The following is a 215,200-nucleotide window of genomic DNA, read 5'->3' on the forward strand; positions in this document are numbered from 1 at the left end:
TAAAGTTGGAGGTGCATGCCCCGGACCGACCCACACCCTCCGGAATCGGAGGGAGAAGTCATATCCACTGAGCTATCACGGTTGTTTCATTTATAATATTTAATAGTATTATTATAAGCTAATGAATACGCGGCTTAAGAAATCTAATGTGCAACTTAGTTGCAGCTCGCTGCTCGTTACATCAAAGGTCATTTGAAAGGCGCACAAAGCTATACCTAGGCAACATGTAACACGAAATAATCGATATCCTTTGTGGCTTAACCATTGCAGACTGTTCTAACTTTAGAAAAGAAATTGATGAATAATATTGGATAGACTAGCGTTACTTTGTGGAAGTTCATCATGATTATAATAATTTATTTATTTTTATCCGCGGAAATACGACGAACCCATGCGACAACGTCACCCAGGTTTGACAAAATACTCTCTACGTACGTACTCAACGTGCAAATGGCAATTGCACGTTGTCCTAAGTCCTCCTAAGTATGCTCCGGTTTCGGGATGAAACGTACGTAGAGAGTATTTTGTCGGTCCTGGGTGACGTTGTCGCATGTGTTCTTCTGTTTCCGCGGATAATAGCAAAACAAACAAATTATTATACAGATAAATAATAAAAAAAAATATATAAAACCCGACTGCAAATATAAAAACTGACACGAAAAACACAAGTTTTACAAGAAGTGCAATTTGAAAACAGCCAATTGGGTTACTATTTGATGGAGAACATTCAAAATGGTATATCATATACGATTTTGAAATCCTCATGATGAGCCTTGGAATTTTATACCCATATTGTAATATTCGAAAAAAACTTCAGTTTGAGTCTATAGTGTCTCACAGTCGTAGTGTTATTTTTTTAAATAACACCTATCTAAGAACACTTGGATTATCAAGACGAATCTAACAATATCCTAATGGGGATGATGACTAGGTTTGAATATATTGATTTTTATGATACATTCGGGTAAATAGGGTCAATGTTAACTAATTTATACATAAAAAGCAAAGATTGTCTGGATATTTGCAAAATAAATGAGATTATAAAATTTCAAAAACTATTAAAAATATTTTATCGTAATTATATGAAAAATCACACAGTTTTAGCTTCCTTACGTTAAATGTGACATTTTTTAATATATGAACTATAAGCATAAACGCACAAATAACAAAGATATTAGTAATTTTGTTTGAACGCGCATACAAATCTAACGATCATTACATTGCCTATGACGTCATTATTTCGAGTCATTTTGTATGGGGCGTTTTTCAGGGATCCGCGGCATCGCCGCAAATCTGACTCTTTAAATCCCTGTAGCTCCGAAAGTAATGATCGCAGATACCCTGTTCCTTTTACAAAATTGCTTTACTATTAGTATACTATTAATTTATATACAATTTAAAAAACTGTCATCATCCCTATCCGTTTATCGCTTTGGAGGATATTAGGTAATAAGAATATTACAGAGTTACATATTTCCACCTTAGACTACATCGTCAGATATGGACTAACTCGTCACTGAATGATGAAAAAGTCGCGCAATCAGGGACATGTGTTTATGGCAAAAAGGTTTCAAATAAATATCGGATTCTTTCGATAATATTATTACGAAAATGATGGCTCAAAAATGTAAGTACAATAGCGAGCAAATTGGACGACCAAATACAAAAAAACATACAGAAATAATCCGTCTCGAATTAGATCTGTGGCATGCGTAACGTGTATCAATGTAGTTCACAATAATTACTTGTCATTATAATATGTAGGTAGGTAAATCAGCGATTACCCGTTGATTCGTCCGCGTCTTTGATATAAATGTTTCACGTGTATTGGAAAATAGGACAAATTGAGTTAATCCTCGGGGGTCCTAACCGTTAATTCAGAGGGTATGACGTGCGTCACGAGATAAGATTGTCACTCTCTCTTTCGTCCGATTGTGACAAAAGAGACCAACATTCGTCCCATCGCGACAATAAAGACCCATTTTTGTCCCATCGCAACGAAAGCATGCTCTCTCTTTTGTTGCGTTGGGACGAAAAACCTTCCAACGCGACACCGCACTCCAGCATCCTACAAACCCAATATCCATCAGCTCTTCAGACTATCTGCTCTGTCGATTCGTCTGCAGATCTCCTTCTGATTCGATCACGGAGAGATAATCCGAGCATAGCTCGCCCCATCAACCACTGTGTCTGAGGCCCTTAGTTGGCACCAGGGATGTTACAGAGCTTCGACTCCGGCTCCGATATTATTATACGGAACTTACAATTATTATTATACGAGTACTTTTGGTTCCGACATCGGCTCTGACACTCTTAAATCGGAGGTCGAAGCATAATTTGCTATACTTTGGGATTCAATTAATTTGATTTCTTGTTTATTTGGAAAAATGTCAATTTTTTTTTATTGTTTTTGTTTTAATATACAAAATAAAATGAAAAAAAAACTAAATAATCTCTCTACTGCCAGTTGTTATCATGTTCGCAGGCTAAAGAGCTCCGTAAAATACCTTTTAGTGTCGTTGAATGGTGTAAAAAACGGTCAACAACTTCTAGTTTGGTATAAGATACATACCAAATCAAAGCTCGTTTTCGTCTGAAAACGACAGACAAGTTTGTTCGCGAACTTGGGTGCAATACTAGTCCTTATGTAATTAGTCTGAGACTTCAATAGATGCGCCATGCACACTCCATCTCTCTTCAGCTCTATCACTCGACCTCAATCTAATCACCACTTCATATTCATCGGACCATGAGTACAAGAGGTACAAATCTCAGATAGACACTATGTTCTCTGTTTTTAACCCCCGAAGCAAAAAGAGGGGTGTTATAAGTTTGACATGTCTGTCTGTTGCACCATAGCTCCCGAACGGATGAAGCGATTTTAATTTAGTTTTTTTTATATTGAAGGTAACTTACGGGCGAGTGTTCTTAAACATGTTTGATGAAAATCGGTTGAGCCGTTTAAAAGTTGTGTGGGGGTGAAAGTGGGGAAGAAAGATCGAGTGTCTGTCTTACTATACTTATATACTTCGTATGTATGTATGTTTGTCTTACTATACTTGAGTGCAGTGTCAAATGAAAGAGTTCTGAAAGAGAATATCGATGACTTGATCGAGAGTGTAATTAATAATTTTATGACATTCGGAGGTTTTAAAATTTTCAATTTTAAGTTATTACATTTGTAGCTGTACTATGTTATGTTATTATATGCATTGCTCTGCGTTAACATGACAGATAGACAACCGGACTTGTGGACTACGTAAGCCTTATAGTATATATTAATATATATATATATATTAAACAATACATATGTAAATTTTAATATTATATTTACGTATATATTATATTTATATATTTTTTTAAAATTATTTATATATATAATTACATATATAATTTATTGCACCTTCCCGCTCTTTCTTCGCAAGTTCTCTCGTCAGGGGTTGCCTGGTAGAGATTACTTATAGTAATAAGGCCGCCTTTGCATGCTAAGTTTAATTTATGTTTTTAATGTTTCAATTTATAATTGTATTTTTATGTGCAATAAAGTATTTCTTCTTCTTCTTCTTCTTCTTCTTCTTCTTCTTCTTAAAAACAGCATTTGCATAAAATAATTCAATGGAATCTTCAAACGTTGGAACAACAACACAGAAGTAGTTAAGCAAGTCTGTGTAAGTATCAAACATACAACCAAGTTGTTATTTTCCATACGAGAAAACCTGCAAACTTGTTTATCTATCAAACAACATCAGAAACGACTTATATCTATATTTTAATGTAATAAAGCTAAAGAGTTTGTTTGATTGAACGCGCTAATCTCAGAAACTACTGGTCCGATTTGAAAAATTCTTTCAGTGTTTAGTTCAGTGTTGTGATTTAGCAAGTTAAAAAATATATTGAGAGTCGCCTAAAAATCCTGTCGAAACTATTATTAACCATTATTAATTTATTAACTATCATTAATGATAGTTGCACACTTATAGATAGTAATACACTTAGTATTATATAAAACTAGCGGACGCTTGCGACTTCGTCCGCGTGGAATTTAGTTTTTCACAAATCCCTCTGAAACCATGGATTTTTCCATGATAAAAAGTTGTCTATGTGTTAATACAGGCTATAATATATCTTAATACCAAATTTCTGCTAATTCGGTTCAGTAGTTGAGGCGTGAAAGAGTAACAAACATTCACAGCATCAAAATCATTAGTTTTCGCAAATCTCGGGAAACTATGGATTTTTTCGGGATAAAAAGTAGCCTATGTGTTAATCCAGAGTAAAATCTTCCAAATTTCAGCTAAATCGCTTCAGTAGTAGCGGCGTTATAGAGTAACAAACATCCAAACATCCATACAAACTTTTGCGTTTATAATATTAGTAGAATTTAGTATCATCGTCATCATCCAATAAAATGATGGGTGAAGGTCGTTTCTAAGACGTATGTACACATATTATAAACACGTCCGCTAGCACGACGAGGAAGCCATGTATTAGCGGTTAAACTCGACTAACGTGCAGATTCTGTTGCGGAAGGTCAGTGAGTTTGTAGTTTTTCCGGCCAAAACAGCTGTCGCTGCGAGTCTGATTGCCGTAGGAGTGAAATGTAGGTTGCCAGATTTAAAAATAGAATCTATATCGATTTAGATTTTAGACCAATCAACGTGCTAGGTGCTGAAAGCTGTAATTTCTTATTCAGCTTCGTAGATTCATTATACTTTCATTTGATGTTTTAATGCAATTAAGTCCAAAATAGAAACTTCGTTATAAAGGTACCTTCTTAATATTTCTTGTCTGCTTTTATATCTGTTAATCTTTTCAGTCCAAAAAAATGTTAAAACTTGTCGAATAAATTACTCACCGCAAACGTAACTGCATCTTTACAATATAATATGTCGCTGCAGTTACTCAACAGCTATCTGCCATTGTAGTCCCGTCAAATATTGACGGGACTACAATGGCCTGCAGATAGACAAATTTAAAAAAAAAAATATTGTTTAAGTACTTTATAGAGCTGTTAATTTGAAATTACAAACAGATTAATTTGTATTTATTTGTTATTGATATTTTCATACTCTTTATTAATACATTCACCACCAATCAAGAATACAAACATAGTGCAGAACAAGTAGAATGAATACAATAGGTAACATTATCACGTCGTAGCCATCTTTTCCAAGTATTTAATGAATAGTAATTAGAACCGCGATAGTTTAGTAGTTAACATCACGGCTCACCAGCTACGGTTCATATGATCATAATAAGGTTCAAGGTAACAAAGAAAATGTTATTTATTCATCATATCAGCCGATGGACGTCCACTGCACGACATAGGCCTTTTGTAGGGACTTCCAAACAACACGATACTGAGCCGCCTGCATCCAGCGAATCCCTGCGACTCGCTTGATGTCGTCAGTCCACCTGGTGGGGGGTCTACCAACACTGCGCTTTGTAGTGCGGGGTCGCCAATCCAGCACCTTGAGACCCCAACGTCCATCGGCGGCGTAATTGTCCACATAGTTCGAAGAACTATGTGCCCCGCCCATTGCCGCATCGTCGCGACTCGTTGAGCTATATCGGTGACTTTGGTTCTTCTGCGGATCTCCTCATTTCTGATTTGATCACGCAGAGATACTGTAGTAATGTTATTTATTACCTTTTTCTAATAAAAAAATCTTAGTAGCAGCCTGGATCCTTGGTGTTGGTCGAGTCGACAGTTGACATCGGTAGTGCCTCGGGGAGTCGGCGACGATTTTGCTGATCGAGAAATCTGCAGGGCTATTATGTATCTCAGTGTACCATTTAAATAATGAAAAACTACTCGTATGTCGTTTTTCACCGTACTTTAGTTTTTGAAAACATTGTTTTTTTTAATTATAAAACTTCTGTCGTTGTAAAGTTAATTATTAGTATTAGTAGCAAGTAATAATGTTATTTTAACGAAAAACCGTTATTTACGTAATTTCGTTGAAATAATCATGTTAGATGGTCTTAAAAACAAAACATCGCTGCTACTTGATTTGAAAGTCAAGTCAAGGTTATTTGGTTATTATTTATTTAAATATAAATATAGATCTTTTTACACATTTCTTAGTGTACGTAACGTAACGGTGTGGCATAAATTTTGAATTTTTCCCCACAATTCGTCGTAAGTTCGGAGCTCGCAATCAATAAACAACATGTAAACCAATAACTGGTTGAAATAACAATGTTAGATGTTCCCAAAAACAAAAATACGATGTAAAACGATGAAGTGACTCATTATTTGAATGGTACACCGAGATACATAATAACCGTGCAGGCCTCTCGATGGAACTTAAAGTGAGTGATTGTCAAATGTATTCCATAATAAAGGTATCAAATGAAAATCTAAACACTGAAATAAAGATGCACCAAGGTTGTTAATAACAATTTTAAAAGGCAAAACCCCTTACAATGTTGATGCTATAATTATGAGAAATTAAAAAATAATTGATTGTCGATGGGAGTCAATATAATAATATATTATTATCATAACCTGACTCAACGGTAGGTATTGTACGCTAGGAATATTCTACAATTCTCAATATTCTACAATGACAAGCAGGTTTGCAATAATCTTCGCATCACATTGAGCATTGAGTCTTTAATTACATTTACAATCTCGTCAAACGGAAAAAACCGCACGACAACTGATGGAGTTATAATTTAATGCTATTATGGCCTTTAATCTCATTATATAAATACTAACCTACCTATACGTAATCAGAGTAAGTCATTTTATATATAACATTGGCTTCTGTTTCACCGATGTGCTTGAAAGAAATAGTATAGTAATATGGAAAACTCGTACATTTGATTTCAAGTTTGATTTTCAAATAGCGTGGGTACGGTGACAGTCGCCTGTATAAAATCTTTACTATCTATACTAATATTATAAAGCTGAAGAGTTTGTTTGTTTGATTGATTGAACGCACTAATCTCATGAACTACTGATCCCATTTGAAAAATTCTTTCAGTGTAAGATAGCCCATTTATCGAGGAAGGCTATAGGCTATATATTATCCCCGTATTCCTACAAGAACGGAAACCACGCGGGTAAAACCGTGCGGCGTCAGCTAGTTCATAATACGTGAGCCGTGATAGCCAGTTGCGTAGCGTGCTCTGGAGGGACCCTGTATCAAAGTTAATTAGGGGCGCAATAGATAATAGATGAATGGCAAATCCTGAAAAATCTCTCGAGTTTTTGATTTAACGCTAACTCTTTTACCAAAAAGTAAAATTGGTACCAAAATGTTTGTTGTAGCACACTATATGTAATATGTAATACTAGCAAACGTTCATATCATCAAAATCATCAGTTTTCGGGAAACCATGGATTTTTTCGGGATAAAAAGTAGCCTATGGTTTAATCCAGAGTAAAATCTATTTCCATTCCAAATTTCTGCTAAATAGCTTCAGTACTACCGACAAAGACGTACCGCTAAGCGATTTAGCGTTCCAGTACGATGTCGTGTAGAAACCGAAAGGGGTGTGGATTTTCATCCTCCTCCTAACAAGTTAGCCCGCTTCCATCTTAGACTGCATCATCACTTACCATCAGGTGAGATTGTAGTCAAGGGCTAACTTCAAAAGAATAAAAAAAAAACTTCGATTACGAGAAAATAAAATAATCATACAATATTAAATTGTGTATTCTACAGTAAAGTCTGAGATAAGAAAGAACCTATAAAAACGACAAAGTTTTAACCTACAAATTAGAATTATGAATAAAAACTGGATTTATTACTGTTTCATAAAAAAAGAATAACATTTCATTTATGAAAATGGAAGCAAAAGCTCAATCGTTTTTGTAGAAAAATACTTTTTCTTTTAGTGAATATTATGCTATTTCGTTTCTGATTTGGTTCGCTACAAGACTTTTCAAGAGAGAGAAGTTTGTAATAATGTATAGGGGGTAATATCTGAATCTACTGAACCGATTTTGAGAATTCTATTACCACTAGAAAGCTACGCTACTTGTAAGTAGTCATAGGCCCATATTTTATCCCAATATTCTCATTGTAACAAGAACTACGCGGATGAAACTGATTTATGTGCGAATGTTTTTAGACATCATGTTTGATATAAATAAGAATAACAGAATCTCGACAAATATACTCCAGTGGGGTATCAAATGAAAGCGCACTGAAAGAGAATATTGATGACTTGATCGAGAGTGTAATTAATAATTTCATGACTTTCGGATTCCCGCGGGATTTGTATAAAACCAAGTCTACTACTAATCTAAGTAAGGATAACGAAGTCGCGGGCTACTCTACAACGTGCAATTGCAAAAGTCTTAGTCTTAGACTTTTGCAATTGCACGTTGTAGAGTCAACATCTCCTGAGGATGCTCCGGTTTCGGGGTGAAACGTACGTAGAGAGTATTTTGTCGGACCTGGGTGACGTTGTCGCATGGGTTCGCCGAATTTTCGCGGATGATAGCAAAATAAATAAATCATTATATAATCATGATGAACTTCCGCAAAGTAACGCCTGCTTCTATCCAATATTTAGAAGTCGCGGGCGTCCGCTAAGTACTTCATTCGCGTGATAATAGAAATGATTGTCTTTATACCTGCAGACCTGACCTTTAATATCAGTTTATTATATACATATAGACAAGCCCTTGAACAAAAATTACCTGTGAAATGACCCAACGCGAATAACGCTTAGAAGGTTTTATGAGCGAATGACATGTCTATTTTGTTGCATGTATTGTCGTATGCAAAGAATACGAATACCTATTATGCACTCCAAAAGCTCGTATGTCAAACTGAATGGCTTTTTATAATACTCGGCCCGTGAATAAAATATTTAATCATCTATACTAATATTATATAAATTTAATATTATATTAATATAGCTAAAAAGTTTGTTTGTTTGGTTGAACGCACTAAATTAGATGCCCATTTATCGAGGAAGGTTATGTATTCCCCTACGGGGACGGGAACGACTAGTGATTACATATTATAAACAAACTTTGTGTTTATAATATTCATAACGAGTCGGCATTGAGGAATTGGCTAGGGCCTAGGGGACCCCGTACTAGAAAGCGGAGTGTTGGTCGACCCTCCACCAGGTGGACTGACGACATCAAGCGAGTCGCAGAGATTCGCTGGATGCAGGCGGCTCAGGATAGTGATGTTTGGAAGTCCCTAAAAAGGCCTATGTCCTGCAGTGGACGTCCATCGGCTGATATGATGATGATGATGATGATATGGGATGAGGATAATATTTAACACCAATAAATTTTGTGTCCTTACACTACACAGAACTACTTTGGTTCGCAATACACACAAGTGTAATTTTTACATAGACAAACACATCGCTTAGATTCGTAATGTCAGTCACTGACGATCAAGTAATCTCACATATCTGCAGCGCTAACGACTTGACGTCCTATAAAACTAATGGTGCGTTGGTCGCGATCGGCATGAGGTTATCGCGACTAACACACGATCAGAGCTGTGACGATCGCGTTAACGTAAACGCGAATTTCTAAGGAATTGAAATCTAGTGGCACTACTGCACAACTGTTTTAATTCCTGTTATCATTATGTTGTTGTGGAAAAGTTGTTCCAGATGATGAAATTAGAACTCGAAAAACAAACCTTATTAATTACTAAGAGTGTTATGGACAGCATAGATGTGAAATTGCAACCGATTAAGGATGAAAATAAATTCTTAAAAAATGAGATACAAAAACTGAACGAAAAAGTGAAATATTTGGAAGACAAAAATAAGAAAAATAATTTGATACTACACGGTATAAAAGAAACAGAAAAAAATCACCAAGATTTATTGAATATAATAAAAGTAACCCTGGAAAAGTTAGATATCAATATCAATACCTACGAAATAAACAACTACTATAGGCTGGGAAGGAAACAAGATGAGAAAAAAATAAGACCAATACTCATAACTTTCTCGTCATTCCAAACAAAGATTATGATTCTGAAAAATAAGTCAAAAATGCCTAAACAAACATATATTACAGAAGATTTTTCGAAAGAAACGATGGAAATACGGAAGAACCTACAGGAAAAACTTAGAGCAGAAAAACAGAATGGAAAAAATGCATTTATCCGAAACAATAAGATAGTTATAAGAGAAAATACCGATGTAGAAAAAAGAAAGCGAGAGGCTTCGGCGTCACCTAACAACATACATACATCGGCACACTTCAGTGACTCGAAAAACATTATCGCAGCTTCTAAGCTGCATAAAACTAATGCATTTGAGTACATGAGGGCACGATCATCATCTTTGACTGAAAAACCATCACAACATTATAAGGCATAGGGATTAACAGACACCGGTAACGAAATAAAAACAAAAAATGTAAACAAAATAATAAGCAAATATAACAAAAGCCCCAATACGGTTGGTCACCGCGGGGTTATTGACCATACCCCCCAAGATCTCATACTTACTATGGATAACAAAGTAACCACGATCCGGAAAAAGAGACTGTATATAGCGACACTCAATACAAGATCACTTAAATCTCAGGAATATTTAACAGAATTAGAACAAGCATTAAATATTATAAATTGGGATATCCTCGGCATTAGTGATGTTCGTAGATCAACAGAAAAAATTGAAGAGCATGAAGAGTATGTTTTATATTATAAAAACGTGATACCAGGGATATACGGCGTGGGTTTCTTAGTTAAAAACTATCTGAAAAATAATATAATAGAATTTATAGGAGTGTCAGATAGAATAGCTATCTTGAACATCATACTTCCTGGTCACAAACATCCAACTTCAGTCGTTCAGATATATGCTCCTACCGAGGAAGCCAAAAAAGAAATAAAAAATGAGTTTTACGAAAATCTAAATAAACAGATGGAGACTTTATATAACACTGTAATTGTGATGGGAGATTTCAACAGTAAAATTGGCCAGAGAGGAAAAAACGAAGATAAAATACTTGGACCCTATACAACGGGCAAAAGGAATGACAATGGACACAGATTGATAAACTACGCGTTGGAACATAATTTACATATTATGAATAGTTTTTATAAAAGAAAATTCGAACGAAAATGGACGTGGATATCTCCTAACGGCCTTGTAAAAAATGAAATAGATTTCATAATTACAAATAAACCAAACCTTTTCTTAAATGTGGAAGTTCTTAACAAGTTCAACTTCAATACTGATCACAGACTACTTCGAAGTGACTTGCATATATCTGAGCCAAAGAGATCAAGAAAAAGCATACAAAATTCAAAACAACACATTACGCTACCCATGCCGAGTGACGTCTTAGAGTCTCTGAAAACTAAATTAATTTTAATAAAAGAACTAAGAACAGTACAAGAAAAGTACGATACTCTAGAAGAACAAATTAAATTAACCAAGAAAAAACTAGAAAGAGACAAAACACTCAAAGATAAATTAGGACCAGTAGCAAGAGACTTAATTAAAAAAAGAGCACATTTATTTGACAACAGAAAAATCAATAAACAAGAGATAACTGAACTAAGTAAAAAAATTAATTTAGAAATGAGGAAATACAGACATAAATTAAGAACGGAAACAATTCAATGGCACATTGCAAAATCAGGTGGAATTAAAAATGCATGGAAAGAACTTCAAGAAAACAGAGATTGGATTAGTAAAGTAACACACCAGAAAACTAAAAAACAGATATCTAAAAGAAACGAAATACTAGAAATAGCGACTGATTATTACCGACAACTTTACAGTGACGAGCCCACAACGTCAACTTTAAGCAACGAGGAAGTAGCTGAAGAACCAATTCCAACCATACTAAGAGGCGAAGTTATCAAAGCCATAAAAACACAAAAGAGAGGTAAAGCACCAGGCGAAGATAATATTTGCAACGAAGTTCTAATTGGGGCATCAGAAACCATTTTGCATACGCTTACGGATCTATTCAATAATATTTTAAAAACTGAATATATACCCCATCAATGGACTACGTCGACTATAATTTTACTTCATAAAAAAGGAAAAACGGACGATATTTCGAATTACAGACCTATTTCGTTAATGTCTAATGTGTATAAAATATTCTCCAAAATAATATTAGAGCGATTAACAAAGACCTTAGACGAAAATCAACCAAAAGAGCAGGCTGGGTTTAGAAGTGGCTTCTCAACTATCGACCACATTCATACCATAAAACAAATCATTCAGAAATGCAATGAATATGGAATAAAATATTACCTAGCCTTTATAGACTACAATAAAGCATTTGACTCAATCAAACATGAGAAACTTTGGGAAGCCCTTAATTCACAAGGCATACATAGCAAATACATTCGCATAATAAAAAACATATACGGAAATATGAAAGCCAAAATACGCACAGAAAAAGTTGGAGAATATTTTCCCATTAGACGTGGAGTTAGACAGGGAGATCCTTTATCACCTAAACTCTTTTCGGCAATTCTAGAACATATTTTTCGGCAACTCGAATGGAATAAATTTGGCATTAATGTGAATGGAGTACTATTAAACCACCTTAGATTCGCCGATGACCTAATATTATTATGCGAAGATCCTAGGACCCTACAGGACATGATTGAACAACTATTACATGAAAGCGAAAAGGTCGGATTGTCAGTGAATACAGCAAAAACCAAGCTTATGACAAATTGCATTAAGATTCCTGTTATTCCTAACAATATCACTGAATTGGAATATGTAAACGAGTATACATATCTAGGTCAAATCATATCTCCCACAGACCTTACAACTAAAGAAATCAAAAATAGAATAAGCATAGGATGGAAGAGATACTGGACCTTAAAAGATGTTATGAAAAACTCGGATATGAAAATTAAAGATAAAAAGAAAATATTTAATACCTGTGTTCTACCAAGCATGACCTACGGATGTCAGACATGGAGTTGCACTAATGAAAACATTAAATCATTAGAAGTTTGTCAACACAGAATGGAAAGAAGTATGCTTAACATAAAATTAAAAGACAAAGTTCGACTAACAAAAATTAGAAAACAAACCAAGATTATAGATATTAAATACCAAATTAAAAAACTAAAATGGAAATGGACTGGACATCTAATAAGAAGCAAGACTGAAAAATGGGCCAAAGAAGTAACAGAATGGTGTCCTAGATACAAAAAAAGAAGTAAAGGAAGACCGCATCGTCGTTGGGAAGACGACATCAAAAAGGTAGCAGGAATAACTTGGACGCGGAAAGCACGGGATAGATCTTTGTGGAGAATACTTGGGGAGGCCTATGCTGAAAAGCAAGACAATCCAAAAACCGGTGTCTAAAAGAAAAAAAAAATAGCATTAATTTACATAAACCTGTTTGTATTGTAATTCATGTGTAGATTAAGATTAAATGTAAATTATAAGATTGTTAATAAAGGCTTTATTATTATTATTATTATTATCATTATGTTACAATTCGCGTTTACGATAACGCGATAGTAACAGTATGAAAATATTGAAAACTCCCACAAGGCACACAGTTCTCTTTACACGAAGAAATTATTACAACAATGAATTTTTTTTTTTTTAAACAATATTTGCCATATTTTTTATAATATGACCAATATTCCCATTCCCCTCCAACTAGTCTGGAAATACTGTGCTAGGAGTGGGTACGACAATAGACCAACGGGGCGGGGATCGAACCACCACCCCTTGGTGATGAGTCCGACCGCTCTTACCGTTGACCTATTGAGGCTTTGTTTGTAAATGTTTATAAACGCGTTAGACCGTTATTCTTATACTTTGACCGAGGGGTAACGTTTAGTGAGGCAGGTCCCTATACAATGCGTCTGAGCGAGTCTGACATTATTTGTGTTACAAAACAATGCTTTTTTTTGTATATTCGCTATTAGGTATCTAACTAAATCCAAACTAAATACCGACTGGTTTTTCGAGATTTTCTTCTAAATATATTTATAACCTACCGTTATAAAAACGTTAGACATGATTTATAGTTGTTTATCCTGTACGTAATATAAAATGTCTATTTAGAAATTCCCATCACAGTGTCTCTATGAGGATAGGAAACCGGGCCGGACAAATTCCTACCTACAACAAACGTAGCGTAGTTTCATTTCATGAATACGTACAATTTTCATGAAATACGTAAGTCGGTAAGTACTAGGTATATTTTATTATTATTGTTTATACCTACCTAGAATAATAATTGAATGAATTATAACACTATTTATAAAGTATTAATCGTGTATTTTCTGGCACACATTTGATTTATACAGGGTGTCCCGTAAATAGCACGATATACCAACTCTTCATAGTGTGATACTGTGCTACTCTGCATAGATAATATATCTGATATCAAGGCCTACTAAAATAGAAATATATGTTAGCCGTTTTCAAGTCAACAAAATACAAAAATCCTTACCTCCAGAGTAATGTAGTTTAAATAATAGTAATGCAGGCTACAGACCTTCAATTTTTATTCTGTTCATTTCGAAATTTCAATCTCAAAATCATTAAAAAAACTGTACAGTTAAAACTGTGCAGTATTCAGTGTTGCATACACACGGTCGATTTAACTGATATGTAGGTACAACTTTACAGTTAAAACTAAACTTCTGTAGCCCGCATTAGATATTTTTTCATGTGTGAACTTGGTGTTAACTCATAATTTATCGATTCAAATAGCAAAGCGCAAACTGCAAATGAAAACATTGCCAAGTCATCTAATACATACAACTATAAATATTTGTCATAAAGTACCTAACCTTGACAAATAGTATTATTCGTGTTCCTATATCAATCTTACAATAATGTCAACAGGTAGTAGGGGTTATCTAGTTATCTACTTGGCTTACTAACTGTCTACTACTTGCTTTAGTTTAGGTATAACGGCCTCTGTGGTGCAGTGGTATGCGTGACAGTGGCAGTAACAAGACAGACAAGACGGAGGCCTTGGGTTCGATCTCCAGCTCGGCAAATTGAGGTTTTCTTAATTATTCCAGGTCTGGCTGGTGGAAGGCTTCAGTCGTGGCTTGTTACCACCTTACCGGCAAAGACGTACCACCAAGCGATTTAGCGCTCCGGTACGATGAAAAGCATCACTGTGTTGACACCGCCTTCAAAGTGATTAGAAGGTAGCCCATACGATGTAATTTTTTGCTTTTTAGCTTATTTTTGTGATTTTGAAGTCGGTTCAATTTTTTTGTTAAATAGATTTTATTTTTCTGTTTTTTAGTGTGTCCTAGAATTTAGTTTTCATAGAAATTGGTTTAGTCATTTTGATGATTAAATGGGACCAATCTGGAAGTATACTCTTTCAAACAAAAAAGAATTTTTAAAATTGGTTAAGAAATGACGAAGTTATGCGGTAACAAATATGAAAAATAAAAAATCATACGCGCGAATTAAGAACCTCCTCCTTTTTTTGAAGTTGATTAAAAATAACAAAAAATTAAAAAAAATTTAAATTTTTTGAAAATTTTCTAAAAAGGTCATAAAACCTTCGATCAATTAATTCATCAATATCGTCTTTCAGTGCGCTTTGATTTGAGACTTGATTTGATTGCCCACTCGAGTATATTTGCAGACATTCAGTTACCTATTTTTTCACACTTTCACCCCCACAACTTTTAAACGGCTCAATTGATTTTCACCAAACATGTCTAAGTAGCTAAGTAGCTAAGTAAGTAGTACACTTACCCATAAGTCACCTAACACGAAAAAAAACTAGATTGAAATCGCTTCATCAGTTCGGGAGCTGTGATACCACAGACAGACAGACAGACAGACAAACAAACACGTCAAACTTATTGCGTCACCTACTTTTTGCGTCAGGGGTTAAAGATGATAGTTACATATGTAACAACGCCATTCTTGAAATGATTATATTATTTATACCTGTAACATTTTTTGTACTCATGCGTACATTAACGGCCATTTTCAATAACCTACCCAAGATTATGGATAGACAGCTATCCTCGGTTATCAGTAACAGTCAAACTATCTTTACATAGTCAAACTATCTGTCAGTAAGTTATTGAAAAGCAGATAAGAACAAAAAGATAGGTTTTCTTAACTTTAGTAAGCGAAATGGCGGATAGATAGGTTGAAAACAGCCGTAAGTAGGTAAGTATAATAAAAGTTCTACGCATGTACGAATTATAAACGTCAATTCTTATCATAAATGTGAAACTGTAGGTAGGTAATTATTATTGTTACGCAATTATTCAGTCTCTATGCTTATATCAGTAACAGCATACGAAGTCGTAAAATTACGCTACTAAATTGACGTATTTTTATCCGATTGTGGTATTTCGATCGTACGTTGCATATAGGTATATTTATTTTTTATGAATATGTTTGGTATCTATATCAGATAATATACGAGTAATTATATAATAATTACTGATTGTTCGTAAATAAGCACTTGTCGGAAAAGTGTTGACATCAGAAGCGGATTTAAAGGGCAAAAAACTATTATTGAATGAAAGTCTGTCAGGTCTTACAATTCCCACCAAGAATGTTACCAATAAACCCTCGAATGACAGAGATTAACCTTGAGTAAAGTGTTTTTTTTTGTTTACAAGTTAGCCCTTGACTACAATCTCACCTAATGGTAAGTGATGATGCAATCTAACATGGAAGCGGGCTAACTTGTTAGGAGGAGGATGAAAATCCACACCCCTTGAAACCACGGATCGCGAACTCAAAAATGATTGCGTGACGTACCTACTAGTCCCCACCTAACTCACGGAACATTTCGTACTATCTCGGCTCATGACGACACGAGCCGACACACTCGTATGTACGACATCTTACATCAAGTAGCATTAGGATAGTAGTGGTGGCAAGTGATAACTTACATCAATGACACCACGGAGATCGCAAACTCAAAAATGATCGAGTGACTTAGTTTTTGCGATATTTTTTTGCGGTTATTGCTTTTTTAGAATTTAAACTATCGTAAGTGTTATTCATATTAATTCAATTTAATTCTCTGCGTTTGTGAAGTCTGCCAATCCGCATTGGACCTGGTGGCGATTAGGCCAATGTCTAACCGCTCTCATTTCATTCATTCTGAGAGGAGACTCGAGCTCAGCAGTGAGCCGAATATGGGTTGATAATGATGAACTTGTTTGATGTGATATCAAATGCTCACCCACCGTAGAATACTATGGAAATAAGTGCAAATTTGTGGAAATGTGAAAACAACCGAACCGAATTAGCATTGTATAAGTACCAACATAAAATATTATTAATACGCAAAAGTACGTATTAAACGTACTGTTAGTCGTACCTACTATACTATACTATTTCGCAGATCATTTTATATCGGTGTTTCCAACTGCGAATGCACTGCTATTTGGAAGTAATCCAAAACAACAAAATATACTATGATACTTACATAATATACAAAATACTAATAATAATACTACAAAATATACGACTTGATAGTGATAAAAATCTTTTTCGTAAATAAAAAGATAAATTAGATTAGGTAATTAAATTTTTTTTGTACATTATTCACGACAATTTTACGTGACTATTATAAATCTCTAAAATAATTGACTACTAAAGTTGAAATTATTGAATTTCAAACATTAAATAAAGTGTGTGTCGAGCCACGCGTAGTGTAGGGTTCCGTAGATTAGATTAGCACTTTAAATCCTTATTTAATACACAAAAATGCTGATAACGATACCCCGAACCAGGTGATAGACGATAAAAAAAATCATCCTCACTTTGCATGTATGGAAGGAACCCCTAAAACATTTTTTTTTAATTTTCTTTTTACATTTTATAGACGTAATTATTATACATCATCATTATCACTTTAACCCATATTCGGCTCACTGCTGGCGTTCGGGGTAAGGCCAATAGTCCACCACGCTGGCCCAATGTGGATTGGCAGACTTCACACACGCAGAAAATTAAGAAAATTCTCTAGTATGCAGGTTTCCTCATGATTTTTTCCTTCGCCGTTTGAGACCCGTGATATTTAATTTCTTAAAATGAACACAACTGAAAAGTTGGAGGTGCATGGCCCGGACTGGCAGCTAAAATTAGCTCATAAAACCTTAATATTTATAATTATCAATTAAGATCGTTTGCATATTTTATTAATTTTCCATATCGATAAATTATTTTAATATTTAATTTATAAATTATTATTATTATTGCTTAAGTACATTTACATTTACAAGTAACACGTGCACTGCCTACACAAGTAAGATATAGAGAAATACGAGTACATGTCAATTTATTTCGATTTTATAAACATCATACATAAAAATCTTGTTGCCGGAAGAAAAATAATTGCTCATTAACTTATTTCGGTATCGAAAAAAAATCTTCTACAAAAATGAAAATTTATAAGGAAAGTTTTCTTTGGCAGAACTTTATTATTTCTCTAAGGGTAGATACATGAAAAACATTTTTTTTTGATAAGCTCTGTTCTAACCATAGACAACTATTGAAATAAAAATTAATTGCTGTTCGTTAGTCTCGCTAAAACTCGAGTACGGCTGAACGGATTTATCTTATCTTGATCTTGAAATGTTCGTAGAGGTTAAGAAGGTGAAAAAAATTAGGACACTTGCCGGGAAAACCATAAAACCAACCCTTTTATTTCCTATACAAACGTTAAAGAGTCAAGGGTAGGGTAGAGGTAGGGTATGGGATAGGGTAGGAGTAGGGTAGTGGTAGAGTAGGGGTAAGGTTACAGGTAGTTTTCTTTTAATGTTTCACTAGTCAACGACCGCGGTTTTACCCGCGAAGTGCCAGTGGGAATACGGGAATAAAATATAGTCTTAAACACTCACAGATAAGGTGGCTTTCTAGTGGCAAAAGAATTTAATACCTGTTTTGTAAATCCAAAGATTACCTCTAACGAATGAATATTAATCACCGACAAAAGAGCACTCATTACAATTCACCGACGAATCCATGCCAATATTTCCATAAAAGCAAAACTTACACGAGGCGTAACTGAATAAATTGCTTCCAGTGACTGCATAGCGGGCGGTAGAGGTAAACAACCCGTTTGTACCACGTGCAATAGCCGAGGGCCTCCACACGCCAAAGCTCCCTGTTAGCTGTGTCCCGAATAGCCGACACGTAAAGCCAGCCACACACGATCTGTTGCGTGCACACGGCATTTAACGAGGGTATGCACTATGCCTGATAGACGTGATAGCTTAATGGATATGAACTCTGCCTTCGATTCGGAGGGCGTAGGTTCGAATCCGGTCCGGGGCATGCACATACAATTTTTCAATGATAAAAAGGTGCTTGGAGGCCATTGGATCAGCTTCCACCTTTACACAGGAAGTAAAACTATAAGAAATTGTAATGTTGTTATCAATAATTGTAAATTATAATACTATATGAGTTGTTTTTTTTATAAAAGAACAACTGTTGAGTTTCTTGCCGGTTTCTTCTCAGCAGAAGCATTTCGAACCGGTGGTAGAATCTTTACAAATAGTCAACTGACGTGTCAAAAGTGCTTGTAAACTGAGCCTACTTGAAATAAATGAATTTTGAATTTTGAATTTCTTTAATTCAGTTAAGTGCATTTTAAGAAATTAAATATCACGTATCTGAAACGGTGAAGGAAAAACATCGTGAGGAAACTTGCATACCTGAGAATTTTCTTAATTCTTTACGTGTGTGTAGTCATGCCAATCCGCATTTGGCCAGCGTGGTGGACTAAGACTTACCTCTCATTTTGAATGGAGATTCGTGCTTAACAGAGAACCGAATATGGGCTGTTAATGATTAATAGAAATTGTACAAAATGGAAAATTTCATTCTCCAAAGCGAACTTATATTGAATCTTCAGGATGGACATTTTTCATCTATGAAGTTCACGCCATTACACACGATCAAATTTAAAAGTTTTTGAAGGGATAACTTCTTGTGGGTAGGTACACCGCTTTGTAACGTAACGCGTTACGGCGCCACTCTGATTGGCTTCCCTCTTTCTCACGCATACGGCAATAGGCTTAAGTTATCTTTTCTGTCGAGCGTCCCTAGACGCACACGTTTCTTTTTTTAGCCCCCGACGCAAAAAGGGGGGTGTTCTAAGTTTGACATGTCTGTCTGTCTGTCTCTCAGTCTGTCTGTGGCACCATAGCTCCCGATTGATGAATCGATTACAATTTAGTATTATTTATAATTACTTATGCACGACTGTTCTTAGACATGTTTGCTTAAAATCTGTTGAGCCGTTTAAAAATTGTGGGGGATGAAAGTGGGGAAGAATAACCGAATGTCTGCAAATATACACGAGTGGGATCTCAAATGAAAGCGCACTGAAATAGAATATTGATGACTTGATCGAGAGTGTAATTCTCTCATTTTTTCATCTGGGTTTTTCAAAATTTTCTATTTTCAAAATTTTCACTCTGGGTTTTTCAAAATTTTCAATTTTAATGTTATCTTGAGACTAAGTTCACATTGTTGCGGTTTAACCACAAAATACATAGCCTCCATAGTGAGAGCCTCCATACGCTACAGGTAACAGGACTATTGTGTAGGAGAATATCGGCTTAGGCTACGTTCACACTAAGTTTACCACGTGGAGTTATCTAAGGCGCCTCCACACGACAAAGGTCACTGGACTGTCCCGACTAGCCGAGGAAGCAAACAGGACCGCGTGTTCAGGATATCGACTTTATGATAAATTAATAATTAAGGCTACATACACACATTTACTCAACGACATTTTATACTATAGACATGTTACGAATTTAGCTATTCTATTGAGCGCAAACATGCACAATTTTGTGTTTAATTCCATTATTATTTATGTATATACAGTTATTTTTCCTGAACATACAACTCGACAGTGTATACAATATTTAGGCATTATTTTTAGGGTTCCGAACGTACGTAGTACAAAAACGGAACCCTTATAACTCACTCGCGCACATTTTAATGTCTGTCTGTTTTCTTCGAATGTACCGGACCAATCCAGTTGATCCAGATATGTACCGTGAATAGGTAAAATTCGGATATGGAGGGCATTCGGATAGGGTAAGATGGAAAGGTGAAAAATGAAAGAACCTTAAATGAAAGAACTTGTAAAGAGGATCTCAAATATATATATCTTTTTTTGTAATTTTAAAATAAATAGATTCCAAGTTATTTAAAAAAAACGCAAACGCAATCGCACTTGTCCGGTTTTTTTAAATAACTTTCGCTGTTTATTGAGCGACTTAAGACAATTAGTCGCTTTTGTTCGCCTCAGTTTTGACGCGCTAGTAACATATCTCTATTATAAAATCTTTGCTGTTACCACAAGAAGTAGCTGACAGACCTCCTCACGTTTTGACTAGCCGAAGAAACTTAATAACTAAGGCTCCATTCACACTAATACAGTTTATATGTTTCAAGTAGCTGAGTTCAATATCACGGATATGTCCGCTCCACGTTATTAGAAATTCTATAATCAGATATGGAATTTTTAATAACGTAGCAACATAGTGACTTTTGAAATAATGACCTAATAACGAGTTTATAAAAAATATCATTCAAGATGTTAAAAACTTGCTACATCCTACTAATATTATAAACGCGAAAGTTTGTATGGATGTTTGGATGTATGTTTGGATGTTTGTTACTCTTTAACGCCGCTAAAATTTGAAATGGAAATGGATTTTACTCTGGATTAACACATAGGCTACTTTTTATGCCGAAAAAATCCATGGTTTTAATGATATGAATGTTTGTTACTCTTTCACGCCTCGACTACTTAACCGAATTAACAGAAAATTGGTATTGATATTTTATAGCATGGATTAAGACATAGGCTATTTTATCCCGGACAAATCCATGGTTCCCAAGGGATTTGAGAAAAACTAAATTCCACGCGGACGAAGTCGCGGGCGTTCGCTAGTAGGTAGATATGTAGCAATTTATTTTATAGATATAATGCTATTGTAGGAAATAGTTGTTTGGGACCGATATGACGTTGCTCGATCTCGCGTTGGCTCGTGCCGACGCTAGGTGGCGCGGCTTATTTCGTTTCCTCACGATGTTTTTCCTTCACCGTTTTTGAGACACGTGATATTTAATTTCTTAAAATGCATACAACTGAAAAGTTGGAGGTGCGTGCCCCGAACCCACACCCTCCGGAATCGGAGGCAGATGTCATATCCGCTGGGCTATCATGGCTCAAAATATAATATTAGTATGGATGTAGATAAATATGTATACTTAGCGAATTTATTTTTCTACGAAAAAAGCATCTTTATATTTGTAAAACATACTATTTTACGCACCACTAAACATTACACCAACGTCCCTTGAAAAAGCGGTTTGGGATTGCTTTTCATTCCGACTTAGGACGCTTACGAAATACATCCGATCCCAATCCATGAAAATACGTTCCGAACACAGAAACTTAATGTTGTTTGTTAAATTGGCTTGTTATTAAAATTCCTATGGTTCCGAAGTAGTCATAGAATAAAATTATATAAAATGCTCAAATAATCGTTATCAATCCATATACGGCTCACTGCTGAGCTCGAGTCTCCTCTCAGAATGAGAGGGGTTAGGCCAAAAGTCCACCTTGCTGGCCCAATGCGGATTGGCAGACTTCACACACGCAGAGAATTAAGAAAATTTTCTGATATTGTAATGTGTTTAAACAATATGATATTGTAATTGAAAATTTCTTACGCAACTGTAATGACGTCAACGTGTTCCTATAAACATGTAGTTCGTAGCACCTCTTACTATAATAGAAAACAAATATTCGGCTTACTGTTGAGCTCGAGTATCCTCTTAGAATGAGAGGGTTAGGCTAATAGTCCACCACGATGGCCCAATGCGGATTGGCAGACTTCACACAATCATCATCAATGCATCCACTGCTGGATAAATGCCTCTTTTAAGCAGCGCCATCTCTATTTTTATCTTTTTGCATCCAGTCGATGCCAGCCACCTTCCGGAGGTCATCGCCCCAGTCCACTCAATAGCCTTACGACTCCAGCGACCATCGGTCATCCGAAAGTCATGACCAGACCACTGCCACTTCAATGTCCAGTACATCCGTGAGAGATAAGTCGGTAACTTTCGTTCTTTGGTAGAAAATTCTCAGGTTTTTCTTCACGATGTTTTTCCTTTACTGTACGAGACAAGTAATATTTAATTACTTAAAATGCACACAACTGAAAAGTTGGAGGTGCATGCCCTGAACCGAATTCGGACCCACACCCTCCGGAATCGGAGAGGTCATATCCACTGGGCATTCATTGTATACGTCGCTAAAACCTTTTACTGCACATATTTACTTACAGGTCGCGTAATATAATTCTTGTAATAGTATCGACTATCGCGTTGACAACTTCCACCTTTTTCCATTGCCTAGGTATAGAATGGCCTAGAATAAATTTGCAAACAATAATAACTAGTTGTGCAATCGCAGCAAAGACACGCAACTTTAGTTAGCGAATTTATCTCTAGAGAATATCTATTGTGGTATGTGTAGAAAATACCCTAGTATTTTAAGACGATCCAGCAATTTTACCGCTCCGGACAAAGATAATTTTTGCCGCCCTTTTACATACAACAAAAATACTTTATTTTCATTTATAAATTAGCTTATTGTTGGAATAGTATAGTTTTATGAGCCTCGGTTGGTATGTAAAAATACTAAATACGAAACTAGTTGAAAGAAATAAAATAAATCTGCTGGGGAATAAGTCAATTTAGTCACACTTCATTTTTGCCGCCCCCCATTTTTGCCGCTCTGGCAAATGCTACGCTGGCTTATCTATGACCCTGGTTTAAAACTTTTTTGTTGAATAATAATTGTAAGTGATCTTTAAGAGTTCTCTATTTTCCTTTTGCGGTACGGATCTCTAAAAACGGAAATCTTACGAGTAGCTAGGTTAGGAGTATATTGTTCGATAACAGGTTTAAGAACAGTAAAATCCAAATGTATACCTACCATATCAGCCGATAGACGTCCACTGCTGGACATAGGCCTCTTGGATGGACCTCCAAGCACAACGGTCTCGAGCGTCCAGAATCCAGCGGATCCCTGCAACCCGTGATATCCTCGGTCCAACCAGTGGGGAATCGACCAACACTGCGTTTTCCGGTGCGGGGTCGCCATTCCAGCACCTTGGGACCCCATCGGCTCTTCAAATATATAATATGATATAAATTCCCACGATGAAATGTTACGAAACGAGACACAAACATTATTATTTGCGGAAAATTCCACAAATACCGTCGACCGCATATAAATCAGTTTCCCAGATAAGAGTAGGTGAGCATGTTGAATCAATTTGCTGATTATTATTTGATGGAAACTGGACGGAACCTTCTATACGCAAGATGACTCGTAATTGACGATTTTTTTATTTTCATATCGGATGCTTTGGTAACGTTGTTGGTATAGGTGGAATGGTTATCGCTCTCACACTAACAAATCTGTTTTAATACGAGTTACCAGCTACTACATTTCGAAATCTTCTTGTCGTGAAATTCTTGCGATGGACCAAATCAAATGCCCAAACATAAACAAACGTTCATTTCTCTTTGTTGGTTATTTGCTACGCTGCTAAAGGTGCTAAAGGTGCTTTTATTTGTTTGTATAATTGCCGGCATGCGCACCGCGGGGCTTGGACAAGTGCAGTGCTTTGCTTAATGGGACCTAAAACGCTAAAAGCTAGGCTAGCAGAGGGCGAAACGACTCTCTGTCTCCTGTCAAACTCTGTTATAGGGGCTGTCAGTGCTGTGACCCGTAAACTTGTTTGTACCTACCCCCGTCCGGATGACGTCAAATCGACGGAAATCTCAGCATTGCCTTCGTTATTGGTACATTGACTATCGTTAAAATATATTTCCCATTACATTTATAATGCGGTTAATAATTCAAAAAATTCAAAATCAATGAATGCTTTTTTACTGATTTCGCTTTCAATTTCGATTGGTGAAGTCGCGGGTGCCTAAATACATGCGCTAGTTAACTTCATTAACAACCCATATTCAGCTCACTGTTGAGCACGAGTGTCCTCTCAGAATCAGAAAAATGAGGCTGACGTTTTGGCCCTATTTGTAGACTTCACACACGTGGAGAATTTAGAAAATTCTTGTGCAGATTTCCTCACCATGTTTTTTCATCGTGATATTTATTTTTTTTAAATGCAGAAAACTGAAAATTTGGAAATGGTTGCCCCGGATTGGATTCTATCATATGCCCTCCGAATCGAAGAAAGAAATAGGTATACTAACAGTATCCTGTCAATATATATATAACAGCATAAATTAAAAACCTTAATTAAAATTAAAAACCAAAACCTGCCTTCCGAACCGGTGGTAGAATCTTTACAAATAGTCAAATGACGTATCAAAAGTACTAGTAAAGTGAGCCTACTTGAAATAAATGAGTTTTGAATTTTGAAGGCAGTCATATTCACTGTAAAAAAAATAGTAATAGTATTTTTTTTATAATTCGATTCGTTCGTTCGTTTCGTTTTATGAGAAACTCACACTCAACAAACACTCGTACGCATTGGTCATAGCTTGACGAGTTCTTTCGCTATCGCATTGTACGCGTAACGTGGTTTTCGTCAGCGATAACGTATACGTCGCGATCGCATTACGAGTGCCCACAAGGTCGCTACTCGCGTTTGTAGCGAACCTGTAGGCTTAAATAAATAATACCGACTACCGGCAGTGACGTGCATAAGGTTTTTAACTAGGGTATAAGTATATACTCTAAGTAAAAATTGGAAAACTTCTTGTCGAACTATGTTTTTTTTTATTCTTAAGAAGTTAGCCCTTGACTATAATCTCACTTGATGGTAAGTGATGATGCACTTGATGGGCTAACTGGTATCGTACCGGAAGCCGTATCGTACCGGAAGCGTTCCGGTATGATACGGCTTCCGGTAGCTGGTAGGCAAAATTAGCAGAATAGGCTTCTGCTAATTTTGCGTGACTGAAGAAAGGGTGTATCTCGCGTGTATCTTGTATGTAATATTCTTTATTACCTCATATTTTTCATACCGCTGAACGGATATAATAATACACCATTATACGGGCCGGTGGGCGTGGAGTGATGAATGAAAAACCCACGACTGATGCATCTCACTTCCCCACGATTTCACAGTTTTTCCCCCCGTCGCCCGCATATCATGGGAGTGTCATCAACGAATTTGCCATTTTTTTTATTTGTTTGTGACATAGGCAAGTTCGGATAAGCTAGAGGCATCTGTCAAAAACTTATGTTCATAAAGGTTGAAGCTGAAAAATTTGTTCGTTATATTTCAGTGTTGAAAATATAGTATTTTTGCGTACTAAATATTTCTTCAACATATAACACGCAGACCTAAAATATAGTACAATACTATATACTAAAGTGACGTGGGCAACCCTAGTACCATCCTACCTACCAAACTTACCTATGATAGGAGCGTGGACGGGTCACCGTTCACAAATAAAATGGCTTTCTAAAGGTAAAAGAATTTTTAAAATCGGTTCAGTAGATCCATAGATTACCCCCTACAACACTACAAACGTATAGTTATAGGCTACTTATCGTATTTTTGACGACCTCCGTGGCGCAGTGGTGTGCGCGGTGGATTTACAAGACGGAGGTCCGATGTTCGATTCCCAGCTGGGCTCGATTGAGGTTTTCTTAATTGGTCCAGGTCTGGCTGGTGGGAGGCTTTGGCCGTGGCTAGTTACCACCCTACCGATAAAGATGTATCGCCAAGCGATTTAGCGTTCCGGTACGAAGTCGTGTAGAAACCGAAAGGATTACTCCTCTTAACAAGTTAGCCCGCTTCCATTTAGATTGCATCATCACTTACCATCCGGTGAGATTGTAATCAAGGACTAACTTGTAAAGAATAAAAAATAAAATACGTATTGTAGCAATTTTACCGACGCTTTTAAATTACAATGTTAGAAATAAATTGTAGCCCAAAAAGATTACCTACCAAACCAAATGACCATACATTACATACCTACCTACCTGACTTGTTATAAAGAAGTAAAAAATTTGCATAATTATGTACGTAATTAGGTGTTAACTCTACTGCCGGCATTTTGCCACTTATTATTTAAAATACCACGGCATTGGGAAATGGTAGGTATTAAAAAAGTCAAGTAGTTAGATTGATAGCTCCATTTTTATAAAAAAAAGTCACTAAATCTATACAAATAAATAAAACTGAAGTGGGCACTTATCTGTTTGTACTTTTATATTATTTATTTTAAGAAAAAGGTGAAACCGGTAAGTGGCTCAAGTATGCCTCTGTGACAGAGAGTTACATATTTGTACCTTTTGCCGTGGAGACCCTTGGGTCATGGAGTCGCAGTGCCAAAAAATTTTACCGAATCATTTCACCGCGGCTAGTTGCCTCGACTGGTGACAGAAGGGCTGGCTCATTTTTCAAAGGATCAGCCTGGCTGTCCAGCGTGGAAATGCAGGAAGTATTCTTGCCACCATTCCACGTGGGCATGATTTGTATAGTTGTTAGGATAAGTTAGCTTAAGTTCCTTATTGTATTCTTTCTCAATAAAAAAAATTCTCAATAAAAAAAAATTAATAAAAAGTTAAATATTTGACTGGGTCTGATTTGCTCCAGCTTACCTGATCAGGGGCGTACCTACCGCCGTATCCATGATACGGGGCCCCCGGTCTACAGGGGCCCCTTACGTGTGAAAGCAAAAATTAATAAAATGTACTCCACAATCTCAAAATACTAAAAAGAAAAAAGAAAAAGCTGCAGAGTTTTCACCCAAAAAAACCCGTTTTTTCCCCGTGCACCCAAAAGTTTGACATATTCTACATAATAGGTTAAGTCATATTTATTGTAAGCGAGCATTTTTGTTTCTTTTGTGAGAAATCTTTACCCGTCATTTGGGCCACAAACTAATTTTGATACAGGGCCCCACCAAGACATGCTACGCCACTGCCTCTGATAGAACTTTCATTGATGCGAGTAGATAGCTGATGTTATATGAAATATGTATTTTATCTCCGTTTCGGTACGGGAACAGGAACTTAGCGGGTGAAAACGCGGTGCGTCTGCTAAAAAGTGAAATAGATAGTTAATTATTATAATACGATTCTTAAAACGTGTTTTTTCTATCAACTAGATATACATATAAGTAAGTGTTTTATTTCAATGATCATTTTTAGCGACGAACATTCACGAACGCTGAATAATGAAGATTGTTAACAACGCTCATATTAAAAACAAATAAGCTGCACCTCTTACATAAGATCTTAGATAAGTAGATCTACCAGAAGAGTTTGGCGGGAAAATAGTAGGAATCACATGAAGCTCACATTTTATTTTTGTTTATTTGCTGCATTTTAGAGTTTTATTGCTAGTGAATTGTATTTTTAACCGACTTCAAAAAGGAGGAGGTTCTCAATTCGGTCGGTATTTTTTTTTTTTTTTTTATGTATGTACACCGATTATATTCAATAGTTTTGCAAAGGCGCACTTGAAGTGAAGGTTGAGCAAGAGTTTTAAGTGATCAATTCGATTTCTCAATCTATCAGAAGTGTTGGTAGGTTGCCTTCGCCTTACATGACTTTAATCAAAGGACATGACTTTACTAGGACAGATAGACGGCCAATGGACTATACTCGTATTTGACCATTTTCGCTCTAATATTTGATAAAAAATAAAAAAGCCATAATGAAAAAAAGATCTACCAAGCACCAAGTAATCTACCAGGCGATGTTTTTTACGGGGCAGGCATCTCATTCTAATTCGCAAAACTAGAATCTGATTTCAGATTTTACAAAACGAAATCAGCATGTGAGGCCCCTGGGTGGTGATTTAACTTGATAAAGGTCAAGTGCGTGTTAGCATGTAAGAAGTAAAGGTTCCGTAGCTCTGCCAAACGCTTATAGAATAATAGCGGAGCGGACGCCCGCGACTTCGTCCGCCCTGAGACCTTTTTAGTCCGGCCCTCTTGCAATATCCGTTTTTAGCGGACGTCCACAAACTTTATCCTACCTCCCTGCCAAATTTTATCTTTGTGCATGAAGCGGTTTCGTGATGAGTAAAATATAACATTTATATATTTAGATAACTTGGTTTTCTTGTAGGTATTTTATAAAATTGAATTTGGAGGTTTGTTGTTTTATAATTTAAATAATTCTTTTCGTTTCAAAGGGCGGTACAAGAAAAAGATAATTTAAGAGATCCAAAGAAAAACTAAAAAAATACCTTCCCTTTCCTCTAGTGTTCTTTTAACGCGAAATATATCTTACTAGCTGATGCCGCGCGGTTTCACCCGCGTGGTTCCCGTTCCCGTAAGAATACGGGGATAATATATATATGCCTATAGCCTTCCTCGATAAATGGGCTATCTAACACTTTATGATTTTTTCACCAGTAGCTCCTGCGATTAGCGCGTTCAATCAAACAAACAAATTCTTCAGCTTTATAATATTAGTATAGATGTACCTAAACGGTAAATTTTAATAATTATCTACTTAAATGTACCTAACTATATGAAACGAAATACTTACTAAATCACACAAGTTGGGTTATTCCATAACTTGTCAACTACCTCTGTATCAGCCGTATCAATGATACAGGGCCTGACTACAGAGGCCTCTTACGTGTGAAAGCAAAAATTGGTAAAACGTAACAAACAATGTCACTAATGTCACTTCAGAAATGACAAAATTAAAAAAAAATATTTCTTCCCGGGTTAAGCGTGCAGTCACTGTCATAATTATTTAAACTTTTGTGTGAAATCTTTATCCTGATTCCTGCTAACCAACTAATTTTGTTACAGGGCCCCTCCAAAACACGCTACGCCACTGGTGTAATACCACCAACTTCCCATCTCCGCGCTGACAATTTAAATTGAAAAGTAACTTGTAATCCGAACCAGGATTTGAACCCAGGACCTCGAAATCCAAACCCACGTGGACTAACGAGGCAGTTTATGACAGCAACAACATCATCATCTCCTTTCCCTTATCCCACTTAAGTGGGGTCGGAAAAATATGTCAATCTTTTGTTTTGACATACTTTTAATGGTTTTGGCTAGTGATTTTATGACCGGCCTCCTGATGTCAACCCTCCTTGGGAATTCTCAGTTAGGTGGTTTTTTTAACCGCCACCTTTCGGTTCAATGGGCACCTCATTGGTAGTCGGCCCTTTCGTCGAAATGTGGGTAACACTATTCCCGTTTAATGTGTTATATTGTTACCCACTTGCGACGTCGCCTTTTACGACATCCACGGGAAGATAGAAGCGGCCCTATTCTTACACCGGGAACCGCACAGTAATAAACCGAGAACAGTAGCGTAGCGTGCATTGGAGGGGCCCCGTATTAAAATTAGTTGGGAGGCCCAATAAATGAAGGGTAAAGAATACTCACAAAATTAACAAAAACCCTCGCTTAAAATAAATATGACAATGATTTAACCTTTTAATTTAACCTTTTGGGCGCATGCTTAAGCATGGAATTAAATAAGATTGTGGATTACTAATTATTGCTTTTACACGTACAGGGCCTCTGTAGCTTGGGGGCCCTTTATCATTGATACGGCTGATACGGCTATAGCTACGCCCCTGACCGGGAACCGCACCAGACCGCTCAGTAATATCTTCACAGCATATATCGCACAGCAATAACGTCGCAGTAAATTCTACTTTAAAGTCCTAAATCATAATTTACCAACGGAATTCTGAAATGGCTATCACTGTAAACAATATATGGCAGCATAGGTGTTCTATTTCCAATTCCGCGTTATTTCTGCATGCTAATGCGGCCGGTGGCGACGCACACAGCCGGGTTCGCATGCATTAGCTACATTGTTGCAATCCCGTTTGGCTGAAATTCATAAATGATGATATATAGATACCTACAGCCTACATGCAAGTTCAATTGCGGTGCGAAGCAATGTGCGAAGAGAGATCTCATTTGACGCAGAATGTTTTGGATCGCTTCGATGAATGATAAACTAATTATTTTTATTTATTAGGTACTACACAAATAACAATCGATTGATCGAATAAGAAAGTTTGATATAATACTGCCAAAGAAATGTTAAAGTACCTATGGTATGGTTTTATTATTTGGAAGTGACTGCAGTAAAGAGATAGGCACATGAATGCGTTACCTAACTATACCTAAAGCAGCCTACAGCCTACATGTAAGTTCAAATTGCGGTGCATAGAGAGATCTGATTTGACGCGGAATGTTATATGTAGCTTGGATGAATGATTAATTAGTTATTTTTATTTATTAGGTTCGTTATCAACCCATATTCGGCTCGCTGCTGAGCTTGAGTCTCCTCTCAGAATGAGAGGGTTTAGGCCAGTAGTCCAGCACGCTGGCCCAATGCGGATTGGCAGACTTCACACATGCCGAGAATTAAGAGTATTCTCTGGTGTGCAGGTTTTCTCATTATGTTTTCCTTCAACGTTTGAAGCAGATGATATTTAATTTCTTATAATGCACCCAACTGAAAAGTTGGAGGCGCATGCCCCAGACCGGATTCAAACCCACACCTTCCGGAATCGGGGGCAGAGGTCATATCCACTGGGCTATCACGGCTCGTCATTTATTAGGCACTACACCTAAATAACAATTGATTCATCGGATAAAATTTGATATATACTGCCAAAGAAATGTTAAAGTAAGTGTAGGTTGGGTATACATATATACAATTATATTCTGAAAGTGACTGCAGTAAAGGGATGGCCACATTAATACGTTACCTAACTACATAAATATCAAGTACAGTTATAGGGTAATTATTATTGTAGAGCGAGAGCCGTTTTCTTATACAATGACAAGTTGACTGCGATCTCGTCTGATGTTAAGTGAGTCTCAGATAGAAGCAGGCTTACTTGGAAGAGGTACAAGTATTTTCTACCCATAACTCTGACGGGTTCTAGACGTCATCATACCGAAAAGTCGAAAATCAATCTCTTTTTTTCCCTACATAAGCGTGCGCCCTAAAATTATATACATCCTACACAGGTTAAGCCACTGTCATATTTATTTTAAGCAAACATTTTTGTTTCTTTTGTAGGAAAGCTTTACCCTTATTGCACCTAATAAGTATTATTTCGATCTGAAATAATCCCGAAATAATATGTTAAAACCTTGGAGGGGCCCTGTATCAACAGGCTACACCACTGTCCAGAGATTACCCCCTACAATACCAAAAACTTTACCTCTTTATATTATTAGCATATATTAGACTAGGCTTATAGATTAGGCTTGCACTTGACTACAATCTTTCCTGATGGCATTCACTTTTGCCTTGAAGGTAAAATTTAATAGGTATGTGACAAGATAGGAAAGAAACCCTTCCCTTATCTTTACTAACTGAAAACGCAATCATATAGGTGTGGCTTTTCCTTTAACCCTTTAATGCACTGGGGCCAGGGGGAGCTAAACTGAGGGGCGACTACAAAAGAATCGGGGGCCCGAAGTGCATCCGTCTGCATGGCGCCGCCGTGGCATGCGGGCATTTCGAGCAGAATAAAAAAAATACAAAAACAGGCCTCCGTGGCACAGTGGTATGCGCGGTGGATTACAGAACGAAGGTCCTAAGTTCAATCCCCGACTGGGCCGATTGAGATTTTCTTAATTGGTCCAGGTCTGGCTGGTGGGAGGCTTCTGCCGTGGCTAGTTACCACCTTACCGACAAAGATGTACCGCCAAGCGATTTAGCGTTCCAGTACGATGTCGTGTAGAAACCCAAAAGGGGTGTGGATTTTCATCCTCCTAACAAGTTAGCCCGCTTTCATCTTAGATTACATCATCACTTTGCTTTACTTTTAATCACAGGTGAGATTGTGGTCAAGGGTACAAAACGAACAAACTTACTTCTTTACTACTATAATTATATGGTATACTTTATAGGGACCTACTATAATAAGTATGTAATACATACACTAAACGGAAAATATGTTTTTTATTATAGGTACGTCATATTCTTTAATGTAAAATATACGAGTAAATTGTGGACGTTAACACCAGAGCATGTTTTTCAGTTAAGGGCAATTTAAGAAATTAAATATCACATGTCTCAAACAGTAAAGGAAAACATCCTGAGGAAACCTGCATACCAGAGAATTTTCTTAATTATCTACGTGTGTGAAGTCTGCCAATCCGCATTTGGCCAGCATGGTGGACTACGGCCTAACCTCTCTCATTCTGAAAAGAGACTCGTACTCAACAGTGAGCCGAATATGGGTCGATAATGATGATGATGACCTATAAACTTACCAACGGAGTAATTTACTAGTATAAAATGATATAAATAAGTACATACCTACTTACTAATACTACATACCTACTATAGTAAATTTGAGTCCATAGCTTGTGCATGGAACGCAACGTGACCATAATAATCGTTCTTGATAAACATCTACTCGTACCTAACTAACTACTTAGTATCAAGGTATAAGTGTCAACAATCTATGTACTCATACACAATACTGCCTATTGACGACAATTAACTGAAGATGAGATAAAATCTTTTCAACAAAAATAAAATAAACTGACTTGAAAATCACAAAAATAAACTTAAAAGTGAAACATAACACTTTGAAGGCGGTATCAATAATTTTGTTTTTAATGATATTTTAAACAATCTTACCGATTTTCAGCTTGGTGGGAATTTAGGTAACTTTTTTTGGTTTAATTTGACCGGACTACAAGCCAGTGACGTATTAATTAAAGGCGTTTCTGAAAGAACCACGACAAAGATCTGTCTGAAAACCCTAAAACTGCATGTTTTAAACGGCTTGAGTTAATGCATCACTGTGTTCGCACCGCCTTCTAAGTGATCAGGAGGTAGTACATACGATATCATTTTTCCGTTTTGAAGTCGGTTAAAAAAAATTCAAAAAACCTCCTTCTTTTTTTGAAGTCGGTTAAAAAACAACGCTTACCCACTTACTCCGCTTATTTCCCGTTCCTTGTGGGAATATGGGGATAAACTACAGTGTGTTACTCGATGATAATGGAACTTCCTATTGGTGTAGTAGCAGTGAAGGTGTTGGTGCTTCTTACCCAGGCAGTCCCGGGCTCTTATAACGTGACAGTGATTGTACCATCATTTTGTGGTAGAGGACACCTCCAGCAGGTCCCAGGAATTGTGACCTTAGGTGTATGTTTTAGGGATCCCTTTAGAATGCATTAATACTCTATGTTCTTCTCCAATGCCCTATTTATCTGTATATACCAAGCATCATCGAAATGCCTTCAGTGGCTTAGCTGTGGTCATAAACAGACTAACCTAGTTTCAAATGTATTATTAAGTAGTTTAGTATAGCTGTGTCCCAATTCCAGAGATTTTCTTGAAAGTTCAGTAAGTCTGATTTCGACTCGAAGCCTTAGGGTGCTTTTCCACTAGAGATGTGCTATTCAGCTATGCTGCGATGTGAAATGTACGCTATGTAGCTGCGCGAGAAAGATGCGCAGCTCAAGCTATGAGTATGCAATATATATGCATATAAAAAACATATCTTAGTTGAATCCGTTTCCACCAGTGCTAAGCTATGTGCACCAATGAATATGATTGATGGGTATCAAACGCATCCATAGCAACGTAGCGTAACACATCTCTGGTGGAAAAGCACCATTAAGCTCTTATATCTGATTATATCTGTACTAGCCACGTGACTGAATGAGGTAGATAAACACAAATAAATAACACGCAAACATACAATCTTTCTCATTTTGTTATGACAACCCAATAGCCACTCAAAGTATCTTATTACAAGAAAATAGCTACAGTTTCCTAATAAAGGCAAAGGGGTGTACCCCCTTCTCCCCACATTCCGTAATCAATACTTCACCTGCTCCTCTGATGACCAATAAATGGCGGTATGATCGTTTCAAATTGGCTACTCTGCACAGGGCCGGGTAACTGGGATAACTGACAGCTTGAATAGTTGGATCCATCATCATTATCAACCCATATTCGGCTCACTGCTGAGCTCGATTAGGCCAATAGTCCACCACGCTGGCCCAATACGGATTTGCAGACTTCACACATGCAGAGAAATAAGAAAATTCTCTGATATTCAGGTTTCCTTACGATGCTCTTCCTTCACAGTTTGAGACACGTGATATTTAATTTCTTAAAATGCACACTGCTGAAAAGTTGGAGGTGCATGCCCCGGACCGGATTCGGAGGCAGAGGTCATATCCACTGGGCTATCACGGCTCAGTTTGATTGAAATAAATAAAAAAATATCCGTAGTTCCTATTCCCGTAAACATACGGGGGTAAAATATACGGATAGCCTATGTTACTCCCTGATAGCTTGCTATTTATGAAAGAATTTTTATACTTGGTCCAGTAGTTTTTGTGTTTACATACAAAAATACAAATCTTTCCTCTTTATAAAATTAGTTTATAGTTTAGTTTAGTTGTTAATAAAATTGCCATAATAAAATTATTATCAGCCTATTTTAGCGACCCACCACTGGGCCAGGCCTTCCTCCTTAGTCCCTTATGGGAGTGGGATAATTATTTATTGGATGTTTTACAAAATCAAACATTATACCTATCACATCGGAGTTGGAGAGTTGGTTTTACACCCCGTGCCTCAGGGAGCATGTTAAGCCGTCGGTACGATCATTATGATTAACATATTCTGACAGTGATCGTTACAAAATCAAACATTATACCTATCAGATCGGAGTTGGAGAGTTGGTTTTACACCCCGTGCCTCACGGAGCATGTTAAGCCGTCGGTACGATCATTATCATTAACATATTCTGACAGTGATGATTACAAAATCAAACATTATCATCGTCTTGACCCTTAATGGGCTGTCAAAATAGGCTAATAAAAAGGCATGAGCAATTTCTCTATTTAACTTTAGATATCGGAAAGGGCAATCAGTCAATCTAGAACGTAGTTATCCCATTATCCCTCTATACCTGGTCGCAAAATTACCCATCTAACTACCTGCAATTTGTGCTCTGTCGGGTAATCATTATGATAACTATAATCATCATTAAGATGTATTTTTTAGTAAAAAGACATTCTAATTTCTTCAATTACGATACTTCACTTCACCGATAAAAACGCCGTAATAATTTTAGTTTAATGAAAAATAATATGAACTTAAGCTACGAGTAATCCTAAGTAAGACAAATAAACACACAATTGGACACCTAAAACTTATACCAGCTCTCTTATTACGTAGGACATTAATTCTGAAAAACGCGGGACATTGATGACATTGATTTATTGCTAGATAGGTAAATAAATCGACTGCAATCTGCATCATCGATTCATAAACCAATAATATGCCAATGATGTTAATTTGATGGCGCAGCGAGCAATTATATCTACTTCGTCCATAGGCGTATATTGAGGGAGGGGTGGGGTGCCCTCCCGAGAATGGACCTGTGCCCACCCTAGGATTCTGGGCTACTGATATGGAAATATATTATGATACTTATAATGATGATAATCTGTACTTATAATGAATCTGTAGAGAGGTAAATTCTGTACATGAAATATATTTCCAAAATAACTATCAAGGGGTGATAAGTGATTGATATAGACGCCAAAAATGCAAATTAGTAAAATTTTTGTCTGTCTGTCTGTATGTTCTTTATAGAAACAAAAACTACTTAACGGATTTTAACGAAATTTGGTAGAATTTATTCATACTCCTGGGCAGGTTACAGTATACTTTTCATCACGCTACGATCAATAGGAGCAGAGCAGTGAAGGGAAATGTTGGGAAAACGGGAGAGGTTACTCCATTTTTTAAGCTTCCGTCGCGTGTGCAACCCTAATGGTTAAAGCTACACAGAAATCATGTATGACGGAAATGTTTAACTTAAAATTTTACATTTAAAAAGATAACAACATATGTCTATCTTTTATGGTTGACTTACAATAACAGGTGTAACTTCCGATAGCTTAACAGTTCGGAGCTTTCTGATTATATTTGTCTAATCTTACGTTTATAACATTTTATCTAATTAAAAAAAAGTTAACATTATTACCTATTCAATAAAAAAGAATCATATAAATCGGAAATCGGATTAGAAACACCAAAGTTATACATGAAATACGCTAATAGGCAATCATAATTTTATACTATAGATACCTCCCTACGAAAAATCCTTTCTTACGGCAGAAAAAAATTTAAAAATTGCGCGGAAAATTAGAAAAAGGGGTAGTGTGGGGTAGGGTAGAGGTAGGGTAGGGGTAGTTAAAAGTTTACATCGAGTTTCACGCGGACGTAGTTGCGGGCGTCCGCTAGTGACTTATAATGGACTTTATTTTGGGGGCCAGCTGACCCCCTCTAGAAAATAAACCTAGATCCGCTAATGAGTGTGTCCAAAACTGCCTTCCGAACCGATGGTAGAGTCTACAAATCAGCCATGACATTTCAAAAGTCCTTGTAAACTAACCCTACTTGAAATAAATGAATTTTGATTTTGACTTCTAAATAGGTAATAAGTACCTAATGAAACCGTTTCTCGAATAAACTAATGCAAATTACATTCTGTAACAATATACTCTTAGGTACATTACAGGACTTCGGAACTACTCTGCGTGCGTGTATGTTGTCCCCACGTGTTGCCGGCAAACTGGCAACTACTCTCTACAGTAATTCAGAAGAAAATACTAACTACGTAACACTACGTTCTTTCAAATTTGAATCTTAACATCAATATTTTAAAGCACTAATTCGAATTTTAATTACAGTGACATCTGACTTTTGGTTCGTAAGCTAAAATACTCACTTGCACACAGACATGACGTCGATATTATGAGTGCCACCCACTCATTGCACTCGCACTGCGCCGTTGTTACAATGTTGTGTAAAGAGCGGGATATTTTTAACGATTATGTAAATGACAAAGCGTTTATTCAATTTACTAGAAATGCTTTAACTAATGAAATAGGTTTAATACGAAAGATTATTTTTACATGTTCTTGAAAAAATAAAATAAATCCTACGTAAATATATACATGACACACACATATTATTCACATATAACTAGCTTTTCTTTTATTGAGAAAGAATACAATATGGAACTTAAGCTAACTTATCCTAATAACTATACAAATCTTGCCCACGTGGAATGGTGGCAAGAATACTGGCTGCATTTCCGCGCTGGACAGCCAGACTGATCCTTTGCGCAAAAAATGAGCCAGCCCTTCTGTCACCAGTCGAGGCAACTATAGTATGCGCATTATCATCTGAGTCGTCCGGTCATAAAAGTCAAAAAAGATAGGAATGTGCAGCGCGCCTACCTGCGCACCCTAATTATCGATAAACGGCTACCTGCGCACGTGCTAATGATGAGTCAATAATGATTTGGACGATTCTGATTGGTCGGTTTCTAATGTAATTGCATTGCGTATTTTTTTTGCTATAAATGTGTTTACTGCAATTAAATAAATACATTCATGTGTTACTCGTTGCGCACTATGGATACTAATATATAATAAATTTGGCAGAAGACGAAGATTCTGATGATGAAGACTCAGATGAAGATTAATTTTATTTAGTTAATAATTATATAATATGAAATATGTATTATATTAAATCAAATATTGTTAATTTTTTTAATTTTGTGAACAAGATACGATAATAAACTTTACTTATCGATAATATGTCTTTCATTGTTACACCCTTCACTAGACGGCTCCATAAGACCCATAAGTGCAAGCGAGATAGATATAGAGAAATGATTTATGGCCCTAAGACTCAGTTGTTAATGCTATTAGTATAATATATAATAAATTTGGCAGAAGACGAAGATTCTGATGATGAAGACTCAGATGAAGATTAATTTTATTTAGTTAATAATTATATAATATGAAATATGTATTATATTAAATCAAATATTGTTAATTTTTTTAATTTTGTGAACAAGATACGATAATAAACTTTACTTATCGATAATATGTCTTTCATTGTTACACCCTTCACTAGACGGCTCCATAAGACCCATAAGTGCAAGCGAGATAGATATAGAGAAATGATTTATGGCCCTAAGACTCAGTTGTTAATGCTATTAGTATAGCCGCGGTGAAATAATTCGGTAACTAGCTTGCTTGAAAATGCAATACTGCTCGATAAAAAAACGTTGGGTTTTAAAAACGCTGTCGTGTGAACGAACGAACTTGCGAATGCATTTGTTGTATTTGAACGCTTTTTTAAAGTCCGTTAAAAAAACTCTCATGCGAATGAGGGCTAAGTACATCCTCTTGCTTTGAATTTTCGCCACCATGCGAAAGATGAAAGACCAAAGTAAATCGCCCTTACATCGCATTAATTAATACAGATTAGTTGTTAGTTTTCACCATACTGATGTTGCTAATTTGATTCTATATTGAAATATCTTTTTACTCTAAGATTCGATACGATTGAAGTAGCTATCTATACCTTTAGAGTCCTAGGGCTACTTTCAATCATTTCACCAATTCTCCTAAACCATCCTATACCAAAAACAATAGTTTATGTTATTAGTAAAACTCTTATACAAAAATTTCAATTTTACTTTTAATTTTTACAATTATTTTTCTGGATTTTCATTTATATTTTTAATTTATGAAATGTAAAAATGTAAAGTTAGAAAGAGAATTAATTAATTAATTTAGCAGAGACGGCCGGTTTTGACGGCCTCCGTGGAGCAGTGGTATGCGCGGTGAATTTAATGACGGAGGTCCTGGGTTCGATCCCCGGCTGGGCCGATTGAGGTTTTCTTAATTGATCTAGGTCTAGCTGGTGGGAGGCTTCGGCCTTGGCTAGTTACCACCCTACCGACAAAGACGTACCACCAAGCGATTTAGCGTTCCGGTACGATGTCGTGAAGGAACCGAAAGGAGTGTGGATTTTCATCCTCCTCCTAACAAGTTAGCCCGCTTGCATCTTAGATTACATCATCACTTACCATCAGGTGAGATTGTAGTCAAGGGCTAACTTATAAAAAATAAACAAAAAGAGAGTAGCTGTAAGTATTCACATAATATTATGTTAGCCATTATATTTTCTAAGCCTCGAAACTGTATTTACAAAGACTACATTGTATGTTATAAATATACTCTCTCAAATAATATCAGCTCATGTTTTACACGCAAACGGATATTTTTATTGCAATATTTCATATATATTATCATGACTCAGATTTCAGGAATCTGAAATTAATAATTATATAGGTACATAATATTATTTAGTTAGATAGCTGTTTCGGTCAATGCTTTAATAGCGAAAAGCTTACACCAACATTATAAGAAGCTTTCGCTTAACTGTTGGATCAAGAGTCGGATACAGAAGGCAGCGATTCTTGAGACGGCGCTATTGTGAGGAGGTTCCTCATTCTGGAGCCCTGACCACCGGTTGCCTGGGCACTAGTGTCCCGCAGTGGGATTTGGGTTGATTTTTTAACCGACTAGAAAAAGGAGGAGGTTCTCAATTTGATCGGTATTTTTTTTCTTATGTAAGTACACCGATTAATCGAAGACTTAAAACATTTTTTTTTTTAATAATTTTTAATAGTATTTTGTACTATATTTTGAATCGCACAAATAAATAAATGAGATATTATGTATAAGTATGTAACATTGTACTTGTATGAATTTTTTTTATTGGTTTTTCTACATTAATAATAGGCGTTTTTAGGGCTACCAATCAACCCTTATAAGTACTTCATCATCATCATTATCAACCCATATTCGGCTCACTGCTGAGCTCGAGTCTCCTCGCAGAATGAGACGGATTAGGCCAATAGTCCACCACGCTGGCCCAATGCGGATTGGCAGACTTCACACACACAGAGACACAGAGAATTCAGAAAATTCTCTGGTATGCAGGTTTCCTTACAATGTTTTCCTTCACCGTTTGAGACACGTGATGTTTAATTTCTTAAAATGCACACAACTGAAAAGTTGTAGGTGCATGCCCCGATCGGATTCGAATCCACACCCTCCGGAATCGGAGGCCGAGGTCATATCCTCTGGGCTATCACGTATCTCTTTATAAGCACTAGAAAGTTGTAATTTTGCATGATTATTAATTATTTATATACAAGCAAACAAATTTTTGGGATGATCCTGAAGTCGTACAGTGTGCAGTTCATGGCCTGAGCTTGCTGAGGGCTGACGATTGAGATGTAAGTAAGTACCTGAGCTGTGGCGTGCATAAGGTGTTTAACTAGGGTATGCACTTAAAGTAAAAATTGGAAAATTCCTTGTCCAACTATGTATTCTGTGGGTCTAACACAGGTTTGTATTGAGTCCTTAAGGTGCTTAGGGTTAATTCATCTATGAAGTGCACGCCACTGTACCTAACCCTTATGAGTCTATATACAATACTTGGTTACATACAAAATATACTTGGTTTGACTACAATCACATTTGATGTTAAGTGGTTATGCCTAATATGAAAGCAGGCTTACTTGAAAGAGACCCAAGTTTATTGTACCCGTACGACTGACGGTTTCTACGCGACATCGTACCGGAACGCTAAATCGCTTGGCGGTACGTGTTTTGCGCCAGAGTGGTTAACTATCCACGGCATAATGCCTGAGGCGATTTAGAAATTATAGGGAATCGAACCCCAAGCCTCTCTGTTGAGAACCAAAGCACTACCAACTGTGCCAGAGCGGTTGTCAAAAGATTATCCTTGCTCAAAGGGCTTTCTCTGAGTAAACTGAATCCTCGAAATGTGATGTTGCTGCGACTATACAAAACTCCTCAGGAAATGGAATTTTTAATATTTGTTATTTCTAGGTAGACTATCAAAGCACTCGATCCATACCTCCCGTTCCCTAGGCGACCGATTACGCGTGCCAGGGAAGAGCCCCTACCACGTAAACTCATTCACTTCGACTTATTCGCTCTGGTTATGGACTTATGGCTTCTGAGCCAGTATAACGGCGACCTCCGTGGCGCATTGGTGTGCGCGGTGGATTTATAAGACGGAGGTCCTGGAATCGATCCCTGGCTGGACCGATTGAAGTTTTCTTAATTGGTCCAGGTCCCTACCGGCAAAGTACGCGATTTAGCATTCCGGTACGATGGCGTGTAGAAACCGAAAGGGGTGTGGATTTTCCTAACAACTTAACCCGCATGCATCATAGATTGCATCATCACTTACCATCAAATGAGATTGTAGTCAAGGGCTAACTTGTAGAGAATAAAAAAAGAGAAATAAAAATAACGCATTACATTGTCAAGTAACACTTCACATTGACTTTAGCAAACTCAAAAAATTTTTGAGCGATAACGGGGCATCTCTTTTTCGACATTCAAAGCTCTAAGAACCGATAGGTGAACTTTGGATAAAAAATGCAACTACCTACAAAAATTTTGTTCTTCTTTCTGATAGAACTTGATGCTAGATATTAGAAATGATAGAAATAGATGCATTAGCACCTCATGCGGGATTCTCTGTTAGTAGTATTGACATGCTCTCTTTAATGAGATTCATTAAAGAGAGTTTATTTTCTTCTTGTTAGGGAAAATAGAGCTTTTTAGAGTGGTTAGTTATGGCTATTTTACTATTTATCTTACTTCTTAAAAGTGCAACTTACGCTTAATTTATTTTATTATTAGTTTCTTCATTATTTGATTAAATTCTGATTGTTTGTTAGCGTAAAGGTCGCCTATTGTGCATTTTTAATCATCATTATCAACGCATATTCACTCACTCTGAGATCGAGTCTCACTCAGAATGAGAAGGGTTAGCCCAATAGTCCACCACGCTGGCCCAATGCGGATTGGCAGACTTCACTCACGCAAAGAATTAAGAAAATTCTCTGGTGCGCAGGTTTCCTCACGATGTTTTCCTTCACCGTTTGAGACATGAGATATTTAATTTCTTAAAAGAATTGAAAGAAAATTTTTCTCACATCACTGAAAAGTTAGAAGTGCATGCCCCGGACCGGATTCGAACCTACGCCCTCCGGAATCGGAGGTAGAGGTCATATCCTCTGGGCTATTACGCATTTTTAGTATTTTTTTTATATGTATTGTGTAGTATGTCTTTTGCGGTATACAATACAGTGTATTTTCTTTCTTTCTTCTTAAGAGAGCAGGCGCATAAATACCCTAGTGCTTAACACTACAAAAGATCCAACCCCCCTAGCCAAGTGACACGACGATTCTCTTTCTGCGATTTTCTAGTTTTCGAAGCGTACCGACCGTAGAAAGAGAATCGACATGCTACTTGGCTAGGGGGGCAGGAGTGAATGTCCGTCGACTGATGAGATGATATCTATCTTAATTTTTTCAACCTTTCTATTTTAAAAGTTCGCCTTGAACTTCAGAGCAGTTTATGGTAGCGGTAATCAGGAGGCGATCCCCCCGCGTCGGTTGCCTAGCAACGGTCGGAGCGCGCCACCCCCTGCACGGATTAAGTAATGCCCTTGCTGCATTTCCCACCCCTCCCCACCACCCGCCCGGGTCTGGCTCAACGATGAATAATGTTTACCATATACAGCAAATATTTCCATTTATATTTTAAATACAATTTTTTTTTTACTATTATAATACTTTTACAGCGAGTGGAGAAATTAAATTATTACTTTTTACTGGCAGCGTCGGTACAGATTTTCGTGATTTTTGGTTTACAACAATAGATTGAGTGACTCATACGGAAGATTACCTAATTATATTAATAGGATTTAAAAATTAAAAATATTTGTAAAAAATGTAAATAATTGTATCGGTTGAAATGTGAAGGAAAAGGTCAAAATGTTCGAGAAAATGCTGCAAAAATGGTCACGTTTAATGAAAGTACACCATAGAAGTACACCAATTGTCGCACGACCGAAGTACGATGCGTTCATACTAATTTATAATAAACGCCTGTCAGAGGTAGGTAGTTCAATATGAGACACACACGAGAAGCTCTATACAGGATGCTCGGGAGTATCTTCCATGCATTCAAGGTGTTGTGAAGTCCACTTATAGGAGCAGAACTTCATAACTAATTGTATTTCTACTAAAAAAAGACTTTTTATGTTTTCATACAAAGTAATTCATATAATTCAGACTATCCATGTAACACACGTCTTTATCTTTCCTTGCATTTTAAAATACGTAATCGTAATGGTGACTGTCGATATCGACGAGATATTGCAAATGGCACTCTGACCTTCACTAGTAAGCTACTTCATGATATTTATCAATGAATAAATTTGGCTAGGTCATAATATAAGGATGCGATTAATGGGACACAATTTAAAATCTATTTACAAAAGGAATATTTTTTACTCCGAAAATATTCATTTTAGAACATATGTTCCTGAGACATTTTTTATTAATTATCCTTATATAATAATACCCTAGAGTTATGGGAAATACTTCCGAGCACCCTGTATAGTGCAAGAAATAAGTTTGTATGAGTATGAGAACCCTTTGAAATACGACGCCATAGTTCTTTTTCACGGAACAAAGGCGCTCACGGCTAGATATTCTTTCATCCGATCTTTGTGTTAGATATTAATTAAAATATTTTGCACTTGGTCCTTTGTAGGTCCAATGATTTTTTTTCCATTAGATGTAGAAATTTCATAGTTGTAGGTCAACAGAAAGTATCCTATGAGTTTTGATTCCCTTAAGATTGTCGAAATATGCGTTTTTTTTTTTGCTGTATAGGCCGTATTTTTTTTTTACTTAGACTTAGGCTTAGATTTAGATTAGTTTCATTTTTTCACAATTTCATCACTTAGATGTAAACTCGAGACCCAAGTGCAGTACAAATAACATAAAATGCCTATTATTTTATAATTAGGCACAATTTAATTATTATTGTATCTACTTAAATTGCTGTTTAATACATTTATTACGTAATTTCACTAATTTATCCATGTTCGTTATCAACCTATATTCGGCTCACTGCTGAGCTCGAGTATAAGAGAATAAGAGGGGTTAGGCCAATAGTCCACCATGCTGGTCCAATGCGGATTGGCAGACTGCACACACGCAGAGAATTAAGAAAATTGTCTGGTATGCACGTTTCCTCACGATGTTTTCCTTCACCGTTAGAGACACGTGATATTTAATTTCTTAAAATGCACAAAATTGAAAAGTAAGAGGCGCACGCCCCGGACCGGATTCGAACCCACACTTGTAGACTTGTGCTTGACTACAATCATGCCTGTGATGAGGTCTAGGTTGGAGCGCGCTTGTCTATAAAATGCCTCTTCACTCTTGCTTTGAAGGTGCATAAATTAGGAAACACAGAAGCCGGATGGGCATTCAAAATCTTCGATATATTGTTAGCTGTCATACCGTAATTACCGTAAGCACAATCCTAGCAAAAAACGTTCAATATGACCTTAACAGAATCTTAGTCTTCGCATCAAGGTCTGATATAATGATGCCAGACATATGTTTGGATCCTAATATTATTAATGAAATACATTCAACCAATGTGGTATGAAAATATGCGACATGTAAGTAAGTAAAGTCCACCAGTTTGGAAAGTAAGTTTACCCCGTACCCTTTAAGTTTATATTCCCTTGCGAGTATCGAACTAATACGTTTTTAAGACAATGAAACAATTTACTTACAATAAAAACCGGTCAAGTGCGTGTCGGGCCACGCGCTGTGTAGGGTTCCGTAGATTATGTTAACACTTTAATTCCCTATGTAATGTACAAAAATACCAATAACGATATCCTACAGTGTAGGATATCGTTATTGGTTGATTGAAAAAAAATTGAAAATAATAAATTTTGGAGTTCCTTCTCTACATGCAAACTGAGGATGAATTTTTTATCGTCTGTCCCATGGTGTAGGACCTACACATTATAAAATAAATTATGCATGCATAAATTTATTATTTTCAAATTTTTTTTTATTACCACCACATTTTTTATTTATTATAGACGTAGGTAATTAATATACATGTCCATACTTTCTAGTTTTAACAGACTTTAAGTTATCTTACTAACAACTTTATCTTTTTAATTACCAACGGAAGTAGTATGCAATTTTCAAATATCCAATTATGTTTGGCCGACTATAACTCTTTAAATAGCAATTGTTACGTAACTGTTATAGTTTTCCATGTAATCGCATTATATGTCCTACTCTCGTGATTCTTTTCACGTAGGTATACTTAAACAAATGTTTATCCGGTAGAGGGTGGGGACACTTGACTCTATCAAAAATTTGCTCTTAAAAGCTTAGTAGCTTACAAACGGATCACTAAATCGAAAAACATTTGTAAAAGACCCCTCATATCTTTCAAAGACCTATCCAACCTGTGGCGTGCACACCATAGGTGGAAGAATGCCCTGCCTACCCTGAAACCTGCGAAAGAAAGAAAGTTTTTACCATTTTGTACATTTTGTTCTCATAGTGCATACCCTACTTAAAAACCCTATGTACGCCACTGTATCCAACGACATCCCACTCTATGAAATAAACGAGTAATGTAGTAAATGTAGGAGATGTACCCTCAAAAATTATTTTTCAAGATTTTGTTGTTTGTTGTACGACTTTGTTTACATTTTTTAAGTCCATGCTAATGCTAATTTACAGCTTTTTAGTAGTATTAGTCTCTGCACTAAACCGCGGACATGACGAAACTATAGGGGTTCCTTGTGGACTACGGAACCCTAATGATTAAGTAGTAGCTACCAGCTTGCGACATTTTGACTATAGAACAGTAAATGATTTAGTTTTTCAAGACAATGAAACAAATTACAATAAAATGATTAACTACATACCTACATACCTACTCGCTACGATAGCTAATAGTTTACTATTCTCGAAGGTCACCACTATTGTCTTCAAGTAGGTAAATAAACCAATTTAACATAACATATTACATCCTCGCATAGTCACAAACTCAATCACACCTGTGATCATGAATTTTATAAACTGGTAAAGACACACAATACTACATTTAGGTATTCATTCATACATTTAGGAAGGTCGCTACTAATCCCAATGAAATAGCAACAATTTCCATACATTTTGACCCCAGACATATTATGTTGACAGACATCGTTTTAGTTCTCTACTATTAGTGTTACTATTTTTAAGGTTCCGTAGTCCATAAGGAATAATACAGTGAGCTGTTTTGTATAACAATTTACATTAACTTTTTTAATTTTTGATTCATATGCCTACAATAAGGTGTTTTTATTAGATCATCTAGGGTATTTATTATAGGGGTTTACCAGATCAGGTAGGGGAAAGGGTAGAGTAGGTAGGGAAGAAGTAAGCACATATAAAAGTCAAAGCGAAGCTTGACTAGGTTCGCTAGTATTTCATTGGTATGTAGCGTGCAATTATTCTAGCCTTCCTGCAAAAAACCTATAGAGAAAAAATAAAGTAAACATACACCCTACTCATACCACTTATAGGTATAATATAATGTTATTGTTAACTTCTACTCAATAACCATTGTTGCGCTAAGCCGCTGCATAGAATTGATAATGTACAAAGTACTTAACACCTAACTAGGTAGGAAACCTAGGTACTCCTAGGTAAACTAGTCAAAAATTAAAAAAAATAAAAAACCCGACTGCCTAACCTGCTTGCACCAATCACATTTTTTTTTTATTTTTTTTTTTATTTTTTTTTTTTTATTCTTTACAAGTTAGCCCTTGACTACAATCGCACCTGATGGTAAGTGATGATGCAGTCTAAGATGGAAGCGGGCTAACTTGTTAGGAGGAGGATGAAAGTCCACACCCCTATCGGTTTCTACACGGCATCGTACCGGAACGCTAAATCGCTCATAAACATTGGCTCGCACCTACTCATCCGCCTCGCGTATTTAGTATAGCGATTAATAAATAACGTTTTCACTACTGTTGTTCAAAAACACTGTCATATTACCACTCCACAGCGGGGCTAAACAAGCATTTCAGCCTCTAGGGGCTAAAATAATTTTGTTTTTTTAATTCTTGTCTGTTACGAGTACTAGCCAAACACTAGCCTACTATAAAACGGAGGAGATTTAATTCGAAAATAGAATCATTATAGGTAAGGCCCTGATTGTTTTGTAAAATAAATAAAAATCTTTAAATTGGAATGAAATGCAGCGTTCTTGTCTGTGGAATGCGTTCATTTTTTTATTTGTTTTGAAATTTTGAGGGCCCAGACTCTCAACCGACCAACTAGGTACTAGGTGTAAAGTGAGCATGATTTTTTTCGTTTATCCTTTACATCGTATCCTATCGTTGGATAGATCCCCAAAGTATTGTGAGAAAATCATTTTTCAATACATATTATCAAATCCATTTTCTTTACTATTTAACTATTTATTTGCTTCATTAAGGTCTAAAGTGCTAATTTAATCTATGGTTTTATCAACGATATTTATTAATAGTATTAAGTAACAAATCTAAGTCGGCATTTTATGAGACTACGGAACCCTACACTGCTCGTAATCCAACACGCACCTGACCATTTTTAGGGTTCCGTAGTCCACAAGGAACCCTTACAGTTTCGCCATGTCCGTCTGTCTGTCCATTCGTCCGTCCGCAAAAATGTCGTACAATAAAATCTTGAAAAATTTTTTTACCTCCCCTACACGTAGGGGAGGTAAAAAAATTTTTCAAGATGATGGTGATGAAGTGAGGATGAGTTTTTTGTACTCGTTTATCCCAAAGTGAGGGATATCTTTAGACAGGTCTTTGAAACTCACTTGGCCTAATTTTTTATTTCAATCGATATAGTGAAATTCCTAGTTTCATCGTATTTTTAACCGACTTCCAAAAAGGAGGAGGTTCTACGTTCGGCTGTATGTATTTTTTTTTTTAATTCTCTTCTACGCGGTTTAGGTATTAGTTTGACGTCAAGCTATCACGTCTATCAATAGGATACAATTTTCGCAACAAAGCGACCTATCAACTACGTCACGGTGCGCTTCTTCATTTAGTTTGGTCGGCAGGTGTATAAAGGTCCCCCGTAACTGCAAAATCAACCAAACATATTGTTGCAAAATTGTTGTAGACCCACACATATTATTGTCAATCTAATCTATACTTATAATTAATCTGTAGAGAGGTCAATTCTATACACGAAATATATTTCCATAATAACTATCAGGGGGTGACTAGTGATCGATACTGTTGCCAAAAATGCAATCAGTAAAATTTTTGTCTGTCTGTCTGTCTGTATGTTCGTACGTTCGTTCTACTCGACGGATTTTAACGAAACTTGGTAAAAATATTTATACTTCTGGGCAGGTTATAGTATACTTTTCATCACGCTACGATCAATAGGAGCACAGCAGGGAAGGGAAATGTAAGGAAAACGGGAGAAGTTACTCCATTTTTAAAGCTTGCGTTGCGTGGTAAAGTAGGGGTATAGTAGAGTAGGGGTAGGGATAGGGTAGGGTAGGGAAAGGGTGCGGTAGTGGTAGAATTGAGTACAGTGGGGTAGCTGTAGAGTGGGAGTAAGGTAGGTAGTAGTTGGGTTTCACGCGGACGAAGTCGCGGGCGTCCGCTAGTTCAATAATAAAAAATTATAACTGCAGTAAATCCAACAGCTAAATTACGGAAAAAGAGCCGTGATACCCGTGGATATAACTTCTGCCTCCGATTCCGGAGGGTGTGGGTTGGAATCCGGTCCGGGGCATGCATCTCCAACTTTTCAGTTGTTTGCATTTTAAGAAATCAAATATCACTTGTATCAAACGGTGAAGGAAAAACATCGTGAGGAAACCTGCATACCAGAAAATTTTCTTCATTCTCCGCGTGTGTGAAGTCTGTCAATCCGCATTGGGCCAGCGTGGTGGACTATTGGCAGTCCTATCTCATTCTGAGAGGAGAGTCGAGCTCAGCAGTGAGCCGAATATAGGTTGATAATGAAATTAAAAATGAAGGTAGAAAACGCATTTCATAACTTATTTGTTTTAAATTATAGGTAGGTATATTGATTGTTTATAAAATGTTATTCAAAATACGTAAGTATCTAATTGTTTATTGTTCTAAGCTTGTCAATCTATTTTATTTTCAGTAATTTAAGAACAGTTATTTATATGATTAGGTGTGAAATTACTATCCTACCCTTATTTTGTACACATCGAGAGGTTAGTTTAGTTAGTTAATTATAGTTAGGTATACCTACCTACAAAACAAAAATCCTACCTACAAATCTCTCGGTTCGACATAATTATGTATGTACAAGTATCAGGTTCGTACTCCTTAGGTAGGCAATGCATTTTCATCTATCGCACGCCAATGCTATACATACATACGCTACTTCTTTTATAATTTAGTAACGTAAGTAAGGTTTTAAATTGGTTGGATGCAATAAAACAGACCGGCGCTGCAGTCATAATAACGCTAGAGCTAACTGCCAAGGCCGACGAGTTCGATGACCGCGCAATGTCACCTCTATGCATTCAATGACAACGTCCCCCCTCGACCCCCGCGGCGTCCCACCGCCCGCCACCGCCCGCCGCTTGCTTATCTCTATACCTACGTATATGTAATGCAATGCGTTTTAAAATCTAGAATGCAGTGCGTCGTTATAAAAACTGAACAACCTTTGTGCTTTGTAACGTAATATTATTGGTATGTCTAATGGCATACCAACTGTACATGTGTTAATGAACATGAGATTAGTATTTATTTGTCATTATTGCACTTTTATTTTTATCTCAATTAAAATACCTACATAATGAATTAAAATAAATAACTTGCACTTTCGTACGGTCGCGATATGACTATAGATAACTCAAATGCAACGTTTGTGCCTCTCAACCGGCCAGTTTTTCACCCAATTAAGTACTAGTTTGTATTTGTAAATACCTACCGACTTAGTTGTCTTGGAAAGTAGATACCAACATAGAATGCTCATCCAGCTTCCGTTTTTCCTACTAGGTAGTACGTATTACAGTGTAGTAGGAAAATCGGATCAAACGGATCTTCAAGAGTGAATCTAACTTCTAAGGCACTTTTTAGTCAAGGGCTTTGCACCATAGGCTGCATCATCGCTTATCAGCAGTCAATCGTTGGTCTTTACACTGTAACAAAAATAGAAGTTTTAGTAACCCCTACTGAGATTATTACTGTATTCTGAGCCTACTTAGTAGGGTACCAATGGTAGGTACCCTAAACTCTACCTAATAGGTAGAGTTTAAGGTTTTGAACCTACGCCTCCGAATAATAGGGAGAGATTCACTGACCCACTACGGCTATTAGCCGTTTCCAGTTTCTGTTTACAGAATTACAGATGTACCTACCTAAACGAAAAGTATAAGTACTAGGTAGAGTAGGCAATTTTCATAATAAAGAAAATCTCCAAAGATCAGCAAATTGACCGGATAAAGATGACGTTGATGACGATGCTCTTGCCGGTACTGCCTACTTATTAGAAAAAAATATACCATCGAAAATTCTAGATTGAAAAAAGTTTCTATAGATTACAGAACGTACAAGTAGGCACTATTAGTAGCGTAGCTAGGTGCATACGACGCAGCCGCTGTGCACAGCGATCGATGTAATTGCGAACTATAGGGAATTCTGTAACGTTTGTTATGTTTGTGTAACCTACTTGTACATACATGTATTCTGTGCCTAAAGTCCATTCACGAGGCCTATGTCCAATAGGGATGATGACAGTTTTTTAAATTGTATATAAATTAAAAGTATACTAATAGTAAAGCAATTTTGTAAAAGGAACAGGGTATCTGCGATCATTACTTTCGGAGCTACAGGGATTTAAAGAGTCAGATTTGCGGCGCTGCCGCGGATCCCTGAAAAACGCCCCATACAAAATGGCTCGGAATAATGACGTCATAGGCAATGTAATGATCGTTAGATTTGTATGCGTGTTCAAACAAAATTATTAATATCTTTGTTATTTGTGCGTTTATGCTTATAGTTCATATATTAAAAAATGTCACATTTAATGTAAGGAAGCTAAAACTGTATAAATTTTCATCTAATTCCGATAAAATATTTTTAATAGTTTTTGAAATTTTATAATCTCATTTATTTTGCAAATATCCAGACAATCTTTGCTTTTTATGTATAAATTAGTTAACATTGACCCTATTTACCCGAATGTATCATAAAAATCAATATATTCAAACCTAGTCATCATCCCCATTGTGGACGTCGTTACGATAAATACCTACCTACGTACCTATTTCAGTAGGAACGTTCCTTATAAGTGCAAAGTTTTAAATTAAACACAAAATTGTGCATGTGTGCGCTCAGTGGAGTGGCTAAAACATACCAATCGACTTGAGAACCTCCTCCTTTCTTGTAATCGGTTAATAAAATTATCGCTCTTAATAATACATACGATGCGGGTTAATGGACGTCTGCCATTAGCCGGGTCCCGTGTCCTTTTACCCTTTAGGTACGGAACCCTACAAAACAGGGTCTTAAGCAAGGAACGGCGGTCCAAATTTTCAAAACTTTTTGGGGTTCCTTCCCTACTGCATGAAGGAAGGAACCCTAAAATTGAAGGATGAGGGTGAGGATGATTTTTTTATTATTTGTCCTATAGTGTGGGGTATTTTTATCGGTATTTTTGTTCATAAGGATTAAATGTGTTACCTTAATATACGGAACCCTACACTGCGCGTTGCCCGACACGCATTTAGCCGTTTTTTTTCTATCGCAATAGAAATATTTATTTATTTTAAAAATACCTACCTACCTCTAAATTTTTTTGGATGTCAAGTTCAGTGGGCGTAAATTCATAATTCGGGTAGATACACTGCACTCGCAGGGTGGGTCCTATATTAGAAAATTTATGGCTTAAAGTCAATTATAGGTTTATAGAGACTTCCTCAATCTGGGCGGTCTATTTAGCTTCTAAAAATAGAGACGCAAGCAGGAATGCCGGTCATACTGCAGTGGAATGGAAAATACCTCACGCATAAAGACTCATTTGTATTTTGATAGTGGCCTGTTCATTACAACGAAATAACGAGACAACGAAACTGTTATATAAAAGCGAAAATGTAGTTTATCAATTAATATAAACAACTCTATTAATCTAAGTGCAAATGGCATTCTTATCGGCATAAGAGTGAACTCTTCGTCATCATAAGTAAGTATTTACCTACCTATGACAAGCTTATTGTAAGCGTTTTAATTATTAGGGGCGCGACTCAACTAACGGGTCATAGGTTCGATGCCCGCCCTTTGAAATCTATATTTATAGTTATAATTAAACTGTAACAGGTCCAATTCTGAACATTGAAGATATTTAGAAAAAATTAGCAGGACATTATATTTACAAATTACATTTAATCGCTACTGTCAAAAATATTTTTTTTTTATTTTTGTCCTTGTTTTTTGTTGACCGGGCATCACGCTGAAACTCTTAAATGAATTCAAGTAAAACGTAGCATGGTACGAAGAAAGTTATAAGGATACTTTTTGTAAAATAAAAACAGAAGGGTTGAAAATTGCATAGAAAGTTCTTAATTTTTTCGAGGTTACATTTGAGAAAATTGATATGTATAGGTACTACCAGAAAAATACTAAAAATAATGTCTTTCAAAATTTTTAGAAAATTTTCGGTTTCGGAAATTAGTCGCTTTCAATGGTCCTGACTTATTTTACTTACAAGTTTAAAACATATTTTTTTAAATGTTATCGTCGGCATGGTAAATCGTGTCCCCAATCGCCAGTCGCCAGCTTCGCGGCAACCCTTCAGAAAACACCGTTACCGATTTTTAATGTTTATGATTATGATATTCCGTAGAAAAAAATATTATACTAAATTAAAAAAATACGTTATTCTAGTCATTTAAGCCCAACGGCCGGCGCGCTGTAAGATATGATCCGGCCCGCGAGACATTTCTAAAAACCCAATAAAAAATTATTAGGTACACTACTTACGGAATCAAGTGATCGAGTAAGTCACAAATGTCTCATTGATTTCGATGTATTTAACTTTCGTAGTTCGTAACAATTCCAAACGATTTTATTATAATGTTTAGTAAATACTATTAATTTATTTCATTTTATTATTTTAATAATGTAGACTTATACATTCTGGTATTATTTCATGTCTGATATATATATATCGCAAAAAAATACTAACACTACTTTAAAATGCAATACTTTTAAACGCGGGCCGCGAACGTATTTGTATAGTAAAGTTTGGTCCACAAAATGGCAAAGGTTGCCCATACCCAGCGCTGGATTAGTCATAGGGCGGTAGGTAGCATTTGCTACAGACCCCGCGTTCAGAAGGGGGCCCCGCGCCTGGGAAAAAAATATGATGGTCAATTTTGGTGGGCAATATGGACAAATATATTTCTTTATTTGCAAACTGCATAGTATGATTCATCAAATGATAAGATCTTCGTACTAGGATCATTTTTTAAAATGAATAGATTTTGAGTTATTCAAGGATATATAGGTACTCGTACTGTTCAAGCTTGATTCAAACTTGAATCTCCAAAATAATAAATCTAAAATTTTGAAAAAAAAACATACAGATATAGCTTCCTATTTGTAGATTTCAGGCAAATCTTGAACCTTCAAATATTTAAATATGAAGGTCACTTTTGGGAGGAAAAAACAAATTTGGAATTTGGTTTTTTTTAACATAAAAGGGCCCCCTGTATAAAGGAGATGGTCCAAAATTGTATGGGGCCCAGGATCAGTCATTGTACCCTAGCTGAAATAAAAGAAGATATTTTTCCTAACTATCTCCCAAGAAATGTAAAATTATTATGCGTAATAATGGCGGATAGATGACGTTTTCAATGCAGTAATCGATTTGACGTTTGCTGTCAATTGTCATGTCATAGTTGCTTTATGGGCGCCATCTTGATATAACTCAAAAACTTGGGTTTTTACTTTATTTATTTCTTTTTATTTAGTTGGATTTATTCATTTTAATAAATTCCTTGTATTTTTTAAATGTTAACGATACGGGGTACAAGAGTGGACCTGAAATGGACCATCTTCTTTGCCACAGACCCCGCTCTAGCTTAATCCGGCACTGCCCATTCCGGTTCTAGGTAGGTAGGTACATCTACAGTTGAGGATCTAGACCTGCTACCTTCCAAAGCCATACCGTAATTTACCTATTGTAGGAGCATGGGCTTTCAGCCTTCAAAAATAACCTACTGAGGTATTATACGATAGAGAAGAAAATAGGTCGGGAAGACTAACCTTCAAATGTATCCGACAGCATTTTGTCTTTCTACACAAAATATATTTTGTTGTAGGTAGGTAGATATATCGTATATGATAAAAAATAAGATCAAACGCACTCAATTAAGATACTTAAAGTTAAACAATTTATTGAAATACATAAATTGAACACATTTGAAAAATATAACAAACTCTAATTGTATAATTTTATTGTTAATTTCATACCGAAACCACCCAAAAGCAAAACAGGTTGTAAAGGTGACCCATCCGAATTCAAGTTCCTAAGTAGCGAACAACCGGCAATGGAATGATGTAAAAAATATTAGCCAGCCTTCAAACTGCGGAGCCGAGGTTAATGGCATAATTACCTACAACGAAATACCTACCTAGGAATCCAAGTATCTTCGCGATTTCAGATCGAATTCAAAATGTATGAATATAATAGTTATAAGTTTTGGTAGAAAATATAAGTATCTAAATAACAAATTAACTGCCTTGTTCTATAAAACTATAGATAGTGGTTACCTACTTACTAGGTACTAGATCGATTTGACGGCCTTCGTGGCGAAGTGGTACGCACAGTGAATTTACAAGATGGAGGTCCTGGGTTCGATCCCCGGTTTTCTCAATTGGTCCTGGCTGGCGACAGGCTTCGGCCGTGGCTAGTTACCACCCTACCGTCAAAGACGTACCGCCAAGCGATCTATCGTATTTAGAGTGGATTTGCATTCGCCTCCTAACAAGTTAGCCCGCTTCTATCTAAGATTGCATCATCACTTACCATCACGTAAGAGGTAAGACTGTAGTCAAGGGCTAACTTGTAAAGAATAAAAAAAAAGTCTATCTAGTTCTATCATTCCCATCCCTATCAATTTTTGGTTCAGCCAAGAACGTAAAATTCCAACTACTCTCTTCCTGAAAAAAAAAATTCCTGAAATGTTTCTAAACGAATAAATCCAATATAAAAGTTGTTGGGAAAATCGTAGACATAGAAACCGACATTACACGTAGGTACCTACTACAAAACTGAAGCTCCTCTAATAAGATCAAGAACTTTTGTCAATCACAGTCAATGATAATTTTATTCTATAGATTGGTTACGTCCCTACAAAATCACCGCAAAAACAGCTGACCCGAATAATAAGAAAATTTTATTATATAAATTTTTTTAACACTTCCTGACACAACTCGACATTGTAGACGATATTTGGGTATTATTTGTTTAAATAACGTTCGTTGTTGATCACAACTAGCATTGAGTTCACAATAAATTTCCTCTTTTGAGCGCCTCATTTTTCACGCGTTAGTAACACATCGAACAGTATTTAATATCATTGATCGCAGTACATCACTAAAACTGTTATCGGTCCTCACTCCTCTCGTATTTGGACGAGTAGGTAGGTGCCGGCGGTGCGGTTACGGAATGCGGTGAATGTTTTGGCGCGATTTGGAGGGCACCTTGAAACTCAGCCATTGACCGTGGTCAGGGACACGGCCCTGGCGCGGCGTCAGACTCAGAGTGATGTAACACTACAATAGCGGTAGTCTATTGAACCAATTGAGGTAGGTACGTTTGCTTATAACAGTTCTAGCTCGAGCATTCGTTAGTGCCAATCGATTTTTTAATATAATGTGGGTGATCGTGTAAATAGTAATATTAATAGCAAAACAAAATTAATTAGAGACTAATTAAGGAGCAAGATTCAAAAATTTTAAGCACTTTTGAAGTGTGATGTAACACTACAATAGCGGTAGTCTATTGAACCAATTGAGGTAGGTACGTTTGCTTATAACAGTTCTAGCTCGAGCATTCGTTAGAGCCAATCGATTTTTCAATATAATGTGGGTAATCGTGTAAATAGTAATATTAATAGCAAAACAAAATTAATTACACTAATAAAAGAGCAAGATTCAAAAATTTTAAGCACTTTTGAAGAGTGAACACTACAATAGCGGTAGTATATTGAACCAATTGAGGTAGATACGTTTGCTTATAACAGTTCTAGCTCGAGCATTCGTTAGTGCCAATCGATTTTTCGATATAATGTGGGTAATCGTGTAAATAGTAATATTTAATATGAAAACTAAATTAATTCGAGACTAATAAAAGAGCAAGATTCAAAAATTTTAAGCACTTTGAAGAGTGATGTAACACTACAATAGCGGTAGTCTATTGAACCAATTGAGATAGGTACGTTTGCATAAAATAGTTCTAGCTCGAGCATTCGTTAGTGCCAATAGATTATTATGTAGGGAGTCGTGTGGGTAAACAGTAATATTAATAGCAAAACTAATTAGAAACTATTAAAAGAGCAAGATTCCCAATTTTGTAGATTAGTTAGGTTTACAGGCACTTTTGAAATGTCAGGTTACAAGAACGTAACATAAACTGACGTTTCAAAAGTGCTTGAACTTTCAACCTAACTTATATTAATTTAACATTTTCGACTGTACCATCAGCATAATGATGATTTATCGTCACCTACTTGTATAGTGACGGTACAGTCAGGTACAGTCGAAAACGTAAAATTAAAATAACGAGGGTTAGTGACGTATCTATTTATCTATACATAAAATGAAGCTGTCGCAGGTCTAATTCTGTACATTACAGATATTTAGAAAATTTTCGTTGGAATGTGATTCAAAATCTTTCAAATTACTACCCTTAGAGGGTTAAAAAGTGTTGAAGTTGTTTTCCAATATAAATCGTTAAATTTTCGAGTTATATTTTTGTGAATTTATTATTGGACTGATTTAATACATCACTGGCTTGGCACCGCCTTCAAATTGAGCACAAGGTACGATGATATTTTTTGCTTTTTAGTTTAGTGGATAGGCTAATCTTTGTGTTGGAAGTCGGTTGAATTTTTTTTATAATTGTTGAATACGATTTTATAGTAATGACTATAACTATAAACACTACACTTAAATTGCCTCCTCCATCTACCTATAGTACAAATAAAATCAATCAATAATAAGTAGACCTGTCAATCAAGGTAGAAGAATCATGAACCTGATGTCATTGGAAGTTATTAAAAATTACGTGAGGGTTTAATTAATTAAAGTAACCACTACATTAGAAATGAAAGTCGAATCCACATTTTATTATTTTTATTACATGTACACAAAAGTAATATCAATTTAAACTAACATTTGGTTACAAACAATAGTTTTTTTAAACAAAACATATTTCCGATAAAAAGAAATTAATTACGAGTTCTTTGTCTTAGAAAATACATGGATCATTTCATTTCAGCGAAGCATATATAAACTATAATATATAGTCACAGTTAAAACACCTAGGAGCCAAGATTTAAATCGTTACATATGCCGGACGTACAAAACAGAACGTTAAGGGCCCTCTAATGTATATGTATCTCTTGTCAAATAAGTGAGGTGACCCATTTTGAAAGTAGTACCTACACAATAATGAAACTACCCTCCCAATACAAAAACACATTCAGGCATATCTAATCATAAAGATTTAAACCTCGGCGACTTACTATTTTTGGGCATAAACAGTCATATTTTGGATATTTATATTATTCTCTCTGACCTTTACAATATCAATAATGTCATAATGTCGCCATAAGGAATGCAAACTACCAAGCCCAACGAGTCAGAATATTTTTCACAACCATTATTACCTATATCTTACACCAATACGACAACTTTATATGAATTACACATATTTAACACATTATATTTAATGACGTTTCGAATACGATACGATAAAATGCATGAAGACACCAAATAACACCTTACATATAATATATGTTACCTATAATACACAAAACATTAAGTATAATTAGCTCCCATCCACCAGTTAGGCACAATTATTATATGGTCGGCACGTCTTTAAAACAGACAGTCTAATTTCGTATTACGTAAATACCTATAGCAAAGACGATAAAAGTCAGTTAGCATGCCCATATAGTGAATAAACATTACTAAAAAGATATTGTAGAAATCGTAATATAATATTGTAATCAAAGATTTAAATCGCAGAGTTTTTGGAAAATTATATAAGTTTTCACATTTAGCATCCCAACTTCTAACTTGGGTGCTCTATATTCCAACACAGTGATGTAATTCTTTGTTCTAATGACATAATCCGTATATACAAGCTGCAGCGTTGAGCGATCTCAGATTATATACTATACTCGTGCCTTATACCTACAACTGAGATGGTAAACAAAGTCATGATAATAAATAATAATCATGCAAGTATACCTATTCCAATAACTACATACAATGTGTGTAAACAGTAACACAACATGAGCTTAGCTAGAGTTCATTTGTATGCATAACCTATTTACACATTTTTTCATTAAACCCGAATATTGAAAATCCATTAATAAAGTACATTTAGTATGTGCACTATACGCCGTGTAATAATAGGACATCATTAAACATCAACACACAGTCAAATATTCAAAGTCTTTCGTTAATTCAGCAACAGTACGCTGAATCGTAAATTACAATAATTTATAATATTACTTGTTTAGCACAAATTAAATGGCTTTCCAAATTCGGACACAAACAAATGCGCGTTGGTCGCTTCCATGTTTCATATTTTTTAATTACTATTGTGCAATAGCATAATCTGGTACACTTAGAGCAAACATTGTCTATTACAATAACATAAGTGCAACTATTCGATTCACACTCGATGAGACATCAATACAAATATACAAGCTATACGCAAACATGGAAGTTCTAACAAACACATTATGTAGGTATATACGTTTATTTACTGTTGAAAACAGCTTACTCTGACACTCGTATTAAAGAGTGCTAGAGTTAGAGCCCATATTCAACTGTAATATAAAAATTGCTTGCACAGCTTGCAAGTTAAAAGCTTACAATATTATAAATTTGACAATAATAATAATTGTCATACATTTTTAAGAAAGTAGGCCCGCCATTCAACAATAATATTTTACAATTAAAATGTAGATAAACTAAAAACGCCTATGTGTATGACTTATGTCAGCCACTAACAAAACTGATAAATCTGATCGTGTGTTGGTCGCGATGTGCGTGACAACATGCCGCTCGTGACCAACACACCATCAGTTTTATCGGACGTTAAGCCGTTAGCGCTGCAGGCATGTGGGCTTATCGGATGTTGAGTGGCTAGCATTAAGTGATCCATTTGCCTCAACCAGAAGTTCGCGTTCAATATAAGCAAGTCTTTAGTTCACATAGGAAACGAATTGTGTACCGTAATATCTATGGCATAATATCATTGCTAACACCCATATAAATTCTAAACATCTATGAATACATACTTAATATCTTGTCGACTGAAGGCAAAGTACAAGTTTGCGTTGCATTACATTGAAACATTGGCAAGAGTAAAAATGTTTTGTGCATTCTTCTAAATATTACTAATATAATTTATTATTAATATACATTACAATAAACGTTCAGATCATTGAAAGGAATATATATTACAATAACACAATCAAAATATTAGGTAAGTTTACCAACTATGTTCCACAAATGCTCCAGCTACACGATTGAATTCAACATCAAATTCAGAAATACACAATTTTAACTTAGCAGAAGCTGAGTAACAAAAATAAATGATTATTAGAAACATACATATTCGTAACTCTAAAACTTCCTTTCGAACCACATGAACACAAGGGTTTGCCAATACCTATTCCTAGGACTTTGGACACTTTCGTTGTTATAGCCATATATATGTTATGGCATAAAATACTTCGGCGACAAATAATGAAGTATTTGATGGTACAAAACTACTCACATGTTTAAAAAAATATGTAGAGACATAGCTTTAACAAACTTACGCTTGTAGGTGATTTTTGAAACACTAATTCTCTTATACCGTAATAAGCATAATTATATTGCAATAAGTAAAATTATATACACAAATTGTTAACCAGCGACAGTAGGTAACCTGTAGTACAATGTACGAGTAGGCACGTCAACACCTCGAGTCAAATACATCAGTCGTGCGAAAGAGTTGCGAATGACCTTCGCAAATCCGATGCGGTTTGATACTGTTCATATAATTTCAAGCTAGGCTCTATGTACGCCATAGGAGCATTTTACTCATTCGTCATCAATTTCTGCAATAAACTTCGACCAACGAGAATTTTGGCAAATATTCGCAAGTTTAGTATGTATGTATGTAGTTCTTTCAAACTGTATTTTACGCAAAAATTACAAATAAAATCAAATAAGGATAGTTATTATACAGTTTAAAAAAAAACAGATCAACCCTATTTTATCCAGTGATACCGAAGTCCCAGCTAGCCACAGATTTTATTTACAACAGGATTGCCCAGCTCAAGTGATGAAAACTTTACGATTTACGCGGTGCGCCAAAGGTGCAGAAATTTATGGGAGCATGTGACTTTTAATTTAATTTTCGCCAAAATATCAGTTCTTTGTAATCTCAAGATATATTTAAGAAAGAAGAACTCTTTTATGAGTAATAAAGTTACATTATCTTTGTATACTTATTTTTAATTTACCCTGCTACCACAACTTGCCTCACGACGAAACAAGTATTGTCAATTGAATTGGCCTGTATCCTTATATCAAATTACAACACCCTGCCTTTATAAATTCGCATATTAATTTCACTTCATCCAACATCTTTCTATTAAACAGAATTTAACACCTACCTGATACTCGTACAGTAAAGTGTGACATAATTTGAAAATGATATGTAAATTATATTCTGAGAGTTAGGGTCATTTTTGGGCAGGTTTCCAGTTATCTGTTAGTACAGGGCTTCCTATATCCGAGTGACGAGTCAGCTTGTTTTAAATACCTGCCCAAAAATGTCAAGCAGCTCTTAAAGAATTGATCATTATGAAGAAAAAAACAAATGATTACATCTCTAGATAATCAATGAGAGATTTATTGATAGAAAATTACAAAAGTAATAAACTAATAACTTTACGAGCTACATTACGCTAGCCACTCAAGATCAAGTGACCCATCTAGTCTGCTTCTGCAGCGCTTGATCGTGTGTGGCTGGCGATACATTTAACAATAAACACAACATTACTTTGCCATTCGCTGGTGCAGTCGGGTAAATACATTGATTATTCACAATAATTATTGTGCCAATACATTTAATTAAAAATATTTTTTTATTGGCAACTCTAGTCTCTATTTTCGCAATGCCAATTTTTTTACAGCTGTGTAACAATTGCATTCGTATATTTTTGAAGATTACTGATTAGCCATATTAGTGGTGTTATGCGGTTACATGCGATTTTACTTTTTTAATTCGCCATAAGAATTACGACAACCAACATGCTTGTCGACATTCATATGGTGTTTTAAATTAGCAGGACTTTCAATCAGCGTTATGTTGCAGAAGTTCATGAAGAAGGATGAATATAAGTTGTAGATATGTTATAAATTGAAGTTTTACTTTTGTATATTATTATTTTCACTACTACTGAAGTGATATCCTTTTTTTTCAAATTGGTCGATATTTTTATGTTTGTTATTAGTCCAATAATATTTATGTAAAATATCTATTATGTTATAAAAATAGAAAAGATATCAGTCAATACACATCCTAGATGGGTAGGTAAGGTAATAATTAACAAGCTTACTACTTAATTAGGTAAATCAATTAATTCTGATGCCAAGACAAGATAATATCTGTATTGTATAACCAAATATTGTATTGAATTACATCCATATAAAAATGAAATAGTGATAAAAATATGAATATTACCTAATCAACAAGATTGTCAAGCTATTTGAAATGTATTAAGAAAAAAAGGCAAATTACCTTACTAATGATTAGAAATTGGATTAAAACAATAATAAAACTTGAACAAATTTTATAGTGTTAATTTAGGAGTATATACATAATTATTATTAATTATGTAATTTATATCCATAAGGAAAAGTAGTATAATAAAATATCCCACCTTAATACAGTCACTGGTTATTATTCTATATTGCCCCTACTAGTGAATTAGACACACCAAATATTTTAACAATAATTGTACAACTCGGCAAAAGGTACACAAAATTGACAACTGTTACCCTTTTCATGTTGTTTTTTTTCATTTGGAAAAACATTACATTACTTTAAAAAAATTTAGTTTAAAGATTTTTGTACAACCATAATAAAATATAAATTGACATGAAAAGTGTGCCATTATTTTTATATATGTATGTGGGCATATATGTATTATGGAATTTAGGACTCGTCAAAATAGTTGGAAAAAATTCAAGACAAACCTCATCATTCTTGTTTACCTAATGACTTTTTAATGTGGTTACTAAGCCAATCTGTAGGATTTGCCAAATCTAGCACCAAAAATTGATAAATTCCCAAACAGGTTTTTTTTTATTTCACTTATATAAAATGGAAATTGGTAAAAATTTTATAGTCAATAATTATTATCAAGGATGTCATGAAACTTAGCAACCATAACCATCAGACAATCAAAACAAAACGGTATCTGCAACCATTGAACCTGATACAAAAGTTTGGATTAATTTTGGATAATGTCACTATCTTTGACATATGCTAGTTGACATATGATACAAAATTGAGATTCTATGTAGCAAATGTCATCTCGTGCTTACTGGTGGATATCATCAGTGGGTAGAAGACATTTTGTCAATTGATTTGACATTTATTTTAACAGTTGATAATGAAGACCAAAATAGTGAAAAGGCCAGCTGGCCAATAAAATTTTTTCATTATATGTAGTTATGTTTTTGTCGAGACACTTAAATATGAGCAGTTCTAATAATCAAAAAGTAGTTTCTGAATCTCAAATTTTACAGTTATACAAGTCAAATTAATGGATTTTTTCTAGAATTGAACAAAAATAGATACATATATAATATTACTAAATTTTAAATTAAGTCTGCAATTGAAAATATGAAAACAACACTAAAACAGTGTAAAGCAATTCAGCATAGGTAATACTTGCAATAAAATATCTGAATATGGAATTATCAATATATTGTATCAGATAAAAGTTCTATTAAGTGTCTATTGTGAATGTTTCTGGCAATCTAAAGAGTGGTATAAAGGATGAGATGAATATTATAATATCAAAACATCTGAAAGGTTTAAGTGTATCAGTTCTAGGTCCCATCACATCATCATTAAAAACCCATCACGTAATTTATAGATATTGTGCAAGATATCAAAAAATTAAATTGCAATATGATAACTTAATCATGTCACACTCGTTTACATCTGCTAAAATCATAATTGACAAGAAAATTTTAAAATGCAACCATAAACTTTCTATGAAACAGTATGAAAGCTCCTCAATCCTTTAGCTCTCTTTTGATAGATTGAAAGACTGATTAGAATCATGTTATTGGTTGATCAACAAACAAACTTTGTCAGAGCTCTGAACTCTGACGATTAGCTGGTTTTGACCAAGGATGTCTCAACTGGTTGTGTCAGTATTCAATATTCATAATATATGATTTTTCTCATTAATTTTTTGTCAAAATTAATTTGACAGAAACGTAGATGTACAGAAAACTGATATTAATATATATTTTGTTAATACGTTACAATAACATTTGGCACATTCAATATTTCTACATAAGCTTAAGACTTACTAACTAGATTATTTGTTAAAAATTTTAAGTTGTTTATGATACACATATTATAATAGAAATGTACACATTGAAACAAATTAAAAATATGCCAAAAAGTCTGTATTTCCTTGCAATTTATTCAATTAAATTGTTATGTTGTTACAACACTTTTGTCTGAAACTCCTGAATATTATAATATACAGTGTAAACTCCATATAAGGTCACTCAATTTAACGACAAATTTGCTAAAGCGTCGAAATCACATGGCTTTGATTGGTTTAGCTTGGTTACACACAATGATACGTTATAGCGTTTCACCCACTCTCTATAAAGACAAATAAGAAGAAGAAGAAGAAGAAGAAATAAAAAGTACCTTTAAAGAATAAAAAAAAAATCCTTTTAAGTTGCCTTATCCTATTTAGTGAAAACTATTCTGTCTGTCTACATTCTTTTGTCACAATTTTATCCTAGCCTGTAATAAACTTGACTGTCAGCATCATCCAAAAAAACTGTCTAAGAAATTTGTTCTTTCATTTACAAACTGAGACTGCACATGTGCACTGTTGTTGACCATGACTAATAAATAAGTAGAAGTAATATTCTTTTCTATATCGTTATCATATGCTTAGTTGCTCACAAACTACTAAACATGGCTATTTCAAAAAGAAAAACACTGTGTTTTGTCAAAAAAGTTTTACTAAAGAAGAAAAATGCATGTTCTTCTTTCCATATAACAACCACTCTTTATAACACCAAAAATGTACAATCCCTTTAGTGTCATTATATAGAGTTTACACTGTATAATGTATTGTATTATAAATATTGTATGAGTTGTTACCACTCAGATTCACATATAAAAATGTCCCAAACATTTACCACTTGTAAGACAATAATTGTTTTTATGAAAAAGATTTGTTTCTTACAACTTGTCCGGGAGAAGTTAGCGGCCATCGACACAAGGTTTAGTTAAATGTTTATCCACAAACCATCTCTCACATAGGAACAAACATACACAATGAATGAAATTAAAACTCTAACAGACTGCTATGCTTTTTTAAATGTTCACTGTTGTCCTCGCAGTCTGAATTTTTTCTTTTGCGTGTATCAAATCTAACACCGGTTTCTTGTACAACTCTCTCACTATTCTTAATTGCAGAAATTATATTCTCTTTAGACGGTGCCACTAGTTTCAGCTCATCCACATTCTCATTGGCGGCTGGTTCTAAGAGGTGCATCACAATTCTTTCTAAACGCTTTGGATGCTCTACGGGAGCCTCGTCTGCACATGCAGTTTTCTCTCTCTCTAAGTTATCACAGTCCACCATCACAGAGTACTTCCTCTTCATCTCATCCATCATCCTCTGTCCATACTCCTGCCCTATTACACTGTTAACACAAACAAAGCTTTGTACCTTCTTTGTGTCTTTATCAATCTCGAGGTACCCTCTCGTCCTCATGTACAGGAAGTGGCCAGATCGGGACATCAATCTGTAGTAAGACTCTCCAAACTCCTTACTCTGGTCATACATCTGTCGTAACACACAAATAACCCAACGGACATCATCTTTGTGCATGAAAAAGAAGGCAGAGGTTCCTGTGATCTCTTCCGTCATGTATCCAGCTGCTAGCGAGATGCTCTGATCGCATTGCACTATTCTGCCATCAATCAAGTGCCTCGTCCAATATTCTGAATATGCAGTTGGTGGTAGCACTCTGGCTGGCAAGTTATTTGTTAATATATGGACCATTCCTATAAAAACATAGTCATTACCGCTTGAAGAGAAGGTACGATGGTGTCTTACCCTTTGCCTCCTGATAGTTTGTTCCTCTTGCACAGTATCTGCAGTGGCTCGGTCGGAACGTCGGAGCACGCCATCTATTCTGCAGCGCTCATACCTCGGGGGGTCAGACCGAGCTCCTGCTCTCATAATCCTTATATGAAAATTATGATGCTTTTCTAACAGCTGCTGACTGCAGCCAGTCTGCAGTTCCGGTGGGTAAATGTGTTGCCTCAGGATCTGTTTATCTTCATGGTGAACGTAATTGTAAAAGTCTTGGCCTAAGAGATCTATGTAACAGTAACCTAACTTTTCCTGAACGTTGTGGGAGACGTTACAGATACGTCCTAAACAAGTGACCGCCAACATGAACCCACCAATGAGGTCGAAGAACTTCAGTATAGCAGACGACCATGTCTCGAGATGACGACACTTAATAGAGTCTCCAAAGATGTGCTGGTTGCGAAGTTCACTAGCGACGAGGCGTAGGACACTCGTCTTGTCGATTTTACGTTGTGAATGGACGATGTCAGACAATAAGGACATCATTTGCGTGATTTGCGCGTTGAAGGCCTCTCTTCTGTTTTTCTCGGCCACATTGCGCATTTCACGATCGCTCCGGTTAGGCACTGCCACTTCTGGAGACTGCGTTTCCGATGAGCTGTAGCCGCCAGCAGCTTGAAGCCCGAACGTTTGAGGAACAGGGACGGCCATCCCAGATATGCTCGGACCTGCCCCGCCGGTAGACGTCATCGTGGACTTGTCACTATCCCCACGTTTAGATGCCATTCATCAACATTATCAAAATGTAGGAATCAGGATAATATTATCAGAATAAACATCGGTGCACAACACTAATGATTTCCGCAATGATCACGACAGCTGTTTACATTGTGATATCTTGGCTGTGTACGAATATTCACACTTTTTTACAATATTTGGTATAAATTCACAAATTTGAATGATAATTCCTTGTCAATAATCACTGCAAGTTCAACACAGCACCTACACAATACAAAAACCAGTAACAAGTGCGGTGCGGTGCGGGCTGCGGCGGGCGCGCGCGATCCACAGACAAGAAACCAGGAACTAACGCAGAGCAGGTGAGTGAAACTGCAAGCAACGAGAATTCACGATCTAACGCAACGGCAGCGAAGCGAAAGTAATTTCGCCTGGCTATCACGATCACTGAGCGGAAATGTGACAAAGAGGATACAAGCGCATTCATTGTACGGCGAACGCGACATTATGATTTCGGACCACAGACCCTTAATATTTTTGACTCGACTACACGCTCAGAGCAATTACGTAGGGACTTGTATTACACACAAATTCACCAATAAAATTATCTGTTATTTTTTGAGGGGGGTGAGATAAACTCACACATCGAAAAATTTAACATCAATAAATATTTTTTTGTCCATACTATAAATTTGAAACGCAAAACAATCTTTACGCAAAATTTGTAAATTTTACGCAGACTAATAAACATATCGACTAGACTATCTACTAAATATTTGATTACTTGATCGATGTTTTGCTGTTCCGGCTGAAGAATCGATTATTTGTTTATTTAATGTTTTTTATAAATAATAATATAATATATAATTATCTTAGAAATACTTACAAATGAAACGAAACTTCATAGTAGTTAATTTTTTTAGTAAACTAGAAGTTGTTGACCGTTTTTAATGCCATTTATTTTTAGAGAGTTCTTTACACTACAAAAACGAATACAACAATGAAACTTTGATTCTATAGAAATATATTGAAAGAATATCTAACCCAAGCGTTCCACGACACTAAATTAATTGTATCTAACCTTCAAAGTTTTTGAGCAATTGGAACGTGTGCGTTGGCATTTATTTGCAAGCAAAATTAAAAATTCGTAATTCCGACGCACACGTTCCAATTGGTCAAAAACCTTGAAGGTTGGATTTAATTAATCTATAGAAATTGTCTTCATAAACGCGTTTAATCGTAGATTCTGCACATAGGGGTAATGTCTAGCGAGGCAGGTCCGTATTTCGTAATTCGTCTGAGACTGCATCTCAGACCACCGGACATAGCGGAGTTAGATACGGAGATGCATCGCACCCAAATTCACTTACTAACAAAATGGTCTAACGTTTATGTCTTGTGAGTGAAGAGGTAAACTCCCACATTGAAGATTTTAACACCAATAAATATATTTTGTGTGATGTGTCCTTACACTACTATTTTGATTCACAATAATTTAGACTCTGCGCCACAAAAGTCCCACGGCTAAAACCTGACTAAAATTGAGAGCGCCTTACACAAATGACAATAAGACCGCCATTACCAAATGAAAATAGCGCTGCGTGTACGGGACTTAGTTCGTGGGACGAAGTATATTTTTTCCTTTCATGAAAGAAGTCCCCCAGACGCGGCGCTAATGTCTAAATGGCGCTCATGCCTAATTTGGACTACTTTAGTATTTAGTCGAGTACCATACTAAACTACTTGCTACCGCCCAAAAATCATACGTACTCGACTAAAATACTAAAGTAGTCCGAACTAGACATCAGTGTCATTAGCCGCGGGACCTCTTTCATGAAAAGGACTATACAATGTATTTTTTACACCAACTATCAACAGAATATTCGATTATATGATCGATGTTTTGCTGTTCCTTCAGGAGAATCGATTATTTTTAGATATTGTTTTTAGTACAAATTTGACATAATTAAAGTATAAATACTTACAAATTAAACGTTACTTAATATTTTACGAAACTAGAAGTTTTTGCCGTTTTTTATGCCATGCAACTAGACAAATCGCATTTTAGGGAGCTCTTTACACGACGAAAACGATTACAACAATGAAACATCAATTCAATAGAAACAATTAGTAACACATTAGATCGTGATCATATACTTTTGACAGACGGGTAATGTTTAGCAAGGCAGGTCTTAAGGTAACAAGGTCTAAGCCACTGTACAAAGAGACCCATAGACAACAGAACAATGTTGTTTTCGTAAAAATCTTTTCACGGCTTTGAACTCGAGTCTTTAGGGAATCATAAGCGCTAGTAGCGACTCCGTGGAGGGAAAATACTTATTTTCCCTCCATGTTAATTAACTTGTACCGAATCGTTAATCTTTGATAATTAATAAATATACTTTTTTTAGCATTTCGTAGTGTAACTAAACGGTTTGACTTATGCTCGATTTAACATTTATGGATACGAGTATTGTACGAATATGAGATCTTCTCTTCTCAGACATGTGACTTATCCAGCCTATATGTCGTAGACATCTATACAGCCATTTATTGTATGTAGATTTATAATAAAATCATGAAAAGGACTAAATTAATATACAAGTTCTTAATTAATTTAGTACTTTTCATGATTGAAGTCCCGCGGCTAAACCTGAACTTAAATTGACAGCGCCTTACATGGGGGTGAAACTTCCGCACAGTTCGCTTACGTAAAATATTTTGTATGAAGTGCTGCCTTCCAGCGTTCACGGTACAAAAACTTAAGCGAAGTTTTCGCACAATATAGATGGCACGCATGAAACACATTATTTGATTAAAATCACTCCTGTTCGAACTATAAAATTTTTAAAAAATATAGTTTCAAATATGACAGTTTAGCTGTCTTTGAATTTTTTCTGTTGTTGCTATAGTGATAGTGACATGTTGTTTAAAACTTGGTGACAGTGGTGAACGAAAAATATTAAAATAAGATGTAATCGGTACAAATAAGTGATTATAATGGGTATTACTTGTGGATTTGGTGTGCATAGTTAATAATTAACCATGGAACATGCTCGACCACCATCGGAACTATGCTCAGAAGGCGGCCCGGTGTGTCGCGAAACGGCGTGGCGAAAATGTCGCCAGAAATTTTACGTGTTCTTAAAGGTGACCAGCGTGTAGATGTTATCAGTGGTTATTTATAATCATAAACGTCAATAATCATAGTTGGTGCACTAATGTTATCAGGCTGCTGAAGTGCATTAAGATATTTTCATAATCACAAAAGAAAAAATAAATCGTTGAATAATAAGAATATTCTTTTCTTTCTTTGATTAAAAATCCTTTAATATTTGAAGGATTATTGCAGTTTGTTTTCCTTATTTCTATATACAACGTGTCCCAAAATTCAACGATAAGCGGGCGCCAAAAGATTGACCTGCTCATGAGCACTTAAGGAAAAATAATAAAAAAAATATACCTAAATTTTTTTTTTAGTTACAAAATAAATTTTAAAATTCTTTGAAAATTTACACCTTGTATGATATTTTGAACTACCGCAGCTACAATTTCTTAAATATGCTTAAGATTTTTTTTGTATCGGAACCTAAGTAGTACTACTATTCACCACAACTCTTAAAAACACCACAATGCCCGCAGTTTTTACACAAAAAAATATCAAAATATTTTTTTTCCCTCAAATTTTTAAAGATTTTTACTTTCAGTCTACTTTGACTCATGGTCTTGCAAAAAAAAGTATGAACACCGCTATGGCAAGTTATTTTCAAAGTTGACGCAACTAATCAAGATTTCAAAATAGTATAATACCCTAAGATAACTAGTCGCAAAAAAAAAATATGCGTACCATTTGTAAACAAGAACTAAATTTCTAAAATGTTTTTGCTCCTAGAAATCACTTTTACTTTATGCACAAAATGATGTGAGTCATACGTTGCAATTTCCTAGAATTTTAATGGAACGAACGATAACATTTAAAAATAAGAGAGAGAGAGAGAGAGAAAGATAGCGATAAGTATACGTTAGAGAGGGATAGACAGATGTTCTTTGTTGAATGACAATGATGCAGGTAAAGAAAATCCTGTTCCCAGCAAGTCAGTACGCTCTGCTCCTTTGTTTACTGCGCAACTTTCCGTATTCAATTGACGTGGCTCTCGTACTAACGACTTTTGGCTTTGCATTTTGGACTGGACTTAAGTGATCTGCAAACTGAACTGACCTGGCATTATTTTGGACTGTGCCTGTGTTTTGTGAATTGGACTTTTGGTGTATTTTGGACTGTTTAGCGTTATCATGCCGCAACCATACACGCCGATGGAATACGCTAACATGCATCTCATTTATGGAGAATGTCGGTGCAATGCTAACGCTGCTAGCAGATTGTATCGAGAAAGGTACCCAAACGCTCAAAGATATCCAGATTATCGGGTATTTATGAATGTGCATCAAGCGTTTTCGGAGGGTCGTTTGCCGTCAGCTAGAAGAAACGCTGGAAGACCTAGATCGGAATGCGATGAAGAAGTTCTCAATGAAATAAACATTGATTCAACTACCTCAGTGCGTGCCATAGAAGCAGCTACGGGAATCCCAAAAAGTTCAGCACATCGAATACTAAAACGTCATCGGCTACACCCATATCATTACAGACGTGTACAAACGTTACTATCACGGGACTATCCACTGCGGATCGCATTTTGCCGAGTGATGCTTCAAAAGCATCGGGAAGATCCTCAGTTCTTGGATAAAGTACTATGGTCGGATGAAACAACCTGCAAGAAAGATGGCTATTTAAATCTTCACAACCTACACAGCTGGAGCAATGAGAATCCGCACCTGATGAGAGAAGACAAATCCCAATATCAATTTAAGGTCAACTTATGGACGGGCATTTTAAATGGAAAAGTGATTGGGCCTTTTGAATTACAAGGAAACTTAGATGGGGACAGTTATTTGAACTTTTTACAAAATGATTTGCAAGAATTACTAGAAGACGTCCCCCTAAGCGACCTTCAAAATATGTGGTATCAAAATGATGGTTGCCCAGCTCACTACGCTCGTCCTGTGAGACAATACCTAGACCACGAGTATCCGGGGCGTTGGATCGGGCGACTTGGTCCTATCCTATGGCCACCCCGATCACCCGACCTAAACCCCCTGGATTTCTTTTATTGGGGTTGTCTCAAAGACAGGATCTACGCAAAACCGATTACGACATTGGACGAGCTTCGGCAAAAAATCACTCAGGCTGCGGCACATATCAATGCTAGAAGATATGCGCGAAAAATAAAACGGTCGTTTTTAAGGCGATGTCGTGCCTGTATTAATGCCGGTGGAAAACAATTCGAACATTTACTTTAATGTTGTGTAATTAAAATAACAAACACATTTTTGGAACATAGTAAAATTTATTACTAACAACAAGAACAATTAAGAAATTTGGTTCTTGTTTACAAATGGTACGCATATTTTTTTTTGTGACTAGTTATCCTAGGGTATTATACTATTTTGAAATCTTGATTAGTTGCGTCAACTTTGAAAATAACTTGCCATAGCGGTGTTCATACTTTTTTTTGCAAGACCATGAGTCAAAGTAGACTGAAAGTAAAAATCTTTAAAAATTTGAGGGAAAAAAAATATTTTGATATTTTTTTGTGTAAAAACTGCGGGCATTGTGGTGTTTTTAAGAGTTGTGGTGAATAGTAGTACTACTTAGGTTCCGATACAAAAAAAATCTTAAGCATATTTAAGAAATTGTAGCTGCGGTAGTTCAAAATATCATACAAGGTGTAAATTTTCAAAGAATTTTAAAATTTATTTTGTAACTAAAAAAAAAATTTAGGTATATTTTTTTTATTATTTTTCCTTAAGTGCTCATGAGCAGGTCAATCTTTTGGCGCCCGCTTATCGTTGAATTTTGGGACACGTTGTATTTATAAAATTTGGCAATTGAAATATTTGGGTATATTAGTTTTATATAGTGAAATAGGTGATTTTGTAAATATTATGTTTATGTTAAATTTTTTTCATTAATAATATATAAGAATTAGGAAAACAAACAGCAATAGTCATACAACTAAAATATAGATTGTACTCGTAGAGAGAACGCCATCTATGGGTAGCCAATAAATTAGAATGCGCCATCTAGTGATCACGGTACATAAATTTTTTAACTGAAATGAGAGTTGCGTATCTATCTCAATATATAATGTATCATCTATGGCGCCTTAAGCTGGGGCCACACTAGGAAAATGTTATTGCCCGTTTTAATGCGTTAAGCGTTATTGCAGTATTAATGGCGTTAATATTCCTCGACCTTATGCAAACCAGCTTGTCGTGTAAACCATCGATATAAATCGTTAGATGGGCCTCTCCATACTAAAGAACGCAGAATTTTATGTTATTACTCAAAGACGTGCACTCACTTATCTTAGTACGTAACAAGCGCATGCTTGAGTGGTCGCGGACTTAAAAAATATTTACTGTTTTTTTTATTTTATTTTAATCCCTTAATTATGTCTTTGTGTTCATTTTGGAACACGAATGGAAAGAGAAATGAGAAAGTGTTACGAGTGATGACGTACTCAACCAAACCAATGACAATTCCGCGACGCTTTGAGGCCCATCTACGATCGATGGTGTAAAGTGTAAACGACATCTTTCGCCGCTCCGGACCTTAAAGATTTTTTTGTATTTGTTGAGGTGAACTCTGTACTATCCCATTAAGTTTTCCTTTTTTTTAATTTCTTCTAGTGTCACGGGCAAAGTAGGAATACGTAGTGCATACGGGCGATAGTAGTAAGATAGAAGTCCAAAGGTCTTACAATAAAGAAATTAATTAAATGTAATAAATAAAACACTTGCATAATATTTTTACAAAACATAAATTATATTTTTATTATATTGTATGCTATTTTTTATTATAAGTTTGAAATAATGAAAGGGGTTTGATGATAGACATCTAGAAGCAAGACTGAAAACCAACGGTAAAAACGGGACAGATCTTTGTGGAGAATACTTGGGAAGGCCTGTACTGGAAACAAGACAATCCGAAAACCGGTGTCTAAAAAAATAATATTTAAATTGCAAGGCAATAAACCTAATTGTATGTTTTAAGCGATAAATTAAAATGAAATATAAATTGTAAGATTGTTAACAAAGGCTTTACTTATTAATTATATTTATATTTAGTACACTTCAAGAACCTATTGCGATGCAGTTATACCTGAGACTCATAGATGGCGCTGGTTTTTTACTATTGAAACAAGTTTTACTTCAGTTGTGTGATCTATAGCACAGACGTTTTTATTTTACAAGTTATTTCGTGTCGGGCCACACAACGCTCTCGATCCAGTCGAGGTAGTATGACACGCGCGTGTAGACGCCGGGAGTAGGCGAGCCGCAGCCGCGTCCAAATGACGTCACGCCCACCAGTCGTAGGAAGCCGTCGTCCGTTGTCAAGCCTTGGAGCGGCCCGCCAGAATCACCCTGCCAATAACAAAAAAAATCTAATTCGAAACGAATCCCAAATATCTCTAATGAGTGGATACAACTTTCGAGTCAGGGAGGTCACGTGGTCATAGTCTAGACTCTAGTCAGTAGATGCAAGCATTAGCTAAGTGCCCGTCTTGAGATAGTGTCTGAACAGACAGGCGGACATCAAATTGATCCTATAAGGATTCCGTATTTATCTTTTGAGGTACGGATCTCTAAAAATGTTAAGAAAATGACAGACAAACAGACAGACGGACATCAAATTGATCCCCTAAGGATTCCGTATTTACCTTTTGAGGTACGGATCTTTAGAAATGTTAAGAAATGTTGTAAACAACACCTCGCCCTTCCGTCCGTGTTCCCGTGACTTATCTCTATGTATTTTGTACTAAAAAAAACTTGTCCCGTCCAGTCCAATATAAAATACGTTCTTATAAGTAGCAAAATTAACCCTACGGCCTACACCCATGTTAGGAGCGCCGAGATCCGCTCGGAGGTTTTTTCTCTGCCACACTTGGACGCACCTGAATGAGTAGGTAACTGGGCACGAGACATTCGCCGCAGCTTTCTGCGCGATGCGACTATCATAAGTATCATAAGACTAAGGGATATGCCTCATTAGGTACAAACTCAGAGCAATTATAGAAGGACCTGTATCACACTCATAGTCACGAACAAAATTGTCTGACATTTTCCGAGGAAAACGAGCTTAGATTTGGTATATATTTTATGCTACAAAAATACAAAAAGGTATTTTTACGGAGCTCTTTAACCGACGAACACCATTACAACTATTTAACACCGATTATATAGGGACAGTTGTTATAATCGCATTAGATCGTTGATCATATACTTTGACAGAAAAGTAACGTCTAACGAGGCAGGTCTGTACAATAATTGGTCTGATACAAATGATTGTGACGATGCATGCACCCAGTCAGTCTCAACAACGGATCGGTCTCCCATTCCCATACACACCTGACAAGCGTCTCTGAGGCCTAGTGGGTCGCCGGCACATATCTGCCCGTCTGAGATGCCCTGCGGCAATCTCCTAAACGCAGGGTGCAACCGCGTGCACCCACTCGTCGGCACCACGGTCACTGTTGCCTTCTGCAGATATGGGGTTCTTGCGTTTTCTATAATGTAAATCACAGATTTTTAAAGTGCCAATTCTTTGTATTGAAACCAGCGTACCCAGGGGCGTGGCCTAAATGGCTGTTTAATATTGAGTCACCCTTACTTTAGACTTGAATATTATTTATTCCTTTTGTCACAGAACAAAACATGCTAGTACATGCGAGAACACGCTTGCGATGTTCCGCACACCCGGGTGTACGCGGGCCACGCCACCTTGCTACTTCTATTGCTAAAAGCGTTAGCTTTTAGCGTTGTCTGTTCTGTGATGTAAACGCTCTTCTATATACTCTCACGTGATCATTGCATCAAACTTTTAAACTTAACTTAGAAAAATATGTGTGTGTGTGTGTGTCTCGAATAAAAATACCACTGCCGCTTTCAACTTACCTAACTTAAAGAATAATAGAACACGACAGTGATTCCAAATACAAATACAGAATAATACATTCTAGAGTCAGTACGTCACAAAGCGTCGTATCAGTAATTTTAAAAATTATTCAAGAAAAATGGTGTCTTATGTTTTTAAATATTTTAAAAACTGTTCTCAAATACTAAAAAATTAAGATGGAGTATTTTTGTAGGTTTTTATAGGTTTTTTTTAATTATTAGTCTAGTATGTAAGATATTAATTTACGTAATTGTTGTTAGTGAAATACAAATTATGAAAAAAAAAATGTACATACTAGATATTAACATTATGTGGATGTCAAGGAGACGCACGCGTGACGTTTGTTTTTTTATGGGTTTCACCGGCTTCACTGCGCGGCTTGTGACAACTCATTCAGTATCATTCTCTATTCTGCGCTTACGTTAAGGTTATGTTTTGAACCGTACACCAAGTTACAAAAATACCCTGCAGATCTGATAGAATAACTAACTATACAAATTACAAACCAACATGTCGAATTGATAAGTATGTAATTTAATAAAAAAAAATTAAGTATAAAATTCAACAGACTTCAAAAACGTACTACTAAACTAAAAAGCGAAACATCATCTTAATATGTTCTATCTGCTGATCAGTTCGAAGGCGATTCTAACCTGTTCTACCTTCTTATTCTGTAACGATAATTTTATAACTCGCAAGTGCGAATTTCGAATTCACCTATATCTCTCTCTGTTTAACACTTAGACTATTAAAAAGAATGGACCTGTTTCGCACCCAAATTCACCAACAAAAAAAGTCTGTCGTTTTTTGAGGGAGACGAGGTAAACTCACACATCGAAAACATTTAATACCATTAATAGTATATTCTGTGTCCATACACTACTCACAGCTACATAATTGACTCGCAATAAACACACGCGTAATTTTTACACAGCCTAACCAACACATTGCTTAAGCTATCCACAGAATATATACAGAATGTTCGATTACTTGATCGATTTTTTGCTGTTCCGTCAAAAGGATCGATTCTTTTTAGAAATCGTTTTATTACAAATTTGATAAAATTATGGTAGAAATACTTACAAATAAAACGTTACTCCATTTTTTACTAAACTACAAGTTTTGGCCGTTTTTTATGCCATTCAATCAGGGAAACTGAGGGAGCTCTTTACCCGACTAAAACTATTACAACAATGAAACATCTATTCATTATACAGCAACAGTTTTTATAAACGCGTTAGATCATTGATTATTGATCTTTGACAGAGAGGTAACGGTTTACGAGGCAGGTCCTTTCTTTTTAATGGTCTAAGGTTTAACACGATACTATACCACGATTTTATAATTCGAAACTCGCACTTGCGAGTTATACAAAACATCGTTAGAGAATAACCGTGTGTACTTTGAAGTGGGTTTAAAAGAAAAACTCACTCATAACATTGGTGGTGCCCCATCCGCTGACGATGAGTGGCACTGTGGGGTCGTCATTCTTCGTGTACAAACAGATCGGAGCCACTTTCGGCGAGAACTTGACCGGCTGCTCTAGTCTATAACAGTAACCGACAACGGCCTCTTGATAAATTCATATTATTTTTTTGTTTATATTGTTCTATTGTTCACAAATCCCGCGGGTATCATGGATTTTTCCGGGATGAAAAGTAGCCTATGTGTTAATCCAGAGTAAAATTTTATTTCCATTCCAAATTTTAGCCAAAACGCTTAAGTAGCCGCAGCGTAAAAGAGGAACAAACATACTTACAAACTTTCACACTTACACACAAACTTTCGCCTTTATAATATTAGTGCGATTTTTCTACAAACGATAACATTCTACAATCATGCTTGACAGTAAGCGATTTTGACAGCCTCCGTGGCGCAGTGGTGTGCGCGGTGGATTTACCAGACTGAGGTCCTGAGTTCGATACCCAGCTGGGCCGATTGAGGTTTTCATAATTGGTCCAGGTCTGTCTGGTGGAAGGCTTTGGCCGTGGCTAGTTACCACCCTACCGACAAAGACGTACCGCCAAGCGATTTAGCGTTTCGGCACGATGTCGTGTAGAAACCGAAAGGGGTGTGGATTTTCATCCTCCTCCTAACAAGTTAGCCCGCTTCCATCTTAGATTGCATCATCACTTACCATCTTCAATCAATCTCACCTGTAAGTGAGATTGTAATCAAGGGCTAACTTGTAATGAATAAAAAAAAAAGATGTTACAGCCTAGCAGTTTTATCGAATGTCTTGCCGTCAGCGCTGCAGACATGTGAACTTATTGAGTGCATTACTTTTACAAACAATACTCACTTCAGCAAGGCGATGTCGTTGTATGTGAGGGGTTTGGTATAATTCGGGTGTTTTATTATCTTGTCTATTCTCACGTCAGACTCGTTGTTAACCTGCCCGTTACCAATGTTAACGATGCCCATACGAACTATGGTTGGCTTCAATCTGTAACACACAAATCAATCAATCATCATCAATCAATATCTCAACGGTAAGAGCGGTCGGACTCATCACCGAGGGGTGATGCTTCGATCCCCGCCCCGTTGGTCTATTGTCGTACCCACTCCTAATACAGTCTTTCGCGACTAGTTGGAGAGGAATGAGAATATTGGTCATACGAGTATTTAAAAGATACGACAAATATTCTTTTTTAAAAAAAGAAAGAAAGAATCATTTCAATAGGTTATCATCATCTACCCACATTCGGGTCACTGCTGAGCACGAATCTCCTCTCAGAATGAGCGGGGCTAAGCCTTAGTTCACCACACTGGCCCAATGCGGATTGGCCGACTTCACACTGTAGAGAATTAAGAAAATTTCAGATATGTTTCCTCACGATTTTTCTCCTTCACCGTTTCACGTGATATTTAATTTCTTAAAAGTGCACATAACTAAAAAAAGTTGGAGGTGCATGCCCCGAAGCGAATTGGAACCTACGCCCTACGGAATCGGAGGCAGAGGTGATATCCACTGGGCTATCACCGTCTAATACTGCTATCCACCACAATCGTTAAAGATCCCGGGTTGCTTGTAATTTTTACACAATAATTGACCAAAATTGTGGTTTTCCCTAGAATTTAAAAAGATTTTTACTTTCAGCTCACTTTCACTGATCCTGGTGTACAAAACAAGTATGGACACTACAAATATTTACATAAAATCGGCGTTTTTGAGCTAGCTAAGAGAGTAAAGAAAAGTGTTAATAATATACAATGCTTACTTTTCAATTGATTCCATGCAATGACCTGCTGTAAGAACATAAGACTGCGATATTAAAGAACCTCCACAAAGGAATTCATATACACCAGAAACATTGTATCCAAGTGTCACCTGAAATATATGAAACAACCGGTCATTGACTTTGTTTATTTTTAATCGGTTAAGGAGAGTTTTTTTTTATTCTTTACAAGTTAGCCCTTGACTACAATATCACCTGATGGTAAGTTAAGATGCAATCTACGATGGAAGTGTAGGGAATACGATGAAAATTATATATAAAAAAAAATTAAATTGGTTCAGGTGTCTTCGAATAATAATATCGATGTACATACATAAAAAAAAATGCCGGTCAATTTGAGAACCTCCTCCTTTTTGAAGTCAGTTAAAAATGGAGTTAACAGATAAAATATTGTGTACCATTTTTGACGGCCTCCGTGGCGCAGTGGTATTCGCGGTGAATTTACAAGACGGAGGTCCTGGGTTCGATCCCCGACTAGGCCGATTGAGGTTTTTCTTAATTGGTCCATGTCTGGCAGTTGGGAGGCTAGTTACCCTACCGGCAAAGACGTACCTACCGCCAAGCTATTTAGCGTAACCAAAATTGCAATAAAACGTAACAAAGCGAATAATACAGATGCATAGTATTTCTTGTATTATTGAATATAAAGCCTTACTAGCATATAAATTACTTCGCTTTGTTACGTTCTAGTTCAAAAACAATACACACACGGAAATAATAGACCATACGAAAGCAAAATTAAAAACTTAGCTCAATAAGGACCCTAATCATGTTAGGGGATACTCGTTTAAAAAAAAAAAAAAAGCTATTTAGCGTTCCGGTATGATGTCGTGTGGAAACCGAAAGAGGTGTGGATTTTCATCCTCTAACATCATTCTAATTTTCATCATTCTAACAAGTAGGCCTCGAAGTAGACTTCGAAGTCAAAGTTCGCTATTTTATTCGAGATAATGAACATTCGTCGAGTAGGTACTTACCATATGAGGAAATTCGCCGTGCGTGGCGTTATTCCCGCCAACTATGTGTGATACGAGCGAGGGTAAGTTTGTGTTGACGATTTTTTTACATTCTGAAAATAGTAATAATAAAGTTAAGTAATAAATTAAGAAGCTTTCGCTTAACTGCTGGGTCAATAGTCGGATACAGAAGGCAGCGATTCCTGAGACGGCGCGTATTGTGTGAAGCTTACTCATTCTGGAGCCCTGACCACCGGTTGCTTGGGCATTCAAATGTCCCGCAGCGGGAGGGTTGAATGTCTTATTTTTTAATATTAGGCCCTTATCTACATATAAAATTGGCGTTTTGTCGTACTCTCCCTGTTGCAGTTGTACATAAAGCAGAAGATTATACTATAGTAGTTTCTGCTAAGGTCCGTGATAGCCCAGTGGATATGATCTCTGCCTCCGATTCCGGTGGGTGTGGGTTCGAATCCGGTCCGGGGCATGCACCTCCAACTTTTCAGTTGTGTGCATTTTAAGAAATTAAATATCACGTGTCTCAAACGGTTAAGAAAAACATCGTGAGGAAACCTGCATACCAGAGAATTATCTTAATTCTCTGCGTGTGTGATGTCTGCCAATCCGCATTGGGCCAGCGTGGTGGACTATTGGCCTAACCCCTCTCATTCTGAGAGGAGACTCGAGCTCAGCAATGAGCCGAATATGGGTTGATGACGAAGTTTCTGCTATACATGTTAGGGCTGCCGCACACGGGTTATTGGCCACAACCACAAAACGCCGCTACCGGCAATTGCCTGTAGTTTTCATACATTTTATATGGACTCGACGCACACGATCGACGCCGGTGGCCGCCACATGCTACAATCGTCGCTGCTCGCTTCTTGTGGCCCGCACCGGCCACTAAACGCCGACCAAAACGCCGCTACACGCCACCCGCGCGATTATGTTACTTTAAGTATGGGTTAAGTAGCAGCCACCGACCACAAATGTCGACCACCGGCCACAAGGCTGTCGCGCGCTATAACTACTTTTGTAGCCCCTTCTTGCTTCTCGTAACGGCGTTTTTGGCCGTCGCGTATGGCCCGTGTGCGGCGACACTTAGCATTAGTAGTACAATAATGGTACAATTCTTACCTAAGTCCGCCACCCGATGTCCAGCTTCTGAAAAATATAAGTAATAAAACTGAATTAGCAAATAATAAAGAAAAAACAATTCAATTGTGAAATAAATAGTAATCAATAATTAATTAAATTATGCTATTTTTTCGTGATTTCCAATACATATAACCTTTAAAATTATACAAGTAGGTAGGTACTTGTCGGAATAGGAACACTTTATAAAGGTCTTAAATTGTTTACTCAAACATATTCATTAATTTATTTGTATTAGATACCTACTTAATAATATTATTTTCAACACATCATCTTATTTATATAAGAACCCCATAGCCAGTAAGGTACCTACTACCTACTGTAAGTCCTGGGTCATCATCACTTGACGTCTTGTTTCAAATGATCCAGTACCTAATCAGAATCACGCCGCGTACCTATGTGTCAGCCGCCGAGTCGCTAGCGTCACGTCAGTCAGTCCACCTGTGGGTGGCGGGATGTGACATGTCGCTGGCGGGACGGTGACGTGATATGTCGCTGGCGGTACGATGACGTGACGTGACATGGCGACGCCATCTTGTCCCGTCGTCTGTCTGACCAAACTTTAAGATTATACAAAAAATGATACTAACCATCGAGCGGGCAGCATACGATTTCGGAGACATTTCTGAAGCCACATCTACTAAATGGATGAAATTCTATCCTTTTTATGTATCTGTACAAAAATAATATTATTAAAATCATTCATTTGAAGTAGGTATCTTAGGCTAAGTCTAACATTCTAAATCACCTTTTCTAAATAGGCCTATAGTTTCGAATTCATACGGGGCCCTTAGTCATGAACTGGTTCTAGTTTGCTAATTTAACTAGTCGGGCATATTCCGATGTTGTATCACGTGAGTTTTAGCCGTGTTTCATGACCATTTAATATTAATAACACTCACTATAGTTTAAATTGTAATATATATTATCTACTAGCGGACGCCCGCGACTTCGTCCGCGTGAAAGTCGATGTAAAATTTCAACTAGCTATACCCTAACCCTACCCTACCTAATAAGGCTGGACACGCGACGGAAGCTTCAAAAATGGAGTAACTTCTCCCGTTTTCCCAACATTTCCCTTCACTGCTCTGCTCCTATTGATCGTAGCATGATGAAAAGTTTACTATAACCTGCCTAGGAGTATGAAGAACAAATGTACCAAGTTTCGTTAAAATCCGTGGAGTAGTTTTTGTTTCTATAACAAACATACAGACAGACAGATAGACAAAAATTGTACTGATTGCATTTTTGGCATCAGTGTCAATCACTAATCACCCCCTGATAGTTATTTTGGAAATATATTTCATGCACAGAATTGACCTCTATACAGATTTATTTTATGTATATAGATTACTAACCTGACAGCAACATTGCAATCTGTCAGCAGTTTACACGATCCCTCAGATATCGTATCAGTAGGAGCACACGCATCACCAACTGTTAAAATGTAATAGTTATTTATGCCACTGTCATGTAATGTGAACCATTGTAGCACGAGTGAATTTACACGATAGACAACACGAGTGCTATAATGGCTAATTTCGTGCAGTGGCATACAATACATTTTCTATGACCATGATCAAAGAATTGAAAAAACTTGCTAAATAATAATAATTGGCGTTGGGCATGGTCTCTTAGATTTTGTATCGCCGTGAAGTTCTAGATTTAGTCTCAGCATGGCCTCTAGATTTTGTCTGTTATAAAAAGTCTTTCTGAATGGAATATCTACTCATATTAATTTGTCAGCTTTAGCGTTTTCTATTTTCTGTAGTAACTCTTCGTTGGCATGTTACATGTGTTGATATAGCTAATTTAGGTAGTTGTAACAGAAAGGGCTGGGTTGGTTTTCTAGCTAAGATGTAGGTAGTTAGTTATTATAATATCAGAGATTTAAATGCATTGATTACGAGTATATCATATAAATAATAACATGTGTGCCGTCAATATAAATTTCAATAAGTAAATAAATAAATAAATAAAATAAAGTAAGTATTTTATTTAACGTAAGTAATTATTTTATTATTTGGTAATAATATATAAAGTTATACTTTAGATATTCTTAATAATTCAACTACGGTTTACCGACGATGTGGTCATTATGGCAGAGACTCTGGATGACCTTAGTACCGTGCTCAACGACCTCAGCAGAGTTTCTCAACGTGTGGGCCTAAAAATGAACATGAGCAAGACGAAGATCATGTCTAATGCTCATGTAACGCTCCACCCAGTTATTGTTGAGGCCTCTGCGCTCGAAATTGTAGACGAGTATATATACCTAGGACACACAGTCCAGTTAGGAAGGTCCAATTTCGAGAAAGAGGTAAATCGCCGAATCCAGCTCGGCTGGGCCGCGTTCGGGAAACTCCGCGACATCTTTTCGTCCGAAATTCCTCAGTGCCTGAAGACGAAAGTCTTCGAACAGTGCGTGTTGCCAGTGATGACATACGGATCCGAAACTTGGTCGCTAACTATGGGCCTCATTAGAAGGCTCAAAATCACTCAGCGGGCGATGGAGCGATCTATGCTTGGAGTTTCTCTGCGGGATCGAATCAGAAATGAGGAGATCCGCAGACGAACCAAAGTCACCGACATAGCTCAGCGAGTCGCGAAGCTGAAGTGACAATGGGCAGGCCACATAGTTCGAAGAGCCGATGGACGTTGGGGTCCCAAGGTGTTGGAATGGCGACCCCGCACCGGAAAGCGCAGTGTTGGTCGACCCCCCACTAGGTGGACAGAGGACATCAAGCGGATTGCAGGAAACCGCTGGATGCTGGCGGCTCGAGATCGTTATGCTTGGAGGTCCATGCAAGAGGCCTATGTCCAGCAGTGGACGTCCATCGGCTGAAAATGATGATGATGAATAATTCAACTAATGCAGCTATAAGAGGCATTACTTGTACGTACTTTTCGAAATGAGGTCCACCTTCATTTTAAAAGTTGTTTCAAAAGCCTCACAAAATCTAGACTTTCGATACACACGAAGTTTACAGCTTATTATAATTTATTATCTCGTATTCCGATAACCCCTTTTTGCTTAAATGACTGCACTAAAATGCAATAACTAATATGACATGTTGCCAAGCGATTTAGCGTTCCGCTGCGATGTCGTGTAGAAACCGAGGGGGGTGTGGATTTTCACCCTCCTCCTAACATTTTACATCTTAGATTGCATCATCACTTACCATCAGGTGAGATTGTAGTCAAGGGCCAAAAGTACTTAAAAAAAAACTTGTAAAGTTGGAAAATAATAAAAATTAGGCAAATAATTTTATTTCTGACTCGACACATATTTACGAATAGCTGACGCCGCGTGGTTTCAACCGAGTGGTTCCCGTTCCCGTTGGAATACGGGGATAATATATAGCCTTTAGCCTTCCTCGATAAATGGGCTATCCAACACTGAAAGAATTTTTCAAATCGGACCAGTAGTTTCTGAGATTAGCGCATTCAATCAGACAAACAAACAAACTCCTCATCTTTATAATATTAGTATAGATTTTAACTAAAACAATTACAAGATATTTACCATCTCCAGCGATAATAACTTTGAATAGTATTAAAAAACATAAAATAATAACTCCATTACGCTTCATGTTAGTTCTTAAACTTGTTTACTGTTTTTCCTTATTCTGATATTAAAGCAATGACTTTGGTAAAAAACCCACTTATCACTTATCTACAGACACTAAAAGTAATATAAATAACTATTACTTAAATTAAAAACAATAATTATACACGACTTAATTACATGGTCATGATAATTTTATGAATTACTTTAAATGTAGATTTAAATTCTAACAAAGACAATTTTTACAACTTCGTCGACTGAGCGCGAACTATGAACTGCGGATCCGGTTTTATCATTCCGTACCACAGAACCACATATTTACTCTGACAGAGCGTTTTATTCATGTATTCGAATAAGTGTGGGGAAAATCTGGAAGTCCAGGAAAACTCTACACTCATGTTAACATGATGACGTATATTGTAAGAATGGCAATTTAGAATTAACGATGAGTCATTTTTGGACGCTGCAACCTCAAATGTAGGTCTAAGTAGTGATTATAAAAATTAATGTTTTGACGGCCTCTGCGCAGTGGTATGCGCGGTGGATTTACAAGACGGAGGTCCTGGGTTCGATCCCCGGCTGGGCCGATTGAGGTTTTCTAAATTGGTCCAGGTCTGGCTGGTGGGAAGCTTCGGCGGTAGCTAGTTACCACCCTACCGACATAGACGCTGCCGAGCCGCTGGATGCTGGCGGCTCGAGATCGTTGTGTTTGGAGGTCAATGCAAGAGGCCTATGTCCAGCGTCTATCGGCTGATAAGGTAAGAGAAAATAAGTAGGTATATTTTACTTATTTTCTCTTAAACAAATATATCGAAAATTACAATAGGTAAGTACCTACTATTTACAATTTATTACACAAACGTTTATTCATGAGGTACGAGGGTTACGAACATACGGGGATAAAGTATACTCGTAAGTATGAGTTCCGCTGTTCTGATTTCTGTATTTCACGTCCTTTTTTATAGCACCGCGCAGGTATAGCATATTACTCCTTATCATCATCATCATTATCAACCCATATTCAGCTCACTGCTGAGCACGAGTCTCCTCACAGAATGAGGGTTAGGCCAATAGTCCACCACGCAGGTCATTGGCAGACTTCACACAAGCAGAGAATTAAGAAATTTCTCTGGTATGCTGGTTTCATCACGATGTTTTTTCTTCGCTGGTTTGAGACGCGTGATATTTAATTTCTTAAAATGCACACAACTGAAAAGTTGGAGGTGCATGCCTCGGACCGGGTTCGATCCCACACCCTCCGGAATCGGAGTCACTGGGCTATCACGGCTCTCATTTTATATTAGTCCTTAGAACATCAGCTATCTGCCAGTGACAGTCCCGTCAAAATCGGTCCAGCCGTTTCAGAGATTAGCCAGAACAAAAAGACCACTTATATATATATTAAATTTGTTAATAAAAATATATTCTATAACCTGTAGCCATGTGGCATTCTTTGTGTAATCGCTAACGGTTCGAAAACTAAAAAAAATGTATGACAGATACGATTGAGTTGATCACGTGACCTGTCGATTACAAATCTCATTCCCATTCATTTTTTCGAAGCGTTTTTAATTGTAGAAAAATCAATCGACATGCCACATGGCTACTGCCCAGAGTACCTAAAATAGTAATCGAATCAGAATCGTTAGGACAACAATATTCTTTTTAAGCTGGTCACATTAATTTACATTCGACGCTTCTAATTTTCATTTTAGTCTCTGCAATAAAAGAATAGATTATACGTAACAATCAAAAAAAATTTTAATAAAAAAAATACAACCGACTTCAAAACCTAAAAACGTACCCACTAAACTAAAAAGCGAAAAATAACATCATAATATGTTCTACCTGCTGAGCAGTATGAAGGCGGTGCTAAGCCGGTGATGTATTAATTCAAGCCATGTGAGCATATCTTATAGATTTAGATTTTGCAGACAATGTTGTTTCATGTGGTCCTGTCAGAAATGGCTTAAATTAAGACAACACCGGCTAAGCTAGCTAAGCTATTATGATGTTATTTTTCGCTTTTTAGTTTAGTGGGTACGTTTTTAGGTTTTGAAGTCGGTTGTATTTTTTTTATTAAAATTTTTATTATTTTTCAATTTTTAGTGTAAAATTTCATCTCAAACGAATACATCAGACCCCTAATGACAGTCTTGGTACAAAATTCTCAGCAATACAAATTAATCAAGCCCAAGCACAAGGTAGCTACCGTAAACCGTCAAGGGGTTCCCTTCATTGACCTTGGTCTTCATCATCAGACCCCTAATAACAGACACAACTCATCTAGGTAGAAAGTTCTCAGCAATACGAATTAATCAAGGCCAAAAACAAGGTAGTTACTGTTAACTGTTAAGGAGTTCCCTTAATTGTCCTTGGTCTTCATCACCAAACCCCTAAATGACAGTCACAACCTATCTATGTGGAAAGTTCTCATTAAGACAAATTAATCAAGCCCAAACACAAGGTAACTGCTGTAAATCGCCAAGGAGTTCCCTTGTCTGTTTTATGACTCCATCATCAGATCGATTTTAAACCTTCATAATTTTGTATTTCTTAAAGGCACTAAATGGAAAAGTTTACGAACACACTAGACACCCATATAATTTTCGAAAGTTCCCCTCAATTTCTCCAAGATTCCATCATCAAATCTTGTCATGATGGCAATGGGACCAAATGGGGACTATACCGTTTCAAACAAAAAAAGAATTTTTGAAATCGGTCCAGGCGTCTTTGAGTAATCGGTGTACATACATAAAAAAAAAAAAAAAAATACCGACCGAATTGAGAACCTCCTCCTTTTTGAAGTCGGTTAAAAACATCAGTTCCCAAGTTTGACATCGTCTATTAATCTCAAGGGATTATAAGCAAAATCCCTAAAATACATAAACTTTAAAACATAACTAATTCTTTGAACCAAATATTTCAAAATACTTAAATATAAATTTGGATAAATAAAACAAAAAAATACTTAATTAAAATTATTTATTTTTGAATCACAACACTAGAGAGCTCTTCAATTATGCTTACATTGACTAGTAAAATTACAAAAATATATCGTAATAAATTCTCTACATGTTCTGTATAAATAAATACTTATAAAATATATTAGGTACATTAAACACAATATTATTACTTTAACAATATCAATATGAAAAAAAAAATATAGAAAAAATAATTATTCGAATATTCATATGATATAGTTGGTTTACTTTTAGGAGACTGTCTTGCTACGGCAAGACAGTCTCCTAAAAGTAAATTGCATGTAAAAAGTAAATTTTACACTAACGCGTTTGATAGACAACGCGTTAGTGTAAAAACCACGTGAAAACTAAACGAACTAGTTTTTTTTAAAAAAACTAGTTCCTTTAGTTGGCTCTGAGTTCAGCCGTTTTGAGCCTTGAAAGCTCAGACCAATTAACTTTTTAAAGGACCTGTCTCGCTAGAGTTTACCCCTTTGTCAAAACTATATGATCATGATCTAACGTGTTTAACTAAAATCGATGTTTCATAGTGTTAAAATTACACGTGTGTGTGTATTACGATTTCAAAATGGTTGTGTGTAGTGTAAGGACACAGGATATATTTAACACCCAGTCCATCCAAAAAACGAGACAATTTTGTTAGTGAATTTGAGTGCTACACAAGTCCAAAAGAAGGTAATTGGTCTGAGCTTGAACGAAAGTATTTCAACGAAACCACATAATATATAATAGTAGGGAAACGAATCGAACGCAGTTTATACCCACAAACACGCTTGTTCTGTCCACTACACTACATCAGCGTTGCCACTTTGTGGGTAATTCCCCGAATTGCGGGAAATTTAAATCCAAGAGAACTATTGCCTACGTGGGTATTACTTTATGTGAAGATGCGTAAAGAATGCTGCGTCTATCTTCACCATTTATAAGGATAATATTATAGCTATAGATAAGCTGTAAAATAAAATTAGTAAAATGCATTTATTTTCATGTAAGGAATAGGGATATTTTTCTCCCAGAATTTGAAGAAATTTGCTTAGTTTTGTAGGGAATTAGGACAATAGGTACTGGCAACGCTGCACTACATACAAAGCAGAACGGAATATATTGAATAATATACATTATTATACTATATTATTATCGGTGAAGGAAAACATCGTGAGGAAACCTGCATACCAGAGAATTTCTTAATTCTCTGCGTGTGTGAAGTCTGCCAATCCGCATTGGGCCAGCGTGGTGGACTATTGGCCTAACCCCTCTCATTCTGAGAGGAGACTCGAGCTCAGCAGTGAGCCGTATATGGGTTGATAACGAACGACGATACTATATTATTAGTATATCGTGTAAATATTCCAAAATATAATGATAATCCATGTAAGTTAAACATATTATTGTTATTTGAGTCATGTATTTATTTTTAACTATATCATAAAATAGAAGAATTCGATTAGATCATCACATACGAGTAGAATAATATTAAATGATATTATTTAATTGTTACATTAAGTCTTGTCAATTAGGTCACTAATAAGGAATTCTGTTTGCTTCCACATAATTTCAGGAGGAATGTTAATAAAATGACAACAAAAGAATCTCTAAAATAATGGTGTCAATTTTAAATTCACTTCTGACCTCAACAAATAATAAACATTGTATGGCTTTAAAAAATAATAAGTTTAATCAGATGATTTGCAGCATTACAAGTTATCAATAGAATATTACGTCATATTTTATGGCTATGGTTTTAAAATGGTTTATGGCACTTTACGGTCAGGTCACAGCTTGCATGCTGGTATGAAACTTCTTTTAACAAATCCTAGTGAGATTCAGACCAAGTCTGAAATGGTTGAGCTATTTAGGTTAATAGGGTAGTTGACTCATATCAAATTTAATATAAACAATATTAATTTCGTGTAGTACATGGAATAAGGGTCCGAAATATATCGATAATGATTAATAAAAGTTAAGGATTTCCAAAACTTAATTTAAAAATCATGTTTTTTTTTTCAAATTTTCTAAACGCCAATCGTCGTCCATTTAGTGACGTCACAATGTCACTTGATGTACTAAATGTCAAACTATTATTACTATATATACTATATTATACTATTTGTAAAGAATTTGTTAACGTGACGTCATGACTCATGAAACAGTTGAACAATAGACAATCATGCCCGACAGGCGTTTTGACTTGTCAAAAAAATATTTAATAATTAAAATTTTCATGTAATCACATCTCAAAAATACATATGATATTTTTTTTTTCAATCTAGTCGAACGATAATGAACAAATAAAAAGTGTCAACTAGCCTATCCATTAAGAACTTCACAACAAAATATTTAGAATATGCAATGCATGTATGAAGGGCGCACTGTTGAGTAATTTGTTGCCTTAAAGAGTTCAGACCCTGGTAGTAGTACTAAGGGTCTAAATCCTACTGGGAAACAACACCCAAATCAATCGAGATAGTGTTTTTACCTCCTCCGTAGCGCAGTGGTATGCGCAGTGGATTTACAACACGGTCGTCCTGGGTTCGAACCCCGGCTGTGACTTGTAAAGAATAAAAAAGTGTGTACACTTCACTAGGGCGAGGTACCACGCCCTGCAAGTTTAACTACACCTGCACACCAGCTGGAGGCTATAGAGGCTATGTATGTCTATAATGAACTTTACAACAAAAGATCTAGCTATAGTATGCATGTAATATGGCCGTAAATGATCCAGACCCCGATGATCCCCGGTCTAGGCCCTGTCAGGCCACACGACGCTCTCGATCCAGTCGAGGTAGCGCGATATGCGCGTGTAGACGCCGGGCACGGGCGAGCCGCAGCCGCGCCCGAATGACGTCACGGCCACGAGTCTGAACTGGCCGTCGCTGGCCGTCAGACCCTGCAGCGGCCCGCCTGAGTCACCCTGACAACAATAAACAACCACTTAAGAAAGATTTGGCTGGTGGCTAGTGGCTAGTTACCACCCTACCGGCAAAGACATACCGCCAAGCGATTTAGCGTTCCGGTTCGATGTCGTGTAGAAACCGAAAGAGGTGTGGATTTCATCTTACTCCTAACAAGTTAGCCTGCTTCCATCTTAGATTGCATCAACACTTAACATCAGGTGAGACTGTAGTCAAGGACTAACTTGTAGATAATAAAAAAAATCAAGATAATTCCATGGATATAGTGCGACACAAAAGAGTAGAAAATAAATGAGGGCGCTATAGTCACTTATTGTCGTTCTTATGGTAACCCTGTGTTCTGTCATCCACTCGGGATTGCAACTACCTTGATACTTGATAATAATAATTGATATTTTGTTCTATGCATAGATAATATTGTGTTCTTATTTTAAATAAGATGTTTTTTTTGAAAATAAAATTACCATCTAATATAAATAAATTGATAAATATATTAATTAGATAATGCTTACATCACTATCTAGCCTCGAGAATCATTTTAAGGGCATTATGATAGCTGATTACATGATTTGCATTAAATATTTAAATTAAAAATAAAAGTATATCACATCTAAGTAAATGATATTTATTGTAATTCGTTTGGAAATTACCTGAATTTCCACTAATTTAAATCTATACTAATATTAAGCTGAAGAGTTTGTTTGTTTGTTTGAAGAGTTTGTTTGTTTGAAGAGCTTGCTTGAACGCGCTAATCTCAGGAACTACTGACCCGATTTGAAAAATTCTTTCAGTGTTAGATAGTCCATTTATTGAGGAAGGCTAGGCTAAGACTGAACGAAACATTTTTGAAACATTCAATGAAGAATGTTTCAAAATCAGGTTTTTTTTTCTTTTGGAGAGCTTTTGCTTTCCACTGCGTGTGATGCGTAAACGGTTAAAGTTCCGCAAATCAATTATGATAGAATTGTTCCCCTTAAAAAGTTATAAATAAAATCCGAGACAGTTCCTGCGGGATTTGCGAAAAACTGAAATACACGCGTTTGAAGACGACGGCCGAAGTCGCGGGCGTCCGCTAGTAATCTGATAAAACTATCAATAATATTTGGTTGCTCTATAATGACAGATCTCCGTATTAATTACAGTAAATGTGGTGTTGCCACACATTTTTTTCGATAACGTGTGAATTAGCTTGAGGTCATTTTTAATATTGTTAAGGGGTTTGTTGTGTTGGACCAATAAACGTCAGGGCGGACTTACAGACAGATGTTACAGAGTTTATAGATAGATACCTGGCAAGTGTCCCGCAGGCCCATCGGGTCGCCGGCGCAGATCTGCGCGTCGGCGATGCCCACCGGCAGCTTGCGCCAGTTGGTGTACGACTCGCCGCACTTATCCTTCGCCACCACCGTCACGTTGGCCTTCAGTAGGATCGTACTCTTTATATCTCCTGTAATAGTACAAAACGACCATTACAACGTGTATGCTACATCAACAGCTGGGGAGCCGAAGAGGAATTTTGGAGTCCAGCAAGTCCGACTCATATTAAATTTAATATAAACAATATTAATTTTGTATAGTACATGGATTAAGGGTACGAAATATATCGGTATTAATTTAATTAAAGTTTAAGGATTTCTTAAAAAACTTAATTTAAAAATCATGTATTTTTAAAAATTTCCAAACGTCAAAAACGCTGTCCTCCATTTTGTGACGTCACAATGTTATTTGTCGTACTAAACGTCAAACCAATTATTGATAACTAATATTTTTGTCAAACGCTCCGTTTGTAAGGGATTTATTATAGTGACGTCATAACGGAACGGTTTTGACGGCCTCCGTGGCGCAGTGATGTACGCGGTGGATTTACAAGACGGAGGTCCTGGGTTCGATCTCCAGCTAGGCCGATTGTGGTTTTTTTAATTGGTCCAGGTCTGGCTGGTGGGAGGCTTTGGCCGTGGCTAGTTACTACCCTACCGCCAAGCGATTTAGCGTTCCGGTACGATGTCGTGTAGAAACCGAAAGGGAGGTGGATTTCATCCTCCTCCCAACAAGTCAGCGCGATTCCATATTAGATTGCATCATCACTTACCATCAAGTGAGATTGTAATCAAGGGCTAACTTGTAAAGAATAAAAATAAAAGACAGTTGAAACATAGACCATCATGACCGACAGGCGTTTTTTTGGCTCGTATAGTCAAAATATCAAAACTAAAATGTTCATGTAATCGAAAAAACGTCTCAAAAATATGAAAAATTCATTTTTAATCTAGTACTCGTATAACGATAATAATTTGAAATCATTTAAGAAAAAAGTGTCATCTAGCCTATTAAATTTTTTAATCTCGTAAAATAATTTACAAAATAGGTTCAAACAGGAGATCCAGAGATTACTACAACTTTTCTATATCTTTATAATATAAATAAAAATATATAATAGATAAAAAACTCACGAGTTGTACTAGTTTTGCCCCATCCAGTGATGGTGAGAGGTATGGTCGGGTCGTCATTCTTGGTGTACAAACAGATGGGGTGCAAGTTTGACGTGAATGTCACCGGCTGTTCCAACCTTTGACAAAAAAAATGGGGTTAAATAATAATAAAATTATACTTTCCATCATTATCAACCTTTTAACGGCTTACTTGCAGAACTAGTATACCTAGCATGTGATCAAAGACATATATCGTGAAAAGAAATAGACAAAATATATCGTGCAATTGCAGAATGTCTCAGTTCCATATTTTCCATAATTTCCTCCTAAATAGCGGTATTTTCGGCTGCGCCACTATTGGTTAGAAGGACAAAGATCTATGCATATTTAACAATTTAATTAAAATACCAAAATAATTTTACACAACTATTTGTGTTTCATAGCAGTCTCTATCGAATTTGATATTTTGAAACATGTATTGCCTTAAAATTAAGATTGTATTAATTTTTAATTTAATTTAAACTTAAATCTTTGGAATTCAAAGAACAAATTGTGTTTTGATTGATTTTGACATATTTTTAACCGACTTCAAAAAAAGTAGAAGGTTCTCAATTCGACGCGTATTTTTTTTTCAATGTTCGTTAGGTACGTCATTACTTAACCAATTTTAAAAATTATTTTATGTTTGATATAGTATACTTCCATATTTGTCCCATTTCATTTTCATGAAAATCATATGAAAATCATGAAGGTTTAGTAATTATGTGTTAAAATTAAAATAACTGAAATACGTCTTTGAGGTCGGTTCCATTTTTATGTTAAAAAAGATTATTTATGGGGACAGTTACATAGAAAACAGTTCCCTGGCAACAACAGAAACGTCAAAATTCCACGGAATCCATAAATCGACTATAGATAAATATTAAATATTTACTACATAATAAATAATAAGTGTGTACTATTAGTTACATACTTCAACAACGCTAAATCGTCATATTTGGTACGCCTCTTGTACTCCGGATGCTTTATGATCTCCTGTATCCTCACGTCGTCGCTGCTGAACTGTCGCTCGCCCAGCTCCACCACGCCCATGCGCGCTATCGTGGGCGTCACTCTGTTGAATAGAAGCAGGTGTTACTTTTCAAAAGTTCATTACGAATAGTGAACAATGGGGATGATGACTAGGTTTGAATATATTGATTTTTATGATACATTCGTGTAAATAAGGTCAATGTTAACTAATTTATACATAAAAAGGAAAGATTGTCTGGATATTTGTAAAATAAATAAGATTATAAAATTTCAAAATCTATAAATTTTTTTTATCGTAATTAGATGAAAATTCATACTGCTTTAGCTTCCTTACATTAAATGTGACATTTTTTAATAAAGAAACTATAAACATAAACGCACAAATAACAAAGATATTAGCGATTTTGTTTCATACGCCCATACAAATCTAACGATCAGCGAGCCAACGACGTCACTTATTCATGCCATTTTGTATGGAGCGTTTTTAGGGATCCGCGGCAGCGCCGCAAATCTGACTCTTTAAATCCCTGTAGCTCCGAAAGTAATGATCGCAGATATCCTGTTACTTTTACAAAATTGCTTTACGATTAGCATACTCTTAATTTATATACAATTTAAAAAACTGTCATCATCCCTATTGTATATGAACTGAAGAACTGACAGTATTAGATAGCGCGCCCATGTGTGCTATCATGGGCGTCACCCTATTGACGAACTCAAGTTGAATACAAGCAGTTGCAAAAGTTCATAAATATAGCTCTCATGAAAAAGAACAATCGTCAACAAAATCGGAACAGTCCTCCTAAACAGTAATAACGATTTTTTGATGAGAAGTATATTTTTTGAAGTAAAATTTCTTTACGCACACTTAACTAGATCTTGGTGAATACGTAACGAAAACTTCAATAGGGCAACGCTCCTGCTATCTACAGCCATAGTGAAACATTGTTTATTTTAAACTACCAATAGATGGCGCTCTTGGAGAACTTTGAAACAATCCCTTTTTGTACACTTCTAGAGATTGTGACGCATTAATCAATCCAAATGGCGCTTTGCTGAGATTGTGACGCATTAATCAATCCAAATGGCATAACTTTAAAATGGAAAAGACCTCTTTGTGGAATCGCAAACGCAGTTTTTACTTTACTAGATTCCTCAAGTTCTATTTGCCAAAATGCTGATTTTAAGTCAATGGTACTAAGAAATTTTGCGTTACGTAAATTATCTACTATTCCTGAAATTCTTGGCAAGGGATATGTGTCTCTTTTTGTAATTTTGTTAAGCTGTCTACTATCTAAGCAAAGTCTGTTGCTACCATTTCCTTTTTTTACTAAAACAAACTTGCGATGCGTTGCGATGCTATTGCCTGACGCTCACAGATGGTGGCTTTTTTTTAAAAGAAGTTTTACTTCAGTGGTGTGTCAATAAAACACGTATAAACGTGCCAGAAACGTGCCGTGGCAGACAAAATAACATTCTTTTATACAGTGTTTATTAACGTATTTATATCTATTATAACGCGGCCGCGCAGACGTTGACAGACACGGGCCGCGTCCGGCCAGTATTCGCGGAAAGAATATTTTGTGTGTACGGTTCATGTCTGTAGAGTTCTTTTCATGAACCTGAAATAAAATTGACAGCGCCTTACACAAATGACAATGAGCGCCATTAACACATTAGCGCCGCGTCTGGGTACTTCTTTCATGAAAAGAACTTTCCGCTGCCTGCTGGGCAGTGTGAATATACGGTGTCTGTGGGTGTCTGCCACGCTACTTGTCTGTGACGCACAGTGTCTGTAGATATAAACGGACATTTAAATAAAGAGAAGAAACGTACTGGTCTAAGGTATCCACACAGTGAGCTGCTGTTACTATATACAAGTCGGATACTAAGGAGCCGCCGCATTGGAAATCATAACCGTCGGTTCGCTCGTAGCCGAGGGCTGCCTGTAAAAATATATAGGTATACATATATGCACTGGTTGAGTTTGTTGTGGACTCCTCTTCCATTCTTTCCGTCCAAGGCGCGTTTGGAACCCTCGTAAACCCTCTTTAATTTTATCACCATTATTTAATAATATCAATAAAGTGTTTTTCAGATAGCATGGGTACGGTGACAGTTGCCTTGACGTTTTTATGTACTAATACCGTGAATCGCGGCAAACTTTCAAGAGTGAAACGAACTGTCACCGTAAATGTCATACGTTTCGAAAGTGCTTGCAAAGTAAGCCTAATTGAAATAAATGAGTTTTGAATTTGAATTTGACTTTATGTAATTAATTGATAGCTGATAGTTATGCCCGGCATATTTACCCGCGTAGATCACATTCCTATACGAATATAGAGATTAGAGTAGCCTAAGCCTAGCATGCATCAACGACATCTCATAAAAAAGACTTATTGTCGATCAATAGCGGCGGAGAAAAATATTGCTCTTTCTTCCGTCCCATCGCAACGAAAGAGAGAGAGATATTTTCGATTCCGCCGCTATTGGTCGACATTTTGTCTTTCTCTAGACTTTAAATATGTCGTAATCCGCATCTTAGGCCTACAGAGTATAATTTATCACTGTGCTATATTTGACCGAGATCCGTTCAGCAGTTTAGATGTGACACTTTAACAAACCCATAAAATGGTCGTTAAGTTCTATGCAACTTTTTAAGAACTTAAAAAAAAAGGTACTTGCTAGAAAAAATATAAAAAAAATTAAATAGTTTAAAGTAGTTTTCAAGTTATGCTATGTCAAGTAATCAAGGGAAAATATTTAGATTGATAAAAACTGTAATTAAATAGAAACTTTAGAAATAACGATTAGTAATTAATTATGTTAATAACCGCTATTTCCAGTTTTAGCGTTATATCTATACTTAATTAACTGTGAAATTGAGTGTCTGTAATTATTATATAGTCATAAATTTAATTGGGTTGATGAATAAAAATTTTAATAAAAAAATTCAACCGACTTCCAACTTAAAAATTAGCCTAAACTAAAAAGCAAAAAATAACATCTTACCTACGTGCTACCTTCTGATCAGTTTGAAGGCGGTGCCAAGCCAGTGATGTTTTAATTTAAGCCGTTTAAATTACAAAATTTCTGTGGTTCTTTCAGAAACGGCTTTAATTAAAACATGACACTGGATTGGCACCGCCTTCAAACTGATCAGAAGGTAGCACGTAGGTAAGATGTTATTTTTTGCTTTTTAGTTTAGGCTAATTTTTAAGTTGGAAGTCGGTTGAATTTTTTTATTAAAATTTTTATTTTTTAATTTTTAGTGTTAGCACACCTACTACACAATCCATATGGTTGGAAAGTTCTCATCAATATAAAATTTATCAAGTCCAAACACAAGGTTGCTACTGTGAACCGTCGAGGAGTTCCCTTAACTCTCCTTCATCTTCGTCACCAGACCCCTAATACAGTCACAACCTATCCAGGTGGAAAGTTCTCATCAATACAAAATTATCAAGTCAAAATACAAGGTAGCTACTGTGAACCGTCGAAGAGTTCTCTTAACTGTCCTTCGTCTTCATCATCAGACCCTTAATACAGTCACAACCCATCTAGGTGGAAAGTTCTCATCAATACAAATAAATCAAGCCCAAACAAAAGATACCTGCTGTAAATCGTTGACGAGTTCCATCGTCTGTTTTTCGACTTCATCATCAGACCAACTCCAGACCTTCATAAAATTGTAGTGGTTTAAAATACCTTATGGAAACACTAACAAACGCACTAGCCGTCCCTACGATTTTCGAAAGTTCCCCTCGATTTCTCCAGGATGCCATCGTCAGATCCTGACATGAAAAAAATGGGACCACCCTGGAATCAAACCCTTCAAAACAAAAAAAGAATTTTCAAAATCGGTCCACAAATGACGGAATTATCGCTGGACATACATAAAAAAAAAAAAAAAAACATACATACAGCCGAACGTAGAACCTCCTCCTTTTTGGAAGTCGGTTAAAAAAGGGCACATAAAAAACAATATTATGACATTATTATCTGTCTGTCTGCCTAGTGCCTATTCGCGCTACTACTTTATTTTTCATCATAATTCATTTAACATGTTTTTACTGACTGGAATTACCTACTAATTTAGCTCAATATGGTTTCTCCTCAAATAAGTAATATTTTTAAAAATACTGAGAAATGTGAGTAAGCCCTCATTCGCACGAGAGCTTTTTTAACGTTCAAATACAACAAATGCATTTTCAATTATATGTTCACACGACAGCGTTTTTAAAACACGACGCTTTTATATCGAGTAGTGTTGCATTTTCAATTTTGGGCGTAATTGGAAATAGACCTTCAAAATCAAAAGTCAAAATTCATTTATTTCAATTAGGCTTAGTTTACAAGCACTTTTGAAAGGTCAAGATTATGTCATAATTTAATTTAATTTAATGGTGGTAATAATAGTCGAAAACTTAAAACTAAAGTTACGAGGGTTCCAAACGCGCCTTGGTCCGAGAAGAGCCCACAACAAACTCAGTCAAGGTTTTTTTTATTTTGGTTTACCACCATTTTACAAACTTATTTAAAACTAAGCACACAGTCGTATATTACAGTTTAACGCCAAGCTTTTTTATCATTAATATAATCACTAACACTATAATAACAAGCCTTTCCCAAAAGCTTGCGTTTAATAAACACTTTGAACTTTTTGAGAGACATTCCAGTAGCTTCACGTAAGTTCATACTATACGCTATCTTGTACATATGTTTTCTGTGACGCTACACCCACCAACGCTTTGTTTTAATGTATCGCTTTTTTATCTCTCGTGCGAATGAGGCATTAGGCCTCACTCGCCCGTAACTCAATATACTGTAGGTATAATATTTTTCCTGAACGTAAAATGTAATAAAAATTTGTTAACATTAAATTCGCAGGAAACAAAAGGATGACAAAATGAGACCATAATGACGTACAAGATTCGTTTAATTAATAAATAGCTTTGGAACACGTCTAACGGGAAAATGATTGATTCGCACAAAGTAACTTGAATATTATAACGGCAAATGTTCAAAAACTAGTTTCTTCGAACACATCAAACCAAAAAAAAATATGATTTCTTACTTCACTTGCTCTAATCAATCATCATATTAAATTAGTAATTCGGTCAAGTGTCGTATCCAGTGGTGTAGCGTGCCTCGGACGGACCCTCAAAATTAATTGGAGGCCCAAATGAGTGGTAAAGATTTCCCACAAAAGAAACAAACATTCTTGCTTAAAATAAATATGACAGTGACAACTCACGTAAGATTAATCTAACTTTTGGGCGCAAGCTTAGCCCGGGAATAAAATTGATTGGTTTCCTTTTGTCATTTCTTAAGTGAAAACTCAATAGGCAAATTTTCATGTTATTTTTCCGGAATGCACCTGATTAAGTGGGATTGTGGATTGCATTTTATTAATTTTTGCTTCCACACGTAAGGGCCCCTTGTAGTCCGTAAGCCCCGTATATATACTAATATTATAAATCTGAAGAGTTTATTTGTTTGCTTGAACGCGCTAATCTCAGGAACTACTATTTCGATTTGAAAAATTATTTCAGTGTTAGACAGCCCATTTATCGAGGAAGGCTATAGGCTTTTATTTATATTTATTTATTATTAATACGGCTGTAGCTACGCCCCTGGTCGTATGAAATCGTCCGAAATGTACGTACCTACTTAGAAAATCGTAACGGCGAAGGCGAATAGTCTATAAAAACTAGTTTCATGGAACACATCATCAACGAAATTAAAGCTTAATACCTAATAACATAATTATCTGCTGTTGTCTGTCGGAATATAAATTATTAATAATAATATGTATCAAGGCTGTTATATTTATTGCCTGTTTTTAAATGTCAACCTAAATAGGTACCTACGGTTTGTATACTAGTTTTAACAACATTGTTTGCTTGAATATTCTTTTATAGGTACCTAATATGTTCAAATATAAGATTTATGTTTATAGTCAGTAAATTCACCGGTTTATGTTTATTTTCTCATCTATTTATTAATCTCTCTCTTATGTTTATAAACAAAACTGATAGCCACCGTGCACGTCACTACAGACGCGAAGTTTTTTTCTAAATCTTAACAAGTTAGCCCTTCATTACAATTTCACCTGATGGTAAGTGAGTGAGTACATATCGTCGTCGTCGTCATCAACCCATATTCGGCTAACTGCTGAGCACGAGTCTCTTCTCAGAATGAGAAGGGTTAGGCCAATAGTCCACCACGCTGGCCCAATGCGGATTGGCAGGTATGCAGGTTTCCTCACGATATTTTCCTTCACCGATTGAGACACGTAATATTTAATTTCTTAAAATGCACACACAACTGAAAAGTTGGAGGTGCTGCCCCGGACCGGATTCGAACCCACACCCTCCGGAATCGGAGGTAGAGGTCATATCCAGTGGGCTATCACGGCTCTCACGGTCGTCAAAAACGATGTCGCCTATTTTGTGACGTCACTAACACACTTGATGTACTAAACGTCCAAGTAATTGTTAACTAATATTTTTTCTCAAAAGCTCCTTTTGTAAGAGATTTGTTATAGTGACGTCATGAATCAGTTGAAATTTAGACCGTCATGGCCGACAGGCGTTTTGGCTCGAACTGTCCAAAACATATTTAAAAACTAAAATTTTCATGTAATCACATCTCAAAAAATATGACTTCTAGCCTATTAAGAAAACCTCAATCGGCCCAGCCGGGCATCGAACACAGAACCTCCGTCTTATAAATCCATCGCGCATACCACTGCGCCACGGAGGCCGTCAAGGCGTTGGTTTTGCCTTAGCAGCACAGAAAACATAATATGTACCAAAGGTTGGCTACAAAATACCAAATTAGGTAATTGGCAACTTTTTACCTAGGACGGAACTAATCTAAAAGCAACTATAATTAGGTAGGTAGGTACTTTTTTATTACGCACACACACACCTAAATTGGGAATTGTCTGAAAGGCAGTCACTGAGTTATTATTAGTTATTATTAGCTGAGTTATTATAGCTGAGTTATTAGCTGAGTTATTATTATTAATTAACGAAATACATTACAGTCAAGACTTCTTGGAAATTATCAAATATGACACAAATATGAGGAAAAGGAAAAACCTTACCATATGCGGGAATTCCCCAAGACTCGCCGTTTCGCCGCCAATAATGTGTAATCCGAGCGGTGGCAGTGTGGTGTCGATAATTTTTCTACATTCTGAAATTATGAATTAATTGCTAATAAAAAAAAGCTGATATTATAAGCTTAAATTGTCGAACTATTCGAACTGGTATTTGTTAATAATGCAAGGTCCCAAAGTTATTGTTTTTCACGTAGGTTATACAGGTTGCTGGGAAGTATTTCCCATAACTCTGTGGTTATATTCTTAACCGAAAATTAATTTGAAATGTTCTAAAATGAATATTTTAGGAGTAAATAATATTTCTTTTATATAATGATTTATTTATTTTGCTATCATCCGCGAAAATTCTCGGACTCTACAACGACTCTACAACGTGCAATTGCACGTTGTAGAGTCAACATCTCCTGAGGATGCTCCGGTTTCGGGGTGAAACGTACGTAGAGAGTATTTTGTCGGACCTGGGTGACGTTGTCGCATGGGTTCGCCGAATTTTCGCGGATGATAGCAAAATAAATAAATCATTATATAATCATGATGAACTTCCGCAAAGTAACGCCTGCTTCTATCCAATATTTCTTTTATTTATAAATAGATTTTAAAATGTGTCGCTTATACGCATCCTAATAGACTTAGCCAAACTTTAAATGTTTAATATGCGAGGATAGATAAAGTTGTGTGTTACGTGAATAGTAGAAATTATTTAAATTACTTTGTATGAAAGCATAAGAAGTTTTTATTTTATTGACGAAAAAATATTAGGCGGTTCGGTTCCTTTAAGTGGACTCCTCAACATCTTGAAGTTATGGGAAATACTCCCGAGCACCCTGTATATTATTATACTAGCTGACGCCACGCGGTTTTACCCGCGTGGTTCCTGTTCCCGTAGGCATACGGGGATAATATATAGCTTATAGCCTTCCTCGATAAATGGGCTATCTAACACTGAAAGAATTTTTCAAATCGGACCAGTAGTTCCTGAGATTAGCGCGTTCAATCAAACAAACAAACAAACTCTTCAGCTTTATAATATTAGTATAGACTCTTAATATCGCAATATTTATGAGCAACCAAAGGATTGCAAAGTGTGTGGTTACAAAGTAGAATCCTGATGAGCAATATGCAATTTTCTAACTTACTACAATCTGTTTTAAAGCAAAACATTTCGATATTACAAACAGTTGGTAGATAGTTCTGTAGGTGTCAATTTCATATTATCTTCGCTGCATAAGGTCATGTTTAATTATCTCTAAGTTTATCACGAAACAAACCAACAAAATGAAGTATGTTTTTCATGCCACGCATATTTTCAAATATACCAATATATTTTTTTAATTTTCTTACAGGACGGGCAATGATCAGTGATCATATACAGCCTATCTTTTATTATTTTAATTTTTGATTTGATTTTTTGACATATAATCATATCATACAACTAGAGGTTTTTCTTAGTGCTTTGTTACTATTACTACCTTGACTACAATCTCACCTGGTGGTAAGTGATGATGCAATCTAAGATGGAAACGGGCCAATTTGTTAGGAGGAGGATGAAAATCCACACCCCTTTCTGTTTCTACACGACATCGTACCGGAACGCTAAATCGCTTGGCGGTACGTCTTTCCCGTTAGGGTTTAGATACTTGAATTTTAAATTTCAGATTATTTAATCAGAGCATATATTTCAAAAACACTAGCATAGTGGAATTTTTAATTTTCTGTTAAGAATTACTTAAATATAAAAATATATTATCTTTTTTTTATTAATTTATTTATTCATATGTACGTTTTTTTTAATAAATGATATCGTAAAATTAAAAACAAGCTCACCTCTTTCGGCCACTCTCATGACCCTTGGATCTCCTGGAAAATAAAAGACTTATGGAATATGTACATCAAAATCGCCGCCCGACAGAGCTGTATCAGCTTGAAATCGAGCGTGTGTTGAAGTGAGGTGCATCAGTCGTAGGTTTCATTCATCGCTACACGCCCCCCGGCCCGCGCGGGCCATCGGGAGTGTTACGAACGAAGATGCCAAGCTATAATTTTGTGAGCAATCGCAAAAATTCGCGTGAACACAACTCGTTTTGCGACGCTGTGTTACAGAAACTTGACTTTTATATGAAACCGAATGCGTGAGTGACAACTCACAAAATTACGCTCGTTTGGCCTTACCCTCAAAGTGCCGGGTTACGAGTTGCGTGTACCAAAAGTCAAAAATATCCCATTTTGTTCTAAAAACACTAGAACTACCTATATGAAATCTGTGATTGGGGCGGACTGGTAATGATTTGTGTAACCAATAATTTCCAAAAAACAAACATACATACACTTACACTAGTAATGTATCTGTATAATTCAGGTATTCTATACAATGCCTAGTTATTCTTGCACTATCATACATTTTTAACCGACTTTAAAAAAGAAGGTTCTCAATTAGTTGAGAAATTTATCTGATGTTTGATGTATCTTAATTTTTTATGTTTGTTACCTCTTACTTTCGTCATTTCTTAATCAATTTTGAAAATTCTTTTATTGTTTGAAAGAGTATACCTACTTACATCCAGATTGGTCCAATTCAATTTTCATGAAAATCGGTTCAGTAGTTTGTGCTATTTTTTGCTTTTTAGTTTATTTTTGTGGTTTTGAAGTGAGCTACATTTTTTGTTAAAAAGATTTTATTACCTCATTACTTAATCATTTATTAACCAATTTTGAAAATGATTTTTTTTTGAAGAAGATTGGTCCCATTCTATTTTCATGAAAATCGGTTTAGTAATTTTGTGTTAAAATCAAAGTCTTTGAAGTCGGTTCCATTTTTATGTTATTATCATGTGAATCATTTAGACCTAAAAATGTCTGTAGAAATTGCAATAAGATAGCTTTTGCATACTTGTAGTGTAATTTCATTACTTTCTTGTACATGTGCAATAAAGAAAATAAAATAAATAAGTAGATATTATACCAAATTTGTCTTGTCCCACAGTCCCTGTGGTTGGCTTTGGTCTTTTTGTTGGTAGGGGTTGCATGTATTTGCTTGGGCAACACACTATCTCCACGGTACCACTGAAGCCACATCTGCTGAATGGATGATTATCTGTTTTCGTAATGTAACTGTCCAAAGAAACCACAGTATAATTAATATAAATATATCTTCATCTTTTTAAAAAAATACAAAAAACAATGAAATTTAAAAAAAAAAATTCAAGGCAAGGCAACAGACGGTCAGGGTTCTAGAGTGAGGGACCGCCTCACAATATGTCTCACACTAATAACACCCCTTATCCCACATTCAAGCAAAAGCTTCTGAAGATTTTGGTTAAAGCTTGTCACTAAAAGACCATTGACTGAAATACTTGTAACTATCTGAATAATAACAGTTGACTCAACATTCCACATGGCGGCAGTCTTGTGATCAATGTCCAAATATCTAACTATTTTACAATATGAACTTATTATAATTATAAGTTCATACTGTTCATCATGGATGTCTTGTTTATGGTATAATATATTCTAGTTAACTCTTTTTATTTAATCCACTCATCTATCTAAGTTTCATAAAGCTTGTATGTTATCAAAACTTGATCACATTTTTCTGTTCATTTTTGTTTGCATAGACAAGAGGATAGACAACTGTTTTTATTTATTTAGATTTTATTATTCACAAGTCTACAAATTTTTTGGAGATAAAAAGTCCAATAACTTCTTCTAATTAAAGTAAAGTCCCCTTATAATCAGTTTGTGTTTTGATTGGTAAATAAAATAACCTATGAACAAGTATTTATAGTATTAGAGAAAACAAATTTATTTTGAAATCACAGACAGATACTACAATTTTATTTATATTAATGATAAAAACTTACTTGTAATAAATATCCCTATTTCCTCCAAAAACACAGTAATCAGCTCTAATACCTAATTGCAACTCTATCCATGTGCTCTTTTTTTTTTTTAATAAAACATGTTTTATCATATTAACAAAGCAGCCAAAAAATTATAACAATAAAAAGCAGTAATAGAAGGATAATGTGGTCAATGCTAATAAAAATAAAAGAGCACGACCCAGAACAAAACATCTATTTTCTGGGCAAAAGATACTCTCTATGTCTATGTTTTTTTCTGTACCCTACAACTTTTGCATTCAACATGTATGCAAAAGGGGAATGCCCACCAGTCCATACAACTAGCCCAGGGAACCCAGATTAAAGGGAATGGGCATTCTCCTTTAATTAGCTTTATCCTGATTGTGTAAATATGTAGGTTCGTCAATGGCGTCACCAGGGGTTTTGAGCGAGCGCAGTAGCATCGCTTGTTCATTTACCAAAATTTCATGTTGAGTTATGATGTGCATCATAACATACCAACAACCCCACTTTTACAATAATATTATTATTAGTATGGAAAATTGCAGTGGCGTAGCCTAGGAGGGCCTTGTATCAAAATTAGTTGGGAGGCCCAATTTAATTAAGGGTAAAGATTTCTCACAAAAGAAACAAAAATGCCCGCTTAAAATAAATATGACAATGACTGTGTTTCCATGTTTTGGGCGCACTTGTGGATTATATTTTACTAATCTTTGCTAAGGGCCCTTAATAAGGGCCCCTGTAGTCCGGAGGCCCTGTATCATTGATACGGCTGATATGGCACTAGCTACGCCCCTGGAAAATTGGTATTACATTACTTACTAACCTTATAGCAATATCACAGTCCGTTACAAGTTTACATGTTCCTTTCAATATATCTTCAGTAGGAGCACATTTATCACCAACTAACACAAAAAGAAAACATTATTGGTTGGTATACCTGATTACAAAACTAAATAGGCACAAAATATTATGTGAAATATGTATATAAAAAATAGAATGTGTATCAAAACATTAAATGATTACCTTCTCCTGCAATTATGTCTTTAAACAGGAGCAAGTTGCATATTAAAAATAGATTTTGCCACATGATAGCGTTTTACTTCCAGACTTATAGCTACTGGTTCAATTTTCCTTAATCGAATCAAAATTTGAACTAATGAAACTCTTCCATAAAACCGGTTTAACTGGTAGTAAATTAAATAAGTATACGTTATTTACAAGTCACAAAGTTATTTTACAAATTTCCTTGTTTATGTTTATAGATTTAGTTTTTACGATACCTATTTCCAAATTTATTTTGAACTATTAACAATTTATTATATATTAATGTAAATTTATTTGCAAACACTTAAATACCACATAAATGAATTGCGATTAAAGAAAATAAATTACAAATACAATTTACTCATCGCAAACAACGGTCAACAACGACAATAGAGATGAGTCCCTCAAATGAATGAAAGAGTTCCTCAAATTTCAACATTGAACCACCTCACTTCACTCTTCAGTCCTCACTTGAAAATTGACATTGACAAATTGAGTATTGACTTAATACGCGATGTATAGACGCGAGTACGAGTGAGTATTGAGTCGAGCGATTGAATGCACTAAGTGAGCGAGTGACAGTGAATCGCCATTGTTCATATTTCTATTTATCTTATGAACAACCACCTGCTTATTTATTGCGTAGTACATTAGAGATGGGTAACTATAAAAATACGTGCACCTCCAAGATCAACATAGGTAAACTAATATTATTATTATTACTCAAAATCAAAACAAAATATAGAAAAAATATTGTATAAATACTATGAACTCTAAACTTTAACTATGATATTGAATTATGAACCCTAAAAACATGAGTATTAGATTTGTAATCTAGTGTCATTGATTCGTATTTCGTTTATTTTTGCAGTCAAAAAATAATAACTGAAAGAAAAGATGTGTGGGAGAGAGACGAAAAAATCCTTATCGCAAGTTATAGGAATTGACGCCCCCGTCCGCCCCTCGCCTCGCCTCCGACATTCCACTGAATATCGGCCATCGGCGAGTTCGGCGCGTCGCGATGCATTGCGTACGACTCCTCGCCTCAAATGAGGGGTCCTCACGAGGTCCTCGCGAGCACCTCACCTCGTCCTCCCTCAACCTCATGTAAAAATAATGAGTTACCCATCTCTAAACGACAACGACAAGCACAGCCACAGAGTACATTTTAAACTTATTTTAAAGGACAACCACAAACGTCAAAATAAGAAGACGACAAATGTGACAATCGATGAATCGACATTCGACTTAGGGATGGCAATCTGAGATTGATTAATCAAAGAATCGATTTTTCATGCCAACAAAATCGATCTTTTGAATCGATATGTTGTATTAAATCGATCCAGTGAATCTATATTTCACCCTTGAATATTGACATTCGATATTTTTTATTTTTCTCGGCCATATCATAAAGCAAAAGTTTTTAGTGAATTTTTCTTTGTTTTTTGAATTGATTTATAAGGTTACGTTACCGTTGTTTCTTATTTTTCAAAAATCGATCTCTTTTTGAAATAATTGCCATCCCTAATTCGACTCACGAGTCACGACAACCGAAATGACAATACATTGAATAAAGGTTTAAATTTAGCCGTTTGTGGTATAGTCCTCAGCTGCCATCTCCGTTTAACGCCATGTTTTAAGCACAGTTCGACCTACACCGATTATATTAAACACCCGTACAAAAATATGAGCATAGATTTACGTTTGTCACCGTTATTTGTAAAATACCTACGTTAGTTTAGAATACTATACTCACTCGGGATATTGTAATCTTTCGATATATTATGAACTGAACTGAATAACACCATAAAATCGCACGAAACTTTTTGCGTCAACGTTCCTAATAAGCAATTAAGAACCACCAAAATATGGTATGCCCTTCCGGCGTCTGTTTCCTGACACGTATAATTTGAGCAATTTCAAGGCAAGAGTGAATAGGCATCTTCTAGGTAAGCGCGCTATATCTTAGACCTCATCATTGCTTTCCATCTGGCTTGATTGTGGTCAAGCGTAAGCCTATACTAGATACTACATAAAAAAATATATGTATACTAGCGGACGCCCGCGACTTTATCCGCGTAAAAATCAATGTCAACTTTCAACCCCTATTTCAAAATATTATATTCAATAGCGAAAGCGGTCAAGGTTCGCTTTCACTTATGTGCACTTCTTCCCTACCCCTAACTTACGTTACTACCAACCTAAACCTACCTAATTTTACCCTACTCTACCCTACCCTTGCTTTACCTCTACCTTACTCCTACCCTACCCTACCCTACCCCTACGCTGCCCCACCCCTACCCTACCTTACTTCTATCCTATCCCTACCTTACTCCTACCCTACCCCTATCCTATCCCTGGCCTACCCCTACTCTTAGCAAAATCAGTCCAGCCCTTTGAGCGTGGTGCGATGACCAAGGGAAAAAGTTTGTGTGGTTGTAGGGGATCTAATCTCTGGATATACTGAACCGATTTGTAAAATTCTATTACCAATAGAAAGTTACTTACGTTATTTGCGAGTGTCATAGGCTATGTTCGATCCCCATATTCACACGGGAACGGGAACTACGTAACTGAAACCTCGGGGCGTTTTGGCGGTTAGTTAGATTCGTTCGCTCCCCCACCACACGGCATCGCCGTAGACTGCCGCCACACTTCGGCGAATGTGCGGGACGACGACCGACGACCGACGGCAGCGCCGGCGATTATTCGTTAAAAGGAACTTTAACTTCAAAAGCCAATTTTTTTTAACACACACACACTTGATACACTCAAAACTTCTAAATATCATGTTCCTAGGTTCAGTGGTTAAGATTTTGTATACAAAAAGCTTGGCTTCGTAGTTTCCGTTCCAAATCCGTTCCGTTCTGTTCGAATTTCGGGAATTCCGTTTGTAGAAAAACTCTGCACATCCTAAAACCTACGTACCAAGTTTCATGGTTTTATTTACAAAAATGACGAACACCCATACAAACTTTCAACCCCTATTTCACCCCCACACTGGTAAGAAATATCAAAATGCTAGGAAAAACGATTTTTTGTTTCTTATTTAGTGCCTAAAAACAAAATGTAATGTTTTTATCTTCAAAAATGACGAACTTCATACAAACGTTCAACCCCAATTTCATCCCCTCACAGGTCGATATTTCAAAACGCTAGAACAAATGTTTAATTATGTCTTATCAAATGCTTAAATGTAAAGTTTCATGGTTTTATATTTAAAAATTAAGAAATCCCATACAAACTTTCAACCGCTATTTCAACCTCTTTATCCGTTTTTTTCGCAATAAAAGGTAGCTTATGTCCTTTCTCAGGGTCTAAAGATTGTCTGTGCCAAATTTCATCAAAATCGGTTGAGAGGTTTAAGCGGGAAAGCGTAACAGACAGACAGACAGACTTACTTTCGCATTTATAATATTAGTAAGGATTGATTATAATTTAACGTGTTATTTTCGGTATATTATAATCTATTTAAAACTGAAGCCGATAAATCGTCAATACATAATTTTAAACACAACTTTTCTTCCATTAGTAAAATGTCGTTTTATTAACCCTACTAATATTATAAACGCAAAAGTTTGTATGGATGATTGGATGTTTGTCCAATTATTTATCGCTGCTATTACTGAAGCGATTTGGCTAAAAAGAGATGGTCCATTTCAGGTCCACTCTTGTACCCGATATCATTCAAATTTAAAAAAATCATGGATCTTATTAAAATTTATTAAAGTGAATAAATGTAACTAAATAAAAAGAAATAAATAAAAGGAGATCATTCATTTTGGGCCCTTTTTGAAAGTGCCGGCCAACGAAAAAAAATAGCACGAATCGTTAGAACTAGTCATTTGGAGTAATAGTTAATATGGCATGAAAGTTGTAGGAGGGCTCTAAGCCAAGTTATACAGGTTCGACGATTCGTTATTTCCATACATTTTGTCAATTTTCAAAAGTGCCCGCCAAGAAAAAAAACTAGTACGTATCGTTAGAACTGTCCATTTGGAGCAATAGTTACTACGGCTCAAATGTTGTAGGTCTGCACTGAACCAAGTTATACAGGTACGATGACTAGTCACTTCTATACATTTTACTGAGTTTTGTAAGCGCCCGCAAACAAAATAAATCATACGTATCGTTATAACTAGCCATTTGCAGCAATCTTTACTATGGCATAAACATTGTAGTATAGCTTTGTGTCGAGTTATACAGTTTCGATGATTCGTCCAATCCATTTATTTTATTGATTTTTTAAAGTACCGTTTAACAAAAATATGGTACTTATGGTTAAAACTGCCCATTTGGAGTAATAGTTAGTATGGCACAAATGTTGCAAGATTGTTCTGAACCAAGTTATACAGGTTCGATGTCTCGTCACTTCAATGTATTTGATGGAGTTTTGTAAGTTACAAAGTAAATGATGTAAATGAATATTTATCGTTATAACTAGCCATTTTCAGTAATAGTTACTATGGCATAAACGTTGTAGTATAGATCCGAATCAAGTTATACTGTTTAGATGATTCGTCACATCCACATGACGGCCGCGTGGCGCAGTGGGTAGTGACCCTGCTTTCTGCATCCACGGTCGTGGGTTCGATTCTCACAAACTGGAAAATATTTGTGTGATGAGCATATGGATGTTTTCCAGTGTCTGTGTGTATTTATACATTATATAAGTATTTATTTATATGTAGTATATAAATGTATATGAATATTATAATATCAACTATCTTAGTACCCATAACACAAGCTACTCTGTATGCTTACTTTGGGGCTAGATAGTGATGTGTATTGTTTAAATATATTTATTTATATATTTAACTGATTTTTTAAAGTGCCGTTTACCTAAAATATGGTACCTAACGTTAAAACTAGTCATTAGGAGCTATAGTTAGTAACACGTTGCACACGCTTCAAAAAAAATTTTAGTACTGAAACAAGTTATATAACTTTCATTCATTGATTTCAAAAAAAAGTTGGAAAACATAAAAGCAATAATATAAAATATAGAAATAATGATTCTAAGCATTTGCACAAATTCAACATTATGGTGCAAATGTAACTAAAAATTGTGTTATTGTGCATTGAGAGAAATAAAAACGTTTTATTAAGTTCTTCAAGTAATGGTAATTTCGGTTTACAAGCTTGAATAACATAACAAATACACGCACAACGGCGAATCACATGTCCAAGTGCAGAAACGGTCCAGAAGGAAGAACATAACAAATAATGATGACACAGCTCTTACACCATGATGACATTTATTTCATATTATTAGTTAAGTATTCATCATTATTACCTATTTATTGTTCCCCATTACATTCAGATATCAACAAAAACATAAGTGACGAATCATCGAACGCAAATAACTTGGATCAGAGCAATCTTACAATGTTTCTGTCATACCTACCAACTAACTGTATTGCTTAAATCGATAAAATGCATAGAAATTAAGAATCATTGAACTTGTATAACATGGCTCAGAGCAGGCCTACAACGGTTGTTGTACTATACTAACTATTACTCCCCGTTCCTATTACAGCCAGTTCTAATGATAGGTACCATTTTAATGGTTGGCACTTAAAAATCAAGAAAATGTATGGTTATTACAAAAAGTCACACCTGTATAACTTAGATCAGAGCATTTATACAACGTGTCTGCCATAGTAACTGACAAAGTATGTCTAAATGATCAGTTAAAATGATACCTGTAAGAATTTTATTGACAGCCACATTTAACCTGTATAACTTGGTTTAGACCAAACCTACAGCATTCGTGACATACTAAATATTACTCCAAATGGGCAGTTCTAACGATAAGTGCAGTGATAAGTGCATATTTTTGTAAAACAGCACTTTGAAAACCAATAAAACATATGGATTTGACGAATCATCGAAGCTGCATAACTGGACACAGAGCTATACTAAAATGTTTATGCCATAATAACTATTGCTGCAAATGCTAGTTACAACAATACGTATTATTTATATTGTAGGTGGTCACTTACAAAACTCAAAAAATATGTATAGAAGTGACGAGTCATTGAACCTATATAACTTGATTCAGAGCAATCTTATAACATATGTTCCATACTAACTATTGTTCCAAATGGGCAGTTCTAACGATACGTATCAGTTTTTTTTCTTAGCGGGCACTTTTGAAAATTGACAAAATGTATGGAAATAACGAATCTTGGAACCTGTATAACTTGGTTCAGAGCCACCTGACAACTTTTATGCCATATTAACTATTGCTCCAAATAGCTAATTCTAACGAGTCGTGCCATTTTTTTTTGTTGGCCGGCACTTTCAAAAAGAGCCCAAAAATGTATGGAGCGTGAATGATCTCCTTTTAACCCAAGTTTTTGAGTTATATCAAGATGGCGCCCTTAAAGCAACTATGACATGACAATTAACATCAAATCTATTACAGCATTGGAAATGTCACCAATCCGCCATTATTACTCATAATAGTGTTGCATTTCTTGGGAGATAATGAATATTATTTCGAAAGAATTAAAGTAAATTCGTAGATTTGTATAATCAAAAATAGTAAAAAAAATATTTTCTTTTATTTCCGCTAGGGTACAATGACTGGACCATTGGCTCCATACAATTTTGGACCATCTCCTTTGGAATAGAAATAGACTTTACTCTGGATTAACACATAGGCTACTTTTTATCCCGAAAAAATCCATGATTACCCAAAATTTGCGAAAACTAATGATTTTGATGATATGAATGTTTGTTACTCTTTCACGCCTAGACTACTGAACCGAATTAGCCGATTTGGTATTGAGATATACCTATTATAGCATGGATTAACTTAATTATAGGCTACTTTTTATTTCAGAATAATCCATGGTTGTCGAAGGATTTGTAAAAACTAAATTCCACGCGGACGAAGTCGCGGGCGTCTGCTAGTTATAAGTATATTTTTTTCAAATCTAAAGATAGGTTAGGTTAGATTAGGGCTAAAGTAATTTGGTTTTTTTTTTAATTCTTGTCTGTTACGAGTGCTAGCCAAGTACTAGCCTACTTTATAACGAATGAGGTTTTATTCGTAATAGAATCATCGTAGGTAAGGCCCTTCTTCTTCTTTTGATATGGGTCCGCGCGTCGAGCGATTGAGCCAGAGGTGAGGTCCTGATTGTTTGATAAAAATAAAACTTGAAATTGGAATAAAATGCAGCGTTCTTGTCTGTGGAATGCGGTAATTTTTTTTCATTTGATTTTTATTGAGGTTCGAATTTAAAGAGCGAGAATGGTGACCCTAATTTAAAGATGGAACAAAACAAACCTACAAATTAAAAACCTGCGAAAAATTTAATAAGTGGAGAAAAGAACAACGAGTTGATTCACTTACCTCACTTACTCATTATTCATCTTCACAGCAGTCGGAAATTAAGTTACCGGGTAAAAGCATCTCTCTTAACATAAATTTTTCCAAGTTCGTACATTTAACTTTTAATTAAAATAAAACATTGAATTACCGTACGGAATTATTTTATTTTCTCGTAATATTAGTGAAAAATATAGTGTAACACGCGGGGCTAAACCCATTATAAACTTGGTTTATATATACTCTACCTTACGAGGTAAAAAATACCTCGTAAGGTAGAGTCGCCTAAGATCGGACTATTTTTCGTCAAATTACGACCGCGTAGGAATATTTTTTTTTAATTTTTGAAGTGAAACTTCTTTAGGCGCATGAGTGTAAAATTATTACAGATGTAACGTCACGCCGCCGGTATGCAACAGAAGTGTCCAAAAAGAGAGAGAGCGATCGAGACCCGATTGAGAGAGAGTAAGACAGGGCGAACGTAGCATGAAGCAACTATACTAATAGCATTAACAACTGAGTCTTAGGGCCATAAATCATTTCTCTATATCTATCTCGCTTGCACTTATGGGTCTTATGGAGCCGTCTAGTGAAGGGTGTAACAATGAAAGACATATTATCGATAAGTAAAGTTTATTATCGTATCTTGTTCACAAAATTAAAAAAATTAACAATATTTGATTTAATATAATACATATTTCATATTATATAATTATTAACTAAATAAAATTAATCTTCATCTGAGTCTTCATCATCAGAATCTTCGTCTTCTGCCAAATTTATTATATATTAGTATCCATAGTGCGCAACGAGTAACACATGAATGTATTTATTTAATTGCAGTAAACACATTTATAGCAAAAAAAATACGCAATGCAATTACATTAGAAACCGACCAATCAGAATCGTCCAAATCATTATTGACTCATCATTAGCACGTGCGCAGGTAGCCGTTTATCGATAATTAGGGTGCGCAGGTAGGCGCGCTGCACATTCCTATCTTTTTTGACTTTTATGACCGGACGACTCAGATGATAACGCGCATACTATAGCCGTGGAGTGAGAGTAGAGAGCAAGCAAATGAGAAAGATTGAGAGAAAAAGCGAGACAGAGCGAACGTCGTATCACGCACAGTGCTATGGAGTGAGAGGTGGGAGAGAGCTATAGTAAGAAAGATTGGACGAGAGAGAGAAACCGCGCAATGTAAATATTAAAGAAAAAAATTAAAAAAAAAATTATAATTTACATTAATTTTCAACACTTTTTATATTTTAATGACAGTTAAATTCCTAACCTATCTTCCTTTTCCCTTCCTCTTAGTCTCGGAAATGTAAAGTTTTAGATTTGTATAAAATATAAACAAGATTTATAAATTAGTTCGCCAAAGAAGTTTCACTTCTGACATGTGTACTTTGTACGCACGCATTTTTTTTGTATAACAATAATTATCCTCTGAAGTGATAGTGGAAGTTATTTGCAATGAAAGCAATAATCTGATCCACCTTTTATTTTTGTTAGATGAAATAAATTGTGTGAGACACGCTTCAAAGTGACGGAATATTTTTTCTAACTTCTTTTCAAAAAACCCGTGTGAAGTCTAAGTTCGGACTACTTCTTAATTCCACCTCTGTAGCTACAGCAGTAGAGTGCACAATAGGAATATACCCGGTCTTTAGTTGGCAATAACATATCATAAAGTCATCGTATAATTCCGCGTGATCTAAAAAGTACAAGTGGTTCTTTTATTTTATGCGTTTTTAGTCCGATCTTCCCTCCTCGCCCTGAAAAGAGTTTAATTGAGTTTCTCAAACATTATTTTCAAGACTGAGAAGTAAGACGGGGTATACATAGATATTCGTAAACAAGGGGGGAAAATCTGAGGGTATATCTATACTTAGGGTATATATTATCTTTATAAGATATACATATTACCAATTTAGATAGGAATGGGAATGAAGCAGTGTGCCACAGACGTAACGCCATTTTCAATCCTATGTTTTATAGTAGGTAAACTAAAAAATCATCATTTACATAGATAATAATGAATTAAAGAAGAAGATACTATGCGTTTTTATTCTAAGAACGGTAATTACCGTTCGTTTCTTAGAGCATGGTGCGGGTGACAGTTAATTTCGCCTTGTACATATGTTTTCTGCAGTTTCACTCTTGAAAGTTGGTCGTATTTCACGTTATTAGTATGGATGTCATAAGGCAACTATCACCGTATCCATGCTATCTGAAAAAATACTAGTGTCAATATATTTTACTAATTTAGAAAGGAATTTATTTCGATCCGAATACTTTGAGAAACGCTGTAATTTTTCAAGAGCCAAGATCGGAATATTATAGTCCGTAGTATAATATTGTAGTTCAGCAAGAGGAGAGAAGTCCAGATCTGGGCTTATAAACGTCCTGGGCGAAAATAAAGTATACAAATCTATAGAGCATTTGCTAAAACTACGCAATATTCATCTTAAAATCAATAAAATGATAAATAATAGCCATAATCTTGAAACAAAGTTTGGGAGCAAAGACCAGGATCGCTAAAATTTTGTTGAAAACGTTGTTTTTTTTTTTAAAACTTCGGTGCACACGTCTGACGTCTTTCTTATCAGAACGCCGTTCGCGGTATGTGGGGCGGAACAGAATAAAATGGCGAACCAAACTATGTTGCCACCCGTGATAAATATTGCTTTTTTTGCGGTAAAATCTATACATCCGTTCTTAGGTCACTTACGATCTTAGGCGAGTCAACCTTATATTATAATGGGTCGTTTTAGCCCCTTGTATAACAATCTACTAATAATAAATAGGTAATGAATTGGTTAATTAATAATCAAGTGATAAGAATTTAAATGCGAAATACAATGAAAGTTGTAGTTAAAATTAACACATTTAAAATTATAGGTATAATTGAAACATAACACTAATAACAATAATTAATTAATTTTTGACGTTACAATCACTAAAAGACTGAATACTAGCAGAAATCTATGTTGAAAACTAACAAGTTTTAATCAAGTCATAGGTAGGTAATAGGTAAGTAGGTATGTGTCTGGAATATTAAATCAACTACTAATCTTTGGATAAAACATATTAGAATTCAACAATATTTTATACTATACAATCTTTGTCGATATTACTAAAAGCACTTCAAAAGAAATTAAAAATTCTAAAAATCGAAATTGGCCATATTATTGGCCTCTTCAGAATATGCAGCGTATCTGGAATTGTCGAAATCTCCAGCGTGCTGATTGGTCGACAACAGCCTGTGGTTCGATCCACCGATCTGGGCTTTGCACTCCACACACCGGCCCACTTCCATAGCTCCACCACATTGGCCGATGCTGTACACGTGACCGTTCGGACATTTGTACCACGATCCTGCTTTGGCGCCTATGGCTCTAATGATTAGTTGCTTTTCTTGTTCTGAAATAACACCGCTTACTTTGATTGCTTTCTGAAGTTCGTTTAGAGCTTCTCTGGATTTCTCATGCTCATATATTCCCCATTTCAAAATTACTGCTTTAGCTGTGTTCGCAGCCACTTTCACAGCAGGGCTACTTTCATTAGCACGGTAAGATGGGTGATTCAGGATCTTGGACAGTATCAGTATGGTATTCATGCGCTTCAATTCCTTTCCTATATCTTCTTGTTGTTGTTGGCTGATCTTGTGTACATTTTTCAAGAGTACTCTACATATCATCTTGTTTTGTTCCACCAGACTATCTTGCAACTGCACCAGACCCAACTCTCTATATTTCTTGTGAACATCCGCCAGCAACTCCAAAATGTTCAAATAAATGAAGTACATATCCAGTTGTAGCAGTGAACACTTCTTCTTTGACTTCACAACCAGTAACATTTGTTCAAATGCTGTTTTCCAATGCGAGAATCCGGTATCTATATCAAAAAAAAATCGAAAATATTAAATGATTTTTATTTGATATCAGTGACGCCTGCCCTCAAGAGAGTCAAAGGGCTTGGAGAGATAGTGATAGATAGATAGAGTGAGAGCGCGATACACCACCAACTTCCCAACTCTGGGTTGCTACTGAGAATTTCTTAAAATCTCACTTTTTATTTTATAATTTATACATATTTAGATAGCCTTCCCCTATTTAATGGTCAAAATGAACACAGAAATATGTTTTCAATTTGAACCAAGTAGTTCCTGATATCTACTACCCAGCACCAGCTATGAATGAAATGAAATTTATAGTTAAAGGAATTCCTTTTACAATGGTGCTGAGGACCCTGATTTAAGTTTGATAAACCTGTATCTTTTTTTTTTTTTTTTTATTCTTTACAAGTTAGCCCTTGACTACAATCTCACCTGATGATAAGTGATGATGAAGTCTAAGATGGAAGCGTACTAACTTGTTAGGAGGAGGATGAAAATCCACATCCCTTTCGGTTTCTACAGGGCATCGTACCGGGACGCTAAATCGCTTGGCGGTACGTCTTTGCCGGTAGGGTGGTAACTAACCACGGCCGAAGCCTCCCACCAGCCAGACCTGAACAAATTAAGAAAATCTCAATCTGCCCAGCCGGGGATTGAACCCAGGACCTCCGTTTTGTAAATCCACCGCGCATACCACTGCGCCACGGAGGCCGTCAAATCTTAGGATCTTAGGACCTTAGGATCCTCGCTCTTCCTGCTTAGAATAAAATAATTTTAACAATCTTAAAGGATCTGGATTAATAGAAATTAAAACTAACATGCAGAAATAATTGTGTCTGTGTGCGTATGTGTCTGCGTTTGTGTTTGGTGTGTGTCTGCGTTTGTGTTTGGTGTGTGTGTGTGTGTGTGTGTGCAGGTGTGTGTTTCAGCGTGATTCTAATAAGCTTTGTTCCAGATAAATATATGTATATAAATATATGAAATAAGGTATATTAGTTAAGTACCATAACCAGGCCTCAGTACCTCAGGCCTACTTCAATTCTGAATAAATAATAATAATATTGTGCTTCCGACCGAATTGGTTTTATTTTTTCTATTTTCGGCCACCACAGCCAATCTTGTGGTGAGATTAACTATGAACTTAAGACACAAATTATAGTGCACAAGTGTGTGTATGCACAAGCACAGGTGCATTCTTTTCTCTCACTCTCATAGCCCGATGGGGCAGCATAGTGGTTAGCTGGTTAGCTGGTATGGCACACAGGTCTATTATGCAAAATTAAAACATTGCTACCCCATACATTCTTTGGATTAATTAAATCATATCTAAGTAATAGGATCTTTCAAGTAAAAGATGAATACACTTTTAAGTTCTACCCTAACAAAGCCGATGTGCCGCAAACGCAAAGATCAGTTATAGGTCCAATACTCTACACAATTTTAAACTCTAAAAAGCCATATATGACATTTACATGGAGCTCCCACTGGGGAAGATTGCATATAACAGCCAAATTTCCTTACGACACCTCTGCTCATAGTCTGTCGACTGATCGCATGAGGATAATAGAACAAAAAATAATAGTTAGGCAGCTACCTGTATATATTCTGTTGTGAGTGGTATGAAACTTCGCAACTACTTCTTGCAGCTCCCTTCTTCTTTCAATAATCCTTTCTAAATTCCCGTAGACCCGTTCTTTGATGGGATTGATCTCGGTTTTCAACATATGGTTAACAATATCTTTGTATCGCGGCGTGTTGATGATAGGTTTGCGACAGTACGGGCAACTGCGGATAGCTATCAGCTCACTGTCGCCCTTCATTAGGTTCTCCATGTTCTCAAATTCCATCACATGTCCACAATCTTCTAATAGGATGAACCTGAAATTTAAACAATGAAGTCTGTGCATTCTTATTTGATTTAGGAGGAGTTTTGTCTGTTAGAATGTGATATTACACACGTGCGTAGTCTTTACACTCCTCTTCTCGCTTTTGTCGTGGTTTTCGTGGAATGATAAATTATTGCAGATACAATTGATGGAATGTAATCAAGCTGAGCCAAATTGATAGAATATTATCAACTTATTTAAAACTGCGCTGTAAAGGCAGTGCCCTTAAATAGGATCCAGCCAACTACAATATGGGTTTCTTCATGTTAAGAGTGAAAAGGCGTGATTGCAGCCAGATTGTCGTCCATTCTCGTTGACAGCGCGGATCAAATTGTGAAATCTTGTGAATGTGGATGGACACGTTCATGCCGACGAATTCACGGCGGTTAGAGCGTGTTTTAATAAGTTAGATTGCACAGTGAACATACAGGGCGTCGTCGTCGTATTCATCTCCGAGGAAGTCAGTGGGGAAGTCATCGGGACGGCACTGCTTGCACACGTCGGGACAGCGCTCGCCGCACAGGCCGCGGCACGGGTGGCCGCAGCGCAGCGCGCGCGCGCACGGCCGCACGCACTCCGCACGCACGCACGGCTCGCCGCAGCGCCGCTTGCAGTCGCCGTGCGGACACTTGCGACTGCACTGCTCCTGTAATGCCATCCCAAGAAAACAGTTATTGTCAATTCATTAGAAGGCGTTGTAAAGTCAATATAAAGTAAATATCTCCTATGGACCCAAGATACCAAGACGAGGGAAAAACAAAATGGGGTGAGGGGGTCGTCTCCTCCCGAGTGTCGGGTGAGGGGGTACGGGCCTCGAGGCTTTGCCTCCTTGCCCGAGTAAGACGCAGGGGAACTTGCTCCCCCGGTGATTTCTTCCAGCCCCTTTCGGGGCTGAGGCATCTTGGCCTATGTTTATAATTTTTCCTATTTTTTTTTTATTTTTATTTATTATTGTCCTTCAGCGCGGCGAGGTCTTGTCTGGTGCTTGCGTCATTTATATCGTCGTCATTTGTAGAATGGCCATCTCAGAAGGCGTAATGGACAAAATGGGGGTAACATTATGGGCGAGTTACCTGGCAAGGCACACAGGGGGCGCCACAGTCGCGGCGACACTTCGAGTGGCCGCATTTCACCTCGCAAGGCTTCCTGCACGGCGGACACACCTGGTTGCAAGGCTCGGCGCACCTGCAACATCGCCGGACAATATTTTTTTTAAATTATTTTACCATAATTTAATATTACCAATATTCCTATTCCCCTCTTACTGGTCGGAAAATACTGTTTTAGTAATGGGTACGACAATACTTTGGTGGTGTGATTCCAGTGTGCAGATTGAACAACGACTTCTCAGTGCTGAGTCCCCTTAACAATTAATCTGTTGAGGGTTTTACATGTGACATCGCATTATTATCAGCCTATTTGTATGCCCCAAAACAGGGCCAGGCTATAGCTGAAATATGGAGCTAATATTCGCCACAACGAAATGAGTTAGGTTAGGGTAGATTTTTACTGTACTAGTATATGGTAATGACAAGGTCTTACTGGTGGCCACAGATGTTGATCTGGTGGCAGGGCTGCGCGCACGGCTCGTGCAGCCGGCCCTGCCTGCAGCGCGCGCACGAGCCCGCACACGCGTGACTGCACGCTAGCTCTGCGCCGCACGGCTCCGCGCAATATTGTAGCAGAAGTTCTTCCTTTATGCCGGTACCTTCGAGACAAAGGTGGCTCATGAATACTCAGAAGTTGTTCTAAGATTTGTACGTTGGTACAGGCTACAGCCTGATTCGTCATCATAAGTAATGCCACATATCACATTAAATCTAAATTATATTATGGCTTAACAGTCCACACAAACATTGGAGCACTTAAGAATTCCCTATAATATGTGGCATAACCTAGAAAAAGGCTCCAACTCAGCATTTTGCCGCATACTTTCAATAAAAAAAATATGCAGCACTGATTTTCAATTAGGACCCAGTTCAGGTGCCGCCACGCACACAGTTCAACATACTAACTATGTAGAGACTTCCAAACATGACATGACAGCTTGATGTCGTCAGTCTCAGTACACCTGGTGGGGTGTCGACCAAAACTACACTTTCTAGTGCGAGGTCGCCATTCCATCATCTTGGGACCCCAACGTCCATCGGCTCTTCGAACTATGTGCCCCGCCCACTGCCATGCCATTTTTGCGACTCATTAACTTAGTTCTTCTGCGGTTCATTTTTGATTCGATCATGCACAGATACTGAGCCTTTTTACGAGGCCTGTGGACTATCCTACTACCCATTTGCTAAGGTCCTTAAGTGAAACCTCGGCTTTAAATTAATGCGGAACAAAATAACACTCTGACACACACAACACAACTTTCTCGCAACAGAATACATCTGAGGCACTGGCCAGCCGCCGGTAGCTCTGTGATATGGAGTACTCGGACAATAACGCGCAAGTCGCGACTCAGACTTCCGCGTATGAAGTCGCAGGTATCGGCTAGTTATTAAATAAATAGTTACCCTTCGCAGCAGCATAGACGCTGCACGGCAGTTGCACTCTATGGCCACAGGGCGACTGGAACTGCATCGTCAGCAGCTGTTTGCAGGTACCCGCATCGCAAAGTTCGCCGCAGCGCGCTAAGCACGGGTGGCCGCACGGCAGCGCGCGCTCGCACTTCTTCCTGCAGTACACGTGCGCTGGCTCCAGCCCGCACTCTAGCGACACTTCGTGCTCACATCCCGGTATCTTCTTCTTCATCTAAGGGAAACAATATCCATCATCTACTCTATTCTTCACACAATCTGGAAAACATATAACCCAAACCAAAAATACCTTGTTAGCTATATTCATAAGACCCCTGTGCACGCTTGATAAAATAGCATTTTAAGTTTAGAATTCATACTTTAAATAGGATATAAGTAGTAATGCTTGAAAAAGTCCATAGCTAATAATAAGCTACCACCAGAGTTGAAGAATCTCACTTATGAGCAAAGGTTAAAACGTCTGACTCAGCACTCTCCAAAGTAGGCGAAAAAAAGCAAATCTTATAGAAACAAATGAAATTTTAAGCAAATACTATTTAAAAGAAATGCTACAGTTGGAAATATTTTCTCGTAAGTGTAGCCCAAGAGTGAGAGGTTATATATTATCTCAAACTTCGATACCCAAGAACTTCCTATAAATCCCATCACTTTCTCATTAACAGAGTAATTCAGCTTTGAAATAAATGGCCCGAGGACGTGATAAATGCAAAATCACTAAATGTGTTCAAGAATCATTTAGACAAATATATTAAACAGCAAGAAGCATTCAGTAGTTTCCCGAATAACAAAAAAAACACAGACAGACAGACAAAAAATCGAAAAAAAATATTTTCAAAATATCTTTAACCTGCCTACGTGTTAATCCAGAGTAAAATCTATTTCCATTCCAAATGACAGCCAAATTCCTTCAGTAGCCGCAGCGTAAAAGAGGAACAAACATACTTACACACCTTCACACTTACACACAAACTTTCGCCTTTATAATATTAGTAGGAAGTAGGATGTACAGAATTCGTATTATAAGTATAGATTTTAGACGGCGCCAGTAGTACTCTATGCCACGTAACGTTTGTTACAAATGGTATATGTAAAATCACAAATTGCGAATAAATGTAAAGAATTCGACCAGTTTTATTGTAAGTATAGATATACATAAAGATATAGATAGGTATAGAATATAGAATAGATATAGAATATAGAATAGATATAGAAGATATAGATATTGATAAGTATAGATGAATAACAACATTAGCCATCATCATCATTATGCCAGTCAAGTCTTTATGTTATCCTACAGGGCCAGTCAGGCCAGGTCTAATATAAATCATACCATTTGTTTGCAATCGGTTCCACAGGGTTCAAAGCATAGTTTCTTGCAGAAATGTCCGCAAGGAAGGACGCGCGCACATTTCTTGCGGCACGGCTTCTCGTCCGGACTCTTGGAGCACGCGACGCGCTCCCTGTGTTTGCAGGCCGATCTCTTCTTCTCCACCTGATAATAATAAGATAATAGGAATTTTGATTCAACTATTATTGATCTGACAGTCGTCAGTTAATGGTCGTGTAGCGAAAAGCTTCGAACAACACCTTATGGAGCTTTTAAAATTTTAACTGTTAAAATCAAGGGTCGGATACAGAAGGCAGTGATTCTTGAGACGGCGCGTATTGTCCTCACTCTGGAGCCCTGACCGCCGGTTGCTTGGGCACTCAAATGTCCCGCAGCGGGAGGGTTGTATTTTATTTAGATTATAATATCTTTACCTATCGATGAAACGTACATGTAATATGATGATTGCCTGGGCCCTAGAAAATTTAACAAACTATAGAGACCAACCTCGAAATGAAAGATAATAAACTCGTATACACCTTCATTTCGGTTTTCTAAGTCGTGTATAAAATCTTCACAAAAATCAGTTTTTCACGATTATTTCAGTTTTTATAACTCCAATGATGTTGTCGTGCAGAATGAACTCCTGGAGCCAATAAATCAATAATGTCGTAGCCAATGAAATCCTTATTTCACTAGTCTAAATGGCGTAGTGGCGTGTAGAACAGTAAATGGCGAAACTACTATAGCGACCGACGAGTGACTATAGAATGTGCGACTAAGAGAGTAATTTTTGGGTAGTAATAGTATATTGTATTGGGGGAAACGCTTTATAAAAGATAACTTTGAAGTTGGTATCATGTAGGTACTACATCCTAGACTCCGTTGACGAGCGCAATTCGCACTCTCAACGTCGTCGCTGACAACATAGATTTATTTAATTGTACTTTGAGTGAACTCACAAAGGTTGCCCAGTGGGCTATTTGTTATAGTAAGTGTGTAAAATAAGTTTTTGACTTTTATATTTTTTGTTACTTGTTAATTTGTATATGGCTACACTAGTGAATTTGTATCCGTCGCCGCTTCGTGTACATGACCGCTCGTGTTTACCTCTTCTGGTTGAAAATAGTATAGTATGTTGTACTAAGTCAGTGGTTTCAATACATACCTCTACGTTGCAATCGTCGCATTCCTCGTGACACTTCTTCACACACTGGTGGTCGCCTGCTTCACCTTCCAACACCGTTGTGCACCCTTTCTTAGTCTTGGCACAAGGCTTTTGGCACAAATACTGAAACAACAAACACATACTTTATTACTTTCTAATATAATTAACTAGGACTAGGATGCCCGCAACTTCGTCCGCTCTTTGACCCCCTTCATCCGGCCCTGTCTTCAATCCGTTATTATTGGACTTCTAACTATAAACTACCTCCCTGCGTAATTTTATATTTGTACGTACCTTTCGCTTAAAGTATTAGGTAATTTAAAACAAAATCCTCCGCAGCGTCTGTCTGTCTGTTTGTTCACAATAAACTTGGAAAGCGCACGAAAATTCGTTTACTAGTTTTTAACCGACTTGAAAAACACGAGGAGGTTCTCAAGGTGATCACTATTGTTTTTCTTTTTTATGTATGATCATCGATTACAGTGCTAGCCACGGATCTATAGCGTGTTTGTGTTTGTGTGTGTAATTATAGGGCATGCGGTAACAGGAAACTACTAAAAATATTTTAAATTTTATTATTATACATATATAATAATTTAAATTTATCAAAATTCTACCCTACTTTATTCTAAGTCAAAAAGGGGTTTAAGTTTTTTTATTATAAATTGTTCATGTTTTGATTTATATTTTTGTAAAATGATTAATGGACTTATTATTGTATATAAAACACGCGTCATTATAAATGGAGGGGTGAAATAATAGTTGAAAGGTTACACCAAGTTTCACGCGGGCGTCCGCTTGTAAATAAATATATCTACACTTATAATAAAACTGTAGCAGGTCCAATTCTGTACATTGAAGATATTTTGAAAATTTTAATTGGGGGGCATTATATTATAATCGGTACTGAAGCTAAAATTATTTATTTTCGATTTTTGTCTGTCTGTCTGTCTGTCCGTGTTTTTTTTGTTGAAATGAATGAAACTTGGCACGGTTTAAGACCATAATACGGAGAAGGTTAAAGGATACTTTTTATTGCGAAAATAAAATAAGAAGGGGGTGAAATAGGGCTTAAAGTTTGTATGGAATGTCCTTCATTTTTAGAGTTATAATAGTTTTAAAAATTTGCTCATATAAATCTTGAAAAAAATACAAAGTATAATGTGATTCAAAAAATTTTGAAATTCTACCCTTAAAGTGCTGAAAGTTTACATTGATTTCCACGTGGACGAAGTCGCGGGCGTCCGCTAGTTACAAGTATTTATATTTACCCGTTCGTGGTCCGCGTCATCGTTGACGTGGCACTTGCGTGTACAAACGTGCCCGCACTTGTCCACTCTGTACTCGCACGGCACGGGGCACGACACCTTCTCAACCGCCATATAACAAGACTTCTTCACCTGTGATCACAAAGAACACCAGTTCTACACCATATAATCAAAATCTGTTTCTGAGGACTTCCTGCATTTGTTTGTTTTATGTATTATTTGACTCCACTTTATAGTTTGACAGAAAAGTAACGTCCAGCGAGGAAGGTCCTGATGTAATTAATCTAAGTGGTTACATCTCCAATGTAGGTTGGCGAGCTTAGGGTGATAATTTTGAACTCTTACAATCACTGTCAGATGTCAATGGTAATGACCGAGACTGGCTTACGTGCTCTCCAAGGTAACATATATCTAACATAAACCCACTCAGTTGAGAAGTTTTACTACTCTTAAAGGAAATAAAATTATTTTACAGCTCGACCCAGAACTCAAGAACCACTGGACTCCTACTGGACCCAGCACCCGCGTGGTGAATCCATAGAATGCCATAATCATAATTGTAATAGATTATTACTAGATATTTTTTGAGAATTCATGAATTAATAAAAAATTTAATTTTTAAATATTTTTTTGACAATACAAGCCAAAACGCTAAAAGTCATGATGGTCTATATTTTATGTGTCATGACATCACTTAAACCCTTAAACACTAAACCAAGGAAGATATTTATTAACAGAGCGAAGCAAAAAATTGATTGATGACGTTTTCAATGCAGTAATCGATTTGACGTTTGCTGTCAATTGTCATGTCATAGTTGCTTTAAGGGCGCCATCTTGATATAACTCAAAAACTTGGGTTTTAATTTTATTTATTTCTTTTTATTTAGTTACATTTATTCACTTTAATGAATTTTAATAAGATCCTTTTATTTTTTAAATTTTATTGATACGGGATACAAGAGTGGACCTGAAATGGACCATCTCCTTTGATAAAAGTCAATTATCTTATTATTTCCTTTTGCTCAAAGGTTTTATTGAGTAGATGAGTTTGTACAACAATATTGTAGATGATTACCTCATGACCACAGCTTGGTAACTTGGCAGCGACCACAGTCAAGCATAGCACTTTGGGATCGTTAGGCTCCAAGTGACAGTACACCGACATCTGATGACCGCATGGCAATGTTTTCAACACCTTTATCTTGCATGGTCCACATTCCTCCATGCACTTAAGCGGACATACATGGTTAAGTTCGCACAGAACTCTGTAAATATAATTTTTGCAATATTGTATGCATCCTACTAAAATGTATAAAAGTTTACCATTATTATGAATGTTTATTGTTTACCTACTCAATACGTAACGCAAAATCAGTTATAATTATTAATGTCTTAGATAGTCCATATCTGTTCATTTTCTTTGGAATTAAAATTGATTCTATCGTGGATGAAGTCGCGCGCTAGTTTTAAGTATCCCCACTATTTTTGAAGTATCAGTGATTAGTGCCGACAGCCGACACATTAATTTGACCACAATACCGTTGGTCACTTGTAATAATTTCTTACAATTTCATCTTGGTGACACCATATTGTCACCACTAGGATGAAATACTTAGTAGATTGTTAACCGACGGTGGAAAGAATCAATACCCGAGGTAATTAAACGCACGAGCGTAGCGAGGGCGGCTATAGTCCGAGTAGAAATTGATACTTTTACTCGTGTTGAACACTCTATTTTTCATTTTGAATATGAGGAAAATAAAACTAATTGTTTATCTAAAGTATTTAGCTAAACAATTAATAGCTATTATAGGCCTCTTTAATTCAGCCCTGTCGCAAAATCCGTTCTTAGTGGACCTCTACTATTTATAAACTACCTCCTTGTCAAATTTCAACTTTGTACGTCAAGCCATTTCGCATTCATATTTCAAGATAATAATATTAGTAGTATCTATATAAAATTAATTCTCAAATTAGGACAATTCGAATAAATTAATATTAAAAATAATAATTTTTCAATTAATATTTTATTAATTGTTAAACTCATTTTTAATATCAAGATTATTACATATTTTTTTGAATTCCATCACAGACACATAACAGATTAGTATCCTGCCAATTATGTCGACTTGAAATTTCCACTGGCTGTTTAGAAACTCACATGGCCGCAATTACTCTGTACTCTATGACCGCAGATTTTTTTTTAATTAGTTTATTTTTTACATACAACTCTTCACAGCTGACAGCAGTTCTATTTCTAAAGTTTATTCCGGCCCTTGGGTGGGAAGTTATTGCCTCTCTATGGAGGGAAGCGGTATTTTCCACCCAATACTCAGATCAAAACAATACTACTTTCCGAGTATGAGAAATAAAAATATATTTTTATTTAATAGAACAGCCAACAAAATTACGAAGTAAAATATAAATGCGAATTTTCCCAGTTGCTGTACACGGCACGCGGCTCATTTTGACGGAACAGCGTCTTTGACGCCGACGGCAAAAATTCGGGCGGCATTTTGCAAAGGACAACTGTATGGAAATGGACAATATCTTGGGCACGGTCTAAGACAAACTTAAAATCGAAAATATTAGTATTCCATTGCGACGGGAAGAAAGAAAGAACAAAATTACCGTTTCAGTCGTCATTAGTCGAAAATAGGTATATTATAGTCCGGCCCTTGTCCCTTGGCCACTCAGAGATTGCGTTTCTGATAGATTATGATCGAATGGACGATGTAACTTCGAACTGGCTTCTGACTCCGACAAACTACGTTGTTTCAAGGTTATGCCAACTGTTTGTATTCGTAGTAATGAGACAAATTAACTAGACAATTGAAGTCAGAAACGCAATCTCTAAGCGGCCGGACTTCAGTCTTTATCTTGAATCGAGATATGTCGTTGACGCATGCTAGGCGTAGTGCGTAGACCTGTCTTAAAAGAAGATTTGTCTTCTCCTTCAGGAGAGAAGAACAGAAGATGTGTCACATACCTTTCACATTTGAGCTGGCACTTAGTTTCGTTATGCGCGCGGTCGTAGCCGTGACACATGAGCGGGCACGCGTGGAGACACGGCAGGTTGTAGTTACACTTCAGCAGACATCCGCCTTCAGGTACTTTGCTATAGTCCAACGGTGATGAAATCTACAAAAATATCAAGGATCATCATCAACATTAACAACCCATCTTCGGCTCACTGTTGAGCTCAATTTTCCTCTCAGAAAGAGGTTAAGCTAAATAGTCCACACACGCGTGCCCAATGCATTGGCAGACTTCACACACATAGAGTTTAAAGAAAATTCTCAGGAAGGTTTCCTCACTATGTTTTTCCTTCTTTGAGTTACGTGATATAATTTCTTAAAGAGTTAGTTTCTACGGTTATCTAAAATCAAGTCGTTATTTTACAGTACAGGGTACTCACGATTGATATTTGGTTGTTGTGGTTCTCGCACATTAGTCGTATGCCAGTACCAAGCGATCCAAAACCTTCAAGTGTGGCAGCGATTTTTGTCCAAAGAGGTGAGTTGTTCTTCAAAATATCGATGTTGCCGAACATGTAAAATCCTAAAAACAAGGTCGCATGATACTGTAGGTAATATGTATCAATATAGCCGTTCCTCTCCAATTAGTCATAAATACTGTGTTGGGAGTGTTTGCGACAATAGTTAGCGGATGGACATTGAATACATGACCTTTGAATGTACGAGTCCGGTCTCTATACCGTAGAGGTATAGAGACTTCAAAAAATTATTTAACTAAGTTGACGAACCGATTTAAATACTAGAACTAAACGAGCGCTACTTTTTTTGCAAACTTATATTTCACTGCAGTGTGTGTGTAGAAATGGAAATCAAAAAAACGAAAATTGCAGTCATTAATTAAAGATAGATAAATAAATTTAGAAAACAAAATCCTACGAAAGGTTGTATGGATGTTTGTTACTCTTTAACGCCGCAACTACTGAACTGATTTGGCTGGAATTTGGATTGGAAATAGATTTTTCTCTGGATTAACACATCTTCTTCTCATCCCGGAAAATCCATGATTTCCGAAGGATTTGTAAAAAACTAAATCTCACGCGGACAAAGTCGCGGGCCTCCGCTAGTATAAATATAAACGTACCTTCTTTGGCCCTGGACAAAGCCACACAGATACGGTTCTCAGTACCCAAAAACCCAATTTTGTTATCATCATTATTTCTTACGAGAGACAGTAGAATTATTTTTGACTCTTCGCCTTGGTAGTTGTCCACGACTGTGATTTTTACTTTAGATAACCAAACATATTTAGAACGTTGCTGAAAAAAAAATGGCGATAAGAAACAGTTATAGGTACGCATTTTTTTTAATTACTAATTAATTCGCTCTAGAGTTCGGTACATTCCGTTTCCATTACGCTCCTCACCAGTTTTATCATATATTTCATGAGATTAAATGTGCATGATGAATAGGTATGAGATTTTTGTGTCAGCTCAGCAGTGTTATTCTGTTATGTTTATATAACTCGCAAGTGCAAGTTTCGAAATCACCTCTATCTTTCTCAGTCTATAGTGTCGTGTTAGACAGAGAGAGGTAGAGCTGAATTCGAAACTCGCACTTGCGAGTTATAAAATCATCGTTACAGTATAGCGCTACAGCTATCAAATCAAGTCACATCTGAAAAAATCTTGTCCATAATTAATTACAATAAGTAAAACAGGGAAAACACGACAATAAATTCTGGAGATAAACAAGTGAAGGCTAAGGTTTTGGTCATGTTTTAACAACCCGTAAAAGCTTCGAAAACGTGTCTTGTTAGAATCACATCACGAAAAATCCACAAAAGTATATTGTCGTACAGAAATTGAGATTATAGTTAAGGTGACAAATATCTAGGTACTGGAAAATAGCCAATTTCCTGCACAATTACCTTTCTCATGTAAAACATTTGGCCAGAGTATGCAGCTAAAATTGTGATGTCTTCTGGTTTGTAGTCTTGCTGCATAAGGTAGTTTGCCAAACCGAGGACCAAATCTCCCTCTTGTTCATTTGTTTTGCTTGCACTATCATCCACAACCTAAAACAATTATTATTTACAAAATGACTCTCCAATGTAAGGCTACTGATCCGACGTATTTGTTTTTATGCCTCAACTGTGCCCTGCGTCCGCGTAGATTATTAGGTATCTGTGGGGAATATTATAAAAGTAGCGCTGTTCCAGAACCGTTTTATCTGTGCCAATTCAATTTAAATGAGTTTATCATAGATAGGTATTTACTTGATTGATTAAGTAATCTAATAGGGATGATGACAGTTTTAAATTGTATATAAATTAAGAGTATACTAATAGTAAAGCAATTTTGTAAAAGTAACAGGATATCTGCGATCATTACTTTCGGAGCTACAGGGATTTAAAGAGTCAGATTTGCGGCGCTGCCGCGGATCCCTGAAAAACGCTCCATACAAAATGGCACGAATTAGTGAAAATCGCTAATATCTTTGTTATTTGTGCGTTTATGTTTATGGTTCATTCGTTGGAAAATGTCAAATTTAATGTAAGGAAGCTAAAACTGTATGAATTTTCATCTAATTACGATAAAAAAAAAATAGATTTTGAAATTTTATAATCTTATTTATTTTGCAAATATCCAGATAATCTATGCCTTTTATGTATAAATTAGTTAACATTGACCTTATTTATACGAATGTATCATAAAAATCAATATATTCAAACCTAGTCATCATCCCCATTCAAACTTTCCCAAAATCGCAACAACAAAAACTTTTTAGGTAAGTAGATATTGTATATTTTTACCTCCTCCTTGTAATTGTGGGACATAAAGAAGACGTTGTTAGTGATGCCTCTCACGTTGGGGAAGTCGTGCACCGAGGGGTGGTTCTGTAGGTCGCTGTAGATGGCCGGAGCGATCAGCGCCGAGATCTGCGGCCGCATCCGATGCTGCACCGCGAGGCGCCGACTGTGCATGTCGTTCACGATCATGCGCTCGAACAATGAAACCTCTATGTTGTAATGCTTCGCTAGTTTCATGTATGACGCCGATGGCCTCAGCTGCTGGTGATCCCCTGCAAACTCAGACCAATTATTGTATAGGACCTGCCTCGCTAGACGTTACTTTTCTGTCAAAGTATATGATCAACGATCTAATGCGATTATAAAAACTGTCTCTATAGAATCGATGTTAAATAGTTGTAATCGTGTTCGTCGGTTAAAGAGCTACGTAAAAATACCTTTTTGTGTAAAAAATGGGCAAAAACTTCTAGTTTAGTATAAAATATATACCAAATCTAAGCTCGTTTTGCTCAGAAAATGACAGACAATTTTGTTCCTGACTATGAGTGCGATACAGGTCTACCAATATACAGGATACCAATTCTATAATTGGTCTGAGCCTGCAAAGGATTTTTAAATAGTACAGTAACAAGAAGAAAAGAAAAGCCCGACCTTGTTATTAACATTTTAACATTCTTACCAATATTCTGATAAGTTTTAAATTGTATGTGATTTGAAGACAATCACTTAAAGTATAAACATGCATATAAATTACTAGCAGACGACGGCGGTTTCACCCACGTGAATCCCGTTCCCGAAGGAATACGGTGAAAAAATAGTAGTTCCTGAGATTAGCGCGTTCAAGCAAACAAAATCTTCAGCTTTATAATATCAGTATAAAGTAATTTAAAAGTTAAAACATCGGCGAGAGCTGTTACCTATTTTAATATAATGCCAAAAACGAAAAAACTCACCGATAAGAATCAGATGTTGGCATTTCTTAGTCAAAGATGTAACAATGTGCTGTTCCAAAACTTCTGCAGCTTCTTCCACTATGACTGAACAAACACACTCATTAGCAAGAACAAATATACGTATATACTACGTAGATCTAGGTACCTACTCATTTTAATTTTTAGTCTCCTATTACAGTAGATAACTGTTAAAGGTTTTGAAATGTATGAACTCCTAGGGAGCGTTTAAGAATAACGCGTAGCTGTCAGCGTCCGGTCAGCGTGACTCTAAAACCAGCCTTAACGGTTTCACTGTGGTCACAAGCATCTAGTGTCACGGTGTTACCCGTTTATGTTAACGTTCCACATTCATATTGAGGGGGCGTCCAACACTGCACTTTCAGGTGTTGGGTAGCCATACCAGCACCTTCGGACCCTAATGTCCAACGGTCTTTAGAAGTATGTCCCTTGCCCATTGCCAGTCAGCTTCGCGACTCGCTGAACTATGTCAGTGACTTTGGTTCTTCAGCGGATCTTCTATTTCTAATACGATCATGAAGAGATACTTTATGCAACTCGCTAAATAGCTATATTGTGAAAATAGATGTCTATACTGCAGCCTTTCGTGATGAGTAGTGTTTACCAATAAACAAATTATAAATGAGGGTATAAATCACTAGTCATCTCATACCTTATACTAATTATAATTAAATTGTTTTTAAAGTAATGAAAATAAATTTGATTAATAAGCTTAAAACAGTTAGGTATAGTTAATATATTTTATGTAACATTTTATAAATAAACCATACATAATTTAAAATATATAAGTTATGAAATGACATGCGTTTTCTACCTTAATTTCTAATTTCTTTGTTGGTAAACAGTATTCATCTAGAAAGGTAGTATAGTTAGGGTCATTAAAATGGTGATTATGGTGATTAATAGAGTAAAAAATGGGATACTTACCTATCGGTGCACCCAAAGCCATGATAAGCTTCCTCAACCTGGCAGCACCACTAGTAGTCATGCCAATAACTTGCGTGTTCTTTAACAACTCATAGTCCATGATCATTCTAGATTCTTCGTATACAGCACTAACTGTTTTTAAAGAATCCTAAAATAACAAAACCATGTTGAAAATACTACCGCAATTCACGTCTTAATGAATAACTTATTTTTATAAATACAGTCAAGTCAATAGAGTTCCCAAGTCTTAAAAGGCTGTTTTATGAGATTTTAATGAAATAAGGAGTTCGGTTAAAAATTAAGCACCTTCGATGTATTTAATGCATTATTTTAATGTACTGTTTTGTTTTTGACAAATAAAAAGTAGTCGACCCAGTGGCGAAGGCCCTAGGGGAGGCCATGTGATACCCTAATACGTTATTCCTTATTTATATAATATAATCTTACTTACCTGTAGGGGTGGTAGTTTCTCCCTAAGGTCATTTGCAACATAATTTGTCCACTTAAAATACATCATCCAGCGATCTACTGGCATAACGGTGGTTGGATTGTGCATATTAGCTTGATTGCTAACTTCAACACCTTCGTTGTAATATCTTCGCATCTCCTAGAATAAATTTTATTTATTTATTAAATTATATTCGTAACTAGCGGAAATTAGCGTGAAATTATTTTTCTACATATCCCGCGAGGACCATAAATTTTCCTGGATAAAAATTAGCCCAATACGTTGTTCAATAACCTCTTACTACCTTGCAGTGAACGTCCCTAAAATCCCTTGCATTAAAATCGGTTCCAGAGATTAACCCGGACAAACAGACAGTTGATAAAACAGTTATTTTTGAAATCACAGACAGGCATTTAAATTTCATTTATATTTCTTTTTGAGTTACGAGAATATTCCATAGAGGCACTGCCTTGAAAAGCAAAATCCTGTTTTACGTTAACCTTCGTAACTACCTTCTTTTACATGAATGGTTTTAGACAGTAAGAAATTAATCATAAATGATACTCTAATCAGTTGGGGGTAATCTCTGGATCTACCAAACCGAATTTGAAAATTCATTTACCAATAGAAAACTGTTGAGGAAACAATACAATATTTAACTTTGGCAACACTCTCTTTAATCTATGAACCACTCTCCTGTAATGTCTACTTTTGTAATGTCGGCCCGTGATAGATTGTGATGTGATCTAATACCTAATACAGAATTAATCAAGTTCCACTTTGTTTTATTGGACTACAAGTCCTAACAGGTTATGGGCCCAGGCTCATAATTCTGATTAGGTGAAGTTGAAGATCGCAGGGGAAATGTCTATCGATGCAACACGGTAGTTAGTGTTGGCGGCAAGGAACAACGTGCGTGGTCAGCAGGACAAAGATAAGTTATTTTGTCAAGCGGTGTCTGGAGGAGGTCGTGCGGAGGTTAAAGTACGACATCAGGCATCGTGGAGATAAGAAAACGCGCGTTGGGGTTCCACAAACACAAAGATGGATTTGCAGACAATGGCGGCGTCGGCTTCAAATGTCATTAGATTGGAAGGCCAGAAAAATTGGAATGTGTGGAAATTCCAGGTGGTAGTTACATTGAAAAGTGCAGATGTGTTCCTGGTGGTTAACGGAACAGAAAAGAAATCCGAAGCCAATGTAACAGATTGGATGAAACGAGATATAAAAGCACAGAATATTATCGTGTCAAGGCTGAGTGAAGCGGCTATGGTACATGTTTTAACATGCGAGACGGCGGCTGACATGTGGCTAAAATTACACAGTGTATTTGAAGCAAAATCAGCAACCAGTACCATGATGCTGCAACAGAGATTTCTTCAATGTAAGTTTGAAGATGGAGAATTATCTGTATTTTTAGCTAAACTTCAGGAAATGGCTTGCCAATTAAAACAGGTTGGTGAGGAGGTGTCTGAGAAATTTTTAATCACCAAAGTCTTACTGTCCTTACCTGAGAAATACAGTCATTTTATATCAGCGTGGGAATCAGTAGAAATGTCAAAACAAAAATATGATGACATGGTGGCACGCCTGCTTGTTGAAGAGGAAAGGTTAAAAAGTAGAGAGAAGGATAAAGAAGGGGATAACATGGCGTTATTTGTAAAGAGACGAGCTGGATATGTCAAACAATGTTTCAACTGCAGAAGTACACAGCATTTGGCTAAAAATTGTACCAGTGAGGCTGATGTTCGCAGGTGTTTTGTCTGTGGTTCCAGAGATCACTTGAAGTTTGAGTGTCCCAAGCGTGCAGGCACAGAAAAGAAAGGAGAACACTTATTGAAGAAGGAAAAATTGGGTAATGCATTTACAGCAGCTTTAACAACAGATTCTGGGATTGAATTTTTGAATAACATAGACAAGAGGTCTTTCAATCAGTGCTGGGTGATTGACAGTGGAGCGAGTGAGCATATGACAGGAGATCGCTCTTTGTTCACTAACTATAAATCATTGTCAACTTCAAATAGATTTGTTGTTGTTGGAGATGGGAGACGTTTATCTATTGTTGGTGTTGGTGATATTAAGCTAAGTGTGTTTAATGGGAAAAACTATGTTGAGTCAACAATAAACAGTGTGCTCCATGTTCCAGACATTAAAATTAACTTGTTCTCCATACCAAGTGTGACTAATAAGGGTTATAATGTAACTATTTCAAATGGGCAATGTTTAATTCACAAAGACAATTCATTACGTGCGTTAGGTCATCGTGAAGGGAGTTATTATGTACTTAAAGCAAAGAAAAGTCCTTGTGGTGAAGTTGTAGCATTAGCAACATTAACTGAGTGGCAGGAGAGACTATGTCACCAAAGTGTTGGATATGTAAAGCAAGTATTAAAAAATAATAATGTTAACTATACAGGAGACAGTTTTAAATGTGTTTCGTGCTTAGAAGGTAAGATGCACAGATTACCTTTTTATAAAAGAGAGCAACATACCAAAGATTGTTTAGAATTGGTCCATGTTGATGTGTGTGGCCCAATGGAGGTGCAGAGCATAGGAGGTTCTAGATATTTCTTATTGATAAAAGACGACTTTTCTAATTACCGTACAGTTTATTTTCTCGAAAAGAAAAGTGAGGTATTCGCTAAAATAAAGCTGTTTGTTACTTGGGCAGAAAGACAGACTGGTCTCAAGGTTAAAGTAATTAGAACAGACAATGGAGGTGAATTTGTCAATAAAGATATGCAAAAGTTTGTTGAAGAGAATGGTTTACAACACCAAACTACTGTGGTGCATACTCCTCAACAGAATGGGAAAGCAGAAAGAGATATGAGGACAATTGTAGAAGCAGCCAGGTCCATGATTGCAAGTAAGAATCTATCTAAGGATCTATGGGCAGAAGCAGTGAACACTGCAGTATACGTGCTGAATAGAACTTCAAAGAGTAGGGAAGGAGAAAAGACACCCTACAAGACATTTTATAAACGTGATTTTGATTTACAGAGCTTATGTGGAGTGTTCGGAAACTATGCATTTGTTCACATACCAAAGGCAAACAGACTGAAATGGGACATAAAAGGGGAAAAGGTTATGTTCGTTGGTTATGATGAAAGTAAAGGATTTAGAGTTTACTATGAAGACAAAAAAGAAGTACATATTAAAAGAGACATTGTTTTTGTAGAACAAACTGGACAGAAAGATAAAAATATTGAATATATTCAAGAAAAGGATAATATAATTTCACTTGATATACCGTTACAAAATAATGAACAGGAGGAGGAGGAAGATGAGTTCTTTGATACCAATGAAGCAGAGACACAGAGAAATGGACAGAACCAGGATGAGGCAAATGGTACAGTACTAGATGTTACTCAGGACCAGAGTGTAGGACGTGAAAATGAAGAGCAAGATGAGAGCTTTGATTTTCGTCAAGAAAGTAGACAAACAAGAACTGTAAGAAAGCCAAAGTACCTACAGGACTATCATCTGTATATTGCAGAACCTAGAAATTATAAAGAAGCTATAATGTCAGATGAGGCTGAAAACTGGAAAGAGGCTATCAGTAATGAACTTAGTCAGTTAAAAGAAAATAACACGTGGACAGAAGTAGATCAAATACCAGATGGAAAAGAGGTAATTAGTTCAAAATGGGTGTTAAAGAAAAAGGCAGACTGCTATAAAGCAAGGTTAGTGGCCCGAGGTTTTGAACAGAAATGTGACGAGGACTTATATGCCCCTGTAGCAAAGCTAAATACTTTTAGGATTTTTGTGGCTGTTGCTACTAAGCTAGGATTAGAAATAAACCAAATGGATGTCTGTGGAGCGTTTTTAAACTCAAAGCTTGACAAAGAATTGTATTTGATTTTACCAGAGGGAATAGATACTAAATATGTGAAGCTTAACAAGGCAATTTATGGTACAAAGAAATCTCCTAAGCATTGGAATGAAACATTTAATAGTGTAATGATATCTTTAGGTTATAAACAGTGTGATAAGGATTTTTGTTTGTATTCAAAATGTGAAGGGCCTAGGAAAACATTTTTATTATTGTATGTTGATGATATTTTGTATTTTAGTAATAGCAACAAGTCATTATGTGAGCTCAGAGATGTATTGTGCAAAACATTTAAGATGAAAGTTATGGGAGCTATCAGTAAATATTTGGGAATAAATGTAAAACAAAATTTAGAGAAAGGAATCACTATTATTTCACAAAAGGAGTATTTAACTAAGTTGTTAGCTCAATACAATATGTTAGAGTGTAAAACATTGCAGTTACCTATTGATAAAAATTATAATTTTCATATCTTGAAAAGAGAGAAGTCAGAGAGTTTAGAAATTGAGAATAAATGTAGAAAGTTAGTGGGAAGTTTAATGTATGCAGCAATGGGAACTCGACCTAATATATGTGCAGTTGTTAATATTTTAAGTCGATACCAATCTTGTGCATCCCAGCTGCTATATAAACTTTTGTTAAATGTTTTAAGATATATAAGAGGTACCCTTCATTTGTGTTTGATATATAGTAAGGACTATGATAATGATGTTGTTTGCTATGTTGATAGTGACTGGGGTGGTTGTAATGACCGTAAGTCAACTTCAGGGTGTGTTTTTAAGGTGTTTGGTTGTTCAATAATTTGGTTTTCTAAAAAACAGACAACCGTAGCCTTGTCATCAACTGAGGCAGAGTATATTGCATTATGTTCAGCGACTAGTGAGTCTTGTTGGCTAAAAGATATTATGTTGACTTTCGGATTTAAGGTCAAAATAACTGTTTATGAAGATAACCAGTCCACTATCAAAATTGCTGAGATGGCCACTGGTAATTCAAGAATTAAGCATTTGGAAATCAAACAAGCTTTTATTAAAGAGAAGCTAGAAAAGGAAATAATTAAGTTAGAATACATAAATACCAGTGACCAGCTTGCTGATTTATTCACTAAAACATTAGGGGGAATTCAGTTTAAAAAATTAAGGGATAAATTGTGTTGCTAGGTGGATAATGTTAGTTATTGGAAATATTTTATTGAGGGGAGGTGTTGAGGAAACAATACAATATTTAACTTTGGCAACACTCTCTTTAATCTATGAACCACTCTCCTGTAATGTCTACTTTTGTAATGTCGGCCCGTGATAGATTGTGATGTGATCTAATACCTAATACAGAATTAATCAAGTTCCACTTTGTTTTATTGGACTACAAGTCCTAACAAAAACTTCGTTATTTGCGAGTGTCATAGGATAATTTTAACCCCGTATGCTCACGGGATTGAGAACGAGGGTGATCCCGCGAGGCATACAATGTTACTCGCTGATAACCATAGGTGAAATAATTGTTACCTTACCTCAAAATAAACAAGTATTTCTAGTAAAAGTACTTAATTTAAGACTCACTTTAAACATTCTCATTAATGATCTCAACACAATAATCTCTCTATACACATTATACTCTTCATCTCTATTTTTAGGATTCCTATAGCAAGACATCAAATACTTCATCTGCGTTTGAGCTTTATTCATCGAGAACGAAGTTTCAAAATTTATGTTGGTTCCACCAATATTTTCCAGTTCCAAGTCGTCCAAACTAACATAATTTCTTCCATCATTGGTATCATCAACTGAAGCAAATTTAGGAATTTCATTCTCTGCATCTTCTAAATGAATGGGCTCATTGAAATCGTACACAACAGTTTCAAACAACCAACAGCTTAAGGGATCTTGGAAGTTCCCTTTATCTCCTTTATAAAATTCACCGAGAATAATACTTTCAGGGACAAAGTTTTTAATATACTTATAACTGAGGACGCTAGTGTTTAAGGATTCAATCTGTTCTTGTGCTCTTTTTAATTTAAGAATAGACTCTTTTAAGTCTTGCCTTTTCTCAAAGAAAAGTCTGCGACTTGAACTTTGTGTCCTTTGTTCACATTTCCGTATATTATTCAAATTGATCTTCTCCATGGCCTCGTTACGAGACTGACTGCCGATTCGCACAATCGAGTCGGTGATCGGTAAAATTGCTTCCAAAAATTGATCTAGAGCATGATTAGTGTAGCACACTAAAAGTAGAAGATTTCCTGTAGCCTTTAGATTTTGTATTAACGTCTTAGCTATTTTTACACCCAAATATGTCTTGCCGGTTCCAGGAGGGCCTTGTATAACTGCAAACTCATGGGTAAGAGCCATTTTGTAAGCTTCATATTGACTGTCATTGAAGTTTAATTCGTCACTGCTTGGCCAAGTGTTAAAATCTAACACTTTAAATTTTGCATTCAAATTGAGTTCTGTTTCAACAATATATGACCTCTCTTCATTGACGTATGCTGGATGCTGGGGCTCAGGCTGCGGATAATGAAATTGGTTTTATTAAAGAAAATCTTTTATGAATTTTTTTACAAGACACTTTCTCATGGCAGTTTTTAGTTTGGATTATATTATGATTGACACGAACCAAAACTCACAGACGTAAGTAAAGATTGAAGCAGGCAACGGCTACAATAAAATGTAGTAATATATAAAATATCTATTAATTTATCAAATGTATTTTCGCATTAAATCAAACGCTAACTTGTCATTTAAAAACAAAAAAGTCGGAGAGCCACCGTCAACCTTCGTCTTTATAAAAGCTGAAAGTTTGTCAGCTCATGCTCCTACCTCCTACAGAACGGAAGCCAATTATGGAGTTTGGACTAGAAGGAGCCAAGGAAAATATAAAAAAATTGTACTAACATACATACTTAGCGGGTTGATCCCAACGCCGATTGTAAGTAGATCTAGACGCCCGAAAAACGTCCTTTACGATCCTGATGACGACATATCGACCAACAATGCTTCCCAAACATAAGCTACACAGCGTCTTCGCCGGTGAAGACGACGTCCCCGATATCTGACGTCACCCGGACGTGGGTTTAACCCACCCGGACTGATACACTAAGGCCAAAACACTTCCAGAATGGCCCATTGAGTCGAGGACCAACTCTCAGAGGAGACGCCCTTAGACGGTCGTTCCACCCACATCTTCTGCTCCTACTTTCGGGCCCCACCAGGCGGTGCTTCTGCAATGCCCAAAACCCCCGGTGACGCCGCTGAGGTCCCATTAAGAAGCCACTTACACAATTTTAAAGATAAAAACAAAAAAGTAAACACAGTCCAAACTTCATAATTGGCTCCATCCATACTATTGACTATTTTAATATTATAAATGTGAAAGTGTGTGTGTCTGTTTGTTTGTCCGTCTTTCACGGCAAAACGGAGTGATGAATTGACGTGTTTTTTTTAATTAAGTGTTGACGTAACACGTAGTTGACGTGTTTTTTAAGTGGAGATAGTTGAAAGGATAGAGTGACATGGGCTACTTTTTATTTATATAGCCCCCCCCCCCACTTCCCTAAAATGGGGGATGAAGGATTGTATGGAGCATTCGGCAATTTTCAAGGTAGAAAGAAAAAAACCATGACTTCAGTTTTTAAGGTACGAAGTTAAAAATTGGTACACAGAGGTAGGGTAGGGCTAGGGTAGGGGGTAGGAGTATGTTAGGTTTAGGTTAGGTAGGTACGGTAGGGGGCAGGATAGGGGTTGGGTAGGGATAGAGTAAGGGTAGTGTAGAATAGGGGAAGGGTAGTGTAGGGGTAGGGTAGGGATAGGGTAGGGGCAGGGGTAGGGTGAGAGTAGGGAAGAAGCGCACACTAGTCAAAGCGAAGCTTGACCGGGTCCTTACATAAGGTAGAAGCTTATGCCGACAAACTTTCAACTGTTTAAAATGACGAATGTCTGGCTGACACTGGGTTTTAGTCTATGGTGTTTTATGTGGATATCATACATATCTATTAGTATCTACCATATAGTCAAATGACACTTACGTTGACTTCAACAATATATTTTTGCATAGCTATATGTCTCGGAAAAGCAGGATCTTGCATAGCTTTAAGTACATGATAATACGGTTCAAAGTATACTTCGCTTTCAATCATAGTGTACGTCTCGTTTTTATACAAATCATCTCCATTTTCTGCATCAACCATTGATACTGGAATCTGAAATTATGTAAACAATTATTGAGAAGTTTCTCATCGTTGATTTACAAAGTTGCATTCAGTTTCGATACGCAAGAAGTAGTAGATTGAGATACTCAAAATATCTAAAAACGGAAAGTTTGCTTCAACCATGCACTTAACTTTGGAAGGTGATAGATTTCAGGGGTCCGAGCCCTCGACAGTTCAAATAGAAACCGTATTTTTTTATATTTTTTCCACATGAATTATTATCATGCTATGGTTAAGAGTTGAGGGGGACCTTTGAAACCTGCTACCTCCCAAAGCCATCACGGTCCAAACTCCACGGTAATGTGTGGTAGGAGCATCGACTGACTTTCATGTTTTTAAGAGGTAGGTCTATCTATCGTACCCATCTTCAGATTAAAGGGGCTTATTTTAATCAAAGGTTGCTAAAATATTTTATTTTTTATTCTTTACAAATTAGCCACTATACTATTTCACCAGATGGTTAGTGATGATGCAATCTAAGATGGAAGCGGGCCAACTTATCAGGAGTGGGATGAAAATCCACACCCCTTAAAGTTTCAACACGACATCGTATAGGAACGCTAAATCCCTTGGCGGTACGTCTTTGCCGGTAGGGTGGTAAACTAGCCACGGCCGAAGCCTCCCACTAGGTAGACCTGGACCAATTAAGAAAACCTCAATCGGCCCAGCCGGGGATCGAACCTCCAGGAACTCCGTCTTGTAAATCCACCGCGCATACCACTGCGCCACGGATACCGCCAAATATAATCTACTTGTATTATTATATGTATTTAATAATGTATCATATTAAGTAGGTTTCCACCTGAGAAAAGTATAAGGCTATTAACATAATAAAAAGAGTAAAAATCAATAAAGCTTTACCATTCCTTTATCAAGATATTTAAGGTCTCTGTCCAGTATTGTCGCCACAATTAACGTCTTACAATTGTCCTTCGTGAACAAAACGAGTGATCCGAAAATGAAACGCTTGTTGTGAGCCCAGTTCATTTTTTTAAAACGTTTCTTTGTGCTCGCATCGAATTCTACCAATGAGCCAACTTTCTGCGACGATACATATGGCTCAACGAACTTTACGTTCCGGAACACTCTTAAATAAATAATAAAGAATCACAATAAATAATTATATAATTTGATAATGAATTTATAATTTGATTTTCCATACGTGTTTTTGTTGACCAGGCATCGCGCTGTAACTACTGAATGAATTTAAATAAAACTTGGTACGATTTGAGACCATATTACGGAGGATGTTACAGGATTGGCTAAGCAGGAGAACAACACGAGCGGAGAAGGGGAGTGTTGATCGATCGTCAACGAATTCCTTAACCCTACGTCCAATAGTCACAAGTCCTGGACTTTGCTCCTTGTTTTTCTCTCTACCACGCGATGGACCCGGCACCTGTGAATCCATGGAATGCTAAGATATTCGTCTCATATTCCGAAAATAAAATCAGAAGAGGGGTGAAATAGAGGTTGAAAATTTTTATGGAAAGTCCTGCATTTATCAAGTTCCATTTGAAAAATGAAGTTTTTGTCACGAAAATAAAATAAGAAGGGGGTGAAATATGGAGGTGAATTTTCAAGCGGACGAAGTCGCGGGCGATCGCTAGAACGAACTTTAATAAAACTGTAACAGGTCAAATTCTGTACATTGAACTTTGAAAATTTTATTTGGAAAACATTACCTATAATCGATACGCCAAAAATGTTTTTTTTTAATTTTCTTGTTTTCAGTTTCAGCGTGATGCCTGGTCACCAAAAATACGAACAGACAGACAAAAATAAAAAAAAAAAAAAAAAATTGTTTTAATATAAGTATACTCGTAGATTCTAGATATAGATTTTTTAAGTCTTGGGATTTTAGTTCTTATGACTTAACTTCGCACATGCACATGTTTTTTTACAAATAAGTATCTATTCTAACGAATAGATGATTGGAATATGGATAATAGGCATTTGAATGTTATTCATAATTTCTTCCTTGCAGGCTCCTTAATGGGACTGCATAGGTAGTTCGTGTTTGTTTATTATTTAACTAGCTGACGCCGCGCGGTTTTACCCGTGTGGTTCCCGTTCCCATAGGAATACAGGGATAATACATAGCCTATAGCCTTCCTCGATAAATGGGCTATCTAACTCTGAAAGAATTTTTCAAATCGGACCAGTAGTTCCTGAGATTAGCGCGTTCAATCAAACAAACAAACTCTTCAGCTTTATAATATTAGTATAGATTACCTACCATTAAAACACATAGTAACATTTAGATACTATATATACTACTTTCCACTAATCTATTCACTTCTCGACTCGGACACGATAAGAGTCTCGTATAGCTGAAGCTAGCCACTCACAAGCCAGCATGACGTCAACGACATCAAAGCTTGTACATTGTACATATGTGTATTATATGTTTTCTGTGGTTTGATCTAACGTCGCCATGGTAGGTTTCAATGCAGCGTGTAATGTTTAGCGCCCATGCCGATAACATTATCAGTAAATACCTACTCGTAAATAGAAATAGCATGGACAATGGACCTATGAATGAGTAAAACACATGCTAAACTAAACTTTTTTTTTTCAGTTACATCTATCAGTGATCAGCGAACAGTCACTCCAATAAGCGACTCTTCGTGTTGTGGTTCTTTTTTTCTGGTGGTGTTACTGTGCACCACACTGTAAATGTGACCACACTTAAATTAAAACAACACCGGCTAAGCACCGCCTTCATACTGATCAGCAGGTAGAACATATTATGATGTTATTTTTCGCTTTTTAGTTTAGTGGGTACGTTTTTAGGTTTTGAAGTCGGTTGTATTTTTTTATTAAATTTTTTATTATTTTTCCATTTTTAGTGTAAATCAGACCCCTAATGACAGTCACAACCCATCTTGGTACAAAATTCTCAGCAATACAAATTAATCAAGCCCAAGCAGAAGGTAGCTGCCGTAAACCGTTAAGGGGTTCCCTTAATTGACCTTGGTCTTCATCATCAGACCCCTAATAATAGACACAACTCATCTAGGTAGAAAGTTCTCAACAATACGAATTAATCAAGGCCAAACACAAGGTAGTTACTGTAAACTGTTAAGGAGTTCCCTTAATAATTGTCCTTGGTCTTCATCACCAAACCCCTAAATGACAGTCACAACCTATCTATGTGGAAAGTTCTCATTAATACAAATTTATCAAGTCCAAACACAAGGTAACTGCTGTAAATCGCCGAGGAGTTCCCTCGTCTGTTTTATGGCTCCATCATCAGATCGATTTTAAACCTTAATGAAATTGTAGTGCTTAAAAGTACTAAATGGAAATGTTTACGAACACACTAGACACTCATATAATTTTCGAAAGTTCCCCTCAATTTCTCCAAGATTCCATCATCAGATCTTGACATGATGGCAATGGGACCAAATTGGGACTATACACCGACCGTGTATCAAAAAAAGAATTTCAAACAAAAAAAGAATTTTTGTAATCGGTCCAGGCGTCTTTGAGTAATCGGTGTACATACATAATAAAAAAAAATACCGACCAAATTGAGAACCTCCTCCTTTATGAAGTCGGTTAAAGACTTGCCATTTACAGTATGTTAATTAGTCATATAGTTTCGGAGATAATACAATATTTTGTAAAAGACGAAAAAATGCCGCTAAAATACGCCCCGCGGTTTCACCGACATAGCTCCTGTTCCCGTAGGAACACGGAGTAAAAACATAGCTTATGACACTCGCAAGTAACGTAGCTTTCTATTGGTGAAAGAATTTTTAAAATCGGTTGCGTAGATCCAGAAATAACCCCCTACAACCACACAACTTTACTTCTTACAATCGCACTAATATTATAAAGGCGAAAGTTTGTGTGTAAGTGGGTGTGTATGTTTGTTTCTCCCTTACGCTGCGGCTACAGAAGCGATTTGACTGAAATTTGAAATAGAAATAGATTTCACTCTGGATTAACACATACTTTCATCCCGGAAAAATCTATGGTTCCCGTGTGATTTTTGAAAAACGCGGACGAAGTCGCGGGCGTCCGCTAGAACTTACATAAAATATAAAGATATAATAAAAAGAAAATAATACTCATATCACGTACGTACGTTACGTAAAAGATATTCACATTAAATACTAACTGTACTTGTAACTAGTATAATTAACTCTAAGCAGATTAAACATTGAACTCACCTTATGTGGTCGTATTTCCTTTTTGTTGGATCGTGTATAAACTGACCTGTAATTAAAATTACATGATAAAAACGATGAAATAACTGATTAGTTACATAATACTGGCTCCCAAAGCTACCAAAGCTTAGCTTTGACTTATGTGCACTTCTTCCCTATCCCTACCCTACTCCTACCCTACCACTACCCTACCCCTAGGGTTTAGGGGTTTGACTTGCATTCCATAGCCAGGTGTCTCTCATCATAGAGAGATATTAATTTCCAACACTGATCTTTATCCATAATTATTAAGCTCTAGCTAGGCACGAAACAGGCGTGCGTTCAGAGTGTCCGCGGCAAACGACTGAGGCTCCTTTGCTTTGAGCAAAACAAAAAGCCTTTTTTCTCGCGTGCTTTCCTCGGCCGAGGCAAGTCTACATAGAATAGAACAAGCAACCCCGCGCGGCAAGTGCCTCGCGAGGCAGCTCGCTCTGTGTAGACCCGTCTAATGAGATTTTCGAAAAAAAAACTTACGGATCCCCTCTCGAAGCGGGCCGAAGCAATCTTCGCGGAACAATCTAAACTGCACGTCAAGATAGTGTTCGACGTCCCGATATCCGCCCTTCACGACGTTGGCGCGGAGGTAAGCGCGCTCATCGATCAAGTCGCCTCGTCGAGGTATAACACTAAGCTCCCTAAAGTTCTCAGGCGGCTCTTGTGCTTCATCTTCCAAACGCGGGTTTTTGCGCTGGCTCGCAATCTGTTGATTGAATGAGGGCTGATGTCAATTTAAGCACAGCATTAAATTATTCTAATCGTATCCTACAGATATCAATTTTGTACTGAAAATGTATGTACCTACAACATAGATTCTTTCATCTTTCGGTTTTCGTATATACTTTATGCCGCAGCCATCTGGTTGAATTGGGATGATGACTAGGTTTGAATATAATGTTTTTTATTACTCATTCGGGTAATTTTTTTTTATTCTTTACAAGTTAGCCCTTGACTACAATCTCACCTGATGGTAAGTGATGATGTAGTCTTAGATGGAAGCGGACTAACTTGGTAGGAGCAGGATGAAAATCCAAACCCCTTTCGGTTTGTACACGGCATCGTACCGGAACACGAAATCGCTTGGCGGTACGTCTTTGCCGGTAGGGTGGTAACTAGCCACGGCCGAAGCCTCCCACCAACCAGACCTGGAGCAATTAAGAAAATCTCCGCCCAGCCGGGGATCGAACCCAGGACCTCCGTTTTGTAAATCCACCGCGCATACCACTGCGCCACGGAGGCCGTCAAAATAAGGTCAATGATAACTAATTAATATGTAAAAAACAAAGAATTACTGGATGTTTGCAAAATAAATAAGATTTTAATATTTCAAAATTCTTGTTACCGTACAAGAATTAGATGTAAATTCATATATTTTTAGGTTCCTTATATTAAACGTGTCAGTTTTCAATACTTATTTGGACTATAAACATAAACGCACAAATACCAAAGATATTTGTAATTTTCTTTGAAGGCCCTTACAAATCTAACGATCAGCGAATTAACAACTTCATGAATTCGTGCCATTTTGTATGGGACGTTTTTCAGGGATCCGTGGTAGCACCGCAAATCTGACCCTTTAAATCCCTGTAGCTCCGAAAGTAATGATCGCAAGTATCCTGTTACTTTTAGAAAATTGCTTTACTATTAGCATACTCCTAATTTATATACAATTTAAAAACTATTATCATCCTTAAAGACGCCTAGCCGCTTTAACGCCGTCCGTTTATTCAACACCGGTACTGAACGAAACCGTTAGTATAGACTATAGGAGAAGTCAACACAATGATAACAACATTTAATTTAAAACATGGTTGAAGGTACTCAGTTATCTAATAATGACAGATACTTTTATCATGAATCTGTAGATTTTGACGTTTGGTTAGGGTGACCATGAAGTCACAAATTAAGACACACCAGAAAGCAAGATTATAAAATTTGATTAGCAGTTGCCCTACCTCTAAGCGTTTACATAATGCAAGTTATGGATACCCAGTTTGGAGGAAGCCTTAGTTGTCGTGTGAGTGATCCCTATCACTCACACGACACGACCGATTTTATTTTTTATTTTCTTTACCATTCATGTAGTCATTTACCGCGTAGTAGCACTTTTCGTCCAGGAAGTCCCTTAATTTATTTTTGAATTAAATATCTTTTACCTCATTTCGTACATGGTGTGATTTTTATTGACATAACATATGAGCTGGAGCTGTGGAGTATTGAATGAACGGTCTAGGCGCCCAATTACCTAGCGAATCTAACTGTATGGCTACGACATTTACATGGTTGGACCAAATGGTTGTTCAGATTTGTCACCTTCAAATAGCGTATCATCTGATCTCTCTTACTAGGCTAATACAATTCTATAAATTTCTCGTCTCTTCTCTTTTTCTATAAATTTATTTGTTTGGACCACCAACTAAATCATATGCAAATGGAACTAAATTGTCTTAAATACTAGGGTAATACAAAACATATAATTTTACTTAAAGGTAGCCAATATGACAGCAACAATTAATTAATCTGGTTTGAAGTTCATTATGTAGGTAACTACATAAATTCAACACAATAATTGTTTAATTATAGATATCATACCAACTTCTATATTATCATATCAATATTAGATTTCTATTGTTATCAATCTAAAGAGTAGTTTCAGTATTATCAGTTACTTACCACTGTTTTCTCTTTTTCGTGCTCTGTCATTGCTTCGCGTAATTTTATCAGTATCAAATTGCAATTGTCAGGTAATTGATAACTGTGTCTTTCAGCCAAAGTCTCCAAACACACTTTAGAAGTTCCTTCTATGAGAGACCTGCATTTAGTAAAAGCTGTTGATGGGGATAAAGTAGTTAAGCAATCACAGAACTTCAAAAAGTTTTCCCAAAATTCATTTGGACTTTTCCAATACATGTTGTTAGCGGACTTGCGTTCAACATACGGCAGATCCATCATGTAATTTCGCAAGCTAGATATAAATGGCGAATTGCATACGTCCAACAGGATTGTCAGTTTTATCTGATCAAAAGAGGACTGGCAAATCTTCGCCAATAATTCTAAAATCAAAGCAAATATATCCGTCCTCTCTATAGGTGATTGTAAGAGATGCATGAATGCTTCCTTTTTATCGTTAATTTGAGATATGATTTCCTTACTATCTGATTTAGCAAGGTTTTGTAGCATCAAAAAGCCCATAGTTTGGGGTTTTCTTGAACGAAAACCCTGATCATTGGTGCGATCATTGGGTCTTGAACTGTTATTTTGTCTCCTGTGTTGGTTGTCGTTATTAGTATTTGTATTAGGACGCTGGGGCGGTGGTCCCACGCGATGTCCCCCGACATTGGGCGTAACTGAAATGTATGAAATACATAATTTAGATTGAAAGTTCCAGAGTAAGTGATAAATTAGAAGGGTTTTAATGGAGTCATTGGGTACAGATCGCGACAGGACTTAAAGGGTGTAAGCAGTATTTAATATATATGCAAACTTACTTTGGCGCATATAGAACGAAATTCTGTTATGGCCAGACCTTTCTCATTTAATAGAAGCTGAAATTGAAGGCTGAGTCCGCCAGTAATATCTATTCGCATTAATATACGAAATAGTTTCCTTAGTCGCTAGAGACTTAGCTTCTTGACAAATCCGCCACAATGTCTGTGGCGACTAAAAACATGGCTTTTCATTTAATCCCGAAGAAAATATACAAGAACTATACTGAAATACTCTGATAATACCTACCTAGACCACAATGTTTCCATAGTTGTCTGCCTTAGTGTAGTTAGAGTTACATCTATGGTAGGAGCACGAGCTGACAAAGTTTCAGCTTTTATACAATTACGAAGGTGGCTAATTAACGTGAGCGATCTGACAGTTTATTTTCACAAAGATGAAACCTTAGGTTTTCAGTAGCGTCCCATACCTACCTACCTATATATGCTTTGAACACCTGCGTGTTTGTGAACACTTGACTGTGACGCTTGGGCAGTTATCAGGTGATAAAGGTAACTAAAAGAAAATTTTCATGTTTGTTACATGATTACTCGAAGATCGGACAGATTTGGATAATACTTTTTTGTTTGATATGGTGTGTGCTGAGGTGATCTCATTGTCATAATGTCAGGATCTGATAATGGGATCCTGGAAAATTCGAGGGGGTCTTTCAAAAATCGTAGGAAAGGTTTCATCTTAAATAAAATAAAATACGCTGTGTCAGATCGCTGTAGGATCTTACCCTACAATAAGTCGTCGCGCGTCCTATATACATAAAGTAGGTAAGAAAAAAATTAATTTTCATAAAAATATTTCCTTTAAATATTAATTTCCAGTATATCTACTAGATAATAAGAAATTTTTTAATTTAATATCCCTCAGATACCACAAGAACGATTTGTATTTTCTTTTATTGACCTATGTAACAAATTAAAATAGAAATACCTACATCTATCAAATAACGTGGGATGGTTTGGATCTAAAGTTTGCTCCGAACCCATGCGGTACAATCTATTATTATTAGTGTTTCGACCGCTAAGAGACTGATGCCTCGGGTTTCTACCAGCGCCTCTGTTACCAGGTCTACCCCTGCGATGACCTGCAAACAAAATAACTACAGTTAGAAGAAGATTTAGTAAGTACCTATTATAAATAACATCGAGATGAAAGCGGTGATAGTCAAGTAACTTCGACTTTAAAATAGTCGATCAGTAAACCTCCTAACGTGAACACGCCTTTTATTTAAATGCCATCTAATCGTAACAACATATTATAACTGGCAAAGTGGTGACCCTGAACAACATATTATTTTAACCGGCAAACATACATGAAGAACACGCCACTGGCCCCTACAAAGGTGTAGGTATGCTTACCACGCCCTCGTCCTCCTTCACCATCTCTGAATTTCCAAGTCTGGTGTTCTTCCTCCATTACTAAAGTTTACCATTCAATTTCTGGAAATAAATAAATATTTATTTAAGTCTAGAGTTAGTATATTTTTAATTTTACTCAATCACGGTCACGGTCATGCAATAAATATACCTATTAAGTAAGTAGGTGAGGTACCTTAACCGATAAAACTAATCGTGTGTTGGTCGCGATGTGTATGACATCATGCCATGATTGCGCCCAACACACGATCAGTTTTATCTGACGTCAAGCCATTAGCGCTGCAGGAATGTGAGATTACTTGATCGTGACTGGCTGACCTAAGGATACCTCCTTTTAAAAATATAAAATATAGGTATAGGTATAATGAGAACAGTTGAGTGAAACAGCGCATACTGCAGTGGCTGACGCAATACCTACGAAACTATGTACGTACCTCTTTAGTAGCTTTAATTACATATATACGTCTACAATACAAACCTACGTAGGTAGGTACGTATTTTAATGAAAAAATCTGTAGAGTGAATTTTGGATAATTCAACAAAAAAAATCTACTTTGATTTGATTGAGGGATAATTCATTCCGCAATATTTAACAAAAATCAGATTCTCAAAATAATCGCAGCATTAAAAACAACAAATTCAAGATATAAAAATTTTAAAAATCCAAAAAATAAAGTAAGTGTAACTTGGTCACCCTACTCGCAGCCTACGAACTTTTTCAAAACGAATCAAATTAGGATTAGATAATTATAAGTATCCTACAATAGGTAGGTACCTAACCTAACGCACACCTAACGTTCTTTACCTAGTGTAATAGTCACAGTAGCATTAGGAATATAAAATTAATTGTACGTACAAATTCTAAATAATAATACTGTAACTAAATTCTAGGTAGTTAGAACTTACCATAATATTAAGGAACAATGCTCTAGAATGAATTATGAATATTGAAAAGCCAATTTTATTTCCACAACACTGCACGTACACTGCAGCAAAGAAAACTGAAAACAATGACAAAATCACAAAACAAAATTGTACTCGTCGGCGTTCTATTCAATTTCATGATCGCCTGATCGACTCGTTGGGAGTATTGCAATACATAATTTGAGATTACCCTAATTAAACTGTGCGTGCGTTCTACCTATGATAACTTCGAAACATGGGATACTGACAGCGAGCTGCGAGGCTATTCCACAAACTCCAAGTCACTCAGCATGCTATGGAGACAGCTATGCTTCGAATCTCTTTGAGGTATATAATCCGAAACGAAGTGATTCAACAAAGAACGAAAGTAGCCGACGTAGCTCTCAGGTCTGGTACACTTAAGTGGCAGTGGGCTTTGGGTTATGTCTGTCGGACGACCGATGGCGATGGTTGTTGGAGTCCTAAGGCTCATTACTGGAGACTGCGTCTAGGTAAGCGAAGTATGGGACCCCCCACACTAGGTGGAGCGACGACCTTCGGAAGATGGCTGGCATGGTTTGGATGCTAAAAGCCAAAATTATAACGGACTGGCGTTACGTAAAAGAGGCCTATGCTTAGCAGTGGATGCATAATGGCTCATGATGAAGATGTTGTACGTCCTAGAGGACCCCCACGACTTCATCTGCGAAAAATTAGTGCAAGCTTTCATCCCCATTTATTTATCATTACATTTAAACGATAGTGAATATACGTATATAAATACGCTATTACCGTAATGTAAACATGAATAAAAGATATAAATATAATATTCAGCCGTTATCAATAAATAACCGACATCAAAAGCCTAGTCAAATAAAAAGAAAAGCTCTAGTAAATCTAAAAAAATACTAGTAAAAATTAGCAAGTAAGCGATTTATGCAAATTCATTTTTAATCCATAATTCACCCCTTCTATTTTTATTTTAAGGACAAAAAGTAGCTTTGTTCTGCTCCAAGGTCACTATACCAAAATTCATCTTGATCGTTTCAGCCGTTTAGCCGTGAAAAGGTAACAGACAGATAGACAAACCAACAGACTTACTTTTGCATTTATAATATTCGTATGGATTATAGACCAAAAAACAGCTTCTTTTTGGTTTTTAAATTAAAAATCTATGGTTTTATTTTAGAGAAACCGAAATACCTACTGACTACCGTACCGTAAGAAAGAAATAAAAATTGTTGATGCGTTGCGAAAAGTGTAATCGGGCGAGGCGAACCGATATTGAGGGGGAGAATTAAAGTTAAGTACTAAGTACAATCTTTCACAAACTAGTTACAGGGTAAAATAAATTAATTAACAGAATAAAAAAATATTTATGGTACCCGATAAAAAGGAAAATATATTTTGGATATATATAGCAACACTTTATGAATCATTTGGGGAAATAACAATCCAAAAAGTCTCTAGAGTGCTCTAGAGTACCAACCAAAGAATATATACTCCAAGTAGTACCACCCTCAGACAAATTATATAAATAAGTATCCAAGTTCAAGGATAATTCCTTTGTAGGACCAATCATAGGAACCAACTGCTCTATGGTCCTAACTCAGACCAAATACCTAAGGACTTATAACGCAGCCAAGTTCTCCAACAAACTTGTCTGTAGTTTTTTGAGGGGGACGAGGTCAACTCAGACACAAATATTTATCACCATCATATCTGTGTCCGTACACTACACACAACTATAAATTTGACTCGCAATACACACATAAGTAATTTTTACACAGACTAACAAACACATTGCTTAGACTATCCACAGATTAAATACATAGAATATTCGATTACTGATCGATGTTTGACTGTTTCGTCAAAAGAATAGATTCTTTTTATAAATTGTTTTTATTGCAAATTTGATAAAATTAAGGTTTAAATACTTTCAAATGAAACGTTACTCCATCTTTTACTAAACTACAACTACAACGTTTGACCGTTTTTATGCCATTTAACTACACAAGCCGGCATTTTTAGGGAGCTCTTTACACGACGAAAACGATTACAACAATGAAACATCGATTCTGTAGCAACAGTTTTTATAAACGCGATAGATCATAGATTTTTGATCTTTGCCATAGGGGTAACGGTTAGCGAGGCAGGTCCTGTTATTTAAATGGTCTAAGTTGTAAGTCCGTGCGATCCTCTCTCTACGGGTATTGTGCGACATAACTAAATTTCTTGTCTGTGGACATAACCAAAACCAATACAGACGACAGACGTTGACAATGACATCGACAGACGTCAAAAAAGATAACCTTAAAAATACATTAGTGTTTTTAAATTTCAATTTAGACATTGTATATAGATATTTAAAAAATACGTGAGATATATTTATTATGGAAGACATAGATGATAGAGAGCAAAAAGAAACTGGTCCAATTGAGAATGCTTGGGCTATGAAAACACCCAAGTTTACACAAGAGGACAATCCACATGGGCTATTAGAAGAAAGTAAATTCGCTACTCTATTTCCAAAATATCGAGAACAATATCTAAAAGAATGCTGGCCTTTAGTACAGAAGATTTTAAAAGATCATCATATAATAGCTGAATTAGATCTTATAGAAGGAAGTTTAACTGTGAAAACAACACGAAAAACTTGGGATCCATATATCATTATTAAAGCAAGGGATTTTATGAAATTGTTATCTCGTAGTGTTCCATTTGAACAAGCAGTTAGAGTGTTAGACGATGAGATAGGTAGTGATATTATAAAAATCAATTCATATGTAAGAAAGAAAGAAACATTTTTAAAAAGGCGCCAGCGACTTATTGGGCCCAACGGTGTAACGCTGAAGTCAATTGAATTGCTAACCGATTGCTATGTCCTAGTACAAGGTAATACAGTGTCAGCAGTCGGCCCATATAAAGGACTCGTACAGGTGAGAAGAATAGTCGAGGATACAATGAAAAACATACATCCAATGTATAATATTAAAAGTCTAATGATCAAAAGAGAGTTGATGAAAGATTCGAGGCTCAAAAATGAAAGCTGGGATCGCTTTCTACCTAAGTTCAAAAGTAAAAATGTTCCAAGGAAACAACCTAAAAATAAAGTCAAAAAGAAACCATATACTCCATTCCCACCACCTCAGACTGAGAGCAAAATTGATCGTGAGTTGGCTTCGGGTGAATATTTCCTGAAAGATGAACAGAAAAAAGCAAAGCGGCTCTATGACAAAGATGAAAAACAATTGCAAGCCAAGAAAGCAAGACAAGAGGAGAGGAAAAAGGACTTTATACCGCCAGAGGAAAAAGTTGCTACCCCATCTAAAACTCTAGAAGAGCCTATAATCAATATTGATCAGTTTAAAGCAAAAATGAAAAAAGTTTCAAAGCTTAATAAATCTATGACTAAGAAATGATAGCTTTAAAATTCAATGTAAATACTATCTCTGTAATACATTATTTTTATTTTGAAGTCTGTATTTTTTGTGAAATTAAACTTATCTGAATCAGGTACAATTTTCATAGTTTTATAAATTATAAGCTGGTTTCACCACTTTCGGATAAATGCTTATTTGAAATCACATGCTAGTCGCATAGCTTATTTACAAGTTTTGTCTTTGTCATTAAGAACTAATATGAATGACAGTGACAAAACTTATGGCTTACTGTCTAATATGGACTTATTTTCAAAATATTTTTAGGTGTAAAACTTGGCCTTTTCCACTATAACATTAAATCTATATAATATATAAAAGTCATGTTAGTTGCCCTATTTAAACAACAACATAAACACAAGAACAGCTAAAGCGATTTGGCTAAAAATTTATGAAGAAGTCGCTTTGAACCAGGAGGACATAGGACACTTGGGGTAGAAGTAGGGTTTTATTAGGACTTAGTCACAGGTGTCCGATAGTAGGATATATAATTGAATAGTATTGGTTATGTGACAGTTTGGCTGAGTAAGTATTATGAAAATGCTTAATATTTCTGTTGCCTAACAATCTAATTGTTTTTGTTTGAAGGGTTGCAGGTTGCTGGTGAAATTATAGGCCAGTGAGCTAACAGGTGTCAGATATACCTCAGGTTGAAGTTTCAAGTTAGGATTCTTAAGCTTAGCCACATCTGGGGCTCCAGAAATGGTCCATTGTAATATTTTTTAAACAAATTGTGTATTTTAGTTTTCATCAAATTTATCGTAAAACTAGCAGACGCCAGCGACTTTGTCCGAGTGGTAATCAATGAAAACTTTCATCAACCCCTATATATTTTATGGTTGAATTTTAAAAAATCTTGAATCATATTGTATTTCATATTTATTTATGATTTATAAACAAATTTTTAAAACAGTAACTCTAAAAATTAAGGACTTTCCTTACACACTTTCAACCCCTATTTCACCCCTTCTATTTTTATTTTAGGGTTAAAAGTACTCTTTCCAAGGTCCCATTTACCATTATACCAAGACTCATCTTGATAGCTTCTGCCGTTTAGCAGTGAAAAGGTAACAGACAGACAGACTTACTTTCACATTTATAATATCAGTATAGATTTATTAGAATTTAGAATGCAAAAAAAAAACTTCTCCATGAAAAAATTTCTTCAATTTATTTTATTTTCAACAGTTTTAATTTAGGTACATTTGAGTTTTTAGATATAAACTGCTTTCCACTGAAATATGGCTGCAATGCTATTGGTATATTAATTTTTCCTTTTGGTTCTTGATGGGTTTCCAATAAAGCAATAAGCATTCTGGGTATGGCACATGCAGTGCCATTAAGTGTGTGAACATATTTTTCTGAGTTACAATCATAATATTTTATATTAAGCCTTCTCGATTGGTAATCTGTACAGTTGCTGCAGCTAGAGATTTCACCATAATTGCTACGTCCAGGCATCCAAGCTTCAATGTCATATTTTCTGGGAAAACATAAATAGGCAATTAACTTTAATCCTAATTAACAAGTTCACCTTGGACTGCCTAATAAACCAATGTATACTTAAATATTGAATTTTTATATTTTTATAAGAAATTGAAATTGTACAACTTTATATATTTTGTTAATAAATGTTTTGTTGGCAAGTATACCTGTATGCTGGTGCTCCAAGTTCATGTGGTGGCATGTCTAAAACTCTCATATGTAAACCTAATGGTGAAAACAAATGTTCTTGCATGCCTCTTAGATACTCCAACATGTCATCAGATTGTTCTCGAGTTGTTACAGTAAACATTTCAACCTTAGTAAATTGATGAACTCTGAAATTAACACCATTATATTAAATTTGAGTCGTGATAGCCCAGTGGATATGACCTCTGCCTCAGATTCCGGAGGGTGTGGGTTTGAATCCGGTCCGGGGCATGCACCTCCAACTTTTCAGTTGTGTGCATTTTAAGAAATTAAATATCACGTGTCTCAAACTCGTGGAAAAATATTGTGAGGAAACCTGGATACCGGAGAATTTTTTTAATTCTCTGCGTGTTTGAAGTCTGTCAATCCGTCCATGGTGGACTATTGGCTATCAAACTCAGCAGTGAGCCGAATATGGGTTGATAATGATGATGATGATGTATGATTAAATTTGAAATTTTGAGAGCTGAAAAGTAAACTGTCAACTACATAGTATAGTTGACAGTTTACTTTTCAGCTGTTGATTAACTACCTGTATGTGCCTCGTTCTTCCACTACATTAGATGTCTCAGCACGATAGCATCTACTGACTGCAGCAAGTTTCAAGGGCAAATTGTTTGTGTCATGAAGAGAATCTCTTAGAAGGCCAGCCAAAGACATTTCTGCTGTGCCCGACAAATATAAGTCAGGACCATGATGTACTGGATCTAGGGAATATATCTAAAACATCACCTGTTTCTTATTAGTACCTACTACGTTTGTTAGATTACATTAAAACTAACTCAATAGCAATGACACAATCTGAGCTTGATGATATTTCATTTTATATCATATTTTACTAGCGGACGCCCGCGACTTCGTCCGCGCGTAATTCAGTTTTTCACAAATCTCGCAGGAACCATGGTATTTCCCGGGATGAAAAATAGCCAGTGTATCTATTTCCATTCCAAATTTCAGTCAAATTGCATAAGTAGCTGCAGCAGGATAAGGAGGAACAAACATAAACACTTACATTTAAACTTTCGCATATTAGTGTATTCGCTTATTATTACGGAGCCTTCATTACTATAATTATAAGTTGAGATATTTATTTATATATTGCCAAGAGAGTACTAACAAAGGAGATTCCAATAGAACTATTTATCTGTTGAAGCAGTGAAGCGCTTCGGACTAGCCTTGTTATTTCATTCATTTGATGTTAAGTACAGTCTTACAAGGGAGACTACTTGCCGGGACATAATATCATTCATGTTAAGATAACAGTGGAATTCATAAACGTTGCAGGGGCACCCCCAGGGGGCCATTTTCAATGCTGAGTGTTGAATTTTCAAACACAGAGTTTAAATTTGACACTCAGTGGGTGAACAAGCCCCTGGGCGTCTCCACTTCTATGAATTCCACTGTAATTTCGTTTGAAGCAATATCTGAATCAAATTAGACTGTCAGTTTAGCTTACATCAGCAGTTGTAGAGAAAAATTGAAAATTTTCAATTTATTGTGATGATGCTCAAGTGAAATGTATCTTGAGAGTATTTTGTTTGACAACACATCAGGTACATTTGCTAGTGCTAATAATAATTTTAGTTCATCATCACGACATATTACCTGAGTGCGGTCAGTATTGATCATCATTCCACAACTTTGTAAAACATTGCTGGACAATATATCAGGGACCGATACAAGTTTGAAGTTTTCTTTCAACAACTCTGAGACTGTGTATTTTATTAATGCCTCCTCCAATTCTGCCAACTCTCCAATATAATAATAGCTTTTATTACCACAAGTGTGCCCCAGTTTATCAGTTCTCATCAAGTTTAGTAGATTTGTGATCTCACTGAACTCCAATGGTTTATAATTACCGAAATCTTTCTTTTTGTTAATCTCATGAATTAGATGTGGTTGTTCTTCATAAGTCTTAACAATGGGATGAGTTCTATTAGGCAAACACGCAAGTTCTTTGTATAAATTTTCTTTTAAATTCTTGTATGTCTCATTAGCAATTGGAGTTGATTTTAACAAGTTATATATTTCATGCATTTTTTCAATGTTTCCAATACCTTTTCTGCTTTGAATGTTTTGTCGTATTTCTGTCATATTTTTCACATCACAATAATAGTTGGTATCAATATCGGGAAAGTTACATATTGAAAAATATTTAAATTGCATTGACTTTCCCATAAGCCTTGATGGCTTGCATAGACAAGATTTAAACATCTCTCTTTATATTATATTCTTTTCTTGTTATTAAATTAGTCCCACTCTTTCTTCCTAGCCTAAAATGCTAGTTTGTAAAATACATGCAGTAAGTTTTTGAAAACTGAAAACAATATATAAAGTAAGTATCATCTTTATTTTAGTATCATACCCTCTAAAATATTTTGATCTTTGGTTTAATGTTATCAGTATTAACATTACTGAGTAATGGTTTAAAACTAAGAAATAACTTGAATTTTATAACTTATTTTAAGTAATTATCATTCATATCAACCCCATTAAATTAAAAATTGCAATAGGGCTATTAGAACATTTAAAATTACAAAATGACCATCACAATTCAAAGTAAAAAGACAAAATATTTTTTTAATTTATATTTAAGCTTTTTGTAGTTGTTGTTTTTGTTAAGATTTGTTGTCTTTTTATTGTAGTACCTGTTAGAGAATAAACTCAACTCTCAGTACCAACTAGTAACTACCAATGAGAAAACCTGGAAAACACGAGGAAAATTCTTCTTAGTTTTATTTTTAGGCGCCACCACAGACGACAAATGAAGGGTGCCACTATCTTTTTAGCCGTTTGTGGGCGCCACAGCCCACAGCAGTACTGCCCAAAGAGTAAATTATTAGTACTGCGGACTGCCACAGAACACTAATACTCCTAACCATAGAGTAGTGGTTAGGAGCACGGTCTTTTCACTTTACATCGATTTTCACGCGGACGAAGTCGCGGGCGTCCGCGTGAAAATGTCTGTGCCAAATTTCATCAAAATCGGTTGAAAGGTTTAAGCAGGAAATCGTAACAGACAGACAGACAGAGTTACTTTCGCATTTATAATATTCGTAGGGACGGACGCCCGCGATTTCGTCCGCGTGATAATCGATGTAAACTACCCCTACGTCAACTCCTATTTCACACCATATAGTTTATATTTTTGCAAGTTTTTTAAAGTATAATAAATACTTAGTTCACTGATCATAAAATGATTAGTGAACTATTTTTTGTTCACTTCAGTTTTCAAGGTACATTTACGAATGTACCTTGAAAACTGAAGGAATTTCCATACAAACTTTATACCCCGAGTTTACTCCTTTCTCATTTTATTTTCGCGACTAAATAGTATTATTATTACTTATTCCTTTGTATTATGGTCACAAATTGTGGCAAGTTTCATTTGATTTAATTCAGTAGTTTCAGTGTGATGCCGGGTAATAAAAATGACGGACGGACAGACAGACAAAAAACTAACAAAAAAGAGTTTGTTGATTCAGTATCGATCATATTAATTATAATGCCCTCCATTAAAAAATTTCAAAATATATTCAATAGCGAACCCGGTCAGCGCCGTTGCCTGCCGTCACACCTGGGCGAATGTGCGCGACGACGGCCGACTACCGACGGCAGCGGCGGCGATAGAAAGTATTAGTTAAAAGGAATTTTAACTTCAAAAGCCAAATTTTATTTAACTTGATACACCCAAAACTTCTAAATATCTTGTTCAGTGGTTAAGATTTCGTATACAAATAGTTTGGCTTCGTAGTTCCCGTTCCGAATCCGTTCCGTTCCGTTCGAATTTCGGGAATTCCGTTTGTAGAAAAATTCTGCACAACCTAAGAGACCTACGTACCAAGTTTCATGGTTTTATCTACAAAAATGACGAACATCCATACAAACTTTCAACCCCTATTTCACTCCCACACTGGTAAAAATTTCAAAATACTAAAACAAACGATTTTTTGTTTCTTATTTAGTGCCTAAATACAAAATGTAATGTTTTTATCTTCAAAAATGACGAATTTCATACAAACTTTCAAACCCTATTTCATCCCCTCACAGGTCAAAATTTCAAAAACGCTAGAACAAATGTTTAATTATGTCTTAGCAAGTGCTCAAATATAAAGTTTCATGGTTTTATCTTTTAAAATAAAGAAATCCCATACAAACTTTCAACCTCTATTTTAACCTCTTCATCCCTTTATTCGCAATAAAAAGTAGCCTATTTCATTTCTAAGGGTCTAAAGATTGTCTGTGCCAAATTTCATCAAAATCGGTTGAGAGGTTTAAGCGGGAAAGCGTAAGAGACAGACAGAGTTACTTTCGCATTTATAATATTAGTAGGGATTATCGGATGGATTTTACGACCACAGACAATTTTAAATTTTCTGTTACTGCTGTCAAAATGTTCTTCACAACTATCCGACAGTAAAATATTTTCAATTACAATACATATTACATAAATTAAATATTTAACTCGATTCAATTATAAAGCAATTAGTTAAATTATTACTTATGTGATAAAGTGTGCGTTATTATTAGGATCCCCAAGTGGAACGTAACTTATGTTGTGTGATGCATGTGATGTACTGAAGTGAAGTACTAGATCTCAAAGCCGTATGGTATTTATTTTAAAATTTTGAATGGTCTATGGAACTGGAACTGGATTAAATATCGCGCGAAAAATGACAACTGACAACTTTTGTGAGCGAGTTTTGTCCTATGGTCCTACTTTCAAAGCAAAGGTTCAATTCAAACTGTATTCAATATTCACATATAATAGGTTTATTTCCAACATTTAGATACGATGAATCTCTTGTAATTTATAATTTCAATATTTTTCAGTGGAATTAAATAAATTTGTAATGGTAAATCCATTAGGTTTCATGTGACGTTCGGTATATTATTTATCGCATCAATTGTCCAACTATGCCGGCTTCTTTGGAAAACGATTGTCTCTTTAACAATGGAAGTTCTTGTGAGAAGAAAGATCACACTGACGTCGACTCGTCAACTACACAACTTCGCCAGTAAGATTTTTTTGTACTTGCCTAAGTACTTTAATAGAAGTTCGTTTCATGTAGGATGGGTGACAGTTCGTTTCAATTCACGCTTAAAAGTTTGCCGCGATTCACGATAATAGTACGTGAAATGAACGTCTTACAGGCGACTTATCACCTTACCCATGCTATCTGAAAACACTTAAAGTGCCTATGGTTTGTTTAGATCTATTAATATTATAAAGCTGAAGAGTTTGTTTGTTTGTTTGAACGCGCTAATCTCAGGAACTACTGATCTGATTTGAAAAATTCTTTCAGTGTTAGATAACCCATTTATCATAAAAGGCTATATGCTATATATTATCTGATGAAACTGTGCAGCGTCAGCTAGTTGTTAATATTTGACCAATGGTGTTGTGGATATATTTATTTCAGATCACGACGTCTCTCCAACAGAAAGAGTAATCAAATGAAAATTACTAGCATGTTTCCTACAAAACGAAGCAGGAGCACTGAGAATGTAGAAGACAATAACAATGTAGGTTATACTTATGTTATTTATTCTTTATCTTTCTTTTCATAACATCATGGGTATAACTATCACTCCATTATTACACTTGCTCTATGAGATGTCTGTATCCAACACTGTCTGTTACTTGCAGTGCCGGATTAATACTGTATGCAATTTTCCCCTGTGGGCCCCCTATCCTTAAGAAAACTGCAAAGAAAATGTTAATAGGAACCCTGGGTTTTAAATTAAACTCAATTTTGAAATTTATTATCTCTAGTACCCTATTCTACAGCTTTTCTTGAGTACTGTTTACCAACAAAGAAATTAGAAATGAAGATAGAAAACTCATGTCATTCCATAACTTATTCATTTTAAATGATGGATGGTTTGTTTATAAAATGTTATATAAAATATATGAACAATATCTAATTGTTCTAAGCTTATTAATCAAATTTATTTTCATTAATTTAAGAACAAGTTAATTATAACGATTAGTAGGTGTGAAATGACTAGCAATTTATCCCCTCAATTTTAATTTGTTTGTTGGTAAACAGTACTCATCAAGAAAGCTGTAGTATAGATGGGATGCCCTAAACAATTGTTTAAATAGCATAAAAGCTAGTCTTATTTCACATAATTTTTTTTTAAATTTTAAATAATTTTTTGGCAATATGAGCCAAAAAGCCGAGACTTTTAGCCATGACAGTCTATATTTTATCATTTCCTGATGTCATGTAAACACTAAACCTTAACCAACAATATATAGTTTAGCATTTGTCAAAATCATGAGTTACTTGTGGACGCCTACAACTTCATCTGTGTAGAAAGCAATGTAATCTTTAAACCCCTATTTCACCAATTGAATTTTAAAAATTCTTAATCTCCTAATTCTTCTTAAATCACATTATATTTCGTATTTTTTTATGATTTCTGAACAAATTTTTAAAACTAACTAAAAATTAAGGACTTTCCATACAAACTTTCATTCCCTATTTCACCCCCTTCAATTTTTATTTTAGGTTAAAAAGTACCCTATGGTTTGCTCCAAAGTCCCATTTACCATTATTATTACAAATTGTGTAGCATTGTCTTGTTTAGACTCTACTAAATTTTCATTACTTGGTAACCCAGTTAGTTACCAGAATCAAGAATTTTTGTAACTAAAAAAGTTGATCGTCTTATAGTTATGAAGCTACTCACGAAAAATTAACTTGATAGTAATAATAATAATAATAATAAAGCCTTTATTTACTGAATTTTATAAACAAAATATTATTGCAACATATCATTGACACTGATTCTTTTCTTCAGCTTGCCCTCGGGCATAGGCCTCCTCCAGACACTTTCATAGTTCTCTATCTCTTGCTTTCCTTCTCCATGTGTCTCCTGCTGTCTGTCTGAGGTCATCCTCCCATCTTTGGCAGGGGCGACCTCTTTTCCTTTTTCCTATCCTAGGATACCACTCTGTCACATCCCTGGTCCACTTATCCCTTTTATCCCGCATGAAGTGTCCTGTCCACTTCCACTTAAGCTTCTTAATTGTTACTGCCACATCTCTGACCTTGGTCTTGCTTCGGATAGTAGAGAGTCTGACTTTGTCTTGTTTTTTTATATGAAGCATGCTTCTTTCTAGATTATTTTGGCATGTTTTCAGTTTCATAATATTTTTCTCAGTCAGACCCCAGGTTTGGCAACCATAGGTTAAGCATGGCAAGATACAGGTGTTGAATACTTTAGACTTGTCTGATATAGGGATATCTTTATTTTTCATAACTTCCTTAAGGGACCAGTAGCTTTTCCAGGTTTTGCATATTCTCCTGTCTATTTCCTTTGTGTTTTGTTCTCTCGGTGATATTGTTTGACCCAAATAAATATATTCATCAACATACTCCAATATGTTTGAACCCAACTTTATATCTTCTTTCTTACAATTAGTCATTACTTTTGTTTTGTTGGTGTTCATGTGTAAACCGACTTTCTCACTTTCTGTGGCTAGTTGTTGTACCATTATTTGGAGTGATTTTGAGTTATTTGATAGTAAAATAAGGTCGTCAGCAAACCTCAAATGGTTTAAATTTTTTCCATTTATATTTAGGCCAAAGTTGTTCCAATGTAAGTTTCTAAATATATTTTCGAGTACAGCAGAGAATAGTTTGGGCGATAGTGGGTCACCTTGTTTTACTCCTTTTAATATTCTGAATTCTCTTCCTGGTTGTTCCAATTGTATTTTTGCAACACCGTTTTTATATATTTCTTTTAAAATGCGTACATATTTTTGTTCAACTCCTTGATCCATTAAGGCTTCCCATAGTTTATTGTGTTTAATGGAGTCAAAAGCCTTGTTATAGTCTACAAAGGCTATATATAAGGGCATACTATACTCATTATATTTTTCCATTATCTGTTTTATAACATGGATGTGATCAAGTGTTGAGTACCCACTACGAAAGCCTCCTTGTTCCCGTGGTTGGTGTTCATCCAGAGTGCTAGATATTCGGTTTAGTAAAACTTTTGAGAATATTTTATATAGATTTGATGTAAGGCTTATGGGTCTGTAATTGTTAATGTCTTCTTTACTTCCTTTTTTATAAATCAGGATTATTGTGCTCTGTGTCCATTGTTTTGGCACTTCTTCTGTATCAAGATATTATTAAAAAGCATAGTGAGGGGACAAGTTATTATATCTATTACATTTTTAAGAAGTTCGTTTGTTATGCTGTCATCCCCTGGTGATTTGTCCTTTTTTTGGGACAGTATGGCTCTTCTTACTTCTCCATTTAGGATGCATGGGATAGGTTCTTCGTTTTCTTGGTCATTGTTGGTATCTACTTCTTCAGTAATAGCATCCCAGTAAAGGTCTTCATAGAAATCTGTAGCTAACTGGTTTATTCGTTTACGGTTTACTTATGGTAACTTGATAGTAATCAGGTGTAAAAAATGTTTAACGGATCCCTGACTACAAGTATGAAGCAGTTGAAGAAAAAAAAATATTTGTTTTGATTTCAGAAAAAAATAAAACTCTGTCCAGTTTCACCTACACCAACAATAGAAGAAAAGAGTAGCAATATTTGTAATGAAAATATACCTTTAGATGAAAAGAAAAATGAAGAACTAGTTGTGTCAGAAGTTTCAAATAACAATGACGTCAATCTCGACACTAAAACTAAACTAAATAATAATACTTTAGATGTTGATAAGAATAACGGAATAACTGAAATGTGTACTAATGATTTAAAACCATCACAAAATGAATTCAAAGAAAATGGAAATGTGGAAAAACATGATTCACATACAGAGGAAATTGTGAATAATCTTCCTGATATGGAAAAATGTACAATTTGTAGCCAATATTTAAATAACTCGGATATTATTTACTACCAAGGCCATCCACAAAATGCAGTAGAAGAGTTTATAGCACTAACTAATGAAAAGTTAATATTAGCTTCTGGTAAGCAACTGTATTCAACAATTTAACACAAATACTTTCATTGATATGCTGAGACCACAGTAATTTTATTTATAATCTAACCCATTGAGTTAGGTTAGAAAAAAATTTACTGTGGTAAAAAAAATCTCATTTAATTGTTCTACAGTACTTAATGTATTTATAATTATTATTAATATTTTAATATTATATAATAAAACTAGCATTCACCAGCTTAACTATCTTGGTACTTATTAGTAAAATACCTATAAAATATATTTATTACAGTTCGTTAATAAATTAATTGTATTATTTAAATGGAATTTAACTATTTTACTTTAACTGACAAATTTACCCATTGAGTTAAATCAAATTATTATTATACTTACACAATATAGTTTGTAGTGTATATTGAAAAAAACTTCACATCCCTTTAATTCCTTGTATTCCTGAGAACTTTTTAGAAATGGGATACTCCATCTATTTTAATAAACTTATAATTGATGAAATATGCAAATGATCCACATGATGTTAAATGGGAAGCTATTTTACCATCTAATCCAAACAATGAAACAACAAAAATTTGCAGGCATATAAATAACAATGTTCCACTCTCCCTTTGACTTCACTTCAGGTATCAGGTGTTGTGCCTCTAATTCATCAGCCTCAGCAGTTCCATAGATCTGACTCACCACTGAGAGGTCATGAGTTTAAACCCCACCTGTTGGACTCTTGTATTACTCACTCCTAACATAACTGTCTGGAGTAGAAAGAAAATATTGGTCACATTTGAAATATTTGTCAATTTTGTATTTTTGATAGAAGATTCAATATGAATTAACATCTAAAACAAAGATCAAAATGAAGCAAGCAAAATTATATCTTGTCTCACCTAAACATCATCTTTAGAAATACTGACTCAACAAATATTCATTTGAAATTCACTAAAATACTAAGTATGTTAATTTTATCATATATATACTTGTTTAAGATTATTATTTCATCTTGATTAAAATTTTATTAAAATAAAACATATTTTATTATAAGATCAAAAAACATTATATCAATTTAGTCATTTTAGTTTTTAATTGAGTGTGATTTTGATTAAGTGGAAATAACTGTTTAAGAATTGTTTTAGGAGATGATGGAGATATAATGGAGAGACCACAAACAAATATCACTGGATTTTCAATATTTGATGAGCATGGCCACTTGTGTCCAATAGATGGAGGGCTAGTTGAAAATGATGTTCGGATTTTCATGTCTGGATATCTTAAGTCCATTTGCTCAGACTCTTCTGATATTGATGAAGAATCTATTCCAGTTAAAGATGTTGGGCCTGTCATAGAATGGTAAAATATTTGTTATAAGTTCATAATGTAGATGTATTGCAAACATATTACTTAATTTTGATATTTTTTGTGAAACAGGTATATTCACGGTTTTGATGGGGGAGAGAAGAATTGTATAGCCTTATCTACTGAATTTGGTGAATATAATCTACTTAAGCCCAGTCCAGAATATACACCACTTATGAATAACCTGTATGAAAGAATATGGGTCGGTAAAGTTGTAATAGAGTACATAGAGGAGTATCATTACCTTCAACCTAGCTATGAAGATTTATTGGCAATCCTCAGAGGACATACAATTCCTGATCTAGATAACAGAGAAATGACTGAAGAAATGCTGCACAAACATGCTCAGTTTATTTGCGATCAAGTCGTGAGTCTGGAGACTGATGAAGACGACGAACCTCTGATAACATTACCCTGTATGAGAAAACTCGTCAAACTAATGGGAATTAAATTTGGCAAGAGAAAATTCCACACTAAAATTTCTTACAAAAAGGTCGACAAAAAGGCGTGGACAAAAGCGACTACCACTCCTCTTGTCCAAAAGACTTTCGAATATTTCTTTACTGATCAATTAGACAAAACAAATTATGAACATACATTAAGGAGAAAAAGATGTGGCGTGTGTGAAGCGTGCCAACTGCCAGATTGTGGAGAGTGTAACGCGTGTCGGGCCATGCTCAAGTTCGGGGGCCACGGCCGCACTAAGAAGGCCTGCATCAGAAGACTCTGCCCCAACATGGCAGTGCAGCAGGCAGACGACTCTGAATATGAGGAGGAGGAAGATTACGAACAAACAGCGCAAAAGCGAATGCTCGACAAGATAAATGACGCTCTACCTGTTAAGGTTTTGGGAGTCAACTGTAAAAATATAAGGTGGATAGGGGAACCCGTCAAGGATGACGCTACAAAAGTATATTATGAAAGAGTTGAAATTGACGGTGAAGAGTTAACTGTGGGAGAATTTGTAATGGTGGAAACTTCAAGATCAAATATTCCTGCACTGGTTGCCAGAGTGACTTATATGTGGAAAGATAAAAATAATAATAATGACTTTTATCATTGTGAAGTTTTCATTAGAGCATCTGAAACTGTACTGGGTGAGGTCGGCAATGCGCGGGAAGTGTTTTTGGGGGACAGATGTTATCACGGCGCCCCCCTCTCATCTATTTTAAGAAAAGCGAGTGTCGAAAAAAGAGATCTACCGAAAGATTGGTTTAAATTAGGGGGAAAGGAAGTAGATGAAGAATTGTTTGAAGACGATGGCAAAACGTATTTTTATCAAAAATATTACGAAAGGTTCACTGCACGCTTCGAAGATCTTCCGATTGATCCAGAATGTCCAAACGTCTTACGAAAACATAGATTTTGTCCATCGTGCGAGCGTAAGACGAGACGCGATGCCAAGGACATCCCCAAGGTGTACGGAAAAGTCACAGAGAAGTCGGACATAGTTACAGAACAGAACAGAACCGAATGGAGTAATGTTAAATGGCGTGACAACGATTATAAGAAAGGTTGCGGAGTTTTTCTTAAACCAGGGACTTTTAAATTTAAAAATAATTCAGTCAGTCAAAGCATGAGTAATGGTAAAATGAAGTTGGAAAAAGTAGACGAGGACATATACCCAGAGTATTACAGGAAGAGCGACAATAACTTGCGGGGCTCCAACGTCGACACGAGTGAGCCTTTCTGCGTCGGCCACGTAGCCGCTGTGGTGGCGGCGGGCGACGGGCCGCTCGTTGCGCCGCAGGACATCTACCTGCGGGTCCATGTGCTCTACCGACCCGAGAACACGACGAGCAAATTCCCGCATCACGAGGATCTCAACGTAGTGTACTGGAGCGATGAGATCAAAGAGATCCCCTTCTCCGCCGTCGTGGGAATCTGCCACTTGGTCTACGTGGACAACATTCCACAAGAAGACAAGATACACGAATGGTTGGAAATGGATCCCAGCAGGGTGTACTTCAGACAGAGCTTCGACAGACGTTCGGGTCGGTTCGACGACGTTCCGCAGCACGCGCGAAGCGTCGGCCGCAGGGACAGAGGGAAAGACAAAGGAAAGGGGAAAGGGAAGTCGAGCAAAACTGTGGAACCGAGCGTCGCCGAGAGTGTGGAAGTCAAAGTGCGGCCTCTGCGGACTCTGGACGTGTTCGCGGGCTGCGGCGGGCTGTCGGACGGCCTGCACCGCTCCGGCGCGGCCAAATGCGAGTGGGCCGTCGAGAACTTGGAGGCTGCGGCGCACGCCTACTCGCTGAACAACAAGAACTGCACAGTGTTCAACGAAGACTGCAACGAGCTGCTCAAGGCGGCTCTGAATGGTGCTCCGAACAGCGCGCGCGGTTTGCGCCTGCCGCGCCAGGGTGAAGTCGAACTGCTGTGCGGCGGCCCGCCCTGCCAGGGCTTCTCCGGGATGAACCGGTTCAACTCGAGGGAGTACTCGAACTTCAAGAACTCGCTGGTCGTGTCGTACCTTTCCTTCTGCGACTACTACCGGCCGAAGTACTTCATACTGGAGAACGTGCGGAACTTCGTCGCGTTCAAGAAGGGCATGGTGTTGAAGCTGACGCTGAGGGCGTTGCTGGCGATGGGGTACCAGTGCACGTTCGGGGTGCTGCAGGCGGGGAACTACGGCGTGCCGCAGACGCGGCGGCGGCTCATCATCCTGGCGGCGGCGCCGGGGTACCGCCTGCCGCGCTACCCGGAGCCCACGCACGTGTTCAGCCGGCGCGCCTGCTCGCTCACCACCACGATCGACGGCAAGCGGTTCTCGAGCGACGTGCAGTGGGAGGAGTCGGCCCCGCGGCGCACGTGCACCATCCGGGACGCCATGAGCGACTTGCCGCCTATAGCGAACGGCGCCAACAGACTGGAGATCGAATACGGTTCGATGCCGGAGACGCACTTCCAGCGTACGGTCCGCAGCAGCGACGACAGCGTCAAGCTGCGCGACCACATCTGCAAGAACATGGCGCCGCTGATCCAGGCGCGCATCGTGCGCATCCCCACCACGCCCGGCTCCGACTGGCGGGACCTTCCCAATATATCCGTCACGCTCTCCGATGGAACCAAATCTAAGGTATGTTAAACTTTCATTATTATTGTCTTATTATCTTTTCTTTTGTTTCATAGATTATATGGATGGTACAGAACACCTTATATGAGGGACGAGTTGAGAAAGTATCCAGCGGTGAGCAGCATGTATCAATTTAAAACTTCAAACCAGATAGTTATTCATAGAGTTGTTATTTTTGTTATTAATGAAACGTTAAACATTGCAGGTGCTGCAATATCGGTACGACGACAAGAAGAACGGTCGGTCGGGCGGCGGCGCCATGCGCGGCGTGTGCGCGTGCGCGGCGGGCGGCGCGTGCTCGCCGGCCGACAAGCAGGAGAACACGCTCATCCCGTGGTGCCTGCCGCACACCGCCAACCGGCACAACAACTGGGCCGGCCTCTACGGTAACTGATCTATATGAGGAGGATATATCATACAAATCAACGATTTTAAGTCATTATGACGTCATGAGCTTCGGGTTTGAGCGATCCACGGCAGGGCAGTATGTATTCATCATATCTTCAGAAATAATCATCACATACACTGTTACCCCTATCTATACTAATATCTACTAGTTTTAAATGTAGAATAAAAATACGAGCTTTAGACCACACTATTGAAGTAAAAGAAGAGCTGTGATAGCCCAGTGGATATGACCTCTGCCTCCGATTCCGGAGGGTGTGGGTTCGAATCCGGTCCGGGGCATGCACCTCCAACTTTTCAGTTGTGTGCATTTTAAGAAATTAAATATCACGTGTCTCAATCGGTGAAGGAAAACATCGTGAGGAAACCTGCATACCAGAGAATTATCTTAATTCTCTGCGTGTGTGAAGTCTGCCAATCCGCATTGGGCCAGCGTGGTGGGCTATTGGCCTAACCCCTCTCATTCTGAGAGGAGACTCGAGCTCAGCAGTGAGCCGAATATGGGTTGATGAGGGATTGAAGTAAAACTTCTTGCAAAAATAAAAAATAAAGCGCCATCTATGAGCCTCGGGCATAACTGCATCGCAACAGATTCTTGTAGTGTACAAAAAGGGATTGTTTCAAAGTTCTCTAAGTACGCCATCTACTGGTAAAGTTTTAATTTTTTTTTTAAATTTTCTGGGCAATTTTAGTTTCGATCGAGAGTAATTAATTAATGATTGTAGTTTTTTAATGTATTCAATTCAATTTATTTATTTGCATTTGTACAGTTACATTACCTGGTATACAATAAATGTTGAAATAGGTACATTATACAATTCGCCATATACTGGCATGCAAATTTCTTAAAACTATCTAAAAATCACTAGTCAAAATAAATACAATATTAAATTAGTTTTTTACAATATCATATGCGCACTATATTTATTTATATATTTTCAAATGTCTTATTCTCTAAAGTGTCAATAAATTACGTCAAAGTTTATTAAAAAATGTCAATTAAATAATCTTTAATACAGAATCATTCATTCAGCAATCAATCATTCAGCACTCAAGTTTCTGTCGGCTAACTCTGGAGGCAGTTTATTGTACAATTTAGGCGCCATGTGAAATATGCTATTATTATATAAAGATGTTTTATGCCATGTGTAACAGATTTTATTTTTTCTGCGTTTACTATCTGAATATGTAGGCAATAGCAGGAACACTTTTGGTTTGCATGCAGGGCGCGTGTCGTGGGACGGCTACTTCAGCACGACGGTGACGGACCCCGAGCCGATGGGCAAGCAGGGCCGCGTGCTGCACCCGCAGCAGCACCGCGTGGTGTCGGTGCGCGAGTGCGCGCGCTCGCAGGGCTTCCGCGACACCTACCTCTTTGCCGGCTCCGTGCAGGACAAACACAGACAGGTCCATACACAATCATCATTATTAACCATAGAGGAATTTTTTAAATAACATTCATAATGAACAACCACGAAATAAGTTTAAAATCATTAACCATAGAGGAATTAGAAAATGGAGATGCATCGCACTTAACTTCACGAACAAAATTGTCTGTCGTTTTTTGAGAGGGGCGAGGTAAACTCACACATCGAAAATATTTAACACCATTAAAATTTTTCTATGTCCATACATAAATGTAGCTTTGTATAAGTGAAAGGATTTTTCAAATCGGTCCAGTATTTGCATAATTTGATGCATACAAATCTTTCGAGTTCTAAATAGTGTTGAAAGAATTTTAACCTTTACTCTTACTACTAACTACTAACATTAATAAAAAATTAAATGCCAGCAAGCATTTATATTTTATTGTATACCTGTTAAATAAATATTTTTTAATTTTCAGATTGGAAATGCAGTGCCGCCGCCCTTGGGACTGGCACTGGGTCGAGAAATCAAGAAAGCTTTGAGCCTCTCAGCAACGTGACGTAGCTGTGCCCATAGTGTTAAAATAAAGTCTGGCCGCTCAGAGATTGCGTTTCTGACAGACTTTATATATTTTGTTAATTACGTAATTGTTTTAGTCCAAAATTAATACGTTTATTTTAAGGCATGGTTATTCAATTATTACTCGTTATTATGGTTAATAAAAGATTTTTAAATATCTGATTGACATTGACATTGACACGTGTTAGAAACGAAATCTCTGAGCGGCCAGACTTTATTTTTTGCATAAGCTTAATGTTTTGTAGGAATAAGAGTTAACTCATTTAATCCAGTGCACGACCAGCTTATTTTATTTCGAATTAACTCACCTAAAGTTACGTTAAAATTGAACCGACTTCAAAGATGAAAGACTCTAAAAAGCGAAAAATAACATTGTACCTATCCTATGTTCTTTCTATTGATCGGTTAGAAAGCGGCGCCAAATAGGCTTTTAAACTTTATTTTGTTTTAATTTTATTTTAAAGTATTGGCCAATTTGTTCACTTATTTTAGCAGTTGTTTTGATTGTAAAATTACTGAACCCATTTAATTTTTTTTCAAACAAAAAAAATCAAAATTGGTAAATAAATGGCGAAGTTATGAGGTAACAAACATTAAAAAACAAAAAAGAGAAAAACATTCTGAACCTCCGCCTTTTTTGAAGCGCACAAGTAAAAAAGCGCACAAGTAGGTATAAGTTTATGGAACTATAATATGTTCTACTAAACGATCACTACGATCACTTGTTTGCGAGCATAAACTCAAGTGGATGAGTCAATGGATTAAAGAGCGTTTTCAATGTATAAAGGTGTAAATACAAAATGGCGAGTTGGAAAAATTAAGTAATAGAGTTGGAAAAACTGACCACTGTGCCTTTCGTGAGCGTAAATATTGACGTTTTCGCTGCGACCGCAATTTATAATTTATTGTAAGGTTAATAACAATTACCAGTTCAGAAAATATTGTTATATTTTGTACTAATTATAACATTGTTGACAATGAAATAAAGTCCTTTTTTACCTAGTTCTCTTTATCCTTTTGACCTTTTTTTATTGTATTGAAACGCTATTCTCGACAAGTCGTACAAATTTCCTCTAGATCCAGTTGCTAAGCTGCAGATCTGTAGCCATTTTCTCCTTAATTGGACCTGACGGGCGTTTTCAGAGCTTCAGAGGTTGAGCGACCGCAGTAGCATCGAATGGGACTCTAACCTCGGCTTAAAGGCCCGTTTGGGAAGGGTGTGTTGGTTTACGAAGCTGTTTTACAACAGACAGAGATTCTCTCTGCCTAACGCAAAGTAATCCGAGAAGGAATACTCCACGACAGATGTTGACGGATCGTCCGTCGCCACAACACACCAGCCGACCAAACGGCGAATGCCATAAATCACAAGCCATTCCTGCGCTTTGAAGGTCTCCTACCTAAATCCCACTATTCATGGAATCAACTAGCGCCACCTAGCGACAGCGCGAGCCAACATGAGATAGTCGAGTGACGTCATATCTTTCTCAGACTACTTATATCCTACAGTAGGTAATCAAGTTTCAGTTTTTTATGTATAGTGTATTCTGATCCACCCTCCTGCACAATCCTAATTACCCTGGCGTTCCAATCCATCACCATTATAAAATATAAAGTTAAAGGTAAAAGTGAAGGTATAGCTTGTGGTGAATTTGTAAAATCGGTATAGTAATTTTTATATACTTCAGTTCTATTCCGTTTTAATTTTCAAGTGCTGATAAAAATAGTGTATCAAAAAAATGTTAATTAAGTGGCATCAAAAAACAAGTGTATGTAGCTTTAAATAATTTATTTCTTTAATAATACATCTTTAGTTTTTCGCTTTATATTTTTCACTAAAACGTTTAATTCTGCATCCTCTTTTGACTTTTTAGCATTCAATTCTGTCATAGGACTGTCTGTGGGTCTTCTTTTCAATTTCTCTTGAATCAGTTTCTCCATGTTTTTGGTTTTCTTGAAGTTTGGATCAGAAGGATCAATGTTATACAGATGCGAGTCGTACAATGCCGCAAACCTGCGATCATCTAAATTTATATCGAAATCTGGCACTGTTTCTTTTTGCGCTTTCATTTTTTCTTTAAGTTTCCTTTTTCTTTTTGATTTCTTAGTAATGTTTTCTGCTTCTTGTATTTTCTTAAGACTGAAGTGCTCTTTAGCGTCAGCTTCATCTATCAGAAGTTCTAATTCCGCTTTCTTTCTTTCCTCATCGCCTGAATTACTGTCGTCATTTTCTTTTTGGGACTGCGTTTTTGATTTGGTTTTCTTATTTTTAAACTCTGGTTTGTTAAATTCTTCCGCAAAATATGGGTCATTCATGTCCACATCGGAAGGTATATCATCAGATGAGCTTCCATCGGAATCTGATTTCGTCTCATCTGTCTTTTGCTTATTCTCGAGTTTCCTTTGCTTTTTCTTCTCTTTTCTTTTTTGTAACAGTTTCTCAAATGGAGTCAAATCTTTGTCATCATCTGAATTGAAAAGGAAAAGAATCATGTTGTGTTTCTTTATAATTAAAATTAACAGATTTAACAAATTAAGTGAATGTAAATACTAGACATAATTTACGCCATAATTTGTCTACAAACTATTCAAACTGATCTATTTTTTGTAATTCTTATAATCAAATACCTTGTGGTTTAAAGGATTCAGATTTATTATTTATTCAGATATATATTAGCCGCGCGGTTTCAACCGCGTAGTACCAGTTCCTGTAGGAATACAAGGATAAAATATAGCCCATAGCATTCAGGGATAGTGTAGCTTCTCAACAGTGAACCAAATTTCAAATCGGTTCAGTTGTTTCAGAGCCTATTTCAGGCTAACAAACAAACAATCTAGTCTTTCCTCTTTATAATATTAGTATAGAAGTACAGATTTGTTAGATAGATAAATAACATTATTTCTCAGCAACAATCACTTTTAGACTCTAAGGACCAATACAATCCGTAAATAATTCTACAGTTATCTGGCTCGTTAACTCAGGAGGCACTTACCTTTATTAATCTTCTTCTTCACAAGTTCTTCTGCTTTATCTTTAACGCCCAACCCCCAGGTGATCTCCATTTCCATGTCTTTGTTTTGTTTCTTCTGTTCTTTGCTCTCAATATCGTCCAACAGCATCTTGTACTTCTGTATAGGGTCTTCATTTTCGTCTTCACTATCAGACTTTGAGTTTTGTTCTTCAGCATTATCATCTACAAACATTACCTGTTTAGTTGTAGTGTTATTTTAGACTACATCAATAGGGAAAAACGGAACTCATTTAAGATCATTTTGTTGTCTGTCCGTCTGTCTAGCTTTCAATAAGTAAACAGGCACATTTTACTTTGAACAAAATTGGGAATTAAATTTTAATCCATGTTTATCCACGTAGTCGCTAGTTTCATACTTACCGTCGTCACTACTTGAAGCCAAATACTCTTGAAGGTCCAAATTGTCAACCTTTCCGTCCAGTGCGCTTTTGATTAATTCAGCTCGTTTTGGATTGGTAGCGTCCCACGTGAGGTCCACTTTAGCTTGCTGAAGTGCAGTCGTTGTGAACAAACGCGGCTTGTATTTAGTTAGATCTGGCAACTTGTGGCATGTTTCACGAGGTTCCTGAAAAGAGAAACACTTTCAATTAAGTGTTAAGAATATTTTAAGCGCAAATCTAGAGAACGACAAATTGCGCTAATTTTTTTTTTAGAATATATCTTGAAGTACGAATATGGTTCTTATGGAAAGAAAAATTAAAAAAAAAACAAAAAAGTCTAAATCAATACTTTCATACAAATGATTCATAACAATACTTAAAAGTTAAAATGAACTTTAATACCATACCCTAAAGTTCAAGTATTAGTGAAGACATCCGGGAAGACAAAACAATTGAGTGAGTAGGGGTTGGGTGGGGTAGGTGTAGGGTGGTAGTAGGGTAGTGTAGGGGTAGGAAAAAAGGGTGTTGCGGAGTATTTACCATAACTTCAAGTCCACTTATAGGTACCAAACTGCCTATTTTTTTTAACTAAAATAAGCTTTTTATGTATTCATACAAAGTAATTCAAATAATACCGACTATCCATATAACACACGTCTTTAACTATCCTTGCATTTTAAAATACGTAATCGTAGTGGTAAGACTGACGATATCAACAAGATATTGCAACTGCCACTCCACACTTCACTATAACACTAGTAAGCTAATTCATGATTTTTATAAATGAATAAGTTTGGCTAGGTCCTAATATAAGGATGCGATATAAGGGACACAGTTTACTTTTACTTAAAAAATATTCTTTTTAGAACACATGTTCCTTAATCATTTTTAATTAGTTTCCTTAAAGAATATAATTTTAAATTGATGGGAAATACTCCTGAGCACCCTGTATAAAAGCGAAAGTTCACTCGATTACGATATCTCGATAACTGCTTGCTGTACAAAATCTGGGAGGTAGTTCAAAGTTAGTACACGTCGTACACTAAGAACGGATTTTGCGAGGGCCAGATTAAGATTTAAAGACAGACGACGTCGAGGGCATTTGCTAGTAATTTACTTATACAATTTTTGATAAGGACTTCATCAAAAATTGTTACTAACGCTGTTATTATGCCTACCGTAGTTAGAAACCTTGTGCACGTCACTGCTGATAATGATAAAAGTAGTGAAACCTGGTCAAAGGCGACGTCATCGGGTATGAACCTCATGTCCAGCTTGGTGGCGCTGCTCTCGTACTCCATGCCGTCGCACTCGGCGTACAGTTTGTCTGCCGTCGCCACCGAGTCGCACTCCACCACCGCGTAGTAGTACTTCAGCCGGTTCAGCTGGTACCGACGGAGCTTCTCCATGTGATATGTGGACCCTGGTATTGAAAAAATAATAATCTATATTGAACATTTTTTTTAAAGAATATATGCCAAAGACTGTTACAATCTCAGACCAATTATAGAAGGACCTGTATCGCACTCATAGTCTCGAACAAAATTGTCTGTTATTTTCTGAAGAAAACGAGCTTAGTTTTGTTATATATCTTATACTAAACTAGAAGTTTTTGCCCGTTTTTTTCCCACAATTCAAATACACAAAAAGGTATTTTTACGGAGCTCTTTAACCGACGAACACGATTACAACTATTTAACATCGATAGTATAGGGACAGATTTTATAATCGCATTAGATCGTTGATTATATACTTTGACAGAAAAGTACCGTCTAGAGACGCAGGTCCTACACAATAATTGGTCTGAGTCGACAATAGACCAACGGGGCGGGGATCCAACCACCACCCCTCGGTGATGAGCCCAACCGCTCTTATCATTGAGCTATTGAGGCTATAGACATAACAGTGCATTGCTTCTGGGGCCGAATGATTATCACTCACAGGCATATTGTAGCCCTGACATACTCGTAGTGCTAATTTATCAATTGTGTCAAGCAGTAATCCAGCTAGTGGGAGGCTTCGGCCGTGGCTAGTTACCACCAAACCGGCAAAGACGTACCAATTTAGCGTTCGGGTACGATCTCATGTAGAAACCAAAAAGGTGTGTGGATTTCATCCTCCTCCTAACAAGTTAACCTGCTTACATCTTAGATTGCATCATCGCTTACCATAAGTGAGCTATCGCTAGGTGAGAGCGCGCCGCCGATTACCACTTGAGCTTCACAACACATTGAGTTACGTCGGTGATTTAAGTTCTTCTACAGATCTCCTCATTTCTGATTCAATCAATACTCCCTACTTGATACTAAGTAACTAGTAACAAAAAATACCTTCTTCATTTCCTCCATTGTCAGAAAGTTTACAATCATCAGTTTTATCTTGTGTCAGTTCAATAGGGCCTCTTATATCTTCTTCTTGCATTCTCTTTAGACCATATTCTGAGGGATATATCTGAAAGATTATATTTTCTTTTTTTTTAAGAGCATAACCACAAAGTTGTCTCTTCTGTTACATTAGGCTAAAGTCACCTATTTTTTTCCCCAACTATGGCAAAGCCAAAAGGAAGGGTAATGATTTTGGCAGTCTATGTATGTATGTCTGTTTTTGGAAAGTTTGGTTGTATAGTAATGTGTACAAACAGGCTTTTGACAGGCATGTGTGTGTATCAAACTGAAGAAGTGAGTATTAGCAAAGCAACAATTTACATATAAATAAATTGTGCTGTCTGTGAGTAGTTGTTATGTTATCTGTAATTACAAACCCACATTTCTATACAACATGCCTCTTCCTGTATCACTCTAAAAAAATTTTTTTGTCAAATTACCACTAAAACAAAACCAACTTCCTGAGGTCAAATAATGTATTAAGTTATAACAGAAGACATTTCTGAGTGGATAAGTATTAAAAATAAACTAGTGTAAGTGAAAATAGCAAAATGAATCATTTTGATATTTTCTGTGAATATTCACTGTACTGTGATGAATAATGTAGAGAAAATAAATAAAACTGTTCTCTGTAACTTTTATTCATTATTCATTAATGTGGCAAAAAAATTATACTAACAGTTATGTGATGAATTATACCTCCAGGAGGTAAGAAGGAACTGAGCAGAACCATTAAATCTGTTGCTTTTATGTTATCCCAGTCCATGTTACAGATTGCTAGTCTGAAACAAATAAATTACAATTAAAGTGTATTTCAGATAGCAGTACCCATACTGTGACATTTGAGTTATTCCATTTAACACATGTTTTATTTGAAACAAAAAAAATAGTATAAAAAGAAATAAAAAAAGTATGAAGAATAAGCAACTAGTCAATTAAAATTTGCATTATTAATGAAATATCACTACTAACTAATCCAAAATGTCACCATACCCATACTAGTAACTTCAAAACACAAATGTCACCATACCCATGCTATCTGAAAAAGACTTTAAAAGCTGCTGAATACCAATGTGTTGCTTTATTGCATGCCAACAAACTTGTGACTTTGGTTTTTTTTTATTTAGTCTCACAACAATTTGGTGAATATAAAAAGAAATAACTTTTTAATTAATACTACATTTAGGGTAGTAATAATTAAAAAGTGTTACAAAAATAGTTTAAGTATATAACATCAAAAAATTGTGTTGTTTGAGAGTTCATTAGAGGCCTAGCTTAGCGTAATCAACTTATGAAAACTTTTTTAACAGTCAGAAGTGCAAAATGTTTAAAATAAGCGTTTTTTTGTACTTCTATTTTTTTAATAACTAGGAACAAGGCTTCAAGGACAGTAGTTCTAGCTATTTACAGGTGTATACAACATTAAACAAAAAAATAACTAAATACATTATACCTTTTGGTTGATTCATCAGTAGTTTCTGCATCAGCATCAAGCTCGCCCCACTCATGCTCTAAGTCACTGTCATCCTCGCTCTCACTGGCTTCTTCCTCACTAGAGGAGTCGGTCATTAGCACTCCTAAAAAGGTAAAAAGAGTATTAAAAACATCATTATCAACCCATATTGGGCTCACTGCTGAGCTCAAGTCTTCCCTCAGAATAAGAGGGGTTAAACCAATAGTCCGCCAAGCAGGCCCATTGCGGATTGGCAGACTTACACACTCAGAGAAATAAGAAAATTCTCAGCTATGCACGTTTTCTCACAATGTTTTTCTTTCACCGTTTGAGACATGTGATATTAAATTTCTTAAAATGCACACAACTGAAAAGTTGCGAGGTCCCCAGACCAGATTCAAACCCACACCCTCCAGAAACGGAGGCAGAGGTCATATGACTCAACACAACAGTATTAAAAACATACTGTATACAAAATCATAATTAGGTCTCCTCCCACAATTTTGTAAAATAAATATTGCATAAACATTTCTCAAGTTATTTTAGCTCTAATTTGAGATGTTTTTCTGCCTGTCCATCATATTGAGTATAAATAAATTATTACAGACTTTAAGATTGATGGTGAAGTCTAACTTTGTTAGTAAAATATTAGAAAAAAAATATAGTACAGGTCAGCTCTTTTACCTTCTCCACGAGCATAGTCAATGTCTAAGTCTAATAATCGTTTCTTAGTCTTAGAGTCTAAATTGCCTCTGGTTAATTTATCATTTATATTAAGACTTGTTTCGTCTTCTTCACTATCGCTGGGCAACCTTTTTACAAAACGGCCAGGTCGTGAGTCGGTTTCTTTAGCTGAGCTGTTACTTTCCTGGGTCTTGCAGTCTACATCATTAGATTCTTCATCCGTACTGTCCTCTGATTCTTCTACATCATAATATTTACGTAAATTCTCCGTAGATGTTTCATTCACAGGCCGTCCTCGTTTATCAACTGTATATTTCACTTTGAACTTTTCGTCACTGAACATAGACTGAAATCTTTTATCAATCTTAACTTTCCTTTCATGTTTCGGGATTTGTCTGTATCGTGGATCATTAAGATACTTCGCGAAGCGACTGTCTTTCAATATATCATTCATTTTTCGATAATAATCCCTCAAACAGTAGCAATAGCAAATATTAGCTTTAAAAATGTAATACAATACAATACCGCGTAAGATAATAAACTCTAACCTAAAAATCTGATCGCCATTCACAAATGTCAAAATTCAAATGAAGGCCACAGACATTAGATAACAAGTTGAATTAAAGTCAACGAGACCAGTGTCAAAAGTCAAAACTTAATGCTGCACATAGAGGAATTAGATTGTAATAATTGGTCTGAGCTGCAGCCACACCATGCCATGCTCCTCGAAAATCGCTTAGACCATACATAAGAATAACGGTTATTAATGGTCTAAGCGAAAATTGAGACGCCGCGCCGTTATGTTGCAATATTATTGAAATTAATCACGACGCCTCAGGCCGTTAGGAATATTAGTGTGCTCCTCAAAGACCTAAAATAACTCGCGTATATAATCCAACAATAGGCAAAAATAGGGTACATGGGACGGGCAGGATGAGTAACGTGGCCATCTCTGCCTCTTCTCCTTTTCTTCTCAATCCCATGCCATGCCAGTGACTTGGCGCCTGGCGGTGCTAGGCTCGGTTTTACTTCGGAGGAGTTAAAATTGACGTATGGAAGTAAATAGTAACCTCAAATATTAACGTCAAATCAAAATGTCAAAATCAAAATTGCCGAAACTGCCGAAAGCCATTTGTTGAAATAATTGATTTCTTATCTAATTTTAAGGATAATATATTATATAATCAAAAAATAGCAATGAACAGTATCGGAGAAGAATGTACTGAATTAAAGAAAAAATATGATGATTGTTTTAATTCATGGTTCTCGGAGCGTTTCCTGAAGGGCGATCATGATGACTCTGTGTGCGCTGGAATTTTCAAAATTTACCAAGAATGTGTAAAGGTATACCGCAAATATTATTACTACTTTAACAGCTGTAACATCAATTTATATGTGTGCATTAAGTTCACATAGATACACTAGAATACATTTAGTGTGTATTGATTGAGTTGAAAATTTGGACTACAGTGAATTTTAGTTCAATTCTTTTTGTACAATTTCAGAAGGCTATGAAGCAACAAAATATAGATTTCAAGGAAATAGATAAGGATGTCTTGGGTACCGAAAGCGAATTCAAGGTACCACCTTCGGAAGCCCATAGTTGACACAAGGAATCATGCAGCCTGCTTTGTGCTTTTAGTCCAATAACTATGTGGAATGTATTTAATGTTAGCATTACGGGTTCAGATAAGAAATAATATTGAACAAATCACACGATAATAGTTACCAATGAAATATTAATAGAATGTAAATAAATAACCCTTTGCCATATTGTAGTCTCTGATGTATAAGTGTTTTGATTCCATGGAAAAAACTAGCGGACGCCTACTTTGTCTGCACTTAGATCTCCTTAATCAGGCCTTGATGTAAAATCTATTAACAGATGTCTACTTACTATAAAGTACCTTGCCAAAGGGGAATGCCCACCGTCCCATACAATGTTGACCCAAGGAACCCAGATATAAAAGTATATGGAGATGATAATATGATGTAAAAATAAGGATCTGGTTAAATAATTGGCTTAATCGAAGTTTGTTTCTTGAAGAAAAAATAGTTTTTTCCATCACTCTTCTAGGGCAAAATGTGTACCAAAGTGGCGAAGTAACATTTGAAGCTGTATTATTTTTCCTGTTACCAACAAGCTTAACAAATAAGAAAACAAACAAACAAACTAATCGTAAGACTTTAAAAAGTATTGTAAAACTACTACTTTTACAATCTTAGCTTGTCCCTGTTGTGGACAAATTAAAGATGATTCAAAAAATGTTGTAAAACGTTGTAGCAAACATTTTTTGAATTCATTATTAAAGTAATGATTTCATTATTAAAGATGGAATATCAAGATTTTTTTAGATAAAGTAAATTGCTGGGTGGTTAGGTAAGCCTAGGCTGGGCAAGGGCATTCCCTTTTCATAGTTCTACATCATTCAGTTTTTTAAACCTTACACATTTATATATTTAGATGAAGTATTTACATACTTTCTTTTAGTGTGTTTAATTACTTTCTATCTAGCTATTTTTCTAACAAAAGTTATGTTGTGTGCTAGTCTCACCCTAATCATGTAAGAAATGTAAACTTATTAGTATTTATAATTTGTGCTAATTTTTGGTTTATATAAATATAAAACAAACCATGCCTCCAAGCATCTTTATCATGAAAAATGTGGCAGCCTATCAAGAAAGACATCTGCTTTATAATATTTTATGAGTATTTGTATTTACAAACATTACAATATAAAAATCCTTCATAAATACAAAGTAACTTTTGAATTATTGACCATTTTTGTTTGGCGTTACTATACTACTATTATATTATGTTGGGTTAGTCTTGTCACTACAAAAGTAAAACTTTTGCATTTTTACCACTCGGCATTTATTTGTGAATATTTTCTCATTGATGGATTGCTTTTCATAATTTTTATATTATTGTAGATTTTATCCAGATAACTATAATGTAAATAGCAAGCAGTTTGTTAGAAAGTTGGTGGCTATTTAAATGGATTGTAATGTGTAGCCTATATAAAGTTATCTATGTAAATATCAATAAATAAAAAAACAATATTTTTTTTCTTTTTCATTACTGTTTTATTTAAAAGTGTTTGGATTATATCTGTAAAGTGATTTAATAAAGACAAAAAATTTTACAAAATAGAAGATTCTTCCTCTAATACATAAATAATCTTCAGTATATGCAGTGTATTTATGCATTGATGAAGTGAAATGAACGGGGATTATAACAAGCAGTTTTTGCTAGTAATTAATAAAACTACATAATATTATGAAATTTGATGACAATATATTTTAGTATATCCTTAAATAATATAACATACTATCCAGTTCTTCCTCTTATCTTTGGCTGGTGTCCCGAGGCCTGTATGCAATCCCTCTACTTTTCATTTCTCTTATAACACCAGCGGGAAGGCGACCTGATACTGATATAGCATAAACTCCTTTGCAAAATCTACCTGTAATATTAAAAATAAACAGATTACCTACTACACTTAACGGAATTGTAAGAAAGTAAAATACATAGTCTCATTTCCATAACACAGACCTCAAACCAGCTTATCTGTTTGTTTAAACTTTACTCCAACTACTTGTAAGAAATAATTTTAGGATTTCTTTCATTAAAATTGGTAGAAAGAAAAAACATGCTATCTAAAAATCTATGTCTACTTTGATATTTCTGATTTTAGACTGTCAGACATAGAAGGGATAAGGTGAGAAATTGAGAATTAACAAACAGTTGCAGTTTAAGTTTTTCTACCTCACTAGTAGTTTATGGTCATTTATAAAGATAAGATGGTCCCTGGTGGCTTTAGCTGGTGGGAGACTTCGGCCATGGCTAGTTACCACCCTACTGACAAAGACGTACCACCAAGTAATTTAGTGTTATAATATGATACTGCATAGAAGCATAAATTGGTGTGGATTTTCATCCTCCTCCTAACAAGTTAGCTCACTTCAATCTTACATTGCATCATCACTCACTATGAGGTGGGATTGTTGTAGTCAAGGGTTAACTTGTAGAGAATAAAAAAAAATTAAGGCTTTTTCCTAATGGGATTTCAACAGACAATTTATTTCAGTCATTACTTACTTATTCTCTGCCATTTACACACCCAACTGTCTTCGGGACTCATAACTGCAATCATCCTATAAAACATAGTGAAAACTATGTTATCATACTTAAATACAAATTCATTAATTAATAGTTTAGTTAACATCAAGGAAACTCAAATACCATCTTGATTTCAACATAACAACTAAGTTTGCAATGTATGTAAGTATTTGTAGAAACATCTCTGTTGAAATGTATTTTTTTTTTATAATTTTATTGTACAAACAAAAGTTTCAGTATTTTATTAAGGTACAAGGTCATAAACTTGACGTTTTTGTGAGGGTGACGAGTTCACTGTTATGCATAATAATTGTTATTTTGGGCACTACAGTATTTTCATTTTTATGAAGCTTGCAGAGTCCACCAATACACTTATACTTATTAATATTAGTTATCATGTCAAACTCTTCTTTGAGAATTAAAACCAGGATCTTTCATTCTTGGTTTCATTCTCAGCACCACTACACCAGTCAATTTAGGTTTTTCTATATTGACTCTGGTTAGATCTGCTGGCTATAGCTAGTCACCACCAAACTCACCACCAAGTAATCTAACTGAATGTACCACAGAGAACCCATCAGAGGTATGGATAGAATATGCTCTTCAAGTCGTAGGGCACTACAATCTTTTAGACAATGCATTGTCACTAAGCATCAGGTGAAATAGCTGTCAAGTGCTATCTTATCAATAAATAAAAAACTGTATACCCATCAAAGTTATTGCTAGTGCAGTCATAAACATTGTCTTTATTTTTCTTCATTCGAAGAAATTCATCGCAATTGTCACAGCCGTCATATTCAAACTGATCAAAAGTCTGAAAGAAAAAAATATTCTGAGACAAAAAATATAATGTGTATATCTAAGTATAAAAATATATTCATGAAAATTTAGATTTTATTAAAATGTAATCCTTTAGAAGCAAAGTTTAGAAGCTTTACCTTTATTAGAGCGCACACTAGACAAGCCCTGAGTCCTCGTAAATCTTTAGGTACCGTATCCAAAGACATTTTAATCCTGAGTTCTGCGTGATGTTGCGTATGTAGATAGAAATTTGTTAATTCACTTGTGAAAGAAAAAAGCTAAAAACTAATTTCCAAAATGTTACTACCTAAATTATATGTAAATTGTTGGTTATGAATTAAGAAATAAGAATACGAATTAAATTACAATTTACGAATTACTATTGTGACCACAAACGAAACGATTAAAAAATATTTGAATGTGAAGGTAAGCACAAACGGGTAAGGAAAATAATTTACGTGAATAATTGTGAAGAATCAAGAAATAGAAAATTAGGATTATTGTTATGACATTTGACACTTGACACTTGACAGCAAAGAACATACATTATTACTTTTTTACAACTTGACAGTTGACATCATTGGTTTTTTAAATGGCTTTAGGGCAGTATCTTCATTTGTGGTCTGTGGGCAGTATGTTCTTAGTAACCTAAAATCCATTCCAAATCCGAGTTCCAGAAACCATAACAAATATGGCGTCAGATCAACTCTCACTGTTTGTCACTGTAGCCATAGTGAAGTGAAACATTGATTGAATACTAATGAATGGACGATTGAATGAATAATCAACCAAATACTATACATTTCTATTATGTTATAAATTAACCTTGCGACGTTGTAAACAGTATGTAAATTATCTTTGAATACGGATTCTAATGTTGAAATATTCATATATTATTATTTTAGAATTCGAATTTTTAAAGCCTGTTCAATCTTTAATTAACCACTGTTAAATAGGTTAAATAGGCTTGTTAATTGCGTTCTATAATATTTTTTTAGTATTTATAAATTTACAATTGTGTATAGTTTTAAGACCATGCAAATTTCTAATAAATATGTTGTTTTTAAATATGTGCAATACTGTTGTTTTAAGAATTTTTACAGAGTAACCAGAGGGGGGCCTTTACAAACTGCGTGCTGAAGCCATAAAATAAAAAACAAAAGTCACGCGTATCCTTGACATCCGCATAAACAAACTTTTTTCAAAATTTGTATTTAAAAAATTAACACTAACAAAAATTAGGTAATTCAGTATAATCTATAATATAAAAATGAATAGCAAATTGCGTTGGTAAGCGCATAACTCAACAACGCCTGGACCAATTTGGCCGATTCTTTTTTTTTAATGTTCATTGAAGTTTTAGGATGGTTTTTAAGGCGAGAAAAATTTAAAAAGACTAAAAAAGAAATTTGTATTCCTATATAAACGATTCGTAATAATTTGAATTTTATTATGTATAGGTATAGGGTAGGAGAGAGGGCGCTACTGTGCCGGCATTCACTTCGACGTCTGTGTTTTTAATTGAATTAAAAATAGTATTTGTGGCGAAACTGCGATAAAGTAGTGTTAAATCGACGTGCAATACTAAAAATCATATGGACAAAGAATTATTTTACTGTGACAGTGCGTATACTGTGCAAAAACCGTCAAAAATTAAAGGACTTGCAACGGACTTTTTTCAATTGACTTGAAGTGTAAATAATTTAGAACTTGTTAAATACAGTGAAGTGGACAAAAATAACCATCAAAAACATTATACTGTTATTGTGAACCCAAAGATTATGTGTTGCATCAAAGTGTATAACCTCAAAATAAGTATTTTTTCCGTTAAGTCATCCATCTCATATAAAAACAAATCAGCGCCATCTAGTGACGAGTAGCTCAACAAGAAAGATTTCAACACGTCTTTATAGTGAATGTAGTTTGCGCTACTTACCACAAGAGGGTGTTAGTATATAAAACGTATTAGCAACACCAACTTACATTTTACGATAAAAATGGATGAAATCAAAAATATACTTAGAAATATGCAATACGACATGAAACAACAAAAGGCTGACATGCTAGATATGAAAGAAGAACTTAAAAATACCATTATTAGCACCATAAATGAAAGGTTCCATGGTCTTGAATTAAGAACTGAGTTATTAGAGCAACAACTTGATTTGCAGAAAAATAAGATAGATAATATGGAGAGATTCATGAGGAAAAAAAATCTACTATTTTTCGGTGTCGAAGAACGTGAAAGATCATATCAGGAGCTGTTGGAAATTGTGCTAGAAATAATAAACAAGTATTTAAATATTGAATGCAACGAAAATGGCGTTGAATTTGTAAGGCGACTTGGAAAAAGAGGGGAAAATATGAGACCCATTGTCGTTACGTTAAGCACTATGGGGCTAAAAATTAAATTACTAAAAAGCAAGAAAAAGTTGACACCATCACCTTTCTACATAAAAGAAGACTTTCCTCAAGAAGTACTAAAAAAACGCAAGGAACTTCAAATAGAGCTAAATAAGGAGAGAGACTTGGGAAACAGGGCAATCATAAAATACGATAAACTTATCGTTTTAGGAACCAAAAATAGAGTAAAGGAAAATGTCTCAAATGAACACAGTGAACAAGGGAAAAACGAAAAGAAAAGGAACTCATCAGAATCACCAGAATCACTGAGAGGCTCTAGCATTAGCGGAAACAAGAAACAGGCAACAAAAACAAAAACTACAAAAAACATGAACATGACAAATTACCTGTTCAAAAAACCAACGCTTAATTTTCAAGGATCCTCCTCCCAGCCAATACCCCAACAAAACAATAAGGAAACAACACAATAACAATTAGCGCGAACCCCTCTCTACTCCAGTCTCCCAAGACGGCTGGTCACCGCGGGAGAACCAGACCGAAACCCTCCAGAGATAAATAATTTAGTAACAAAAAACCGAAACTTATTTTATATAGCTACATACAATGTAAGAACTCTATCGACTCATGCACACCTCCTAGAGCTATTAGTCGCACTAGAAAATACAAAGTTCGACATTATCGGCTTGTCGGAAGTGAGACGTCTGGGCAACACTATACAAGAATATGAAAACATAATTCTATACTATATAGGACAAACCCCAGGACTATACGGTGTAGGATTTCTCGTAAATAGGTATCTTAAACACTTTATAGAGAGTTTCATTGGCTTATCAGAACGAGTGGCGCTCTTGAAATTAAATATAAACGGATTTAAAATAAGCCTTATACAAGTATACGCGCCGACAGACGGAGCCACTGACGAAGCAAGAGAAGCTTTCTATGACACTCTCGAAAGAGCTGTGAAATTATCTGATGAAAACATGATAGTTATGGGCGACTTTAACGCACAAATAGGGCAACCGACACGCGAAGACAGTCAAGTTATAAGCAAATATGGATACGGCAAAAGAAACTGCAGTGGCGAACGACTGATTCAGTTTGCACATGAAAATAACCTCAGTATAATGAACACTTTCTTTAAAAAGAAAAACAAACAAAGGTGGACATGGAGATCGCCCGATGGAAATACCAAAAATGAACTAGACTACATACTTACTAACATACAGAAATCAGTGCAAAACATAGAAGTACTAAATATTCAGTATCCTTCAGATCACAGGTGCGTCAGAGCAACTTTTAACTTAAAATCTATTAAAAAAAGAAGAAACAAATACTCAAGTTGCCCGAAAAGCACTTTGAAAAGTACTGCAGAAACGTCCAGATACTTAGAAACACTGAGCTCATATCAAGAGGTTCTTAACCATCATGAAGACGACACAGTCCAGACCTATTACAATAAAATAATAAACGCTATTGAGAATAGTCTAAAAACGGCTGTTTCACCTAGCAATAAAAAGATACATTGTAGTGTTATATCTGAACGCACAAGAAGGCTATTAACGCGTAGAATAGACCTACAAAAGACCAAACCTAAATCAAGATCAATGAAAAACGAACTAAGTGCTCTCTACAAACTTATAAGCAAGTGTATAAGACATGACTACAATAACCACCGACACCAAACCATAGAAAGACACCTCAATGCATCAGGAAGCTTAAAAAGAGCATACAAAGCATTAAAACCACATAAGACGTGGATTGAGGGTCTCAGCGAATCAGATAGAGTCACACAAAATAGAAAAAATATACTCCATATAGCCACTACGTTTTACAAAACCTTATATGATGCCCCAGAGATAGAAAACGCAAGTACTCTACATTTTCATATGTCTCAGGAAAAACATATTAACACCACGGAAATAAATCCAGTAGAAGAAATAGAAATAATAAGAGAAATTAAGCACCTTAAAGTAGAGAAAAGTCCAGGGCCGGACAAAATAACTAACGAAGCTATAAAAGCGGCTTATACCATTCTTGCCACACCTCTGATGATTCTCTTCAATAAAATACTAGACACCTCTATAACGCCTCAGCAGTGGTCAGAGTCAGATATTATATTGTTATATAAAAAGGGCAATCCCAACGACATAAGCAACTACAGACCCATAAGCCTTCTGCCGTCGATATATAAACTTTTCTCTTCAGTTATAAAAAATAGAATAATCTCTACACTTGATTCACATCAGCCAATAGAACAAGCAGGCTTTCGAAAAGGATACTCTACAGTAGATCACATTCACTCGGTAGAGCTACTTATTGAGAAGTACCAAGAGTTCCAACGACCACTCTACATAGCGTTTATAGATTACCAAAAAGCGTTTGACTCTATACTCCATTCATCAATATGGGAAGCTCTGTACTCGCAAAATGTAGAGGCCAAATACATTAGAGTGATAAAAAACATTTATAAAAACAACACCAGTAGAGTAAGGCTAGAGTCAACAGGAACCCCTATTCCAATTAAAAGAGGAACCAGACAAGGGGACCCGCTGTCACCAACGATTTTCATTGCAGTACTAGAGACCGTTATAAACAAGTTAAACTGGAATACGATGGGCTTAAATATAAACGGAAATTATATAAACCATTTGAGATTCGCTGACGATCTAGTCTTGCTCTCTGAAAACAGCCTAGAGCTAGAGCATATGATATACACGCTGCAACAATCGAGCCGACAGTCTGGCCTAGAAATCAACTTCAAAAAAACAAAATTGATGACAAATGCATTAAAAAATGAAATTAAAGTTGAAAATACTTCGATAGAGTTTGTCGATTCGTACATTTATCTGGGCAAGCAACTCTCTTTTGATAATAAAAGTAACGAGCAAGAAATTGAAAGAAGGATAAAAGGGACATGGAAGAAATATTGGAGCCTTAAAGAAATTTTCAAAAGTCAAATGCCAACAAAAATTAAGAGAAATGTCATGAACACCTGTCTCTTACCGTCTCTCACATACGCCTGTCAAACATGGAAATTCACGCGAAATGTCAAGAACAAAATAAATTCATGCCAACGGAGCATGGAAAGAAGTATGATGAAAATCCGAAAAATTCAAAAAATTCGCAACTCTACTATAAGAGAAAAAACAGGAGTAATAGACGCACTAAACTATTCTATGAGATTAAAATGGAGATGGGCGGGCCATGTAGCAAGAATAAATGACGATAGATGGACTTCTCGGCTAACGGCATGGACAGGGCCTGTAGGTGCTAGAAAAAGAGGAAGACCTAGAAGTAGATGGGCAGACGACATTGAAAGGACGGCTGGAAAACAGTGGAGGAAAAAAGCCACAGATAGAGAGTACTGGTCATCTCTGGAGGAGGCCTTCACCCTCAAATAGAGGGGTTCGCACAAATTTTTTTTACAAAAATTTAAAAATTGTAATTTATTTTTTTATAAATTTTATTAACACTAATATGTATATGTGCTTACTTATGTGCGAAATAAAAGGCTTTTTATTTTTATTTTATTTTATTTATAGGGTAGGGGTAGGGTAGGTGTAGGGTTGGAGTAGGGTAGGTAAGGGTATGGAAGAAGTGCATAAAAGTCAAAGCGAAGCTTGACCGAGTCCGCTTGTAATTTAAAAACATAAGACGCCATTTTTCGTTCGTTCGTTTGTGTCATACTGACTCGAGAATGTATTCGTTTTTGAATTTCGTATTTGTTGCGGCTACGACAACGTCGCGTTCCGTACGCTCCATCTGTATATTATTGATTAATCTGTGTATTGGTAGTAAAAAATAAAAGGCTATTTTATTTTGTTTTAATTCATTTTAAAGATAACTTTTATCCACATTAAAAATATTCGATTTTATAATCGGTTTTGATGGTTCCTATTTTTCACTTTAAGGTTCATTTTTAATTTCAAGCCCTAATTTATCTGTCAATTTTATATGTCAAACTTGTCAAAACTCAAAAGTGTTCAGTTAGTAATTCGTCTTTGTCTTCATTTATGGCATGTTTTAGTATTTCGATAAAATATTACTTTAAATTACTAATTTTGAGTTACTTTTGTGTATAATATAAACTTCAAATGTTTCACTTTAAGAAATAAGACCTGTATGAACATGCAACAGTGAAAATTTTGTTTTCAAAGATAAAGTTCGTTTAAGGGGTTTCTTGTTTACGTTTCTGGAATTCGGATTTGGAATATAGTATATAGTCAACGGTTATAATCATAGATTCTTGAGTTTATTAAGGTTATACATGTAGTATAAATAAGAGTCACAGTGGAATTGCTAAGTTTTATTAAAACAATCAGAGCTAATTTACATTTTGCGTGTTCCCTATCGCAGAGCTGGCGGAAAGAGTGATTGTCACAGACAATATATTATAAACTAAGATGACATTGACAATTGACATTAATAGGTACACTATGGTTGTGAGTGCAGACAGATAATTATAAAATAATTAAGATTAGCAATATATTAATATTGCCTGCCCAATTGCAATTATCACTTTACAACACTTCCCCTCATGCGTAACATGAGAACAAATCTCTACAATGCAGGATTATACAAAACATAAAAATTAACAACTCAGGTTAATAACAAAAATAATCTCTACATTGCCCATCTCATATCTAGCATGATAGTATAAGTGGTACAACAGACTCACAATTATAAGGATACCAATACTCACAAGAACAGATGCCTATGATTCTACATCTTTCATACCCAAGTCATTAACAAAACCTAAAAATTTATGATTAGTTAAAGGTTTTGTAAACATGTCAGCTAACATTTTTTCAGTGGGTAAATAGCTGACTGTGACATCCGTTTTTCTAATAAAATCCTTAACAAAATGGTAACGAAGGTCAATGTGCTTTGTCTTCTTGTGGCAATATTCATTGGTTTCAAGCAATTTGATTGCACTTTGATTATCACTAAAGATTCGACAATTAAAATGTTTCACAAAAATTTCATACAAGAAATTTCTAAGAAAACACACTTCTTTGCATGAATCACTTAGGGCTAAGTACTCGGCTTCAGTACTTGAAAGCGCAATACATCGCTGTTTGCGCGACTCCCAATGCACAGTAGAGCCGCCAATTTTAACTATATATCCACTATAAGACCGTCTGTCTACGACATCATTGGCCCAGTCGGCATCTGCAAAAACTGTTAAATCAAAAGTACCAGATTTAACGAAAACTAATTTCTTATCTTTAGTGCCATTTAAATCTTAATATTCTTTTTGCAGCCAGCCAATGATCTCGTGTAAATGCAGTATTAAATTGGCTTAAATGACTAAGAGCATAAGTAATATCAGGCCTTGAACATACTGACAAATACATTAAGCTTCCAATCAACTCTCGATATGGATACATACTATCCTCTACAATATTGTTACATGAGCCTTTTTCCAACTTATTAGCAACCATAGGTGTAGAGGCACTCTTACAATTTGTCATACCAAAACGCTTTAATAACTTGTTAATATAGTCTGATTGGTCAAATGTTATAGTCCCATTGGCTCTATCTCTATGTATTTTCATACCCAAACAATTTTTTAAAATGCCTAGGCGTTTAACACTAAATTCAGATTCTAGCAAGTCATACAAGTTTTCCTTATCCTTAGAACTATTACTAAAGATATAAAAGTCATCAACATATAATGCCAGAATCGTTAATTGCTTGTTATTTCTTTTTATATAAACACATGGCTCACATCTATTTTGTACATAACCATTGTTAGTCAACAAAACGTTTACACTATTATTCCACAGCCTACTTGCCTGTTTAAGGCCATATAAACATTTCTGTAACAAACAAACTTTAGTCTTATCATATGAGAACCCTAAAGGCTGTTCCATATAAATAATTTCATCAAGACTACTATGTAAGAAGGCTGTGTTTACGTCCACATGTTCTATGTCCATATTTAATTCATTAGCAATACAAAACAAAATTCTAAGAGAAGTATGACGTACTACCGGTGAAAAAGTTTCAGAGTAGTCAACACCCGGTTTTTGACTAAAACCTCTTGCCACAAGACGTGCTTTATATTTTGTACTGTTACCTGACTCATCAGATTTTAATTTATAAACCCATTTGGAACTAACTATATTGCAGTCCTTTGGTCTATCAACTAATTGCCAAACATTATGTTTTATTAAAGAATTATATTCATCACGCATTGCTGTGAGCCAACAATCTCTATTAGGACTTGCCATTGCCTCATCATAAGATTGAGGTTCATCATAGATAAACCATTGACAAAGAAAAGATACATCTGATGAATCAGATAAGTCATAATCTTTATACCTATCTGGCTTTTTATTCCGAGTGGAACGAACCAGTCGTTCGCAACTGGTACTGGGAACCTGTAGCACTAAATCTTCCCCTCGAACGATAGTCTCGTTCCATACCATTGCATCTGACTGATTACTGTCTCTTTCACTCAGCACACTCTCCTCAGCACTTTGGAAGGAAGATTCCCCTGAAACTGGAGACAAAAATTCATTATTCCGCTCAGATTGACTAGAATTAATGACCATGTCATTTTCATGATTGCATGGACTATTGCTTTGCAAATCCATGTTATTTTCATTTGGACCTATGCTTTGCATATCCACATTATTATTAATATTTCTATTTTCAGTTGGAACCATGCTTTGCAAATCCAAACCTGAATAATTTTCATTTATAGGGTTGCTTTGCATACCTATATTATTATAAATAAAATTATTATTATTACTACTATCACAGTGTATCATTGTATTATCACAGTGGTTTAAGAAATGGTTTTCAAAAAATATTACATTTCTGGAAACAATTATCTGCTTAGGGTTAGTGGGGTCAATCAATCTATAGCCCTTAGTGTTCTCACAATATCCTACAAAGATGCAAGATCTTGATTTAGAATCAAGCTTATCTCTTTTTACCTGTGGAATAAGTGTCATAGCTAGACAACCAAAAACACGTAAATGGCTCAGGTTGACTTTGTTACCTGTCCATGCCTCCTCTGGAGTTTTATTGGGAACTGCTGCTGTAGGGCTTCTGTTCTTAAGATATATAGCTGTAATTACAGCTTCTCCCCAATACTCTTTAGGAAGACTAGCTTCACGAAGCATACAGCGAACTTTCTCAAAAAGTGTCCGGTTAAGTCTCTCAGAGACACCATTTTGAGACGGACTATAAGGAGCAGTAGTTTGATGAACTATACCCTCACTCTGTAAATATTTAGAGAAATAAGCACTGCAATACTCTCCACCCCTATCAGTTCGCAGACATTTTATAGAAAACCCAGTTTGCTTTTCAACAGTTGCTTTAAAATATTTAAATTTGGACAAAACTTCGGATTTATATTTTAATAAATAGCCATATGTTTTTCTAGAAAAATCATCGGTAAACGTTACCAGATATCTAGACTCACCCAGACTACATACAGGCATCGGACCACACACATCAGAATGAACAAGCTCCAACAACTGCTTGGAACGTTTTGCTTCACCCCTAGGAAAACTTTGCACTGCTTGCTTCCCCTCAACGCATGTTACACACTTGTTAGTGATTGCACCATGCTGAGTCGAGTGAATATTAACACCAAAAGCGAGTTTACAGAGAACACTTACCCCATGATGACTCAAATGTCCAAGCCGCTTATGCCATAAGCACAAGTCAGGTGTAACTTTGGCATTTTCCGTTGTGTCAAGCGAACTTTGTGGCTGGGACACAATATTCACATTGGTTACAGCTAAAGACTGCTCCTGTGAATCATATAAAACATTGTCCAAAATATAAATACCCCCCTGTCTGGTGGCAGATACAACAAGAACTTCCCCTTTGAAAACATAACATTTAGTATTATTAAATTTAACAGACAAAGCCTTCTCACATAATTTATATACACTAATTAAATTTGTTGAGAGGTCAGGTACATATAAAACGTCTGTAACTAATTGTGTCTTGTTATTTTTCATAGGAATCTTAACACTACCGTAACCTAGACATCTTAAGGTTGTACCATCAGCAACTTGTACAGTTCTATCACAATTTGTAATATAACTAAACCACTTTATTTCTTTACACATGTGCATAGACGCGCCTGAATCCACAATCCAGTCCTTGTTCTCGAAGACACCAAAACAGTTGGCCACCAATGCTGTTGTTGTGTTGCCTCGCTGTTCTTTCTTGTATTTAAAACATTTTGATTTTTTGTGTCCACTGCGTTGGCAAAAATCACAAACAGGTACCTTTTTAGCCTTACGGTATTGTTGCTTTGACAAAAGGGCCATATCGTCTCTGCTTTCAGTCCTTCGTCGACGTTCTTCTTCTTGCAACAACCTGGTTCGTACTAAATCACTGGATATTATACCTGTGTAGGCAACCGCTTCGAGACTGGAAACTATTATATCATATTCTTGTGGAAGGCCGCTTAAAATTATCTCCGCCACTTCAGCATCCTCTATGGTACGACCAATATCTACCAATTGTTGTACAAGAGTGGTAATATGTTCAAAGTATTTCTCCATACTATTAAAATCGGCATATGAAGCGTGATGTAATAGTCTCAACAATGCGACACGCCTCCCGAATCCTTTGTCTTCAAAGACTGAGCTTAATTTGTTCCACGCTTGCTTTGCTGTAGTAACATTTCGTATATATTGCACACATATAGGTTTAACAGATAAACTTATACGAGCGAGCGCGCGTAAATCCTTTGCAGGATCGACAGGCTCAGCTCCTTCAACACAAGACCACAAATCTTCTATGATGAGTAAGTGACGCATGTTAAATTTCCAGATTACATAATTACTCACGCCTTCTAGCTTTTCATGATGCAGATATCCACTCGCAACAGGATTCGCAGAAGCCATTTTTGATGAGCTCTGGTGACAATGGGTGACAACGTGTTACCACGCGGTCCACGCAGTAGATGTATTTTCTCAAAATTTTCACCAAATCTTGTAAATCGCGTGATCGGCCTATAACCTCTTGAGTTTATTAAGGTTATACATGTAGTATAAATAAGAGTCACAGTGGAATTGCTAAGTTTTATTAAAACAATCAGAGCTAATTTACATTTTGCGTGTTCCCTATCGCAGAGCTGGCGGAAAGAGTGATTGTCACAGACAATATATTATAAACTAAGATGACATTGACAATTGACATTAATAGGTACACTATGGTTGTGAGTGCAGACAGATAATTATAAAATAATTAAGATTAGCAATATATTAATATTGCCTGCCCAATTGCAATTATCACTTTACAACATAGATAATACATAATATTTGTCAATCTTTATTAATTTAAAATAAAGACAAGTTTTCACAACCGGAAAAAGAAAAGTCAATTTTTTTTAACTGGAGGAGGCGTAGATATTCTTAGATTTTAAGGATTTAATTTTATTTGGTCGGAGTCGTCAAACTGTTTGATTAAATTGAAGTTGGTTTGTTTAAATATTCTCTGCAAAAAATCGACGAATCCAAGCGAATAAAAAGTAGGAATAAGCCACCATTCGCACGAGAGTTTTTTAACGGACACTAAAAAGCGTGCAAATACAACAAATGCATTCCTAAGTATCTATATGTTCACACGACAGCGTTTTTAAAACACGACCCTTGACGACCCGTATCGACGAAAAGCAACACCCGCGCAGTGTTGCTTTACAAGTTTGGGCGTTGGAAAATAAATTTCATTGAACTTTTTATTATATTTGTATGTTTTTTTAACGTACGTTAAAAAACTCTCGTGCGAATGGGGGCTAATCATTTATAATTTACTAGCGGACTTTACTACTATTATTATTTGAAAAATTCTTTTACCAATAGAAAGCTACATTATTTGCGAGTGTCATAGGCTATGTTTGGTCCTCATATTCTCACGGGAACGGGAACCACGTAATTGAAACCGCGGGGCGTCATATAGCGGCATTTCTGCGACTTTCAGAAATTTTGCATTATCTCCGAAACTATATAACTAATTAACATACTGTAAAGGGCAAATCTTATCTCTATAATATCCTTGTGCTTATTAAATAATTTATTTTGGTAAGGATTTAAGTTTAGTTATGTAAATAATGACGTAAACCTTAGTTTAAAATTTAAATAATTTATTAAAGTACTAAAGGTACTATATCTGCTAAAATATAAAAGATAGATGTATGGTGTCGCGGACTTTTTTGTAGAACTTTTAAAGGTTCAAAAAGCCTCCATACATTTATTTCAGTTATACGCAATGGTTGAAGCAGCGCATGCGAATAAGTAAGTTTTTCGGTCCGACCTGTAAGAGAAAACCCGCGATAACTCAGTAGTTATATATGATAGAAATATAAAATGTAGCCTATAGCACTCCCCGATAAAATCGGACCAGTAGTTCCGAAGATTACCCCATTTCAAAGAATTGTTACAAACTTACCAAACTTTACCTCTTTATAATATTAGTATAGAGTATAGATGTACTATAATTCCTGACAAAATTACGCAAGCAATTGTTACCCTGAAAAGATAGTATCTAGCAGCTAGGAGGCGTTGAATCATAATTAGTGATAACATCATAGATTTACGAGTCGGTACGGTACAAGTAACATTATAATTGTATGGTTAACATTCTGTCATTCGGAGACCGGAGTTTTACTTTATTTGTGCTAAAGATATTGCTTCAAAAGCATGATTCTTCTAGGTCAATGGGGAGTAACTTAACTATCAGGTTTTTATTTTATTCGATTGCAAAATTGCGTTGTAAAGGGCAAAGGCATTACATTAATTTATAAAAGTTTACACAGCACGGTTAATCATTTCTTTTTTTATGTTTTCTAAGGGTGGCCGCTCACTAGTCACTGACAATTTTTAGTTGGCCGATAATTGAACGATTTAGTTGGACAGATGTGCGGGCTGTCATACATCGCTGTACCCGTTCTATAATCGGACGATTAAGTCGGCCAATTAAAAGTTATAAGTGAGCGGGGGCTCTAAGGTTTCGCTTGACTACATAGTTTCTAAATACGTAATGCTCAACATTCGAAAGAAAAAAAACATTTTGAATGGGTGGTCAATATCATCGTTAGCAGCCGATGGACGTCCACTGGACACAGGCCTCATATGTGGACATCCTTACACCACGGTCTTGAGTCGCTAACAATATTTAGCGGCCCGCTCTAACCCAGTTTTTTACAAATTAGCCCTTGATTACAATCTCACCTGAAAGTAAGTGATGGGGCTAACTTGTAAGAAGGAGGATAACAATGCGGGACAATACACTATTAAATAAAAAAGGAATTTTCCAAATCGGTCCAGGCGTCTTCCAGTTATCGGGAAATATACATAAATACAGATTTCAGTCGAATGGAGAATACCCAATCATTTCTTTGAAGTCAACTTTGAAATATTGGTGGCTCATGTAACAATGACTCATGTAACTTGGATAATAAAATCCTTATGCAGGCATGGCATCAGAAATACGCATTTATAAATATTATCTACTACCACGATAACCTCGAGGTTGTAGCAGTAGGCACTAGAAATCTGTGAATGAAAAAGTTATAGCACGTTATAGGTCGAAGCACCCTTGCTGACGTCACACGGACAGCTGCGTGAGGGCACACACTGACACCATCGTTTATTAATTAGACTGTAGTAAATCTATTGCGTAGTTTATTCATTGTTTGTATAATTAAGGTCACTGAGATAATAGGGCTAATTATTGTAATAGTATTGCGGGGCATGAGATCTATTGATTTGAGAAATTACATAATCTAATTAGACGTAGTAGCGCAGCATCTATTCGCTTTGATTTATGATTATAAGAAGAATTGATTTTACCTGTTGTTTATGTTTAGGTTTCTGAATGTCTTTGTAACGTAACGCGTTACGGCGCCACTCTGTCTAGCTTACCTACTTCTGTCAATCAGGCCTTATATTACCTTGCCATTCCAAATAAACGAAAAGCCTTTTCTAGGACTAGGAGTATAGTGTGGCACGACAATACTTCAGTGGCCAGTGGCGTAGCGTGCCTTGTAAGGGCCCTGTATCAAACTTAGTTGAGGGGCCCAAATGAAGGGTAAAGATTTCTCTCAAAAGATGAAAAAATGCTCGCTTAAAATCAATATGACAGTGGCTTAGCCCATGTACAATGTTACAAACTTTTGGGCACGCGCTTAGCCAGGGAAAAAAAGAGATTGTTGGTTACTTATATTTTGCTTTTACACGTAAAGGGCCCCTGTAGTCCGGCCCCGTATCATTGATACGGCTGATACAGCGTTAGCTACGCCTCTGACTTCAGCGAACGAGGATCAAACTAGGAAAGAATCATGGGAGTGTCATGAACGAACTTGCCAAGCTATAGACGCAACTCTCTCCGCCATTCTAACGACGTCATAGCACAGAAAACATATGGTCATAGTTGATCTACTATCGATCAACGAACGACCGATCTGTTTGTTCTGGTAACGCACGTAGGTAGGTAAGTAGATATATTTTTCGCATTTTGCTTTATAGTTTTGTTGTCAAGTTGTTTAAAGCCACAACCGTATAGGTATTAGGTCGACGGCCGCGTGGCGCAGTGGGTAGTGACCCTGCTCTCTGCATCCACGGCCGTGGGTTCGATTCCCACAACTGGAAAATATTTGTGTGATGAACATGGGTGTTTTCCAGTGTCTGTGTGTATTTATACATTATATAAGTATTTATATGTAGTATATAATTGTACCTATATTAATATTATAATATCCTTAGCACCCATAACACAAGCTACTCTGTATGCTTACTTTGGGGCTAGATAGTGATGTGAATTGTTTAAGTATATTTATTTATTTTATTAGCCACATATCAAGAAACATGAGAAGTTATTATTTTCAAGTTCTATAGTAAGTAGCGACGTTATTAAAATTATCATCGGTAAGTACTAAGTAGGTATTAGCTATGCATGCGTGGTTGTGCCGTCCTGCTGTCTGTGTCTACGCTCGTGCACATAACACAGGTACTTAGATAAATTACTAGATCGATTCGTTGATAGACTGACATCTTGGCAGCGTGCTTCAGACCGAGTCTGTGTTGCCAGACCTGTGTCGTTTTATAAAATCTGAAAGTTTGTCATCTTTTATTAATTGAGTCAAATAGAAAATATAGATTTACTCAACTGTCTTTGAAATGTTAGTCCAATTATTACTAGTACCTACCAGTGGCGAAGGATGGAATTTAGATAAAGGTAAGCCGTCGCAAAGAAAAGGAAATTCATACAATGTGATACAACTGCGGTTTTTTATAATATCCATACATATTAATATTCAGTACAACAATGAATATGTATAGATTTTAAAGGTTACCCGGAATCGGTTTCAAAGCACATCACAAAGTTAAATGTCGATAGCTGACGACCTGCCTGGTGCCTCTTGTTAGTAGTAATGTGGTTCTTCACAAAGAATGTCATGGGTTTGATTCCCGGTTTAGTTTATATTTTCTAAATTGGTTCAGGTCTGGCTAGTCTAGTGGTAGGCACCGGCTGTGGCAAGTTACCACCCTACTAGCAAATACAAGCAAGCAAGCGATTTAGCGTTAGCGTAGACGGTAGAATAAACTTATTGTATCTCTCCCAAGTAAGCCCACTTCCATCTTAAGCATCGTCATTTAACATTAAATGAGATCATTTTTAACCGACTTCAAAAAGGAGGAGGTTCTCAATTCGGTCGGTATTTTTTTTTTTTTTTTAACTTACTTTTATTAACATTATTACGAGATCTGGCCATAACACACATACGTAAGTAATACCTTCGTATAAGTACCTATAATATATTAAAGTATACTTATAATACATTATAGTACTTGGCCCAGGAACAAGATATTTATTCATGACCAACAACGATAAAATATTGTTGATGACCAAACTGTTACTTTGTATTTATGATATTAGCCGCGTGGTGCAGTGGGTAGTGACCCAGCTTCCTGCATCCACGCCGTGGGTTCGATTCCCACGACTGGAAAAAATATTTGTGTGATGAACATAGGTGTTTTCCAATGTCTGTATAAGTATTAATATGTAGTAGGTATATTTAATGTAAGTCTGTCAAGACCAGGGCCAGTGTGGTAAACTATTGGCCTAACCCCTCTCATTCTGAGAGGAGACTTGAGCTCAACAGTGAGCCGAATATGGGTTGATAATGTATATGAATTATAATGAAATTAGCTATCTTAGCACCTACACAAGCTGACACACAAGCTAGCTACTTTAGCAAGCTAGCTAGATAGTGATGTAATGTGTATTTCCCATAACTTATATTTTTTTAACTAAACTATAAACTTTTTGTGTTTTTATACAAAGTATTTCAAATAATTCCGACTATCCATGTAACACAAGCCTTTCATTTTAAAATACGTAATCGTAATGGCAAGACTGTCGATATTGACGAGATATTGCAACTGGTACTCCGCACTTCACTAGTAAGCTACTTCATGATATTTATCAATAAAATATTATATATTAGAGTTATGGAAAACTTGCCGCCCGTAACTTCGTAAGCGTGACGGCGGAAACAATGGATGTTTCCGGGATAAAAAGTACCCTAGGTATCTACCTATATGTTGCTCAAGAACCTCCCCTATCTAACAATGAAAATCCAGTTTAAATTGGTTCAGCAGTTTAGATTAGCCCTGACAAACAGACAGACTGACAAAAATTTTACAAAAAGCTTGATTGTGTTTTTAGTTTCGCGTAAATACCCATCAACATTTGATAGAAGCACTTAAAGAACATAGTTATTTTGATATTACAGACAGACACTATATTTCGTATTCTTCAATCTGCCAAAATCAGCACTAATATATATATTTTTTTAATTAATGGCTTTATTGTTATAGGTTATCGGACGCACCGTATTTTCACAGATGGTTTAGAAGGAAAACAATTTGGAAATCTTAGAAAGAAGATCGTTTAGGTATTTAAAAATCAGTAACTCACCCAGTATTTTGGGTGAAATGGACTAAGATTATATTTAACAGTCGTTTGCTCGTTTGTCGGTGCAGTGAACTCGACTGCATATGAAAAGCGAGCCAAGTCATTCTGGGTCACTATATCAAGTCATCTAGCTAGGGTGATGAACGAAACCACAATTTTTTCTCGGTTCTTATACCCCGACGCAAAAAGAGGGGTGTTATAAGCTTGACGTGTCTGTCTGTCTGTGGCACCATAGCTCCCAAAGGAATTAAGCAATTTCAATTTTTTTTTTTTTTTATATTAAAATTGACTTATGTACAATTCTTCTTATACATGTTTGATGAAAATCGGTTGAGCCGTTTTAAAGTTGTAGGGGGTGAAAGTGGGAAGAATAACCGGATGTATGCAAATATACTCAAATTAATACACACTAAAGGGAATATTGATGAATTGAGGGATAATTAATAATTTCATGGACATTCAGAATTTTTTAAAAAAAAATTTCAATTTTATGGCCATTAATTTAGCTATGTTGATTTATTTTAAAATTTACCCGGCATTTAACAAATTAGTAGATCTACTATTATTAGCGTTCCTATGTGGAATCGCATAGCGAGGTCCAGGGATCGAATCCTGGATCGGTCATGGAATATTATCAACCTAATCCCGCCAATTCGCATTCGAGCAGCGTGGTTGGTACAAACTCCATATTCTGTTATAGCTCTGTAAATAGACCGATAATGATGACGTCCGTTTAAAAAAAACGGAACTGTTCTAAAATCACTAGTGTGTCCGTCTGTCCGTCAAAAGTTAAAAAATACACATATCAATTTCGTAAGTAAAAATTAAATGCACTTTTGGGAGACAAGATAAAAAAAAATCCTAACTGCATTGTGTAAGTTAGGTATGTACATTGAATTTCATAGGTATGCTAAATTAAAAAGAAAGATAACTTTAAAATGTTGCAATGCAACGCAAATGATGCGGTTTTCTATAATAGATCGAGTGATTCAAGAAGAAGAATCTATAATAAAAAAAATATCATGGGTTTTTACGCGCACAAAGTCACGGGTGTCTGCTACATTAAGATTTGTACATACTCAAAGATAGAAATAGAATTAACCTTAACGCAACAATTTTTTTGCTTATATTTTTATATCGCTTGTCAGACAACCCTGATGAGATGACCAGGTGTTAAGGTTGTGATTGTGACTCCTGTATATAAATAGCGTCCAACAAATTGTGTTTGGGTGTTGCGTCATTAAAACTGGGACAGTCTGCAGGTTATCTGTCTATAGTTTCGGAAGTTTCGTGCCAAAATACAATAGGGATGATGACAGTTTTTTAAATTGTATATAAATTAAGAGTAAGCTAATGGTATAGCAATTTTGTAAAAGTAACAAGATATCTGCGATCATTACTTTCGGAGCTACAGGGATTTAAAGAGTCAGATTTGCGGCGCTGCCGCGGATCCCTGAAAAACGCCCCATACAAAATGGTACGAGCTTATGACGTCGTAGGCAGTTAATGATCGTTAGATTTGTATGGACGTTTAAACAAAATTACTAATATCTTTGTTATTTCTGCGTTTATGTTTATAGTTCATTTATTAAAAAATGTCACATTTAATGTAAGGAAGCTAAAACTGTATGAATTTTCATCTAATTACGATAAAATATTTTTAGTAGATTTTGAAATTTTATAATCTTATTTATTTTTAGTTAACATTGACCTTATTTACCCGAATGTATCATAAAAACCAATGTATTCAAACCTAGTCATCATCCCCATTCGTCTAAAACACTTTGTAATTTGGAGATCAAAATCTTTCCAATTTGCAGACGCCAGATTCATAAAAAACTAAAAAGCCAAATAATTCTTGCACAAACCGTCTTAAAATCTGACCGTCAGCAGCATATTGCTAGAACAAAGTCTCAATAGTAAATAGCTTCATGGTAAAGGGGACCGGACCAATGATTATTTTATACTATAGATACGTACCGACACCGCAAAAAGTGGTCCGAATTTAACGACTCCACTAAGCGCGCACATGCACAATTTTGTGTTTACTAGTTTTGTCTGGCTACTATAGAAAAGCTCAGTCTCAAAAACTATTTTGCTTTTGATGGACAGACAGAAATGCGGAGAAATTAAAGCCGTGTTAGCCCAGCCCAGTCGCTATGACCTTTGCTTTCCATTCGGAGGGTGTAGGTTCGAATCCGGTCCGGGGCATGCACCTCCAACATTTCAGTTATGTGCATTACGAAATTAAATATTGTGTCTCAAACGGTGAAAGAAAACATTGTGAGGAAACCTGTATACCTACCTGAAAATTACCTTAATTCTCTACGTCTGCCTTTCCGCATTGGGCCAGCGTGGTGGACTATTAGCCTAACCCTAAGAGGAGACTCGTGCTCAACAGCGAGCCGAATGTGGGTTCCTAATGATGACGGTGATGAGATTGTGACGTAGGTATTGGTTTACTCGCATTTAATTAAGTAGCATTAGAGCTTTTGTGATAGATTGTCCGTGGAAGTAAGTACCTACTACCAGCATGGTTTTTTATAGGTTTGCGCTTGAGTATACAATCATGCGTGATGGATAGCAATGATGAGGTCTAAGAGTAAGGGTGCTTGCTTAGAAGATGCCTATTCAGTCTTTGCCTTGAAGGTGCTCAAATTGTAGGTACGTGTCAGGAATCGGACGCCGAAAGGGCATTCCACATCTTAGCATTTCTTATGACTATGACTTCACGTCACAACAAAGGATGCCATTTTTCACGGCTTCTCGCTGTTCTGTGGTAAAATGGGGATGGAGGAACTGGATTGTAAAGTTCCAGGTAAAAGGCCGAAAGACAGGTGACGCAGAACCAACTGCAAAATTTTACAACAGTTTTGCAGTTGGTTCTGCTTCCAGCTTTTACAGCTTTTCTATGATGTGCTCTAAGCAAGCATATATACCCTATATGTTTGCCAGTGTAATTACAAGTACGGTAACTCTTCAAATTGATGGTCACATGTACTTTGTATACGTGTTCCTTTCACGCCCTTTTAAGTGTTGTTTTAAATTTTGTATACTTGTGGGTGATGGTTTTCCATCATCCGCTGAACACACTTTTTTAATTACGAGTATAAGTATCTAAATCCAAAAATATATTATGTATAAAACAAGGCTGTGAGTCAGACGTCAACTCCGGTCCGCAGACATACTAACAGACGAGAATATACATCACGGGAACTTACGACTTAAGGTAATAGCTCATTGTACCCACCCGGCACCTCGCCTCGAACGGCTAATATTCTTTGAATTGAGTACCTATGTGTCTACGGGCATACGCTCACTACCCTACTACGCTTAACCCCGGAATGAATCGCTGCGGGCGCGCGGATGTTGAGTAGACCGCTCGGTGACAATTCAGTGCTCAACTGCGCAATATCTTCAGTCATCACTCTCAGTAGTCAGTAGCCATCGGATGTAATTTTTTACCTATTATCTCAATTTTGATCAGTTACCACGTGACATAAGAATTACAAACAATAGCTTGTTGGTAAATTTCGCATATATCCACTAAAGGTACTTAAAGTTGAATAGGTGAGCTGCTGCTAGCTGGGTCCAATGAGCTGTGATCTTTATTGTTGTTTGTAGCACCACGTATTCTCCTCGTATTGTGCGCATTTAGTGAGAATAGCCATAAAATTGGGAATTTTCGGTAAAAGCTGCTGCGTAGATTAAAATTCTGGCAACAATCCAAACCTTAACAAGTTGGCCAGTCATAACAATTGCTATCGAATCAGTGCATGATGGTATATTTTCTCAATGAAACATCTTAAAAAACAATTTGTATGTGTTTGTTCTACCATTACGCCGCATTATCATTATATTGGTCGCTTTATTATTTGATTTGCTAGTCTACTAAGGGCCTCAAGAGAAGCCTCAGCGTGCGGAGGAATCAGCTATGCTAGGAGTAGCTCTGCGTGATCGAATCAGTTAGTGAGATCTGCAGAAAAACTAAAGTCATCGGCATAGCTTAACGAGTCGCGAAGCTGAAATGGCAATGGCCGGGGCATAGTTCGAAATTCGAATTGAATTGCCGATAAGCGTTGGGGTTCTCAGGTGCTGGATTGGCGACTCGCGTACAACAAAACTCAGTGTTGGTCGGCCCCCATAAGGAGGACTGAAGACATCAAGCGAGTCGCAGGGATTTGCTGGATGCAGGCGGCTTAGAATCGTGATCTTTGGTAGTCCCTATAAAAGACCTATGTCCTGCAGCGGACGTCCATCGCGTGATATGATGATGACGATGATTCTACCACTTAAGTTTTTTTGCAGATTCGTGCTGATAAACAATCAGTTCATGTAGCTTGGAATTAGGAATTTGTCTAACAAAGAGCACGTAAAAATTGTCAGGGAAAGGATCAAAGTAGTGAGTATTAAAAGCAATTAAAAGTATCACCTGCGTATTAGCAAAATATTGCTAAGTTATTGTTCAAGGTTACATGCCACTATATTTGATGCACCTCATCTCATTGCACTTAATTACACAAACTGAGTACCAGCTGACTGCGTTTGCTATTCTTGGAATAAATTCTCAGAGTGCTATAAATATTATACGACGGCCCTGGACAAAATCAAGTTCACAACCACTACACAATTTACACTGGCAAATCTACAATTTCATGCGCCCCAGAAACAAATTTTATTCCTTTATGATCAAAGAATTATTAATTATGGTCTGTGTTCGTGACCATATACAACTCGAACTTTGTCGGTTGGACGTTTACTTTGCAAGCCATCTTCCAGACTTTCGGGCGTCAGATAACACATATGTCTCTGTGTAAAATGTCCGACAAGGTTATCCGTTACCACTTGATTTTACATATTTTTCTTTATCTACTCTGCAAAGTCTCTGAAAGAAAGAAAGAAAAAAACATTTTAAAATTGTGCCACATTTAACACTCCAATACTATTGTAGTGCCTAATCAGTAGCGTAGCGTGCCTTGGAGGGGCCCCGTATCTAAATTAGTTGGGAACCTCAATTAATGAAGGGTAAAGAAATTCTTCTTATTGAAAAATTATAACAATTCTAAGTGGGATGTTTCCAACTTTTTGACGCACACTTAATAAAGGAATTAAGTGAGATTGAGGATTAAGTACCTACATTTTACATTTATTTGCTTTTACACGTAAGGGGCCCCTATAGTCCGGGGCCCGTTACGTGTAGTATAATTGATACGGCAGATACGGCGGTAGCTACGCCCCTGTGCCTAATACTTATACCTCGACCACTTAGGCAGGTCAAAACCAAAAGAAGCATCAAAATATCACTATGTCATATTTGGCACATGTAACAAGCAAATATTGGCCATACAGCCTTGTACATATTATTCTGTAATACAGCGCTGATTTTTAGCTGATACCTTTAACCAGGTGATACCACCTGTGATTAAGGTGTCTAAGTTTTCCTAAACCGAAGGTTGCCTGGAAGAAATCGCTACTTAGCGATAAGGCCGCCTTTTGTATGCTGATCATAATGCTGCTGATAATAAAGTACATCTATCTATCTACCACGGATATGCGTAGTCACTTATCGACATAAAACTAAATTAAAAACAAAACCAAACTAAAAAAAAAATAATAAAAAAAATTCAACCGACTTCAAAAACATAATGACTAAACTAAAAAGCAAAAAATAACATCATACTAACTTCTATACATCATATTATGTTCTAACTGATGATCAGTTTGAAGGCGGTGCTAGCCCGATGGTGTATTAATTCATGCCATGCCAAGAATATCATATAGGTTTTTCCGACAGTGTTATTTCAGAAACGGCTTAAATTAACACAACGTGTAGCTTCCCAACAGTGTATAATTTTTCAAATAGGTTCAGTACTTTCGGAGCCTATTCATTACATACAAACACACAAATCTTTCCTCTTTATAATATTAGTATAGATTTAATATGTCAATAATATATTACCATTCCTTATTACCCGACTGCAAGAAGGGTTATGTTTTTCGCGCGTATCTTGTAGGTACATATGTAATATTCTTTATTACCTCGTATCTTCCAAACCGCTGAACGGATTTACGTAGGTAATTAAGATATTGTTAGATTTGTCTTAATAACCCAAGTGTTCTTAGATAGGTGTAATAAAAAAAAAACCCAACAAAACGACTGTGAGACGCTATAGAGTCGAGGTGAAAAAAACTTTTTTTTCGAATATTGCAATATGGATATCAAATTCAAGAGCTTTTTGTGAGGATTTGAAAATGGTATATCATGGCCATGTTAAAAAAAACTACAATTAGAAAAACGTTATTTATTAATTGTCTATACTAAATACGCGAGGCGGATGACTATAGGTGCGAGCAGGTTTGAGTTAGTGAAGTTATAAAACACCTAAAATACCTTCGACTAAATTAAATATATTGATTATAAAAACCGGACAAGTGCGAGTCGGATTCGCCCACCGCGGGTTCCGTAGAATTTTTTTGAATATTTACATAACCTCGGTTGTACGTATACATTATTGTACATTGTAACACGTAGCACACGTAACAAATAAATCTGAAATTTACCATCTATCGTAAAGATGAAATAAATCGTAAGTATGAAATAAATAAATTAATTAAACAAATAAAAAAACCCGACTGCATAAAATATAAAAAAACTGGAAAGAAAAAAAACAAGCTCAGTCCAGAAGTTTAGAAAGCAATTAGAAAACAGTCGGGACCTAATAAATAATGTAGACGAAAATCATTCTATCCAATTTATATGGTCCCGACTGTTTTCTAATTGGTTTATAAACTTCTGGACTGAGCTTGTTTTTTTTCTTATCTTCTTATCTTATCATATCACACCACACATCCAACTCAACAGACCTACGCATTTCATACGCATGCATTCTTCTACTATCCATTTCTTTTACCGCCCAACATTCTGGTATTCATCAATATAGCATGCAGGTCTTACGACCGTTTTGTAGGTATATTTTACCCTTAAGCTTAAGAGTTGATATTTTAGGCAAACCGTTGGCAATATATTTATTGGCATATTTAGTTAGATATTAAAAACTTTTCATCCAGTAAAAAGATGGATGAAGGTCTTACATTAGGATACTCTTCTCTACTATTAAAAGAAATGTCATACTCATAGTTCATTATGTTATTAGTCATCAAAGATCAAGAACAAAGATAGTACAAGAAGATAGACACCACTGCGTGATGGTGACGTGATCCAAGTGCGTAGTAAAGAACATTGGAGAAAAAAGGTTAAACTGATAACTCTAACCTAACATTTCGACATCTTACTAGATTTGTCTATGACGTAAATAAAGCTATTTTTACTAGTTTCTTATTGGTGGTAAGATTTTATCTAGTACGGGAATAATGATTTTTTTTCGGGATAAAAAGCAACATTGTTACTTAATAACCTCCTCTATCTTCCAGCGAGGGTGGTGAGGGCGCATTTAAATCGGTCCAGCCAAAGACTAGTCCGGTTTTGACGGCCTCCGTGGCGCAGTGGTATGCGCGGTGGATATACAAGACGGAGGTCCTGGGTTCGATCCCCGGCTGGGCAGATTGAGATTTTCTTAATTTGTCCAGGTCTGGCTGGTGGGAGGCTTCGGCCGTTACCACCCTACCGGCAAAGACGTACCGCCAAGCAATTTAGCGTTCAGGTACGATGCCGTGTAGAAACCGAAAGGGGTGTGGATTTTCATCCTCCTCCTAACAAGTTAGCCCGCTTCCATCTTAGACTGCATCATCACTTACCATCAGGTGAGATTGTAGTCAAGGGCTAACTTGTAAAGAATAAAAAAAATGAAAAAAAAAAACAAGAAGACAGGCACAAAAATTTTAAAAAAGCTCATTCATTGTGTTTTCATATCGTGTAAATACCCGACACTATTGAGCACTTGCGAAAACACACTTGTTTGAAACTCAGACAGACATTACAATTTTACTTTTGTAATGTTATTACTTTACTACCCGCTTCACCCGTTTCACCCGCGTGGTTCCCGTTCCCGTGGGAATACGGGGATAATATATAGCCTATAGCCTTCCTCGATAAATGGGCTGTTTAACACTGAAATAATTTTTCAAATCGGACCAGTAGTTCCTAAAAATAGCGCGTTCAATCAGACAAACAAGCAAACAAACTCTTCAGCTTTATAATATTAGTATAGATTTTTATTTATTTTTGTATTATATTAATTACCTATAATAATTATATACTTACCTTACTTACCTCCCTACTTATTTAAAATTTTAAAGTAATATGACACATTTAGTTAAACATGGATATACACAAACTTTTCCTCATTAAGTAGCTACGTATCTACGTTCATAATAGAATTCCATAGAAAAACAATATCTTATCGCAATAAGAAATACCCAAATAATGTACGAATCGCTGTGACCCTTTCGTTTGAAGTAAGTACCTATGAGTATAAATAACATGACCGAAATTAATAAAATATCGATCAATTTTAAAATGTTATAATATTTGAGCGTTTGCCGTAATTTATACTAATAATATAGAGAGGAAAGATTTAATTGTTCATACCTGCCTACCAGTAGCGAAGGCTGAAATTTTCTAGTAGGTAACCCGTTCATATGTGTTTTAGTCTGAAAGACCAAGCGAGTTTAATTTACGTCTACGTTCTTATAGACAGTATTAATATATATATCTTACTGCTTTTTAATTTGCGCAGAGGCGTTTATTTTACAGATTGTAGAAATGCTGTTGGAATATTAAATACCTATATAATAAATATGCGTATATATAATAAATATGCGTATAAAATACATTACAAGAATTAATATTTACGTATGGAATTTTAAAAGGTTACTCAATAGGAATCGTGTTGTTATCCATCGCCCCTGCTGCCTACCCAAGAGTTGTGACGGGAGAAAAATTGTTAACCTAACGTTTGCATATTCTATAGACTTCATACTTTCGCTCGCTCGATTGGTATGGACTTTGTCGCTTAACCAAAACCAAACCAGTTAAAATAATTAAATTGATAATTAATTATATTCTGGACTGATATTTTTAAGCAAACCATTGGCAATATATTTATTGGTATATTAAATTTGATATAAAATACTTTTCATCCAGTAAACAGATGGATGAAGGTCCTCTAATATTATGATACTCTATTCTACTATTATATGAGTTACTCGTATTTCATACTCATAGCATAGTTCACTATGTTATTAATTGTTTATTTGTATGTTATGAATAGGCTCTGGAACTACTAAACCAATTTGAAAAATTCCTTCACTGTTGGGAAGCTACACTATTCTCGAGTGCTAGGCAATGCTAGGCCTATATTTTATCCCCGCAACGTATTCCTTATATTATTACGGGAACTACGCGGGTGAAACCGTGCGGCGTTTTCTAGTATATTAATATAGAAGTATGTCAATGGATTGTTCCATACTACTGGTAATTTTTGTTTCTATAACGAACATACAGACAGACAGACAAAAATTTTACTGATTGCATTTTTGGCATCTATATCGATCACTAATCACGATAGTTATTTTGGAAATATATTTCATGTACAGAATTTATCTCTACAGATTTATTATAAGTACTTATAGATTTTCCTTTATAATATCTAATATTGAAATTAAGCCTAATTATTGTGCAACATAAATTGTAGTTGATTTTACTGGTTATCATACAGTATTAAAAACTAAAAAAAACAAACTTGCAACAGAAAATAAAATCATTAGCGGGTAGTAAAACATATTACATGAAATATTATGTGATATATTATTGCGATGTGGTTCGATACTCTAAAAAGTGATTGTATGTAGTCAATGATATTAAACACTGTTAGAAGTTTTATTGTTGTATTAATGAGGCGGTCAAAAGAGGCAATTCATAGTCAACACAATGTTAGTTGTTAAAACAAATAATACCTAAATATCGTCTACAATGTCGAGTTGTGTGTTCAGAGGAAGTGTAACAACTATACATTCATAAATTTCTAATGGAATTATAGTCATAATTGTGCATATATGCGCTCAGTGTTGTATTCGGATCACTTTTTTCGGTGATTTTGTAGGGACGTAACCGATCTATAGTATAAAATTATCATTGTACGCAGTAAATTTAATATAGTAAGTTAGTTGTGAAAGTCATGGCCCTTCGTGTGGTCTAGTAGGCACATATTAGTAGGTAAACAGAGTCCATGCAGTGTCAGCCCACTCTGACTGCGTTCCCGTAAAAATTGCGTCATACGTAGGGCGGTAGGAATGACGCAATCTGTACGGGACGTTACAGTGTATCCTGGAATACTGTATAAGCTATTCGGGGTTCAATAAATGTGCTCCGAATATGGAATGGTAGTTTATATGGCATTACAGGGGTTAGGTAGCTACGTTACCGTCAGTTAGGTGACAAAACAAAAAACAAAAACTTTGAAAAATCCAATTTTTATACTTAATCTATACTAATATTATAAAGCTGAAGAGAGAGTTTGTTTGATTGAACGCGCTAATCTCAGAAACTACTGGTCTGATTTGAAAAATTATTTCAGTGTTAGGTAGCTCATTTATCGAGGAAGGCTATAGGCAATATATCATCTCCGTATTCCCACGGGAACGGGAACCACGCGAGTGAAACCACGCGGCGTCGGTGTCGGCGTCATACTTATAATTTAAACACCTTCAAAGCAAGAGTGAATAGGCATCTTCTAGGTAAGTGCGCTCCAACTTAGACCGCATTAATGCTTTCCATCAGACTTCATTTGTAGTCAAGCGCAAGCCTTAAAAATAGCAAAAAAATTTTTAATAGCATAAAAAAAAAAATTTAATAGCATTAAAAAAATAATTCACCTGCCCAGATGTCACACAGGAAGTCTCCACAACATGAGACGCTCGACGCTACTGAAAAAAGGTTAAGATTTCATCTTTGTGAAAATAAGTAGGTAATAGTGTCAGATAGCACTTGATATATGCCTTAAAACGCAAAAAAGTTCAATGACAACCCGAGATACAACAAATCGCCTCTATGTGCTTAAATAACGTGATACCACAAAAAACACCTCACATTTTCCAACCGTCAAAAGTTTCTCGCGTTGAAACTGGTGTATTTTTTAAGAACTTTAATTTTAAATTTACTTGAAATACACAGTATATTAGTTTTTAACGGACTTAAAAAAATGAGGAGGTTCTCAATCCGACGCGTATTTTTCATTTTTATTTCTTATGTTTGTTACCGCATACCTTTCATTCATTTCTTATGCAATTTTAATTTTTTTTTTGTTTGAAAGACTATACTTCCAGATTGGTCCCATTAAATTTTTACGAAAATTAAATGCTAGGACACAATAAAAACAGCAAAAAAAAATATTTTTAACAAAAAGAAATTTCTAATTAAAATGTTACTGGCTTGGCACCACCTTCAAAGTGGTCAGAAGATAGCATATACGATGATATTTTTCGCTTTTTAGTTTTTAGTTTTTGTGATTTTGAAGTCGGTTCAATTATTTTGTTAAAAACATTTTTGATATAAAAATTTCTGAAAGTTAAAAAACAGCTTTCTGCAAAGTTGTGCTTTTCGAAATTTCACGTTATTGAAGCAAAGAAGGAAAATCATATCCAAGATTTATCTATAGATACCTACATAGTAATTAATATAAACCTAATCAAACGGTAATTAAACGAACAACAAACAACAAGCTATTTTGTTTGTGGCGCCACGTTATTTGCTCTTAGAATTGTTTCTAAATTACACAAGTAAGTGGAAAAAACGTAAGCGTGTGTCTTTGATACTACGCATTATCTCTGGCAAATACACAGCAAAAAAGATATTTGTTATGTTATTTAAGCGGCCGATTAGTCAATTGGAGAACATCGATCTCGTAGTAGCGAGCAGAATAACAAACAACATACATGTTTATTTATTGACCGCGTGCGTATTATCAGTTATTGCTTGTAAGTACATACCTACTATGATATTTATGTATACGCCCGCCGGTCGGTTCATTCATGTTAAATCGCAATAAATCTATACATCTACCTATCAAATATCTATACATATAAATAAAATTGAAATGTCGGTCTGTGGTTACAAAATAACTGTGTCACCTATATCTTTACTAATATTATAAAGATTTGGTT

At 36.1% G+C, this 215,200-nt stretch overlaps 10 protein-coding genes across 10 annotated transcripts; 3 read left to right on the forward strand and 7 right to left on the reverse strand.

Annotated features, from left to right (window-relative positions):
- Nucleotides 1-58,139: 58,139 nt before the first annotated feature.
- On the reverse strand, nucleotides 58,140-67,643 carry LOC112043567 (aryl hydrocarbon receptor nuclear translocator-like protein 1). Its single transcript, XM_024079041.2, has one exon. The coding sequence runs from the start codon at nucleotides 67,190-67,192 to the stop codon at nucleotides 65,651-65,653; it is 1,542 nt and encodes a 513-aa protein (XP_023934809.1). The 5' UTR covers nucleotides 67,193-67,643; the 3' UTR covers nucleotides 58,140-65,650.
- Nucleotides 67,644-74,006: 6,363 nt separating this feature from the next.
- On the reverse strand, nucleotides 74,007-85,357 carry LOC112043566 (serine protease persephone). Its single transcript, XM_024079040.2, has 10 exons — nucleotides 85,037-85,357; nucleotides 82,869-82,947; nucleotides 82,101-82,183; nucleotides 81,493-81,519; nucleotides 80,377-80,468; nucleotides 79,382-79,491; nucleotides 78,463-78,606; nucleotides 77,592-77,707; nucleotides 75,614-75,771; nucleotides 74,007-74,629 (listed from the first exon to the last, which is right to left on the reverse strand). Exons 1-10 carry the CDS (start codon nucleotides 85,101-85,103, stop codon nucleotides 74,459-74,461), a joined length of 1,047 nt encoding a protein of 348 aa, XP_023934808.1. The 5' UTR covers nucleotides 85,104-85,357; the 3' UTR covers nucleotides 74,007-74,458.
- A 2,689-nt stretch (nucleotides 85,358-88,046) lies between these two features.
- On the reverse strand, nucleotides 88,047-107,621 carry LOC112043564 (serine protease persephone). The gene is made up of 11 exons (XM_024079039.2): nucleotides 106,708-107,621; nucleotides 106,451-106,611; nucleotides 106,251-106,329; nucleotides 104,527-104,675; nucleotides 103,392-103,424; nucleotides 101,550-101,641; nucleotides 96,272-96,381; nucleotides 94,377-94,517; nucleotides 93,425-93,540; nucleotides 92,264-92,421; nucleotides 88,047-90,973 (listed from the first exon to the last, which is right to left on the reverse strand). Exons 2-11 carry the CDS (start codon nucleotides 106,512-106,514, stop codon nucleotides 90,803-90,805), a joined length of 1,113 nt encoding a protein of 370 aa, XP_023934807.1. The 5' UTR covers nucleotides 106,515-106,611; nucleotides 106,708-107,621; the 3' UTR covers nucleotides 88,047-90,802.
- A 6,336-nt stretch (nucleotides 107,622-113,957) lies between these two features.
- LOC112043563 (NFX1-type zinc finger-containing protein 1) lies at nucleotides 113,958-152,251 on the reverse strand. The gene is made up of 27 exons (XM_024079037.2): nucleotides 152,067-152,251; nucleotides 151,143-151,223; nucleotides 150,719-150,868; nucleotides 148,957-149,630; nucleotides 146,761-146,986; nucleotides 146,251-146,296; nucleotides 142,931-143,156; nucleotides 141,887-142,060; nucleotides 139,425-140,369; nucleotides 134,037-134,192; nucleotides 133,586-133,733; nucleotides 132,641-132,724; nucleotides 131,691-131,959; nucleotides 130,806-130,952; nucleotides 130,020-130,194; nucleotides 129,319-129,461; nucleotides 128,890-129,041; nucleotides 126,976-127,165; nucleotides 125,904-126,032; nucleotides 124,633-124,755; nucleotides 123,468-123,629; nucleotides 122,114-122,351; nucleotides 121,143-121,308; nucleotides 120,674-120,785; nucleotides 120,029-120,246; nucleotides 119,309-119,592; nucleotides 113,958-117,713 (listed from the first exon to the last, which is right to left on the reverse strand). Exons 2-27 carry the CDS (start codon nucleotides 151,198-151,200, stop codon nucleotides 116,983-116,985), a joined length of 6,126 nt encoding a protein of 2,041 aa, XP_023934805.1. The 5' UTR covers nucleotides 151,201-151,223; nucleotides 152,067-152,251; the 3' UTR covers nucleotides 113,958-116,982.
- A 2,083-nt stretch (nucleotides 152,252-154,334) lies between these two features.
- On the forward strand, nucleotides 154,335-155,585 carry LOC112043519 (KRR1 small subunit processome component homolog). Its single transcript, XM_024078983.2, has one exon. It carries the CDS (start codon nucleotides 154,457-154,459, stop codon nucleotides 155,483-155,485), a length of 1,029 nt encoding a protein of 342 aa, XP_023934751.1. The 5' UTR covers nucleotides 154,335-154,456; the 3' UTR covers nucleotides 155,486-155,585.
- Nucleotides 155,586-156,648: 1,063 nt separating this feature from the next.
- LOC112043518 (serine--tRNA ligase, mitochondrial) lies at nucleotides 156,649-160,002 on the reverse strand. Its single transcript, XM_024078982.2, has 5 exons — nucleotides 159,844-160,002; nucleotides 158,801-159,512; nucleotides 157,728-157,915; nucleotides 157,156-157,323; nucleotides 156,649-156,986 (listed from the first exon to the last, which is right to left on the reverse strand). Exons 2-5 carry the CDS (start codon nucleotides 159,407-159,409, stop codon nucleotides 156,674-156,676), a joined length of 1,278 nt encoding a protein of 425 aa, XP_023934750.1. The 5' UTR covers nucleotides 159,410-159,512; nucleotides 159,844-160,002; the 3' UTR covers nucleotides 156,649-156,673.
- Nucleotides 160,003-161,868: 1,866 nt separating this feature from the next.
- LOC112043560 (DNA (cytosine-5)-methyltransferase 1) lies at nucleotides 161,869-173,906 on the forward strand. The gene is made up of 8 exons (XM_052885617.1): nucleotides 161,869-162,213; nucleotides 162,619-162,721; nucleotides 165,701-166,142; nucleotides 167,257-167,470; nucleotides 167,549-170,555; nucleotides 170,758-170,938; nucleotides 172,183-172,364; nucleotides 172,804-173,906. The coding sequence occupies exons 1-8, from the start codon at nucleotides 162,113-162,115 to the stop codon at nucleotides 172,882-172,884; spliced, it is 4,311 nt and encodes a 1,436-aa protein (XP_052741577.1). The 5' UTR covers nucleotides 161,869-162,112; the 3' UTR covers nucleotides 172,885-173,906.
- Nucleotides 173,907-174,678: 772 nt separating this feature from the next.
- On the reverse strand, nucleotides 174,679-181,423 carry LOC112043561 (ESF1 homolog). The gene is made up of 8 exons (XM_024079035.2): nucleotides 180,838-181,423; nucleotides 180,154-180,277; nucleotides 179,380-179,482; nucleotides 178,647-178,767; nucleotides 177,549-177,739; nucleotides 176,297-176,501; nucleotides 175,898-176,098; nucleotides 174,679-175,372 (listed from the first exon to the last, which is right to left on the reverse strand). Exons 1-8 carry the CDS (start codon nucleotides 181,289-181,291, stop codon nucleotides 174,693-174,695), a joined length of 2,079 nt encoding a protein of 692 aa, XP_023934803.1. The 5' UTR covers nucleotides 181,292-181,423; the 3' UTR covers nucleotides 174,679-174,692.
- A 481-nt stretch (nucleotides 181,424-181,904) lies between these two features.
- Nucleotides 181,905-183,902, forward strand: LOC112043562 (TP53-regulated inhibitor of apoptosis 1). The gene is made up of 2 exons (XM_024079036.2): nucleotides 181,905-182,181; nucleotides 182,343-183,902. Exons 1-2 carry the CDS (start codon nucleotides 182,035-182,037, stop codon nucleotides 182,442-182,444), a joined length of 249 nt encoding a protein of 82 aa, XP_023934804.1. The 5' UTR covers nucleotides 181,905-182,034; the 3' UTR covers nucleotides 182,445-183,902.
- A 211-nt stretch (nucleotides 183,903-184,113) lies between these two features.
- On the reverse strand, nucleotides 184,114-186,211 carry LOC112043559 (transcription elongation factor SPT4). Its single transcript, XM_024079032.2, has 5 exons — nucleotides 186,069-186,211; nucleotides 185,899-185,981; nucleotides 185,668-185,774; nucleotides 184,940-184,995; nucleotides 184,114-184,304 (listed from the first exon to the last, which is right to left on the reverse strand). Exons 2-5 carry the CDS (start codon nucleotides 185,965-185,967, stop codon nucleotides 184,186-184,188), a joined length of 351 nt encoding a protein of 116 aa, XP_023934800.1. The 5' UTR covers nucleotides 185,968-185,981; nucleotides 186,069-186,211; the 3' UTR covers nucleotides 184,114-184,185.
- Nucleotides 186,212-215,200: the final 28,989 nt, after the last annotated feature.

The sequence above is a fragment of the Bicyclus anynana genome, chromosome 14 (assembly GCF_947172395.1).
Source record: "Bicyclus anynana chromosome 14, ilBicAnyn1.1, whole genome shotgun sequence".
Taxonomy (NCBI): Eukaryota; Metazoa; Arthropoda; class Insecta; order Lepidoptera; family Nymphalidae; genus Bicyclus; species Bicyclus anynana.

Coding starts and splice junctions, on each gene's coding strand:
- LOC112043559 (XM_024079032.2), bottom strand. CDS start 185,967: ATGTCTTTGGATACGGTACCTAAAGATTTACGAGGACTCAGGGCTTGT. Junction 185,775..185,898: donor TAGTGTGCGCTCTAATAAAG/GTAAAGCTTCTA, acceptor TTTTTCTTTCAG/ACTTTTGATCAGTTTGAATA. Junction 184,305..184,939: donor GTGTAAATGGCAGAGAATAA/GTAAGTAATGAC, acceptor TTAATATTACAG/GTAGATTTTGCAAAGGAGTT.
- LOC112043560 (XM_052885617.1), top strand. CDS start 162,113: ATGCCGGCTTCTTTGGAAAACGATTGTCTCTTTAACAATGGAAGTTCT. Junction 162,722..165,700: donor ATGTAGAAGACAATAACAAT/GTAGGTTATACT, acceptor TTTTGATTTCAG/AAAAAAATAAAACTCTGTCC. Junction 166,143..167,256: donor AAAGTTAATATTAGCTTCTG/GTAAGCAACTGT, acceptor GAATTGTTTTAG/GAGATGATGGAGATATAATG.
- LOC112043564 (XM_024079039.2), bottom strand. CDS start 106,514: ATGTGGCAAAATCTATTTTTAATATGCAACTTGCTCCTGTTTAAAGAC. Junction 106,330..106,450: donor AGACATAATTGCAGGAGAAG/GTAATCATTTAA, acceptor TTTTTGTGTTAG/TTGGTGATAAATGTGCTCCT. Junction 96,382..101,549: donor TTGGGGAATTCCCGCATATG/GTAAGGTTTTTC, acceptor ATATTTTTACAG/GCAGCCCTCGGCTACGAGCG.
- LOC112043519 (XM_024078983.2), top strand. CDS start 154,457: ATGGAAGACATAGATGATAGAGAGCAAAAAGAAACTGGTCCAATTGAG.
- LOC112043566 (XM_024079040.2), bottom strand. CDS start 85,103: ATGAAGCGTAATGGAGTTATTATTTTATGTTTTTTAATACTATTCAAA. Junction 82,184..82,868: donor GATTGCAATGTTGCTGTCAG/GTTAGTAATCTA, acceptor ATTTTTGTACAG/ATACATAAAAAGGATAGAAT. Junction 77,708..78,462: donor AACGACATCGCCTTGCTGAA/GTGAGTATTGTT, acceptor TTACTGTTATAG/ACTAGAGCAGCCGGTCAAGT.
- LOC112043518 (XM_024078982.2), bottom strand. CDS start 159,409: ATGTTTAAATCTTGTCTATGCAAGCCATCAAGGCTTATGGGAAAGTCA. Junction 157,916..158,800: donor TCAATACTGACCGCACTCAG/GTAATATGTCGT, acceptor GTGATGTTTTAG/ATATATTCCCTAGATCCAGT. Junction 157,324..157,727: donor GAAGAACGAGGCACATACAG/GTAGTTAATCAA, acceptor TGTTAATTTCAG/AGTTCATCAATTTACTAAGG.
- LOC112043561 (XM_024079035.2), bottom strand. CDS start 181,291: ATGAATGATATATTGAAAGACAGTCGCTTCGCGAAGTATCTTAATGAT. Junction 179,483..180,153: donor ACTGATGAATCAACCAAAAG/GTATAATGTATT, acceptor TATTTGTTTCAG/ACTAGCAATCTGTAACATGG. Junction 175,373..175,897: donor GAAGAAGAAGATTAATAAAG/GTAAGTGCCTCC, acceptor TTTTCAATTCAG/ATGATGACAAAGATTTGACT.
- LOC112043567 (XM_024079041.2), bottom strand. CDS start 67,192: ATGGCATCTAAACGTGGGGATAGTGACAAGTCCACGATGACGTCTACC.
- LOC112043562 (XM_024079036.2), top strand. CDS start 182,035: ATGAACAGTATCGGAGAAGAATGTACTGAATTAAAGAAAAAATATGAT. Junction 182,182..182,342: donor TTTACCAAGAATGTGTAAAG/GTATACCGCAAA, acceptor GTACAATTTCAG/AAGGCTATGAAGCAACAAAA.
- LOC112043563 (XM_024079037.2), bottom strand. CDS start 151,200: ATGGAGGAAGAACACCAGACTTGGAAATTCAGAGATGGTGAAGGAGGA. Junction 119,593..120,028: donor GAATACGACGACGACGCCCT/GTATGTTCACTG, acceptor TTTAAATTTCAG/GTTCATCCTATTAGAAGATT. Junction 117,714..119,308: donor TCACAACAGAATATATACAG/GTAGCTGCCTAA, acceptor TTTTTGATATAG/ATACCGGATTCTCGCATTGG.